The sequence below is a fragment of the Psittacula echo genome (assembly GCF_963264785.1).
Source record: "Psittacula echo genome assembly, chromosome: 7".
NCBI classification, from domain to species: domain Eukaryota; kingdom Metazoa; phylum Chordata; class Aves; order Psittaciformes; family Psittacidae; genus Psittacula; species Psittacula echo.
Genome location: NC_137740.1, coordinates 26,344,436 through 26,632,793, shown reverse-complemented (window position 1 = coordinate 26,632,793; position 288,358 = coordinate 26,344,436). Strand labels below are relative to the sequence as shown.

General features: G+C 43.4%; 1 protein-coding gene across 1 annotated transcript; it reads right to left on the bottom strand.

The window, feature by feature from the left end:
• Window positions 1-50,952: 50,952 nt before the first annotated feature.
• Window positions 50,953-154,617, bottom strand: FGF12 (fibroblast growth factor 12; the record flags this gene model as incomplete). The annotated part of the gene is made up of 5 exons (XM_080623045.1): window positions 50,953-51,071; window positions 60,038-60,236; window positions 125,119-125,222; window positions 133,382-133,492; window positions 154,419-154,617. The coding sequence occupies 5 exons, from the start codon at window positions 154,615-154,617 to the stop codon at window positions 50,953-50,955; spliced, it is 732 nt and encodes a 243-aa protein (XP_080479171.1).
• Window positions 154,618-288,358: the final 133,741 nt, after the last annotated feature.

Below are 288,358 nucleotides of genomic sequence, written 5' to 3'. Positions count from 1 at the left end.
TTTTTATCAGCGCTCAAATGACAGCAGCACAAAGGATAACTCTTTGTGGTTTATTCTTCTGCCAAACCTCAATTCCAAAGTAGCAGGGCACTTAAGCAATTCCTGCCAGAGTTTGTGTTTGTAGCTGTGTTATTTGGCTGACACACAGCTGTAAATGAGGCTATGAGAAATATTTCATCAAGATGGCTTGGTTCAAAGCCATCTTCTCAATAGAGGATGATTGTTATACTTGGGCCTAGTGCCCAGAGGAAACAATCTTACATAAGTAAATAAATATTGTATCTGCTTTTCATCAGGGCAGAATGGCCACTGGATGCAAAACTTTCATAAGGACTTGATTTATTTAGAGCATGAGTGAAATTTTTAGAGTTAGGAATGTCCTGGGTCATTTGAAAGCTTTGTCTTAGTGCACTGGAAAATGATAAGAATTTTGGCTCTCCTTAAACTTCTGAAATTCAGAGGTATTTGTAAAGGTGCTCACCAAGATAGAACTCTGGTTCCTCCTTCTCACCAGAGAACGGAGAGTAAGACCTATAGGCTTTGTCTTCAATGGATTTATTAGTGGAAGGGTCTGAATTTCTCACTTTGTATCTTGGTTTAGAAGGACATCATTAGACTTGTCATCTTGCTGTTTAGAGAAAGCATTACACTCATGCAGATTTCGTAACTAGAAAAGCAGGATTTTATGCATACTACTTTGCACAGGTGAAAATGTCAAACAAGGTCTGATGTGGTGGCAAATCCAGGTCTCTGTGTCCTGTTGATCTGCAACAGTACCTGTTCTGGATGTACTGTGAGGCGGTAGCAAACGGAGTGTGCTTGCTGGATGCTACTGTCCTTGCAGCCTTTAACATCATTGAGCACAAGGTCCCATCAGGTCACTAATGTGCGCTGGATCATACTGGGCACTGGGAGCATGGACAGGTTGCTGCTTCCATTGCAGAGGCATCTGCAGCAGGGCTGCAGGTATGTGATCTTCAGCCTTTTCAGCATCCTGCTGTCCAGCTCTGAGATGGGCAAAGCCACAGGCGAGGCTGAGTTCATGTTCTCTGAGACACCTCTAATGTTTTATCCCAACCAAGGATATCATCATTATCAAAGAAATCCGGGGTCAGACTAGATAATAAAAGTGATTGTTCCTATCTCAAAGAAAGGAATAACCTTTTTTATGATGTAGTCTGACCTGCAAACCAAAGGCAGGGGAAACCTTTAACTATTTTTACCTTTTTCAAGCTCATAACTTTTTTCTTTTCTAACTAAACTTGTGTTTGAAGTAGCTTGTGGTTTTTTGTGAATCTCTGCAGTTCCCACTTGAAGACTCCGCAGATGCTCTGTTCCCATGGTTATTTACCTGAACTCTTAATCATCTGCATCTCATCTCAGCCTGAATTTTTCTTCAGTGACAACAACAGGATCTTATTATTTCTTTGACTTTTGATCATGCAGTCAGGTGTCTCACCCCAAATCTAACTTATCTGAGAATTCAGCAAAATTAAACAGATGAGAGTCACACATTCCACTTGCTAATACATGCTGTTAGGTGACTATTTCATGAGATACTCCTTAGTAGGTGATCCTGATAAGGCACTTCTTCTCTGTAGAGCATTCAAAGCCTAGACTTTGAACAGTGGTCCTCCAACCTCAGCTTAAAAATATTCACCTATAGAAATATTTATGAACACTGTAGAGGAAAAGGAAGGGATCTAAAGGCTTGTTTTGCAGTGGAAGGGTGCTGGTACTGCAGTTTTTAATGTCACCAGTCCTCATTGTAGCTATTATCCCCCCAGGTTACTACTGGCATTTCCCTCTTCACATCAAGGAGTGAGTGCCTTGGTGCTTTCTAGCCAAATAAGCCCAAGTGCTTCTGTGATTTAAAGAGAACATCTTTATTTACTTTCCTTTTAAAGCAGACAGATGGGGATTATCCTCCCAACATCTGAACTATTTACTTCAATTGCTTCTTGCATCAAAATCTCCTCCATCATAATCTGGGAAGAAATGAACCTCCCAGAGATGCCTTTGAGGGGAAGAGAGACAAGGATGCTTTCTGGGGCCTCATGCTTGGAGTCCCAGCGAGGTGCTTGCTGTTAGTGTGGCTCTGATGATCTGGCTGGGACCTGCAGGTGTCTATACCTCAGCTCTGACTTCCTGAGGCTGTCTGCTGTGTAAGCTAGTTATATGAACTGTCTGCCACAAAATGTCTGCCCCCTTTCCTGTTCCACTCTATTGCAACAACTGTTAAAAAGCACAGGTTAAAAAAATAACTACAGGTAATTATTTGACACGTGTTTGCTGCTGTAAAAACTTTCAGAGGAGACTTGCAGAAAGGCCTTTTTGGGTTCTTGAGAATCCAAACTGCAGTCCTACCTCTAAGGATTAATTTATTTAAAGACAAGAAATAACAGCTCCAACTGCTGTTTCTCACTCAAAGGTCAGACTTCAAATACCAAGTCCTAGATACAGACTTCTTTCTTACTAACAGGCTGCAAGGCTGTCATTCTTAGAAAAAAAATCAACAAATAATTTTGTATAGAATGTCTGAAAGAACGATATTCTTTACACAGGCACTTTCTGAACTGGAAAAGGTCACATTTTGGCTTCCAAATTATTTCTGATTTATTCAGTTGCCCATACATGTAATAAATAACCCCCAAAATAGAGTGATTCTAAAGGAAGAAATAGTGTTAAAACTGCATTGAGTAACATCTGTAATCATGAAAAAAACCACCCCTCACTGTGTAGGAGCAACCAGCAGAGGCACTAGCAATTGAACCACATAAATTGCTCTGAAAATACTAATTGCAGCCTGCTGAAGTTTGCTGCATCTCTGTTTCTGTGGTATGATGACAAGCCACCTACTCGATATACATCAGCTCACTTGAAGAAAGCAATTGACTGTCAGAGAAGGATCATTATTTAAATGAGTTCATTTTCGAAGATTATGTCAAGACAGGAAATTGCCAGAAAGTGAGAGTGAAAAGCAAAGAAGTTCAGGTAATCTACATAAGCAGGCAGATGGTTATCTGCACCTCTTAAGTGCATATTCCCCTTTGGTGTGGGCTGTGACAAACCACAACTGCTCAGGAGCAGACGCAACAAAAGCACAAGACCTTCCATGCACACAGAACAGAAAATGAGCTCATTAAAAATATGATGGCTAATCAGAAGAATGATCACCTCGCTGGAGAATTATCTTTACAAAACTGTTTTATTCAATGGTTATATCTCATTCTGTCCCATTTCAGAAGCACTCTGTTCACATACACGATTACTCATTTTGCTATGGTATTCAACTCTATTTGAGGTGTAGTCTTAAACAATGATTAAAGCAATGATCTGGATTAATCTATTAAACCTCCTAAGAAAATCAAGTTATTTCTTCTGTAAGTCATAAACTGACCTTTGATTCTTATATTTCTTGAAAGACTCAAGCTCCTTATTCATACATTTACAATACAGAAATTCCTTTTCTTTTTCTTTTTTTTTTTTTTTTTAACGAATGATTTGATTTCCTTAGCTGATATAAAAAAGTAGTCTGACAACTTCTGTTCTTCTAAGCACTGCCTTGTAAGTCTCTTTAAGTGTAACCCCTCCGAGTCACATCAAATGAGAATAATTTAGAGATAACATCAATGAAAACAGACTCTTGTCAAAGGGTAATGGTCTCCTGCTGCTACATGAATGCAGGGTATTTATCAGAAATAAGTATCAAAGGGAAGTGAAGGAGCTACATAACGCAGGGATGCTGAAAAAAGATCAGAGCTTTAGGGCAATCACTGCCTTGTGTTTGCAAGGAGAGCACACAAGCAACACAAGATGCTCTGGTGTCTGGTGTTTGTGAGCATGAAGGAACTACACATCTAATTGCATATCCAGCGTAATGACTGTTGCATGATGAACGTTTTCAAGTTTTGATGGTAGGAGAGCAGCTATGGGTCTCTTCTTGCATGGTAGCATGGTGTCAGAGTGGAATTCACCAACCAGGTTATTCATATTTTTTAGTTATCTTAGTACAAATAAACACAAATTAAATTCCTGCTAGAATGTGCACACTGCTGTGAGGACAAGGAGGAATACAATAGAGCTTCAGCTAATAGAGTCTTTGTTGAGCTGATCTTTCTTGATACAATAGGCTTCCATAGAGGCACTCCATATCTGTTAAGTGGCCCAGCAAGGACCCCAGGCAGAGGGATGTTGCTACTTGCCCTTTTATCAGACAGTCAGCAAGAGTTGTTGCTATCACTGATAGGGCCAGGAGTCAGTGCTTTGGGGGGCTTATTGGGGCATGGCTTAGCATGACACATCTGGCTCTGAATGTGTCCATTCAGAAGAGAAATGAAGGAGCCTGGATTTCCTCCAGGAACTCCAGGCGGAGTAGCTGATCTTGCACTTGTGCAGAAACATTAGCTACCGTTGTTTTGGAAGCTGTGTTTCATCTCTCTTGCCAAACACCTGTCATTTTTGGAGCATTAATAACTGTAATAACAAGCAGAAATGAAACTGAGAGGTCCTACATTGGCAGACTTTTAAAGGCAATTCAATTCTATATAGTGACTTTCGAAATTAATTTATAAATATTTAAAGCTATGAATATTTCAGTCCTTTCATTGTGTTAATTATTTAGCTATAAAGCACACATCACACTCTTTCAAATGATACTTTTACAGGTACTTTTCAAATACTCTTCAAATTACACTTTTAAAGTATTTTAAAACATTTTGAAAGCCTTAGTCTGCAGACTGCAGCTGCAGCAGCTGAAGATCAGACTGCGTTTTGCAAGTGGCTCTCCCTTTCCAGGGAAGAAGGATGCATTCATTTTGCACACTGTGTTTCTTGCATCTGCAAGCTGGGTAATGATTCCAGTCACACAGGCACTTGCTAGCCTTCTGCTTTTGCAAACCAAAGCTCGGCACATTCACATCTAGTTGGCTTAAAAGAAATGCATATTCAGGAAAACAGTACTCCTGCCTCCTTGCTAGAGACCACATTTTATACTCACGGCCAGAAGCAGTGACAGCCTTCCTTTGCAAATAGCCAGACCATCAAAGATTTAGCAAAATTTAATTAATATCTTTGTGATAAATGGATAGTATCAAACTCAGACCTTCTGATTATCTCATCACTCTTGTATTAGGAGAATAAGTAGGTATTTCATAACCAATCTGTTGGAGCACAGACTGACATTTTATTTTAGGCTTGTGGAATATCAAAACCAGAGGTATACGGGTGCACCAATAATAATGGCATTGCAGTCAGTCCATTTGGAAGCGTTGTTGACTCCATAAAAGCAACAATGTAGTGCTGAGCTAGAGAAAACTGAACCACAAAATCTGTTAGAAATGTGCTTATTATTACATTTGAGGAAGCACATGCCACATCCAAGAGGAAAATACATGGAAAGAAGAGACCTGGGGTAGATACTGCACAGCCATGTGGACACAAGTTGATTTATTTCTCTTGAGATACTATAGAGGAAGATTACAGCAAATAAAGGCCTAATTTAGCTTCTGCTAAGTGCCAGAAGTTGGATAGGGTGAGGATAAATTCCATCTTCCTTTTCTGTATTCCAGGTGTTTCAAGTTCATGTCTTTAACAGAATTCTCTGGGAGCTGATGTCAGAGCACACAAAAATCCGGAACCCTAGAAGCCCATGAGCCTTCCACATCTCACATTTCGGCATTCAAAACAAAACCGTAGTGTTGTCTGCATCTTTGAAGTATGTAAAACAACAGGGGGTAATACTCTGTTATGATAGAGCTGCTAGCATAGTTAATTCATTAATTTTTATGAAGCATATAAATCCTGTAGTGGGAGAGTCCTGCAGGAAAGCTAATGAGAAAATTTAATATGGCTTTGGGGCTAGGCTGATGGGTAGGGAAACAAAACCTTAAGTCATATACCAATTCTCTCTTCAAGGAGAAGATAAAGATTATGTTAAATAATTATTTTCTTGCTTATGAGAATTGCCATTGTGTACCTGAAGCAAACACTGCAGTCAGGATTCTCTTTCTTCAGCTCATTTTGCTGTAGACTCTCTAGTAAAAATGACCTCCTGTGCCTTGGATCCCTGCTTTACAGAAAGGGGATCACGTTTACTGCTGGCTTGATTTGTCCTGTACTGTTCTTCCAATCAGAGAATGCTGTTTCTTGAAATCAGGCATTTTCCAGGAATCTTGTAATTGCAGGGACCTTTCATCTAAAGCAGTTAAGTCTTGACACTCCTTGTACAACAGATCCTTTGCAGGGCAGATGACCTGAAAGCTGGTTGCTTTGATTATAATGTGAAATAATCAAATGCAATTGCCGGCTTAATGATAAAATATTCAGCTGCTTTCACCCACAGTGTATAGTTCAGTGCTTGCCTGGACAGATAGGGTCCCTGTGCACTGCGTTCAGTGCAATTGGAGCTGTGGACTTGAAATGCCATGGTGCTTCAGTGAGGAGAGAGAGAAGGAGGTCTTACGTGGCTGTGAAACGTGTCCCCCTCATACTGCTGCTCCATAGATGAGGTCTGCATGGGCATCGTCGTTGTGCTGCTGCCAGCCCTATGTGGTGTTTTGTGCAGCATTTCAAGTCTCAGCAGCAGTCAAATTCTTGCTCTGCTTAAAAGTGACCTTAAGAATTCAACTCAGAGCCAGATGCTGCTATTTGTGCCTCTGCAGGGATTCCCTTCTCCCATGAGAAATGCTGGTAGCTGCAGGGCACTGTAATCTGCAGAGTGATGGAAATTTTGCTCACTCCTATTAAGCTCACTTGTGGGATCAGGATGATGTTTTTTCATGCTTAGTGTTTGCAGAATTTTTCTTTTTCTTTCTATTTGCTCATATTTCTTTCCAAATGTGTTTCTCAGTTAGATATGACTTAATACTGCCATTACCTATGCTCTTATTTGTTTAGGGTTACTCTGAGGTTTTGTAATGGGGTTACTCTGTGATGATGAGCATCTTTTCTCAGCTACCTCTTAAATTGCCCTCTCAGGTTCTTTTGTCACTGTTGCAGCAGACTTGCCCAGCTGGATTTGACATGTACTGATCCCATTCTCTTTTTTACCAAACAAGTTTTGTTTGGCTCTGTTTTACTTCTCATTTTAATTGATTTCCAAAGTTTCTGGGAGATTTTCACATCACCATTTGTGGGACTTGCCTGAGAGCAAAAAAAGAGCCTGAACAAGTAATGGCCACTTCCCAAATCCAATCCCTATTTTATCCCTGTAACTGGTTGTAAGGATAGCAAATCAGGCAATTGTCCTTGAGTTAACAGATAGTGATTCCTAGGAATACAGCTCAGAAACTTCTGGCTGTGAGGAGGCTAATGTTGCAGGATGCAAACCAGCAAATGTGAGAAAAGCTTTTGAGGGAGAAAGAAGATGTATTTGTCTTTCCATCAAGATAATCCTTAGCTCATGTACACAGTACTTCAAACTTGAGAATGCATTTCATCCCAAGTCTTTTGAAGTCCCTATGTGCTTCAGAGCTGCCTTTGGCAGAGATTCAGACTGACCAAGTCACCTTTTTTTTCCTCTTTAACAGTTTTGTGATGTTTCTTATGTCATCTGAATGCATGTCTCATTGTTGAAACACTCCTTAGTGAAGAACTTGCCCTGGTAAGCCAGGTATTCAGCAAGGGGAAACAATGATCATGAAGAAAAATAAGAGTAAGCAAATTTGCCACCTCCTTGCTGATGTTTCACCTGACTCAGCACTGTACAAAGGGTTTCTGACAGGAGTAACTCCATAGCATCAAGGTTATGGAGGCCTTGGTAGAAATGTGATGCAGCTATCCATGAAACCTGTGAAGTCTCTGGATTGTAAGTGTCAGTCCCTCAAATCAGCTACTTTTCAAGTCTTTCTTTTGGGATGCAAATCTTAACCCCAGGGGCCAAGGACTGCACACAAGTCAGATGGCTGAGCAAAGGGAAAAAAACTTCAAAGGCTTGCAGTCCTTCTTCAGGGGAATCTGAGCTTCTTATGCTGCTCCCTTTCCAGATCTCAGCAAATTCAACTGGCTGCTTGAACTTTATTTTCTAATCTCAAATCCCATGTGAACTAGGGCTGAGTGTAACACTTCAGAGTAAATAAAAACAGCTATCTGCCATGGGCAAAAGAAGGATATCTTGTTTTGAGAACTGCCTCATGGCCACCACAGTGCAACTTTGCCATGTGGTGAGCACTTTCCAGGCAGAAGAAGAGAGAGGAGCAAAATCACATCCAGCTGTTAGGGTCCTCCTGCCGCGGCAGCAAACCCAGCTGCACAGAGGTAGTGGTGTGAAATCATGGCCCCCTTCCCATGTTTGAGGACTGGTGACGGGAGACACAGGAGAGCCTGGTCCCTCCTCTGTGGTGGCAATGGTGCTGCATGGCACAGCTGTCCAGCATCAGCTCCAGGGCAGCTGCAGGAGTGTAGGGTAGCTCTGGCAGCTGGTGACATTTATTCCCTTGGACCACATGTGTATGCCTGTACAGAGCCAAAGTTTCTTCTGTTTTGCCAAGGAATGCATAATGACACTACAACCCCCACATAGCTTGTTGCCTAACCAAGGATGCAGGTTTTTCTCCATCAGTCCTTTCCATCAGTGCTTGTTCCTCCCTGAACCTGCATAGCCCCATCTTCTGTTCAGCAGAATCTTTTTTGTTTGCAAGCTTTTGTGTTGTGATGTTGGAGGACTGAATATTTTACTCCAAACAGTCCCCACCCATTGCTCAGGAAAGAAAACACGAAAAATGGGGAAGTGCTGGGAGAGCTGACAGTTACAGACTCTCAGCTTTATTTGAAATGGGCTCCCGAGCAACTTCTGCTCAAGGGTCTGCCACTGGGACCACCAAAACATCTATTTTGTCCCAACCACAGGAGGGCGTGTCCGAACAGAGCGTTACTGAATGTGATGGAGGACAAAGAACGATGGGGTCTGATTCACACTTTGCTGGTTATTAAGGGTGACTGCTGTCTTGGGGAGAAAAAGAGAAAGCCTGGCACAGCTCAGCTTTTTCCCCTATTTTTGTCCCACTGCTTTCTATTCACTACCCAGGCTGCTGGAAGCTGATAATAAAAAAATACCTTCTGTTCCAGCTACTTGTTTTTTATCAATTGCCTGTGGTATTGAATGTCTCACCCACACTTTTGAGCATCAGGCAGGTTGTGATACCTAGCTGCATATGTGTATTCAGTTGGCACCATTGCAAGTGTTTAATGCCATATGTATCCCTAAATAAAACACAGGAAACTATGTTCATGTTTGCAATAAGCAGTTATTTTTTTCTTGGTAACATAACAGGATCAGGTTTTAAATGAAAGAAAGCTGATTAGTTATGGACAGAGATGATGTTCTTCAGAATTGTTTGTCCACTGGGTGTTTGTTATCATAATTAAATTTGTTGTTGGAGTTAAACAAAAGCAAGCTTTTCCCCAAAATTAATTAGTCTTCATAATTAGAAATTGTGTTTCAAGAATACATTCAATTTATATGATAGAAATTACCTAGATTATGTTTTGCTGACAGCTATCGGAGTTGGCCATGCATACCTAATATTCAGAGATATTTTAGTTGCCTTGTTTAACTAGCATGCTCAAATACTTTAATAATTCCATGCCTTGGAGAGCTGCTGTTGGCTGAAAGCTTTTTATTGAGATGCATGTTCTCATGAGCAGAAAAGTTCCTGCTCCTGATATTGTTCATGGATAGACAGAGTTACTGAAAACAATCTGAAGGAAAGCTAGTAAGGTTGGAAGCCCTTTCAACTAAACCTGGTATAGATGGACAACTGGAGACTACTGGAAAGCAAGAGCTTTCTAATATTAAACCAAAATGTGCTGAAAATTAATGTTCCTTCTTAAAAATGCACAGGATAATGCCATTTTCTCCTACTCCTGGCAGCGCTTGCCTTCTCACTTGCCTTTTCTCCTTTTGATCAAGATGGAGTAACTGTGGCTTTTCTTCTCCCATTCTCTACCTTTCTTTGCTATGGCTGGAGCCTGACTCCAGCTCTAGTATGCACCTGTATCCTGAGCAGACGGCCTCATCTTGTGGGGAAGCTGCACCAGCCCAGGCTCCAGCACATGTGGACAGACCTGCTCCAGCAGCTGTTCACTCTGCATATCTGGGCAGGCAATCTGGGAGAAAACTGGTGTCTCAAACTCAGCAGGTCTATTCCCAGTGCTGCCTCTTTGCTTTTGCCAGTTACACCATGAAATAAACTACATTCTCCCATAAAATGCATCATCCTCATTACTGCATGGTAAGGCAGCCATGGGACAGTAAGATTACACCGAAGAGCAAATAAGAAGGTGACACGAAACACACAAAAACCCCTGCAGGACAGACTGTTGGTTTGGACCCTTGCACTGAAAATCAGAGGGGCTCTCCTGAGCACCTGTATGGTGCTTTTACCTCATTTTTCTAGATTGGAAAGTTATGCTTGGTCTTAGACATGAGAGTATTATTCAGATCTTGAAGTGCTCCTGCAAAGTTATTCTAATGTAAACAAGAAAGAAAGGACTTCTAATTAATTTCAAGCCATAAGAGACATTGTACATTTAGTTTTCTATTCTAAGGTTTTTTTCTTTTCCTTCTATATTTTTTCCAGATCTGATAACTGCTTTCTTATCTAAGCTTATGTCGTATCAGAAAGGTATCTCTTTATGCAAGGTATATCCAGCAACATCTCTCCTTATTTAGATTTGATTCCAGTTTGGAAAGAAAGCAGCCTATATGGTGAGCTAAAAAGCTCCATTTTAAGCTTGCTCATTCCTATTCAGTTAAGTACTTTGCCTGCAATTATCAGAAAAAGGAGGGTAAGTTCCCCAAATCCTGCTGAAAATCATTCAGCCCTGTGATTAGTCTAGCCTTAGGTCTAGCCTACTTGATCAAAATAAACTTAAGCATGGGCTTATATACCTGGAGCAATTCTATCTGTCTGTACAACAAGAGACCACTGAATATTCATTGACATTGTACTGGTACACACTGTGTTTTCTAAAAACAACCTTCCTACCTCAAAAAAATATTATCGTATACTTTAGTTGATTCAATAACCATTGCATTTAGCTGTGTATAACTCAGTCAAGGCGCTATGAATATACATATGGTATAAACTGAAGCCAAGGTAGACACAGCTGAGAACTGAATTCCCTGATGAAGCAACTTGTTTCTAAAGTACTTATTCTTACCCATTTATTTTAATTGATTCCAGCCTGTGCTAAGATATTTTAATGGTCTCATTATTCTGAACTTCTAGTAACTGACTTTTAAAGGGAGCATATTTCACAAAGACAACTTCAATAAATAAGATCAAAGCTATTCTGGACTGACTGGTTTGGGTTTTGTCCTTTGCAAACAAAGGCATATGCCTAATGCATTTTTCGAGAGTAGGGATTAAGGGAGGTCGGTATTAACATTAAAGGTAGGGAAGGCTGGGCCATTCAGTAGTTTGCTTTGCAGATGTCGAAAATACCATACGTCTCATTTTCAGTTGTGAGGCAGAGGTTTATCAGAAACATAGATGGACCTTTAGGTGCTTAATTCTCATTTTGAAGACCTCTTAGACTATAGTACAGTGTCCCCTTTGCCTGCTTTGAAAGTCTGACCTTTATTAGGAATACAGCAACTTGAAAGTGCAAAACAGCATAGGAAAATGCCAGGCAGTGATAATAGTGGCTCCCAGAGTTACTTTTGTAGCACCTGTAAATAGAAAGGAACACCAGAGAGGCTGGAGGGAATGGTCTCTGCAGTCAGGAGTGTGCACTAGTGACAGCTGGAAGGACTAGGCAGAGGAGAAATTACCTTGTTATTTTCCTAAAGAATACAAACAGCACTTGTATTGGTGTGTGGGAGCTCCCAAGAGCAGAGCACAGTTTTGCAATCAGGCGTTGGAGAGGAACACTTAGAAACAGCCTTGCAGTGCTGCAAGTGTTTTGATAGCCTACGTGGGAGAACTCGTTTTTTGTTTTTCTGCATAAAAGGAGTCATTGGGCAGTCATGGGAGGTTGGGCTTTGCCAGTATGTTAGTTTTTAATCTATCCTCAAAATAGGCTTGCTACTTGCAAATGTGATACTGATGGAAAGGTTTCTGGAGGAAAACGTTTCTGCATGGTCTGCTATACAGTTCAGGGACTGACACAAGAGTTGCCAAAAAAGTGATCTTTAAACACCACCTAGATACTTGATTGCTTGTATTTTTTTTCCTATTGGGATGCTGACTGAATTGCTGCAACATCAGATACTAATAAGCAGAGAGATCAGCAGGATATCAGAAATGGGATTTGTGCTATGATACCAGATGAGATCTCAGCAATTCAGAATTCCTCCTTTTTTCCTAATAATGGTATCATATCTCTAATAACAAAGGGCATATTTTCATATTACTTTGTGAGAGAACAGAATTTAATACAGTTTGTGACCAATACTTTTGTTGTAGCCCAGTGTTTATAGGTTTATGTCTCAAGTGCACTTTTCCTGTTACCCTTAACATGTTCAGCCAGGGCTGTGAATACTCAGCCGGTGCTAGAATTTGAGTTTTGAAGTCTTCAAATTTCCCCTTCTGTAAGGTAAGAGTAATGTTAGTGATGTGGACTACCCACCACAGGAACTGGAGAGCTGCTGGTTACTTTTTGTAAATAGCTCCAAGGCTATAAAGCACCCTGTAAGTGATAAATACCAGTATTTTTAACATGACATTTTTGATGGCCCAGGCAGTTTCTCCACTGAGAGGTCCAGCAATGTCAGCCATCAATTTAACAACATGAATCTATCAGGGCAGCAATACATTAGCTTCTAGCAATGCTATGTCCTCCCATTGCAGTTACCTTGACAAATCACTCAGTTTGAGATGCTGCATCAGACATTATTTCTCTGACGGCTAAACCAGGATGCTTCATAAATGTGTGTGGAGGTGGAGGAAGAAAGCTCAGTCCAGGGAAAGACAAGGTAACCCAGGGTGCCACAGAGAGGGATTGTTCCCTAAAGTGATTGAGTGGTGCCCTGAGACATTGCCCCATCTGTCTTAAGAGGGATATATGCCAAATGATACACTAAAAAAAGTCTAAGTTAAGAGTGGGCTGTGTGACCCTGGAAGCTAAAGGAAGTAGGAAGGACCCCAGTATTGCTTACTCACTTTAGCAGGTTAGAAGAAAAGGCTGCAATTTCAGGTTTAGGAAAACTTGGATTTTTCAGAGTTTGAGGAGGGGGGCAGCCTTTGCTGTCCTGGGGCTGGGAAGTGGCTATTTTGTGGTCTCACATGGAGGGCATAATCTGTTTGCTAAACCTGTGCTGTATTTCCCTCCTCTGGTGGAGGAGATGCACAGATGCCATGAGATGCACAGCTGTGCTGAACAATGGGCCACTCTAAATGTCCATAAGCAGGGAAAGGTCATGTAGGAAGTATTCCTGTAAGACTTAGCACAGAGAAAGGTTCAAATCCTGTGTCCTGATATTTCTGAGTTTTTCAAGGGTGTCGACCAGAAGCGAGGCTGCATGTGCGGCCATGCTACAAAATCTGGACTGAGAACTCCTCCGTTAGTGAACAAAGTTTGGATGGAAATTAGCTTTGCAGCATGGCTAATCTCTGCCATTTTGGTTAACTCCTATAGCCTATTGCAGCTGAAATAATTCAGCCAGTGTGGGACTCAAACACTGGAGCAGCTTGAAAAACATCAGCCAAAAAAACCTGACAGTAAACCTCTTTAAGTACCTTATTTCATGTACTGAGGTTTGATGTGCCCCACAGCCTCAGTTTTTGTTTAGATGGCGGTTTAGATGGTGTCTCAGCAGGTGGCCAAGGACCACAAATATATTTTTCTCTAAGCATATGTTCAGTCCGAAAATCTTAAAGTACCTGTTTTTCTGCGCAAATCTCAACACGGTTCAGACAGGATTTTTTCTGGAATAAAGGTGTAAATATATGACAGCCATGAACTCCTGAGCTCCTTCTTTCCGTCTCTAGTCAAAGGATTTTTTTTATAGGATGAAACAAAACTATGTGTATGCATGTGTATTCGTGTAGATTTATAAGTACCTGCTTTAAAATAAAAGAATCTGGGGCCATGTTGTGTCCATGAAACCCCGAGTCAGTAAACTTCTTAGTTTTGTTTGCTGCAAAGCCAATTTCAGCCAATTTCAAAGCCAATTTCAGTGATGAAGAAAGTGATCATGATTGGTTTGATTTGCAAGTTGTTGTCTTGTGTTCAAGATAGTATTTCAGGTTTCTCTTTTCAAGTCATTTTTCTATTTCCTAAGTGTTATCTCTTATGTCTTCACATCAGAACTTGAATGATATTGATTCTTTTGGTTCAGGTTCAGATCCTAGGAGACTTCGCAAAACCTGAGTATGTGTGAAGATTTAAGTCCTTGCTGCTTGTGATGTGGCCAGTGTGATGGTAATGAAAGTTTCTCCCTCTGCCTGGAAAAGCTTTATCTTTTCTGCAGGTAAAGGACTATAAAAAAGATCTAAGTTGTGAATTTAAACTGCAGCAGTATAGCTTCCTTCTCACAACCCACATTAGTGTGGACATTTACACCATAGATACCGCAACAGTGTTTTTCCTGGCAAAGATGTATTCACATTGAAAAGAAAAAGAGCTATGCTGAAAAATATTGTATGTTAGAATAAAACACAAATATGGGACTTGTTCCTGGTTTGATGATAGGCTTCCTGGGTGATGAAAGGCAATGTGTGTAAGGCAATGAAGAAAGAAGCTGTTCCTCCAAGGATGGGTTGTGACTGTCCTGTGCTTTTATGATTCCCACCACTGTACTTCACAAAAGTGCAGGAGCAACACCTGGCACAGCTGGCAGCACTGACTACCTCCGCCTGCTCTTCGCTGGCAGATAGTTTATTCTGTCAGCCTGGAGCTGACCAGAGCTGTGGGGGTGTGTTGCCACAGTGCCGAGTCTGCGTCAGTGCATGCTTATTATCCCCTGGTGCAGTCAAAACCAGTTCAGATCAATCAGCAAGGTGCATGGGCTTACAGGGGAAAAAGGGACTTGCACAACTATATCCATTATGGGATAGTGCAGCATTACGCTGATTTAGTGGATCCCAAAGAAAAAACATAGACTTCATCCTGCAAAACTTGTTTAACTTGAGCCTCCCAGATAGTCTTCCTGACTTTAGCAGGACTGCTGTCTTGTATGAAGCTGTGGAGGGAGTATTAATGTTTGTAAAGATGAGTGGTTTAGGCTAAAATCCAGCTAAATTGTATCCAGTTGAATCCCAGTCAATGAGCACATGCAATTTTGTGTATGATATTCTTTCTCCTTTGCTTAATTACCAAAAGCAGTTCTTACAGGGAGAAAACCTCTTGAGAACAAGAACAAAGTTTATTTTGCAGCCATTGCCTATTAAATATTTTGGTCAAAATTAGATTCATGCTACATTCAAGTTGTGCACTGAAACATTTTTTTGGGAAAAACCGATTATAGACTTTTTTTCCAGTTTCCTCAATCTCTCAGAGTAACAGGGAGATTAACACTCTGAGTAATAGAAACCCCAAGCTAAAATTATAATTAACTCTGACATTGCATGTAATAGCAAGAGAAAACTTTCTCATTATGTATGTTGTCTTTAATTATAATTTAAAGGTTCAGAAAGGGGAAATTAATTATAGTTTTTACATTGAGATTGGCAAAACTCAAAACGTAAAGCTGATAGAGGATGCTCTGGAGAGCGTCCTACCCACCATTCAATTTAAACATCATTTAAAAAACAGCTTCCTGATGAGTTGCTAAGATTTCCAAATCATGATATTCCCTTGTTATTAAAAACACAGTGTGAGACCAGTTTCCAGACCTTGTGCAAATGATAATATCTTTCAGTAACCTGAAATGGAAATGCTCAGGTCATCATACCTGTCATTTTAGAGTAACTCTTTTCGGGATGGTCTGCATACATAAATTTATCTTTCCAGGATGTGGGTATTATTGTGGCACAGGTTTGAAAACTGCACTTTTACACATGATCTGAAGCCATTTTGACATCAGTGCTTATACTATCAGGCCATAATCTTTGCATCAACACTGTGTTACCCTTAATGCCATGCTGTAGACCCTTTAAGCACTTTAGCAGAATAGAAGAGAGTAAGAATGCAATACACATCCTAATCAGAGACTTGCAGATCTAACTCTGTGTTTATAGTGTATCTGCTATTGTTTCTTTTGTAAACAGAAACCACTTTTAATAATTATTCCTTATCAATAATCTTAAATACATTTTACAAGTCATAATATCCATCACATGCCTAATTAAATGAATTAAGATTTTTTGATTGTTGTTGCCAATTACAAGTGATCTTCAGAACATTCTTGAAGTTACTAATTATAACTTATCTCTGTCTATTTGTATAATGTCTAAGCATTGTGGCACTGAAGAACAAACTAATATAGTCAAATAAGGCTGGTATAATCACATATCCTTAATACTGTGGAATTAATAAGGGTTATGCAAGTCGAGATTTCCAATTAAATGAACCCTGGAGAAGAATTTTTTGAACCCAGGAGAATTTTATTTCAGATTTGAAGGGAAAAAAAAAAAAAGGGAATTTATCCTGTGGGTCTCCCATTTTAAAATATATCATTTTTTAATAGAAAATATATGTTCTATGTTCTGTGTTCTGCAGCAGTTTAAGATAAAAGACAGGAATAGCACCCCCGAAGAAGTGATCTGTAGATGCTGGGAAGATGAATATTTATTATCCAGTTGAGGGAGCATTATAATGTTAGACCATTTCAAATGTTCTAATTTAATACAGGTAATTAGTTCTTTTTTTTTTTTTAGTGAACTTCAGAGATTAATTTCAGGGTCAGTAGAGATTTTCTCCCAGTCTTAGCATGATTTCTAGGAGAGAAGGGGCTATCACAGGAGCTCACCTCTCTGCTGGCAGCCTTTTTTGATACTGAGCAGGTTTATGTTGCACTTCCAAGTACAATGGGTACCTCTAGTCCTCTACACTACAAATACATCTTTATCAAGGTGCATATTTTGCACTGTGAACACAGGCATCCCATCATTTGTACTTGAAGCCAGGGATTTTGCTATTATATAAAAAAAGAGGGGAAAAATAAAGAAAAAAAAAAAAACAACAACAAAACACAAAAACAGAGGTATGCAGCACCTCCAACCACTAATAAACAAGAGAGTCTATGAAGTGGTTCTGAAGAAGTGGCAGTCTGAGCTCCATGTGTCATGTCAAATTTCAGCTGCATTTAATGTTTTTGAGAAGTCTTTCAGCAGTGCTGTATTATGTGTAGTTTTATGAATTTCTTCCATCTAAGGGGGCAGGCATTTTGATAGAGAGAAATGCCTGTTACCTTCTGTGATGCACTTTATTACCTGAATATACGTCATTCAAACATGTGTTTCCTTTCTTTTATTATTATTTTTCCAGTTCAGGTTCAGAAAAGCTAAAGGTAATATCAAGTGTTACTACTGTATCATCTGCTCTGGCTGAGCTGCCTCAAAGGCAGAACCAGTTTGTCCTAATAACCAAAGCAGTAGCATTTTAGCGTGGCTTCTATTTGCTGTTTGGCAGGATCTGCTTGTGCCATCACCAGCTGCTTTTGTTTCTGTTCTATTTAAATTGATAAATTGAATCTTAAGGAGTTCATTCTAAACTCCATATGTAATGGACTGAGTTGAGCGTTGCCCATTGGTGTTGAAGCACAGGCATATGCCCAGTGCAGGGAGGTAAGATTATTCTTCTGGCACCAGCTGCATCCAGAGCAACCCTCTCATAAGGGACAGAAGCCAGACCATGTTCAAAGAGCTGTGACAGTAAGTGCTGGTCAAAATCAGCTTTCGGTGTCTGTTGTCAAGCTATCAGCTATTAGCAGGGGCAGTTTATTTTTAGGCATGCCAGGCAGACAGTGTAACACAGAGCTGCTGTCACAGGGATCAGTAGGGAGCACTGGTCCTGGGACTTGCCTGGGACCAGTTGCCTCTGCCTGAGAGCAGTCTGCCTGCAGGGAGCGCAGATGGGCAGGGCTTAGCTTGGAACACTCTACAAAGATGATGATGGAAGCTGCCCAAGGTAACATTTTCCATCAGACTGGCCATGGCATTTCCACGAAGGGCATCCCTGCTGCAACATGATATCCCTGATGGGGGTGTGAGTCCAGACTCAAGCACTGCCACAACCTCTGCTCTCACAGCTTATCCAGACCCTGAAGCACCTCATAAAGTTTTCCCTGAGTGCAAATGATCAAGGACACCTCTAGCATTAGAGCACTCTGGAAAGGACAGACTTCCAGCATTTCGCCCTGGATAGGGTGTTGTCAGCACAAGTCAATCTCTTTCAACACAACTAGCACTAGAAACACAGCAGTAGCCAGCAGAAGCATCAGGAAAGGATACAGCCATCTAATGCTACAAACTTTCCTCTACTTTCTCCCCCTGAATAACAATGCAATTTGCTTAAGGGAAAATGTAGATTTGTGCTTGATCCTTAGCATTATTATCCACGTCAATTTATAATAAAGCAAGGGAATGGTTCTGTGAATATTGTAAGCCCTGGGAAGGATTTTTCAGTCTGTAGTTGACACAATTTGTTTCTGGTGAGCTTGAGGAACTACTTGCTTCCCCCCCTTCCCTCTCCCCCTTCTCCTTCATATTTCAGTTGGGTTTTTATGTCCTGGTTGGGTGGGTGATTTCCTAGGAGAGATATTATTTCTGATTAAGGATAGAAATGCTAGGTTGGACCAAGGTCTTCCTGCGTCAAAGCAGTAGTAGAGCTGTGCTACAGAAGTTGAAATGTTCAGGATCTGGCAAGGAATGTATTTCCTTTTTTTCCCCTATGGCCTTGCTCACCCCAGAATCAGTCAAAAAGAACCTATGTGAAAAGGCAATGAAAAAGGAGAGGAAGAAAAAGAGGCATTTAGCTTGGATCCTGCCCAATTAGCATGTGTGCCCTGCATCACCAGGACTGAAGTTCCTTATAATATGTACCTTATCCCCTTGGGGCAGTGGCTGCTTTCCCTGTTTTCTTCATCCTTTTGAAGACTAACTAAGCACATTATTTGTGCCAAGCCCTCACAGGAGGAATGGAGCCTGGAATGCCACTTCAAGCCATACGATAAAAAAGGTTGAGCTTAAACAGTTGGGCTACACAGAAGTTCAAGTGCCTGTGTGTAACACAGCTCCTTTTCTGCTCCCTCAGTAACACCACAGCCCGTAGGAATGTACAGCAACCAAATTCCGTTAATTCCTTTATAATGCAGCTCTTGATTTACAAGCCAGGAGCCAGGTTTTCACTTGCCAGGACTGTGCAGGCATTTGTCCTGTTTTCTAATGGAAATGACTAGGCAAACTGCCCCAGCCATCCCCATTATTATTTTTTCCTTCCACATCTAGCTCTCTTCCTGTTGCTTAGCCACAGTTAGCTTCATTCAAGCTGAGGTGTGCAGCTTATACATGTTTAAGTATATATATCTGCATATATAAGCATTTCCCTTGGCAGGCAACAATTAAAAAAAAAATTGAAAAGTCTTATGGAGAGTCCAGAACACCACTGCTGATGACATTAGCTGTGTTACCTAGCCGTAAAGGAGACCAGCTCTGTCTTGAGCTAGGAAACAGCTGACTCAGGTGCTGTTTTGAATAGAGCCAAGTTCAATAGGCACCACAGAAAAGAGCAATTAAACATCAGGAGACAGTATGAGAGATGCAGATGCATCCTTTGAGGACACTTTTTTGATCTAAGGGGTTTTTGTTTGTTTTCTTAAGGCACTGAATGAGATTTAATTGTATAAGTCAGTGGCTTATTTAAACTGAGAATCAAATCATCACTGAGAAGTTTGTTATTGTGATGGTCAATCAATATTTATAAACAAGAATTGCCTGTAAATTAAGATCTTAATTATCCAAGAAACACCAGCAGCAAATACACAGGGATTCCTGAGCTACTACCGCTGAGTTGGCTTTCGCCCATCTTGTTATGAAAAGAATACTTGCAAGTCTTCTCATAAAGCAACAAATTACAAATCAATTACAAAATACCCCAAAAGAACAGAAATGCAAACCCAGGGGAAATGCCTAGACAGAAAATGGTAGTACGGGCTTCCTTCCAGTATGCTAACAGATCCCACGACTCAGGGTCATGCCACAGCAGCCCACTCTGAGACAAACCTTGAAAATCCTCAGAAAAACATCAGAATCTGCAGAAATGTTGCTGTGAAAGAGTCAGTAAAATATGCAGTATTCAAACCTTAATGCAGAGAATTCTACAATGACCATTATGTAAAAAGGAATATATATATGTACAGTGATTTATTTTTTCACCATTATTTTATTCAGAATTACATATTTATGAATATAAGGGTGGATGGAGGTCAGAAACTCTATCTGTGGTATGCAAGCAAGCCAAATGCCAAAACCAAGCTAGGCACATTGGGATGCCAGGGGTCTTCTAACAGATTCGGGAGCTGTAGTCGAGTCACAGCTACCACTGTTGGTCAGGGAGGTTTGAGCTCTGGTTTGCTTTATTTATCTTTCTCTTGGAGCACAGTTTGGGTTGCATTGACTTGGTGGGGCTGCATGCTGCTTATTACAAGCTTATGCCTCATGGTAGATAAGTAACAAGGTAATTCTGAGTGGGTTGAAGTTGCCTTACAATCACTTGGAGAATCTCTGATGATCTTCCAGGTCAGGATGCATTTCAAGTGTCCTTTTTAGATCCTCTGACTGTCCAATGGGATGGGGCTCAATTGCTTATGACTGGTATAGATAAATAATGACTGCAATTACACTCAAGCCTATGTGCTGCAGTTCTAATCGGCTATGTTTGCATCTACAGTAACTGAGAAAGCCACTACAGATAAAGGCCAACTACAATTAGCAGCTCACAGAGCTCCCCTTGAGCTGGTGTAGACTATTCCTCTGGTTTAAATAGTTAAGTAAATTTTCCTGCTGGCAGCCTCAGCTGACAGACAGTGCACTATCCTACATTTTCTCTTTCTAAGCTGTGTATTAGCAGAGTCTTGCAACCACAGGTGAAGTGAAGCTCACTGATCTTTCATGCCTTTCGACAGGACCAGGTACATGCACACGCAGGACTACTTAGAGTGAAATCTGCATTCTGTGAAGGAAAGGGTCAAAATGTCATCAAAGCTGAAAGAAAAAAAATTTCAGGTTGAAAACTCCAATTTAAATGAAATTATAGCAGTAGCCCTAGATAAATGTGAGGGTGGGTTGGAAGTAAGTTTGGAGGCATTCCATTTACTGATTAAATTTGCTTTCATACATATAGCCATGCTAAACCCTAATTATCGTTATTCAAGAAAAGCACCCTGATTAATCAGACCTGCCACATTCATCTTTTTCTAATGCCTATTCCACATTTATCTGACTGGCAGTGACTCCTACAGAGGAAAAATTCACCAACTGATTTGAAACACTGATTAGTTTTACAGCTCTTGTATTTCTAACCTGCAGGTAGAAAGAGTCAAAAGCAGGCCTCCCCATTTTGTTCCCTTCCCTCCCAAACAGGGCTGAAAGAGCAAGCTGTGAGGCACTGGCATACACCTTCTCCCAGGGCTCCTGGGAGCACAGGGCCAGGTCTGGTGGCATGCCCATGGTGCAGGTCCAAGCTGGGGTTTCTCCCTTGTTCCATAACTAATGTTGTGAAAAAGTGAGACGCCCTAATATCACTAATTTTAATGTGGGTGTCAAAGCCTAATTGCAGGGATGCATGGTGAGATCCCGTGTGGGGATGAAGACAGGAATCTGTCTTGAGAGGTAGGGATATGCAAAACATACAAGCACAAGGGACAGACTAGAGTCTGAGTGTTGCAGACAGACACTCCAGAGCTTCTTTGGACAGGGGGTGCCCCTCCATGGGGAAGTTACTGCACAGGAGAAAATGCAATGAGAGGAGAAGGTGTTGGGAGCAAGGCTGTGTCTGAGCTGGCCAGCTGTAAGTTATAGGCAGTGGAGGAGCAGCTGGAGACCAGTTTATTTGATTAATCTGGGGTTTATTAGCACTCCCATCCCCTCAGGTCTGGCATGTCATCCCCCTCATATCCAGTGATAATCTTATGCCAGGGGAAGAGAGGATGTTTTTTAATAAGGTATCTCAGAAAGCCAGTTCTGGCTTTTACCAACAGCGGTAGCCAGGCTGTCTGAGTGGTGCAGGTTGAAGAAACACCCAGCTGAGCTCTTTAATTGTTTCTGGCCACTGATTGAATATAACAGCCTGTGGATTCTCAGGCTGTTCCCTGCTGGCTAAAATGCCTGTGGAAGTACAGACTTTGCCACTACTCAGATGTGTCTCTCGAGCCAAAGGAAATCTCTGCTTTATAGTTTTCTTCAGCAAGTGAGATGACATCAGCTCTGTGGGTGGACAAACGTATTGAAAACCTGTCAAAATTCATAGTATTTTCAGAGATGCAGTGATATTCAAGCTAGAAACGCTTTTCTAATCAGCTAGTCTCAACTCCTTCCTTTTACAAATGTTGGAAAATCTCACCCAAGCACTTCTACAATTTCCAAAGCTAAAAAAATTAAATCTAAAGAAGAGTTCAAACATTCAGCAAGAAAGGAATTAGTACTGGAGCAGACAGACAAGATATAGAGTAAATTCTCCATAGCTTATTATTTTTTTCTTACAACTGTGTGACTTTCCTTATGATAAACTGGTACTAATTAGAATTATTTTACTGATCTAAGATGTGCCAACTGGCATCCTCTGGTCCATACTGCACAGAATGTGAATGCTTTCTATGTTCTACATTTGGCATCCACAAATCTTTAAAACCTAAGATGGGTGGGAAATGGGTTTGTGGGCTGCATTTTTAATGTGTGATAAATCTGCTCACCAGGATCCTAGCAACATTCTAGGGAAAGTCTGGATGCTTGCATGCATTAGTTTGGCTACAGATTAACTATTGGTCATGAGATATGTCCTGAGAACATACATTAATAGGTTTCACAATAACCAGTCTGCAGTATGAAGAATGATTCAGAGGAGGCCAAAAATTGGTTTTTAGTCCCCTTTTGATCTTTGGCTTCACTGTGTCTTCCTCCTGCGAGTAAAGAACACAAGGTTGTGTGCTTGCTTTATTAAACAGTTCCAACTTTCTTTCCTTCATATACAGAATGATTATGGCCCTCCTGCTCTCTCTTGTTTCTCAGAACATTTTCTTCCTTCATGTCCAATGGACCAGTTTCCAACATTTAGACTCAGTGCTCTGAAGCCTCCCCTGAATTTAACAGTTATGCAGCAAGATTTTGAAAGTTAATAGCACATTGTTATGGAGAGTAAAAGCACTTGAAGAAAAACATGAGAAATTATGCACAGAACAGAATTTCTGAAAGATTTTGCAAGTTCATAAAGCCTTATAAATACAAAATGGGCTTCTCAGAGGGACAGACTGAACACTTCCTGAAGCCAGGAAAATCACCATGTAAATAGTCTGAGCACAGTGCAATGCTTTCTGCATACTTCCTGGCAATGCAAATGCTAGTAGCCCTCTTCTCAGGGGTCCTATCTTTTTATAAGCAACCACCAGCACAGCTTGCATCTTTGCTGGATTTCCCAACCTGTTTTTGAAGAGCTGCTGACTTCTATTCCATGTACAGTTTTGCAGTTCCCTGAGTGTCAAATCTGGGATGGAATTTCCATCCCTCCTTTACTGCATCACTGCCAACTCCACATGGTTTCTGATCTCTCCCCAAGCCAACCTTGCTTGCTACACAGCTTTTCCTCTCACAGTCTGAGCTGGGTTCAGACTGCAATCTCAGTCTGTTATTTCCTAGAGGGCAGACAGCCCAGCAAGAGGAAATATTTTAGGACTTATTCCTCCTTATTCCTTTCCTTTGCTTCAATCTGGTATCAAAACCTCTCTTCAAAGCATCTCTCCTGCTCTTGGCAAATATTCAGAATAATTTTACTTTCTCCCTCTGCTCTGGAAAGATTTTACTTTTGTCTCTGTCACTCAGGCATAGGCAAATATCTAATGTTGGGCCTGCTGAAAGCACTTGGCTTCTATTATGGCTCCACAAAGAAATTTGAGGTAATAAAGTCAGTAGGGCTGAGGACTTTGTGATGGTGGTGAGTTTGGCCAGGATTTTGGTGCTATGTGCCATTATGCCATGTGTATGTACAGAGATTTCACTTCAGGGCAGAATAATACATTACTGTGACAAAACTATGTGATCAAGAGATGAGAAAATCTTGACTTACTCAGGACTCAGGTAGTAGAAAGTCCTCATTAACTTATGGGAATATTATGCAAAATATCCAGGGCCAGATCAGGAGATGAGGATCTTTGGATCCTCCTGGTGAACATCGTGTGAATGCTAATGCTGCTAATTAGTTAAGAGAGATGCTGTTATAAATAGAAGAGCCAACTGATTTTTTTGTGGCAGATAAGCTGTATATGAATATAGCAGTTTCCTGTTTAAAAGAATGGTGATCTTTATTAAGCTATCTTTAATTGTTCATTACAGATAATAACTTGGTAAAAGAAAAAAAAAAAAAAAAGAGACAGCATTATGGATGAATCAAACTATGTGTTTATCAGAAACTAACATCAACTAAAATGATCCCTTCAGGCTATCTACCAGGGAAGACTGCCTAGGTAGCAGACACATGTACTTTTAATCAATGCAACAGTGGTTTTCTGGCTGACATAAATTATGAGCACTCACATTTCTCCTCTCATCATGTATTTTTACTGTAAAATTATGTCCTTTCACTCTGTCCATGGGACAGGGGACAGCGGAACTTTGCTTTAGACAAGGAAAAGAGATTCTCTGCAGAGCCCAGACTTTGTTTTGAATTGCTTTTCTCACTAGAAGAGTGACACATCATACATGAAATAAAAACCTATGGCAGAAAATCTCCTGATCTGTAGCACATGGGGAGTTGCAGCAGGCTAACAGCTAGTGCTTCATTGCTTGTATCCAAATGTTGTTGCTTGACAGTGAATTAGCTGCTAATAATGGATAGCCAGACTCTTCTGGAGTGAAACATTTACAAGAACCAATGTGCTGCCAAGTTTATAGCCAGAGAATACAAGGCAATTTCAAACCTGTCATTTCCTTACAGAAAGGGGATTATTGCTTTGCTATCAATAACAATACTATGTACTACGTTATGTAGCTTTCTTGCCCTTGAATTATCTAGGTCATATGGAATGGCCATGGGTCATATTGAAAAATGCATCTTTTGGGTCTGTGTGTTTATATAATGTATATATGTCTATAAACTTCTAGAATGGAATTCACTGGTTATGTGCATACCTAGCGCAGTTCATAGACCACATACATACAAATGTCAGTACTTACAAATTTGCCAATTGTCTTAGACAGCCTCTGTAACAAAGATTTATTGTTAGTTCAGTTCCCACTCTTTCTGTCATTCAAGGTGCTTCCCATGATAGGCGTAAGGAATCAATGCAGCATCTGAGGCACTGATTGAAGGTAAAGTAGGCAAATACCCTTGCTTTATTCTTTTGCCATGAGCGTTTGGCTTGTATAATTGAACTTCATTGCTTTATTCAGTGAAAGGTGCTCTGAGAGCCATATCTTGAGCACAGTATCTCTATAGCTGTGCTTATTTCTGTTCGTCAATACATAAAAAAATCTGGTAGATGATAAAGTTGCCAATTCACATGGTGTGGATTGTGAGGTTGCATCAAGGAAGAGGAAGTTGATCCTTCTTTAGCTGTAGGCAAGATATCTTATGCTTGCTACTCGGTTTTGAAAAGCGTTCTGCCGTTCCTGACTCCTAGAGTGTACATACTGGTGGTTCAAGAAATGCATTCACATGTCTGTACTGAAGTAAAGTGAGAGGTGCAGGTGGGTTGGACCTAGTTTTTTAAAGCACTTGGAATTTTAAATCAGAAAAGGTGTCTCAGCCATGATCTGGCTTTTCAGTAAAGCCGTGTTTCTGCTGCTTAACATCCCTTTTACTATTTAAAGAGCAAGAACCATAGTGAACAAATTCATAGCAAGCTACTGGTTTGAAGGAGAAACCTTCTGAAGTCACAGAATCTTTTTCAATATGACATTGAAGCATACAGTGATGATAAAATACACTAATGTTTCATTCCTATCTGGTAATTAACAATATAAATATTCTCAGGGTGCTCTGCAGTCTTGTCTTTTGCACATTTATTTCCTCTGCTTCACAGTCTTTTGTTACACTGGCCTGAAAAATCACATTATTCAGAATGTGCATATTTCTCAAGGAACTGTTTTGACTTGAATATAAGTTGTTTTCTTGCAGCTCCTCAAAAAGCTAAGAATGTATTCAGAGTATCCAAGGCTAATATTCTGTAGTTTTCCAACAGAGGTTGTCATCATGATCTACAGAAAACGGCATCCAGCCTTACATGAAATATTACAATGATTCCATTATCTTATGTAGTGAAATAAATATGTGTGATGCCTATACATACACGTCTTTGACACTTCACTTATATGTGTCAGTTCAAATAATGTGTTTGAATATTTAGACTATAACATTGTAAGGATATGAACTTTGAATAAATTCTTGTAGTTAATACGCATATGCATTTACCTTTGCAGGGCAGTATCTGCTTAATAAGATGGTGTTCTACTGCAGAATTGCCTTTGATTTACAGCAGCAACAATGTGCTGATTGACTCATAACAATTGAGACAGCAGGTATGGTTCTTTCATAATATCAAATGTATTTCCTTGAACTGTTTCTAAGTGCAAGACAGCTGCATCGGTCAGAAGGCACCAACATGTTTTAGAAGGGCATTCCCTTCATAAAAGCAAGTTTAAGTAATGTAAAATCCAAATCCCTTGCTGCAGAGGGTAAAGAGAGGCTCTTTGGAGAGGTCATTGTTTGAAAATTTCTTTTAGGAAGCGTTTCATTAGTAAATCTGTAAACTTCACTGCTTATTCCAAGCTAAGCAGGAAAAAAACATAACTCTTCCTGTCAACACCTTGGATTAAAAATAATGAAACAAGAATTTGTGGCAGGTTTGATTGTTCCTCAGGTATTTGTAACATCTGCACAGAGTGGTTGTGAATATTAACTCTGGCAAGTAGCAGGCTTACCACATAGGGAGGCTGTGTTAGCCAGACATATACGGTCCCCAGTAGGCTCCCTACCCAGAAAGCCTGTGCATGGCAAGGTCAGTTTGACCTTCCTTAACTGTTAGCTGAATCAGTAAATACAGCATCACAGAGCTCACAAAGCAAAGCAGCCACATAGCCTGCAATGGAGGGAGAGAAGGAAAACGGGTTTGGAGTAAAACTTATTCTTTAAGAAGTCCGTAATGTAAGTCCTACCTATAAAATCATGAAACAAAAATGTTTAGTAGATGTTTTCATCTCCCATATAAATATCCAACTCACTTGTTTATCACACAGACACACAAACACAGCTTCTCTTTTTCCCAAAGACCTATGTTCATGTTAAAGCAGATGTACTAGCATTTGGATTCACTCAAGATTAGCAGGAATAGCATGTATTTACCCTCAAAAATTGCCAGGATAAAACACCATCAAAGCAAGAATTGCATTTTTATGGCTGCATGTAAATATGTCAATCTAGTTGACTTTGTGATTTTATGTGTTCTAGGGCTTTTTCTCTTGATATTTCGTTTTGCTCAGATCTCCAACTCTCTGATCATGTGCATATCTGGAAATGTGGGGAGGTGCTGTAAGAGAAGTTACAGCAGAACCAAAGAGTGGCTAGGGCCTGTCTTTCCACTCAGGTCCCGAGAAGAGTGTTGAAAGGAGGCTGATGTGTCTGCTTTTTGACTCTCCAAGAGGCTGTCAAATGCGAGTAGCACTTTGATAAAGTCACGTTACTTGGTCTGGTCTATTAGGTAAAGTTAGAAATCAAACACGCAGTATTCTTTCATAATCATCCAATCCTTCATTACTCTTGCGCATAATACAATCATCAATGCAGTTATTCTTGCAGGGCTGCCTTGGGGCAGAGTGCTTCTGTAATCCTAATCTTGCAGAGAGAGAACTGAACTGCAGAGTCACCTGGCAAAGGTCAGACAGGAAACCCAGAGATAGAAAAGGGGGCATGACAGCTTTTTAAAATCCATAGAGACATTCCTGATCGTCAGACTAATACTGTAGGGACTGAGGATTGAGCAGGGCAGGCACACAGACATGGAGCTATGACTCATTCATCCTTTCAGTGCCCTATGCTAATGGATGTCTGAGTGTGAACCAGAGGTAACAGTGGTACTGGCTGCATTCCTGGGGTATGTATAGGTGACACTTGCTTTTCAATTTAGGCACCAAGGATAAGGACAAAGCCAAAGTATTCCCTTGGGTTTCATTTCAAAGGTACTTCTGAGGGATCCAAAGCAATTGTGGTGAGAAATGACAACAGGGAGGGCAGGAAGGAGAACACATAGAGGGCATTTGCGAAGGAAAGCTCAAGGTTTTGGAAGGAGGCATCCAGCCTCACTTGGTGCTCAGAGGAGAGTGTTGGGGCAGTAGCTCTAACAGCTCAGGAGTGAAAATGCTTTGCCTCTTTGGCACTGAACTTGCTTTGGATTTATGCTGATGTGTGCTGAGAAGCAGAAATAACACCCTCTTCTGCTCTTCATCTCTCACGAGTCAAAGGAAAGAGTCACCATGGGTCCTTCTCCCAGCCCACCCCCTTGCTGCTGCCTTGTGTTGCCTGTCCTGAGGCTCCTTTCTTCCCACTCATTTTGAACCCAGTGGCAGATGCTGACAAGTCTGGATGATGACCCATCTTCTTTCAGGACACACTTCCATTGCAGAATGCCAAGACATCTTGGGCAGCACTGCCAGTCATCACTTCAGTCTGTCATTAGCAGCTTAGCTGATTCCAGCATGCCTCTTTGGTAAGTGACAAGGTAAGCAGACAATGCCAAGATGCGTCTAGTCAGCTGTGATTTTTGCAGCATTGCATTATCATTGCTTTGTACCCTGCTCCATGGTTCTTACTTACGCCTAGATACCTGATTTTCTCTGTTTTCAGTTTTTTTGCTGTCCTCAGGAAGCAATGTAGCTTGTTGTGAATCCAGCTAGACATGGGGCAGAGTTGGGAGGTCATGTCCTAAGATTAATTTTTTATTTTGGTCTCATTCCGAGTTTTAATTTTGTTACCAGGATGGAAATCAAATATGAATACATGGACCTTGAGTCTGTCTTAACTTTTTGAGATATCTTAGTAGAGATGCTCCTGCTTGACACTGCTGTGTGAAGAATTCTGCAGCAATTCTCTATCTGGATTTAACTTTGGCTTTTAGCTGGATTTAGCTGATGGCCCACACCCCATCTTCTTTTGTAGATGAGGGGAAACGCAGGTGTCTCAAAAAGTAGTCAAAGAGATAAGTCTTGTTGCAGTGACTGTTCAATACTTGACACAGATAACTAAGTGCAGTGACATAGCAGCAGTCCACAAGCTTCTTATCTCACTTGGTCCACCAGGAAAGGATGGTGGCTCAGCAGGGTGGGCTATAGCCAAGGCCGTTTCCTGAAACATCCCCCTGCCCTCCAGGCAATTTGAGGGTGTGCTCCCCTGTAAAGCTAGCAGAGCAGATGTGTGAGTGTGATAGCACCTCCTGAAAGACATCAGTTGTGTTCCTTCGCAGGTGTTTTCTTTTTTCTTCCTGTGCTATTTTTACTCTGGTTTGAACCAGTGTTTAATTTGCCTCTTTTTATTTCTTGTCTGTAATGGCAGCTCTCTGTCATCTCACAGCTTTGTCTGATCACTTTTTCTCCTTCTTTGTTAGATGTCTGGTTTCTCATGTTCTACTTTCTTCCCCCCAGTGTATTCAGCCTTACACACTCCTCTGCACATTTTCATGTGTTATTTATCTGCAGAGCTCCCCAGGACATGTTCATTGGGTGACTTACAAGGTAGGGAGAAGGTTCCAATCCTGCTAGCTACTTGGACATGTGCACAGAGAGAGCCATTTCCATGAGCAAGGAAGATCAAGAGACTAATCTCTACTGAAGAAAGATACCTTAGTTAACCCAGCAATGCTGAGCAGGCAGTAAATGAAGCCTGCTGCTTCTGATGTTAAATGTGCCCTTTTAACAACTACCTTTTCGCCCTGCAACCCTGTTGTTTTATTTCCATTGCAGCAGCTTTTTATGGCATCTCCTAAGAGAAGTCTCTTGAGCAAGGCACTGGGAGAGCAAGTAGGAAAACTGCACCTGTGTCAGTTCAGAGCTAATGATCTGAACTGGCTGATTGGAGGAGAAGGGTCTGTGCAAGGCCACACACCACCTCCATGGCTATGCAATGGCTTGGATCCAGGTCATGGGACTCAGTGGACCACTGCTTTCCTTTTGATCAAGCTGTTGTGAAGGTCCCATGCCTTATTCTTGAGCTTCAGCCTACCTTCTCACACACTGAACCTTCTCTTTGACTGGCGTGTCTCAGTCCTTTTGTAAAGTGTAACATGTAAGGAGTCTGTGCATGAGAGTTGAAATGAATGAAGTCTAGTTCCTATGGGCTTTGCCATGGCTAGCTGACTATGGTCCTAAGGAAAAAACGATCCAAATCTGGCTTTTTGATTGCTGTCTCTCCCAGTGTCCCATTTCTGACACCCCTGTCCCTGTTTGAATGGGCTTTTGAGGTCTCTTGTACCCAGAACTTATTTTCAGAAAATTGATAGGAACTCACTTACCCACCTGTCCTTTACCACTCCAACATAGTCAGTTGAAGTAAGCACTGCCTTTCAGCCCTCCAGTAACAAGCAGGCTGAGCAAATTCTCCCCACCAATTTGCAATTAAACACCCAGGGGACCTTCAAGCTACACATGCAGCTACGCACGCTTGTCTTCAGCTGCGGCACCTCTCAGGACAGGTTGGCTTAGCTTCTGAAACCTGAAGACAGTAGGTTCCTTCAGACAAGTCTGTGCCTGGGAGTCTGCAGGACCATCCTCAGTCAATTCCCTGACTAAGGGCTCCACATTTTCTCGAGGGCTCTTATTGACCTGCTGCAAGGCTCCAAATTAACAAAATTAGATGGAGGGAAGAAGGAAGGCTACACATAAGGATATTGCTGGGTGACTGCATACAGCTAGGATTTAAGTTCCTATCTAGCCAGCTCACTCATGCATGCATGTATTTTGGGTTTTCAAAGAGTAGGAGTAGCCTGGTCAGATTTTCCTTTTGAATTTTCAATTTCCTTCTCTCTACCCCCACCAAATGTCTCTTTCTAACACAAAAAGACCAGGATAGTAGCGTGTGCCTGGCAAAGATCTGCCTGATGAGTGACCCCCTGCAGACTGAAAAACGAATAAACCAGTCAAAGGCCTGTTTAGTTATTCTTGTATTGTTCAAAAGTGCTGAAAGCCTATTCCAGAAGCAGCCATTTAAATGTTCTCCCAATCACAAATCCTGCCAGGCCAACCCTGAAGGAGCTTTCCATGCCATTCCTCGTGGTGTTGGATCACCCTTCAGTGATGTTGTGTGCTCTGTTGGCATGGGATGGTGCAGCAGGAGTCGCATGGCACTGCAGCCACCTTTCTTCGGTAGAGGTTAGTCTCTTGATTGGCCTTGCTTGTGGAAATGCATATCTGTGTGCACATGTCCCTGTGGGACCTGGACCTCCTGCTGGAGGAGTCAGTGCAGTCCTATCACCTGTAGGACAGAGCTGGCTCCTGCCCTCACTAAAGAGGAGGCTGGGGTCTGACCCCCAACACTCATGAGCTGGAGCATAAACACTAGCTGTCCAGATGGTTAAGTGGGAATGTTTTTTCCTATTTCTGTGGGAGTTTTGAAGAATTTGTAAATTATATTCTTGCTTGCTGTTTTGAAACAGAAATTAAAATATCAAACGGTTGATGGCAGATTTGGAAAAGAAAAAAAACCAAACCAGGACAACCTCAGTATTTCATCTTTGATTTTGACTTTTTAATATTTTGTTTACTTCTTCAGAAGCCAAGAAATCAGTTAACATACAGAACTGAAGTGTTTCTTATGAACAGAAAGGAACAAGTTTCTTCCATTTTCTCTTTCCCACTAAAATGCTTAAACTTATGGCAAATAAACATTAAAAAAAAAAAGAAAAAAAGAAAGGGGGCGTTGGGAAAGTGTTGTCTGTATATCCACTATATCATGAACCAAACCTAAGAGTCAAACTGAAAGACACACAATTAGTTAACAATCTTTCCACTTAAGTACATTTGAAAAAGTCAAATACAAGCAGATAGAAGCTGGGTTCACCACCACCTCTGCCTCAAAATATCATTGTGCATTCTTGTAGCCTGGCCAGGGGCCAGCTGCTTTCGGGCTTTTAGCCACAGGGTGCATTTAAAAAACATTCTGTGATCCTGTTTTCTTGTCAATCCAAGTGAAATCATTGTAAATAACCATTCTCAAGTGTGCCTACATCCAAACAGAATTTGTTGTTGGGTTCTTTGGGATTAGTTGAAGCAGGGAGCAGAAAGGATGAGTAGCTCCAGAGCAGAGCACTCAAGACCCTCCAGAGTCTTCCCCTGCAAACATCTGCTCAAGCCTGAGGGTGTTTATTTCTGCAAGGATCAGGCACTTCAGCAAATGAGGAGGGGAAGTTCTTTGAGGTCTGATTGATTTCTGGACAGTGCAACCCCCTGACAGTGTCAGTTCACCACAGCCTTTTATGGGTTGTATGAAACTCCAAGGAAAAGACAAAGCTGTTGTACACACATGTAGAAATACCCACCTGAGAGAGGCAAATCTGTAAGGAAAGCCTCTCCTTGAGATTGTTTGAACATTGTTTTCCCCATGGATCTAGGGATGGCTTTTGTGAGCTTCCCAGCTAACCTGAGGGCTGTAGGGCAACATATTACCAGTGAAGTCCTCTTTTCTTTCTTTTAAAATGTCTCTGCAAGATAATTATTAAAAAAAAAAAAAAAATCAATCACATTTTTTTTCCTACACAGAGGTAGCAGGAATAGTTTGGGTGTTTTCTATATACACAAGTGTTTTCCCTTGAAAATAGTGAAGTAAGACAGTAAGCAAGCAGTAGAAAGCTAGCTCTCATTAAATCCAAAGCCTCTCAGCTGTTAAATTAATTTCCTTTGCCCTCTTTGCATTCCCTACTCTCTAAAAATCTTCTGCATTTTGCAGGGCCCTTTTGCTGTGTGTGGAGGAGGAGGGAGTAGGATAGAGGTGGTGGCGGTGGTGGTGGTGATTGCTAAAGCACGGCAACTATTGAAGCCACTACACTGCTCTACTCTAGCACTTGCTCCCACTTACTGTCAGTTTCATAGCACCTCTTGGGATTTTGTACCGCCAGATCCACTGGAATATTTGATCAGAGGGAGAAATAGATACCAGATCCCTTTTTATGTGCTTGTGGTATTTCTGAGCAAAAGACCAGCCACAAAGTATATCAGGTGCAATCAGAATGATCTTTCTTCATTCCCTGCAAGGCTTGTGCTCCTGCAGTGTTTGTGTGCTCAAGCCTGGTTTCCTCTGCAGGCAGAGGATCTGCTCCCCAAAACAGAAGCATTTCCAGGCTTATTTCTGTCCTCTCATGTGTGAGCTATGGGCTGGTTCGATCATATCTCAGTACTCATATATATATATACACACACATTTATAGCATGTCTCCATCTCTGCCTATGAATGTGTGCACTCATATGCATGCCCTCGCACAAACTGTAGGTGGCACTTGGAGAATTAGCAAAGATGTTGCTGTGGTCTGTGCTGATAGCTCTTTGCACACCAAGCCAGGGGGAAGGAGGAACAAAAAGATGGATCAGCTACTAGTAAGGAAGGTGGAGAGAGAGCAGAAGCTCTCTGGAAAAAATACCCTTCTCATTCCTCGCACTCATGGGGATTGTGGCATTCAGCTGCTGACAGCCCCCTTGGGAGAGATGTGCCAATATCCTGTACTTTTCTTTATGGTATGTTTTATTTACCTGCGTCAGAAGAGGAGGTCTGCTGTACTTATCGCCCTAGGGGTTCAGCTGGATACAAATGTTAACCAACTGGAGGAGAAACAGCTTGCTCTAAAGGTTTTATCGTTGTTTAGTACATAGCAAGAGAGTGCCAGGCACAGATTATGCATTTACTGAGTTCCTGGCCTTTGCCTGCCTGAATTGTCAGGAGACAAATTCAAACCACAGTGTGATCAATTTGCTGTCTGTCAGCAACTGGGAACTGAAGGGCAACCCTGGATCGATCCATTCTTGGAACAGTGTCCTCATTTCAGAAATTAGCTTGTTTCTGCTGTGCTGTTTTAACACTTCAGGTACTGGGTGTTAGAAAGTACTGCATGTGCATTTGAATATCACCTTTGCCTGGTGTCCTACAGAGGGGCATATGAATTTTCCACAAAACTTGCTCTGTATATGTTTAATGCAGCTCTGTATGAGATGGGAATTGGCCACTTCAGCTGTGTGCTGTAGCTCTACAATACACAAAGGGTCCGTTCTTTCATTCCAGGCAATATAAGCCTAGATTGTGGAGATTATTCCATGCTTGCCATGAAGCCCTGAATGTCCCTGGAATGTACATCCCTACATGCAATACTAGAAGATGACAATGGAGAAGAGTTTGCTGTGGTTCACATGCTGAGAAGGCAAAAAAAGCTTCTCAGCCATCTTAAATGGCATCACATAAAAACTTGCAAAGATTCTGGCCTTTTCAGAAAATTATTTCAATTTCTCTTTCCTTCATGCACTGACTGCTGCAAGTTTGAGTGGAGCAAGGTGAGCAGATGGACTTCTTTTTGCCTAAGACTATGGCCCTTATTTATCATCCACCAGGGTGTACTGAGACTGAAGGTCTCTGCTTAAGGAATTAAGCTGGAGGTATGTATAATGTGGGCTCTACTTTAGTCTTTTATTTATTTTTCTTTCCATTTTGTTTCAGATAGATGCTTTGAAGGTGGTGCTGTTTTAATCAAGGTGTTTAAAGTGGAAGACTTCATCTTGCTTGTATCAGCGTAAGTGAATGAATTCGTGGGCTAGCCAGGACCTTGTATGAACACAGTCCCAGGTAAATTTGCATTCATAGTCTGAGTTATTCCTGGGGAATATTTGTCTAAGAAGGCTGCATTTCAAAAAGATATCAAGACTGAGACACCCCCAGAATCACAGCTTCATCCCCTCCTACCAATACTTCTCTGAAGTTTTCTAATGATAATAAAAACCCCAGATGTGTAAAATCCACAGCATTATTTCTTCCCCCCACTTCTCCACTCCCCCTTCTCCCGTTCCCTGCCGGACTCCCTCAAGTATGACATCAGCTTAAGCACTGTTCATTTAGGATCTTCAGCTTTCTTTGCCAGACGACAATGGAGCCAGTGAAGTGTGCTTTGTTAGCTTTGATTATGTTCAGTGTGGTGTAGCACAACAGCTGGAATAATTGAGATAATAGCTCATGGTGCAGTTGGGGGAAGTGCTGAAGCAAGAGGAAAAAATAGACAAGGAAGGAGAACTGGCAGCACAGGAGTGAGAGTGCTGTAGTACAAGGGCATTTTGGAAGCCAGCAGGTTTCAGCAATTCTTTGGAGTTCTTGCACCAGGTGGATCTGGTCCAGTGGTCACTGGAGTGCAGTGGTAGTTACATTATCACAGACTGTCTGAAACTCATTTCGCCATATGTAAGACGGCACCAATGCTTTTGTCTGTTTGCAAGGCCCAGTTCACTGCAGTGTGAATGTGCTGGTGAATTCCACATGGAAGATTCACGAGATGCTTTGAGCAAATTCTGTCCCAAGTCTTGGTCATAAAGTCAATGGAAGGTGCCAGTGATGGCAGGTCTGAGCAGCAATTGCTTGAATGTGGCAGAGAATACAACTTATCTGAAAAGCACTGAGACCTGCCCGTGCACACAGGGACCTGCTACCCTAGAAGCACTCTGCAGGAGCAGCCATTCCTAAGTATCTATACTGCTTTATATTATTCAAAACCATTTATCCATGTTTGGAGCCAGTTGAAGCCTGCACAGGTTTACTCTGCTTTGGATGTAAAGGCTATTTGCAAAATCAGCTAAGAAAGAGTGGATCCTCCTCTTAGCTTAGGCTAATTGTATGCAGTTGTTGCTCCATGCTTCCAGGACCAAACATCTGTGAGACTTTTGAGATTTACAGAGGAGAAAGCAGTAAGTTACAACCTCATAACCATAATGGTTGCAGAGCCTTGGAAATTAGTGGTGATGCATATACTTCAGGGCTCTCAGCAAGGTATTATCCCAGCATTCAGTTCCATCCAACCTGGCAGTTAGGTTTTTCTGAATGGTTATTAGCCCACTTTCAGTGGTTATTTTCTGTTTCCAGAATTTGTCACCAGCTCCTTAAGAAAGGATAAGATTTGCCTTTTTGATCTTTAAAGGCCTCTTCCAACCCCAACCATTCTGTGATTCAGCTTTTCTTCATTTCTCTGCTGTCCTTCCTTTCCCTACCAAATATGATACACCTATTTAAGGTGTCTACAGCTTCAAACCAGTCTCTGGATCTCAAGTAACTCTTAAGAGGCATTCACATATTCTTAAAGGAAAAATAACAGTCTGAGAAATAGCGTGTTTTGGGTGCAACATGTATATAAATATGTATTACAAAGCCCCTAACATGCCACAGTAAACTTTACTTAACAGACTGCTTAATCTCTACAAATGTTAACCTCCAGGTTTTTATTTACTGAGCTGGTGTTTTACGATGCCATTGCCTAATTGAAATGTGTTCATTCCTTTTCCAAGTGCCACTGCTAAGCATTTTACTGATATATAGCAAGGGAACTTGATGGGATTTGCTTTCTTTCAGAGTAAACTCGGGAGACAGATGGTGTTCAGACAGTACAGATGTGACAGCTTCCATGGCTTTCTTTATGGAGTCTTTCTTGCCAACTAAGCACTTTTGTTTTCAGATAACAAAATTGTAACTTTCACAGGCATCATAGAAAAACAGGCAGGAGTGCAGAAGGAAGGAGATTTGGATTTGTGAATCTTCAACAATGAGAGAGTTTGCTTCCAAAACAGATCTGGAGGTAGCTGGAGATCAGGCCTCATCATTTCCTGAGCTCAGGTCATTGCATAGAGAGCAGCAGTTTGGATAGCCCCAGTCCTTTCCTCTCCCTACTGCATTGCTTACCTGGAGCTTTCTCTCTTTTGTTTCAGACAGGAACATTGAAGCTCAGAGAAGGGACCTGAGCTACACAGCACCGGGAAGCAGAGGAAGGTCTGGGAATAGAGCCTAGATTGCCTTTGTCTAGAGACAATGAAGTGCATACCAAACCAAATCACCCTCCAGAGGGTGAGTAAGGGCAGACCGACCTGATGCTGTTCGTAGAAGCAGATTGCAGAGCTAGGTGGCATTTATTGCAGTATTCAAATCCTTGCCAGGTTAGGGAGATTTAGAACATTAGATTTGTTTGCAATTTTTTTCCTTGTACAGTTCAGGTGCTTGAAACAACAGGAAAACTGATACTCCATTTTACCTCATTAATATGATGCTATTTACTGTGGGGAGAAATGGCAGTGCTATTTTGCATGAATGATAGCTAGTTCTTTGCAACTCACTATCTTGGTTATCACAAAGGTGAAGAGCTCAGTAGACAAACTGTAGTTCAACTGCTTCCCTACAAAGTATTTCATGGGCAGTCTTACTGTGATGTTATTGTGCACCTCAGCCAGGGTTGTCCTAGGAGACAGGTTGAAGCTTTTGCCTCAGACAGTCCTTGGAACTCTGCTGTTACTGTGGATGCTTTTCACCACCAGCTAGCCGCCTGCCACTAAAACCCCTGGGAAACTGTGATAAGGAAGACCATGTATGGCCGTAGCCCATTCCTTAGGAGCAGTTCACCAGCCAGTGCTTTTGGCAGTGTGTACAAGTTAGAGAATGAAATCAGAGCTGTCCTGAAACCCACAGGACTTGTGCCAACTGAGCTGGAGCTTCAGTCCAGAACACTCTCTGAAACACTGCAAAATGTGACATTTTGGCCACAAGACTCTCTTACTTTTGAATAAAGAGATTTATTTACTTATTTATTTTTGCAATAAAAGAAGCCAATTTCCCTCCCTTGGAAGACAGCTGAGTCTGTGCTGCCTGCACTGGAGACTCAGGGCCACTCTCCAAACTCGACTTGCTCCCTGCTCTGACAGCAACCTGGCAGGATGGGCACAGTTGGAACAGGGTCCCTGGTGCACCCAGTACAGAGCTGAGCACATCTGGCAGCTTGGCACAACACTGCTATGAAGTTTAGGCAGATTATTTGCTGTCATGCAGACCAGGCAGGCTATCAGCAGGCTGCCATCATACATTTCTCTCTGCAGATTACCTGTGGACACATGACTGGAGGGTGTCAGGATCTGCTATGGTCCCAGCTGCTTCTGGTAGGGTTAGTTAGCAACAGTGCTAGAAGTACTCAGAGCAGCCATCTGTGGTGAGATGACCCTGTGTCTGTGTATTTAATGTGCTTATGTTCATGGGTTGTTTTTAATTTTAATTTCTAATACCAGGCACTAGAAAAAGAAAAATCTCTGTTTCAGAGCAAAAGCCCGTTTAGGACTGAGTCTTTTGTTGATCTGACAGTGGCTAGAAATCTTCCACAGTCTCCTGATCTTACTGTTCTGTCTGTGGTGAGGACAGCAGGCACTGAGGACATGGCTTGACACTATGGATACGATGATGGAAGGGCTATCTGCTCCCCCCAGTGGTGGACCTGCTGCCAGCTGTTGACTTCACATGTTCCCACCTCATCCCTTCTGCCAGTACCGGCTCTTGGCTGGCCTCAGAGGAGCCTGTTTGGGGCTAAACCAGCAAATCATCTTCTTTTGGTTCAGTGCTTTGGCCTAGCTCTGAGCTGGGGTCAGATAAGGGGTGTTTTGGTCAGATACAAAAGGGGTGTTTTGGTCAGATAGGCCCTGTTTTGGCAGCAGGCATCTTTGGTTGATGCAAAGATATGGCATGAATTCACTCTTTGGTTTCAAAGGTAAAGAGGTATCTGCAGTAAATCAAGCAGACTTTGGTTACAACTCTTCCTGACAGCACAGTCTCTTGCAAATCGTTCTGCTGTTAGAGGGCTATGGTTTCAATTCATCCAGCTTCTAACATATTTTGTTGTTTATCAGTTTAATTGCACTACAGAGTGCCAATTTAAGTGTCTACAACCCTGAAAGTGCTGTGCCTATACTTCCAGGCCCAATTCCCTCTTCCTCATGCAGGCATGCTGTGTCAAACTAGATAAGTGGGTAAATGCTAAAAATTTAGCAATTTAGCACGTGTACAAAGCAGCCAACTGGCAAGAGCCTTCAGAGCGATAACATGAAACATTCCAGGTTACAGAAAGAAAAGTCTGTGCTGAGGTGCTGAAATACATGCATTTAATGTAGTGTTACTGAGGTTTAGCCGCAAACCAGAATGAAAGCTATTTAAACAAATCCTTGCTTCAAGTAATGTTGCTGTAGTCCAAGTTATTGCTCAGCGCATCATAAAAGACAATATTATCCAGCTTTTGTTCAATGCCAATTACTTTTCTGCTTCAAATAATAAGGAAGATTTCTTTAAAAAATGGCTTTTGTTTAGACGTTAGGGAAAATAAAGTTAACAGACTTCAGAGCTCTGTTCTTGGGAAATTCACTGTGACACAGGCACAAGTACAACACAAAGTAATTATATGTGAATGCTGATAATGTATTTAGTGGGATAGTAGCACTGTAAGAGATGCCAAAATCCTGTTTTATCTGCATCTGCACGTGTAGGCTTTTTGAATGAATTTCTGTGTTTCCAATAGCAAGACTCTTAAGTTTCTAATGAGGCTGTAAGAAGCACAAAGACTTCTCCATTGCAATGGGAAAGAGGGCTCACATTAGGGTTTGGAAACAAGTGGTCCCCATTTGAGGAGCTCAACAAGAATGTCCATGTCAGACCAGGCTCCTGTGTGAACATGTGAATCCACTGGTTGCATCACATAGGGATGGCCATGAAGCATTTAGTTCATCAAGTGACTTTTAGAAAATAACTTTTGTAAAGGAGACAAGGTGAGGGGCAATAAACCTAGTGCTCAGCCTACCTTCCTCTGGCAGGTTAATGAGGGAGGTGGAAGGTTGGAGAAACACCTCAAATTGCCTCTGGCTCCATTGCAGGCCTTGACCCTGCAGAGAAAGCCTGCAGCAAGAAGCCTCTGATGCTTCAGTTTGAGGAGAGGTGAATGCAAAATGTGACATCTCAACAGCCCATGGGGCCCACATTCTGTGCAAATGTCAGAGAGGGAGAAGACAAAGCAACCTCCATTTCTGTGTTGCAACTGGCCAGCTCATTGAGGGCACATGATACCATACTGCTCCATGCACTGTGGCAGTCAGGGGACCACAGTCATATGCTTTTAGTCACAGCCTGTCACCTCATCAGTTGCCCTACAGTGCTGTAGGTGAGCTGTAGAGCCAAATACCACCCTCACACTTTCCAAAAAGGGTGTGTGGAGCTGTTCCTTGGAGGCAAGCCATATCAACCCAGCGATCCCTGGGTCTGCTCTAAATTCCAAGTGAGGTGAAGGACAGGTCCCTCACGGAGAGTACCATCACAGAGCTCACTATGGAGCTCACTCCTGCCACTTAAGAAACCTTATTCTAGCAGGAAGTTACACTGCCTCCCAAAGCAGCAAAGTATATATGTGCTCAAGCTCTGCTCCTTTCACAAACCAAAATACATTGTTTCCATGCCTGCCTGGGTTCTAAATTAGCAGAACAAACATTCATTTAAAATGAATGATTTAAAGTCAGAGGAATACAAATCAGAGACTGTATTTCTCATTAAAAGAATACTGTTACACCAAAAACTGTTACCTTGATTTTCAATCTCCTATAGACTGGGCCAAAGTTCTCATTATAAAGTGGTCAATAGACAGTATAACCAGTTCTGGCTACACATCTTACATGTCTAGACATTGACAGAGCTCACATCTTTATTTGGCCTGTGAGCAGCTGGACTCAGAAAGAGCTGTTTCTCTGTTTTACTGCACACTTCAGGGACCCCAGCAGCTGCAGCAAAAGGTGCTATTCAGGTATTGTCATAGGGAAATGGGGATGTAGGAGAAATGGAGGAAGGAGTGCCTGTGGTGTCCTGTCCTGAAGGGGAAACTGAAGAGAGGGGCCAGGCACTATCAGCTCAAACTTCGCACAAAGCTGTTCAGAACTTTTCAGCAGCTCTGCCTCAACTGCTCCCATCTCTTTTGAGTTTCTGCTATATTTTCTGCTATCCCTGCCAGCCATGCTTTCTTTCATCTGGGCCAAGAAACCATTTTTGCATGGAGGTGATCCTGGTCCGTAGGTCTCCTGAGGAAGCGTCAGACTGGTCAGGACAGCTATTTGGAACAGGTTGTAACAGGTTACCTCAGGCAAGTATGGATGTGTGATGAACACATTACTCCAACGGGAGTTCATAATTTGATACAGACCTTCAGAAGCATCATTACCAAATTCCAGGCGTGCAAATTAAAACTCTGGATGCTTCAGGTCTGATTCAGACTGCTGTACAGTCAACAGGAGTCTCTCACTGCCTCTAGTGGCTTTTTAATGTGATCTTTATTGAATAAATAATGAAGAAGTAAACCTATATAGAATCTGATTACATGGTCTCCAGCCTCTGGATGAGCTCTCTGTTGCATTATGGAAATACAACATTGGCATGTGAAATTTCAGCAAACTAGATCAGCATTTCCATTGCCCAGCTGGGTACCTCTAGTCAAGCTCATCTATGATTTTTGGTGATCCTAAGTCTCTGGTCTCTGTTACATAAGAGGTAAGACTGTGATTTACAACTGTCCTCTCTGCTTTTAATAATCCACGATGATACCTTTTTAACATGAATGCTAAGCAGCTGCAAGTGCCTGCACCAGCTGGCAAATCTGCCCCACAACCACTCACCCTTTCCACAAGTCACTGTGGCACCAAGACTGCCAAGATGTTGCCCTGAGATGATCCAAAGGATCTCTTTTATTTTAGTAGCACTGCTGTTTGTTATTCTGTCCAGGAGCAGTAAAGCTATCAATTGCACAGAAGGAGAACATTTTGAAGCACACTGAACAGCAAATAATCCTCTGCTCAGGATATTAAAATATCACAAGCCACAAATTTCCCAGTGTTATTACTTTGTAGCTGGCATCTGTGTGTTTTAGCACCCTAGCCTATAGGCTGAGAAAGTGACATGCTAAGCCTAGGGTAAAAGGTACAGATAGCCTTGTGCAGTCTGCTTCTGGGCAGGAATTGCTTTTGCAGACCTCTTCTCTCAAATATATTGACCTACAGTTCACTGCTATGTTTGAATGGCATGTATTCTTCACCACAATGAGACTGGATGTATCAGGTGGAACCTTGGCCCCCATGTCTGACAGACCATCTTGTGACAGAAAGGGTATCTGCAGCCAATCCTTGCTGCATTTTTTGACCCATCTGCTTTTTTGGACCTTGCAGTAATTGCATACTCACACTAGGTCTTTGCCCTCAACTACTCAAAAGTAGTTTTTAAAGTAGTTTTTAAAAGTAGTTTTTAAAGTCAAGGTCTAAGGCAGCCTGACTGCAAGGTGCTCTGTTGTTATCAGAGGTTGCTGAAGAATCAGATCCATGCAGACATCACATGCACTGATACAAAAGGTATTTCGGAGGAGGTAAGAGAAGAACAAGGCTACAGGTATACATAGACAGGCACACTCTCCCTCAAAAATAAAAAGTTATGCTTATAGTTTGTCCTTCTCAGTACTTCAACCAGCAGAAAAATGCTGGTCACACTGCTAGACAGATCCCACAGATGTGAAAAGGAGCTTCCCTTTAGTTAAGATAGAGGATGAGTGGCGTTATCGGGTATTAAGGCAGAGATTTTGGAGACAAAGGAAAACAAAGTCCTGCACTGCACTGTGGATAGACAGTGTAGATGGCTTTGAGGGATACAGGGGAAAAGTGGCACATAGTAAATACAGGGTCTCTATTTTAACACCAAAAGTCTTCACAGTTCTTCCTGTGATCCTCTGACACTGTGCAAACGTTTTCTAGCCCTAAAAATAACAGTCAAGGTTTGATAAAATGCATAACTCATCAGTATGTGCAGAAGTATCTGCAAAATCCAGATGGGAAAATGACCTTGGTTGCAGCAGTTAAAGAGAAAATGAGGCTTGGGCCAGATTAATTCCCAGGGTTGCACATTGATTTCATTGGAGTTGCCTTGAGGATGAGTTTGATCCTCAACTCCTTGAAGTTTCCAAAACAAAGCAAAATCCAGGCAGGCAGCAGTATGGAACTGATGAGGCTTTTCTTTTGGTTGCTTGGACGTTTTTTGCCAATTGTTTTGCTACAAGATACTGTAATGTAAAATTCTTTCCTACAGATCTGTAGGAGCAAGCAACAATTTTACAAAGAAAAGGAAAAACCTTCAACTGGAATCAGCTCATGCTGCCTTTGGAAAGATTTTATTTCATTGATAGGCTTATCTTTCTATTTAAAGTACTCTCAGCTTTGACTCTCAGGAGCGCATCTACTCAGTCTCTCTCTGAAGCCACCACCTGCTGGTGTGTTTGCAGAAGCTTCTCCCAAGGAACGTATTTCTGAACAGAAAAAATGTTTTACTGAGTTAATAATAGATGGGCTCAAGCTGCAACAGTTAAAGCTAAATTTCTACAGTGATGTGAACTCCAACGTTTGCTCATGTTTAGAGCTAGGTTATTATGTTCCTTGTTAATCAGATATACCCAAACCTTTGCTTTTTTCTTGTTTTAAAGGCTACCACTTCATAAAAGGCCTATCCAGTCCTCCAGACGGAATAAAATTCTGAAACAGTCCAGTGTCTGTATTTGGAGATTCAAGAAAACTGAGAGGAGCATAGGATTTAGAAGCTGAGTTTGTATTTATAGGAAAAAAAAACGGAAGGGGAATCCAAAGGTGGCGAATTTGAGCTAGATCCCCTTCCATGGCAAATTCAGGTCTCTGAGTCCCCACAGGAAGCCTTCCCTGGGAAGCTCTGGTTCCACACACCGACTGTACTGTTTGAATTCAGATTTAGGTCCTACATTGCAGCCCACTGATTGTGCCAGGAGAATCACTTGAATTTGCTGGTGAAGGGCAAGCCTTGCAGTGCTCTAAAAGTGAACTTGTGGAAGTTCGTTATATATTCATATGAAAATGACCCATCTGAAGCCCAGAGGAACATTTGTAGATGTATGACTGAGCTGGGAATCACCAGAGTATCCGTCTATTTGTGAGATAATGTTTCCTGCTTGCGCACCAGAAGTCAGTCTTTCCAATATTAATTCTGATTTCTGTTCTGTCTGATAGCAGGAGCACAGAAAATAGTGGAAATTAAAAATGAAATTCAAAGTTAAACCCACCTCTTTTTGAGCTTCAAATTGAGTTAATGTCAAGCAAAGCTTGAGCTCTAAGCCCTGGCTTGCCTTTTTGTTCAACAGTGAATTGAGTGAAACTATTTCAGTGCAGTAAGTTAGAAAATAAAACTTGTAAGAGGCAATGTCAGAGTCACAGCATGTAAGTGACCCCTCCAAGTTGAATAGGAAGCTCTTTGCCTTTGCAAGGTCCCATTATGATCCCCATATGATCAGACCATTTTGTAAGCGAGAAGGTTGTGATCCTCGTAACACCCCTGCAGCAGGGCTGCTTGCTGGCAGGCAGAGAATTCTGGCACTAGGACCATGGACAACGAACAGCGTAACAGGAGGGCTGACATCTCTGCATCTCAAATTTTGGAGATCTTGATATGATGTCTCCACAAATCAGGGTCCCTAGAAGCAGAATCACCAGGACATTGAGCCTTGTTTCTCTGTCTTTCATGGCATTCTGGAAGAGGTGTGTGGTGCCCTGTGGAGGGCTCTGTGAGGAGCCCCTCTAGGTCAGGCCATCAGCTGAAAGCTGATGCCTTGGGGTCCCACTGCGTCCAAGCAGAAACTGCTCTGCCTTGTTTGGACTGGGATGTCATGAGGACTCAGAAAGGATGATCTTCTAAGGAAACACAGACCCCTGAGAAAGGATAATGTCGGTGCACGTAGATGCCAAGCCAGGACCTGGATATACAGATTTAAATCTCACCAAAGTCCTGGTGTAGGGACTAACACTAAGATGGAGCCACTGATTACTTTTCTTCTCACAATTTTTCTCAGAGCTCAACGAATTAAAATTCACCAAAGCCTCAGTTTCTGAAAAATATTGTCTGACACATTTTGACCTTCACAATGTCATTTAGTTTGTCTATCTGATCAACATCTTCCTCCTCCCCTGTACTGCCTCTTCATTTTCATATCAAGCAAAGAGAAAGAAAGGTAGTAACCAGCTACCTAAGGTTCAGATTACACACAAGATTAGCACAGCAGAAGCGTACCGCTTTCTTTTACCAGCTCTGCTCAGTATTTAAACTGAGATATTTAGTTCCCGTGGGGAAAATTGTACTAGAATAGAAAAAGGCACAGCATGCAGCTATTATTGGGGCAGTGATTGTAATGAGCATGGAAAATGGAACAATATATAACCCATTCTTAATAGACTCTTGGGAGGGTTATCCTCTGCTTCTCCTCAGATCCCAGACTCAAATTTTTTATTTTTTTAATAATTGATAATGTCTTTTTTTTTTTTTTTGAGAGCGAGAGCCCAGATCCATTTGTATTGCTCAGTAAACATTAATGGCATTTCCCAAAGATTAATCATCCCCATGCCTACAACAGAGTAGGACAGGTTTGAATGAAAAAAACACGCCCTTCCCTCTTTCAAGCAGTTGTTTGACCAGAGATTCTGTCCTTTCCAGAAGGCCAGGTGGAATCCTTCTGCACTGATCCTCAAGTTGCCTCAGCTGGGAAAGCTCTGGAGCCTGTGAATGCTTTTCTGCACTATAACAACAATCCCTAGTGTTTACACAGGTGAGAAGAACCCTGGACCTCCTTTGCCAAAGAGAAGGTTCCTTGAAGTTCAAAAGAGAGGCAGGCTGTGAAGACGTTCAACTTTCTGTGCATGTGGTAGCTATGCATGTATCATGGAAAGAAATGGCAGTTACTTAGCACCATGGTTTAGCCCCAGCCAGTAACTTAACTTTAACTTTGTGGCCACAAAGGTTTGAGCACTTTTGAGATATTGATAGACTTAAATGTATCAGGTATAATCAAGGTGTCAAGAAGAACATGGGAAAGTTGGTTGATGTCATGATTGTTGCTTAGCAGCTGAAGCAGAGCAGTCAAGCTTTACCTCATACTGGGGTGGAGCCTTGCTGCCTTTTACTCCATGGAAACAGCCTTCAATCACCCTGAAGGCTGAAGGTTTGTAATGGGATAGGGAAGATGTGAACGGCATGGAAACCACTGCTTCACTGAGGAAGTGCAGTGGTGTCTCTTTTTATTTTATTCCTAGGCGTCTGTAGTGGGTCATCCCACAGCAGCAACTAAGATTTTGTTCCAGTTTTGGGAAAGGAATCTGTCCCTAAAGACACTCACTTGTATCTTTTCTTGTTGTCCTTTTTTATTTTCCCTTGATGCAAAGTGACATACAAACTGAGCTCTGCCGTCTAGGACCAGGGCTAAGCTATGCCAGTTCATAGAGTTCTGATGTTGGACATGTTTTGGTGATGCCCATCTTAAAAGTAGTGTATTTTAGCCTATGCCCATTAACAAAGGTTGGTTTTGTTTGCTGTAACTAAGGAGAATTTTGTGCCTTCTTTTTTAGGAACTTTAGTCCTTAAAGAGTTTTTTTGAGGATATACATGTATGCTGCAACTTTGCTGGTGTGAAGCCCGGAAGGATGGCACACACTTCATTTCCTGCTAGTTCTGATCAGTCTGGGAGCTTATACCACCACTTGCTTCAGCTTTGTTCAGAGAGTGTAGCAATGGTGTCTTTCTGGGGCAGTAACACTCATGGTATGCAGTCAATCAGTGCAGTTTAAGATGTAAAAGTGTAAAGAGAGGCCCGTGACAGCTTGAAGGATTACATGGGGCTTTATCAGCCTGACTGTATCAGAGTGCAAACAAAAAATGTTGTTGATGGAAAACTTTATAAAATTGCTTTGTTGAGTGTCAGCTTCGCTTTATAGCACATTATCACATGCCAGTGCTAACACTTGTAGCATAACTTGCTGGAGGAGCATGGTGTTCTTGTCGTCTGGTGTATTTTTCTGCATTTTTTCCTAGTAAATTCTTGACGGTCCAAACTAGGGTCATGTTATCAGGTTGTGTTCTTGATGTGTAGGTGACAGGAGCTGTGTTGCGTAGCATGTATGGCCAGAAGTGTGCCAACATCACAATTAAAAAACAAACTACGGTGAAACAAAAGGGATGCTTTAGATGTACCCATATTTCTGTGGTGTTAAGTGTTTGTTGCTGCTGAACTTCTAAAATTCAGGTTCTTCTATAGCAGCATTTGTTATCCAGGGGCAAAGGTTTGCTGCAGAGTTAGCAGGGTTCACAGCTACCATGGGCAAGGTGAGATGAAAACATTCTCATTTTTTACTGTTTACTTTTCTTAGCCTTTTTCTGTGCTAGATGTTTGCCCAATGCTATTGCTAGGAATGGAATATGGCCTGATAGTATCATAGTTAGGCTAAACAATGGTTGTAGTCACTATAAATTTAAATTGAGCCACAGAGCTCCCTAAATGGTTGTGGTATGTGTGGCTAAACAAAGAAATCAAAGAAACATCACTCATCAGGACTTTGACACTGAGCAGTAACAGAACGAAGCAATGAAGAGACTGTAAGAACATCAAAGCATGAAAACAATCCCGTCTCTGTGGACTCGCCTTTTCCCTGAAGATCGGGAAGTGGCAAATGGATATTCAACAAAACATGCAGCACTTTCTTGACATATGGCCTAGGGAGAAAGCTTGCAAAACACTTAAGAAAAAAAAAAAATGCACAAAGCCCTACGTGGTACCTGCGAGCCATGGATCTCTCCGAGCTATCCCAGGCATCTGAAGGGTGTTGAGATGCCAGGACCTGAGCAGTTCCCAGTCAGGAGCTGGTGCATGTGGACGCTGTGGAGCTGGGCTGTGCAGTCTTACTGGGTTTTGAGCTATGCTGATGTCAGGAGTCCCTGCATTACACCACAAGCTGATTTTTGCAGCTTCCTTAGAGATCAAGAAGCACACAGCATTTCCTAAGGTGTGTGGGAGGGTTTTATCATGGTTTATGCCACCCTATGTGGCTCATTATTTGCCAGGCCTGAGCAGGCAGCAAGGAAAACCTGTGCTTACTCACATGGCAGAAGACCTGCTCTGAGTTAGCACAGACCCTGGGTGTGAGTAGGATTAATGAGCTCTCCCTATGGGTCAGCTCAGTGAGTGTCACATGAAGGTGATTAGCTAGCTCAAACACAATGGACCAAAGGAGTAGACTATTCTGACATTTGGGCCTGAATGTGTCATTTCCAGGGACACTTGCGATGATTTGGCTAGTTTGGGTTTCTTGTGCTGTATCTGCTCTAGATTACATCATTGACCTTGGTAAGTTGCCCATGGCTGAGGCCAGAAGAAGCTTGTGCTACTAAGGTATGCTGTGAATGTTCTCTTCCACTGTAGGTGCTGGACTTTCCCGCCAGGACAGCTGAGAAAGGCTGTGGCTCAATGCCTAAACCATGGCTGGGGTGTTTGGTGGCTTGGTTAGGTCAGGGACCTGCCAGCTCAACATGTGGGTCTTAAGGCTTCATTTCTATGAACACACATCTCTTCAGTGAGTCAGCAGTCCTCCTGCCCCCCCTCCTTAATTTAGGGTGCTCTTTAGTTTGTGAGAGTGCTGAAATGTAGATGCTATCAGACAGTGCTAGGGTATGTTTCCAATATGAAGATGTATTAGTGATTTTGCCTCTGTGTTGTGGGACCAGGGAGTCTGAGGAGGGCAGGAGTAAGTCATTCTGACATGACTAGCAGCCCCAGATAAAACTTGCTGGTGTTTGCTGTTGGCACATGGGCACCAATGCCCTCTGTGGCCCTATAGCATGGAGAGGCTGTCTGTAAGTGCAGCATTAGGCAGCAGAGCCATGGTAAGAGACTCGTTATTTCAAGGTTTCAGCTTTTCAGAATACAAGACATACTTGAAATTCATTGCTTCATGCTGATCCTGAGATTCTTCCATAACCTTGACATTTGGCGCTCTTCTTAGCTTTCCCTGCTTGCTCTGTGCCTGTACAGGGCTGCCCACCAAGCCCTGCCACATATCAGAGCTGGCATGTGCTGTATGGCTGGAGGCACTGGGGTCAGCAGCCTCTTTGCAGGGAGCACCAAGGCCAGCACAGGCACTCCCTGTCTCTTGCAACCACAGCAGCAAAGTCACTTCAACAATTAATGTGGTATTTCGTATTTCATGTACACCTGTAATTTATGAATGACACAAACACTCCCACCTGGCTGTTTCCCCTTATATAAGGAGCCACTATGACATGTTACCACTCTCCAGGCCCTCGAATGTTTGCTTACTCATCTCTCACAGGAGCTATAACCATGGCCTGAGCAGCAAGAACTTCCCAGGCACCTCAGCCAGGTCAATACTTGGTTTTGTAACAGGAATTGTAGCCCCTCTATGATTTGCTTCTCCTGCTTGCAGGCCCTGGAAGCCAAACGTGGTCAGAGACTGAAGGTAAAGTGTGTTGGCATCTGCCCATATTGCCCTGTTTCAGGCTTTGCCCATGGGAGCAAGTGAGTGTGGCTCACTGTTGCCCCCAGACTACAAGGAGAAGAAAGCACCAGACAGGGAGAGACGTGCAAAGCCCCACTAATGCCCTAGCTGCTGCAGATGGGGTCAGCAGTGAGCATCCCTCAACTCATAACCCTCTTCCTTGCCCTTCCCCGTCTGTGTATTTGTCACCTCTGAAGTGCTTCTCCAGCATCTGCAGCCCCAGCGCTTGCAAGACAGGTACTCATGCCCATACCCAGGTTGCTCCAGCACCTCAGGGGTTCTCATCCCATAACAGGCTTAGCAGTGGTAAGGCTTTGGACTAGAGGGGTTTGTAGTCTCGGCTTTGAACATGTGTAAAATGAGATGAGATGTGTGTGGAGCCTTAATGCTCAGGGAGCGTTCAGCTGCTAGAAGGAAACAGCAGCATCTCCTCGCCCTGGCACAGCCAGACAGGCACAACCACCCATGCTCCTGTAGCTGCCCCCTTCTCTGCGCACCCCACCTACACCCTCCCCACACTCCTCTTCCTGTCACTGAAATCCCTGCCACCCTCTCGCATAGCACATGCCTCATCATCTCCATCTGACAGCAAAGATTTCAGTAGCATTTCTTGCTCCATTTAGTCATTCCTCCTTTCCTTTAACTCTCCCCTAATAAATATGATCATTTAATCCCGTGGGATCTGAAATTCCCCTGGTACTTAACACAGTAAAACAAGCCTATAAATATAAATAATTATGATAAAAAGGCATAAAATGCCAGACTTGGGTCAAACATACTCACACAGTGACACTAGCAACAAATAACTGCGTAGTGTTTGAACGCAGATGGAACATAGAGTAGCTAGCTGTTGCTCATAACTGTCAGACTCCTAATTTGGACAGGCCATATTTTATTGATAGCAGAGCAAACACAGTCATGATCCATCCCTACCTTTCCTGCTTTATGAAAAATCCCATCCATCCCCCGGGAAGTAGGGATGAAAAAACAGTGGTGTGAACATCAGGTGAAAATATAAGATGGAAAGCACAGTTCTAGGCTGCGTTTCCCAAGTGTTTCTTGCACATCATATGCTAAGTTCAATTTTCCAAAAGCTTTGTTTTATTTTTAAAGGTAACATCTTTATTATTATTATTATATTTATTAGTTATTATTATGCAGAGATGAGATTTTTTTCCCCCTTTGATCACAGAGCAAACAGTTTGCTTTTGAAAATGTTAATGGAGTCCTGATTTAAAACTTTTTTCTTCATATTTTTTTGTTGTTTTTGTTTTTTAAAACGTTGCAACAGGCAGGATCTGGGATTCGATTTCCTTGTCCTACACAACGAAAGATTCTGGAGTTCGGACTCCTAGCCACTACCAGTAGGTCCTGCCTTGCTCAGTTGTTGTCGTCTCAGTGTGGTTTCGCCAGGTGGGGTGGGTAGGTGGGTGGGAGGGGAGGAGTTGGAAGAAGGGAGGGTATTTGTCAGCTATGTCGAATCTTGGTTAACAACTTTGCCTCCATTCATAGTTGGTGTCCCTGAACTTTTTCTTGAGCGTCCTTGTTTTTCTCCAATTTCATGCAGCGATGGCTCTCTGTACATGCACACTGCAAACAGAAAAGATACCCATTAACAGCACTGAAGTCACAGACATTAGTGACCAATAATGAACTATTTCTTTGTATTTGAGGCTGAAATTCCAGCCTCAATGCAAAACTATACACACTTACAAAAATCTCAGTGACCCCGCAGGAGAGCCTGTTATCAAGCAGGATGTCACCTGCCCTTGCTGCCAGTCAGACCTTTTTTCTGTCTCTGGATTCTTCCAAAGGCACAGAGAGAAACTTGGGATTTCTCACAGATAAGTCTTTCTAGGATTTTGTGCTTTACTGTTTTTTTCACATTATATTCATACATATAAAATAAATCTTCCAGTTCACAGCACTGTGTATTGTCTTGAGATGCTGCTAACAGGTCCAAGAGTTACCCTGTCCCCATCTGTTAATCTCCAATAGGACGCCCTTGAGAGTCTTGAATCAAAACTACCCTTGCATCTGAGCCACCTAAGCCTTCTGGGTGTTAAGTAAGTTCTTGATCTGGAAGTGGTGCTCAAGCCCATTTGGCAAAATTCGCCAAGAGCTGAGGTCTGTTCTTGGCACTTTTTGGTTTTCCCCCTGTAAATGAAGACAGCCAGCCAAGGTCAAGGCTGTGAGCAGACACATTGAGATGAGTTTAGTGACAGCAAGCCAGGAGCCATCCCAGCTCTGTGTGGTCACCTGGCAGCACCTGAGAACAGGGTGCAAGGAGGGCATCTTCTCTCCAGACACTGGGTAAGCAATGTGTGTCCTTTAAAAATGTACTTGCTGGAGCCTAGACAGCCAATAAAGGCAAGGTCTGTCCAAGCCATGGCATATCCCCATGTCCTGTGCAGCATAAAGCATTTATCCAATTCACCATGCGGACTACGTCCTCGTGGCTGTCCTCACGCTGTGTGAGGTGTGCCAGAGCAGGGGCACACACTGAGCACCTTACAACAAAAGGAACATCTCTGATGAGCTCATTGTAAATGTGGTGGGGTGAGGATGTGACTGAAACAGTGAGACATCTCAAGGGCAGGCACATGGCAGTTGAGAACTTAAGGTAGGTCCAGACTGCAAACGTCATTCCCAGATCTTTGCAAATATTAGGATAGAAAGAAATGATTGTGTACTGCTTCATTTTGAAAAGCTGTCAGGTCACAAATAGCACAAAGTTCAAACACAGGAGATACAGCCCATCAGGTTTTGTTCCAGGTAATCAACAAGAACAAAATTGCAAAAATTATCTGAAGAAACAAAAAAATACCCCATGTATGAATCTGTCATGTAAGCACTTATATTTATAACCTCCCCTGATTTGCAAATAAATCCTGACAATTAGAGGCAGGTTGCAAATGACATTATTGCTCTGCATTTCAATTCTAGCTAGATAAACAGTTACAGTAGTGTGCAACAATAAAGGACAGAGATAAAGTGCAGTCAACTGTGTATTAATAGGGGGGATATTGCATTGAATACATGAGCAGTGAAAAAATATTACTTTTCCCACAGAGCATTTTTCATGCAAAGCTTTCAAAGCAGTTTAAACTCACAAACGCTAGCCGAGCCTCCCAGCGTGGCTGCAAGGCAGGTTTGCTCTGCAAACTGTTATTGCTACTGCAGCCATTTTTTGATGAAAATGAGAAAAAACAGAAAATGAATGATATCCCATGGGTCTGGGCCAGGATGAGCAATGCCAGGACTGCCCATCAGCTGGCCAGACTATCGATGCTGTCTGCATGCTGCAAGGAAAGTGCGTAGCATGGCAGCAACAGAAGTAAAAGGGCTCTCACATTCCCTTTCAGCGGCTGAGCTGCCCCTCACACCTTGGTGAGTGTCACTCAACAACCTGGCAATGGTGAATTTGTCTGTTGTGGCAAAGTACCTAATACCATCTTAAAGAGCAGTATGAAAAGGTTAACAACTGAGGAAAACGTGTATCCTTGTCATTTCTCAGGCTGAGTTGCAGAGCCTTTTATGACACTGAGGATGCACATCACTTCCGTGACTGACCTAATTCTCTGACATGACATATGCCCAGCAGAGTTGGGTATTTGTGCCAGCATTGCCCCAGTACCCCTAACATTCCATACACAAATTCTTGCCTCTGGTCTAACATTGTCTTCACAATCTCTCAGGTTGGAAGCTGGAGCTGGAGGGACCACCATGACTATCCCTGCACATGCTAAGTTCATCTCACCCACACCCATCCCCAGTACCCTATTGAGCTGGGCCAGATGCTTAACCACAGCGGCTGAGCCTGTGCAAAGTCCCCAGCAGCAGCACCACAGCAAAATGCCTTTCCTCAGCTCCCTACCTCTCACCATGGCCTTTGGGCAAAAATGTTAAGCTGCTAACAAGGCCCATAGAAAAACAAATGTAAGTCAGGCTGCAGAAGTAAACAACATTTGCAGCTAAAAATTAAGAAAACTCTGTACCTAGCAAGCAAATAAGCCAGGAATTGTAGGTATATCTTCCAGTCTAGTGCATGATAAAAGTACTGACATGGGGCACGGCTAGAGGCTGCTCACATAGTGCTTTTCAGTCGGAGCTGTCAAAGCCTCTGTGCCAGATAGGCTGTGCCAACAGACCATGCCAGAAAATCTGTAGCAGCATAGAACAAGCATATTTTCAGTATTGATCTACACCTACAGTACCAGTGTACACAGTATTTATATGGCATCATGCACAAGATGGTGCCTGGATATTCTCCTACACAAGAGTCATGTGCTGAGCTATGGCAATTGCTCTGTGATGGCTGCAAATCTGTGCATACTGAGACCTCATAGCAGCCTTCCAGTATCTGAAGGAGGGCTATAGGGATGCTGGGGAGGGAGTATTCATTAGGGACTGTAGTGACAGGACAAGGGGTAACGGGTTCAAACTTAAACAGGGGAAGTTTAGATTGGATATAAGGAAGAAATTCTTTACTGTTAGGGTGGTGAGGCACTGGAATGGGTTGCCCAGGGAGGTTGTGAATGCTCCATCCTTGGCGGTGTTCAAGGCCAGGTTGGACAGAGCCTTGGGTGGCATGGTTTAGTGTGAGGTGTCCCTGCCCATGGCAGGGGGGTTGGAACTAGATGATCTTAAGGTCCTTTCCAACCCTAAATATTTTATGATTCTATGTGCACACTGACACACAGGTGTGTATGCACACTGCTGCACAAGTGGGGTTTTAAGGACAGTTTGATATGTTGTACAACACAAGCTATTGGACTGCAGTTCGTTACTCCTTGTACTGAGGAAGCTTGAGTGTGACTCAAGCATGGAGGTGTTAGTCATGGACCAGGAGGCGGGAAATGTGTGTGTTTGCAAATGGGTTGTTGTGAGTGCTCAGGTCTCCTCAGTTTAAAAGAACATCTTGGTGGTTCAGGACTAGCAGCACCCACTGACAGGTCTGTTTGGGGTCTCTGTGGGTGTGTGAAGACACACTGCCCCTGTCACCTGCATCAAGGTAAACTAGCAGCAGTGTGCCTATCAGCATGCCCAGACACTTGGGAGGGCTGCTGGTGCACACAGCAAAGGCAGCTTTGGAAGGATGAGCAATTTGGCTAGAACAAGAGTCCCCTCCCTGCTTTGCCTTGCTTCTCCCACCCACCCACACCCACACACCAAGCCAAATACAGCCCTTAAAGTCTGAAAACCAAGCTAATGCTTTGGAGCTTCAATCAGATAATCAGCTCCTATGTCCCAGATTCTAATCAACACATCCATATTCATGCTTTAATTGGAAAGTGTTGTTAGCTTGATCTGCTGAAGAGCCACAGGCGTAAACGGAAGGGGGTGAGCAACAGTGGAGCTGTGCCCATATCTGGTTCTTGAGACTTTCAATTCCCTGCTTCCCTGTTAACCAGCAGTACCTGCCATTCGCATGCACATGGAAACAACTCGCCAATTAGGCAGACGGTAAATGGGGGGTACAAGTGAGGGGAAAGAGAGTGACAGAGAGCATCCTTCCTGAAGGTGAAGGTATGGAGTGGGCTGCCTGTCACCCAGGAACAGCTCAATCTCTTGCCTATGCGCTGGCAAAGGATCCCAGCCTTATTTCTGCTTCCCAGGCATGGCACTGGCACACCACCCACACGGTGAAACCAAATTCACCCTGTGCTGCTTCCCTGGGTGTCAGAGACTGCCTGAGTTTGGAAAGAACACACCATTTGGTGTCCTGATGCTAGTATTTCTCATTTGGCAACGCTGCAAGTTGAGGAGGTTCAGGGGATGCAACAAACTTGATTTATTTTCCTTAGAATACAAGGAAAAGCTTATTAAAGGATCTTAGATATATCCCGTCCACTTAGCTTCACTCCTGCCTTTCCCTACCCCAGATCCTAGTGAATTAGAAGGAACCAAATTTTTCCCAAGTTGCAGCTGAGCAGGCAGGCTGTTAACCAGGCAGGATCACAACACATCACGATAGCATCCTGGGCTGGGGTCTAGGCAGGGCTGGGCTGAGAGCACATCCTCTGGCAGGCAGCCTGGGAGACAGGCTCTTTTCCTTGACAGATGCCACAGCTTTGGGTGTTGGTATCTGCAGTAGCGGCTACATTAGCTAATGCTTCGGTGGAGAGAATTAATTGTCTGAGCAGCAGCTAGGAGCAGGAGGGAGCAAGTGATTATGCACCCTCGTTTTCTGCCTCTAATTACTCTGTTCTAAACCCAGTCCCAGCTGATGCATTTCAGAGGCATTTGAGCTCGTCTCTATCTGGTGGCTAAATGTGCAGGATGCTGCCAGATGGAATCACAGTTTGTTCAGATAAGAAAAGCAGCACAGACAAAGCACAGGATGACAAAAAGCCAAGCAAAAGCAGGTTAAAATATATTGTATTTGCCATCTAGTAAGATTATTAGGAGTTTGATAGATGAACAAGTGAGTGTGGGATAGAAAACATACCAAAGCCTTCCCCTTTGACCTCTTTTGGATGTCAAAATTCAGATTCAAAATTCAGATTCAAAAGAGGAGCTGTGTTAGTGAAAACTGATACAGAGTGTAGAGCTTTATTGTTGTGTTGTGGTTTTTTTTTGGTGTTTTTTTTTTTAAACAACATTTTTTAGGATGCTTTGTTCATTAAGGTGATACCTTTGAAGCATTTTCACTAGGCCTACCGCATCTTCCTACTCAACAGTGTCTCATACTTCTTTACAACATCTGAGGACTTTGCTTTAACAAAACTGGCATGTTGCATCCCTGGGAAAACACACTGGAAAAATCTGGCTACTGTTCCGTGCACAATGGTATTCATCAGTGGTAATGAATGGATCAGACTAGTCATTGACAGGTGACCTTCATATCTGAGGTATGTTCACATCATGAGGGCTGAAGCATCATGAATTTGGAGCTAGGGGCAGCTCTGTTGACTCAAAGGAAATGTCTTCTACTTTCTGTGGCCAGATTTGCCACCTCAAAAGCATCCTGGCCTGGGTCAGGTGACAGATGAAATGTAGCTCTTTTGGGAGAGCTATCTGGAAATGATGTCTTCAAACGTAAGGCAATATAAATAACACGAGCACATCCACAATAAGTATCTGATAAAATTATCACCTAAGTGACTGGTAAGTCTTCCATCATTTGAGATGGGTTTACATATTTAAAAGAACAAGAAGCACTGTGGACCATAGTGTCCAGCACTAATCACTACAAGCAAGCACTCAAAGAGACTGAAATAGGTTTAAAAGATTGCTACGTCTCCAAGTGACAATTATATTCAAGTTAATTTCTTGTGCGGTCTGGTTGAACCTATACATCTGCACTTCAAGGGCTCATTTAGCTCGAATGATCAGTGATCAGAAATAAAAATATCAAAAGAAATGTGTTGCGTATGTGTGTTTTTAACCAAAACTGGCACCAAACAGTACATTAACTGCTGCCTGCCAGGCTGTTTGTCTTGGCTTTGGCTGTGGACAGATGGAGGAGGAACTTAACGTTTCCCCTGTTATTACTTATCAAGTTTTTTTGCTTTCATATTGATTAAGCTTAATACTATTCCCAAAAACAAACAAATCCTACCTAAACTAAACCAAAAATCCCTCCTACCAACCAAATCCGAAAACTTTTCCAGTTGGTAGCTAGTGACTTCTGCACAGAACGCATCCAGCATCCTGACAATCTACAGGAGTCAAAACAGTCTGTGGGATTAACACAGCATAAAGCTGTAGTTACTAAAAGCCACAGATAACACACATACATACATACCATTGTATATATGCACATGTAAATATATGTAGTCCTTAGAAATTATATGGAAGGACATTTCGTATTTATTCATTAGTTTACTTCCCATCTGTAACTTTGAGGAGAGGACTTCTGAATTCAGAAAGCAGTATGAAGCAAAGGGAGTCAAATGAGCTTCAGGAGCAATGTCGGCTGTTTTGTGTTTTCTTTCCCTACAAACGCTCTCTCAGCTAAGCTGCTGCATGATTTTTCTGCATTTTGCAAACAACTGGGGAGTATCATCTCAGAGATAATTGCCATTGAAGTAGTAGGTGAAGTGATTCCTAGCAATGTCGCACCTCTCCTTCCCAGGGGACCAGATTCCTCCTTGCATAGATTACTGTGTCAGCCATCATGTGGCAGGGCTACTGCCGGGGGTGGTACAGAGCAAAAGGAAACCTGGGCACATTACTGCAGACAGAAGCTGCAAAGTACTGGCCTGAATAAGCAGCAAAGCCCACGTGCTGGGGCATGCCACAGGATTTAGCAGAAGGAACATGCCAATATAGCAGGGGAGTGCTTTGAATACTTCCTTAGAGTCATGACAAAGAGAAAGAAGCTGTTAAAATAGGGTAGGAATTTCCCCTTTTCTGTAACATCTCTGCTTGCAAGATCTGCTCGCAGAGACTTTGATGGATGCAGCACAGAGAAGTCACATGGAGCTGAGAGCGTTTTACTCTAACCATCCCCACAAGCCTCTGCTACCTACAATGAATCTTAGGCTTGGGAACAGAGTTCTCTGTCTGGAGTCACAGTCCCAGACAGCTGAATGCTTTGGGAAGCTGACACGTGCCTCGCCTTGGGAGACTGCCAGCCCTTTGATGCAGCAGTGCTCACAGAGGCTGACTGCAAAGCATGTGGAGGAGGGAAGGAGTGGAGGAGCCCTTAATTTGGCTGCCAACTTCCAAAGCGCTCACTCGCTCAGGAGGTTGTGACAGCTGTGATTGAAGCAAGCGTGGGAGGATGCAACTGCAGGAAAGGGAAGCTCTCGAGCTGGGCTGGGTTTTTCAAAATGAAAGCCAGAGTGGCATTTGCTGCAATGCGAGCTCCGCTGTGGGTCAGGCACCTCCAGTAGGTCAAGGCTTTCCAAGAGGAGAGCCAGAGGAATGGCCTAGTTTAATGCATGCAGTAGACAACTATTTGAGCTATTTAACAGACACCACACTACAACAGAAAAGAAGCCTGGATTCAAAGGAACCCACTGATCAGTGCCAACACTCAGCCAGGCAGCGAAGAAATACCTGAAGGAGCTGGAAACCCAGTTGTGAAAGCTAGCACTTGCAAAATACTCTCCTCCCTGCCAAGGCAGGAGATGAGCCAGAAGAGAAGCTGGTGAATGACCCCATGCCTGAAATAAGCCCCATTCCTTAGCAAAATTCAATGAGGGCCCAGGGCATCAAGCACACTAATGCCTCAAATAAACAAGAAAAGTCTCCCAGCTGCAGAAAAGCTGTTGAAAACAAGCATAGGACAAGCAACCACAGGCCATTCTCTGCTCTTCCAACATCTCCATGTCCTCTGCAAAGGCCACAGACACTCTGGGAATGCCAAGCTGAATTTCTCTCATTGTATTTTGCTTCAGTGGTCCAAAAGATGATTTCAGCCTGCCTTCCTGAACTGGCCTTTCACTCACACATGCACACTCATCTGCTCCTGCACCTTAGCTGGGAAGCTGTTAAAACAGCTACTAGTGGAAGGACTTAGCTGTGGTTTCCACCTCTTGTGAGTGGTACCTGCCAGAAAAGCATCAGTTCATTCCTTCTCTCCGCATGTCCAGCCCTGACCCCACAACCAACATGGGGGTAGTGAAAAGGGACACACAGCTGCACAGCTGAAGACAGCCCCAGCCTGATGTGCCCCTGAGGTGGCCATGGCAGGACTGAGATGGGGTCAGAAAGACATACATATTTTGGGGATCAGAAAGCAGCGCCTTTTCCAAGCAATAGAAGAAAAGAGATCTCCTTGTTTCCAAAATCAAGTTAGTACTTGTTAAGTAAGTACTAGGCTCATCGCACTACATCTCTCCATTTGTCAGCCCATAGAAAGTAAAATACCATGGCATAAGCCTGTGACACATTTCAGTAGTGTACAGTCAAGCAGCAGGAGGGCAAAACTTCTACTCTATGACTTTCGCTGAAGCCTTACACGGTGATGAAGACATACATCATGACAGCATCTCATCTAACTTTGGACGTCTATGATAAGATTTCTCTACCTATCCAGTAACTAACCAGGATGTCTTTGCACATGAGAAAAAAAAAAATTAAGTCATCTTAGGGTAGACATACAAAGCACATCCACATCTGTGCTGGTAGAACCCATTTCTCTTCTGTTACATAAGCAGAGCATCAAAGTCTAAAATGAGATGAGATAAATTCTATCTCTACTGACTCTACATGGGACTTGAAACCCACTGAATGACATTGAGAAAACTCTCACAGAGAACCCACATTGTGGTTACTGCTGGATCAGAATCCCTTTAAACTGTTAGCTGCTCCAGGGCTGCTTTCCTTTCCCAGTAACTTCTCATGTTGCTGGCCTTTTAAATTCATCCTTTAGCACCCCAAAGCTGATAAACCTCTTTGGGATGATGTGCAAAGTTTACTACATGGGAAGGAAAGCATATGAAATATAAAAGTGCAACCCACCACCTTTCTGAGATGTTACAAATACTGTCCTTGCTTTCTGCTCTTGCAGCCAACACCCCCATCCAGAAAGCCCCAAATCTGAACTTGAAGACTCTCCCCTCCCATGCCCTGCTGATGGAGGGAGTGGGCAGATTCCATACCTTCAATGGGTTTGGGTACAAAATGTGATGAGGGTTTGGTTTTTTTCACTCGGTTTCCTTTCATAATTTGACCTTCTTTATTGAGTCCCAGGAACCACGCTCGTCCAGATTCTTGCTGCCGGTACAGCGTGGAAGAATAAATAACGTAGTAGTTTTCAAAGACAGATTCCTTAAATTTGCACTCTGGTGTGAAAACATCCTGCAGTGAGAGAGAGAGAGAGAGAAAGAGTGATAGAAGGAATTAATCACTGATCTCCTAAATTAGGCATCACTGAGTGATACATGATGGTCATGCATTGCAGTTAGTTTAACAATGGAAAACAACAGGCATCAGCAATACCAGTTCCCAGCAATAACACATCTAGAAAGCTCCCCACTGAAAGGGAAGGCTCTCCTTCACCAGCAGAGCTGTGGTTCGCAAAACATTCTACACTGAACAGTCATAAAAAATGTGCAGGAAAAGTCAGGAATTTTCCAGGATTTAGACTGAATATGAAGCAAAATTAAAGAAGAGAGCAGAGAAGCAGAGACAGCCCTGCTGCTCATTGGCTGTTCCCAATGCCTTCCCCAGGCTTTGCTCTTACCTTCCCTGAGATGTGCAATTGTTGTCTAAAATATTGAGGCTTCTCCAAACTCTTATGGGCAAAAGGCAGTTTATTAGGAGCATTTAAGTGGATTTAGAGAAACAGGAGTGCACAAGCTAGTAAATTATTTATTTTCAAAAGTGATGGGAGGAAATGCTGGCACAAAGCCCAGAAATCACTCAATAAAGAGGAAGAAGTAATTTCAAAGATTTCTGACACAAATATTTCTTCAGATACGGAGAACTGGTCCCACATCTGATGAGGAACAGAGGACACATGAGTCTGTCCAAGTCATCCCCAAAGTGGGTGCTGGCTGTGAGAGTGGCTGTGCCTTTGCCACTTGCGCTGGCTTTTTCAAGAAGAAAACTACACTCACCTATGGACCGAAACTTGTCATGTCCCAGTAACTTTTCATGATTTAACAACAGGGAAAAACTAAACCTCTTGTAAAAGAGCTAGCTGGCAGGGGAACTCTGTGACAGTGGGCTCCCAAACCTTCACTGAGTCAGATGTGGTTGTTGGTGGGTTGTTATTTTTGCTTGGACTTTGATTCTGAGCAGAAAATTCATCTTGGCAAAACAAATTTTCCCACTGGGTTCCTTAAAGCTATGACATTATTGCAAAACAAAGCCCAAGCCACAATGAAGAAAAACTGTTTTAACAGAAAAATCCTTTCTTGTAAAACCCCAACAAGGTATCTCAGAGCCCCATGAAAGAAGACAGGTGCTGGTACAGGTGAGTGATGCTCTCTTCCAAGCCCTTCCCACTCAGAAGTCTTTGGGAGCTTCTCTAACCTTGCTAATGGAAAACCCATGACCAACATCTGAGAAAAGCATTTGGAGTAATGCCACCTAACTACCGCAAACATCATTTAAGAGTGAATATTCTGAACATTCAGCAGAACTCAGGTATGTTTGTGAGTTATATAAAGTGTTGCTGGTCTGACAAAAAATCCAGTGTGCAACAGATCTACAGAGCCAGGCAGGCTTTAAACCACAGAAGATAAAGCACAACAGAAAGTGCAGACCTGTGCTGCACATGTGAAATTTCCATCCATCATTAGTGTCACACAAACACTGTCAGCCCAACAGGTCATTTTGCCCTATCTGAGGGAGTCTTCCTTGCTGGAGAAATAAATATTTTAAGAAGAGAGTGAAACAAGTTAAGAGAAACTAGATGACTTAGAACACTACAAAACAGTGTTTGACATATCTTCCCAAAAGATTAGTGTTTAAGCATTCCTTAAATCTGTTCTTTATCTCCAGGCTTTGTCTTGCCTCTGAAGACAAAGTCAGGCAGTTTGCTGCAGCTGCCTGAGAAGAGGTGGCTCAGGGACTCTCCTTGGCATCAGGCACAGCCAGGCAGCATGTCCTGTGGTGGAGAGCATCTCTAAAACCAAACCGACTTACTCAATCCCCTTTCCCATGCCTTCATTACCCAATCAATATAGACTTATCAAGAAAATTCCCTTTAGGTGGACTGAAAAGTTGGTAAGCTCTGAAGGACAGCTACCAACCTGACCAAAACATGGAATGTACTGTGCATGAGATAGATAGCCAGATTTTTAGCATGTGTTTTAATTTCAGTTTGGAAAAGAGACTATTTTGTATTTTCAATAAAGAAGAAATATAAAAGCTAATGCATTTTGAAAATGTAATTTCAAAAAGAAAAAGAAAATTAGATTTTATCTAAAAGTTATTATAAATCAAAATTTCAGATAAATATCTACTGCAAAATACTGCATTACAATATTTCACAACATGCATGCTCATAAAAGCAGCTGCTGTACTCTATAGCCACTTGTACCAATAAAGCATCAAAATTACTATATTATTTTAAAGGAAATGTATTTAAAACATAAACCTAATGAAAATTTAAGAAAAATAAATTGAAAATAGTGATTTCCTTTAAATGTTTAAGCTCTTCCACAAGCAAGCAAAACTATTCCATTGTTTTTGTGAGTTGGCTGGTTGATTCCTCATCCCCCACAATTCAGTTGAAATAGCACTTCAGGACACTAAACCATGGCAACACCACCAAGAAATATCCCAGCTCTGTCCGTTTGGCAGTTTAGAAAACTCACAGATTTGACAGCTAGGTTCTAATTAAATAATGTCATTTTTATTAATTATTATTATCCTTCTTATGTATATTGCCTTACCAGCAGCAGCTAGTGTCTCACTGTGCTATGTAAGAACAAACACACACCAGAATGCAATTCATCTTATCACCAAACTCACGTATCACTAAGTCTTCACAGGTTTGAGCACCAGAAATCTCTGGTGTGCTCACTATCACGCGCAGACATGACACAATGAGCAAGAGGAGGAAGAAGGAAAAAAATGTCGACCAGAAAGGAGATGGGACAGACAAGCAGAACATGGGCTACTCTCCCAAGCACCAGCTGGGGTATTTAGAGTGTCTTCTAAAATATGCAAACCTTTAAGCTTTTCTTCATCAACATCTTTGTGGTAGCCAATGTCAAGCCTTCAGCTACATCGCGTCACTTAGTTTTTTTGCATATGTCTTTTGCTAATGGCTTTGGGGCTACCAATAACAAAACCCTATTGAGATACTAATGGCAGAACCTCTCTGCTAGATTTACAGTCAAAACTAATTGTGGCAAATATGTCAAATTAGGTGGGAACTTCTGTTTCAGTTGTCTTGGGCTGAGAAGAGCTGGGAAGAAAGAGGAGAGCGCAGGTGAGCATAACAGGCTTCACATTAATAAAGTAGTTCATAGCAGCCACTACTGGTTAGATTGAAATCTGAGATAAATGCAGGCAGTTTTGGAAAATCACTGGTCTGTTGGCCAGACCACCGGGGCATGGCAAGCTTTTTGTTTGGTTTTCTTTTGCTTTTTAAAATGAATTTGGTGTTGATGAAATGTGTTAGATGGGCAGACCTGGAGTCCAATACTTCCTCTTTATCCCACAAGCACAGAATGAGTAAAACCAGCAAAGGGATCCTCAGACTGTGTCTCCCACGGGCTTCTGACAGGACATATGGACACCTTTCTCCAGGGGTAGTGGTATGGTAAGCCCTGGGGTCAGGAGCATCCACTTCACCCTCACTTGGTACAGGGGCCTTGTGAAACAGGCTTTTAAAGAACCCCACTCAATTACATTTCCAGCTCTCTCCCTGATAGAAATAGCATGACCAGGTACAAGTGAGAGGACAGATGGCTTCATCTTTTAATCACTGGTCTTTTATCAGTCTTTAAACAAAGAAATACATCATGACTCTTTCTGTGCACAAACTCCAGAGCCCCTGGCCCCCTCTCAGCACAATCATGAATTCAGCTCACTCAGAAAACCCAGTTATCCTCATTAAAGAGTATGCTTGTGATCTGGAGGGGGAAAAAAAAAAAAAAGGAAGAAAAAAGAAAAAGGTAATTTGTCTGGTTTTATCTTCATGTGAAATACATGACTTTGACTAAATCATTTTTAACATGATTTGGAGATCTAGAGCCCAAGGTATTGTGTCAAATGTCTACAGATATTAACTGAAATCAGCTTGAAAAAACATATTTTTTTTTAATTCTTAAACTAAAAATCTGCATGAAATATTTGTAAAAGAAATGTTGGTAATTAACATGCAAAATTATTAACATCTGCCTTCAACCTGTTTCTGTATCTCATTCAAATGCCTTAACAAAAGGCAATTCTAGTAAGAAGAGTAATTAATTTGCTTTGAAAAACAAACATAGGTTTGGTTTGTGTTAACTCTAGTTTTATTGGAAATTGCAGTCTAGAAAAAACGGTAGGTCTCACACAGAAAATAAGGGAGATCACATTTGATGACACTTTGAATCAAAAGGAGCTAAATACATGCAGCTGCCATTTGGGTGGATTCAGCGCGTCAGATGGGACGGTGGGAGGTGGGAGGTGTAAGGTACCAGGGATTGCCTCAAAATTTTAGAAAAAAAAAAAAAAGATGTTTCACTTATCCTTGATCCCAGTAATGTTTTCTGCATCTGTAGATGGAAATGTGGACAGCATTTCCAGGCACGAGCTAATCTCTGTATCACTTGGGCCAGTCTGGTCCTTCAGGGAGGTATTGGTAATGTCTGGCCCCATTTGCCCCTCCTCCCCGGCAGCACAGCTTGAGAAGGCTGTGCTTGACAGCCTGTAAGAAGACAGCCTTTTTTTAACTAATCTACCTCAGCTTTTACCTGTCTTGGTCAGGTAAATCTAACCCAGCCTCTTGGCTTTGAGCACAATAAGTTTGATTTGACTCTCTTTTGCATTTACAAAGCTGGAAAAGCTCCACAGACATCACTTGAAGAAGCACCACTGTCAAACCTTTGGATGGGAGGTAATCAGGAAACGCACTGCCACCTTCGGACATCTCAGCTCCTTCAGAAAATGCTGATACAATGGTGCCACATCCCTGTCACAGCACTGCCAGAGCAGTGGACAGCACTGGCACTGCTCTGAGCAAGAGAGAACAGTGTCAGTCCCTGCCCATACCAGGCTGGGAGCATCACTGTCACTGGCATCCTAAGCATCCTCAGCTGGGAGGTGCAAAGTAAGGGTCCCCCATAAACAGCAGTATGGTGCTTCTTCGTTCTGATCACAAGAGTGAGAAATCTGCTTTCTTGTTTGCTTAGTTCAAGCTCTGGAGGCACAGAAGCCCCTCATGTCCCCAGACCATCGCAGAAATGGTGACAGGTTTCCATGTGCAATGCTCAGGAACAGCCAGGAAGCCAGCAGAAGACTGTCACTAGCTGCTGCATTCAAACCCAGCTGCTCACTCAGTGTCCCCCTGGACTGGACCATTTGTTTATATTGTTTGCCATTTCCCTACAAACATTCTCAAAATTGCCAGATAAATTAAGATATCTTTTTCTTTTTCACCTCAATATTTCCTTTTATTATAACCCAAAGGAGAACAGTAAATATACACATCCACATGCGAATCTAATGACTTAATAAATTTAGTCACTGAAACTAGCAGCAATAAAAGGAAAAGCCCATTCTGCAAGTAGTTTGTGCCACGGTTTAGGAAAGGGATGTGAATTATGAGTGTTGAAATATCTAACACAATCCCAGAGTAACAGTTTTCCTTTGGTTACAGCACTTACATGTTTCTCTTTTATGTTCTGCACAATTACTGAGCCAGATCTTCAGATGGGATAAAACTGCACCAAAGTCTATGGCACTGCAGGGCTTCCCTCCCAGAGAATCTGGCTCAAGATACTTACTGATGTTAGTGTTAACACTTAGAGCTCATGAAGTCATTTAAAACATATTAAGTGGGAATCATAAATATCAGCACAGCTATCAGCAGTGGCATTTCTTCATGGTTGTGGAGGCAGATCATGGAACAACTGGTTCGTGTTCACTATGTCTGTATAAGTGCTGCTCCATCCCAGTGGAAAGGATGGCAACGCAGAAGAGCATCTGCTTTATGGTGCTCTAAAACAGTAAAGCCCATTCTACATTCCCCACTGACCTCAGCCAGAGCACAGTTTAATCAACACCCCTCTGATGCCAACAGCACCAAGGTTTAGAACAGACATCAGTGTACATAGACCTGTGTGGATAAACAAAGACATTGTATTCTTGACGGCATTTGCACTCCCAGATGAAATGCAAATGCCCAACTCCCATTTAAACCTGGGAAAATTCAGGATCTGAGAATCTGTGACCACAGACCTCACACAAGTGCTACTTGATACTGGCATACTCTTATTCCCAGGACAGGTCTTTAACCAAGTACATTCTGTTCACAAGACAAGCTCTGTGCAGATCACAGCAGCACTCCCACAGGCAATGATGCCTTGCACACAGCCCGATGAAGTTCAGTGTCCTCTTGCCTCTGCATAGCTTCTTCCATGACCTAGGGTTGCCTCTGTCTGGAAATGCTTTAAAATAATTGTAGCTGAGCAATCTCTTGGCATGTGATCGAGAACCACAAATGTGCATCCAAACTTTACATCTCATCACATCTTTGTCCAGATGGCAGGTGATATTCTACTGTTCACACTCCATTTTTCCTCCCCCTTCTAGTTCCATGAGAGATTGGTGACAAGTCTTCTTGGTGGCCTTTTTAGAAGTAGGAGAGAGCAGATATGTTTTAAAATAACAAGCTGCTACATGGGAGTGTACAGCCCTGTTGCAGAGCAGAGATTCACTTGATGAGACAGTATGGTATCTGCAAGTATTCTGAATCTGCCTGGACCATCTGTGGGCTGGAGGGAGCACATTTTCAAATAAATCACTATCCCTGGTCCCCACCTCTGGGAGCAGAGAAGCAGCATTAGCAAGCAATGTAACTTACTGCCTCTGAAAAATATAACTAGAGGGCTATCTGCCCTCACTTTTGTGGGAACTCTCTGTGCTCAAGGTACATATTTGTTCATCTGACTTCACTTTAAAACACACAAGCAAGAGGTAGAGTGCAGGTCTGCTAAGTCTTGTGAGGTGACCCACTACCCCTAGACAGGCAAGCCTTTGTAATTAAGTTGCAGACCCAATACTCCTTGCTGGACAAGCCTCTGTAAGTAAGCTGCAGAACCTTTATATGTGGACACAAGCTGTCCCAAAGCACCTTTTCATGTTCAAGGACTGAATAAATTACTCCTATCACAACAAAGGAAGTTTGTGAATGCTGGAGACAGAAGTGTGATTGCAGTGTTGACATACCCAAGGTAACCCTGCAGCAGCAAGGACATCTGCCTGGGCACATAGCATTGACCACGAGCCATGGCAGGTTCTGTAAGACACACTGAGCTCCATTCTGACCTAGCTAAGCAATTACCTAGATCAAAATGAGATCATACAGATTCACACAAATCCAGGCTCATATCTGGGCACAAAGCAGAAGAACCTAGTGAGTCTGGGGAATGTAGATTCAGACCTGTCCATACCACCATAGCTCAGTATTGTGGTGTTCTGCTTTCAGCTCTTGGCCTCTCTACTGTGCAGGCACATTTTTATCAAGTAGTTAATAAAGATAAAAATGGCCAAATTCACTGTTTTGGCCTCTGGCATGCTGCTCATGCAATCCTGATAGTAACACAGCTTTCCACTTAATGAGTACTGACAAGAACATAACTTGGGATGACTCTTCAATCTGGGCTGTTCACTTCCACACCTCCCTGGAGAGCCGGGGTAGGCTGGGTGAGAGATGAGGCTCCAGGAGTAAGATTTGGGTACTAGCAACAGCATATCTCTGTGTATAGTGTTATCCAGGAAGTCTGCACATTCAGCAACTCACCCATGTGGCAAACAGAGCAAGTGACACATTTTGTCCTTTGCTTTACTTTTTCTTAATGATAGACCCAAACTGAAACTCAGGGTTGGATGGAATAAACTTCCATCCCTTCTTTCTAAAATATAAGGTATACTTGGATTGTAATTGATTGTTTTTTTAATTTTGGATCTTATATTAAATAGTAAAGCCTTTTATAATTTGGAGCTGTTATGAACTGGAGTAGTGATCACAGCATAGCTCATTCGCATGGCACTTGGCCCATCCAGTTCAGCATCACTCTTCTAGGAAAGCAACTGCTTCCTATAGGGGGTGGATGGTGGTGGTTCTGACAGCATTGTCACTGGTATTGCTTTTCTGGCAGCCTAGGCATCTGATGAAAACCCAGTATAATTTCTAACCTGGGAATCCCAACTCATCCATTGTCTTCTTCACATTCTGTTTTTCTGACGAAGTGTCTGAAATTGGTAACAATGTTACTAACTCTGCTTACTCCAAAATAGTATCCAGAAATACATCTTTGCATTCAGAGAGAATGATCATGAGACGAGATGGGGCAAGATGAAGATATGTTAGCTGTATGCAAGAAAAACAGTTTTCCTAAATTAGCATCATACTGCCTCATCTGCTAAAACCTGAAATAACTATGAAGAAAAATAATAATGTAAGAACTCTAGAAACACAGCCAGATGGGATGCTTTGAACCTGTGATCTCTCTATGGGGCCAAGGAGAGTTTCTTGGCATGAATTTGAGCCTGAGCAGAGGGCGCAAAAAATTAATTTGTGGCCTTTTGTTACTTTTGTGATTATTATGGTTGATAATAATAATGATGTATAAACTAAAATAATTATTATGTATTTATAAACATTACATTGTTTTCTTGTGATAATCAAATGAAACTTCCTAGTGGAAAACCAGCAGTCAATATTAGATATATCATGCTATTAGTTTTTATTAAAATTATCCTCAAAGGCTCAAATCAGAATATGAATCTTTGGACATATAATAAAAATGCCCTCACTATGACAAGAGCACAAGGAAGACCTCTTATTTTCTATATTTTTGTGCTGAGATCCTGCGTGCTGAAAGACCAACTGGTTTGCCAGGTATTCTGTAAAACAAGAGGTGTCAGATCTAGTACAGAAACTTATTTCCCCTGGGTTCCAGTTCAGCTTCTTAGGCAAACGCCCTCTCTTTTTGACATAAATGAAATAATGCAGTTATAACAATGTCAGGGAGAAGGGGACTTCAAGTGAGTCCCAGTCCTTGGTAGATGGGAGTCCCAGAGCCTCTGGTGTTTTAGCACACAGATAAAACCATGCCCTGCACAGAGTTTAGGTCCAAAGAAAGAAAATAGCTTCAGACCAATTTTCTGTGTAGCTCATTATTTGAAGTAGCATATCACAGGGACAGAAGATAAGAGGACTTTCCAACCTATTACAACCATAGGCTGCTGATGTCCTGAGATAGCCTCTTTGCTTTGACTCTTAAATTCAAACTGTGAGACTCAGTGGAAACACACCATCTCCAACACTCTCCCTATCTTTCCTAATGCTGGAAAGATCTCTCCTGCATTAAACCAATTTCGAAACTGTCATGACCAGGGCTGGAAATTCAATTTCTTTGCTGCTAAAACTTCCATCCTGAAAATGAGTGGTGCTAGATTATGAATATTTTGACAGCTTAGTGACAGGTTAGCTACAACTGGCCAATTAACAGAAAGCCCTGTGGTCTAAAGCGTCAGCTGGGGCTGGGTTGAGCTGGTTTTGGACAGGCAAGATCTTACAACCAAGATTAAATGTTATGAAGTATGACAATTTATGTGGCTTTTCCCTCCCTCTTGTAGCAGCTGCTGCAGTGCCTACACAGAGAAAAGGAAAGATTCATGGCATGTTCTTGGGTGGAGGCCAACTCTGCTTTCCACTGGGAGAGTCAAAGGGAACCCACCAAGATCCGTGCCTCAAAGCCCGGGTGGAGGCCAACTCTGCTTTCCACTGGGAGAGTCAAAGGGAACCCACCAAGATCCGTGCCTCAAAGCCCGGGTCCCAAAAATGTTTCTACTGAGAAAGCCGGTGAAAAAGGTCAATGGTGTTTCTTCAGCATCTGCCAGATTGACCCTGAGGTGTCTTCCACATCTCTGCTGGGGGCTGCTTTACCACAGCCAAGCAAACGACATGCCCAGCACTTCAAACTCCTCTGCCCACCATCCCAATCACCAGTGAAGGTGGGTATGTGCTATAAAGGACTGTGAAGAGAGGTTGCAGGCACATTTCTCTTGGTCCTGAGCATCATTTTCTGCCAGTGGAGAGAGCTTGTTGGTGAACACTTGTCATGTAACCGAGGCACTGGATTTTAATTTCTGAAAGCAGGATCCTCTACTAGTCCTGACTCCTCCAGGCTCCATGCCCTTGAAGGACTAGTGTCCCATCTGATAGTCTTCGTACTGCTCATTGTGTATGAAGATTCTATCTTTGGTTGTTTACAATAGAGGGATATTTAGCCTAAGGAATGAATGAGCCTCCAGATCCTCAGAACATTTTTGGGGGAGAAACAGAGGAGAAAGAAAGTGTTTGGCCCTTTGTTGGAATTTCTTGGAATTCAGAAATCAGCCAATTTGGCTGTGATAGAATTCCTGTCCATAAACTGACCACAGTAACTGCATAGCCTGAAAAAGTTGACAAATCTCACAGCTAAAACAACTTCACAGAGAAGATTGGTCATATTTATACCCTGAATGGATTTCCACGATATGTATGTGCTGACAACCTGACTTGTTCTTTCTCTGTTAGTTTCTTTTGATGTGAAATAACTCGTGAACAATGCACAAACATTTTGAATGGACCCAAACTATGCCACAGCTTAGTTCTGACTGTTCCAGTATATGCAGCCAAGTAACTCATTGTAGCTGATGCTTTGCTTCCCAGGAATCAGACAGATGGAATTATATCATCAGGGATCTTGCAGTAGTGGCTATAGTGAAATTTTTCACTCTGTTGCACACTTTGCTAGAGAACTCAGATTAGCTTCGGCATACTGATCCTGTTCAGAAGCCAGCTAATGACTGCAACTTCCAATCTAAGATAATATAGTCACTCTAGAGAGAGTAATATAATACACTAACTCTATTTGGCACAATGCACAGTAAAGCAGGATACCATTTTATTGTGTTACTAGTGTACAGAAGACTGTGCAACTGTCTTTAAATTATATGACCCAAAATACATCAACAAAGCTATCCAGAGTTAAAATTGTTATTCCTCATTTGTAGCTACTTACTGCAGCAGCAGTCTCAGTGAGATTCAGAATTTACAATCAGATCTGCTGACATTTGATTTTGTTTTACAGAGGCTGTGTCTATAATGCAGAACCAAATCTGTAGAGTAGTGGGAAGAGCTGGACACTCACACTGTACACATTTCAGGATGGATTTGGTCTGGTCTAGCTGTCATGTGGTCCAATGATCTGAATATCTGGCACTTTAGGGGCACACCAGGAGGGTAGCTTAGCTTTATCCAAAAGTAATCTAATTTGCACATCCTAAGACCACTCTCTGGTGCAAACCAAAGAGCTGTATGTGAGAGTGATAGGAGGGATGGCTTCGAAAATGCAGTCCTGGTCTGAACTAAAACATTAATTCCAGGGATACCTGGGGATGGATGGATGGTTGAATGGCTGGCTGAATGGCTGGCTGGCTGGCTGCTATGGGGTAGAATAAAGTAGGCATGTGATAGATGTGAAATGTCAGCAACCTAGTGCACACCGGTGATCCTTAAAAGAAGCCAAGGGCCCTGTGTGCATTCTGCTCTAAACACACCCTGGAAACAAGGATGTGAGCAGCATGCTGTAACCTGGGTGCTGCCCGTACTCAAGGTCATCTTCTGCCATGTGGAGTTTGCACTTCAGATTGTTCCTTTATGATCTGAAATGCCTCACAGTCACACTGGATATAGGAATGAGAAGCCTTCCAAAAGCACTTAACACTGACATCCACAAAGTGAAACAGCTACATTAGCAATAATAACAAAAAAGGTCAGGTTTTAAGCCTGCATATTTGAATCTCAGTACCTTGCTTGTAGAAAGCCTGGGGTTTACTACATGTCACAGCTGGATCCCTTAGAAGTCTGAAAATACTTTTCTTAGCATGATAAATGTTAAAGAAATTTTGTTCATCTGTTCTAGCAAAGGCATTGAGAGGGGGAAGGAAACCTCAGGGATCTCCTGACTATACCACTGAAGAAGGAATGTGTCATTACTGCTGTATACTGAAAAAAACCAAACAAAAACCCCGAAGGAGAAACCATTTGTTCATGGGCATAACAGTCCTTTCTTACAATCCACAATATTTTGTAGTTTTCATATGTTTTCATCAATGTTAAGTCCTGAGTCATTAGTGCAGCAAGAACAGAACTGAATCCTCTAAAAATCATTAAAGCTGCACTCCACATTCTGTTCAAGGAATAAACACTGATTCATTAATGTTTCAATTAAAATGGATATGATCACTTTCATAACAAGGGAAACGAAGGAGAAGATTATAAACCCTGTGGGAACTTAGCATCTGGTGCTAGGAGAAAAAGAGATGAAGATAACCCGTGTCTGATTTAACTCAACCAAAGGCAGGGACTTCATGCAGGCAGAATTTAGCAAAACTCTCTTATCTGATCATGTACTCATACTAACGGACCTGAACAATCACTTCTGCCCCTATAGTTTAATAGTGCTGGGGTCAGCAACAGACACACAGTGTCCCACCCTGTCCAAATTCGTCACACGGGGCAACAACAGCGTAGCCATGAATGACTGCCAGCATACTTCACAACACAAAAGCATTTGGAAGATGAAAACCCATGAAACAAAAATTCAATCAGGCAAGTGGCAGAATGCTTATAAAATCATTGGACCTTATTTACTAGTTTTACACTACTGTATCTCTACTGACCTAACCAAAGCATATTAGCAAACTCCCAATATACCTAGAAATGCATGCAACAAGCCTCTGCACTTAGAGGAGCACACGGAAAGTAAGAGCACCATGGGGATCATTTTACTTAGAAGAGGGTAGTAAAAAAAACATGAGGCATGTGAGGCACCAAAAAAAGAAAAAAAAGCTGAAGCTGTGAGATTTTGCTTTTTAAGCTGGTCATAAAAAGATACACCTTTAACTGGCAAGAATGTTTTCAAAAGTCCACTTTCTAAATTTAATTTTCTATTGAAAACTCTTGGGTTTTGTTCTTTTGGTTTTTTCGTTAACGTAAATTTGATAAAAAACGAGGCGTGATAATCCTGGCGCTACACATTTTCAAAAGCCATTTTTCAGCTCTAGCCTCTTCAGAGGGTGCAGATAACATTTGCATGGATACAAAGCCCTTGCAGAATGTTCCTTAAGGGCAGAGCTGGCGGTAGGGTTTAATGTGGTAGGAACTGAGATTTAAAATCAGCAGCATTCACATTAATAGCCATTAAATTATTTATTCATATCAGGCTCTGGAAGTCTGAAAGACTCGGTTGTTCTGAAGGGCTCCTGTCTCATAAACTTTGTTGCATGACTTTCAGCTATCAATCTGAGGGATGTACATTCATTTTTACAAGTCTTGACCTACACTAAAGCCTTTTGTTCCTTCTTTCCCTAGTTTTGTGAATGGGGAAAAAAAAAGTCTGTGCACCCAAGTAACATTCATATCCAGGAAGCAGCTGCTGTTGTGCAGCACAGCCCATGCTCCAAAGCAACAGGACAGAGAGCTTGCAGTGTGGAAGAGGCTACCTGAATTATTTGATCCAGTCCTTGCTACGGCACACCACCAGTTCTCAACAAAGCTTCATTTATAACCCTCTGATTTCTTTCCTACAACTCATACTACAAAGCTCTTTTGGAAGCCAGCTGCTCCAAGAGCTATATATCTTCTGCTTTCCAGCCAAAATCTAGCCCAAAGCCCCCAGTGACACAGGCATCAGGTTCAGAGGTCTCAAGGGGCTGCTGTGGAAAGGCTTTGTGAGGAACACAAGTGGGCTTTTCAAACAAACCAACTGCCTGCACCCCACCAGCCAGCTGACCACGGTGCTGCTGCTGGCCTTCTCATGACCATGGGAAAAGCAATGGGAAAAGCCCATGCCTGTGAGGCCACAGGGGTAAGCAGCAGGGCTACAGACAACTAACCTGAGCTGCAAAAGATGCCAACAAAATGGTATTCTGCATTAAAAAGTTCTCAGCCTTTTTTCCCCCCACTTATGTCCTGAGCCCTAATGCTGACCTTGATCCATTTAATTACCTCTATAACCAAATTACACTGTAGCAGAATGTAATTATGCAATCAAGCAATGAGCTGTGGTTTTGCTCTTGGTCTTGTATGCAAAGCCACCTTTGAAGAGGGCGACAAAAGAAGTGATTATTATAAAAAAGGACAGTACAGCCCCATGTACCAATTACTGGCCATGAAGCAGGGGACAACGTCTGCTGACAACACTGATCCATCAGCTGCTTTTCATAGGCAGCTGGCAACTTTTCCATGCTGCAGCCTCTCAGCCAGCACTGTGGGTTTCATCCCGACACCAGACATACGCTCACAACAGGCACGCTGTGTGATGGGGCAGCATTCCCGAGGATACCAACTTCTCCAGCACATCATCTCTGTTTCAAACACACTTATTAAAACTGACTTAAGAACAGCTATACTGAGCCAGTCCAGCAGTCTGGCAGTGGCCAGCAGCAGCACTCAGCGAAAGGTGTCAGAGAAGGGCAATACTGTAGTGACAGCTCCTTGCTCCCAGCAGTGGGGAGCTTGTGCCTGCTGGATCCAGTGACAGTATCCTGGTGCTTAGGGACAGCATCCAGCTTCCCAGGGGAGCATGCAAGTGTGGCAGGCCTTGTATGTTCAGAGCAGGGTGTGGGAGCTGGTGTAGCTCCCCAGGGAGCGGCAAGAAGGGTCAGGTCTGAGCCAGGAGAGGCTTTTAAGGAAACCTTTACTGGAGGAAGGTTTCCTGAAAAGGCACAGCTTGGAGAAGCATCTCCAGGATTGTACTTTGCTGCCCAGCTCAGGGAAGGCTGTACCCCTGTCAGATCTTGGCCTGTAGAGAACTCAGCTGTGTTGAGATTTTGAGGTGGGTGGGAGGAAATGCTAAAGAAAATAAATTACCAAACACAATTCTGACCATACTTATGCTTGTGTGTGTCATGCTTGACTCTCACTTACGTAGGCAGCTCAGTGGGACAGGAACAGGATCAACCCCATAAATGCCAGAAGTAAGGGTGGAGGTTAGTTCCTTCAGGGAAACAAATGGTGCCTAACAGCAGAACAACTGAATATTTTCATTTTCCTCACTCATTCAAGGGTCCTATGAGGGACAGAGAAAGTCCCACCACGGTGAAGAGGTAAAGGATACAGAGAAATTAGGTCAGTTGCATAAGATCCTTGGAAAGGCTGTGTCAGAGTCAGAACCTGGATTTTCTGAATCCCAGACCAGTGCTTTTAATGTAAAAGCTTTTCTCTTCCCCATTCAGGTCAGTATGGGAAGGCATTGTCATGACAGACAGAGGAGGATCCACTGTAGCCACAAAAACTGCCCTTTACATCCAGTCTGCAGGAAAGCTCTACTCCACAGCTCTTTCTGAGCCCAAGAGTCCTGGCACTGAGGCACAACATTGCCACGGCCCATCTCGTTTTTCTGACTCTAGCAGTAGTAGCATTAATGTTTGGGAAACACAAAGTCTTTCAGCAGTGATGCTGAACACACGCACATCAAAAAGCCCCAAAAGGTCTACAGAAATGAATTCCCTATTGTCAGCAGCAGCTTCTCCCTTTGCAAAGATAAATAGATTTTTATGTATGCAGTACATGTGCCAGCATGTACTCTACAGCTGACAATGTTCAGCCTCCAGTGTAACTTGTCAAAGCCTGATATGCCTTCCTTTAATCAATGTGGCAAGCTCCTGAACACTATGTGCTTCAAGCAGTGAGCTGCTGTCCCTGTAGGCAAAAGAATGAAGCACACTGTCATTCTTGCTGCTGCACTTCGACACATGCATCTCCCGGTGATCAAAAGCCAAAACAGAGCTGGATGCAGCTCACAGCTTCACCAGCACAATCCCTCTAAGCTGCAGCTTCTCAAAAGGCCTTGAGAGGAGGTGTCGTAACATCCCTTGGCTCCATGTGAAGACATAAACCAGAGAAAGTGATGACAGGCAATGTGGGATCGCCACAGTGCTTCAAGGGCTTCTTCTTGCCCCAGTTCTAATTGTGCCATTTCTGGCTGTTCATTTTGAACTGAATAGGATGAGGATCATCCCAGCATGACTCACTCATAAAGCAAATTCCCCCTGTATAAGCTACTCCACACCCCCGTGCAATGCTAGGACAAAGGATGACTCTGTGCAGACAGGGACTAGAATATTGTGGGGTTAGGAGAACTTGTGGCCAGCTACTCAGGAGTGTTTATAAGGGGAATTGCTGAAACCAGACAATTTATGAAAATCTGATGACCACACAGCAGCCAGGGATACCGGAGGTGTGGCATGCAATCCTGCAGCTCCAGAAGCCATCTGAAAGCTAAAGATGAGCACTCAGGGACAGGGCACCAGGGAGATGTGTTGGCATTCACAGGTCGTGCAGAACAACTGCACTGATTGCAGTTTTGGGAGAAATATGCTGAGGACAGCAGGGAAGCACAGTGATCTCATCTTCATAATACCTGACAAAAGCCCTCTCAGGGATGACCCTGCAGCATGTTGCTTCTTCATGTTGTCTGGACTGGGAAAAGGATGTGCTCTCTCCCATGCTTTTCAGGATACCAATTCACTCTAAAATTCCCAAAATTGTCTTTTCAGTCTCAGAACATGGGTAATGCCACATCATGCCACATCATACCAACTTCTTCCCCTTCCTTCAATTCATAACTTACATTATCTTTCCCCACTTCTGATTCCTCCTTCTTTATTCCCTCACACTTTATTTCCACACAGCAAGCTTCTGCACCTGAGCCACAGCTTCAGACAAACAAGGTTGCTCATTCAGCTGCTCTGAAGAGTCCTTCAGGCCCCAGTCACATACATTATTCCACACTCTATAAACATTTAGACACAACTTCAACTGGCTGTAAGAAGCAACTTCTCATTGGCAACTTCCATCATTCAGAAATGTAAGACAGGAAAAAAGCTTTTAAAGTGTAAGGAAGAAAGGGACATATGGTTCTCCCATAGGAAGCTGGCATTAGGAGCTAGAAAGTAACAGAACCAAGGCTGCTGTCAACATTTTGACCCGACACAGAAAGCCTCAACCCTGCCTGGCAGGCAGCAAGAGATCTCCAAGTGCTGCACACATGAAAGTAGTCTCATGCAACTGATTTCAGTACATCTGTAACACTCACCCTGCTGCAACCCTGCATCATGGCACAGAGCAGTGACAGCAGAGGCCCCTTGGCTGGCAGCCTAATCACATGGGAAAACGCTGGAGCTAGGAGCTGTGAACTTGTCCACCTTGAGCTAAGAGGGCATCTAGACCCCATTATGACTGGCACAGGGGTTTCCCATCCCTGTCTTGCAATCGACAGTACATCAGCAGGCCTCATCACCTCCCTATAGCGCTAATGGCAGGAATTTGGGAAAGAACCTCTGCAGAAGCAGATATTCAGGCTCTGCTCTTCCTAAAGCACCCTGAAAGCCAGCAAGGATCCTTCTGGGGGCTATTCCACAGCCCTGATCCACCCGCAGACGAGCAGAGTGGTCCCACAGCTACACCAACTCCACAGCCTCATGGGAAGTGGGAGTGCTTGCCACACTGTGCTAAGGCTTATCCATCCCCAACACTGCCCTGTGGAGCATAGAAACACACAAAGCAAGCATATATATTCAGCATGTTCTTGTGCACTGGTGCTGTACAGGTACTGCATAAAAAGTCTGTATGAGTCCAACGCAGGCTGCAATTTAGATACACCAGGTTGACATTTTAGACACAGCTGCTGTTTGTGCCGGATTCTTGCTACCCTGGATGAAACCTCTCTGCTTCTGTCTGGAGGAAATTTCAGTGTGAAAAAGGAGCGCCCTGACCTGCTGCTGCACTTCTACAGTCAGGAACATTTGGGTCTACCCCCCAACATCTCCACACTGCATGTGACCCTTGCAACAGCTGGTAAGTGGTGCAGAGACATGGCTCCTGCCCAAACACATGACAGCTATTGTTGCTGTCAACTCACTCTGTCGAAAATAATCCAGCAGTAAGAATCTTTGGCCAAACTAGTTAATTTCCATGAAAAAGCTGTTTCCAGTGAAGGGAAGAGTAAGAGGCAGCATGCAGTGATTAATGGTCACAATGCACATAAAGGCCCCAGTGCAAGGAGGCTGTCACTGTTCTTAGAAGAAAAGAAAAGAGCAGGAGAACAGCCCACATGCTGTGGCCTGGCTGCTCTCCTCTGCAGCACACACTGATGGCAGACCCAGAGCTGAAGAGCACTGTAGGCAGCTCCATGCTCATATGGAAACGACACAGTCTTAGAATCATTATAGAATCACAGAATGGTTTGGGTTGGAAGGGACCTTAAAGATCATCCAGCTCCAACCTCCTTGCCACACACACGGACACCTTCCACTAGACCAGGTTGCTCAAAGCCCCATTCAACCTGGCCTTGAACAATTCCAGGGATGAGGCAGCCACAGCTTCTCCAGGCAACCTGTGCCAGTGCCTCACCACACTCACAGTAAAGAACTTCTTCCTAATCATAGAATCATAGAATAGTTAAGGTTGGAAAGGACCTTAAGATCATCTAGTTCCAACCCCCCTGCCATGGGCAGGGACACCCCACACTAAACCATGTCACCCAAGGCCTCATCCAACCTGGCCTTGAACACCGCCAAGGATGGAGCATTCACAACCTCCCTGGGCAACCCATTCCAGTGCCTCACCACCCTCACAGTAAAGAATTTCTTCCTTATATCTAATCTAAACTTCCCCTGTTTAAGTTTGAACCTGTTACCCCTTGTCCTGTCACTACAGTCCTTGATGAACAGTCCCTCCCCAGCATCCTTGTAGGCCCCCTTCAGATACTGGAAGGCTGCTCTGAGGTCTCCACGCAGCCTTCTCTTCTCCAGGCTGAACAGCCCCAACTTTCTCAGCCTGTCTCCATACGGAAGGTGCTCCAGTCCCCTGATCATCCTCGTGGCCCTCCTCTGCACTTGTTCCAACAGTTCCATGTCCTTTTTATGCTGAGGACACCAGAACTGCACACAATACTCCAAGTGAGGTCTAATACCTAATCTAAATCTACCCTCTTTCAGTTTAAAGCCATACTCCCTTGTACTACTGCTACATGCTCTTGTAGAAAGTCCCTCTCCAGATTTCTTGTAGGCCCCTTTATGTATTGGAAGGCTGCTATGAGGTCTCTGTGGAACCTTCTCTTCTCCAGGCTGAACAAGCCCAGCTCTCTCAGCCTGTCCCCATAGGAGAGGTGCTCCAGCCCTCTGAGCATCTTTGTGGCCTCTTCTGGACTTGCTCCAACAGGTGCACATTCTTCTTATGTTGGGGTCCCAGAGCTGAACACAGTTTTGCAGGGGTGGGTGACAGAGAAAGGAGTGCGCCTTGCAGAGCCGAAGCCTCCATGTCCTGTCACACCAGGATGGCTCTGTGACAAAGCAGGGGACCTGACAGCTCCAGGAGAATAGCACATATTTAGTAGATGTGCTCTGCACAAACAGCAAGTTTGGCGCCATCGAGTTACATTATTTATGCTTTTAGGTTTGATTTTGTCCAAATTCACATACTTGTTGAGAGAACAAAAGTGGTGTTGCAGCTTGGTCTGTGAGGATTCATTGCAGCATGGGGGCCCAGAAACCTGGGACCAGAGAATTAACGATGTCAAGTCATCCCTCCTGTAAGTAAGTAAGGGAGTACCTAGGGCAATGATTCCCAAAGTCTAAATATTTTATTGATGTTGTAGAGAGAAAAAAATAATACAGACATGCATTGTCTTCATCTTGGAAGGAAGTATGAAGGACCTCATCAGATTTCGAATGTTCAACTTGGTCTGATGGTGCAAATGTAAAGTTGCAACCACTTTGGTGTTTTGTGAAGACACAAGAAGTTGTCTGTGGAAAGTTTCTACTTCTGCCAGGGAAGGGATAGGTTGTGGCTGGCTGTGGCTGATAGGAGGATTTCCCTGCTATTCTGTCAACACAGGTGTAATATCAATTGCAAATTTCTATACCTTCAAAAAAGAATAATACACTAGCAACAGATGGGTAAAATTTTTCTGATCTTCCCTGACCTTGAAGATCCCTTGACAAAACTTTCCTCTGTATTTTAAAAGCTATTTCTATATTATTGATGAACCTTTCAGTCACGCCTAGTGAAAATCCTTTAGACATTGAGAATATCGGAGATTGGCTATTTGGACAGGTGACAAGCCCATTTCTGCTAAGCCAATATTTTTTAAATCAAGAGTCACCAAGCAATGGCAATAAGAGTAAAAGAAGATGGGAACTGGAGATACCACCCCACCTCCCAGCTGATTTCCTGAGAGTCCTGACAGCCAGAGTGTGCTCCTGGGCTTGATTAATTTAAATTGGGAGTTTCTGAAAACAAAAATGTCACACTCAGCTTCTAATCAGAGCGTAAAGGTCCTGCAACTGATCACCAGGCAGTGAACGCTCAACTGCACTGCAAGATACTCATTCTTCTAAGACCTTTGCCAATAACTATATTTTCACTGTGCAGCTCTTTTAAACTGAGACAAATAACCTCAACAGCAGGGCAAATAACTTCTCACAAGTGGGGCTCCCTATTAACTGCTCCATGGACCTCTGTACTGTGACAGTCCCACTCCGGCACAAGCCCCTGCACTGGCTCTTCCTGTGGGACAGAGGTGTAACAGAGCCTGGCGCTGTCTGTCTGAGCACCGCACTGGTCCTTTCAGCTGCTTTCCAGGGTCCCTCTACCTGAGTTTCCACCCAAATGTGGAAAGATGAACTTTTCTTTATCTTGCATGTTCCTGGCCCCGGGCTATCCAGCTATCACAAAAATACAAACCAGTGGCTAACAGAAATGGTTATTACTAAAAGGTTTCTTGCTACATTACTTTTTATGCAGACTCTCATTTTACATTGAAACAGCCACCTTTTTCTAACGCATGCATGCACACTCAGTAAGCTGTGAAAGTACAACTTTATTACCACGGATTTACCTCAAAGGGCAAAACTGAGCCAACAATCAATTCAGGTTTGCTGACAAAAAGCAAAATGCTAATACTGGTGTTAGGGAATCAAAATGTCACTCCTTAGCACCTGCATGAATATTAATCACCTCATTTTTTATATAACATTTTCCTTTCTCTTGCTTCACAGCTACTTTGCAAAGCAGCTCAAACCTTTCTAAGTTTGGCCTGGAACCAATCTATGCCATTTTCTGTGCCAGATGTGGTTTCAGGTTTGAGGGTCAGAGACCCTTGGCATTAACATTAATTGATTTTGAGAAGTTTCTTTAATTTTGTCATCAGTTCAGTAATAAGCCCCAGGTTTTACTAGCTTCAGATCTGTATATGTAACATCACTGTGGATGGCTAAAGTGGAAATCTGGTCCTGGATTTTTAGACCTGAAAGCATCAGTCTTTCCTACTTTAATTACTGTCATAGACAGACTGTACCAGAGTACAGTACGTGCTTGGATGCCCATCTCCAAAGGCAGATATTTAGCAGTTTTGACATGCAGTTCATTTACTTGCTAAGGCTATGAAACAGCTTTGGCAACTAGCTCCCACTGAGCGTCAAAGGGAGTTAGGCACCTAAGTAATTTAAGCACATCTGTAAATCCCACAAAGCTTCTGTAAGCATCTTTTGACATCCAAATACTACTGGAAATCTGTGCTGCAAGGTAGCTGAAGTAGAAGACACATAAAGATGCATAAGCAATCTTTTAGTGCTATTAAAGACTTGTAAGTGGCTATGATACGTTATACACACAGGGCTCATTAATAATTACAAGATATGAAATGAAGCTTGAATTCTAATACAACAAAAAACATACAGTAAGCCAATTACTGTGTGCAAAACCAGATCATAATTACCATCCTGGTCCAAAACCATATAAAAACCTTCAGCCTTATCTGAGCAACCAAAGAGACTACAGGAAAGCCAACTTGCAGAGGCACTAAACATTTGCATCTCTTTATTCACCTGGTCCTGATGGCTCTGCAGCAAAGCCTGGCAGCCAGGGCCAGGAGCACATAACTCTGCAGTGGAGGCATTAAACTTGGCTGTGCTCTTTCTCACTGTTTGAACTCTCTCAAGGGGAAATGTGCTTCTGTGATTAACTGGGGTTATTAACAGTGCTCAATGACTTGTAATTGCCATTGGTAATCAAACAGGTTTCAAAAAGTGGAAGAAGAGGAATTGAATAGAATTAAAATACACACACTGTCTACAGCACACCACCCCAGGTCAGTGTCCTGGGTTCAGCAGCAGCAGTCACTTTTTCTCCTTCTTAGTAGCTGGTGCAGCGCTGTGGTTTTGACTTTCGGCCTGGGAATAATACTGATAAAGCCGATGTTTTCAGTTGCTGGTCAGAATGTTTACCCTGACCAAGGACTTTGTGAGCCTCATGCTCTGCCAGGGAGGAGGGGAAGCCGGGAGGAAGCAGGGACAGGACACCTGACCCAAACTAGCCAAAGAGGTATTCCATACCACAGCACATCATGCTGGGGGATGTAACTGGGAGTTCCCCGGAAGGGCTGGATCACTGTGGGGTGGGGGAGAGGTACCAGTCGGTGAGTGGTTGTATTCTCTTCCTTGTTATTTCCTTTATCATTATTATTATTGGTGGTAGCAGTAGTGATTTGTGTTATACCTTAGTTATTAAACTGTTCTCATCTCAACCCGTGGGAGTTGCATTCTTTCAATTCTCCTCCCCATCCCTCTAGGAGTGGGGGGAAGAAAGGGGGGGAAGCAGACTGCTTGGTTCTAATTTACGGCCTGGGCTTAAACCATGACAGTTCTTTTTGGCGCCCAACGTGGGACATCCTCCTCTGCCTGTACACAGGCATCCTCCAATATGCCAGTGCCTGCAGCCTGCTATGCATACACAGAAATTAATTCAGTGACTGCAGATATACAGATGAGGATAGAATATGATTCCAAATGTCTTTGTTTAGGAGATATTCAAGCAGTCAAGCATCCTTTTAATGTGAAAATTCTTGCCATATAAATCACTGACTCCAGGGCCAGGAATTATCTCCAGAGACCTCAAATCTGTCTCTCTGCTCTGAGGTAGGAGCAAATATACCAAAACCAATCCTTACAGATATTTGCCTAATATGGTCTTAAATGTGCACAATAACGTCCCTAACTCCTTGGTCCAGTGCTCCCCTAGCTACTGAAGCTTTTCCTTCCTTGGTTGCTGAGAGTTAAACCTGTTGTTTTTTGCTATTCCCACAATGGTCACACAAAACAATTAGGCACATACATCCTAAGAACATTTCTGTGGCTGTGAAAGCTCTCTAATGCCTATCTGTCATCCTTTATACCGTTGTGCCATACTTGATCTCTTATCTAAGAAAAAAAAAAACCAAAATAAATGCACTTCATCCTCCCAGTATTTCATATTTTCCCTCTAAACCTTACTGTTTTCCTCTGGACCCCTTTTTTCCTCCTTGTCTTCTTTCCTTCCTCCTTGTCTTCTTTCCTTCCAGTGCTCCCGTGCATTTCTTAAGCACAGAACTGGCTCCAGTCCTCCACCTGAGGAGCAGAATTACAACCCCTCCTCCCCAACAGCATTCATTCACAGACAGAATGAAATGTGCCTTTCTTATAAGCCTCCCGTGCAATCTTGACTCATGTTCAATTTGTGGTCTGCTGTAAGTTCCTATTTCTTTCCTGCAGCATTGCTGCCTTCAATATTTTTCTTTCTTTATATATGCACTTAAGTTTTCTTTTTAGAGCATAACTCATGAGAAACTCATCTTTACTCAATTCTACTCTATCGATTTTGGACTACTTCTCCAGTGTACCAAGGTGATACTTGAATTCTGACTATATCTTTCAAAGTAAATCCCAATTTGGCACAATCCACACATTTTTTCTAAGAGTACAGTCTCCTATCACATGCACCATTGATGAAAACTGCTTTGGACCAGATTCAAAACAAACTACTCAAGACTTCTCAGAATCTGTTCCTCATTTAACGGCAATACACTGCTATGCAGAGGGTGATTTTTTTAAGAGAATGTCCTCCCAGCTTATATTAATTAAACCCAGCCCCTTTTTCCCCCACAGGAGTTCCCTGTGGAGAGTTTTTAAAAGGCTTACTAATATGATAGTGCATCACATCACCATTCCTTCCCTTTTGTCTGTTAGCTGTTCTGCCAAAGAAGGCAGTTGCACTGGTTTAAAATGATCTGCTGTAGCATCTTGTGCTTTATCCTAATGCAAGATCACAGTCCCGGAAGAAGCAAGAAGAGCCCATCACCCTGCATCCTGACTGCAGTCACTGCATAGATGCAATGGGATTGAGAGCAGAGTAAGGCCTGGGGTTTTCAAACTTACGTGCTTTTTAGATACATACATCTTTTCTGTTCAAAAGTATGGGTTTAGGCAGTTAATAATGGCACTGGAGTATGAAAAAATCAAGGTAAGTCTATAAAAAGTGGATGGACTTTCATGCAGCTAATTCTTTATACAGAGCTTTCTTTGCTGTATTCTCCAGCTGTTTAATAGCTATTTCCCCTTGAAACAGCTCCTCTGTGTCCTTGCTTTCTCTTTTTGTTTTCTAACCCATCTTCAGTTAGACCTTCACAACCCAGCTCTCCTCAAAGGAGGGTTTGAAAGCTGCCTAGCTAAGTGATTTGCCCAAAGTGCTCCATCTGACAGAGGTGGGCTATGACACGGGGAGGATGGGTAAGCCCTGAGGGGAAGCAGCAAGCAGGTCCCTGGAACTGGTTCAGATTTTGTTAATGAGCCTGGCAGGTGAATGGAAGAAGCCAAGTGTCTCTTTGGCTTATCAGCAAGGACCCTTTGTAACCTCTAGTTAATTGGCTTTTATTGATTTTCTGGATAAGAGAAATTTCTGTGAGATTCTGAGCAATTTTATGCTGGGGACCTGATGGACTCCTGATCAGTTTGGATTCTCCTCACCTGCAGCACCTAAGATTCCGTTATTTGCATTTTTCTCTCTCCTGGGCTCAAATTTCAGCCCTCTTTCCAAGGCTGGAGACACACATGTGGCAAGGAGAAGGACTGGAGATGGGAGAGAGATGCCATGTTCTCAAGAGCTGCGTAAAAGAAATCCGAGTGAGCGTTCAAGCCCAGGCAACAGGCAGGATGTTACACGTACCCAGTCTACCCATACATGCAGTGATGGGCTCACGTCCAAATTGCTGTGGCAATCCCCTGCAAAGGCACAGCCCCTGGTCCACAAGTCTGGGCTGTGGGGATGTTTTTAGAGCACAAGACTGAGCATTGCCTACCCCTGGGTTGTAGCTTGGAGAGATGTAAGAGCATACGAGACCTGCCAGCATAATTTTGCATGACTGCATGAGGACTGGAAAAAACCACACCTGTCCTGCTCTCTCCTCCTTATTGCCTCCTGGGGAACAGTTGCTACCCCAACAGCCCTGAGGGAATCAGGCTGTTCACTCAAAAAGAGAGCTTGGGAGCAAGCTGCCATCTATTCAGTAGAATAACTGGGGAAACTGGGCAAGGGAGCATCATGGAAAGCTAAATTACCTGACAGCAAACAAAGTGGGGTAGCGTTGGCAGATTATCCCAATCCTATCTGCTGGAGAATATTCTGGAGAATATTCTTTTGTCTACTCTGAATGTGCAAGCTACAGGATGAGATAGGAATACAGGGATGACCCAGGCTGTGCTTTGTTTTTTTATTATCACAAAAGAGCTGATTTTTGCAGTTTGCCATACTAATGATGCGAGAGGCACCACAAGTGACTGAGTTTTGTGAACTCCAAAGCAAGGGTTGACATACAGTAACAAAAAATAAAAAGACAAAGGAGGAAGCTGACAAGATAGGCTCTGTTTGTTTACTTGACACGAGTAGTGTGGTTTTTAATTATGCATGCCACTGCTTCACAGGGTGCTGGGGACTGTTCCACTGCAGCTTATTCCAGAAAGTAATTTAATTCTCAGTAGCAGGAATCCTCACTGCTGCTCTGCCACAGCTGCTAAATCCTTGTTTGAGACTGAAATAGGAACTATCACTGGGGTATGAGTGGACAGGCTCTGTGCAAGACAGGGAAACATATATGGATATACATGTGTGTTACATGTGTTACACAGTGACACTTATCTACTAGTCATGAGTGCTGATGAAATGATTAAACCAACTTCAACCACTAAAAATTTCACCTGTAAGTGCATGAAAAAGTGTATTTGCACAGGCAAATACATACTACAGTGCCTCTGTTCAGCATAAGTCTCGTTCGTGGACTGAAACAGTAGATAAATAATGTTATTAAACAAGAGCTGTAGTCTGAAGGCCCTGCAACCAGGGATCCTGTTTCTCATCCTCCAGCAGTCACAGCTTCAAATGGGACAACAGTGCCTGAAGCCAGACAGACTGTCAGGGCACAACAGAGGGATAAGCATGCCCTTTGAGCTTTTGATGATTTTTACCATTATCTGCAACTAATATTTGGACTTTGCTGAGACTGAGAGGCTATTGATTACTGAAGCAAGGCCAGGTGAGGAAGGAAGAAATGCTTGCAAAAATGTAGTGACTTGACAATTTCAAATTGCTGCCTCCAGGTGCTGTGCTAATGAACGACAGTGTGACCAGTTATGTAGAGCTCAGCTCAGTATTGATCCTGACAGATCAGAAAATCTTTGTTATGTCTAAAATCACAAACTGTCAAAACCAGCAAGGATTTCTTCAGACTGCATTTCCCCATTTTTATTTACCATTGGCAAGTCCCAGTTAATATTTATATTGGACACAGACAACTCCAGCCACAAATTTCATTTTTTAAATGCAGATTTTCTTACTATACCTAGAAGTTTCCACAGTAGCTATGATCTAGGGGGTGTCCAATAAAACATCCCCTCTCCAAGCAGCGTGACCAGCAGGAGAGCGTGCAAGGGCCCCCACCATGGCAGTAATGGCATTACTTGCCTCAAGAAATATTTGCTCTGCAGGCTCAAAACTTAAAGGTTGGCTTAAATAAGAATTCATTGCATGAGTTCAGCTCCTGGGGAAGCCAAATCCACAGCCGCAGTGTATTTGAACCACCATGTCCTACCACAAAGCAGTACATTGCAGAAAAGCAGATTGAACTGATGCATAAAAAGGTAATAGATTTTTAAGTAATAGAAAGGAAGATAATGTGGCCTATAAAGGGCCATCATAAAAAATGTCACACACTGACCAAGACTGGAAAATGCCATTGGCAGGTCTGCCATGACATGTTGCAGCTGCAAGGGTAAAAAAAACCTCCAAAAAACAGAGAAAGAAAGAAATGTTACCACCCCATCAGACCTTGCCATTTGTGTCCATGTGACTTCTGTGGCTCCATGTGGACACCCCTACTGCAGAAAGGCCCCAATCCTGCAAAACATGAGGCTCTGCCTGAGGAGTTTCTCCCGTTCCTCCTGAGCAGGAGTGGGACAGCTGGATTAACCTCAAGCAACACGTCTGATGTGCATGGAAACCCTGCCAAGGCAGCCTGTCACTTATTAAGAACATTTGTCAAGGTTGTTAAACAACCTTGACAACAAACCCACAGGCAGCAGCAGCAGAAGGGACTCTGCAATGCTTCCTGGATTTGCTTTATTAAATGTAGCCTCATTTGATTCAAACACCAAATGAACTGTCTGTGATCTCTCCTGTCTGAGGGCTGACAGGAAGGGTTTGAGAACCGCAACCTGCACAGGTGGCTGATTGTCACCCATGAAAAATCTTCCCAAATCCTCCCCAGAGAACAACCACACGTGTTGGCAGGGCCCCTGGTTCCTTACCAGTGCCTTAAACCTTCCCCTCTAGCCCCACCCCAAGTTGCACTGAGGCTTTGTAAGGAAGATCCTCCATTCCTTTTCAGTCTTTCCATCTGCTGGTGAAGACAGATCAAGGGGCAGCTCCCAAGATGTACTCTCCCAGTTGGAGGCAGCAGGGCTAGACTAACTTAGCAAAAAGGTAGGTTGCACATGGCAAGCCCCTGCAGTGGACACTCCATGCCCATGCACCCACCCTCTCATCTCTACTAGCCCTAGGCAATGTGTGACTGGCAAAATATCTGTGTCTTGCACTGAGTTCCAGTGGAAAGTCTGAGGTTTGGGTCTGTGCCCTCACTGGGTTTGGGTACTCCAGTGGAGAGCGGGCACCTCAATCTCATTGGCTTTCCCCAACCTATTCCCTAGCTCTTGCGCTACCGTGATACCAACAGCTCCACAGAACAGAATGATTTTCCACTCACTCCTTATGCTTCACTCACTGAAGTCTGGAAAGTGGCTCAATGACAAGCAGAAGGAGCCCAAAGAGGGAGAGTTTGGATAGCAGAGATGCTCTAGGCAAAGACCTAATCTGACTTACTACCTGGAAGATGAGGAAAGAAAAACAGAGATTAAAACAGTCCTGACCACATGAATAACCACTGGCCAACAGTTATTCCCAAAGGATTGTCCCCATGTATCACACTGCTCCTCTTCAACACAGGCTGTCATTTAAGAAGATATTTTTGGTTACTCTTCTTTTTTTCCACTTAGCAGACAGTTGCTGGGAATACCCATTAAGAGGCTTTCCCACTACAAAATATACCAGTTTTACTTACAGTTTAATGTTCCTGTCAGAACACCAACATGCATAAACTTGTTGGCAACAAGTAATGAATGGTGTCCTGTCCACTGACACTGCAGAGGACTAGGAGTCAGAATGATATACATGAAACAATATTTTCCCTCTGGATATAGAAGGTATATTGAGAGTTAATTAATTCATGATTCATAAGTTTTTTGCAGTGTCTGGGTACATTCAGCTATTTTATTATTAGGGATTAGTATGTATTGTAACAACAGAAGGCTGGTAATTACTTAATTAACTAAAACACTAGCATAATTTTTGTCCATATATAGGTAGTTTAGCTGCACTGCTAGAAAATTCTGGACATTAGCATGGTTTGAGCTCTGTTCTGTTCCCTCACACATGCTTATCCTTGTTTCTCCTCTCAAATTTACTACGAATGGAACCATTTTAATCAGCCACAGACAACGAAATCAATGTGATAATGTGTATGAATGATGACTGAGGAATTACAAATTTTATGAACAGAAGAGGTGGCCAAGTGGATTATCTGATGGATAAATTCTTCTAGATAAAGGATCTGTGTTTAGAACATCTTGTTTGGGAAAGAACAAGAGCTACTAAATAATACTTGGTCAAAATGTTCTGAGCTTTGGTTTTCATTTATATAAAAATATTGTTTCTTTATGCGGAGTTCAAACACAGTATCTCATTTTTATCCAAAAAAGCCATGAAACTAATACTGTTATTCTGGCCTTTGGCTTTTCTTATTATGTCCTTGATCTTTTTAGAGAAGCATTCTGTGAGACTCAGCATGGATATTCTATGAATCTATATCTAATAAGAGTCAATTACATAGTTATTTGTAATTGTAGAAGAGCAGACAAGAGGAGCATGGTGTAGACACTTCCTCACCATTTGTTCCTAGGCATATTGATGCCTCATCAGAGGTGATACTGAAGCACCTTATGACTGTATTCCCAATTCTGAGATAAGTCACACTCCCGTTTCTAAATGTCTTACTCATTTCTGCCTGGCTAAACCACCATGGTGGCTAGTGGGTAATCCATAGCTTCCATCAGACACAATAGTTGCAGGCCAGGTCAGGAGATCACAGTGGAAAACAGCTAATTCTTCTGAGATTTGTGGTTATCATTCTTGAAGACTTTACATTATGCCAGTTTTCATCCTGACATAGAACGCCAACACCTGTGTGCAGATACATGTAAATCCACCACAGAGTAGGAAGACCTCTAGAAGGGGGAAGAAATCAAAACCTTTTATCAAGTTAACAGGCAGCTTGCTACAGAAAAACCTGCAGAACCCTTCTCAAGATGCAGATAAGGGTAAAAAAAAAAGAGATTATAGACTTCTGAAGGCTTTTCCATCCCCAGACACTCTGAAGATCAAAGACTGAGCTATCTCCTCCCTTGGCAGAAAAGGAAACAATGTTCATGTCAGTGATGAATCAGCCTTAGCACACATGAAAAGAGATACTGTTTTGTTTTGCTGAGTTTTATTATGTATGTATTGGGAGAAAATGCAGGTTGAAACACTATTCTTCTTGATGTACAACTAAATAAATATCTTTGTGTTTAAAACACTTCTTTTCTTTATACTTTTAAGCTTGGATAATTTAAAACTAATGCAGGATGTATCACAGCTGGAAAATATTCTTAAAATGCATGATGAATCTAAATCAATATTGTCCATCTCAAAGCAACATAACTTCACTGGTGGCTTCAAGACGTACCTGCAAAAACAGGTGCTTCAGAAACCTGGGGGTTCAGCATCTGGATCCATGTTCACATTGCTATAGAAGCTCTGTATAGCAACAGCTCTGCAGAACCACATCTCTCTCAGTGTGGACTAGATCAATATCACTATAATGGAAAGGCAATGCTTTAAATCGCCTTTGCATTCTCAAAGATCTCAGATTTCGCTCCCAATCCTGCCCTGCCCCCTTCTCTCCCTCCATATATTTCAAATCCAGGAGCGTGAGCTGAGTACAAACGGACATATGCAAGCCAGCTGCTTAAGTTCTGTAAGGTGCTGAAGGGTGGCTCAGTGAAATGTGAATTCCCATCTCTCAGAAGTGCAGGTGAAGCTCACATTGTAGGGAGAAGAGGGGCAGCTCTTCCCAACTGGCACACTGTGCCAATGACACATCAATCCCACGTGGGAGGCCCCCACACCACCACACTGTGGAGCAGAGATGGTGTGATGAGCAAGTGGAGTCAGTTCCAGCATGGACCAGAGACAGCAAGAGAACAGATATCACGGGTCCTTATTAAGTTCATTTGGGGTAATTTGGCAAGATTTTTTCCATGTCACCTAAACAAAACCAAGCTTTTCATACCTCTTCATCTGAAAGTTCATAACAATGTGATGCCCTCCCTGTCCTCTGAACATCTTCTCAAACTCAAAGACTCTAAATCCAGGGACTGTATCAACCCTCAGGAAAAAAAATCAAATCACTGATCATTCAAGGTGACATCTTTCATACACTCGAGGCCACTGAGGCTTTTTTGCCTTCCATTTTGTCCATTCACTTTAATGCTTCACATAAAATAACTCACATTTTCAACGCATCTGACCAAATGGTAGTTCTAGGCCCTTTATGACTTCTTTTTAACCTTGTATTTTAAATAAGAAAAGTGGTCATAGTGGAGATTTGGGGTTCTCAGCTAGCAGTGAATGAGAAGGAATAGAGTAACCAGAGGGTCTGGTAAGATGGCAAAGTGGGCAGCAAACACATGTCCTATCCAGAGATCAATCACTGGTACTAAATACGTGGATTGCAGCGGCCCCTTACAGGAGCAGTATGGAAGTATGGAGAGATCTCTGTGGAAGTTACAGGTATTTATGGTTATTTAGGCAGTAACATTGGCATGTATGGCATTGTATAGAAGGTATGAAGAGACGCAGGACCTGAACTATGGTTTATCCTGCACTAAGACAGGGAGGACAGCTAGCTGCCCTCCAGGCTCAGCAAGATGGATCAACAGGATGGTGTAGGCCCCCGCCAGTGATTGTTTCAGACAAAAGCCATGGCCAGCTTACCACGCCAGACATGGCAAGTGTCCTGCAGCTGGGAGAGAACTTCACTCTGTCACTTGGCTTTACCCTGGAGGGGGATGGAGCCCTATGCTGATGACAGAAGAGCCCATTGCAACTGCTTTTGCAGTCAAGAATGACAATTTAAAATAATGTGTAGCTTTCACAAACTGATGGCTCACTTCACTGGTGCTCTGCTTGGAAACTTCAGTCAGGTACTGCTCACAGGGTGATTAAAGATTAACTGCAGCAGTGTTATTGAGACCAGTCTTCAGGTTGCATTTATCCACCTCTCTAGGCACCAGCAAAGGCCACATTTGGGAGAGACAATCTAGTTCCTACAGAAAAGTCAGTGCTTCCTTCTCAGCCTTAACTTCAGGTTCTCAGTATAAAAGCACTATCCCTTTCTGACATCATCTGACAGCTGGATCTGCAGATAAAACTGGCCAGCTTTTTGCCATAAGTACAAAGAAAACTTTAAAAGTTCCCTTTATACTTGCATTTTGATGAGGGGAAAAAAAAAAAAAAAAAAAAAAAGTCTTTAAATGAATGAGGATAAGCTGTTATGGAAGGAAACAGGAAAGTAATCCCAAGGAGTATTCAAAACCACACTGCTTAAATTTCCATTTCCTTGCAATGAAAAAACAGAAAAAACATTTGTTTAATTCTCCTTTCTGACAGCCTAATATTGATTTTAGACTAATTCTCTATATGTAAATGAAGTCATTAAGATCCCCCATTCTTTGCAATTAGTCTTTTATTGTATTTTTCTAATAAGCCAAGCTTTTGAGATGGGCAAGAATAAGAGGAAATGGATAGGAAAGGTGAAGGGGTTTTATGCGTCTCCTCATTGATTCACTGAAGTATCTCATACTGAAATACAATGAGATCCAACTATAAATCCTCAGCCACATCTCAAAGGAATCTGATTTCAACTAGTTTAACAGCTCTTCTTCCATCCAGCAATTTTGCTTTTACCTTTCTTTCACTATACTCTTTAGCCTTAAGAAATATAAAATGCTGCACAAGATTTACCCACAATAATATGCTAGTTCCAAGGATGTGGTCTAGCCAAACTTTGACACTGTTGCTCTCCAAAAGAAACAAAATGGCAAGATATGTAACCACAAAAATATAACACAGCATGGGATTGCAGGGCCTAGGATCTCAGCCTGAACAGCCACATACATGGTGGTGGGAGTGAACCACCAGCCTCGCTAGGAATATCTGGAATGTTACTGGCTCAAAGCAGGACAAGATACTGATGCATCAGCAAGTCAGAAGAAAAGAAAACAAACAAAAAAATAAATAAAAAACCCACAAAAAAGGAAAGTGGAAATGAAAGTGAAATCTTTTGTTGTGTGAATTTTTTGTTTCAATTAATTTAATTGAAAAATTATAACATCTCGTCAATTTGCCACTCTCCTTCTGAAAAAGTCTAGTTCTGTGAAAATCAGATTTGCCAACTATAAAAGGTATTAGATGAAAGACTGGAAGTAGCTGCCTGCATCACCTACTCCGACCTGTGGATTATGCTCAGCATGGCTTCACATGGCATTAATGCCTGTAACCTTTAGATAGTTCCAGTTCTCGTGGGCTTGCTTAAACTGGGAGTTTAAAACATGGGTTTGCACTTTTGCAGCATCTTGCACCCAACATGCCTCATAAATTATACACCTTTTAATGAAATGCGGCCCTGCTGGATGAAACATGACAGTAACATGTACTATCATCTATGGTCTGGTTCCTCATACCTCTCAGGTCATTTATATTTGAAGGCGAAGACCCAGCTAGTAAGAAATGCATTGAACATTTATGAAAGCTGGGACAAGAGGGCCCCTTCATTTTAAACATACTCAGGATAATATGACTGTATTCTGTGAATATGCTATATTCTATTTGTGTCCCTTACTAAACCCAAGATTGGCTTAAAAACAAATGGGGCCGGTGTTAATATTGTATGACACGGTACGTTAACAACTGACAGAGAACAATTCCAGTATATCCTATACAGACTGACTCAGAGATTAAGTTCTCAAAAGCTAGCCTGGCAAACACAACATCCTTTTAGTGTGTATTGTAAAAGGACAATAAATTACAAACATCAATATGGATAGTAGAAATCGGAGCCTGTGGGGCAATCTTGTGCTGAATTAAAACAAATATCTCCTTGACTACAGCTGAGGGAAATGGCAGTGGCATCATATTTCATTTTAATAGACTGCAGAGAGGTTTGCCTGGGGAGAAATCAAAGTGACTTGATTATCCCATCATGTTAACTAACATTTTATCACATTGAGGCCCTGTCCCTAAACCAACTTAAAACCCTACTATAAGAGGGTTTCAAAAGGGAGAGCTGGGTTAAAAAGCAGTCAGAATAACCCCTCTGTTTTTACCCCTTATCCTGTGGTGTTAAAAATAAATGTCCAGGTAGTTTTAGGCTTCGTAACAGAAAGAGGAAAAGCATTAGAGTGAGGCATGATAGTGCAGGACCTGATGCTGGCAGACTGAATTCAATCAAAATTCTTGTTGTTTGATATCCTGTGAGGACCTGGGTGCAAAGTTCAACCAAGGCTCTGTCCAAAACCATGTACCACCTTTGACTAAAACTCTCTACCATCTTCTTCCAGTGTGTTTGCTTTCTTAATTCCAACATCCCTTGCTCTCCAGGTGCAATTGCAAACCTGGAGGAGGAGATGGAATTACACGACCTCTGGACTTACCTGCTTTCCACAGAGAGGAACTACTCTGATCAGTAGCTCTCAGGGGCTTATGACTGACATTCATGGCCTGCAGCTGTTTACCCACAATTCACAAAGTACTGCAGTTGCACAGGCTGCGCTGGTTTCCCCAGAGGCTTGAGGGACCTTTGCAGCAGAAGCCAAGGAGGTGCAGCTCACCCTGTCTTCAGGGGAACTCCCTATAGCTTTGAGTTTTGATGCATTTGTATAGAAAACCCAAGGAAGTGTTTTGTGATTATGAGAAACAGTAAAAAAGATACACTAAAAACAAATAGCATTTGGAAGCCAGCTTGAGAAGAGCACAGGCAGTGTTACGTCTTGGTATTTCTCTCCAAGAGGGAGAAGGAAAGTTTGACACACTCAGACATGGATATTTTTCATTCCCTGCAAATTAGAACTCAAGAAATGTGGGTGTTATTTTTTTTTTCTAAGAAATTAACATCTTCACTTGTCTATTTTCTCCCACAAAATTTTCACTGAGAGACTTCTCATTTTTCAGACAGTTCAGATTCTTTTGCTATCTCCAGCAGTCAAGGCCAAACACATGGCTAGTCCTGTCTTTGAGGGAGCAGGAGAGAGCCAGGACACAGGTGGTTCCTCCATGCTACATCCTGTCAGCTCATGTACAGAAAAGACAGGATCTGTGCCAACTTCTCTCACTGTCTTTCTATACATCTATTTTGGTTCTTAGGCAGCATCCATAACCATGACAACTGCCTGCCTGCCCAAACTATCAGACATATGCAGAAGCTGTCTGGTTGTCCAGGAAGCAATGTTTCTAAAGAATAGATTGGCTGAAGGAGAGGTGAAGGGCTGAACTACCTTAACCACACTGCACAATTCAGCTCATTTAATGAGGAAAGCGAGTGGAAACAACTCTGCATTTCCCACTGTTATCCCACTGCAACACTGGTTCCCTGCGGCAAGAAGAAAGCCATAAGCTAATGTCACAGCAAAGCATTTCCAATGCTTTCATTCAGGCTCAGCTTATCACCACGACAAGGATGACTCATGGAATCTCCTCCTTTCAGAACATTTTGGAAAATATAGGAGCTGGCCAGGTCCAAGGTCTCTGCCAGTAATCAGAAAGTACCCTATATCTGGTCTCATCCTGATCTCTAGCAGTTAAAGCACCTTAAAGCTCAAAGCACTTGCAGCTTTCTACATGTCAGAGTACAGCCTCTTTACTTTGCTAGACTCACTATCACTTTTCTATTTTCATGGTTTTAGATGCATCCTATTGGAACAAACTCATATTAAGCCAATGTTATCTATAACAGGGCAAAGCAAGGGCAACAAAACAAACTGTCAAGAAACTGACAAAAGAAGGTAAGCACAACTATGAAGTGTATACTCCATTTGTCCCATGCTCTTTCTCTTCTGTCTATTCAGCAAAGATAGGCTAAACTGACACACAGGCTCCAGGATTAATCTGTTCATTACACTTGAGCAGAGGAGAAAGTTACATAAGAAGGAAGCCTGCTGGGGATGGGTATCTTTTACTTCAGGTACTGACACTGGGAGAAGTTAGAAATTCTACCTTGCAAGCCTCAAACTGAATTGATAAATGGCCTGGGGTTGCTATTCTGGACTTTCTCAGTTAGATTTGTTGGCACAGCCCGTGCTGTCAGGGACGGCACTTTAGAAAATGGGATGGCTATCCATCAGTTTGGCACTGCCACAAATCTTGCTCAATTCTGAGCTGTGAGGTGGAAACATGGGACAGGTGATGAGGCTAAAGTGTGACACAGTGCTGGAGACTACCCGCAGCATGTGTTTTGCTATGTGCACATCTTAGGAGTAACAAGCTGCTTTCCATTTTGTTCTTATCCTCATATAATACAAATATGAAAGTAGAACCACAGTGTTCAGTGCCAAAGTACTAGTGTTTTGCACTCTCTTAAGCGCCATTTATCTAATGGTATTTATCTGTGCAGTGCTGATGCCTCAGAAATACATTGCTTTACTGAATTTTGCTGTTGTAGGTGAAACTATTATTAAGGTTGTCTGACAAATTCCATGATAGACCCCTGTTTTCAGATGCTTATAACTTTGCCAAGTCTTAACCATTTAACTGATAATTTCAACTATTTCAAGATGAATTCACCTGGAAACATTCAGCTATGACAGCTCATACATTTTCAATAAAAAAAGTAAGAAAAAATATGCTAACTCTGCTTAAGTTTTCTTGCAGAAACATCCCTCATCCTTCAGAGTAAAAAATATTCACCCAAGATTTAGCTAAGCTGATGATCTGTGAAAATGAGCAGTTCACACATGAGTACAGGGGAGATGTGCTGTAGTTCAAGAGCTGTTATTTCCTACTGATTCTGTCCAAACTGAATGCATTCCAGTGAAGAAATTCCTGGCAATTTCAACTCTGGATGGTTACAGGCTGTGCCAGGACTGCTCTGAATTAGATAGCAAAGAGGTTTCTTTTCATCTATCTTCTCTGCTGGATCCTGACAAAATGGAGGAGTTGGCCAATTTGAATACAAATGAGAGAAAGTTGGACCAGCAACCAGAAAGCAAGACAAAAGGAAATGTGGGAAAGGAAGGAAGGCAAGAGGTAAACTAGGACTGACTGAGCAGGGATCAATGAAAGGAGCTACTGAGATTGTCCAATTTCAGAGGGTAAGACAAAGGAAGAATTAGTACAGAGACTGCCAGGGAAAAAAAAAGAAAAACAGGCCAGGAGGAAAGCAGGGCTGGGCTGGGAAGGAAAACCACTGTCTCTCAAGTAGTTAAACTGATGCTTCCTATGAACTGGAACACTTGACCTAGGACACACCAAAAAAGCCCAGCCTCAATACACTATACTGCCTCTTGGCCTGGACTACTCCACCACAATTCCAGAAGCTTTTGTTTAAAACCCTGATCCACTGGATATTTATTTACACAAAATGGAAGTATGCAACCAAAGTACTGGGTTCAGCACTTTCAACTACTGTTTCACATGTTCTGCTTTGAGATTCAAGTATCAATGCTCTCAGCAGACGAGGGTCTACCGTACCCTGATAATGAGCTACCCAACAAGAACTGAACACAGTCACATCTCTCCTCCAGGATTTTGGCTTTAATCTAACCTTGTAAAATCCTTTTCCATGTCAGGTAAACCAAGCAACACTGCCTGAATTCCCATCAAATTCACAGAACAGCAGTAAATATTGAAGAACAGAAGGATGATTTCTTTAAATTAATATTCACCTTTAAGAGTGACATCTAGCCCTCATACAAGCTTCTGCAGTGGAAGGCCACAATCCATGCATGGCTTGCCCTTCCCTGCAGGCAAACCAAGATAGCTCAGGACAGAGCACATTACTTCGGCTCACAATTCAGGACCATATCAAGGGAACAGCTTCCTCTAGCACAGCAAACTTTGCCACTCAGCCTCTTACACACTCCCTTCACTAATGCACATGGATCTGAACTGCAAAATACTCCCAGCTGAGCTGATGTCATGTTTTTTGCATTTTCTGTCTTCTATGGCTGCTTTCCTACACAATTAACTCACCAGGTGGATATTAGCAAGAGGAATTAAAACAAACCAGGCTTACTTAAGTATATTAAGTAGAGCAGGAAATCACTGGTATCCATAAGCTCAACAACTTGCAGAATATTAATCACTGAGCCATAAGTGAGCTGAAAACATCATAAACATCTGTATCTCTCAGCAAAGTGCATGGGAACAATGGGAGATGCAAAGAGATGAGCAGGTGATTAACTTCATTTGACTTTGGGAAAAAATAAGCTTTCTAAAACAGTGTTCAGGTGGAATTGCCAGCACAGCCCCCAGCTGAGAACATATCCCCTTATAAGTCTCTCATGCTATATGAATAAAAGGTGTGGTACACATAGGAGGTCACACAGGTTTCTTGCTGAGGGGCTCTAACAAATGGGTTGGGTTCAGGTACCAGGCCTGGCAGGCCATGGGACTCCACTATGCCTTCACCTAACAAGAAGAAAGCCCTCCCCATATGGTAGACTGAGGAAGGATTCACAAACTCTTTCCCAAAGCTGTGGACACACCTGATGGACCAAGACTGCTGTCCATTGCTTTGGCAACAGCTGTGCCATGCAGGCACTTGCTGTGCACCCAGGTGTGTCCTGTATGCAGAGTCAGCCTGAGCATGGCTGGGAAAAGTCCCTTGGTGGTACATAGGTTTAACAGGAAAACAACTTCAGCCATTTACAGAGGCTTACACTGCAACATCCTTTGGTAGCACTGTGAGCCATGTTTGGCAATTTCCTTCCTTTTGCGTGTTCCAATTCACTGTCAGCATCCTACAAAGGTGTATTTATAAGCACTTTTGCAATTTTCCAAGGGAATACTTACAGGGTTTTTGCCATTTATAATTTTCTACTCAATGTCATTTATAAATTACTTCAATTTAAAATAAAACAATCTCACCATAATTGAGCTTCAAGCTATAAAAAATGGCTATTCTAAAACAGAGGAAAATTACTAGAAAGGAAGTACCTTCCTGTTCATACTGTCCAGTTCCTGGCAATATCTCATCATCCCTTTCGTAAGTCCATCAAGTTTCACTTTTGAATGAGTTACTGAGTTGGATTCACTGCCAAGCAGTGACCATTTGTTCTTGTGCCAGCTTTGGCCTTCAACATAAACATTGCTGGTATTTACCCTCTGGTGTTAATTTATACAGTAATTACAATGCATTTTCATCTTCCATTTTGCTGGGGACTAAACAAATCTGTTGAATGCAGATCATATGAAAAGACCTTCTTTGAACTTGTCCTGCTCCATCTTTTTTAATACAAATAATCAGAAATGCATGCACAAGTTAAACTGAGTCTCTGTGATGACTTCTTCAGCATTTCAGTACACCCTTAGCTCTCTATGGGTAATCTGTGCCTATTACTATTTGCACGGTCATTTGGCATTTTCTGAGTTGCAATTCACTTATGGTTCACAGTTGCCGGATGCAAATAATCATAGAACCACAGAATGGTTTGGGTTGGAAAAGACCTTAAGATCATCTAGTTCCACCCCCCCTGCCATGATCAGGGACACCCTTCACTAGACCATGTCACCCAAGGCCCTGCTCAACTTGGCCTTGAATAATACAACCAAGGTTTAAGCTGTTGTTTCCAAATTCTTATTATTAGGCTAATTTTCTAGTATCCACTTAATATGAAAGCTTTCTGTGTAACTGATGCTTCTCTAACTCCAATGCCCAGAATTACACTGTTCTTCCTGTGCAATATTCCAGCAGCCCATTGCAGTGACAGCATCTCTCAGATCTGGCTTCAGTATGTGTTTTCCTCACTCAAATTTCCTCAGCTTTGTAGTCAGGCAAGACTCACCCTTGCAGTACAACCTGTTGTCATCTCCACTCCAGGCATCCTTACGCCCTTTGCAATCCTCTCTTCTGTTAATCTTGCCCTTCTCAATTGGACTAATAACGCGTGTGACATGATAGCAAATGCTCCGCTGAAATCCAGATAGATCTACTGCATTGCGCCTATATAGAAAGTCAGTTATTTTACAAAGACCAGTACCACAGTAATCTGCACAATCTACCTTAATTAAACTCCAGTAACATTTTGTCTCATTATCTCCATCATTTTAAACTATTCTTCCCTTTTTGGATAACAAAAAGGATGAGCCTGTATATGCTCATAATGCATATTTTGCTGATTTCTAAATAAATTTCCTGTACTCCCCAGTATGAATTACATTTCAACACAGCCTTCATAACACTGTATGTCAAGACTCACAATTTGGTTTGTCAGATCCTTCAGCAGTCTGATGCACCATTTCCTCCTTAGATGCAGTTGCTTCATTTTTCTTCCCAGATACTCACTTCCTCCACCCTCTCTGGCAACACCCTCCCTGCCTAGCAATGAAAAGCACTATTCCTTCTGTTCACATATTTGGGGATCCCTTTAAATCACCTTCAGTCTCTACTGGCTCCTCATCACAAATCAGGTCCACTTTTTCTTTTTTGCTGTGGTTTTAATGGCTAAATAGCATTTTACTCTATATGTTGGGTTTGTTTTTTCTCTCACTCTCCTTCTTACACTGTAAAAAAAACCCCAACATAATAATCTAACTTCTTTTTATATTTGTAATGCTCATTTCTTCCCTATGCTTTCTGGCCAGAGAGTAGTAACTTTCTTTGGTGAATCACATTTTGTATTTTTGTGGACTTCCTGTCTGCATCAAATATCCCCATTTTTAGCTTTCTTTGTATGTGGGGTTTTAAAAATTTGTTAGACTAAGTGTCTTTAGAAGATCCTTCCTTTGTCTGGCACATTAATTCTACAGGTTTTCTTCCTTCTTTCACAGAGAAAAAAAAATAATCCAAGCCACTTTTACATTTAAATCCAGGGCTCTACACCCTAGTTTGCTTCTATAACTAGTTTTCTTCACTTTAATGAAATAATAAATCTTAGTTACAGTTCTATGTTTAGCCTTTCATTTAACTTAAATTGAAACAACTCATGATCTGTCAGCTGAAGGTTGCTTTCTATGTCTAAGTCTTATAAAATAATCTCAGTATTTTGCAAATCTGCATTGCTTCTTCTTAGTTTAATAACTATTTGGAAAAGAAATCTATGAATTATCACATCCTGGTATATCTGCCCCCTCCCCCATTAGGAGCAGTATTTGTTCTCCAACATCTATTTGGAGAATGCAAATCTCTCAAAATGACATAATTCCTGATGGCTTTTATCTCACCAATAATATGAATGAGATCTCTGAGTCTCAAATATGACTTAATACAATGAAGCACCTTTTTTTTTTTTTGTGATTGAGTTTAACCTAGAATAATTTCATCACAACATTACAGCCAAATCTCATTAAAGCAGGCTGAGTACATACCTCTGCACCTCCACCTTTAGCAGAGCTCATTTTAAAAGATACTGACAGTCCATATCCTGCTTATTCCTGCTGAAAGAGGGAATTATTTTCCCTGTTAATTCCAATTAAAATAATTAAATTGTGCAAGCTATTGTGCCCTAGCAAAGTTCTGTATGCAGTAATATTATAGGCGCCTTCAGCTGCTGAGACTGGGAACCAAACAGTCCAGCTAGGAGTGGAGGGAGGGATACCCACCCCATGACAGAAATCCCTGTCTACTCCTGCTCCTGATGGAAATCTGCTCTGAGGCTCAGGGCAAGGACACCTGTTCCACAATACAGCCACCCTATACTGGAAACAAAGCAATTTGAACTTCCCTTCTCCCCCGGTGCAATTACAAGCCCATTTCAATCACGCCAATATAAATCCAGACTGACTCGTGCAGCGCTGTGGTGAGTAATTCTCACTTTCCCTTGGTGAAAATAGAGCTGGGGTTGTCCTTTCTGCCTTCCCAGGGAGATGAAGAAAAGAGGTGCTGAGGCATCAGACTGAAACACACTGCTCGCATCTGTTCTGATGGGTAGCTGACAAGCTGGGACAAATCCTTGTCTGCATTTCTGATGCTTTTTTCAGATTCCCATGTGTCCTAAACAGAGAAGCCCTGTCCCCCAAAAGGAAGCAGGAGGTGTTTGCAGAGCAGTCCCCACTACCTCAGTCACCACGATGCTTTCACAAGAAAAGTAGCAGCACAGAAGGTAAGTAGCAAGCAGTAACTGAGTAGTAAAAAATCCTAATGTGAAATCATAAATGGATGCCACAGAGGCAGCACCCAGAGTGAGCACAAGGAAACACTCGCGACCTTCATCCACAAATAGAGCAAAAGGAAAACATCCACATTCCCCTCCCTGCCACGCTGGAGCCCAATAGTCAAAAGTCAGTATGATGGCACATTCTGTTCCCCTAACGAGCAGGGACAACATTAGCACCACCTCAGAACCAGCAGTTAACTCCTTTAACTTGTAGTTTCTAAGATCAGATGCACCTGTATTACACATGCACAATTAATTCAAAATCCATTAGCATAGAATATATGCAGCACAAACCAGAGAAGGTGCTTCCAGGAAAACCCAACAGGTATAAAAGGTGGGTTAAAAGAAAACTGTCATTGCTACAGTGAAAAGCTGCCAAGAGTTCTAAACAGAGCTAGGATGGAAATGCTGCCAGCATCCTTGCAGGAGGATTGCTGCAGGCTCTCTTCAGTTCTATGACTGGGCTTCACAGAAGATCCCAACATTTTTTTTCCAGAGAAGACGGTTAAGAAGCAAAATGGCAGCTTCAGGGCATTTTACTTAAGCACCTTCTACTAGTAGTTAATTTGTGAGATAGATAGTTAATTAACACACACTCACTGGAAAAGAAAAGCTTTCTTTAGCTCCCAAATTACTTGTTATCCTTTGCAAATGAGACAGATTTTTCTTATGTTGGAACAAAACTGTCCCTTTCATGCAGGTACCAAAAGGGAGGGTACTAGTATTCCTCTGCCCTTCCCATCCTTGGTTATGAACCAAGTCAAAGGACACATCCCTAGCAGCACAAGGTCAGTGATTTAAATCACGTATCTGTATCTGTATTCAATATGCACTTGGAAACCTCCATTTTGCAGAGCTAGTATCACTGAACTAATGCACTCCCATCACCAGGCTGGAACTTTCTATATAACTTGCAATGATTTTTGTTTCCTGAAAACATCCTCATTCTTAGTACAGCACATTACACGCTCAATTTTCTCCCTTATCAAATGCTGATACCTTTTTCTCTCTTAACACACCCCCTGTAACCAAACCCTCAGCCCCATAACTGTTTCTGTTGCCCTTCTCTGAATTCCTTCCAATCTCTGAGTCATAAAGGAAGATTTATTGGACTAAAGATCCACTTTTAATAATGCCTTCTGCTGTATAATATCACTGCTGAAGTTAACTCAGGCACCTTCTGTCCTGTTGGATTGTGGCTTGGAACAATCCACAATGGCATGTCTAGGGGAATTCTGCTGAATAAACTCACAGTCACAGAAATGTCAGATTTGTAATGGCAGGAAACATCCTTACAGGAAGAACTTGGGTGGCTGTGGAAAATGCCATAGAGGGAAAACAGCAAGATGACACTGCTGACTTTAATAACTTCTGTTGTGAATGCGCCCACAGTGATCAATACACAAACGTGGAAGCAATTACAAGCCATCAGAGTGTAACCCCTGCTCTCCCTCTACTACAAGAATCAATGGGAGCAAATCTTAAATTGTAATAAAAACTCACAGATGGTTTCTGGAGACCTTTTAATTAACACTGCAGTTTCCAAACTGAGCAAGATAATCTCCCTGGATTCTCACCGAGTAACAGCAACAAATAAGCTCCCTTTAAAGGCAGGTCATTGGGAATGTTATCTCCTTGTTCTGCAAGTGCAAATTAAGTGTCAACATTTTTATTATCAATAAAATTGGTACCGGTGATTGCAGGATCATCTCAGAGTTTCTGGAGTGCCTGGGAGGAGGGCTGCTGCACACCAAGGCAAGCAACACACATATGAACACATTATTCATTAAAATTTGGTTAACATAAGGACAGCGAGTATTGCCCAAAAAATGGAAATGCTGCATGGATAGCGTTGGGCAACAGACAGCTGTACCAGCTTCTAGACCACACACTGCTGACAGCAAACATTTCTAAGCACAGAGACACTGGCTTCCCTCCCCGCCCTGCCAGCCCGTTCAGACTGAATTTCTATATAGCAATGATGACTGATAGTAATTGTCACCAGTGACTAATGATACAGCCTGGATGCAGGCGCTAGCCAATAGGTGGAGATTTATTAGGGTGGTCTTAAGTTGGACAGAAAGGCATCTTGTCACAGAGGTGACAGGTTTTCCATCACATAATGGATCTTCACCACCACCCACTTTTCCTTACCCAGATCTTCTCTACCGTTCTTTTCAAAGTGTCCTTCCTGTCACTTTTCTATTACCACTTGGAATATGCAACAGCAAAAGTATTAACACAAATGCAAATATGTAGAATTTTTTGGGGAGAGAGAATTTTTAATTGTTGGTTTTTTAATTGTAACCAGATTGCTCCTTCAAAACAACCAGGTCTTTCAGCAAGTTAATAGCGTCAATCTATATCTGAGTGCTCTATTAAAACTGCTGTGCATCCCTCTATTTTTTATCACCTAAAGGCTGATACTGCAATATAACAGGCATTCACATAGCATAAAATGCGGAAAGAGGCCCGTATGCTTCTGAGACATCGAAGACTGATTATTGCCTCTCCCTTTGATATCTGGCTTCCCCGGTAAGTTTTAGTGGTCTTTACAGGTGGCTCTGAGCCTTTCTGTTGGGATAGTTATGCACTAGCTTATTTCAGGAGGTTGCTCTGCTGCTGCACTTGTACCACTGTGTCTAATCTTGGCAACATATTTGCATTTACACTTTAAAGCCATCTGAAGACATTCCTCAGCTTTATCCTATTCTGTGGTCCTTGCTCAGCTTCTATAGCCAGGAAGCCACTTTACCTGAATCATACAAACCATCTCCAGAGCCACCTGCAAAGACCATTAAAGCATACAAGGGAAGCCAAAAATCAAATAGAGGTAATCCCTCCAAGGAGGGAAATTCCACAACCTCCCTGGGCAAACTGTTCCTCACAGTAAAATAATTTTTCCTGAAGTTCAGACAGAACTTCCTGTGTTTCAGTTTATGTCCATTGCCTCCAGCCTTGAAGCCAGCTGAAAATTCCAGCCCTGCCAAAAAAGTTTACCCTATTGTTTCCCAGGCCTGCAGACTAATTCTCTCAGCATACATGTGTTGGGAGAAAAGACTACATGAAACATGACAAGCCGGAGAGGAAGGAGAGTCCAATAACTGGGGCAGGAGACTAATGAATATTCATAATGACTCTAAGTAAATCATAGAATCACAGAATGGTTTGGGTTGGAAGGGATCTTAAAGTTTATCCAGTTCCAACTCCCTGCCATGAGCAAGGACACCTTCCACTAGACCAGGTTGCTCAAAGCCCCATCCAACCTGACCTTGAACAATGCCAGGGATGAGGCAGCCACAGCTTCTCTGGGCAACCTGTGCCAGTGCCTCAACACCCTTACAGGGAAGAGCTTCTTTCTAATATTTAATGTAAACCTACTCTTCCTGTTTAAAGCCCCTGTCCTATCAGTACATGCCTTTGTAAAAAGTCCCTCTCCAGATTTCTTGTAGCACCCTTTAGGTTACTGGGAGGTTGTTATGAGGTCCCCTTGTAACCTTCTTTTCTGCAGGCCGAACAACCCCAACTCTCTCAGCCCTCGGAGCTGTAATCTAAAAACCAGATTAAATAAATTCTCCTTTGAAGTCTGGACAGTTATTTTCTGCTGACTCCACAGTTGTACAGTAAACAAATGTCATACACTAAAGAAATATTCAATGGCCCTTATTACCTAGAAACCAGAAAAGGCTCAAAAAAAGAAAAAAAAGAAAAAGAAAAAGAAAATGGATTACAGGGAACGCTAAAAAAAGTACCTAATCAGGAAATAGCATCATTTCAAATGCTTTCAAGCCAAAAAATACTGTAACAGGGAAGAAAAACTGTAGATTCTTATTGGATTTGTGGATAATCCTCCTATTTACTGAAAGAATAGTTTCTAAATCTTTATTTTTCTCTAGATATATACATTTGAGGAATCAGACTATTGTCTTCACCATGTATTAAGCTAATACATTAGCTGATTTATCTAAATGAACAAGAGCCATTTGTAAGCCCACTTTTTCAAATATGCAAATCTGGCTTGTTCCCTCAATATTATCGTTATGACAGCCTCAGACTATTGTAATTTACCTACCTAGCATGCACACTGTGTTCTTCACTATACAATTACCCATTCTGACTATGTAAATTTATCTTTGTACTAGTGAATGTGGATTTAGCTTTCTATAGCTGACAGTGTAGTTCTACTGAGGCATTCATCCTTCCTTCCTCCACAATTTTTTCAAACGAAAAAGTAGTCACTATTTGCATTGTTATCACAAGATTAGGGGTAACTGGGATGTTAATTTTAAAAATTACACTGCAGATCTGAGTGGTGAAAGAAAGCAAGTAAGCAGCTGTAGGAAGGCTCCACAGAGCCCACTATGCACTAGCAACCATTGCATCGTTGGCTTCATCATTAGAAGACTCTATTTGGATGGTCAAACTCTTAAGCACAGCCATCCGTTAGTGCAGGAAGATTAGACAGACAGATGGCTCCTACAGAGAGATGAGTTAGAAAGATGAAGGGAGGGATATTTTTGCCAGATGAATGCTGCCAAATTTCACAGGGCACAAGAGATGCCCTGAGGTCTAGATCAAAAGCTAGTCCCCCAGGATCTTCTGGAAGAAAACAGTTCCTCAGTTCAGCCAAGTACTTGACCAGAAGAGTAATTGGAGACACAAAAATTTTCCTTTTGAATTAAGGATGTGCTTGTGTCCTTGATGACTTAGTTACTGTATCAGGCCACTGAACTAGCTAAAGAAATATCCAGCAAGAACTGAGTATGGACATGAAGGGCTCCTGACTCTCAAGTGCCAGCAGTGCACGGGAGAAATTGCAAGAGTGGCCATCGTGGCTTTCTCTTAGAATCATAGAATCATAGAATGATTAGGGTTGAAAGGACCTGAAGATCATATAGTTCCAACCCCCTTGCCATGGGCAGGGTCCCCTCACACTAGACCATGTTGCCCAAGGCTCTGCCCTACCTGGCCTTGAATACTGCCAGGGATGGAGCATTTACTGCTTCTTTGGGCAACCTGTTCCAGTGCCTCACCACCCTCACCGTAAGGAACTTCTTCCTTATATCTAACCTGAACTTCCCCCGTTTAAGTTTAAACCCATTACCCCATTAACCCCATCACCTGTTACTACAGTCCCTGATGAATAGTCCCTCCCCAGCATCCTTGTAGGCCCCCTTCAGATACTGGAAGGCAAAAGCACATTTTCAGTGAAACCCCGAAAGATAAAAGTGAATGGAGAATCAATGCAATGCCAGTGACTTACAAATACACTCAGAAGGCCTCTGTTGGCTTTTTCTCACTTTCTGGAGGTTTCAATGACTTAAGATTTAAGAGCTGTGGGAGGCGAAGTACGTTGTTGAAAATTACATCAATGTATTGTTCACAGAAACTGAGAAACTGTTAACCATAAAGAAATCCACAATTTAAAGTGACATTACTGAAAGCACCCAAATATTTGAACACGATTGATGGCTGCAGGCACAAAGAAATGGGACGCTGTGAAAGTGAAGATAAATAAAAGGACACAACAACCTAAACACCTATGCTGCAGACTCTCTCACAAGATCTTTGGAAAAATGTATGTGGTTAATCAGCTTCTTCTCTGAGAGTTGTTTGGCTAAAGCTTGTGCTGCGGTGTGTGGAGGTCTTCACAGCTTCTTCTTGCTGCCCTCCATGCACCCACCTCTCCTGCTGCACATAGGAGTCCTCTGCTGCACAGAATAATGGTTTGATTTTTTTCAGTGGAGACCCGAGGAAGGAGATGACTCAATACCCTGCCCTAGATTTCAGCAGGGTCTATAGCTGTGACTAAAGCATTTATGCTAGTTTGGTCTCTTATGTCCCAGAGACTTCCAGTACTCAGTTCCATTAGAGGAAACTTTGAAAAGGTCTCTTGGCTATAGAAAATTTTTTTCGGCCTGTCTCCAAATGGATATCAGGAAACAGAGCCCTAAATGATGAGCATAAACCCGAGCTTTTGAAGTCTGTAAATAAAAGGGGAAAGAACTGTGGGGATGGTGATTACTTTGAAATCCCACTGAAACCACAGGAAGCTGCAAGTATTTACAGCATCACGGGCAAATGAAGTAACTAGGTGCCAGAACAGTGATTTAGCTGAAAAATAAGATAGCTAGTAGCTAGGTTCTGTGTTTATTCTCCCAGGTGGTGCCAGGTCAATTTATTCCATTTTGAAGTCAAATAGTGATTTCCCTACTTCCCTGCACCATTCCAGCTTGGCAGAACTAAAAACCAAGAGCATCTTTTTGACTTTTCTTTAATGAAATAATAGAGATATCCTAAATGAAAGCTGCCTCCAAATACTGCTAAGGTATATCCACATTTCGTTGGTCAAGTAACATGGGGCAAATAGTTCAAACAGGACCAGAACAGCTGGAGTTGGAGAGAAACGCAGCTAGATCTGGAGCAATGTCAACCTGGGAAGGCTTCAAGTCTGAGAGGCTCATGTGAGCTCATCTCTCTTTCACTGCATTTACAACCCGATAGGAAAAGGACATGTGAAGGAGAAAAACTTTTGAGGTAAAAAAAAAAAACCCAAAGCAAAAAAACCTCATGCTGCCATGTAGTCACTGTCTTATCTATTCAAGCTCTTACACAGTGCCCTCAACATAACATCCCAGTGCCTGTCAATCACCTATGCACTTATCTTCATGCTGTCTCTGTGGGAGAAGGAAAGAAATCTTCTCTCCACCATAGAGATGAGCAGTTGAAGCAGAGAAATTGATGGCATGATCCAGATACCTAAACATAAGCTTTCAGTGCCATCTAAGATGACCTGAGGCAAGCAAGACATATACAGGGCTGGCGGGGGGACACATGACCTAAGGGAGATGCATGGTCTTCTGAAGACTAGGCAAGATATGCTGGCACACTGCAGAGGGAGACAAGTGTCTAGGTTTAGGCAACTGAACTGAATCCTGCGGTCAAAGCATTTGTGGCAAAGCAGGGAGCTGAAGTCTACAAAACGCCTTGCTAGCACCCTAAATACAAGACTTACTTCCCATCTGCAAAGAGGGACACAACCTTTTTTTCACATTTTGAGCAGGCCTGTTTTATTACTGATTGTCCTTTGCCTGGGACCTCCAAAATAACTACTGCTGTCAGCAGCCTGTGTATTTTCTTTTTCCTGGCTGATTGTGAACACACATCCACATAATCTTTCAGTCACTATCAAGAAGATCTCACCCATAGAATACAGAGTTATGATCTGTCAAACTCAATAGAAACACTTAGAATGTAATACAAGGAGCCAGAGTAAGTTTCAGAGTGGCCTTCCTCCACTCCTTCCACAAGTCCAGACGTGACGCTGAATGATGAATCTACCTCCCTGTGACACTATTTACAGAGAGACACTTTCATTTCAGCTCATGGCAAAACCCTGATGACAATTTAAGAGCTTATACTGAGCTTACCAAGAAGAATGAAAGGATGGTCAAGGTCATCACCCCCATAGGATCTCTATCAGTCTTGACATGTACAGCAAACAAGGTTCTCAAACAGCTGCCAAATCAGAAATACACTGTATGCAGAGAAGCTGTGCTGGCCTTGCTGCAGACTGTTATTTTGGTGCATTAGGCTGAGGACAGATTTGCAAAGCCACTCGAGCAATTCGGACATTTGGTTCCCCTTTGAAACAGCTCAGTGAAAGAGGTGATGGCGAAGGACCAGCCTGGCAGCTCTGCTTGCTAGAACAGCTTCCTGCAGTGTAATCTACAGCCATGGAAGCATCTCTTCTCTCCTATGAGAGCATAGGAGAAGAGCATCTCTTCTCTCATCTCTCTCCCCTCTTCTCTCCCAAACCCTGTTGGTTTGGGCTATGTGCACATGCCTTGCAGGTCCACATCCCAGATGCTACCCAGAAAAACAGGTTTTAACCAAACCAACCCCAAGGATAAGGCTGGTTTCAATCATCCCTTCTGGCCTCTCTCTGAAGATAAAAGACACGCATCTGACACTATCCTTTCCCCAGCCACAACAGGTAGCCTCCATTGTATTCACAGCTGCAACAGTGAGCAGAATTTGATGAATGTCTTAATTTACTTAAGCCTCCCAAATACTTGAAAGAGTAGAATTATTTTTATGTTATTATTTTTTAATATATGAAATCTGATTAGAATAATCCTATAAGGCAGAGAGTGATAAGCAAGTAGAGTAGGTGAAAAAAGGTAATTTTAAAGGAAGAAATTAATTTCTTTCCATTCCTCCAAATTCGAATAATGAACTTGCACAAGGAACTTCTTTACAAGAAACTCCCGGAGACGCCACAAACTGTGATTAAAACACTTTAATAAATCATTTCTCAGAGCTCCTTACGAAAACAGGTAGGTTGTGATAGAGTAAAAAGTTTTAGGCATTCACACTTGGAATTCAGTGGCAAACACTTTCACAGGGGTACAGAGAAATTTGAAAAACACTTGAAATTAGCCATTGTCATGCGAGAAACTGAGGCTATAGGAATCTCAGTGCTTCATCTGCTTTTGCAACTGAGGTGTTACAAACCAAAGAGAAGTATGACCAACAGGTGTCTTTTATAGCATCATAGAATGGTTAGGGTTGGAAATGACCTTAAGATTCTACACCTCTGTTTTCTTGAGTAAAAAAGTGGATAATTCTCTCCTTTATGTGGAAACTACTTTGAGCTCTTTGGTACAAAAGCAGATCTTGCTCTTGCTTTGACTTCATAGAAAGACATGATGATTTCCAGTTTTCAAATCAGGCACCATTTCTAACAAATTATCCTTTATTCACCAAAATCCTAAAACATTTATACCTGAGAAAACTCACTGAAAATTCATATTTTGACTCCTCAGAGGGGAACTGATTTCCTATATATGTAGTAGTATGAGCATGCACACATTCACTGGACATGACCCAAATGACTGAGCAAACCATGGTCTCAGGTATGCTGGGGTAAATACATTCATCTCAGTTTTCTGACTATATGAACCTCAACAGGTTTGCTCTAGATATAATTCAGTGGCAAAGACATCAGAAACTGAAATAACCTTCAATACCACAGAAATTGTACCAGTCCTTCCACTGTTGCCTTGCTATATGATGCTTTACAGTGATGTTTCCACCACTAAAAGAAACATGCGTGGAACAACATTTTCTGTTGAATCATACCCAGTCCACCTCCAAGCAAGAGTTAGGCCCACAGCTCTCATTAAGTCCTTGGTCATGTCTGGATGGGACAAGACACCCTGGAGAGAGGAAGACACAGTGCATGGCACCATATTGTACGGGCTGTAAAGTGTTACTGAAGCACTGTGAATGCTAGACAGACTGCCCAGCAATCCACCCAGATGGTTTCTGGTACCCAGCCTAGCACTGAAAAAGAAGTATCTCTTCACAGCCTAAGGAGATGTATTCTCAGTGGTCAGACAGCTTGCTAAGCTATCATCTCTGTTAACAGGTTTCTCCTAGCTGTCCCTAGGAGTGGCACCTATGGGAGCTGAATGCTAAGTTAAATGGACCCACAAGGATCACCCTTATATTCATCTCAGTAAGAGCAAGGTGATGTACTGGATGCCCAACACCTCTGAAAGCAAGGCTTTCAACTGCCTGAAAATCTATGCCCAATTTTGTCACTGCAAATGGTTTTCTTGCAAGAAAAGCTCCTAGGGGCATCAGGATCTTACAAGTGCTTCTTTTCAGAGCACTGCTGCAACTCTGAGCTTCTCAGGAGCTGATTCTAACTCTTCACCTGCCATCTTGTGAAGCTGACACCATAAACAGCCCCAGCTCCTTGGGTGGCTGAAAAAGAGATATCTTTGAAGCCCTGAGCAACTGCATTTGACATATGGTATTAAGATGTGCAACGGAAGATGGCTGGCACAGTACAACTCTCCTGTGGTTCTTTTGCCTGCTCCCATTATCCTCAATGAAGATTGCTAGGGACGTAAATGCTGAGGAGCCAGAAAAGAGGTGAAATGGGAAAACAGAGAGAGAAGCAAGCCCTGCCTACACAGCACACAGCTTTTAAAGCAAACTGATTTGCTTGGACACAAGATACTACACAAACAAGTGGTGCTTCTGCTGATGCACCAGTTCACTGAATAATCACAGTGATACAAAAGAAAGCTTGTGATTAAGGCAAAGAATTAGGATCAGGAGGAACAGAAGGCTTAATCCAGTCTCCACACATGACCTTGTCACATCACTCCTCTATGCTCAGTTTCCTTAACTATGTGACGAAGCTTCCCAGCATGAGTGGAAAATTATCTGAGAGCGTGGGAGAGGCCAAGAGCAACTCACAGGTAAGTGATAATAGGCTCTTTTAGGGGCCCACACCATTAGCATCTGCAGCCTCAGCTAAGTTTATTCCTCCCACTGCCAATGATCTAGATGACCCAGACACCCTGTCAAAAGAACTGCATTTTAACAGCTCTCTATCTACCAGACATGTGAGAGCCACAGGCTGGGTCTTGCATTATGCTGACAGTACTTATGCGATGCTCCCATCAGAGATTAAAGTAACACAGCATCTCTCTGACCTAGCCTGCCATCAAAACCTGGTGTTCAGCATGAGCTCTTGCTCCTCCTTCTAGTCCAATACTGGCAGTTATCACCAGACTACCCTGCTTCTGATTTTACCTCAAGTATTTCCAGAGTCCTTCCCTTTGCTCTGTTCCCTTCTTGCTCACCACAGTGTATTGGTGCTACAGCCAGTAAATGTAAATCATAAAGCAGGTGACAGGGTTTAAACTGGAAACAGTCTGAAGTGAAATAAGACCACTAATATCACAACAGGGTTAACCAAGCTGCAGTCTGCTCTTAGAGATGTTTTACAGATTTCACCCCCCTAAACAAAAGCTCATAGATGTGACTCCTGCAGCAATCCTCCACTTTCTCCTGCCAGAGACACTATGTCTGCCTTTGGGTTCAATGTTTGCAAGAGCAGAGCACCACACTGCATTTGAGCATGGCAAAAAGGAGGAAGAAGGGAAGCCCCTATGCAAGGTCTCCAAGCTTTTTCCACATTAAGCCAGAAAAAGGGGATGTCAGCTCCCAGACAAGTCTACAAGCTGAGAAGCACTGGACGGCAGTATCATTTTAGATGCCTTCCTACCATACTAGGTGTCTATGGGACATGGTCATGGTTTAGACCCAGCCAGTTACTCAGCACCACACAGCTGTTCCCTCACCCCCTGCCTCCTTCTTCCCCTCCCCAGGGTGGGATTGGGATAAGAATTGAAAGAACATACATCCATAGACATCTCTTGTGGACAAGATCCTGCTAAGCCTCAGTGCAGATACAAACAGACAAGTAGGAGCTAAGAAGGACATGGAGCACCACTCAAGATAGCAGAACCAGTGCTGTTCAGCTACAGCTCCCAGCGCATGCCAGGAGAGGCAATGAGGAAAAAGGAAGACTTTTACCCAGCCAAATGCCCACAGTGGCAGTAAGAAGCACAATAAGATGGAGGGTGCTTTAGACAAGCCAGTATACTAGCTGTAAGACTTTTTCCTCTAAAAACTAGAAAGGCAACAACTGACATAATGGATCCCAACTGCAGCTGGTTGCACACCTACACAGCACTCATCTCCTGAGCTGGCTGGATTCCTGCCAAAGGTCCTTTCTCCACCCAGAGTCTGCTCTGCCCTGTTGGAAAGCAAGGGCCTCACTGCAGCTATCTCCTTGACATGGGAACAGGCACAGTACAGAAGAGAGGGGGCTGCAGGAAATAGATGGCATCCCCCAGCTGCAGTTGGTGACTGTTCTCCTTGGCACTAAGTACAGTTCAAAACTCAAAACCTGTTAGCTGCCCCAGCTCCACCAACAGTGGTTATCCAGTGTCAGGAGGAAAGGGGAACCCTCTGCAGTGCACATAAATCAACTTAGAGCAATATGGGACAATGTGGTGACCCCTCAACCCACCAGGAATAGGGAAACAAATCACTTTAAAAGGCATACGATCTGTCACAAGTGCGTGGGCTTTGAATACTGCATCAGAAATACCAAGAACTGCCCTTCTCAACCCTGCTTGCTTTGAGAGATTCCTGCTGGGGGAAGCAATAGCCAGGCACAGCCACTGCACTTGTGGGTATGTCAGAACTAGGGTATATCTTGTTCTTCATATCATTTTGCACGTGCCTAGAAAGTTGGACACTATCTTTTTTGGTGCCTCCTCACCTAATGGCCTTGTTCAAAATCCCTGAGGTTCTATTTTCCCTTCTTCTATTTAATGCTTACACTGATCTATCTAGTGGTGGAAGAGAAAAGGCTATGCAGGAGATTCATGCTGATTTCTGTCTCAGAGCCTTTAGAGAGAGGCATACAATCTTTGTCCAGCTGCAGTAATTCCTCTGCAGTGCTCCAGCCAGGCAGCAATTGGGAGTCTGTAACGTGTGCGTGTGCGCATGTAGCTCCCAAATGCTGTTATCAATAATGCATTTAATGCTCAGCCTTCAGAGGAGCTGACCAAGGAAGCTTCTCATAAAGAGAAGCCAATCCTTCAGTCCTCTCAGGAGGAAAGTGGTGAGGAGATAGGAAGACTCACCATTGTCATGCCACATCTTATTTATGTCAAAAGGGTGTTCAAATTTCAGAAAGCTTTTAGAGTGGGGCTAGTGCCTAGGTATGTATTTGGGGGATTAGAGAGCACATTGTGAATATTAAAATACTTTCAACTTTCTGGAATTCATCTAACTTATAGAATAGGACTGAGCAAAAGGCTAGTGATGCTTCCAAAGCATAACTCCTCTGCATCTCAGATGACATTGGCTATGTTAGAGATGGCAGAACTCCCTCATACTGCCTCCTTCTCACCTGTGTCCAGCTCTGGGTCCCCCAGCATAACTACATGGACCTGTCTAGAGGAGGCCTTGAAGATGCTCAGAATGCTGAAGCACCTTTCCTATGGAGAGAGACTGAGAGAGTTAGGTTGTTCAGCAAGGAGAAGGATACTGGAAGACCTTACACTAGCCTTCCAGTACATAAACAAGCTGACAAGAAAGCTGGCAAGATACTTTTTACAAGGCATGTAGCAATAACACAAGGGGGAATGTCTTTAAACTAAAAAAGGTCAGACTGAAATCAGATATTAGGAAGAAGTTCTTCCCTGTGAGGGTGGCAAGACCCTGGCACAGGTTGCCCAGAGAATTTGTGGCTGCCCCATCCCTGGCAGTGTTCAAGGCCAGTCTGGATGGGGCTTTGGGCAACCTGGTCTAGTGGAAGGTATCCCTGCTCATGGCAGGGGGTTGGAACTGGATGATCTTAAGGTCTCTTCCAACCCAAACCATTCTGTGATTCTTGACAGCTGGGATGTTAAACCACCAAACTAACTTGAGACTTGCATGTGCATACAAGGAATATATTGATTTCAGAGAGGGACAATTAATTTAATGTTGTTTAAAAGTTTCAGGGCCTGCCAGACTTTTCCATGGAAGAGCAATCACCTCCACACAACAAAAGATGCAATCTGGAGTTCATCAGCAGGGAATTAAGCAAAATCTGCAGGGGATGCCACAGGCATAAGTCTATATAGTGTCCACCCACCAAGTCATATCTTTTGGTCTGCCTATGTTGTCTGAAACACACTGATGTGAGATTAATAAAGAATGGTTATGGAAAAGGAAAAAGGATGACAGCAACAAGGCAAGTAGCAGAAGCTGTTGGAACGTGTAACTAAAGAACAGCAAAACTGCGCACAAGTGAAATTAGTCACAAGAGTAAAAGATCAAGCATATAACCTAACTGCAGGCAGAAAGGCAATGATACATCGTAAAGGAACTAATGAGTACCACTCCAACCATGATTACTTGGTTTTTAGTCCTGTAAGTCTACAGATGACTGCTGGTGCTGTAGAGATTAGAAAGCTTGGAAAATAATGGCTATGCAGGCTCTAAACCATCCCATCTGGGCTCAGCCTCCAGCAAAGTAAGGATTTCCTCCTCCACAACACAGAAGAGGCCATGACTTTACTACTGGAATTCTCAAAATCTCCTGTTTTCTCATAATCCTGCATCAGCTACTATGCCCTTTACTCCCAGCCCCTGTACCATCTTGTGAGGCAGGCAGGCATTAGCCATGGGCAGGTTGGTCACATACCCATTTCTGCTGTGAAGGGGTTCTGGGCCTATAGAGCAATCAGAACCACCGAAATGGCTCCCAAGCACCAAGTGAGCTTTGTGTGCACATTTGAGCTTAAATTACTGTTAATGTGTAAAACAACCTGCTCTGCAGAGGGTCTATGATGTTGGTTAAAATGATCCACTCTGCAGAGGGTTTCGGATGTTTATTAAACCAAACTGCTCTGCAGAGGAACCAGGTTAAAATAAAGCTTTTATTGTAATGATGATGCCAAGGATCCCTAAAGAACCTGCCTGTCCCTGTGGTGTTGGGTGGCAGCATCTCGAAACTCCATGGGACCCATCCTAGAGCCTCTTGAACTGTTCCAGAGGAAAAAAACCTAACAGGAAAACAAAAAAAAAAACCTTGCAGCAGATATACTTTCATTGAAAACTTAGAAGTTGAATAATACAACTAAATGCCCCAGTAATAAACAACCAGCAGATCTGAAACACTCAGCTGTTTTCCCTCGAGGCTGACATTTCCAGCCTTCCAGGACAGCCAGGCATATTTTTAAAATCAAGTCAGCCCCAGCATCAGCAGACGCAGCGGGTACGGAAGGATGGGCTCTGCCTTCAATGCACACCGCTTTTCTGCTGCCCTCTAACCCATTGTCACAAGGCCAGAACTGAGCTCAGCCTCAGCCAGCACATACAGAAGACAGACCTTGCAGAGCCTTTTTGGTGCACCTCATATATACCAAGAGACCAGACACAAGGCCCAGGCACGGTTCAGGAGACCCTGGAGCGGGTCCAAAGCCACGTCCTGCCTGCCTGCTCTGCTGCCAGGATGCCTCTGGGCATCGCTGCTGGCGAGGTGCCCCTACGCTCCTCCCTGCTCGCGCACAGATTGCAGGCTCCTTGGCACAAGCACGCCGGCCATCCCACGCGCTCTGCAGAGCTAAGCACGCTGTCAGCATGCAACACATCACAGCAGTGACTGGCTGCCAGTAGTACAAACAGATCCATTCCACCCCACTCAGATGAATTCACAGCAAGAGAAGTTGGGTAGGCTTGGAGTTTTCCTTGCAGTAAGGAGTGGCTCTTTCAGAAAAGATGCCAGAAGAGGCAACTCAAAGTACGTGGTAATCCCCAGGGGTTGCATCCCTGCTGCAGGGAAGACCAAGGAGCACAGATTTAGCAAAGCATTAAAGAGCAATTTCAGCAATTTGCTGAACTAGAGCTTGTATAAGCACATTTCAGGCTGGGTTCATAACTCCCACCAAGCATATTTACTCCACCAATTTCACAAGTGTCCTGTGAGGCACCATGCTATGTAACCGTAGGTCCATAAACCAGCCCTATATCTTGGGGCTCATGATAAAAAAAACCAAAAAAAACAAAACCAAAAAAAACAAAACCAAAAACAAACAAACAAACAAACAAAAAAAAAAAAAAAAAACACAAAAAAAAAAAAAAAAAAAAAAAAAACAACACAACAACAAAACCCCAAAAGCTATGGGACCTGAACCGAGTTCCTGTAATTCAGAGACTTCAAGAAAATTATTTTTGCTTTGCAGGTGCTTAGTCAAGACAGTACCCTTTCATAGCAAAGCAGGGATGGTTCAGGCTCCCATCCAGGCTTTTCCACTACAGTTCACTACATTCCCCACTGATTCAGCTAGTCTGGCCTGAAATTGCCTAGGTACTTTGAGCCCCTTTTCCTTCTCCTGGAAAGCCACATTACAGTTCAACAAAGTTTCCCATTTTTAAAGTTTTCTATCACTTGGCTCCCAGCGATAGCTATATGCACAGTCAATACGGTTTTTTCTTGGGTTTCTTAGCCTATGACTGTCCTATCTCCTGCTTTCAGCTCCAGAGCCATTAGTCACTGTTTGGCAAAGCCACATTATTCACTAGTTTTATCCATTCTATATTTGAGTTTGGTGTTACCAGAAATGAGATCCGAATCATTTAATTAACATACACCTGACCTCAGCCAAACAGGCCTTCACTCAGAACTTCCTCATTTCATATCAGAGTCCTGTACCCAAGAAGAACAGTATTTGTCCTCCCTTTACTACAAAATAAGATGTTAATAACAGTCCCACTGTCACCCTTTGCATCCTAGAGTTTTGTCTAGGTTTCACTTGTGGAAAACAGACAATGGAACTATTTATGGACAAAACAGACACTGAATAAATAGCATTAAAAACAAGCAAAGCAGGCTCGAGAGTTTGAGGAAACGCAAAATATTAACCCAGGCAGAGGAACTCAGTTACTGGCCACTCCTGCATCCCTCAGCCAGCAGGATGCAAAGGAAAAGCAATGAAAGAGACTTATGCCTTGACTGCCTCTTCAGAACAACATCATGACAGTCAGGTTTTGGCTCTTATTTGCCCGAATAAGTGCTTCACTCATGCATCACTTCTGCTAAGGGCTTCCCCGCACACCAAAATCCAGCTCAAATATTGTATTGCCATTGACCATTCTGCTTTAACCACATCATTTTCCCTAGAGTGGTTAATTCATTACACACAAAACACAGGAGAAAATTAGGCAAGCTCTATGCAACACTACTGCTGCTTAACACCTGCTCCAAGGAATTTGGCTTTCTGGTTATCTGAGGTTAGGCCTGAACATTTGGCCTCAAGGAAATTAGCAGAAGGAATGCTGTGCAGAAGATGGAAGCTCCATCTGATTCTGCAATTTCTACTCTTGCCTTTCATACAATTTAGAGCAACCCCTCTCCACTGGTGTTTTGCCCTCCTCCCCCTTCCAACATTAAGGAAACCATGTGGGATCAAAATACTCAACCAGAATCTAAACATTTGGTCTGATTTTATTAGGAGCGGTAAAGCAATATAAAGCACTCTGAAGTTCTTTCAGAATGGGAATCTGTAATGTTTCTTTGGGGAAGTGTCAAAATGAGATGAGTCAGCACCATTGGAGCATTTTCCCCCCATTTTCTTCCAAAATGAAATTTCAGCAAAAGACCATAATGCATCCCAACACTAGCAGACCACCTCCCACAAAGGGGAATGTCCCATTCCTGTGCCTCCAGCTGGCATTAGGTAGAACATAGGACATTACTAAATATCCTGTGCAACCAAGACTAAGGGAAGGCATTTCTTATTGAAGCATACTCATTCTTCATAATTTGCACTGCTATTATTTAAGACAAGGAACAGCCAACTAGGAAAACAGGATTAGATCCTGCTGTTACAGATTTGTCCTCTGAACTGCCCAGGGAAGTTGTGAATGCTCCACCCCTGGCAGTGTTCAAGGCTAGGTTGGACAAAGCTTTGGGTGGCATGGTTTAGAGTGAGGTGTCCCTGCCCATGGCAGGGATGTTGGAACTAGAGGATCTTAAGGTCCTTTCTAACCCTAACTGTTCTATGATTCTATAACTGTCTCTTGCTTGAATAGGTGAAAGCTAAGTCTGACCTAACTCATTCCAGATGTCAATACAAGGTGCTGAGCAGCAGACCTCCTATAGGAGCACCACGGTGGTACTGTGCTAGCAAAGTTCAAGAAACAGGTCCCTCAACAGGATTTCAGATGAGAATCCTGTCCCCAAAAAGCCACAATATTGAACTGTCCCAGCTCTCCTCATCTGACAAGCAGTCTGGATAGCCCCACCAGGTGAGGTCATACCCATTTCTAGCTCTTACAACATCCTGAATAACCCTTGGACCAGCGTGGGCTAGCACTGGTCCTGCCCGGCTTGCACCAGTCACACACACAAGAAGGGAGAGCTTGCTCTGCTGTGGTGAAAGGAAATCTGGACCTTTGAAGAGCTTCTTAGAGCCAAGCACAGCAACGTGGATGGCAGCACATCTCCAAGGAAAAACGGACCACTTTGCAATTGGTAGCCATGTTTACAAGTTTCTATGCTACCAGGGTGGTATGCCAGGGTGCCAGCCAGGAGATGTATTATAGGAATGTTCAATGCAAGGCAGGAATCTACTCCCAGGGGCTGGCACTCCTCAGCACAGCTGCTAACCTGAGCATCCATTTTGTTCCCTCCATATTTATGAATAAGCCAGGAAACAGGAGAAGTTTTACACCTCCCAGTTAATGCCCTCACTCAGTGAGCCCCTTTATCTACTCTTCCTCATTGGCTGTTTACTCTGGAGGGAAATTAAAAGCACATTACATTGCGCTCCTGCTGTGCTTTGCCTTTGGAGACATTTCTCTCTCTCCACTGACCTGACTCCCCAATGATGCATGTAAACTAGGGAATCCCCCCAGCAAGTATCCTTGCTTGCAAAGTCTGCAGAAGGGACATGCCCAGGATATCTGCCTGGCCTATGTGTACTTATGACCAGATCAACTAGCCCCACTGGAGGTCAATTAGGAATTAAAGAAATGGTACGGGCTGGAGCAGGTTTAACACCCCAAGCCTATTAGGGGAGAGAACACAGCATTATTGATTCCAGCCCCTGACCTTGAAACAATGTAAACAAGAGTGCAGCAACCCTAGAGAAGTTCTAGCAAAATAGTTATAGCATTTCAAGCAGATTAAAAAAAACACAGTTAATATACATACTTCCCCAGATGCTTGTTTATTATTATGCAAGACATGTTTATTATGCAAAATGATAGAGCAGAAAAAAAGCAGAGAAAAAGAAAATGCAAAGACACACTGAGCTCTTAAAGTGACTTGGGTTTTTTCAATGCTGCTTAGATTTTTTTTTAATTGTGCATAATCATTCCCTTATTAGCAGGAATCTTTGAAGTGATTCAAGCTCCAATTTCAGCATTTCAAACTCAGAGGTTTATACTGTAAAATCATACTGAGCTCTCATAAGCGACCCATTTTTTTCTCTGTATTCTGTCTCAGCTAGGGCTTTCTCAGTCTTTCCAATAAATTATGTATCGCATTTTGCCATTTCAAAAATAATTAGAACTCTGAGCTAAACAACAAGGAATATCCGAGAGCAGTACATTTTAGAAGAAAAGCGTTATGCACTTGGGTCAAAACCAATCCCAGCTGTAACACCACTGAATTATACATATCGTCATATTGAGAGCTGCAATTTCAGTGTACCTGGAGTGATTGGGTGAGCCTGCAGAGGCTCTAGAGCCCCATGATGAGCCTCTGCTCCAGGAGAGCCAGGTTTGCTTTTCAGGTGAAACACTTTGCATGCATTCTTCCCCACGCCCCTATGAAGCTGGGGTGAAAGAGAGAAAGCTGGGTGCCGAGGAGAGAAACTTCACAGAGAAAGGTTATACAGGAGTAGAAATTAATTTGGTGTTGGAGCTATTAACTCCAGACAGAGACAGGAGAGCATATTCTATGTCTTCTCCTGTTCAGATTACACTGTAAACTCACTGGAGCAGGACATACCTCTATTCTGTGCTTCCCTGTCCTCTGCAACAACCACCCTTTGGTCTCATCTTCCCAAGCCACTAAGCAGTAAGACAGTACAAGTAATACACACTGCCCTTCATTCATTCTGTATATTTTAGATTTCAAAATGCTACCAGTGGATCCTCAGAAGAGTCATGTCACTCCCTAGAATAGCTGCTGATAAAATCCTTCATGCACTATCAGGGAATTTACAGCTGTTCTACATTACTAGCAATCAAATGGGAACACGCCAATGACTCTGCAAGCTTGCTATGAAGACAGTGTTTTGCATCCTACTGTCTGCAAAGCCAGGTGTCTCAGATCATGACCTGATTTTTTTTACCTACTGAGCACCTCCCCAGCAGACCTCAGAGGTAGCAATAAGCTAGGAAAAAAACCCGAGGTATCTAGTGTAAGTAAACAATGCACAAAATTCACAAACAGCTGCTTCCCAAGCAACAAGGGGTTGGCACCTAATGCATTTAGGCCTCTGAAGCTGGCTAGGGATTTGCGGCTGGCTGCAACTCAGCAACCCAACCCCACACTATCCCTACCTATCCCTAAGAGGTGAGGGAACTCACTGCTACAGGTATCAATGTGGCCAAGCATTTAGGAAGGTCTTGCATGCTTCTGCAAAGAGCCTTCTCCACAAGTCTGGCTTTAGAGGATCCCACTCTGTACTGATTGGCACCAGAAAGACATTTTCCAAGGGCTGGTTATTGTGAACCCATTCAAGAGCCTATTCATGCAAACTCAGAAGGAGCTGGCACAAACCACTTCTGAGGCCAGGCTGATAATAGCCTCTGGTTTGATCCAGGGCGGAGGATGTCAGCCAAGGTCTCAGCTGACTCAGACAGATTACATATCACCAGAAAAACACCAAACAAAAAACAAAACAAACCCACAGTGATGATGTGTTCAGTTACAGCAGCCACAATCTGGGCTCAAGAAAAAACAAAACAAAGCCAACAAACAAAAATCTTAAACAAACCACATTTTCCTGGACAACTGCATTTTATCTGAAAGCAGACCTGGGCTTGAGGGTGTTATAAGAAGTTCTCGCAGGGCTAGGCCTGGGACAAACAGCAGAGGAGGCAGCCAAGAAGCAGAAAAAATTCATTTATCAGTGGATCTGCATGAGTGAACAGTATCTATGGGGAATAGTGAGCTTTTTTTGTTTTTGTATTTTCTAGAAATGGAGAGACTAAAAATAGGTGTATGCACGATACCAAAGGAAACTGGCCTGAGGCAGAACAAAGCTGTAGTTTAGGGTCTGCTAAATAAAGGAACAGGGACAATGTTTCCTTTGGTGTGGGCAGCAGCCAGGTCCAGGTAGCACGGCCAGGGGTCCTGCTCACCCCAGAGACAAATAGACTCAAGTCCTGCCAAAGTAATTCCCCAACACAGTCTTCAAGACTGACACAGCTGTGCCAAATGTGGGGTTGGACTGGGATCCTGGCCCCACAAGGAAACTGCAGCATCCAGAAGAGACTACTTGAACAGTGTCTCGGTCTTCAGTTAAACCACAGCAAAGAGACTGAGCTCTTCTCAGCCATATCCAGTTATTTTATAGGATCCTGGTCTCATCCCTTGTTTTTGATGCTATGGGTGGTTTAGCTCACACTCCCTGCTCCTAACAGGCTTTATCTACAAATTTTCTTTTTTTCTTGCCTTGGGGTCTGCTCCAAAGCACAGTGAATTCATGGATATATTGCTGTAAGACAGAGACATTAGTCAATACAAGAAGAAAACACTGTCCAGCAAGTTCCATCTCACTGGAGTAGAGAGGGACCAGCAGCATCTATTCACTGAAAGCAGAAACCTCGAATCATATTGAATAGTTTAACTTTTACTAGTTCAGAGATGAATGCCATCAAGCCATAGCACATAAAAAGGTCCACTTCATTAACCACCGGCCATCAGTGCATCCTTATCCTTCCCAGATTAACCTTCCTACTTAAGGCAAGAACACTTGCTGGGAATAAGCAGGGCCCACTAAACCACCTTCATATGCATACATGTATGATCTGGTGCCTAACAGGGCACTTCACATGACTAGCAGATGTGTTTCCTGGACACCTGGTTCTCCTGCTGCCCACCATCTCTTGGTATGTTCCTCCCACCCTCCCTGTTGTCTCACTATTACTAGCAAGAGATATTTTTCCTCTGCATTGTCTTCAATCTCTCAGCTGTCAACTTCATTATTTCCAGCCTTCCATTTCTTCTTTTGCCTAAGCCTCACACCTTTCCCTTCCTTGCGTTATTCGTTTAGAAAATGCTGACCCCTCATTGCTCCAAAAAGATCCCCTCAAGCTGGATGTGGCTGAGACACACACTGCTTTCCTGCAGTCCTCATTTACAGGGCACCCAGGCCAGGACCCTTTATGCCCAGCACTGCACAAACACAAGGCAAAATGTCAGCCTGGACCCTCCTGACTATGTGCCTAAAGGGAAGCAGGCACGATAATGCAGTACCACACCACACTTAGTATTACCTTTTGGGCTCTGATAGCTTTACAAAAAGAGGAAGTTTTCATTGTTAGTAAACCAATGTAATTTATTTAGCAGCAGTCATTTAGGTTTACTGGGCTATGAAAGAACAGGAAGCGTCTGGCATCCAGAGAGATCCAGATTGATCTCTCTGTCTCTTCTTGACAAGCAGCCAGTTTTGAGACCTATCTCGCCAGGCATACTAAAACATCCACTTGCTGTTTTCTACCCTGAGCCACTCAGGAGACAGAGCTTTGTTACCTCCTGAAGGAAAGGGGGAAATTGTAACCATATGAGCATGTTTAAAACTGACCAGGAACAAAGATGGATGGTAAGATTTAGGAAAAATCGCACACAAGCAACTCATACTGTTGTCCCTTCAGTGGTCCAATCTCCATTCTCAGGTATGCTTTTAATGCTACGTAAATGCCTAGACAAGAGCAGAATCGCTGCACTGTAAATTTACACAAAGGCAGATGAGATTAGAATCTCAGCTATACACTTTAAAGATATCATAACTACAGAAATGAGAAGTGTATTATTAACTATCACTTTTTACTATGTAGAACTAGAGCAAAGTTATTTGAAGCATAAAAAATTCTGGCAAAGGGCTGCCATATTTAATAAATCACTGAATCAATTATTCACTGTGGAAATCAATTACTTACTTCAAATAAGAATCTTATGAATAACCTCATGCCCTTTCATGCCATTTAAGAAAGTTATAGGGGAATTAGTCAGTAAAAAAATGCCTCACTTATCTTTTATGCGCATTAAAAAGACCACACAAATACAAGGAAATTCTGCCAGCGGAATAGTCCAGAATCATTTTAACGCAGTCAGAGTACTGCTGTGGATTTACACTGCAGTAAAAACACAGCATTGGGGCACCACCTATGATCAGTTATGCAGGAGCAATTCAGAGTTCCATTCAGTCCATGCCATTTGGCAAATGTGAAACCAGAATATAACCAGCCAACCGCACAAACTCCTCTACAACATGAACTACATTAAGTAACTACTCAAAGAAACACAAAGTGTATCTTCACAGGTCAGGAATTATTGCCATGAGTCTCCGCAGAGACACTTTAAAGCGAATATTGCATGGTCTTGCAGCAGCTCCCTGGTTCCTGCTTTTGAAGACTTGCTGATATGTGACCATTTCCAGAAAATGCTGCAAGTCCCAGTGCAGCCTCCTTCCTCCCACCTACAAAACCAAACCACTCCAGGACCCCAACAGTGCAAAGTACTTACTGAGCTGTAGAGATATCCCTCAGCATTCATGGCAACATACAGACCTGCCTTCACCCCTTGAATTGCCACCACACGAAGACCCACAGGAATTAGATTGAAAAGGGCTGTGGAAAGAAAAGAAAAGCAAAGGTTATGGAGACATCACCTTTGTGCAGCCAGTGCTGCTTTTTGCCCCAGGGCCAGCCCACCCCACTCCTGACGTCTACCAGAAGATACTGGACTAGAATCAAAAGTCTTGCTTCCAGGTACAAGAAAGGCCTGCAGCCATGGGGCCAGTGTTGAAGGGAAATTTTTTAAAGTGCTGAGTTTGGCTGCCTCCCAGAAGCTTTAACACACCCATCAGCCTGTTTGATCACTGCCTTTGCAATGCCAAGGACTTATACGTGCACTCAAGCTAGCACATCTCAACAGCTTTCCATGGGCTAGCTGAGCTGTGCTAACTGCCCGTGACAAATGCAACAGCACAGCTTAGTGTAGTTCACCCTGAAACGCATTTAAACCTAGACATACTTTCTTGCATTTGCCATATGCTGAAAGAGTATACAGACAGCAACCACAGCCAGAAGGATAAAAATTAACTTGACTGTGTGTCTGTGTGACCCCTGCTGTCAAGGGAATGAAGAAACTCAGGAAGAGACAGTGCTCCACTCCAGGACCTGAGCACTGTTGCTCATTTAGAAGCCACACTAGACAGGACAGAAGAGGATAAGACCTTGCAAGACTCAATTTTACTGCAATCTTATTGATTAAAGCACTGCAATCACTATCTCCAAATTAATTACTTTATTGCTTAATTCCAAGTAGATCCTGTAGCTCACTGAAAGACTTTTCCCAGGAGCATATACATTAACATATCGTCAGGCTTTTGCTACATTTCTGACAGAACGGGCTCAAAGAGGAGAGGACTGTCAGTGTTGATTGAGTACTGAGGCATTAGCACGGTTTTTTTCTATCGAGATTTGTAGGACAAAAGTATTCAGATGTTGTAGGACACTATGTGTTTCAGCTTATGAATAGCTAACTACACCTTGTCCCATGTAGCTCAGGATATGGAAAGATTGTCACAGGGCCAGGCAGAACTGTGAGCACAAACACAATGGAAATACTTCACTCAAGGTCTCTTCCCACTCAACTACCCTGAAACAGTAATATTTTTTCTGTTTCCCTAGTCCTGAGGTCAGACTGCCCCTTCCACATTCATAAAGCATTTCTCATGGCTTTTTAACACACTCACTTATTTACAAAAGCCTGCTTGAAGCTTTGAGAGCTTTGGGGTGTTCAAATTAGCCCAGGGCAGATCTGTGAATGGGCAGAGTGCAGAGGAAAGACTGAGTGACAGAGCATGCAGTGAAGCATTCTTTTTTTCCAGCTGACCCTTAAGGACAGTATCCTCTAGCCGATTCATTTTATAGATCATTTACAAAGTTTGATGCCTGACACATCACACTGCAGCAAGCATAGCACAAAGGGGTTTTCACATAACGGCTGTAGGAGAAACAGTCCTTCTCACTGTGCCATCTCACAGCCGTTCCTTCCCTGGGAGATGGACTACTGCTGATTTAATACCAGCCCTGAAGCATAAAGCTTTTGCTGAAATGGTCTATTCAAAATGCTATAGTTCCTCAGGCCAGGCTAGTGTTAATCCTGCTATGACAGGAGGGAGCAGAGTCCAGTTCAACAAGAGGCTGGTTAGATGTGCATGTGCTACGTAATGCATGTATTTAACTCAACTATAAGATGCTTCCCAAGAACCTCTCTCACGTACAGCCTGCGAATTTCTGCAGAGGGGACGGAAGTTTTAGCCAATATAGAGAAAAGGGGGCGATGGGAGAACAACTGAAACTGCGGCTTCATTATTTCCTTGCTACAGAAGCCTGAACCAAACTACAGACTACAAAGTCTGATCTAAAGTCCCAGGATTTTTTGCAGAATTTCTAAGATGAAAAAGTAGAGCCCAAAGGGTCTGCGAAATGTAGTGGGAAACTGGTGACACTCAACCTGAACTCTTGCTGGATTTGCTTAAAGGTCAGAGGTGGATCCCTTTTCAGAAGTAAAACCTGAAGAGAGCACAAGAGATAGAAAGCTACTTTGCTCAAGATATCTAACAGGTGTCTTGACAGAGCTAGTTTCAGGGTTGTCTCCAGAAAGGGATTCACAAGTCCCAGATTCACATCAATGCCCTTTTTTCTCACTCAGTTCCCAAGGATGACTGCTTAGCTCCCCTTAGTGAGCTGCTTAAAAGGAAGACACCTTGAGTCTAGTAGAAACAAATTTAATCTCAGTCGCTTTTTATGCTTTTAAGCACCATATTCAGTAAAATATCAAAACGTGTGCTGAATTCTTACCAAAGCCAATGGTAATTTTTGTGATTTCACGGGAGGATGTCAACAGATGCATATGGCAAATGAAGTCCATCCTGAGCACTGATCTAAAGAGCTGGAGTCAAGGACAATGCTGCTTTGATATTGTCCCCAGAAGACACAAACACACCCCAGCTACTCAGCATTAAAGAGCTGTGTTATAGTGCATTTCTATCACTGAAAAGCTCACTAAGCAAAGTAAGTTTATATTTCTATCACTTTCTCACAACCATGAAGCTCTAAAACCCTCTGCAATTAACAAGTCTATTTATAAGCAATTCCCCTTCCTTAATTTTTCCTCCCACTGAAAAATGGAGCATATTACTGCTAATAATGAAACAAAATGGGCATCATCATTCATTCCCTACAGCCAATTTATCTTGTATAGAAAACTTGCGACAGACCATTCAAAGCATTCATTAAGCAGCAAGATGGTAATACCCAGAACTAGTGGGTGAAAAGTTTCATTTGGAAGCATCCACATCTCCAAATCTCTCTTTCCACCTATACATGCAAAGGGAGAACAGGAACAATCCTGCTGTGTTCTGTGTTACAGTAACAAGACCACTGCCAGTTCCCATGCATACTCTGTGCAACATAGCACAGAGTAGAGGGGCAAGTGAGCAGGTAGACAAGCAGGACAACATGCATCTGACATAGGTAACTAGCAGCTAAAGAAGTTTCAGGAAGCACATATCCTTCTCTATTAAAAAAGCAGTTTGGGTCAATCAAGATTTTGCAAATTCTTAAGAGTTGTTTCTGCCTTCAGTCTAGCGATGTGTTTGAAGAAATTGAAGCCTTTTGTTATCATGCTTCCAAATAAATATTTTATCTTATTTTAGAATAGATTTAAAAGCTTATAAACCTTATTGTAAGAATGTAAAATGAGGGAGGAGAAACCCTCAACCAACCTCAAAAGCAGTATGGCTCATTTTTTGTCAGGAAAAAAACTTTGGTTAAAGTGAAACAGCAGAATTAGAAATGGGAAAGAGGACTAGCAGTGGTAAAGTAGGACTGGACACACGATGTGCTGATGTGAAAACCAGAAAGTTTAACAAATGTTTTCAAAACTCTGCTGCAAATGGTACATTTTCTATGCCATCTGCAACTTCATAGAATGAACATACTCTTAGCTCATGGGCAGAAGAGAAAAAAATTAGGACATTGAATTATTTCTGCATATTTTCCTTCATTACATCTTACCATATCCAGCCACTGGCAGATTTACACCTGACTCTGCTTATTGATTATATTACTTTTAGCATGCTACGGTCCTAACCCCTTTGGCCATGAGTATGCTGTTCACTGTTACATTATGGCAGTTTATCACACAGTATCACAGTATCACAGTATGTTAGAGATTGGAAGGGACCTCAAAAGATCATCTAGTCCAATCCCCCTGCCAGAGCAGGAACACCTAGATAAGGTTACATAGGAATGTGTCCAGGCGGGTTTTGAATGTCTCCAGAGAAGGAGACTCCACAACCTCCCTGGGCAGCCTGTTCCAGTGTTCTGTCACCCTCACTGAGAAGTTTCTTCTCAAGTTTAAGTGGAACCTCTTGTGTTCCAGCTGCATAACACATTTTTAAAATTTGAACACATACTTAGCTATGTGTCTGGACCAGCTTATTTACAGAAATGGATGAGTAAGGTAAGATGTGCTATATATAAGATGTGGGCTATATGCTCAGCTGATACAAGCAGTAGTAAGTCAGAGGACCTAAACTAATTTATATCAGGTGATTTGTTCTGGATCAAGACATTTATGCTGCACATGATTAAAGAAGAACTAATGGAGGATACAACAGGCATCAGCAGCCATGGTGCACCATGAGACAGGGAGGTTTAAGATCATGAGAGAAATGAGGAATGCTGCTAAGATGATCAACAGGCTGTGGTGCAACATGCACAGTTACTTCTCTCATGCAACATGTATTTATCTGCTTAGCTCAAAGAAGGGAACACAATGAAACTTCTCAGAGGAACACAATGAAAAGACAAGAAGCACTAGACAAAAGCCTCAAAGAAATTATGACTGGTTGCAAAGAACAATTTGTTACAATGAGAACAGTGCAGCACTGGCACCAGACAGGTTATGAAGCTATGGAACAGCTCATTCCTGAAGACATTTGAAACAATTAGACAAGGCTCTGTGCAGCTGAAGATAACCCATCTTCAAGGATGATGCTGACCTGGAGACCTCCATAGGTTTCCCTAGTCTTAATCTTTTTGTGTTTGTTTCTGCAAAGCCTCAACAATATCCTAGATGTGCTGGTCTGTTTCCACTTGTTGAGTATAGTTGACCTATCCTTTATGTACTGTCGATTTGCTAAGGCTTTTCAGAAATTCAGCAGGATTATGCTAGCAAACAAAGAAGCCCCGTTGCTCTTACAAAGAAGGTGCATTACCTTGCTCAGCCCAGGAGTAGTAATCATGCAAATACAGCAACAATCAGCCCTGAAAGACCATTTGAAATCACTGATGTTGGAAGGAAAAGATACTGCCACAAATAAAAGTTCATATATAACATTACTAAAAACACAAACAAGGGTCTCGTACACCATGGAATTGTGCTCAGATTAAAAGAAAATTATTCATATATCCCAGTGCAAGTAGGCAGAGAATCTGCCTTCTTGCTTACATTAAGATGGCGTGCCTTTAAATGCATGGTATAAGGAACAGATGTCCCCAACGCTTCTTTCGCGGGAAACTGGCTGGATGCCCATTCAAATGCCATTAGAACTTGGCTTCTGGGTTTTTTGTTGGCTTTTTTGTTGGCTTTTTTTTCATTTCTTTCCTTTAAGTGAGAGGAGGTGGAAAATAAATGCCATCAGCCTCTCAAGAACACACATAAAATAGGCACCAGATAATTAATTTAAAAATAGCTGAAATATTAGCAGTTCCTGGATTTTTATTTGAACTTTTAATTGCATGAGACGTATCTGAGGGACATATCGTGTCTCATTTTAAATGTTGATTTTGCCAGAGTAAACCAACCTAATGTATTCCACAAAAATTAAGCTTCCTTTCATAATTCTAATTTGAATAATCAGCATGTGGCTACAGAACAGAGAGTAAAGTATAGAACATGGTGCTCACCACATATTTAACTGTGCTAAGATGGCTTCTGCATGGAGAATAGATGGCCATCCAGGGTGGGAACTATCCTGATATGGCCATCCAGATTGCCCTTCTCTACCAGTGCATGTGAGTTAACCAACCCTCTTCAAGGATATGGAAATATTTATCTACTCTTTGATAAGCTTTGCTCTTGCACAGAAATACTGCACGGATTTCAGACTGGCTGATCAGGAATTTTCTGGAGAAGTATTTTAAAAGAGAAAATATCAGGGATGTAAATCTGCAAGCTATTCACTTCGACAAGTGAGTTTCGACTTTTTTCTGGTCAAAAATTGAGATGTTTGGAGGAATAGAAAAGGGAAAAAAAATAGCGTTTATTTTGGCATTTCCAAAATAAAAAAATGGGATTTTGTTTTGAAGCTGTACCTGGAAGCTTCATACAATATAAAATGCTGACTCAAAGTGAAGATTTATAAAGGAAAACGTGTTGTAGGATGTTAAACAAAACTGAATAATGCACATTCTTAATTTCATTTTCAGGAGCCAAATATTTCCATGTTGAATTTTTCTCTCTTTTGATATCCCCTGAGATCAGTGGATGGGGAATTCTTTGTCTTCAATCTTCTTTCAAAAACTTTACTAAAATTTATGACATGTCCCATGACTTTGAGCAAGTGGCTTGGCACACTTCAACTAGACACCTCCTGTCCTACCCCAGCTGCCAAGGCAGAGCTGCCACCTCACCAAATAAATTTACACTCTAGATGTGCCCTTCAGCCCATCTATTTCCAGCCAAGATGACTGGATGGAAGTGTTTTACAAGAACTAAGCACCTTGACAAACTGATCCCTAACATTTCTAATGAGATAAGAGCTGTTTGGGGCCCAGCCTCAGTCACGGGCAGCTAGTGGCAGTTTCCCTCATCTCCCCTGCCAGCCTGAAATATTGCAGAACTGCTCTTACATTTTATTCCCCTGCTGTTTACCTAAATTCATTCCTGCTTCAGTTTGAGCTCATTAGTTTGTTGTTCAGTTCTCAATGATAGATGAGGGTAATGAATCCCTGTCATCTCTAGCAGCTCTTCCCATGCCGTTGACAAATAGGCCTCCAATGGGATTTCCCGCAGATTGAGAACATCCTATGTCTTCTTTAAGAGAAAGTAACTAATACTACCCACACTGGGTCAGCACCCCCTGACTAAAGCCCACTGAAATCATGCCATGTGTTGGTGTCTGCCTGAGAAAATCAAAAGGCCAGACTTTCCTCATAGGAAGAGACTTGCTCAGTCCCTAATGGAGTAAAAGTGTGTGTGTGGAGGTCCACAGATTCTCCTGCTCCAGCACAAATTAGAAGCTCTGTCACTGCAACTTGCAATACTTCATTTGTTCAACACAAGCATATGAAAAAAAAGAGGACTAAAACCTGACACTTGCATCTGCCACAGGCCAAGTTTCAGATGAGTGCAGCTTCTTGGGTCATTTCACAAAGGCTTTGCCAGTCTCCCACTATTTCAGTGGCCATCTTCCCAAAGCTCCTCTCGTGCATGGGCCCCAGCCCTGAGCTGGATGCAGCAGAGCAGCCACACCACACAGTGTTCCTGTCACAGCACTCTGCCAGCGTTCTGGGGATAGGGCAAACACCATGGATGTGGGGCTGTAGCCAAATTGCACCTTTGTCCAAGTGCAGCTTCACATGACAATGTGAATATCCTCTATGTGTGTTGCATCAGTTCAGACACCCCTCACATGCAGCCCAGACGATGTCTTCCTGAAGGAAAGATGCCTTCAATCCAACCAGGAGCTTCTTTGAGTTAGAACAAGATAAGCCTGCAAATTAAGTAGGTTTCTCTTTCCACAAAGTACAAACAGTTTGCTTCCATCAATCCTACCACACAGATGAACTTGTGTTCATCTCTAGTAGTGACTGGGAAAATACCTTCTATGCTGTCTATCTTCTAGGCTATCTATGATGTCCTACATCAGTGTCCTACACCAGTGGCACAGAGAGCTTCAAACCGACATAGAATGACACAAATCAAGACTTGAGTCCTACTCTGTTGATGCAGGATCAGAGCTTATCACTGTCCACTCAGAAGCATCCATCTAATGCCCATGAAATGAAGAGAAGCTGTAGAAAATATCCTGCACCTTTTTTAAACTTTGAGAAGTTTTGGTATTGACAAAACTACTTTTGCAAAAGGAAGATCGGCTGTTGCTTTGCATTTGTTTTAACCAATATGGCTCCTGCACAGAGCATCATTTTTAAACCTGCATGGCTCTGCTGCCTTTGTTGGACTTTGCTGTCCTTTGTTGGACAGCATGAACACAATCCCTTTGAACAGTGTTTTGGAAGATGAACTCCTTTGGAAAGGTCATATGATGTCCTCAACCTTTACATTAGCCTCAAAGCAGTATACTTTAGTGAACAGCTGATTTTCTCCAGCTTGGAAATTCCTGATGATTGCTGAGTTTTTCAGTATAAAACAGTGAAAACAATTTTCTCCTCTTCTCCTTGGAGAGAGAATTCCCCCTATCCTTTACCCATGTGGCATGTGTATAAATATAATCTCCTTTCTCTTCTGGAAGCAATTCAAATCATGGGTTTTATTCTCCACCCCACCCAGATGGCAGCTACAGAATCGGGGCAGGAGGGAAGAAGATTGGAGAGGAAACATATGAAATTATACAGGCAAGATTTAAAGGGGAAGGATAGATAGAAAAGAATTGTGCAGAAAACAGCTGGCTTCTTCATAATTTCATCTTTTAAAGCTAGGTGATGCATTTGATTGTAACAGGGTTGCAAAACAGGGTAATTTTTCTTACTGTAGTCACTGTTTTCGTCCTTGGTCCCATCAATTGTACCATCTGGGTGCATCTGCAGGAAGTATTCCTGCTGGCTGAATAACCTTGTCACAATTCCTTTCAGTTGGGGTTCTGCAAAAAAATAAGAAGAATTATTAGATATACCAAGTAGCAAGAGTCCCAATTTGTTTGGCCCCCATTAAGCCCTGAGTAAACGTAGAAGTGCTTGGCAGATAAGACAGCTTTCTGTGATTCCTTTCAAGCGTGGTTGTAAAATATTCATATATACATAGGCAAACAGGCAAATAAATTTGAGATCAGATGAGCAGGTTAAAATGCAATGCATAGTTGGTGCAACAGAAACATATTTATGGAACATCGCTTCCCTGAAAGTTACCTACCAAATGAAAGTCTTTAGACAGTTTATGTATTCTGAATATGCCACTCATTCAGAAGAATATTTGCTAGCGGCGCTGCAAACAATTTGTCTTTTGTTTCTTATTTTGCCTGTGAAGCCAAGATCCTTATTTTCTGTATGGTTGATTCACTATCCCTTAGTTCCAGTTTTATGCCAATGAAAATCTATTTAAATCACTGGTATTATAGCGGTGTAAAACCAAAGTAAAACCAAGTGCTTAATCAGGCTGCATGAGTCCAACTGTGTGGGATTCAGGAACAAAATCCTGAAAGGAACAGATGCAAGACACCTCCAAAAATGACCCCTGAAGCATTTATCGGCACCTTAAAATGGCTCTGTTTTAAAATCTACATCTTCCTCCTCCCTAAAACATGTACTGCATACTCTGGTAGATAGGAATCACTCTTTGCCTCTAGCAGGGTCCTTTCCCAGCCCCTCTACACCATGAGCCAGCAACGGACTGGCTTGGGGCTTACCTATTGCCTCTGCAACATTTTATACCTGTGTTGAAGAGGAAAAGGAAAACACTAAAAAGGCAGAAACAATCTCAACTTCATGTGACAGAGGTCTGCAGCATAACAAACAAAAAAAAAAATCATTTTTGTATTACAAAAATAAATTCAATTTTAATCATGCAAGTCTTTGTCACAGGCATTGCTCCTGGAAAGCAAGCCAGCTGGCTACGTGTAAACAGATACACTAGCAAGGATGGCAGAGATCTTCCTTGTGTGATGGGAGCTTGTAGTTTTATGTGACCACCCACCAAAAGTAAATAAATAAGACCCAGTTATTGCTGGCTCAATGGACAGGAAAAAATCCAGTGTAGCATACCAAAAATCCTGTCAGCCTCCTGTCTTTCATGCCTCCAGTGAGGCTGTTTAATAAGCCATGGTCATTACATAACTAGTCACGTTGTGTGTTAAGTGTTTCCACTAGGAGCCCCCGTCTCTAACGATTTTGCACTGGGCTGCACAACTTCCACTTGAAGCTGGCACTCTCAGCCAGCGCTTCTGCACAGGCAACACCCTTCCCGCAGCAGGCAGGGACCTTGGATGCAGACAGGCTGCAGGTGCAAAGAATTTCAGCTTCAGCAACCCCTCCACCAGCTCGGGGAGAGTCAGGTGTTATTTCACAGCTACAAACTCCACTGAATAAATCGGGATCAGCTGGTTTCTACACTGCCTCAGAACAGTGATTTCATAGCAATGAGAATGTTATAGACTGCAGGCAGGCTTTCTCCCAGCAAGACAATTCTGGGACAGTAAAATAAATACAATTGTACTGGTCATCTACTAAAAGCCAATGTCATTCAAGCCAGATGTCAAACTGAGACTTAGTTTGAGTCAAGTGTTTTGCTTTCTTCTTAACAAAATGAATTTCTATTTTGTTGAACACAGAAGCTTGATTTAACTTGCTTTTCTAACACGCATATTAAAGCTAGAGGAAAGGAAAAGCTGTATTCTCAGGTACAGATGACTGCACCACCCTCCTCAAGCCTGTACCCTTCCTCTCTTTTATCTAATAGCACAATGGTGAAGGCACTAATAGGCACTCTCTGATACAATGGACATACGCTTTCAGTCCCTTGAATGAGTCTTAGCCTTGTTTTAATTTCTAGTTAAATTTTAATGCTTAAGTACTTTGCAAAAATGGAAAAGCTCCCAGCAGGAGAGATTTAGAAGATGCTCCTGCAGCCTGAGGCTTTCTGTGTGCTGAGGAAGGGCAGGAGATCTTGTCTAAAACATCTCAAGGATAAGAGGAACGGACATATAAAACAACCCTGAACTTGTCCCCTTTCTTGGGAAATTTCTGATTTAGCTACAGGATAGAAGGTCCTTCCCTCCTACTTTGGGGTGCAAACTATACTTTGATCATGCAAAACATTTTGGAACAACATGAAAACCTCTCCCACTTTTACTAAATAGCCTACCAAGTTTATCAGAATAGCACACGAGATCCCTTGAGGTCACTCTGAACCTTTGTTAGATGTAAACACCAATGCACCAGAAGTCAAAGTGTCACCATAGTAAAACACAGGATAAAGCCCCAAGGTCCCTTTTTGTTACTGATCTGACATAGACACACAGTCAGGTACAATTCAAGCCTTAATGACTGCACTGTTCATGATCCTAAGCTTTCCTAATGCCTACCTAGATTGGAGTAGGAATCTTATCTTACATGTGCTTTTTTTTCTTGACCTGACCTGGTTTTGCTGAAGTTTGAGGCTCACACCCAAATTCAAACTCCAAGCAAGTGAAGCGCAGAGCTCTCATGTTCCTCCTGGCCCTAACAGTCTGACAGCAGCAGTGTTCCTGTCTCTCCTCACACCTCTTCTGCAGGAGCATCCCTGCTATCCTGGCTCATTTAGAATACCCTGCAGCACCGCCAACCAAACATCTTTTCCAGACACCAAAGGGTCAGAAATCACTTTGGAGACATACAGATTTCTCCTTCCCCCGTTTCTGCATTTCCTTTTGTCTCTTTCAATGGGAGAGAAGAGCTGGTGGGTATCTGCACCTCTGAGTATCTGCCTGAACTAAATGCAAAAGCAGCATAGATACATGCAGAGCAGGCATCAAGTTCTCCTTTCTAGCACAGAGAACAGCCCAAGGATGGTTAGAGAGGTATCTGGCAATGGGTGATTTGTCGCATCTAGTACAGCCATGTCTACACCTGAATTTGGCTCTCTTTCCATCTCAAAAATCAACAGCCAGGCCAGACCCATAGGATCCTAAATCCACATGCATCTCCCCATTGACTGCAAAGGGACCAGCTCAAACATAAACAGCTATGCTACAACAGCTGGCAGAGTAGCTGCTTCCCACCAGGGAACCTCCTGTCTCATGTCTGGGCATAGAGTGGGATATTGCAGTGTGTTATTCCTAGAATCATAGAATCATAGAATAGTTAGGGTTGGAAAGGACCTTCAGATCATCTAGTTCCAACCCCCCTGCCATGGGCAGGGACACCCCACATTAAACCATGTCACCCAAGGCCTCATCCAACCTGGCCTTGAACACCGCCAAGGATGGAGCATTCACAACCTCCCTGGGCAACCCATTCCAGTGCCTCACCACCCTCTCAGTAAAGAATTTCTTCCTTGTATCCAATCTAAACTTCTCCTGTTTAAGTTTGAACCCATTACCCCTTGTCCTGTCACTACAGTCCCTGATGAATAGTCCATCCCCAGCATCCTTGTAGGCCCCCTTCAGATACTGGAAGGCTGCTCTGAGGTCTCCACGCAGCCTTCTCTTCTCCAGGCTGAACAGCCCCAACTTTCTCAGCCTGTCTCCATACGGAAGGTGCTCCAGTCCCCTGATCATCCTCGTGGCCCTCCTCTGGACTTGTTCCAACAGTTCCATGCCCTTTTTTATGTTGAGGACACCAGAACTGCACACAATACTGCAAGTGAGGTCTCACGAGAGCAGAGTAGAGGGGCAGGATCACCTCCTTCGACCTGCTGGTCACGCTCCTTTTGATGCAGCCCAGGATACGGTTGGCTTTCTGGGCTGCGAGCGCACACTGAAGCCGGCTCATGTTCATTTTCTCATCGACCAACACCCCCAAGTCCTTCTCTGCAGGGCTGCTCTGAATCTCTTCTTTGCCCAGCCTGTAGCTGTGCAAGCAGTGTGGCTGGGAGGCCTACAGACAAAATTTTAAGTGAAGGCAGCTTTTAAGAAGAATGAAGGTTTTACCCATCTTTCTCCCCAGACTTCACTACGGAGTTATTACCTGAAGAGGGAAGCATATAATCACAGAACAGGAGTTTTCCTGCTACCCCAGAAGCAAAACTCTGCACATGACTTTTAAGAGACTCCCTACTTTTGTCATATCATGTATTTTAACATGACTTCTTTCCACTTACAGAGCAATTTTATCACAGTCTTCCAGCATTGCTATCCATCACGCTGTAGCAATCATGTTGAAAAACTCAGTTCATAGAAAAATCTCAAAAACAGTAGGTCTCCTTGTCAAATAAGGATGGTGGAACACTCCCATAAGCCAGAACAGAAGGCATAAAGGCAAAAAAAATAAACTGAGAACTTCTCACAGTTTTGCAATTAAAAGTGAAAGAGGACAACCCTCCCCAGCAGGCAAGATTCCCAGTGCTTATTGAAGCACTGGGTGGGAGATTAAAACCCCACAACCTTGATATGGTATTTTTATTTGTCTGAAGTTCCCTCAATCCTGCTTCAGGCTATAATCAATAAGAGATAGAAGCACAAACAAGCTTTTCTTTCTCTAACCTCCTTCTTGTGTAGCAAGGGAAACTCAGATTCCCTTGCTTTTAAAGGAGTGATACTCAGGATAAACCTATTCCCCCCACCCAGGCTGCTCCATACACTCTTCTATTTTGCTGTAGGAGCAGCTTTCCCAGCAGAAATAGAGCTGATGCGGACAAGACCTCAGTACCAACTTAGTGTCTCCCTAAACACAAAATCAAGTACTTCAGAACAGATTTAAGAAAGAAGTTGTAACTGCCTTGATCCCAAAGTACAGGCTAAACACAAAAGATTTCCACACAGAATGTATTCCCAGCGCAGATTCCATGCTATTAGGATTTCCATGCAATATGCAAAGGGATATTTTTACCCTCATTTTATACACAATTACTGGCTACTTTAGGATGCTTACTTTGAATAGCCTGTTCTGGTTGCCCTTATATAGCTGCTCAGGTTTGGCAAAATGCTAAAGAAAAAGCTCAATGGACCTAATCGTTATGCAGGTGCAGTGAGCACAAATCCTTCAAATGTGGGGCTTCCAGAAAACACAGAAGATCATGATGCCCAGGAAGCATTCCCACTGGACACAGCCACAGGGCAGAACAGAGCAATAAGAATAAAGGAGCAAAAGCTAAACCACAGTTGTGTTCTTGGTCTGTAGCATCTAGCAGTCTAGCTTTCCCTAGGGTGAAGACATGATTCTGAGCTGATAACTCTTCTCACAGCAGTCATCTAGTGACCAACTCACTACATATCCCCTGAAAGACATCCTGTTTATTCCCTTTTCCACAAGCCAAACTCACTAGCTCTGCCTGCCCTGCTTTTAACTTTCTATGCCCTTTGACACAGCTGAGGCTAACTAAATCATGATCTGATTGCTAATCTCCTTGTCTCTACTTAAATGGTAATGTGATACTGCCATTATTCATTTCAGCTATCCTGCTGCTAAGCCTTAAAGTCATCTTAGCTCACATCAGCTGCTGTGTTTCCTTCCTTATTGTACAGCTATATGACAATTTTCATTCCCCTGGGGCTTGTCAAGGACATGATAGTTGCTGGGTACTCACATATACCTTGTTTGATCTCCAGAAGGCCAGGGGATCATGTCCAAATCAGTTACTCTGCAGAGTCATATCTCTCACCCTCAAACTGCAGATATTGCTGAAGGTATCTGCTGTGTGCTATAGGAAAAAAAGCAAGATCTCTGGCAGGGACACTGGCCAAAATGCTTCTTATCAGAAATATCACTGGCTCTTTAGTGGCCTTTTCTTTTAGTTCTGCTCACCTCATTAACCGGAAAATGGAGAACATGCAAGCAGAGTAATTCCCCTTAACACAAAGAGGAGCTATGAGGCTATGCACCAATGCTGCATTTAGCAAAGCCCCACTGAGGACACTAACTCTTGCCTATTCCCATCAGCAAAGCAGGAGCACAAACATGATCAGGTCATGCGCAGCAGCATAAACCCATGGGTGAGGAACCCTATGCTCTATCAAGCATCATAGTGTAGCTCAGTTCAGTCCAAACCCTGAGCTCTGGAGGACTAAGGAATCGGGCACAGGACTGATTTCCAACAAAGACTCCATCATGGAAGGGCAGTCTGCCACAGCCTCATTTTTTGCAGTTAACAGAACACCTCTTATGACAATACAATGACCTGAGGCTGCAGCAATCCAGACCCCACTTTGCCTTGGGCTGGGAAATCTAAATGGATTCATTGAGACCCTACTTACAGAAATCACTTTAATCTGAACCCTCTGAGTCAATGGTAGGGATCTCAGAAGGGCTGCTTTTCACTGATCTCTACAAAAGATGAAGGGCTTAGTGACCTTTCCAGGATTTAAGCCACTGGCTCCAAGGATTCTTGCAACTCATAGCAATGCTCTGGTTGGCAGGTAGGCCTCCACTTGAGGTTGCTGGTGCAGAACTGCTTTTAAATCCACTTCAGAAGTTACTGTGTTGGGTGCCAGCAGTACTCTGTGTTGGTTATAGCATAAACTCTCAAGCCCTTGGGACTACTGTTCTCTGAATGATGAGCTGTCAAACACAGAGGACTCTGCTAGCTCAGATGGCAAGCAGCCATTTTACATTCAGCAACCTGCAACAAGGCAGAAGGAAGGTACCTACTGTGTGATTTCGACAGGAGACTTGCCCATTTATTTGCTTTCTTTTTCTGCAGCAGGACACGTTCTGACTCAAAGCCTCTGAATGGTCTTAGCACAGCAAGTCTGTCAGAGATGCCAGTGCTAGGCTGCTGAAACAGTCCCTCTGGTACCTGCTAAGGACATAGGACTGGCAAAGAGAGAGAGCATTTCCAGCCCTGATCTGAACCATGGCTGAATTCTCTTCTGCTGAATACTGCAGATTCTCTTCTGTGCCTGTGCAACAGTTCTGCTGAGGATGTGATGGGAAACACAGGAACTGTAATATATCTCAGGAGCCTATTTCACCTTAATGTTCTTTAAACATTTATTTATTGCAATTAAACATTTTAGCCTGGAATTTACACATTCCATTATTCTTATTTTCCCCCATTCAGGATGCAGCTGTCATAATGGGATGTTGATTTATGACTCAGTCAACCAGGACTCAAACCCTTAACACACCAAATCCAGCATTCAAGTCAGAGCATAAACTGCTCCTAATTTACTTAGATTAACTCCACATTTAAAGTGCCACTGCAAAAACTGCAGTTCCCCTCCCCTGAAAAGGATGGGTTCCAGAATACTCTCTAAGCCAAATACCGCAAATACATGCAGACAGAGAAGGGCACCTAAATCCCTCCTTCAGAAGTACAGTATTAATGAAGGCTTGTATTAACTCGGCACAAAAAAGCATCAGTGAGCTCCATGCATATTACCAGGGTGACAGGCATCAGCACAGAACTCAGGGATAAAGAGAAGGTGAATTGCTGAGGGAGAAAAATGTTGAGATTTTTTTCCAGACAGGAGCTACTAAGTTCTCCAGGGTGTTTGGAGTTAAGATGAAGTAGGCAGCTGTCTTCAATTAAATGCATCACTGTCGGCATAAGTTGAATAGCTCAACTCACTACAATGATTCACTGAATCTACCTGAACTGGGAAGCTCAGGAATAACAGCACTTGCAACTGTACCAGAAGCTGCTGTCCTTGAAGTCTAGGGGTGCATTTCCTCTGGCAGAACACCTTGCCAAACTCTTCCAAGCTGTGACCACAGCAGAGTGTGAACCTTTAGCAGACACTGCACGCAGGTGACTATGTAGTGAGCTGTGCACGAAGCAGGTGGAAACCTCCTTAGCCACGCACAGGGATCCTGGAGGACACTCCAACTGTGTCACTAGGGTGCAGAGATAGGAAATCCTGCTGCAAAGTGCTGAGCATTTGCAGCTCCCGTGGGAGTCACTGAGTGCAGAAAAGTACACAGGTGGAGGCAACTAGAACGTTTCTCAACTGCACAAAATGTTTTCCATGGCTTCTGTGGCTTAACTCAGCAAAAGTGTTCAGAGAAGAAGGACACACTCTGCTCAAGGAAGCCTACAAGCAGGTGGCCTGGAAGGACTGGGCAATGCTGCCTGTAGCATCCTGAATAACAGGCAGGGAGAGGACAAATGAGCTGCAGAGCAGAGGGAGGTGAACAGTGTAGGTGGGCATTTGCATTTGGATGCCTCCTCAGGCTGCTTGCACAGAAGTCACATCACTGTGGGCAACAGCAGTTGCTCAAGCATTAGCAGGGGCTCTGTAGCAAAGCCAGGCATCCAGCCCCACCACGCAAAGCTGCCACAAGCCCCTTCTGTTTAGATACAGCCATTCAGCTACACGGGCACATCACCCAGCCTGTGAGTAGGATGGAGAGATGTAAACAGACTGACTGACACTAAGATTTATTGCCAATGTTTGTGACTCTGGCGGCACCAAACAGCTGATCCCAGCTCCTTTACGAATGATGCAGAATGAAGGCAATGCCCATCTCCAGTTCAATGTGATTACAGGGTTAGTGTCACCCTCCAACTACAGGGAATTTCTTTTGAGAAGAAAATTACTCTGGGACAATGGGGCTGCAAGGCACACTTGCACATTTACTTATCTCAAGTGTGCATCTCCACCCAGAGCTAATAACTACAGAAAGACAACTGGTGCTTTCAGGATGCATTACATGAAATAGCAGGCTGTGCTGACAGGGATGGCCTCTGTGTTTGAAGGACAAGCTTCCAAAATGACATTTCCTTAGCTCGGACGGATGACGGGCTCAAGCCAATGACAGTACCTATCAAAGCAATTGCCTCCTGTCACCGTCATTGAGTCACTAGAGCAGAATGGCACCTTGTAAGAAAAAAGAGCATTCAGAGGAGTGATTTCCTTTCCTGTGCTGATGCCTGCAAGGAGGAATAGTAATTAGCCCTCCAGCCCTGAGCAAGACTGCCTGCCTGCACGCTCTACCAAGGAGCAGACTTGTGCAAAGCTCTGCACTACACCTGCTTTGCTTTCACAAAGATGAGTCCCTCCAGGGAAGTCTTATTTCTCACTCGCTGAGTAGGTGGAAAAGATATGGTTGCAGAGCACTGGCATTTATGCAGGCCCTGTCATATCCAGGGAATCAGTTTTACACAGATGCTATTACAAGTCCGAGGTAACAGGCAGAGAAAGGAGTCATAAAAAGCATTGAAAGTGGGGTGCAACATGGGACCACTGCTATATGTCTCTCCCAGACCACCCTTTTCCAAGAAGCCAATGGATGTTAGGATTTAGAGAAGTCATCCTTCAGATCACTCACTATCCAAGCTCCGGATCCCATGCGACAGCCACCTAAAGTCCAGGACTCAAGGATAAAAAGGTCCAAAGTCTTGGATGAGTTTTCCTAGAAGGCAAATGCCAAATAGCATACATGACACATGAGCTTCCCACTCTGCCCACAAGCTAAGGACAAGACAGCCATTTCCAGCACTGCAGGGACAAAAGAGGTCCCCAAAAACCACTGCAAGTGAAAAAAATGGGATGAGCTAACTGACACCAAGTATCTTGGCAGGGGACTGCTGAATACCTCCAGGTGATATTGTCTAGCTGAATATTTTGCTAAAAAAATCAAGGTAAGAGCATCTGAAGCTATACACAAACTCCATCTCTTTAACAGGGAAAAAAAGGACATCTGAAAAGAGGACAAGTTTGGGTTTTTTTCTTTCGAGACAATGCTTTGTTTGGAAATGATGTTAAAAGACTTGGAGATGAAAGACAAAGCTTCATTTTAAGTAGAATGAAATATTGCATTGGATCTGAATCCCCTCCTTCCCAGAAACTTCTTTTATTTGACCATAGAACTAAAAAAATCAATTCTTCATCCAGCTACACTCCTGGGTTTGTCTTTGCCTCCCCCAGGACATGGTCTGTATTGCTCTGTTGATCCAGTGTGTTTTACCAGCAGTCAAAATTTCAAAACATTTCCCTTTAAAGAGCAATCTTCTACACCAGTATTGACTTGAGCTCGAATGAGGAGAAAACCAAAGCCTGACAGGAATGGAAAGTATGAAGAAGAGATGTAGGGCTTTTCCAGAATTTATGCAGGGTGAGCTTTTTCAGGTAAGGGAATTAAAAAATGTGAGAAGTTTAACGGAAAAGAAGCTGTAGCTACAGCTCCTAAACTGTCACTTTCCAGCAGTCAATGCCTTGGCTGATGAAGGTTAACACATGTTCATAAGTATGGGTAGCAGATATATTATTTATTTTGAGGAACACCCTGCAATTATTCCTGACATATTGTGTAATTAGCCAAAATTACAGCATATTCACCCAGAGCGAAACAGAGGATAGCATAAATATTATGTGTAAGCCCACAATCACAGAGCGCATTTCATCTGGGTGCAGACATGATTCCATGAACCATCCGAGTGTGTGTCCCTTTATGGGGGCTTCTCCCTGGTCCCCATGGGCTGGACAAAAGGGAAACATCAGAAGTAAAACCCAGACTTTCCCCGTGCCAGCAGTGAGAACTCAAGTGCTGCATGAAGATTTAGCAAACAGGTATCACCACACTGCAGAGCTTTTGGGTTGAGGGATGACTGAGTCCAAAATTCACACCAGCAAAGAAGGGGCCACATCTTTGCTACCCCCAAGGTGGAAAGGCAGGCTTGGAGGATGATGCCTGGAGCTGCCATTTGCTAAGCTCTGCTGCCTGGAGCTGGCAGGAGTGAGAAACAGAAAAATACCTCTGTCCTCTCCCCATACTTGCAGCACCTCTCATCCTACAAACAGGGATGGAGCGGGAGAGGGTTTCTTACAGGGCCACACATCCTAAGGACTTTTTTGATGGATCAGAAATCCTGGGCAATCTTGTGGCAGCACTTTGATGCTTGTACAGTTAGAAAGGCTGTGTTTTCTTTTGTTGATTCCAATGTGCAACATGAAACTTCTTTACTGTCAATTAAGCAGATTTTTTCCTGGTTTCTTACAAAGATTCAGGATATCAGGAAATTCTTTCTATCTAGAATTTGCTCCATGAGAGGATATAAAAAAAACAGGTTAAAAAAACATCTGTCTGGGGAATGTACATCTGGTGAGAGTGCAGGGCTATGGTTGGACTAGTCAACCTCAGGGGTCTTCTCAGTCTTGCTGCTAAGTGGCCACAACTTTGTTATTACACTTCTGCACCCCAAGTTTTTCAAGGGCTCCATGACAGAGTCCTCAGCTCTCCTCACCTTGAAGTGCCCCACACAAAACACCAGATCACTAATAGTCATCACACGAAAAGAGCAGACGCCATCCCTGCTGATCACACCTGCCACAGCACTGTGATTTGTGCTGTTCTCAGATGCTAAATCTCTCCACTTTCCCCATCAATTCAAGAGGCCTGAAATACTGCAGAAACACTGAGAAGTCCCTCACACAAAGCAAAACATGACACAGAAACAACTACATCAATCTTCCACCCTCTCTGCATGGCCAGAAAAGTAAATTCATTAAAATAGAAAATGGACAGAACATGCTATCAACAAGCAGTGAGCAGAAATTAATCATGTAGGATGCTATCAGTCTTGGGGAGGGTACCTGGTCCTACCAACACCAGCTCATAGAAGAGCCCTGGGTAATCACTGAAAGGCAACTCAGAATAAAATTTGGGTCCCATCATCCCTCTGAAAATGTTCAATAACACCAGGCAACAACGTCCCTTTTTGTTATGGCATTCCTCATGCACTCCCACAGCATTTTCCAAAGGGATGAGACATGAGAGACTTCTTTATTTAACAGGTAATGAGACTGTGATGTGGAAAAAATAAAGCCTGAATCAGACAGGTTGTATTGTAATATTTTTTTTTTTTGCTTACTGTACTACTGTAGCTTAAGCACTCCTGCTGCAGTTTGCAAGCATTTTTTGACCAAAATTACATTACTGAAGTTCAACAAATCTTACACAACACCCAAATGCATAAATAAAATGTGCTGCTTGGGCCACTCTGGCTTGAAGAAACATTACACTTCAAAGAGCAAGTTCATGCTAAAAATGGCCACAACCCCACCATGTGACTCAAAAGTTCCTTCTTCTTTCCTTTTGCTTTGTGAAAACACACCTTTTTTACCTTCAGAATAATTTTAGTTTTCCATTTGAGCCAGAAGTTTCCTTCAACCTAATGAAAACACTTGCAGTGTGAGAAAGCCATCACCTGCCTCATTCCATCTAAAGCTCTGTTGTAAGTAAGGATGGTGTTTCATGGTTCTTGTCTCACTACAAACACTTCATTCCCGATGTCAGGTGGCCTTGAGGACTCCAGCAAGTCAGGCAGGTTTACCAGCCACACCACTGCTGTTCCGGGAGAGAGCTGCAAGCAGCAAGCTCCATCCCTCGGGTTGCGGACGCTGAGGATGACACAGTGCAGATGGAGCAAAAATGGAAAATCTGCCCCTCTAACAGGGCTCCAAACACAGCTCTGGCTCCTCCAGCTGCCCGAGAGCCACTCACTGCCTGAGGGCTCAGGGCAAAGGAGCTCTCAAACATGGTTTCTAATCATTCAGGAGCCGCTATCGGGCTCTTCCTTTACAAACTAAAATTTATTTAATGGAAAGTAGAGCTGTGCTTTTGATGAAACAGAAAGAAAAATAATAGAAGGAATGTTTCAGGAAGCGGAGAAGATAGGAGTAGCATAGAAGGAAATGAAATAAAACCCAAAACAAATGTTTATAAATTTAAGTAACGATGTCGTGTATCAGCCAGCAGGCACACCCCGTTCTGAAGAGCGTAAAACCAAACTATAAAAAGCCAGCAGAGAACTGGTGGTTATATTGCACGCTCTGCCAACTCTTTCAGCCACCATCACAGAAAATCCCCACAAGAGCAGGATGTCGGTCACAAAAAGATGCCCACACAAACGTCTGCAGATCGATAACTGAGAAGGAGGTTACAGGCAGCCAGCAATTCAAACCTGGATCCAATTACAAGAGCTGTGCCAGGGAAAGGACAGGCTCAGGAGCAGATGGATGGTCTAAGCCCCTCACCTGCTAATGTGTGATCCCTGCACTTCCTGCAGCCCAGCGGCTCACAAGTCCCTGGGGAGCATCCTTCAGCAACCACAGTGTGCTTCCCAACTGCAAGCCAGTTCCTGGAAGCCAAAACCACTTTTTGCTAATTTCTACTGCTTTTCAATTTTCTGGAAGATGTGGACTGGCTGTTTGAAGCCTGACTTCACTTACAGCAGTCCCATAATGCCTGACCTTTTGCAAACAGTTTTGCTTTGGAGAATGAAGGAAATGTATATATTTGGTAGTTTGGGCAATATGAGTGGCAACTGCTAAGCAAAAAAACTATCTGTGCAGCCAGCAAGGGGAAGGGACTGCAAACTATGCTGTACTAGATAAATATCAATTAAGTAAGCATTAAATAGAAATTTAGTGATGTATTATCAATATAATACATATTATTGATATAATATTGATCTATTATTGATCAAAATATCAATCAAATATCAAGTAAGCATTAACCCCAAGACATTGCTCTTTTCTTCTTTCATTTCAATCCAAACTGCTTAAATATTTCAAGAAAATAATATTTTGGGCGTGGGGAATTATCTGTATTATGACCACAATCAGTTTTCAGCTGGGAAAGAGGAACAAGTAATGGAATTATATTGCCTCTCTGTGAATATTTTGCCAGTTCACAGCATGTAACTGTCCACTGGATATAACACATTCCCTTAACAGAGCACACTGCTGGAGCAAAGGTGAGACAGGAGTGCCACAGGGAGAAAGCTCTGCACAATATGCTCCATGGATGATGCTGTGGGATAAGGGAGAAGCTCTGTGCTCTCCACCACTGTAGCAGATGTATCTAGCCCTGGATCTTCATCTTCAGATCTAGTCCCCACCACTGGAGGCAACCAGCCACTTCACGTCTCCCCTTTTTTGACATCTGTCAGTGGAGTCAAGCACTCCAAACATGAACTGTCACACTGTAAAGGCCCCAGAAAGAAGGATGGGGAGCGCAGGCAGGCAGCAGCATAACCACTCCCCTCCTTTCACCATGGCTGTCCATCTTCTGGCTGGAGAAGGGCCACAGGTTCCTAGCTGAGCGTTTCTCTTTGGGAACATGATAGTGCCAAGCACCATCCAAACTAGAGCTCATCCTTGTGCTCCGTAACACTGAAGGAGAAGGGGGCACCAATGCAAGTCACTCTGAAGAAGGTGTCCCTTGAACTAAATCCAACCTTCTTCCCACATACAACTTCAGGTACAACAGATGCACATGGCTGAGAAGAGAGAGGAACTGCTATTGCTACCTCCACCCTTGCCCTGACCCAAGCCAGGGTCTCCACAAGAGCTCAATACTCCTTCAAACTTAGAGCTCTGCCAGAAGCAGCACAGCCCAATACAGCATCTCCTTAGTGGGACCCCAGGCACAGTGGCGCAGTCATCTCCCCATGATACTGGGAGAAAGGGACAAACCCAGAGCCACAAAGCAGATGCAGGAACAGAGCTGCACAGCCCCATTCAGTAATGATGCTGTTTCCAGCATTAACCCTCATCTTGCAGCCCAGCCCCATTCCATTGGGAAAAGGCAGAGAGAAGAAATGCTCAGAGCTGCTGCATGGAACCAGCCATCACCTCAAACTTGAGAACGAGAAGGACTCAGGCCACCAACCTGCCTTCAGGTCATGGCTTTGTCCCTCTGTCACCTTTAGCTAGGACATCCCAGAATGAGCACAGGACAGCAGAGGTGTCTTACAGGTGTCAGCGCATATCCACCTGAATTTTCTCAGCAGCCATGTAAGCTCCATCAGCGTTTCAGAGTGCACCAAATCAGTGCTTGGAACAAGCACACAGTTATTTGCCTATGCTGCAGCATGGCAGCGTGGGGGCTGGAACAGCCAGAGTGGTCTGCTTGAACAGTCGCGTTCCACAGCTCTCTAGAAATCTGCCTTCTGGTTTACCACTTAAAAATATGTTGCAGCTGCTATTTTCAGAGACAGTACTGTCAGGACGCTGTAGGCCTACAGTCCTGCTACCATGCAGCAGAATTCAGTGTCCACATTGACTCCCCTCAAAGCATTAACCCTGCTTTAAAAATCATGTATTCCAGGAGCCCTTGCTATTAGCATTTGCTTCCTGAGGGGCACAAAGTGTGTCTGTGGCTCTACTGTAGCTTTTAATAGAGATGAAAAGTAAAACTAGCCTCTGTAAAGGACAAGTTATTTCAGGTTTCTGCTACATGTCAGAATAGGGCAAAGGTAAAACTGCAGATGTAGTAGTTGCTTTAAGCTTAGACATGATAATGTATTATTACGAATAATATGAAGTTAGCTAGGGAGTAGAAATGAACCATTTACTGAACAGGAGAACAATGTATAAAGGTACCGTTCCCCGACAGACTGCAGTGTGTGCAGCTCAGGTACAGAGTTGATGAGTTTTGGTACAGATCTCTTCACAAGAGACTTCCAAGATTAAGGCAAAGCAATAATGCAGCCATGGCAAGGGTCCTTTGACAGTACATGGAACATATGGAAATATATGTTTATTTAAAGGCTAGGTCTTTGAAGCTGCTTTCCTTGACCTATTCTCTTCTGTATTCTTGGTCACCTTCTGCCAAGCCATAGAGCTTGCAAATACGAAAGGGATGCCAATCTCTTACATGTTTTGTTTGTAAAAATTCTTGCTTTGATTTTAATAATAAATCACAGCTTGGCTTCAACTGTGCGGGAGTAGGAAACTCCCAGAAATAATGTGCACATGACTGTTCAGAGGGATGGATCAAACAGAACAAATGCCAGAGGGATGGAACAAACGCCTACCTGGCCACTGTGCTATCTGGCATTTCATGGTGTGCCCATCTGGGGAGGGGAAAGAAGGAAAGAAGGTAAGCCCAAGTGAGTTTGCACTTGCTCCTCAACACAGTGAGACTCATGATCATGCTTGTCTCTCGCAGAAGTGAGATTGTTACAATCTCTTCAGCTCCCATGGCAGCTCCGCTCTCCACACTGCCCAAGTCAAGCTGCTGAAATTCTTTTGTAATAGATAGCTTATCTGTTAAACTATGCAGATATAAAATATCTGGTTCTGGTCTGGAAAATTATTCTAAATTCTTGCTGAATTCAGCAAAGCAAGGAAGGAAGGAAGAAAATCTTGTCTTCAATTTGGTATTTTTGGAACTGGAGCTTTTGGGGTTTTTTTTTTCAATGCAACATTTCATTTAGAAGTATACCTGAAAGTTAAAGAAAAATGCACACACAAGAATCTTCCAAATGAAATTGTACCATTTTTCCCCACCAAAAACCAGGTATATCAGTTAATGATAAACTGGTTTATATGGATTTCTTTATGGAGGAAAAATAATCACTCATGAACCTCTTTTCATCCTGACTTTTTGACTTGGCTGGTGATGGAAGAATCAATCATTTGTATTGCTATAATGGTGAACCTCCTCCGCTGGCTAACAATTTGCACTGCCCCCACAAGCACAGCTACCCCTGAGACCATGGGGAGGGAAGACATCCATTCCTCTAGGAGCTTGGATGACTTCCACAGATTTTTTTGGCATCGATCATATCCAGTCCAGAACTCTACAAAGTGGCTTACTGATTGACGTGCTCATCTGCAAGCTGTGTTGTGAAACACACTGGTAGCTGAGTTCTCCATGGTTTGGAAAAAGCTGAGACCCTGCAGTTCTTCCCCAGATTTTAGAGAGCCCAGGGTTGCTATCTGACACCCCCCCTCTCCCCAGTAACCAAGCATAGACACACACTGTGACAGTCACCACATCTGCAAGTCACGAACGTGTGCAATACCACCCCCGGGGATCAGTTTGATAAAATGAAACCCATCTGCCAAGCTGTCATGAGCAGGAGGGAGCCTTTTCCCCCTCCTGGTTATTCTGGTGCTCATTAGCACCGGCAGGTGCAGAAGGCAGTTACAAACACCAATGGCAGAGCTCACTGATGCCAGACTGCCCAAAACAAGAAGGACATGTGTCCGCAAGGCTGCACCCCTTCCCTCTGACATTATCTAGGCTCTTGTTTGGTGAGCTACTTGGCATACATGCCCTCATCTCGGCTAGCACTTCTAAGAGTTCTTGCTGGCCAGGTGATACCAGGATTTCCAGCCATTTCCATTCCCTCCAGCCACTCCTTAGAGATGGGACACAGCACCATATTCTGCAGAAGAGCAGGTAGAAGATGAGACAGACACACACACCCCCCACCTTGGCTGGATGCACACCCAGATAGGCAAACATACACATACTATCGAGAAGTGCTAGGATCCAGCCAGAATCCTACTACAGACAGCAGCTATGCACAGAGATAGTGTAGCTGGCATGAGGACAGTGTAGCAAGGTGGGGAGAAGGGAGAAGGAGAGGGGCAAATTCCACAGGTTAGGCATGTATTACAGCTGTTCTGAGATGAACAACTCCATAAAAGCAGGCAAGGACTAGGACAAATTTAACAGGGATCTGAAAAGGTGCTTTTTACCATTAGCTTCAATTATCATTTTCACCCTGCATAAAATCAGAAAGGACTTCAGGATTTAACTTGGGGAATTTAACAGCTTGCAGAGATGACAGACTTCTCAAATGTTTTACATCAATCTCCAAATGAATGAAGTCCTTCTGTGCCCTTCAGCTGAAGTTGCTCTTGTATTTTACTTATGCTGCTGCAAAAATATCTACATACATATATTTTAAATTCATAATCTCCGTTTATTATTCAAAATGAGAAATACTGCAAAAGGAAAACATGTTTTAAGTTACTGCTTTTTTTTTTCTGTGTGAGCCATTTCCTTCATTTTAGAAGAAGCCTCTAGATCTCCTTAAGAAAAAGCATCCTTTCTATGGAGGAGCACAAAATATGTATCAAACAGGGGGGGAGGGAAAGGGTGAAGGGTCTGGGGGGAGCAGGAGAAAGGCAGATTTTTTTTCTGGGCTAAAAAACATGTTTGAGACTGAGCTCCACATTCCGAGCTGGAAACCCACCTACAAAAGCAATTCCTGAAGGGGTGGAGACAACGCCACACAGTGCCTGGCACTGCCTGACCCAAAGCTGCCTGAATTCAAATATGATTTTCCCAAGTAACAACACCGTTCAGTGGCTCCATTCAGACAAAAGTTCCACCAGCCCTCACAGACGCCGTGCCTGATGGTCCAGCCTGTTCACCTTCCTGGAAGTACCCCAAACTCCTCAGCTTTGCTGTTCGGTTGCCACAGCATGATCAAAAGCCACCTCCACCCTGAAACACAACATCCTGGAACAAGCATGGGGAATTAGGTCTCTGTGTCAGTGAACTGCTTTGTGCCTTGGTCTTACCTTCTGTAAAACAGGAGAAATCCTCCCCGTTTCGTAGAGCTTGTTGAGTACTACAGGTGAAATCACCTTGTAAATGTGAAATATTTTTGCAGTTTCTCGCCATTGCCATAAAACAAGGTCATGTTTAAAAAGGCAAAGATAGTTCCCCTAGCATCGTACCATTTCCAAATGGGATTGTACCCCTTTTGAACATAGCTGTTTCTCAAGTTCCTTTCACTGACTTGCAAACTAGTGAGCCAGCATACCACTAAGTACACAGTCTTTGGGGTTGTGGGTCACTGCACAATGTATGCACATTTCTTTAAAACAGTTTCATTTCATGTGCATGTCATTTTCTATGTCTCTATATTTTTACAGGTCTCTATATTGCAGAAGAGCATCTGCATTGTGAAACTTATCTGGGTACAATACACTCCCTGAAAAAAACAATCTGAGTAGCAGCAAAGTCAGTAGCATGCTGCCTTCCGAGCAGCACACTTGAGTCCAGGAATAAGATGTACCAGTGAAATAAATCTCTATTTAAAAGATGCATAGTGGGAATGAAAGCAAACACAGACCATAGCCTAGGAAAGGACACTTGATCTTCTTTTCAAAGCAACTTAATTCATCTATGTCTTTAATTTCATAAAATGAACACAGTACTGGTTACAAATGATTGACTGACAGTTCTAAAGACTGAACAGCTCTATTTTTACAGCACTGAGTAGCACTGATCCTTCTTCTAAGTCAATAAAAAGTCTTCTTTAAGTCACTCTGGTCTGTAAGTTATTGAACACCTTCCTCAGCATGAAAGTCCATGCAAGTTGAGGGAATTCTTAAAATTCATCAATTCTTGACAGGCATTTAGTGAGTCCAAAGGAAGCAGAATAGGATCTGTGCAGCTGGGTGCATTGTGATAGGACCAACAAGAAGCCTCACCAACCACACCCTGCTGTAAAAGTCACTCAGACTTCAGTGAGAGCAAGCATCTTGAAATCTAGTTAACAGGCTTAGATTTCTCAGCCTTCTTTAGCTCTTGAGGGACCTCACTCAATAGCAGATGGAGATGGGAAGGAAAGAGGAATAAGGAAGAATTTCATCAATGAGACTCCCAGGTTCCATTCATCATCCTACGAAGAGTGATCCCTGAGACAAAATGACCCCATTTCTGGAGCAAGAGCCATCTTTCAGATTGGGCTCACAGTTTAACTAGTATTTAGGGTGGTCCAGCAAGCTAGTACTTATCATAACTTAAGAAAATGAAAAAAAGGGGCAATTCCTTTCCTTTTGAATATTTCAAGTCATGATACATTTCAGATATTTTGCATCCTCTTTTGGTAACTGCTTTAAAACAGATCATTAGTCTGTTTTTTCCAGCCTAACCCATGCATTGTCAATCTTGAAGCATTTTGCTAGCTAAATATAGTCCCTGCCCCACAGCCTATGGATCAAGAGTGCTGACAGCAATACAAAGTAATTGTTCTTTCCCCTTTGTTGACAACAGCAAGTGGCATTCTACATGTGAGAGGCTTTGCCCGTATTTATTTTTGTTCCTCACTTGAGTACAGGTCCTGTACCTCAATCTACAGACCAGAAAAGCAGCCACCAGCTAGCTCTGACGCCTTGCTGTAGAGTCCTGACTGGCAGACTTCAGGCATGGAGAAGGGGCTTCACAAAAAGACTAATGAACAAACAAAATACGTATATGGAAAACATGAGAGGATTACACAGGTTGATGGTACATCCCAAAGAGGTGAGTAAATGAATATCACTCTTTTTTAACCTTGATACTAAAGCACACATGAGAAAAGCCCATGTTCACAGCAGCTTCTTAATGCAATCTCTGTTTTCTTACCTTAGTGGTATTTATTGCAGTAAAAAGATAAAGGAAGAAGTCAATAATAATTCCACTGAGAAATCGCAGAAGGCCTGTTCTTGCCAGGTACTGAGTTCTCACACCTACCAAGGATGGATGAGAACACAAAGCTCTGCTCAGAACTGAAACTGTGGGTGCTGGGACTTCATTGTGGAAATATGAGCAACACGTACAGTAGAGCTGAAGTTTTCTACAAGGAACCAAGTCTGAGCACATACATGCACAAAAAGATAAAGGAAAAAAGGGGGGTGGGGGAGAAGACTACCAAAAAAGCATTTCTGGGTCCTTGCAAGCTCAATATTAGGTGTAAACAGCTGTACAAACTGCTGTCTAGGTAGCCTTCTAAACTAATGAAATTGCCTATGCAACTCTGCTAGTGAAGTAGCACTTGATGGATCTAGTTATCAAATGACCACAATTCTAATTGTTCCTCAGTTTATCGATTTCCTTGTCACTATGCAGAAAATAACAGGAGACTGTTTATGAAACATACCTACAGGGAGGTGGAAAAATACAGTTCTGGGTTAAGCTAGCACAGACGAAGCTACTGGGTCTCTCCCGCCGGAGGACCAGCTTAGCTCACGCTTCACAGCGGTAGCCGTATGCTGCCGGCAGGCGGGTACTCACCCATCCCACCAACGGCGGCAGGAGACCCACCAGGACCCAGGCAAAAGTTGCGCGCAAAGCAAGCCGGTTCCCAGACGGTACTCAGCGGTGCCGGGAGAGCCCAGGGCAGGGGCAGCCATCCCGGCAGGTCCGGGGCTGCCCCACCCCGCGAAGCGGGTCCCCACTGCCCCGACCCGCCGTACTCACCCGGTCTCCTCCTCACCGGCCTTTTCCTGCCGCTGCAGAAGCGTACTTTGCTGAAGACCCCTAGGACGTGCCTCTCGCAGAGGGAGCGTCCGTCCTTGCTGGGGCTGGAGCGGCGCTTGGAGGCGGACACCCGGTCGCTGTTGGACTCCCTCGCCTGCCGCTTCTGCCGGATCAACGAGCTGGCGATAGCCGCTGCCATCGCCGCTCATGGGCCCCCCTGCGCCGCGCCGCACCGGGGGGCGCCACCCGGGCGCTGGGGCCGAGCCGCCGCCGCGCCCCGCGGGGACGGGAGACGGGGACACCCCGCTTAACGCGCTGCGGCCCCGAGTCCCTGCGCCGGGGAGGGCTCAGCCGGCCAGGCGGAGCAGGGCGCCCGGGCTAACAACCATGGCTGGGCGTTGGACCCCGCCGCCCATGGGTCTGTCCCCGGGGAGCGCAAACCCTGGCGCGGGAGGCCGTCGGCGAGACCCCTGGCCGGGCTGGCAGTGCCCCGCGGGTTGTAAATCCGGGAGGCTGCTGTCCCACTTGTAATGGTTCGCCGCCGGCAGCTGTGTCCAAAGGATAGGGTGTGAGGAAAGGGGTTCGCGGAGGATCCGCCGGTCCCTGCGGCGCGGTGCCGCTCTGCCCGAGCGCAGGCGGCGGCGCTTCTTCCTGCCGGTCGCCCTCCGGCGAGGAGCCGTGGGGTGAGTCAGAGTCCCACCGGCCCGCGGCCGGCCCCGGCCCCAGCGCGGTGGCTCCAAGGCGCGGCGCGGCACTGCGCGCACATGGACGCGGCTCTGCTCCGCACCCGCGGCCGGGCTCAGGGCGAGCCGCGCTGCATTTCTGTTTGCACTCCTCCTCTTCCTCTATTCCCCCCCTCCCCACTCCGCTCTCAGAGAGGGCGGGAGGGGAAGGAAAAAGCAGAAAAGCAGCCACGAGAAAAAGCACCAGGTCAGCAAACAAACAGAAAAAAGAAGGTATGTAATTAAATTACATTAAAAAAAAAAAATTAAAAAAAAAAAAAGAGTCCCCCGGCCGCGGGTGCGGGCTCACATCGCCGCAGCTCGGCGCCCCAGGTTCACAGCGCCATGGTTGGCGAAGCTCTCCCAGCCCTGCTCTCCGCCTCTGCCCCGGCAGCGGCTCTCCCCGACGGCAGCAACCCACATCGTCCGGCCCGCCGGGAGGGCCGCGGAGCTCTCGGCCCCGGGTCGGCCCCGGGCTCGGCTGCCGCGGCGGGGACGGAGGCAGGAGGAGCGATGAAAGGAGGGGAGGAGAGCGGGGGGGGCGGTCGGGGGGGGTGCGGCTGCTGCTGCTCCGTGCAGAGCTCAGGATGCTCCGCGGTGCCACCCGACGGCGGCGGGGCCGGGAGGAGCCGAGCCGCGCCCGCTACCAGTCTGCATCCTCCGGCCCGGCCCGGGGAGGAGAGGGGCAAGCGAGGCGAAGCGGGAGGCGGAGGGGGAGGGGCCGGGGAAGCCCCCCGGACTCCCACGCCACTCGGGGCTGCTGCCAAGGTGGCGGGGAGCCCCGCAACCACCGGGCCGGGCCGGGCTGGGCTGGGCTCGGGGGGAATTGCAGCTGCTCCCGCTCGCCCTCCTCTACGCAATCCTACGTGATCGAGGTTTGGATGAGAAAAATCGCGCAGGCAGAGAGAGGCAACTGCAGCTTCGCGGCGGCCCTGCCCCTCCGCCCGGGCAGGGCAGCCCCCGAGCAGTGGAGCCGGGCTTCCCCCGCGCCGCAGCCCCGCCCGGCCCTCGGGGGAGCCGCCTGCCACTTGTGCAGCCACCCGTCCACCTCGTCGGCTTTTGCTGTAGGTGCCCGAGCACCCGGCCTCAGCAGCCGATCGTCTCCATGGCTTTCCCTGCAAGCACAGAGAGGGCGACAGCCCCAGCACCCCAAGGGCTGCGCTGCCGCGGGGCCAGTGCCCCGCCTGGGGAACCTGCATGGCGACTGCAGTGGTGGGCACTGTCGCGCAGGCTGTCGTCAGAGCGGTCCCACGGCAGCCCACCAGTTTATCAGCAGATGCTCTGCTAGGGCTGACCCGCGGGAGCTGGGCGGGCTCCCTCCTATCTCCAGCCACAAAGCTGCACCGAGCAAAATTTAAGGTGCAGAAAAACATCTCTGGCTATCCAGATGAGTAACTGCTGTTGCTACCCTAAGAATGGTGTTATACAGATTTCAGGTTCAAGTAAGAGCTAACAAATGTATGTGCAGGAAGTGATGAGCATCTTGCATCTCGCGGGAGCATACAGTGGTCGGAGTGGAGGGAAAGGAGATCTCAACTGGAGAAAGGAGACCCGCCCCAGGTACACCTTGGTGAATACCAGTGGCAGAACGAGACTAACTCAGTCCTGAAGGTGTACAGTTGAAGCATGTACCCAGCTAAAGAGGACACCTTAAACCAGTTGGTGACACTCCCTGGGAATTACAAACTTCAGCAAAATAATCTTTGTAACTACTTCATTGCAAAAACTTTAAACTATTTTAATGTATTGGGGAAAAAAATGCAACTGAAACAACCACCCATTATGTCCATAAAGATTAACTAAATTCCAGCATTACTTCCTGATTTTCACTCTTACTCCCTGTGTATGCCAAAATGAGGTGGAATCAGGTTCCCCAGGAGAGAACGGGGGAGGAGGATGTTCAGAACCTTTTGGGAAATATAAATATTTGGCTATTGATCTTTTTTTAACTGCTGCCAACTTTTTTGAGCAGATTTTGCTGTCCCAATCAATAAAGATTTTTCTCCCCTTTCCTGTAACTAAAATGCTTCATATTTTAATTTTCTCTGCCAGATTATTTCACTTGACATCAAAGAATGTCGCAGTACAAGGTACAGGCATGGCCTAAAGAAAGCTGTTTGCAATCAGAGAATCACTGTCTGAAATGCCAGTGAATTATCCAAAGCTTCACCTTCAAAGGGTATGAGCAAATCTGGTATCTTCCCAGGAAAGTGGTTTTCCATATATATATTAAGATACTTTTTTTGCCTGTAGTCTTCAAATCACTGGTGAAAGAATGCTGGTTTATTCCAGCCCCATATTAGATAACTTTCAGTTATTTAGCATGTGACTAATTTGTTTTCTTGTGTAGCTGTAAACTAGGAGCAGCAGCTCTGCATTTAAAAATGATCCTAATCAGTGATAAAGTTGGTCACAGTATTTTTTTTTTTTCCTGGTGATTTGTGACTCTGAAAAGAGAATCAACTCTAAGAAGAAATCCTTCTCCCAGGTCTCTCTGCTTCTGCAGTGATGGAATTAAAGCAGAGCTTGTGAAACTGAATATGATGTTGCATTTCCTAAACATGCAGGCCTGTCTATCTTTATAGTTGGCCACGGAGTCCAAGGGTTTGGTTCTGAACGCAGGCACAGTTCCATAAACTCCTGGTGACATTACTGGCATACGCATCTGTTCTGCACCACTCTGGATCGTGCCCCAGCTTCACCAATGAGAGCCCATGCTTTCATAAACACCAAGCAAGCCCAGAGTAGTCTTGAGGTGGGGAACTGAAGGCCAACCTCATAACGCACCTGCACGATCATTCTTAAGAAGTTACATGGTGAGCACTATGAAGCGGGGAGGAGAGAATAGTATTGATTCATAAAATGAACAAGCAAGACAGCATTTTGATCATGCTAGAGAGACATGGCAATGCCCATCCTGCAGTTTGTGCAGAAAAGCCCCATCCTTCACATGGGAGAAAGCAGAGGGTCAGACTCCCCACGGCTGTTGGAGAATCAGTCTCACGATGCTTACTAAATATCCCTACGCCACCCTAAGCATACAGGAGCTTATGTACTAGCCACTTGCTATCAAAGGAGGCCGATATAAAGATTTCAAGACACCGTCATTTCTGAGGTTTTGTTCACTTGGCAAATAAACTCTTCAGTCCTCAGTGCTGAGGCTTAAAATGAAGGGCTGGCTGAATTTCAGAGTTCCGGTGGCTTGAACAGAGAAGTGATTTAGAATTGCATTCCCTTACCTTCCTAAACAGAATGATCTATCTAGGTCAAAACGGAGGTTATTGGCATCTTTCCCTAGTGAAGTGTAATAATTCCCGCAGGGTTGCTAACAGAATATCCTGTTTATTTTTCATAGAGCCTTCAAAAGCCATGGGCTATATTCTGTGGATTCAGTCATTAGGCATATCTCTGCTTTACTAATTCTGTATGCATAGAGCAAACTACAGATAGAAGCTTATGCAGGTTTTTTGCTGTTTTATCTGCATAGCTACTGAAAATATATGCACGAAAGTTAAGGAAGAGATTTAAATTTAATACCACTTTAATATATATGTGTGTATTGCTGTAGTTGAGTGGGTAAAAGAAAGACGCCCATCCCTGGCCAATAATTATGAATGGCCTAATTCACCATTTTACAGCAGCATAGCAACAAATCTCTTCCAATAGGAAGGCACTGTTGAGTTTGAAAGTCTGCATGCAGACACCTCTTAAGAATTGTACCCAATTTCCACGCTGTGTAAATTACATCTAAAATGTGCTTTTCCAGGGCTGCTTATTAAGCAGAATTAAGCCCATATTTATGTTTTATTAACTTTATCCTTTGCAGGGGAGCCCCTTGTTGCATGTCTAGCATAATTAAACCTCACACAGGTTTGGCATTCCCCAGTCTCTCTGTGTGGGTGGACGTTTGAAAAAAAACACGCCTGGGTAACCTGATAGAGAAAAGAAAAGACCTTGCAATATTTTTCCCATTTTGTGTGCAGGGTAATTCTGGTTACAATGCACGGGTTTATATCTATGTTCAGATGCCTAATAAGAATCCACATGTTCACTTAAAAATACGCTATTTGTGGAGAGATCCAGCCCTAAAACAGCAGTGGAGTATGAAAACTGGCTGGCTTTCTGGGCTTTTCTCACACAGCTGAGCTCTGAGCTGCCTAGGCCTTTTAATAAACACAGAAGAGCCTGCATCATATGATTGCTATATTAAAATAATTTATTTAATGGGCCCCTCACCCCCTTTTTTTTTGCTTCGAAGATTCAATTAAAATTTGCAACTCATCATGAGGAGTATTCATTAGCCTATCCAGTGTCTTTAGAAACAGCTCTAGCCTAGAGAGAAGTGAGGCTTGTCTGTCTTAAAGCAAATGTCAGGTAAGCATTTATGCAGATTGCAGAATGAAAACACTGCTGCATAAACTGATCACAGGCAGCACCAACACTATGAAACCAAATGGAGCCCAGAAAAAATAAATATTTCTACTTGGATTTTATATGTTCATATACATTTTTTCCTTTTGAAGAGAGGATTTCTAGCTAACAGAAGATTTTCCTTCTCTTCAGTGACTTGTCACCTATACCAGATGGAGGCAGGGAAACACAAGAAAGCTTTGCTTGAAGGAAACCATGGCTGTCTAAGAATGAAAATGCCACGATGCATTTCTCTTCAAGGAGCCTCCTGCATGGCTGAAAAGACTTTGTCTCCTGGGTTCTGGAAGTCCCTGCTGGGAACAGCAGGAAGGTACACTGTCTAGGGTAGATTCTGCTGCCTACACCTTGCTGCAAATCTATCTCCCCAAAATCAAGCCTGACAATGAGCAGTAGCAAGGGGCATCTGAAACTGTGCCTACATATGGAGAGAGACCTCTCTGCAGACAGGCCAGCACCTATCTCGCATGTCAGGGCAAGACCTGGGGCTTGTTCAAGATGGGCTCATCTCAAAGCTGCTGTTATCAGCCCAACAGCTCTGTTCATTGGCCCTTTTACCATCACCTTCCCCAGTGGGATCAGTCATTAAGGTGATGCAGGGAGGAGGCCTCATTGAAGGGTCTCCACGATGGAGCAAAGAAAGGGTTGTTACTCTGCTTGCAGATAACCTCGTGCAAGGCAGAGCTGAGAGCCCTCTCTTCCTGAACAAGGAAGAAGCACCCATTTAAACATAGAATCGTAGAATCATAGAATAGTTAGAGTTGGAAAGGACCTTAAGATCATCTAGTTCCAACCTCCCTGCCATGGGCAGGGACACCTCGTACAAAACTATGTAACCCAAGGCTCTGTCCAGCCTGGCCTTGAATACTGCCAGGGATGAAGCATTTACTACTTCTCTGGGCACCCTGTGCCTGGGACATGCTGAGAAAACTCAAGTAACTTCTTGCCTGTACTATAGCTGCTGAATTTAAAAGACAGGACAGACAACTGCCTCCCTTCCTTCCACCCTCCACCTCTTCTTCCTCACTGTGTTTCTCCCAACATCCAGCAACAACCTCCATCCACCCCCTTTAGAGACTTTTTCACATGTGGCAACCCATCTAATAGTCCTAAGCCACAGGAACTGCAAGGACCTGAGAGGGAAGGGAGAGCATGGACTTGAGATTTCATCCCAGGTCTTACATCTGCATTCACAACATGGAAGAATGAGGAAAAGCCAACATGCAGCCTTGTGCTTATAATGTAAAGGAGGAGCTTGAGGCTGAAAGGGGTGAAGTAGCCACCCCAGAACAACTCCTGTTGTGAGCCTGAGACTGAGTACACACACGTCATGCCCTTCTCTGAAGCAGAGACATAGTCCTCAGACCTCAGGGTAACAGCACTTTCATGAACAAGACAGCTCCTACAACATTCCCTTCCCTGGGGGAGGTCAGCCATCCCCATTCCTCTCTTTGAATCCTATTTGATGACAGCCAGTAGCCTGTTTTGGCCTACAGTTTCAATATTGCAAGAGGTGCCCAATTTCCATGGACACTGAACCTGGTTGTGTCCGGATTTACATCTCACCTGCTTGAAGGTGATATGGTCTGGGTGGAGGGGGAAGTGTGACTCTATAGTACAGTTTGAGGCCCTGGGCCCCCAACCCCCTGAGCTCAGGAGGTCTAAGGGACTGCCCATGCTTTTCCCCCCTCCCTGAGAGGAAGGAAAACTGCTCGAGCTGTGAAAACTCCTCACGTTGTAACCATGAAGCCAGACACGGATTCCAACCAAAACCATTTTCAAGCATGTCAGGAAAAGCCTTTCAATTTAAAGTTCCCATCAAGCTGACTTTGCTGAAAGTCAGACAGATCCTTCCTGATTAGATCTTGGCTGAGGCAAAACAGCCCGATTATGTGATTGAGAATGATAAAAAGAAGGGAGGGAGAACAAAACCCCTATCACATCCCTCCGGCAGAGCTGTGGGTCTGCCTGCTCCACAGCAGGTCAAGGTTTGAAGATTGGAGACATCAGCCTCCTTAATGCACCTGCGTTGCGCTGGCATAGGCCAAGATGGGAGGAAGGGAGAGGAGCTGTCAAGAAGAAATTACAAATTCCCTCCAGACCCATAAATCTCTCTATTTGCACATAATGGATTCTGCCAGACCTAAAGAGGTCTTGGAAAGTTCCCTGACCCCAAACGTCTCTTGTCCCTTCATCCAGCCTCCAAATTCATACAAAGCCCAGCATTTGCAGCCTGAGACAGGTCATATCTCAAATCCTGCTGGGTCAAAACAGCAATGCTTCGAAGCACAGCCCATCGCTCTATCACCCAGCAAAGGCTCCTTGCAGTTCGGAGAGCTTGCGGGAAATGCAGTGACTCTGACAAAACCTTGTACTCCCACTGCCATCAAACTCTGCAGAACAGGAGTGCTGGGACATTAATCCTGGCCTCAGGATGCCTCTGAAGTTACATGCATCCAGATTGCGTCTTATTTAACCAAACCTGTTTATTTCTCCCACCTACTTCAAGGGCATACTCAGCACTAAATGTAAATATGAGATTACAGCTGTTTTACAGCTAGGAAAAAGTTTGAAGACTCCCTCATCCCCTGCTGATCTAAAGCAATGGGTAAAAAAATATCTGGGTGAATAATACATCACTTCCCCCACATACCCCTGGCCTCCAAACACACATCTTGCTATTTAAATTGTAATTTATTTCCCTTCTCAGTAATATATCAACTTTTCTATCTCCTCAGTGAAATGAAATCTCATGTCCTCTCTCCCCAGATTCTCATAGCTGCTGCAATCCAGTAAAGGTATCAGTAGCCTTGAAGAAATCTAACTTTGCCAAGGATACAAAGACTGATGCAGTAGTAATTAATGATCACAGCAAGTTTGGTGAAGAGAATAAACTGAACTGACATGGAAACAGAGTTCATAGAAGCAAGTTTCATTTTAATGCAGCTATATGAAAGCTCTGGTGATAAACTTTTTAGTCTGTATTACTTCAAGACTCAGCACTTTTTTTTTCCCTGGAAAGCAGTGACTCTGGGAATTGGGAAGCATGAGAGAAATACCTCTGAATAGGACTTTTCTCCACAGAAGAACTGCAGTTAGTAGAGCGCAAGCTCAAACCCATGAGCACACACATGGAACAATAGGGAGCAGAAGCAGAAATGCTCTGTCAAGTTTGTACCCAATGCAGCAAACACAAATATAACAAGAGGCACAAAGTCTGGTTTGCCACACTTCAAACTTGTAAGGGATCAGAACATAGCTCCAGAAGGGTCTGAGGTCTACAAAGAATATGAATCTAGTGAGACACTTGAGCAGTCTTTTTTGTTGCAGTAATAAACACATCTACAGGGGATTCACACGGGGCCACCCTGCGAATATGCTCTTGGTACTCAGGGTATTTAGCTCATTAATTATGTGATCACTGATAGTTTGTTGTTGCTGAAAATCTGGCCACAGAAGAAAAATGGTCAAGATCCTCTGTATCCAGAGAATGACAGAGAAGACTTGTCCCTGACTGATAGATCTCTCACCGCTCAATAAGAACATTTTCGAAAGGAGGGGCTCTTTCAATCCAGCAAAGTCAGAATGAGAGCTGGAGGCTATGAGTCAAGGCAAGGCTCATGTTTATTGTTAATAGCAAAGGTTATTCATCAAGAGAATGATATGGCAAGAGTTGTGATGGATTCTCTATCATTTCACCCTGAGAGTCAACCTCTTTCAAAAATAGATGAGCTGATATAATTGTGCACAGGGTACAAAGGACCCTGGAGAGGTCACCCTTGTACTATGCCAGCAGTACCTTCATCATCACTGACAAGGTTGGTCTGATCCTTGCTTAGGGACCTGCATCAATGGAAATCCCACAGCTCTCTTGGGAATGCGGCTCTGCACCACCTTCAGCTGAGAAAGCATTTAATCCAAATCCCACTTGTCTAGAGGTTTCTTGCCCTATTGATATGCCTGCCACAGAGGACTTACTGGGCTTGCTCTGTGCAGCTGACTTGAGTGAAACAGGTGACAAGACTGTGCAATCACAAATAGTCCCTTCCACCTAACTTTGGAGACTCACCCAGCTTCTGTCAGTATTACAGCTAATATGAACAGAAATCCACTGTGCAGAAAATCTTGGGTTGAAAGTTATGTTTCTTCCCCACAAGGAATGAAAACAAGACCTTTTGGAGCTCACAACGTAATGCCAGAAGAGCAAGAAAGCACACTGCTGTGGTAGAACTGGTAGTCTTGCCACTTTCAGGACCAAGAAAAAAAGTCATGTCCTAAAGCCTTCCCTTTTGAATGCAGCTGGGTCCTTCAGGGTGAGAGGTCAGGATTCCCGGAGTTTCCCCTTCTAAGCACACAAAGAAGGCCGCAAAGTTGGGAATTCTCCTTCCCACTGCCCCAGGGACAGTACTGGTTCACCCTCCTGTGGCACCTAGCACGATGACCATGGCTCATCCTTGCCACCTGCCCCACGGCATTTACAGGAGCTCATGGGCACTCCTGGGGCAGCTGTCTGCTGTGCAACACTCCTGCCCCAGCACAGGGGCAAGGGGGCAGACTCCAGTAACAAGACGAGCTGGCAAGGCAGCCAGCAGCACTCCAGCAAAAGGTGCTGTAGTGTTGCCAAGTGTTGTTGGATGTAGGAAAATTCACAAGAGCAGTAAGAGCTTTCATCTTTCATTATGACTGAATGCTCCTGCTCTAGCCTGTCGGAAATATAATGGACTCACCAAAATTCAAGCAAGGTAGTGTAAACCAGGGGGCAAGTGTAGTGACAGGACGAGGGGTAATGGGTTCAAACTTAAACAGGGGAAGTTTAGATTGGATATAAGGAAGAAATTTTTTATTGTGAGGGTGGTGAGACACTGGAATGGGTTGCCCAGGGAAGTTGTGAATGCTCCGTCCCCGGCAGTGTTCAAGGCCAGGTTGGATGAAGCCTTGGGTGGCATGGTTTAGTGTGAGGCGTCCGTGCCTATGGCAAGGGGGTTGGAACTAGATGATCTTAAGGTCCTTTCCAACCCTAACTATTCTATGATTCTATTCTATTCTAAGTTATGCGCACTTTCTTCTGGGAGAAGCTCATACATAAAAGTAGCTGTGCTTGGCAACTAGAAAATGTATGAGTGTGGGGATGAGGAGCCTGAATTAAAAGCCACTTAAGTGGGTACTTGACTAATTATTGGGAGGCTTCTGAAGAGACATTTTTGTCAGTAATTAAGGAGAATATGGCTTTGTGCTGCATACAGGTGGCAATACAGCAGTGGAGATCATCAGCATTCCACACAGAGATGACCAGCTATCTATTAGCTTCAGAGGCATGTTGGGATTTTCTGCCCAAGGAACATCCTTTAGAGTTGAAAGAGGGCCAGGGCAACAGAGCGACTGAAAACCTGATGCACTCAGAGTCTAGATCCTCTGCACCAGGGAAAAGGATGCACAAAATATATTTTACGAACCCACCTAGCTCCTGAGGTCCCTGTTCCTCAGCAGAAGTGGGTCTTGCTGGTATCTCTTCAGCAGCCCCAGAGGCCCAGAATTCCTGGAAACCCCACCCACCCAGAGCAAGTGAAGCAAAATGTGCTGGGCTGTTCCCGCCTGGAGGATGCCTCCTGTCAGTGATGTGGGCAGGTTAGTTGTGACCTCGCTTCAAGGATGCTCTCTCTCTCTTCCTTGATTGGATTTCATAAGCCTCATGCAACCTTTGTTTTCCATCTGTTTCGTTTTGGGGATCTTTGCTAAAGAATGTCAATAATACATGCTCCCTTCTCAGTGTTAAGAAGCAAGTATATTATTTCTTCAGTTCATTACAGCAGATACTAATGTAAATTGGTGCCTCTAATACCCACTCCAGCTCACCTCAAATGCTGTAAAATGTGGGGTGCAAGAAGGTGCCCTCACATTAGAAGACTGATTTGACAATGGAGTCACTAAGAAATATAGCTACTTTTTAAGTCTGCAGCATCTTCCTCATGACAAACTCAGGCACTTAGTAAAATTAAGTGTGAACCTGTGGCTACCAGGGAAGTGTCTGCCTCCTCAATAAAGATGCAGGTAAAGAAGCTTGAAGACTGTAGTGGTAAAAGGAGCATATGCAACACAAACATATTTCATAGACACTTCACTACCTTCAACAATTTTCAGGTCCTTGCTTATTCATCAGCAAGTCTTAACTGTCATGAGCCAAAAAACATGGGCTGGGATTATTGAAATGGACCTAAATGAACCAGACTTTCAGATCTCACTGATGCTCCAGGGATCCCCACTCAAGCTCCAGCCTCAGCACCTTGGACTACATATGCGCTGTGTAGAACATGTGGTGTGCAAGCGTGCACCAGCTCTTGCCACAACTGAACATGCCAAACCGACTCCTGCAAAGTTCCCCTTCAAAAGAAATAGTTGACATGAGTCAGACAGCAGACAATTGTTCTACAAAACCCCACGTGCTACTCCCAGCCTTAGTACTTGCTCTTAGATGGCCCCAGTAATGAATGCAATCCTGTCACTGTTCTTTCTTGACCCCTGCCACGGTGTAGGGTCTGAAAAGTCTTCTTTCTGTTGCTATTTATTTAACCATTTCACAGGGACTCTGACAGCTTGAATTGGGCCCAGCTTCTCAATTTTGTGGAGGGATAAAACGAAACAAAACCAAACCACAAAAAAACCCCCAAAAACCAACCAAACCACCACACCCCAAAAAAACAAACCCAAACCCCCTCAACATTCCTCCCCCCCAAAAAAAAACAACAAAGAGCATAAACCTTCAATCAAACAGAAAATATACCCACTATATTGTACAGCTTGAATGAAAGCCTTTATTTTTAAAACAAAGGATGCTCCCTTGTGTTGCCTGAAACCCTGGCACTGGAGCAATTAAGAAAGTGAAACTCTACAAACTAAAGCAGAATGGACATGTTTCATAGATCTTCATTGCCCAGGCAGAAAGAAATGTAAACAGGCATAAATTACAGCAGCCAGGGGACAGATAAGCTGAAGGACAATGCTGGCACAAGAGCAAACGGGCCAAGAATAAATTTAGTCTAGAAATTAGACATGGTTTCTAGCGATCAGAAGAGTAAGACACTTCCAATAGGACCAATGGGCACATTTCTGCTCTCATGCTGCCCCCTCCTTTCCAAGGAGAATTTTTGTATGCATTTGTGAAAAGACTGCGTGACACAGCCTGCGGTAACATGAGCCAAGAGACTCTTATTCTCATCTGTAGCACCAATAATTTTAGTATTTAAAAAGGTCCCTTTTTAATGCTCTAAGAATGGGAGACATTTGATACACAGTCAGTAGGGTTTTTTAATGAGCACTGTCCCTTTATCCTTTTCTAATTGTTCCATCTTAAAATATATCTATCCTAATAGCCACACTCATTTAATTGATGATTTAAAGTAAGCAACAGCAATTACTGAGTGTTTTTATTTAGTGGTGTCATTAAATAAAGTGAAAGAAAATAAGATCCCATAAAATACAAATGGTCTTATGCAAGTGTTGTTAGGGATGCAATGACAGGAGGGCATTCAGTCAAGTGTTTATATTGTCACTATCATTCAGACATCAGCTCCAAAGCTTATCCAATTTAAAAGCCACTCCTGCAGATCTTTGCTATTGATTGGTGCAGTCTGCAGAAACACCATTTTCCACAAACTCATTCCAAAATAGGGAAGCTGTCAGCTCTCGTGTGTGAGGTCCCCTGGCCAGCTGGTACCCACATCTGTCTACATGTGTCTTTTCTGCTTGCCTGATACTTTGGGGATACCCATCTGGCAGGTGTGTGTGTGTATTCTGTTGGCAGGGTGAGTTAGGCAGAGGTGTACCTGCAGTTCTTCACCCCAGAAGATTACCCCAACCAGGATTGCTGATTTCTCAACTTTGCTGCTACTCAGCCTAAGTAAAACTTATGTTTATGCCTGTAATTTCTGCACTGAACTGCTACATTGCCAGTTAATGTTGTTTAGAAATGGATTGCTGCTGCATAATTTATGGCAGAATAACAAATAGATCTAAACATTAGATACATATCACAAATCAGATAATTACTAACCAAGATATTCTTATGAATCCTCAACCTCATACGATGCAATAGGATTCCATCAAAATAGAGCTTGCATTACAATGACAGTTCTGGCTTCTAGCATTTTGGGTTTTATTGTAATAAATTCTAATTTTCTAATTTTTATCTGATCCTCCCCCCTTGCTCCTAGTGGCATAGGAATTATGATTATGCCAGCTCTAAAACCAGACTGCTGTTAAAGCAGTCTTTCTGTCCTATTCCTAAGCACAGCACTGAAGCATTTGAGAATTGAGACACAAATGTTGCAGATCATCCTCAGTGCCAAGAGCAAAGCACCAAGTTAATAGGCTTCACTTCTACTCCCATATCCACCACCAACCCACAGAGTAACTACATATGTGTATCCTGCTCCCCAAAATCCAAATTCCTCCCATCCATAAAATGGGGGCAATACCGGGTTTGTGTGCCTTTCCCATAGGAAAGCTTGTAAAGATACTTTTCGGGGGGGGTGTCAGATAGATTTCAGAGTGGGATTTTTTAAAGCAATGCAGGCAAGTTGTGCCAATGGAGGAGCCCCCTCTTTTTCCATGCCAACACGGGCAGAGCTGTCAGGAAGGGCCCCCCCTTCCTGAAAGGACTGACACACTCTTCAGCGGATATCTTTCACAGCATCCCCTTGGTATCCAGCTCAACTCCTATCCACCAGAAGCTGAGATGCTGTCCTCTCTTACCTCTCTCTGAGGCCATAAGGAAGCTGCTTGGCACCACCGCTGCAGAGGAGCCTTGGCCCCACTCTCTCCCCTTCAGTAGCTCCTCCATCATATTTACAGCTTGCAGGATCTCTGTGGCACTGCTATAAATGGCAAGGTTCCCACCTTGCTTCACCAGGACTTCATGTTTTAGCCTCACAATCACTTTACCTGCAGTACTGTGAGATACATGACCTTGGCATCCCAGAAGCAGGGAAGAAGATGGAGGTGCCAGGCAAGTCTGGGGCACACTTGACCCTGTGCCCCAACAGCCTGGATGAGCAGTGGGGACCTGCTAATCACACCCAAACCACCGTGGGCCTCAAGGTTGCACCACCAAAACAATTTTGACTAATAAGAGATGCTGTTCATGGGTGTCAGAGAAGCCCTGTCCTTCCAGCAAGCAGAACGGAGCTCAGTTCTGCAACCTCTCTCTAGCTCCTCGGAAGCACCAGGACTTCACAGTGATGTTTCCTACTCAGAACGATCCTTCTCTATCTTGCATAAACAAGTCAGGAATCTAGCTACAACAACAAGATATAACTGCACCCCACAGAGTTGTGCGATTAAAGCTCTCAGCATATTCAATTTCAGAAGCTTTTCAGGTTTGGGTTTGTTTTTTTTTTTTTTTTGTACTTATGAGATCAGTGAAAAATAAGAAAACTATGTAGCGGTGCACCGAGTTGTCTTTTCTTCCTATGATGAATTAAAAAGCCCGGAAAACAATATTGAGTTCATAGAGCTATTTTGTTTTATTTGAAATTAATCTTGTTTCTTTTCCACATTATTTAACCCTTAAAAGTTGAATGTTGAGGAAAACCCACAACTTTTTAAACTTTCCAATGTCTTTGGGGGTAGATTGCAAAATATCTTGGAATTTGTCTCTCATGGAAAAATCTGAAGTGCAATTAGATAATGATATAGAACAAAGTAAAGCTCCCCAGGTCATTATTTTATGGTTTGGTTTTGGTTTGGGTTTTTTTTGTTTGTTTGGTTGGTTGGTTAGGGTTGTTTCGGGTTTTTTTTTTTTCCTAAAATTGGGGAAAGATCTCATTTTGCCTTTAACTCCAGTATTTGTTTTTGGAGGCATTCCTCTCACCACTGGATCTAAGCCAAAACTTTCCCAGTTCTGTTTCCAGTGATCTGTGGGTTAGAGCAAGCCCATTTTTGTCTTTTTCTATATCAGATAGTTTGGATCATGTATTCATAATCGAGACTGGAAGGGACTCAATTAGTCCCTTTTATAATGAAGGTGGACAATCCCAGGGCAGGAGGATCCCCAGACTGACATGCAACAGAGGGTGACAGCAGCCAGAGATGGGAACTGTAAAGGGAGAGAGCCTGCTGTGCAAGGTGAACCGACCACACCAGTGTTGCTGCTGACACTGAGCAAAAATACGAGAATCACCAATGAAATGAGGACAGAACAAGTTTGAGTTTCTTTTCACCAAGCTACAGCACTGTCCTCTGGGGCTGACCATGTACCACATAGCTCCACCGCACCAAGAGACACAAAATGCCTGCTACCTTGTCACTGCCAGGACCGGTCCTGTACCCTACGAAGTAATGTGCACTCTATGCTGTACAAGATGTTGCGGTTCTACAATCAAACCCATATGGATTTAAGAAAACCAGGATAAAAATCGCTACCTATTTACGTCAGTCCAATAGGTACCTGCACCCCTGAATTTACACAGGAAGGACAGCACCAGTAATATTTACCTTAAGCTATGACCTTTTTGAAGCATCCCTCTCCCATCCTTTCTTTAGTTCCATCATTTTTAATGCCTGCAAGTGCTTTCAGAAAACGCACCAGTTATCAAACAGCATGCCTGAACAGGATGTAAAAAAGCTACCAAGCACACAGACCTGTGCGGGGGGGAGGCCGGGGGGGGGGGGGGGTGCGGCTGCTGCGGAGCGGCAGTGCCGCCCAGTGGCTGAGCCACCGATGGCCGCCACTGCCGCTCTGCGGCCGCGCAGGCACCGCCGGCCGGTGAGGAGCATCCCGGCTGGTGGGGTTAGCTGCGCTGCCAGCCTCCCCGAGTCAAGCGGGAAGGGAAGAAGGAAAGAAAAAAAAAAGAAAGGGGGGGGGGATGGAGAGGAAAAAATAGGGGGAGGGAGAAGGAAAAATTATAAGGAATGAAAAAAAAAGGAAGAAACAAAAAAGAGGAGAAGGGGGAGAACGGAGAAAAGGGGGAGAAGGAAGAAAAAGGAGGAAAAGGGGGGAATAAAAGCAGGGGGAGGAAAACGGGAAGGAAAAGGGGAGAAAAGGACAAAAAGGGAAGGGAGAAGAAAGAAGATGGAAAAAAGGGGTAAAAAGAGAAAAAAAGTAAAGGAAAAAAAAAAAAAATAAGGAAAAAAGGGGAAAAAAACCCTAGAATGTAAAGGCAGAGGTAGGGTTTTTACAACTATCTGAAAGGTCTTTATTCATTCAAACTGGGACTTCTGTACACCAAGATCCCCACAAGCTACACTGGAAGCTCGGCAGCGTTCACCTTTCCAGCAGTGTCGTAGCACAGCTGGTGGCCCCAGACACTCCTCTGCTGTCTGCCTGCACTGCAGTAAGGAGTTTGGTCTCATGCAGGCAGCAAAGCTGCCCCAGGAAATTTTAACAAGGGCCAAGACTTCTTGTAGGCTCAGCTGGAGGGAAATGGGGCTGCTGGCAACCAGGAGCTACTCCTCTAAACACCTGCACCCAAGAGGAATGAGGCCCGAGTCCCACGGGGCTAGCCAAGGCAGAGGTCAGACAGCTCGCTCTTCACTTCCCATCAGCAGAATGTGCAGCCCTGTGTGCAGCAAGTCAGCAGCTTTGCCACATCCCAGGTAAAACCCTGCAACTCGGTGCTTTCTGTGGAGCAGAACTCGAAATAAACAGTTTCGGCTCACACGAGGGAAACGCCCTGGGAGTCAGGGACAGGAGAGCGAGACGCTCAGCACCTCCAAAGGAGGGGCTGCAGGAGTGCCGGGAAGGCGCGACGCTTCCCGAGCAGGACACCCTGCCGGGAGCCAGCTCCTGCCGCCACGGCCGCGGCTCTGCCCGCGGCAGCACTGCCACCTGCTGCTCACTGGGACACGCTCCCGCGGCGCGGCCCGGTCTGCAGCCCATCTGCAACCCGCACGAGTCCTTGCCCAGAGGTACCCCCCCAGCCTAGGCCGTTTTCTGACGCCAGAGCTTCTCCAGCAGTACCACGGTTCGTCTGCCTGCCAGGGGCCACCACTTGCTCCCGTCGAGGGGTACAGCTTTGCGTGGTTCTCAGTAAGGTTGTTCCCTTTGTGTATCAAGCGGCTCTTGAGCTTCTGCACTCTTGGCAGCTCTCTGACAGCAGGAAAGGCGCCCTGTGCTGCATGTGACAGGTCAATGAGATGATCTGTCGCACCAATTCCATGTTAAAAAAAAAAAAAAAAGCATCTGCATGTAGTTTGAGTAGAATATTTGGTGAATTCGTGCCATTTTACAGTGCTATTTTAAAAAACTTGATAGAGGTCAAAGGACAGAAAATGTTTTTCTTTGCAAGTCAAATGCTTGACTATTCTTTTATTCAGGGTGCTTTATTCTATGCATTTTTAACATGTTAGAAACAGAGTGTGTTTCTTTCTGTCAGCAGTTTGGACTAAGTGTTTAAATCTCATTCTTTTCCTCCAAACTTTTTGGCTCTGCACAAGCCCTCAGATCAGTTGCTTTTTCAGCACTAAGTTAAACCGCTTCTCCCGTTCACAGCATGCAGCCCTTGTGCTCCATACCTAGCAAATCTGAGTGCAAATTCTAAGTTCAGTTGCTTGCTGCTAAATGCAAAGGTCTAAAACTGACACTGAAAATGCCTACTTGCCTCTGCAGATCTTGCTCTGCTTTACAGACTCCAGAAAACCAAGTACATACCAAGGTCACCTTCATTCCCCACTGAAAATGCAACTAGCAACAGGGTGGAACAAATCACCCATTTAACAGTGCAGAGCAACACCCTGCAATGTCCCTGCCAGACCAGGCAGGGGACAGCACAGCAGAGACAGGAATTTTCCAGAAAGCAACCATAGGCAGCCAAGTCAGAACCTGACTAGAGCCTTGGAGTGGGCATCATTAAACATCTTGGCCTTGTTATATACCTAATCAGAGAGGGCACATGGGTTTCAGTGCTCTTTTCTATCCTTTAAGGTGTACCCAACATTTTCTTACACATCTTCTTGCCTGCCTGGTCCTGGTCACTGCAAGCCAGGATTCACTCAGAAGCAGGAGGCAGCTGCCCAAATCTGGGCCTGTGGTTGTTTCATACACAAAATGTACAACAAGGGAGGCAGCTTTTGCCCCTTTACCACCTGTTTTAGCATAGTCATCCTATACAAATGACAAGAGCTGGAAAGCTTAGATTCTGCACCTTAGCTGTCTGAATATACAACTAGCAAAAGCTGGCAAGTGCCTTTGGATATACCACCAAGCAGTAAGAGACACCACTCACACAGATGTACTACCACATCAGCTCTGGATATTATAACCTGCAGCGTAATGTAGGTGCACATATTACAAAGAAAAATATTAGTTAACTAGCTTGGCCTTAGCTGTATTGCTTGTTTATTTGTCTGCAAGCAAGTTGTGAAAGTCCCTGCTTGCTCTGTTATTCATAGCTATTTGTTTATGTTGCCTTGAGCAGGTTTTGCTCTGCCAGTCATGCAAGCCCAACATTCGTAATTTGTCCTATAAACCAGGAAATTAACGTAGAAGAGAGGCTGCATACAGCTTTCTACCGCAGCATTAATGTCAAGCACTATATTCCATTTTAAAAGAATAAAATGGGTTTGTGCTGTACGGGCTAGGTGCTTGCCTGGGAAAAGGAAATTTCCACGGTCCCCACATCCTGGCTCCGCAGCAAGCACTGAGAATAGATCATAGGGGCAATTTTTTCTTTTTCTCACAGGAAACAGATCTATTCGAGATTTGTTCTTCAAGAGATCTTCCAAATTTGTAGAAAATGAAGAGGAAAAGGCCACAAACACAGCTATTCCTGTCTGAATACCCATTTCTCCTACACAGAGAAATGTGTCAGGTGTTGCTTTAGTTCACCACATAACAAGAGCTGCAGAGCCATGGTTTAAATGAACTTACACCGTAAAAAGCAGTGGCTTTACTGCTAGCTGCTCTCTGACTGGCACCTGTATTACAAAGTTAGAATGTAGCAGTCACCCGCATCTCTGGCCTATTTAAATGAATCTTTAAGGTTAGCTTGCCCAACAAAATTGTATTGATAGAGCCCATTATTTCTAATGCACCACTACTTTCTCTCCTGGGTACTATTTTCCTTCCCAATACTGCTTGTTTATACAATTAGGCATTTCCTACCCTGGGAAATAGCCTTTGCAGTGTCATTGATCACAGCAAATAATAAGTACTCGCAGGATGCTGGAAAGTCTCAGTGGACCAACACTGAGCTCTCCTTATAGCACTTTTTCCAGTAGATTTTGTTTTGAACAGGGTACAAGAACAGCCAGAACAGCCTCCTGTGTACCTGCAGTGCAGCCATGGGCACAGCACAAGTGTACGATTAACTCCATTTGGAATAAAATGACCTGAAAAGAACACATTTACCTTGTTAGCTTTATGCTGAAGGAAGTCATTATGGTTTCTATGGGATAGTTTCATAAGATTCTTCCAGTTTTCAAGCTACTAAGTAATTAGAAACTTCCCAGCCAATGCCTGCTACATCAAAGTGAACAGCAGTAAGTGCAGCCACTTTGGCTTGAGCAGGACCCTGGCTCAGGCACATGGTGCCCCACAAAAAGTGAAAGAGGTGCAAACACCACTTCTACTTATGCTGAAATCTTGGGAGTCACCCAAGACTTACAGAGGGGCTGCTGGGGGCAAGCTGAGCCCCACTCACAGATCTCATGCTATTGGGTCTGGCTCAGGCAGACACAGTGCCATGAGATACTGCATGCTTGCCAGGGTGCTAGCGACAACCCCAGCATGCACCCTGCAGCTCAGCCTAGGCTCTTGGTTGGTGCCACCCTCAGCAGCTGGGTTGCAGACAGTGCACAAACCACCTTGCCTAAAACTCGTTCAGGTACAAAGCACAGTGGTGTCTTTATCAGATCCTTTAAGACAAATTGGCTGTGGGCTTCCCGCTCCTCACCTTACAGTACCTGAGCTGGTAGTTTCTGTCTCACAGCAGGTAAAATTGTGTCCTACAGTGCAATAAGCCCATGGCTCCTTCGTGTGTCTGCACAGCTGGAAAAAACTGCATCCAGGAGAGCTTTGCTTTTGGCAACCCAAGTAGGCTCCTGGCGTCCCTGGAGGATTCATGCTTTGCTGTCAGTGCCTCTATGAGCTCATGGCAGGCTGGCATGGTACTTCAGCCCCACCAGTCCCTCTCTGTCTGCCTACCCACACCCTTGGGATGGAGGGTACTGGCCTGGCCAGAGGTCCTGTCTGGCAGGCTGTCAGGGGGCTCTGACCCAGTGTGCTGGCCTAGAGTAGGCCAGTCTTTCTCTGCCATGCTTGTTTTCCTGTGGTCTCATAGGTGCCATCTTGTAGCCAGTGAAAATTTAAAGTGACTCTTGGTGAATAATTAATTGTCTTCATCCTGGATCATCTTTAATGAATGAAAAGGCTGGAAACCTGCTGGGCACAAGAACATGGTTCTATGATTTTGGCACATATGTGCATTTCTGCAAGTGTTCCCTGAACTCCCTAGTGAGAGATTCTGGGGCTGCAGCTTGAAGTCCCTGTTCATTTTCTCCTCTTGGGATATAGAAACCTGAAAATGCTGCAGGAGAGATGTTCCTGTTTTCCCTAAGGATGTCACACGCATCACAAACTGGGCACAGAAAATGCATTTCCCTATGGAAAAGGCATTTGGGTGCCAGGTGCAGTGGAAACAGTGGAGAGAAAGAAAACAGGCCAGGCTTGGCAGAGATGTTAAGTAACTTCTTTTTAAGCACAGGTGCTTGGAGCTCCCCAGGCCACGTGCACATTTTCAGGCTGTCCCCTGCAGGGAGAAGGGACTCTCAGCAGCCCGCCAGCTGCCATCACTGCACCGATTCTTCAAAAGGGGGTTAATCTGTCCCTGCCGCCGTGCCACCAGCATGCTGCAGAGTGCATGGCCCATTTATCCCTGCTGGGGCTGCCGCAGTGCTGCCAGCTCCGCCGAGGATTTGGCAGCTGATTGAAAGACTAAGGCTTATGGAAGGGCTGATGAGGGCTTCCAAACCTGCACAGCTTTCTAACAAGTGTGAGTGTTCAGAACAGAATGACGGATTTCTCACATCATATCTTTAACAAGGAAAATATACTCTTAGGAGCTCACCTTTCCCTTCCACTGATGGGCGTTTTAGGTGATGGCAGCAGCACCCTCCCCAAACTCAGCGTCTTTAGGGACAGAGGGCAAACCAGCTTCAGCTCCTACCCACCTGCAGCTCCCTGAAGCCATGTGGCTGAGCAGCCACAGGGAGGCATCAAGGGGATGCTCTGGCTCCTCATTAAACTAGAAGGAAGGAAACGTTTTGGGCACAATTAGTTAATGAAGCTGGCAGCTCTGCATGCTAACAGCACCTGACGTGTGGATTTGAAGTGCAGCTGCACAAATACAACCACCAGCACTTTCAGACCCCTTAAAAAGCATAAGCACCTAGCAAAGCAAACACCTGTCTGACAGGAGCTTAGATAGCTGTGCTGCAGAGCAGGCAGCCGGTTTGCCTCATAATTAAGCATATGTTCATGGAAAGCACCTGTGCACTGAGAAGCCTCAGCCCTTCCCTGCTCTCACAGAAAGCAGTTTCTCCTTCCAGCAGCTGCCTTCCACCTGGGTAATGATGAGGTGACATTGCCCTAATGCCCAGGAGGCCTGTGTAGTGCCAGCAGTCACAGCACAGACAGCAATCAGAAAGGGGTTGTTTATTTTTTTCCTTTCCAGACTTTAGAAAACACCAGCAACTTGCAGGTAATGAAAACCTGGAAGCTACAGAGGCAAAAGTGTGGCAAGTGTTCTGGAGAGCAGACAGAAAAGGATCCCACGTTCTGCCTAGCATGCATCTTTTGGACTTATATTTTGTGCCATGCACAGCTGCAGGTTAGGCTGGGAAGCACAAGCAGCACTATAACATATGGCAAAGAATATTTTAAAGCCATGCTGCTCCCACCCTGATCAGACCCAGTTTGCAGATGGGGGGTGTGGAGGCTGCTCCTGTGCAGGCTGTGAGCCGTCGGCAGGGTTCGATCAGCCTGCCTCGCTGCAGGATTTTTTGCTTCATTACAGAAATGTACCAGGACACATGATATTCAAGTTCAGTCTGACTCTGACAGGACATTCTTCAAAACCCGCTTGATGGGCTTCTCTTCCCTGACCCTCACAGGGATGCACAGTAGATATTCACCATCTGCATCTCTGCTTCCCATATTGTACTTACTTTGGTTCCCTACACCGATTATGTAGATATTTATATACTGTCAGAAAAAGCAGAAAGAGCACAGAATTTTGCACAACTGATTAATTCAGATAAGCATGCAAAGCACTTTAACACGTATCACAAATTACACAAAAATGCTCTTTTCAGTTCCTTATTTTGCTTCATTCTATGAATATTACAGTACAGACAAAAATAAAACCAACAAATAAATAAAAGATGGAAACATGGGCTGATATTTTTGGATGCCTCCAGAAATAGCTATCAGTCCGTATAACTACTTTTCAAGCTTGCTGAGGGTTATCATCAAAATAAAAGGCACATGCATGCATTTAAACTAGGTTATAGTTTGAAAAAACTATCTAGTAGATCTGTATCTGTATCTCTTGCTAGTTTCAAGAGTAAATAGAAATTGAAACTCAGTACAGAAGAAATAATAGCCACAAAGATAAGAATATGTTTTAGAAAATAATTTGGCAATGCTTTACTGTCAAAGAAAAGAAAATATCTGACATTCTTTATAAGTGGTAGAAGCTGGGCACATCAGGGGCTTGGCTGAAAATTGCTGGTTGCTCAAAATTTTTCTGTTCTGGGGATGATCAATTTAACTGGAAGAATACTAACTATGATCCAAGACAAGAGTAATCATAGAATCATATAGAACCATAGAATGGTTAGGTTGGAAAGGCCCCTACCATGGTCAGGGCTGCCTCACACTAGACCATGTCACTGGTGCTTCTTATGGGATATAAGTTTAACTGTAAAGTCCCATGGAGGATGGGTGAGAGGTGAAGTATTTCTGAACTGAAGGTGTATTTGAGCTATTGATAGGCATATCTAACTATAAGGTATTTATTCTGGATAATAAAAATAGCAGAAAAAATAAAATGTTTGAGCTGCAGCGTAACTCACACCAGCACAATGGCTGCTCTGGGTGCATGCTTATGTGATACACACATCCACACTGCTATTGCTGCTGGGCCTAGCTAGATTAAAGCAAATTATGTAAACCTCTGCTCTGCAAGTCCCCACATTCAGTGCAAATATCCTAAAGGAAAACAAAAAATAAGAAAAAAGAGAGAACTACTACTACAAGAAAGATGGGAAGAGGAATGACTGCAGCAATTGCTAATGGACACTCCAGAAGATAGCATCATTGTGAAATGTTACTTACAAAGGCCACTCCCCCAAGGAAGGGACAGAGGTGATGCATTCTAGGCTGGAGTTCTCAGCACTGCACCATGAGGGACTGGTTAGGTTTCAGGGACAAAGCCTCCAAGGAGGCTGTCACTGCTGACCTAAGATCACCCAAAGCAGCCTAACAAAAAGCCTTCACCAGAGAGAAGTATGACCACCACAGCTGCCTCTACCCCTCTGACAGAGGGGAACAGCAAGGACTGTCTTGCAACCAAGAGGCACAATTACTCCCAGGCAGCCCTCAGGCCCCTGCTGGCAAACATGCCCTGCTCTCCAAATGCGAGTGCAGCAATGCTCTAGGTCAGGGGAGGCTCTGCCCTGCCATAGCACCGCCCCAAGTCTCTATCCCTTCTCCCATCATCAGCCTCTTGTCAGCAGTTTAAGAGACTCCAGTTGCTTGCCAAGAATTGTAGGCCTGACACACACCCAGCCACTGGATCACTGACAACCCTCTGTACTGTTCAAAGGACACAGCTATCCTGCTGCAATGCAGTTTTCCTGCAAGGCTGCCTGCAAATTTCCTTCTAAGCCCTGCAAAAAGGCAGAAACCTCCTTTGAACTGCTGTGTAGGACAGGCCCACATGACCATCTGAGATGTCTATAGACAGGGACTTCCCACCTGCTGCTGGATCGCACACTGTGACCCCATCCAAATTCCCAGAAAAAAAGAGGAAACTGTGTTTGATCACCAAAGCCAAAGCAATGGAATTATTGCAGCTTCATATCACACAAGACAGTTATAGATCACCTGCACACCATTAACTTGGACTGGACTGCAGAACAGATACCCTGTGCTCCTGCCCTTCCAAAACATACCCCTTCACTGCTGGAGCTAGGGAGTGAGATAAGGAGGCACAAAAGCACAAAATGTAATCAGTTCTAAGTAACGTTAAGTTTGATGGCTTTGTAATGGAAAATAACTGTGGTGTTTGAAGGTAGTTGATATAGTTTTAGGTCCTTAGGACCTTAGTACAAAAAGTGTAAGAAAAGCAGAATAGAAAAACAGGACCTGGGGAGGGGGAGTATCTGGGACTAGCAGATGTCCAGGATGAGAGCAGTTAAACTAACTGATAAGTAGAGGGACAGGATTATTGCTATGTCTGTAACGTTAATTAAGCTGGTGCTTCAAAGACTGCCAGAAGTTATGAAGATTGTTGGAAGAAGTAAACTACCCTCAAAGACCACCATCACATTTTTGTATGCATGCGGGAAACTTTCTGGAAAATGATGTAATTCATGAGTAGCCTCATGAATACATATGTGTGCCCAGTGACTATATAAGAATGGCCTGTATAGCAATACGGGGACACATGTTAGGAGAAGCTATCCCCCGTGTCTTCCAGCGCCACAATAAAGAATACCAGCTTGTAAACTTGAAACTCTGTTGGCGAGTTTGTTCCTGGAGCTTTCTCCGAATCAGGAAGCATTTCTGCTAATGCTACTGGCCTACAACACAGCTGGTAAGAGCTCATCACAGGCATTACAGGCACAAATACACATACACACAAATGGCTCACCTGCCATTTCATTACAGGGTGGGATTTGTAAAGCACCACTCATTCTACATCCTTGAACACTTAGGGAAAGACTTTTTAATCAGTAAAAATGCACCCATATTTTGTCAGAGGAGAATTAGATATAGGAAATATCCCATGGAAAGATCCTTCTTTCTACAAGAAACGTCAACTTCTCTCCAACATACTAGAAAAAAAAAGAACAAAGCAAGATTTTTTATCTTTTTTTTTTTTTTTTTTTTACTTTTCACCCGTGAAAAAAAAAAGAAAAGCCAAACCAAAATCCAATTGTTGTTTTCTACTGACTCTCCCCTTTGTTGCCTTCACTAGGGCAGCAATTTCTGGAGAACTTTCTGAATATTTGGGAACAAAGCCAGAAAGCATTCCCCATGCCCTGCAGACTGCTGGGCTCAAATTACTTAGTGAATTATCTCTTTATGATTAAAGGATTTTGGCTCATGTTCAGAGATGTTGCAGTCCTTCCCATGAGGGGTCCTATTTACTCAGATGCATCAGCAGTTGATGCAAGTGTAAATGCCTGGAGAAAGAGGGACTAGCCGCCCATTTTGGGTTTGGTTCAGTATATTCCTGTTCAAAGCTACAAGGAGGTGCTGGATTTGGGCACGGGTTGACAGAAGGCAGAGGAGAAGCAGGTATGGACTTCATCTTTGCCTCATGGATGTATTTGTTTTCTGAATTATATAAAAACATAAAAACCCCTCACGTCTGGAAAAGGTAGCAGAAATAACTGATTCCAGAAAAGTCATAAAATCATCGAACCATAGATTATTTTGAGTTGGAAGGGACTCATAAGGCTCATCAAGTCAAGTCCTCAGACATCTTCAAGTAGAAGGAAAAAATCCGTACATTTGTATATCTGTTGCATCTTTTCTTAATGCAGCACCTGTTCTGTATCAATACTTAGCCAATAACTCTGGCTGCTCTAGAGGCATTCAGTAAAATACCACTTAATAAATTAATTCTAAAACAAAATCAAACAACATGCTGCACCTACCCAGCTTACCAGGAGGGCCTTCAAGACCTCCCTCACAAAGCCTGGAAGAGATAGGGCATGGCTGCCTCAATTGCTGCTGCTAGTATCCTTCCAGTCTTGTCACAGCCCAGAGACTTACTTTGCATGATACAGGGCATGTGGGCAGGAGGAAGAGGGGACTCGTGCTCTAGAGAGCCCATCTTGCTGGCTGACGTTCCTCCAGCTCTAATAGGATGGGATTCATAGCATTGCCTGCCCTGAGCTTAAAAATAAGATAATGGAGGCTGGTTAGAAAGATTTATGCCTTTCAGCAGGAACCTTGCTTCTAGCCTTTGTACAAGAAATCTCCTGACACAGCAAAAAAACATCTTTATTTTATGGACAGGGTGTCATTCCCCTGCTCACAAGGGCCATCCTAAACCTGATCAGGTGTCTTTGCTCCGCTATTTGCCTCAAACACTGGGCTGAGCCTGCATCCCTTGTGGCTAGAGAGTTCCTCATATGCCAGGTTGGCCTGGTTCAACCCTCTCATTCATTCCTGTGCATTTAACCTGATTGCCAGTGCATCAATAGGTCATGCAGCTGCACTTGGGCAGTCCTATAAGAAGCCCACAAGAAGCCCCACAGATTTGGCTTAAATAAGTCCTCCGGAAGCCTGGATGAAATCGTCTGCAGGGGTAAGCCATGAATTGCCTTCTCCAATACTTGTCCTTCCTGCTCTTCTGCTTTACGTGTCATCTTTCTTGGAAGCATGATTTTGCAGTATTAGAAGTCCCACTTTCCAGAAGATCACGTATGAGTGTAGATGATCTTCAGACCTCCCACGCCTCAGGCTGTACTTCCTCCTGCCAAGGCACAAGTGCTGTCTAGTGGGTACAGCAAGGGGCTTTGAGTATCAAATATGTTTTCCTTGGACACACAGAGTTGCTTTGGTCTTCCACATAGCTGGCACAATATAGATCCCCTTAGCAGGGGTCTGCCTGTCAAAACCCACTGCAGGCAGTCTGACATCTAGGGCAGGGTATTTATCCTGACTAGTAAGAATGGACTAGTAGGCATGGATTTTATCTCCATTCTAAAATCTCCACAGCCTGCTGCTAGGTGTGGGTCAGGGTCTTGCATGCAAGGACAGATAAGTGACTTTGGTTTGCTTCATCATGTGGCCAAATGAAGTTACTTATGAAAGGCTCCACATGACCTTTTGCATTTGTAACCATTTTGCCTCTCAAGTGGGCAGACACAGCTCCTTTTAAGATTCAGACAGCACGTTGGTGAGTGCTCTGAATGCATGAGAACTTGCATTTGTAATGCAAAATGAAAATGCCTGAGTCACCATTTTATCAGGTGCCGAATAAGAACAAGTTTATTTTTTCATGTCTATAATTATACATTTGGAAGGGGCTGGAGCAGCTCTCAGAATGAGGGGAAAGATGCTTGAGTGAGCTGTGCTGATGGAGAGGGCCCCTGGTTGGACAGAGCAGTGAGAAGAACAGTGCTGGGGGTAAGCAGAAACCGAAGCTCCCTGGCAAAGCATGCTCTGCTTGTTTCTTTCCAAAGTTCTTCCCCACACTACAATAAATGTTTGAGCTTTGGGAAGGATCAGAAGGACTGAGCAAGAAGAAAACAACAGTTCTGTTTGGCTTGGGGGACTACTTGGCAATAGTACTACATTACTATAATTAAATCAGTCCCAACCCAGGCCAGGAATGAACAAAACCAAACAAGAAACAGCTTCCCCACTCAGCATTTCATAGCTAGCAGTCAGGCCAGGATTGGCACGTTTAATATCTCATCCCTAGAAGTTGTTTCTTCTCAACAAGGAGAAAGCACACAGAAGAAAAGAAGGAAATACACTGCTGGGATAATTCTTGACATATGGCTATATCTGCATGTATATATTTGCTTTTGGCAGTTCAATGCTTGCCATACAGGATGTCTGCTCCATCGTGCAGCTGTCGATACTGGGAAAATTAAGTTTACTCTTAATGAAAGACCACATCCGGTAAGCAATCAGACAGTGTGCTCTCCATCCCATGATTAATCATCCAGGGGATATTTGTCTTCTGCAGCACTGCTGTGGCTCTCCTACCTCTGCAACTATAGGTCTGAGTCACATCTCAAAACAGGAGGGGCACCTAATCTTTAGATTTGACTTAGTTGTATCTCAGGATAAAGAAAATTCCAGGAGCAATGAATGCAATGTAAATGTTATCAGGAGGGGGGGTAGTACCCCATCACTTCAAATCCAGATAAGCACAGGTAGCTGGTAACAGGGGCAATTCCAGCCGTTCCTGTCCCTGTCTCCCACTACACCTGTCCTGCTGCTTTTCTCCTGACAGCAGCAGTCCTTGTGTCACCACATGACGACTCGGGCTGATTTCACTGAAAATTAACCTTGCAAAAAATACTACTAATAAAAAGGGTTAGTTTCTTGCTCTGGCTTACCCTCCAGCACTAGCACCAGCATACAGAGGGAATAAAAGTATGTACCCACACATGGTGGGAGCACATGCTTGTCCCCCTCTCCTATATGGCAGTGAAGCCACTGAGGAACTGCAGCCTCGGTACTACACTCATAGAAGAACACCTCTAAGTCAGTTCAAAGACTGAACACGCCCTGCAGATCCCTAGCCTGAACAAGGTTTTCTCAACTTCCCTGAAGAAAATACTCCAGAGACTCATCTATCTTACTTTTTCAATTGATCATGTATTTAAAACAAAATCCCACCTTGTCACAAATAAATGCACATAATAATAAAAATAAATGCATGCACAGGTCTCCTCAGGAGAGTGTAAGAGACTTGACAGATGAGAGCCATAATTCTTTATGTGTGCCTGGAAACTGCTTAAATAATACTATGTCCATTTAAGAATCTATAGAGATACCAGTGAAATCTGACTTTAAATTGCAGGATCAACCACTTGGATGAAAGAACCTCTATTCTGTCAAGTGGACTTGAGAAGGAAGCAGAAGGGAATAACCATCCTCAGCCTTTTACAAATGTCTGAAAGTGCAGCGGTGAGAGATGAAAGGAGATCAATAAACCTATTACCAAATTAAACTTCCATGGGTAATATTTAGACATCAGAGATGCTGGCACCTTAAGAGGAAGAGAGAAAACAGATCAGAAAAAGAGATAAATATTCAGAAGTCTGTTCTCAGAGGGCCATTTCCAGTAGCAATCATGTTAATTGCACACACAAATTAGGCAAACAATCATGAATGCATTTTTCAAAATCAAGCCCCATTTGTGTTACTCTTGCAAGAGTTTCCAATCAACAGTTTTCCGTTGCAAATACGGAACAGTTTAGTCATCAAAAAGCAAAAGAACAAAGAATATACTGAACATGAGAGGAAAACAATCTCTTCCCCATCTTTCCCACGCTTCTGTAACCAATTCCTTCTGAACATTTAAAAGAACATTTATTAATGACACAAGCCATAAAAAGACTTTGGTTTAATGAGCTCCTCTCATCTTAAAAATACAGAGATAAAAATGTAAATGCACGATAGAGTGTTTCAAGTAACTTTGAAGGGGCTATTATCAAACTATGTGCATGACTATCTAGCAGCTGACATCCTAACTGCTACCAATATCCTTTATGGAAATAAATAATTGTTTAAAAGTGTAATTTATTCTTTCATCATTAAAATCATTTACATGTTATAAGTCACCTAGCTTGAGTAATGAAAATATAGTCTGCTTTCCTTCTCTGAATAAGCACAGTTTTAGCCAATCGTTTGAGCACGGGCTTAAAATTAACTAGCTGATTGAGGTCACAGCCCACTTTGCCTATGCGTTAACACTGCTGCAGGTGATGTAGAGAGGATAAGCAAGCCCTAAACAGAGAAAATCCTGTTTTCTCTGAAATCTACCTCCTGAGATATCTTCATTGACATTCATTATGCAGAAGCCGTAAGTCTGAGCACTTTAAAATCATTGCTGTAGCTTTCTTTGGAGGGATGGAAGGACAGGGCATTTGTTATCCACATGTCCATCCCTGCACTATCCCAGCTGTTGGCTGGTCACTCACTAACCCTGTAGGCCTTGGCTTACAGGTCACACTTAACCCTTTGAAAGCAATTACCTTCATCTGTTTCTCTTAGCAGGCAGCCAACATGTTCGCCCTGGCAAGCTGCACTCCTACTGAACCTTAAATACTTTTACATGAGAAATTTATAGCACACAGGCTTTTAATGGGAGCTTACCAAATGGCTGGGAGTCTCAAATGCCTCTTAAAGCACAAATAAGGAAATTCAACTGGACTCTAAAAGTACCATAGCACATCTACTGCTAAATACTTAAAATCCTAACCCATTCCCCCAGTTCCAGTGTCCAGACAGAGTAATATTAAACTACTTTGAAACTTACAGCTCTTTAGTGGTCCATACAGGCCCTGGGTTAGTCCCACAGCTACCTTGCAAAGAAACCAGTGTCGTCTCCATTGTCAGGGCAACAAGGCAGAAGGATGTGCGGTGGCACCCAGGGTGGAGTTATGTGCAGACACCCACAGCCTAAACGTCCAACTGAGCAATTCTCCCTGGCTTCCCCTACACTCAGTGGACATCTCGTCAATACAATCAATGGGGTTTAAGCTGCAGCTCATCTCACCATGCAGGAGATGTGTACTACAAAGGAGCTCAGCTGTACCCCAGATATTCTGATTCCTCTCCTCTGGCTGTGGGGCAGGCTCAGATCAGCTGCAGATATCTGCACAGGAGGGGCAGCATCTCATCCCTCATCCCACCACCTCACATCAACATGGAACTGGCTCACTTGCTCTTGCTCTGATCCATGGACAGCCAATTACCACAGCCCATAAAGCAGAATGGAGTTCAAAGCATCCAAGAGATAAAACTGTGTCTCAAGGTGATCCCCCATGCTTCATCACACACAGAGTTTTTGGCCCAGCAATACTCATCTCTTGATGTGGCTAGATGGCTGACTGAGGCTGTGTCTACATACAGCTTGAGATGCCAATTTAATCATAAGCTTATAGGAACTGACAGCTACAGGAACTCATAATTTGGCCCTTACAGACTATTCATCAGCCTGCTCCCCCTTCTGCACCCCACATGACAACTATCAGGATATTCACTAGCATGTTCAGTACTAGGTCTCAGGAAAGCATCAAGCCAAGCTAGCAGAAACCAGGTTCAAAGCAAAGGAAAAGAAAGGCTTCTTCATGCAACAGGTCTGGGGAAATCCTTTCCACAGGACACTACAGCTAAAAATATATATGAACTCAAGGAGAATCTGGTCAAGTATATGAAAGAGAAATCCACCTAGAACTTCAAAGTACACTGAACCATGTCTGATTGAGAAAAGTTTCTAAGCTAAAAATAGCTATTAGCTAGGAGAGCATTTGAGGGACACATCATACTGCTGTTTCCTTACCTTTTTCTATCTGTTTAATGTGGATGAAGAAAGACTAGTGGGCTAGATGGACACTTTATTCTAGCCCAGTCTAATTGTTGCCATATTTTTCTGTTAATTGATGCTGCCTTTCATATGAGGGTTTTCTGGTGACTTTTTTTTCCAGAGAGGTTTCTTTTTATTTTTTTACCAAATAATGCTCTCCAGTCTATATTAAACCCAGTGAAGACCTGGTTCTATAACACAACAGTATTGTGGATAAAGTGAAGCTGAGCTAGGGAGTAAGACACAGTGACTCCGGTCTCAAGGCTTAAAGAGGGATTATAAAAGCGCTAAAACAGAAGACTGTCCCCTTGCCAGTTAGTGGGGCAACATGTGCTCATTGAGTAGCAAGCACATCTTTTCTTTCCAACATCAATCCCAGCAGTGTTTTACCAGCCAAATGATCATTCCCACAAATAAGAGACACAATGCCTTTCTCTTCCCTGCAACACTGTGCTGTCTTTCCCTTCTACAGCCTGGGAGTAGTGGGGAAAAAGCTAGCAAGTTTGAGTGTGGAACTCACCCAAGTGATCAGGGAAACAGGAAAGAAAGAGAAGTGATGCCTTCAAGCTCAGTAAGCGGGATGCACACCGCACTTCCTCCCTGCTCTGGGCAGGAGTCAGACCCACATCTGCCTTTCCAGCACACTTCGGGGGTTCACATTTTTCTCTCTGCACCCTGCCAGCCCCTTGTCAGAACAGGATTTTCTTATTAAGGCCTTTTTGCCTCAGTGGACATGTACATAGGCGATGAGCAATCCCCACAGAACAGGGTCCACCTTGTGTCGGTACAGTCCCTAGCACAGTCCCCAGAACAGTCCCCAAGAGGCAACCTTGGCTATTCTGCAAAGAAAAGTGCCTGTCTGGATCTGTTTTCCTTTTTTCCCACTATTAACAACGGAAAGTGTCTGTTTTCAGTATTTTTCTATTTAGCAGACTATCATATAGAAACTGGATGCTGACCTCTGGGACGTTTCAGCATCCTTTGCTGAGGGGAGAGATTGCCCTGCCAGCCAGCATGTTAGAGAAATATCAACCCAAACGGCATGGGCTGTGGATGGACAGGAGAGAAACTCTCATGGGAGTGCTTTCAGCAAGACCCACCACTTGCCAGGAACACCAAACAAGTGCAAAATTCATTCACTTAAGTGTTTCCTCAGAAAAGCACATGCTCCCATTAACTGTGCTTCTTATTAGTGCTTCACATGCCATCTGAAAAAAATCTGATTGTTCTAATTTACATTTTGTAACCTTAAAATAAGCCTCAAACCAACCCTAAAAAACCAAGTTGCACCACCTTCTTGGCTAAGGTACTGTGAATGAGCTGCAGGGCAGCAGCAGGTCTCCAGCAAGATGTGGAAAGGTATGTGTCAGCCATTTACCAGGTTAGGTGGGATAGAGAAGTGCATTTCACTTTGCTGAGCAACCTGCAAGCAGCTGGGAGACATGAATTATATCACCCCGCCTTTTCAGGTTAACAGTGAGAGCAGTTAAAGATTCATCACAGGAACTCCAGCAAACACAGAAACAGAGGAAAACCTTGTTTCTTTGTTTTATTTATAAAAGGTAAATCCCAGTTATTAGAGAGGCACATCCAAGCCCAACTGCAGTATGTTACACCATACGTGAATATTTATATACGTATTTGTCTGATTAACTAACCAAATATTTACAAAGATTGCAGCCTGCTTGCACAGTACATAAATACTTGGGGAAATCAAAAGCAATACCTGAGTCCCTCCCGCCTCACCAATACACCACCTAGAATGTCCCTAAGCTATTTCTAAACCCACGAAACAGGTAAGTAAAGGGCCTGAGCACACACAGCTCGGAGCAAGGGGAGCACCATGCACCAGGACATAGAAAGGTGTCCCCAGACTATCAGATCTGGGCTTGAACTCCACTGCTGAGATTCCACATTGGGTCAGATGCACTTGAAGACACTCTGACTGCTACTTGATTTTGTTTATGAAAGCCCATGGTAATGCATGCTCCTGCAAGAAACCAGAGCCTATTTTGTCAGGGCTATCCATATATAAAATGAAAAGCTGCTGTCTCCACCAGCAAAAAACAACCACAGAACAGTATAAGCAATGGTATCAGTAAGTCACAGGAACTCAGAAAAGCAGTGGCAGCACTTTGGCTGCCCAGTCCCATCAGCAATATAATCATTATTATTTTGTTTGGTTTGGTTTTCATTTCACATTGTGACAAAAGAGGAAATCCAGGAATTTTCAGCATGGAGGACTCGGCAATACTTTTCTAGTGGTCATTTGTAGACACACCAACATCACAGAGACATTGAATATTGTCACTGTGGGAGTGTCATGGACACTTTAGATTTCATTCTACTTTTCCACTTTGAAAGTTCTGTTTTAAGTATGCTCAGCTCCACAAGGAAGACTGCTATGGCCTGTTCCTTCCTCATAGCATATTTTGGATCCTCCCAGCAGATTTCTCCATCCTGAAAAGTCACTGGACTAATGCAGAGCAGGGAATGCTGTGTTGGGTACTTTTTATCCCAGAAAGAAAGCACAGCATGTCTAGCTAATATTTTTAAGCCAGTTTCGTTAGAAGTCCCTGCTTCTCCATTCCTCTTCCTCAGTGCTCCCAGCTCCTTTTTCCGCTCCCATGCTCATGTAGCCCTCCCACACTGTCCTCCTTTTTTTTTTTTTTTCCACCCATTATGTGTCCAAGTTTTGCATTTTAAACACTTCTCTATGCTCCTGTGTGCCCATACGCATGCTCCTGCACTTTTCTCCTCAAGGACCCGTCATTTCCCTGTGGGAATAATAGTGTGGCAGTGGCGCAATAAGGCAGTCAATGTGAAAAGACACTCTGGAAGAAGAGCTAAAAACTCGGACCAAACTGATTACATTTGTCACAATCCCAGCACAGGGCAGGGGATTTTCTTGTTCTCTTAGCCCTTCGTACTGTGTCCAGGAGGACCAGCAACCTCAGCAAGGAGGTACCAAGCCTTTGACCCCGGGGACAAGGTTAGTGCATTTCTCAGGTGAAAGACTCCTGACCTACAGCAAACCACAGCTTGTCCCTTGCACAGCTGTGGCTTTATAAAAAGACTCACTGAGAAACCAGCAGGACATGCAACAACAGCGAGCAGAAATTCCCCATCTCGGCTCTGTCAGAGCAATTTACTTCAGTCAACTCCCTTCGTATCACTGTACTTACTGTTGCCCACCCATCCCCTCAGTGGCACAAAGCAAGCAGATTAGGACTAAGCAGCATGATTGCTGGGCTATGCACAAGTGAGTTTTTAAGTGAACAAATGGCTGTGAATGCACATTAAAGCAGGAAGACTACACTAACAAGGAAGCAATTAATTATTTCATGGCTTTCAGAAAGGATTTTTTCTTATTCTTTCTTCTTATCTGGAACAAACAAAGCTATGAGGGAATAAATGCATTTCCAGAGATAATACCTACTTTGGATCCTGGAAGCTTTTGGTGCCGACTTCTAGAAAACAAAACAATGATAATGACTCATGCTGGGCCTGTGGGTGGCTCATCGCAAAATTAGCAGCAGCTTCCATGCTCCCAGCTGAGATTGGCTTTGCTGAGTTGTTTTCACAGATCCCCAGGACTGCAATTTAGCACATGCAAATAGTCCCAGCAGCCAATCGCAGCCACCATACTAGAAAGGCATAAACATGCCATTTAGAAAAATGCTTTGCCATACAAAACATGATTACCTTCTTCCATGCTGTTTCAGGCTATGGGAAGAAACGCTATTTTTATTATTATACGTTACACATCTGTTTTCCTTCAAGGGGAAAAATCTATTTAAAGGCCTTTCAAGCAAACTCCTATTCATACAGTTGAAAACTTTGCGTACTACTATTGCATTTAGGGAAGTGATTGTCCCACTCGACACTGGTGAGGCTGCACCTTGAATACTGTGTTCAGTTTTAGGTCACTCACTCCAAGAAAGACGCTGAGGTGCTGAAGCGTGTCCAGAGAAGGGCAACAAAAGTGGCGAAGGATCTGGAACACAAGTCTGATGAAGAGTGGCTGAGGAAACTGAGGTTGTTTAGCCTAGAAAGATGAAGGCTCAGAGGAGACCTTTTTGCTCTCTACAACTACCTGAAAGGAGGTTGTGGCAAGGCGGGGGTCAGTCCCTTCTCGTAAGTAACAAGTGATAGGGCAAGAAGAAACAGCCTTAAGGAGTGCCAGGGAGGTTTAGATTGCATATTAGGAAAATTTCTTCACCAAAATGGTTGTCAAGCACTGGAACAGGCTGCCCAGTAAAGTGGTGGAATCACCATCCCTGGAGGTACTTAAAAGAGGCATGGATGTGACACTTAGGGACATGGTTTGGCAGTGGACTTGGCAGTGCTGGGTTAACAGTTGGACTTGGTTATCTTAAAGGTCTTTTCCAACCTGAATGATTCTGTGATCCTATAAGAAGAAAGGGCTGTGGGAAGAGGAATGGACTTATCTGAAGAGAAAATTCAGCAGACCAGAATTAGATCATTCTCACAAACAAAGCAGTAAGATTTTAGTTTCTTTAATGAACATGGCCTTTCAACTGGGAACTTATAGCTGTGAATACCTCCAGAGGGGTCTGCTAGAAACAGAAAACAAGCCACCAATGACCATCAGGGAAAACAGGAAGAATTTTAGGGACAATGCATGTTTAAAAAGGATGAAAGCCACTCATCTGAAACAATGATTGTGGTAAGTATTCAAGCACATGATCATCTTAAAATGGGACTAGGTGCATGTCACTTTGTAGCACTTACCCTGATAAAGGACTTTTCAGTCTCTCATGCTCTGCCAGTAGAGAGGGGCACAAGAAGCGGGAGGGAGCACAGACAGAACACCTGTCCCAGACTAGCCAAAGGGGTATTCCATACCACAGCACATCATGCCCAGTATATAAACTTGGGGAATTTGGCTGGGAGCCATGGATCACTGTTCAGGGACAGGCTGTGCATTGGTCAGCAGATAGTGAGCACCTGTACTGTGCATCACTTGGGTTTCCTGAATTTCATTCCTTATGTTCATGTTCCTGTTATTATTGTTATTATGCTATTTTATTTCAATTATTAAACTGTTGTTATCCCAGCCTGTGGATTTTACCTTTTTCCAATTCTTATCCCCATCCCACTGAGGGTGGGGGAAGTTAGTGAGCAGCTGTGTGATACTTAGCTGCTGGCTGAGGTTAAACTGTGACATTTATATGTACAGTTATTCATGATAACTAACAGAAAAGCTAGAAAAATCTTTCATTACATTTTTGGTTAATATTTCCCACTCAGACTTAACAGTGTCATAATTACATATGGCGTTTAAATGGAGACAAACTCTTCCTCTTTCCTTAGTTTAGTTTAGGAAATGAAGGAAGTTACATTTCATTCCTTTGCAAAACCATGAAAATCTCCAGGTTAGAAGTGCCATAAACACATAAAGTGCCATAAGAAGTGCCACAAAAGCCAGTCTCTACTTCAGGGTAGTGTTTACCATCCTGATCACAGTTATTTAAGAAAATTCAGATGAAGTTTATTTTGCTGAATTTGCTCATCCACTGAAAGTAAAGCATTTCACAAATATGACTTGGTATAAGTGATGCTCTGGTAGGACCAAGACAAGTTTCAAGACTCAGAAGACTGGGTGAAGATCTGCCAATTCCAGATGCTCAGCTTGGTCAGCCCAGACATCTGGCTGACAACATTGCTAAACCACCTCACACCCAGGGAGTCCCTGGATCTGCACTTCCTTTGAAGATTTATGAAATATTGTATTTCAGACTAAACAATAAAATCCTGCATAATGTCAAAGACTTTCCGTTGCATAACTACACAGAACTGGCTCTACGCACTTTAAAAAGTTATAGGCATATAACTGAGTTCATTATAATCTATATCTCTGAAATTCTGTATGATGGAAACCAAGCAACTTCACAAAAAAAAAAAAAAAAAAAAAAAACAAAAAAAAAACCCTCTCTATCAAATCCATCACTTTTAGCTCAGCCAGAAAAATTTTTTTTCAAAGATGCACAAGCACTATGGGCTTACAGTAGAGATGCTTAGCATATATGTACATGAGAGGGTTACTTCAGAATAAAGGGAGGTGTGGATTTTAAATGCTATAGCTATTCTTGAATGATACCCTAGAGAAGTGCCCCTATTACAATAAAAAAGACTTTTCAGAGTTTTGCTTAATTCATTTCCCAGGTGAATTAAGCTAAATCAGACAAAGGTATTCTTTCCACTAGCATATGAGTGTCAACAATAGGCACTATCCCGGAACAGCACAGGTACAGAATTTCCACTGGTCAGCAAATGTTACTTTCTCAAAGACACAACAGGAAGAGGGAGCCTGAGCAAGATGTACACAGGAACACTGTCACACTCTGAACAAGTGACTGAAAGTGGAAGGCAAAGGGCCTGCTGCAGGAAGGAAAAAGTGCAACACCACTACTTCTCAGCCCTCTGGCCCACTTCCATTTCCAGTTCAGTGGCATTAAGTTGCCTTTCCCGTCTTCCACCAGCAGTGCACATACCACTCTCTGAACTGCCACAGACCAGAAAGGGTCAGGAATTACATGTTTTATTACCTGTCACTTACGTACACATAGCTACTGCTTCCATTAATTCAAATCTGACTGTGCAGTATTTGCTACACACTATAATACTCTGTCTGCATGAATAAATAGCAGTAGGAAAATCTTCTAGAGCTATTGTAAGTAAAGTGTACACGAATGCATAAAATCACTGAACAAGCAAAACAAAGAATGCCTGTTAAGCTCTTAAGCCAAATGGCCGACGTTTAATATGTGGTTTATGTACGTGATTCCATTTGCATCTGCAGATGAGATGTCTTGCATGTGCAGACACTGCAGACATGTTATGACAGTGCCCCACATTGTCTCAGGACAAATGCAAAGATGTGTAGTGGCAGTAACAGACAAGCTATTAGCAGAACCACAATCTGATCCTGCCTACTTAGAGTGCTTGTTCCTGTTGCGCCAAATATCAAACTTAGCTTTGTGATGCCTAGAGAAATATGAAGACCTCCTGTGCCAGATATCATTTTAATTTGCCATAAAGCCAGTATCAGTCACAACATTTCCAGGAGCGTCTCCAAATTTCACCAGTGTGAGTCCTGAGGAAGCCAAGTTCAGGCTTTAGTTTCAACATGAACTTAATTTCTACTGAAGGAATCGATTTGCAGACTAAGGACTTAAATTGAGAAGTACTCTTATCTGAGTGTTTGGGAATAGATCAGTCTCTGGATACAACCAGGCCTTTACTACTGAAAACAAAGCTGGAAAAGCCTTGCTGCTGAATGTTGTTGCTAGTTGATGTGATGTGAAAAATATCTGCAGTTTTAGCAATGATGTCTCTACAGTAGCCAAGGGCAGAACAGGCATGAGGCAGAACCACTCACACAACCAAGTAAGAAGTCCTTATGGAGGAAGACCAAAACACTCCCTAGCAGAAATCTCCATTCTGCTATTAATGTAGTTAATCAGTACTGGGTCTTTTGCACCAAAGTGGCTGCAAACCACTTAGAGGTCACCTGAAATGGAGTTTATTTTTGATGTTTACCTAGAACTTAACAGTGTAGTAGCTATCTATTTTGCGATGTGAACTAAGGAAGCCAAAATAAAAACTAAAAAAAAACCCGAAAACAAAACCAAAACCAAAACACACACCAAAAAACAAACAAACAAAAAAACCCCCCAAAAAACCCCAAACACAACCAAAACAAAACCAAAGAAAACCCTGAAATCTGGTGTGGCAAACCACACTTCTCAAGCAAAGGAGAAAAAAGTGTTAACAGAGAAAACAAATTAACTGAAAAATACTTAAAAATAATCACGATTGCACCATCAAGAAGGGAAATATCTTTGCACATGCAATACAATCAGCCAGCTTACAAATTCTGAAACTAAGATAACAAGTGAAGTACCTGGAAGATGATACAGAAGAGTGCTGCGCTAAAATGCTTGCAAGGAAATACACGAAGGACTAAGAATAAATTTCTTGCTCTGTATTGCTATGAATTACTTGCTCTTCTGTGGTGTCTTGAAGACCCATTAAACCCCATTTTGCAAGGTGCAGCTCAAACAACCCTAAAGAAGCCTGTCCCTGTACAGACCAAGATAAGTGACTGCAGAACTCAGAAGTGGAGCAGAAGAAAACAGCAGACTAGAGCTAGCTAAGAGTAAAAAGGTTGGAGGTCTTACCATAACAATAGCAAAAACCTTTCCAGTATTTTTTCTAGCATCCAAACAGCACTGCACAGTACTTTACAACTATCCTCAATATTCAGTGTTTTAATTTGAAGTATCACACATTAGTTTCTGTCAGAATAAGGAGTGATCTGAATCTCTGAGTCAACTCAACACACAAGTATGAATCTGTCTTTAAACATGTGCTTACATCCTTATGACTTGTTTGCATCAAAGAAAACATAGATAGGAGGAGGATAAAGGGCTTCACCAATCTGTCATTCAACTTAAGTGCAAAAAGTGCCAAATAGTTTAGCATAAATCACTTCTATCAGGATAATGCTTCAAACTGGAGAATCAAAGGCATATAAGCAGCTCACAGCACACTACATTACTGCTGCTATAGTCCATTTGTCCATGGTCCTGCCTCTTCTGTAATTTATAACCGTTTTGTTGGTTTGCATCTCTGACTGGTATAGTCCCACAGTTCCATGCTGGGCACAGCAGTACCCCTTCAGGGCTGTTGTGGGAGAATGCACCTATCTCCTGAGGCATACTTACCTTTTGAAACAGCAGCAAGGAGATCTCTCCTCCAGCAGGCCCAGCCCACAATGATCTCTTTATAGGTGGAAGCTTTCATTTTTATTGCACATTTTTCAAGAACATAAAGCCCAGCCTTAATGGAAATGGAACTAAGGCAGCCAAAAAGAAGGAACACATTTTAACAGCCTGATTCAAAGCAATAGATCACATCTGGACTGCTCAAGCTTGTGGTGGCATGGGACTAGTTCCTGGAGAACAAGGTTAGTTGGAGATAACAATAGGAAATCATTCCCATGGGCTGCCTCCTTATAGCACAACATCATGAAATACAAAGACCATGCAATGTTCAGTATCACTCCATCAGAGTGGGAAAGATAAGGAAAGATTCAGTCACCACATATACATCCGGCATGCTTCAACACATGATCCACCAGTAAAGTTAAACCAGCTCAGCAGGGGAGCTATGAAGACACTATATCAGCTTTGAGTTCACTGAAGTTACAGCCTAGCATGTCCTGTGCTTATGCACCACCCCATTTTTACCAGTAAGTTATTGTACACTTTAGTGCCCCAGGTTACCAAACGACACAAAACAAATGTTCACATATATCACTACGAAGAAAACTCTTCTGGTATAGTTTTTAACTGAAAAGAGTGTGTTTAGAAGTGGAAGCTTTCATTTTTATGACACATTTTTCAAGAATGTAAAGCCTAAAATTATTTGAAAAGGAAAAAATGCAGCTAAGAAAACAGAACATATTTTAGCACTTTAGAAACAATGTGTGTAATGCTTCCAAGCACAGCCACAATGCGTTCTATTTATTTATTATATTGTTCTTCAAAGCAGGGCAGAAAATGCTTTCAAAGGAGCCAAACCTACTCTCACAAGACAACAACTTGTACATGAGTCTTGGGAGAGGGAAGGGGATACGGAGATATAATCAGGCAGCTATAACCAGTAAAAAAATTTCCTTAGCAAGGCCAAAAGGGAATCCAGGCTACCTCAGCAACAGTGTTTCTCCAAGCACAGCCTTTCTCTTCAGTGTACAGCAAGTATTTATGCAGGAGGCATGGAAATTTTTCTCCTCTAGGACCAAGTTTTTATATAAGGAAACAGCACAACAGCAAGCACTCTAAAAGACATCCTTGTGAGCATCTGATGCCCAAAGATTACAATTGCCAGGGTTCAATAAGCAGAGCTACTCAAAAGCCAAATAGGATCTGAAACCCAGTTAAGTTCAAAACAGTAGGGTTAGTGCTGTAGCTTCTACAGATCTTAATAACATAGGGCTTCATTCCATAGGCATTTACCCAGTATTGTAGAATAGGAAAGTCATCTCTGAAAACACACACAGGGCAAATAAATTGCAAACACCACTTAAAAAGCTTCAACAAGATCACCCTAAAACACAAGAGCAGTGCCACACCAATTCAAGGCACTCATGCACTTATTCCCTTCATTAAGTGCTCAGATACAGCTCAAGATCAAGCATATAATTCAGCCTTTTACCATACTGCACTCCCCATCCTAGTGCAATGCTCCCTCCCCAACAGGCTGGAAGCGCTGGAAGCTAAGATAGGTGCTGGGAGTCTCCCAGCCCCCCATCAGGGGCAGCTGGGGTTTTCCCTTTGCTCCTTCTAGGGGCATTCCCACTCAGAACTACATTTAACACCCTCCACCAGAAAAACATTGCAACATCACTACTACAAACACCAGATATAGCAAGCAGTTACAGAGGGCCCAACCCTAGAGCTCTGAAGGGCCATAGGCACTCTAGGGAAGATTATCCCTATCCTGACCAGGTGGCCATGGTTGAGGATCCCAGGTGGGATGAGACATACAGGGATCCCATGTGGAGAAGAGGGACCTGTGAGGGTGTGGGCTGCAGGTGGGATAGGAGACACTAGTGAGAGTCATATGAAGTAGGGACCCATATAGGGATTCTGTTTGGGAGAGGCTGGAGGTGGGGGTGTGGAACCGGCTTAAGCATAGGGGACACAGGTAGATGAAGTTCTCGGGTGGGTGGGGGTCCGGGGTAGGGATGGTGCCAGGGGTGGGGAAGGCCCGGGTTTGGGGGATTCCGGGTTGATGGGGACACGGGATCGGGGATCCCTGAACGGTCAGCACCGCGGACAGCGCCAGGTCCATCCCGGCCACCTGTGCGAGGCGCCGGCGAGGCGGAGGAAGAGGAGGAGGCGGAGAGGAAGGCGAGAAAACGGGGCCAGTCCGGGCCGAACGGCGCCTGAGCAGCAGGCGAGGGCGGCGGGGACAAGGACGCGCGCTCCCACCTGGGCTGTGGCTGGATCTCAGACGCCTTCCACAGAGACACTGCAGCATATGCGAGCCTTTCTCCAGGAGAAGCCCGAGAATCCTCATGGATTTCACTTTATGGCGCCCTCCCGCTCCACGGAAAAGGGACCGGCCCCGGAGCGGCCGGCTCTCAGCGGCGGGGCGCCGGCCCCCTTCGCCGCCAAACTTCCCGGCCCATCGCAGCGGCTCCGCCGCGCCCGGTGGAGGGTGGGGGACCCCGCGGCTACTTCTCAGGACTTCTCCGCTGGGGGAGGGCTGGCTTTGCCGGGAAGCGGGGCGGGCCAGCTGGAAGGACGTCAAGCCCTAGAAACACTAGTGGCCATCTCTCAGCCCTGCCCCCTGCCGGCACAGCCCCCGTCGGGGCGGGTGCCGCCACCGGGACCCCCCTTCTGCTGGCAGGCTCGGCCGCGCCGCTGGCGGGGAGGCGGGCGGAGGCGGCTGAGGCTCTGCCGTTCTCCCCCGGCAGCTCCCTCCGCTGCGCTGAAGTTGTCCCTGTCCCGGCAGGGAGTGAGAGAAGCGGCCCCGCGTCCCGCTCACCCCCCACAGGCTCCGGGGCTGCTCTCCGGGGCAAGGCAGGCTCGGTGCGCCGCGGATATTCCCAGAGAGAAGGCACCACGTGCAGGGGGCACTGACTACGGCCTTTCTAGGGCTCCCTCCCTGCCTGCCTGGCAGAAACCACGGGACCTACAGCATGGCTGGGAAAAAGACACACCTCTTGTCTTAAATCGCCAGTAGGAGCGTGTGTCTATAAGCAGGGGTGTTCCTATAAGCACACGCTTTAAACGAGCAAGGCTGCTTATTTACGCTTACAGACCCTAACGCAAGAACTTCTTGCAGAGGTCGCTTTACTGAAACTGAAAGTGCATTTTTTTTTACCCATGTTTAAACTACCGTGCTCAAAAGTTGCAGACTTTTGTTGCGGGCACAACATTGTTATGCCTGCAACATTGTTGCTCCTGAAACATTATTGCACTTGCAACATTGTTACACTTGCAACATTTTTCACCTGTAACATTGTAACCGTGATGGCACAGAAAGCTCCTCAGAGGAAATAGTATATGCAAACACCTAGAAAAGAACTCTTGTCACCTTAGCAGGCTCCAAAACTCCACTAAAATGCAGCTGTCTTTGCGCAAATCTGAACCTTGCACCAGGGTGAATGTCTGCCTGGATCACTGTGTGCTCAAAAGCAAGATTACTTATTCATGCACCACATTTCAAAGCCTTCTCTGCTTCTGTTTCTCCTGACACCTGGCAGAAGTGATCAGGCCCATGAGATGGACATTTTTCTAGAGAGGGCATTCTAGGAAATAAAAGGCATTTGGCCAACACTATGCAGGAGTGGGGATATGAACTTCATTGTTAATACTTGTTAGGATGTCTCTAAAGTCCAAACAAAAAGAAGAGGCACAGTCAGCATGACACGGTGCAACACGGGTTTGCTCACTCAGAATCCTGTTAAGGATGAAACAGTAAAAACTATAGACTACATGGAGATCAGAGTACCAAAAGGTGTATAAACCAGGCATAGCAACCAAAGTGCTGTTCTAGTATGTCTATTAACGATGTGTGGTGAAAATAGTATTTGTGAGAGGACCTACAGTCTTTCAAGCCCTCAGTAAACACCCTACAGTTCCAGATTGCCTCTAGAATGGGGGGGGGGGGGGGGGGGGGGAAGGGGTGGTGAGAGAGAGAAAAACAAAATAAAACAATTAAAATGCTAAATGTTTAATGAAATGGAAGCTCTTATTTTCCTGTCAGCCATACTTCATGCACTGAAAATAGCACTTAGCTAGAAACAAAGCCAGTAGCATACAGTGCAGGACTGTTAAAGGATGCAAGGTATTAATAACTAATCCCTTGGATCCACACTAAACTCAGTTTCTGTTGTTTGCTGTGACTTGTGCTGAAAATCATCACTCTTTGTGTCTTAGTTTATAGCCTATTTTACACAGGACCTTGCATATGCACTAAGTCACAGCAAAAAGCTACATGACTGTCCCTCCTCCTCTCTACATGTCCCCACTTACCCAGGATCATTGTTCCAGCTACACATCTTAGCAAACCTGCTCTACAGCCATAACAGAAGACCACTGTGCCATGTCAGGGCAGATACTGAACTGACACTACAGCTGTTACCTTTCCCCTTCACCCATAATTGTTCTTCAGGTCTCCACTATACTGGATCACAGAGCAAGACGATAGCCCCTTCTGGAATAAGGCTAGTAGTAGTTTGTACAGTGAAGCCCTAAAACACAAACAGTGGTTCTTCTATGATAGTACAAAAAATAATAGTCCTCCTTCTCCAAATGCATCAGCAGCATGTTTGAGATGAGAACAATTCTGGATCTGCCAGATCAAGGACAGTACAGTGAGACCTGAAGCCAAGGTGTTCTCCTTGCTTAGCAGCCAGAATGGAGCTGTAAATAAGGGGGCTCCGATTTAAAGATGCCAGTACGGAAGTACAGCACCAGGTACAAGGAAAGTGATGCACTGAGATGTTATACACCTCAAGCTAGCTCAGGAACAGGCAGACATTATCAGTTGGTCATGTGAGGACAAGTGCATTGGACAGTATAAAGATGTTTGCAAGAAGAAAAGAAAATGAGAATGCAACAGGTAGCAGAATTTTGAGACCTCTATTCATTAAACATGACTGTTCTTGGAAAATCTACTACAAATAACCCACAAATAAAACAATCGCCTTTTCTTTGGGTGGTTTCCATCACCTTGCAGGCAAGGCTGATGATCCAGGCTTAACCAGCCAGGACTTTCGCCTTTGTGGGGCAGGCTCCAAGGGGTCAGTTCTTGATTCACATCAGAGGAAAGGTGGGCAGAATCAAACGAGAATCAAACATTTCCAAAGAAGGGCCATGAGGACTGAAACAAGCACTTATTAGTTTCAAGCTGAATATGTTTAAGTAAGTTTAACCAGCTAAATGGAAGCATAAAAACGGCAAAGGATGATTCTTTAGGAACTGTGATGTGTATGACTCAAGTGTTTACAAGCCACAAAATACTCAGTAATATCATGTACTCAATTAGGTAATTCTTAACCCAGTAAACAAAGCTTATAGACCTTGAAAAGATAAGTGGAGCTGACATAAATCAAGATACTGCTAGATGGGTTAACTCATTTTAATCCAAAAAACAAGGTAAACCAAAATAAAATCTATTTCTCTACAAAGAGACAGAGTGTACCTAAACAGTATTTCAATGGCATAAGTGGCACATAAATATTGCTATGGCTCCATTGATAGGCTCACACTGCTAAATAATAATGCAAATAACATCTCAAAAGTTACTGTGAAAATGCTACAGATATTTAAATTTTTGCCCATCCATAGAACCTGGGTATTAATCATAGTGTTCTTGAATAAAAGCAGAGACTGCATTTGTGGAGCACAAAGAAAGCTGTGAAAAACTCATTGAGGTCAGAAGACAGTTAGAGGGAATACAGTGTCATGTGTGTTTCTCCTTTATTAAATTAAAATGCCATTGGCCTTCTGAAGCACAGAACAGAAACGAGAATATGTTTGGGATTATGGAATTTAAATTAATACCTTCTACTAAAAAGAGGAATGCACTGTGCTCTGATCAGAGAAAAATAAGGTGATTTAGCAGACAAGGCTCTTTGCTAGGTATTAAAATAGCATAATATGCATGAGTTCATCAGTTACAAAAGCCAAAAAAGAAAGAAAAATCTACAAAAGCTCAAAGAGAAGACTAGTCAGGAAAGGTAATTTCCTTGTGTTCATACAAAAGAAGGTAATAACCTTTGAAGGTGCTGGGCCCATGCTGTTTCTGTTTTCACCCGTATTGAGTGAACCTGTAGTTCTTCAAATATTGTGACTGGTATACAGATAAACAGCATGTGCAGGTAGGTTTTGTTTGTGATTATTTTTCTTAAAGTCTTTGCCCTTGTATTTTCTAGCCAAACAGGAGTGGATATGGTGAGAAATGGCCCATTAACCTCGACAGCTTTGCTCAAGCTGGTGCTGATGCAGATCTGGGACCTTGTCCCTCTGTAAATTTACAGAACTCCTAGTGAGCATTTGGTGCTCATTTCTTGATGCTCACTCCATGGATCCATTTGCAGTCAGTGATGGTATATTCTTCAGTGGTGGCAGATAACAATTTCTCAGCACCTTTCTTTGCAGAAGCCATTTCAGTAAAACCTACCCTGGAAAGGGCCAAAAAATACAACCCTTTTCAATGCAAACAAGTACTTACCATCAGTATGCTCTCCAAGTATTTCTGCTTGCCCTTTGCCCTTCTTTAAAAAGCAGGGCATTGCTGACAAGGAGGGATGGCAGGGTCTGCTTCAGAGACATACTAACCACTCACACAGCTTCTCCTGCATCCAGCTCCACCAAGGCACAAAACACTCACACCAGCACCAGTGGGAGCTGCAGCACAAAGTTCAAGGGTTTGCTGAAGGTCACACAACAAATTTGTGGCCAAGTAGGGAATCATCTGTCAGCCCTCATTCTGGTGATTTAATGAGAGGATTAGTCTCTTCCTGATCAGTATGAAACTGCACTCATTATGAGGCAAAGATTCTGCTGGAAACTACTACGGAAAAAGTATACCACACATAATCTAACAGCAAATAGAATATGGGGTGGGGGAAGGGGAAGAGCCATAGCTTGATTTTGTGCATCAGATGAGAAAGACTAATTTCTCAGTTGCTTTTATGTGGTCAAAAAGCATTACTATTACATAGACAAGAGGGAACAGAAACCATTTACTCCAGCCCCTCCTGGAGAGACGGACTCTCAAAAAACTCAGCCTCCTCCCAGCTCACCAAAAGAGGTTCAGGAGAAAAAGAGATGTCACATAGCCTTGAACATTCAATAGGTTTATCCTCAGACACATGGTAATAAGTACTTAGTAGCAGCATTTCCAGACATGAAGAAGAAATCAAATATTACATGTAAAAAAAGTTTTGTGTATCAAATGACTCCAATCTGAATTATTGAGAAGCAGTTGTTCTGGATATTTTTCAGCACAGTAACACTTCCTCAGAAGCTGGAACTTCTAGAACTTGTCCAAATATATTTTGGTAGTAGTACCAGCAGCTTGGAACAAATGATTTGGAAAAAAGGGCAGCCATACATTCCTTCATCCACCCACTTCCAGTGCCCAGCAGATTTGCAACTTCATCACCCACAGAATGTCTTGCAATGTGTTTAGGACTCCTTGATGGATTTTTACAATTGTTTTTTGAAGCCAGTAATACCGCTGGTCTTCTCACTATCTTTTGGCAAGAAGTTCTTCTACAGGTTAATCACATGCTGGGAAAAAAGATTTTATTAGCTTAAAACTGCTTCTCAGTCATTTCATTTAATGCTCACCTTAGCAGTTATGTGGTGAAATGGCAATTTTATGTTCTCCATGATAGTCATGATTTTATACACCTCTCTCGTATTTCCCTCCTCAACTGTGAAAATGCCTAATCTGTTCCATTGCTCCCTGGGCAGCAGCCGTTCTGCATGCTCCACTGACCTTGTCGCCATTTCCTGTGTCTTTCTAGTTCTATTGCACCTTTTTTCTTGAGACAGGATAGCTAGAGCTGCACACAGTGCTCAAGGTGCGAGCGCACCAGGGATTTCTAGCATGGCAGGATGATAGCTCCTATTTGCTCAGTGTACCTTTCCCAGTCATTTCTGCTTGCATCTGCTGAGCTAGCACTTCCAGATAGATCCACATTGTCTCTGAGGTATTTTTCCAGAGAGAAAATAGCCCCAATAGCACCCCTTACTGTGAGTGACCATAAACATATGGGGTTTTTTTCTTTTGTTTCATCCAGTGGGTGCATTACTCTGCACTCATCAGTTTATACTGCTGTTAGTTCACCAGACACTGTATCAGGAAATCCTTCAGCAACTCTTTCCAATCTCATGAAGTTCAACCAAGTCAAGTGCAAAGTCCAACACCTGGGTCGGGGCAATCCCAGGCACAGCTACAGATTGAGAAGTGATTCAGAGCAGCCCTGAGAAGGAGCCAACCACATCCTGGGCTGCATCAAAAGAAGCGTGACCAGCAGGTCGAAGGAGGTGATCCTGCCCCTCTACTCTGCCCTTATGGGACCTGCTTTGGAGTATCATGTACAGTTCTGGTGTCCTCAACATAAGAAGATCACAGAGCTGTTGGAACCTGTCCAGAGGAGGGCCACAAGGGTGATCAGGAGACTGGAGCACCTCCCGTATGAAGACAGGCTGAGAAAGTTGGGGCTGTTCAGCCTGGAGAAGAGAAGGCTGCGTGGAGACCTCATAGCAGCCTTCCAGTATCTGAAGGGGCCCTATAAGGATGCTGGGGAGGGACTCGTCATTAGGGACTGTAGTGACAGGACAAGGGGGAATGGATTCAGACTTAAACAGGGGAAGTTCAGGTTAGATATAAGGAAGTTCTTTATCGTGAGGGTCGTGAGGCACTGGAACAAGTTGCCCAAGGAAGTTGCGAGTGTTCCATCGCTGGCAGTGTTCAGCGACAGGTTGGATGGAGTCTTGGGTGGCATGGTTTAGTGTCAGGTATCCCTGCCCATGGCAGGGGGGTTGGAGCTAGACCATTTAAAGGCGCTTTCCAACCCTAACTGTTCTATGATTGTATGATTTTACTCACTTCTGGTTTTCTTACTCCAAGTGATTTTGTCTCCTCTCCATCCCCTTGCTCTTCAAGATAGTTTAGGAGCATGGTGGAGTGCACAATCCTCTCTTTCTACTGGGTATTTCCCTATCAATTTTCCTGACTGTCTTTCTTTACAGGAAACACCCAGTGAGGGAATCATTTTAGAAATCCAAGTCTTTTTCTGCATCCCCTTTACACAGATGCTCAGGGAATGCCAAGAGGTTTGGCGGGAGCTCATTCCCCACTTCAAGAGCCATGCAGCCCTTTCCCCAGATGACCAAACCTGAGTGCCAGGTCTCCGCAGGGTGGTGAGCTGTGATTTTTTGCATATGGCTGAATTTCAGGGCAAACCCTCTGATGTTGCCACATTTGTCTTTTGCATCTGAAGCTGGCAGAAGCCACCTTCTAGGAGCACCTCCTTGGTGGGTACATTTCCCCTGACAGCTCTGCTTGCTGTTTCACATCCCACCAGTCTTTGCAGCCCCTCACAAGGGAAAACATGCAGGAAGGCAGAAGATCTCCCCTGTTTGCCAATCCCTCCAGGCTCAGAGGTTATGAGAAAGGAAAGCAGATTAAAAGAGCTCCAATGCAGCCAGTGCAGACAAGATCTGACCCACAGGGCCCCAGTAATTGAGGTTATTAATCCACAGTAGTCAATGATGGCTTTGCCTGAGGCATGACCCAAGTGTAGAGGGCAACAGCTCACAGTTGTGCCAGGCTTTTGAGGTGGGCAGGAAAGCTAGCTTTCTGGACATCAAAGCTGCCAGGATCTGCCCACTGCACAGCACCTTGGCTCCTTTGCTTTCAGCAGGCCGTCACTGAGGCAAAGCCAGTACTGGAACAGGTGTATCTCCCAAATCCTATCACGGCATGCTCTTGGCTTTCTCCCTGATTTGCTACATGAAAAGTGAAAAACTGTCAAGCTACTTTGTAATGTAAGAGTGCAAATCATCCATATCACAGCGAAAAGTTGGAAGGCTTAATAGAGGAATTTTCTGAGGGTAAGTACAAGAGATCATCTCTGCAAGGAGCCAACTCCCTTTCCCCTCCAGCAATCCCCCTCCTAAGATTCAGGAGTGCATCTCAGGTCAGCAGCAGCATCCATGGAAGTATGAACCTCCTCATCTGCCTGTTTCTAGTGATGTACAGAGCCTTTTACTGTCATCCAGATCTGAAGTGAAATTATTCTGGCATGCTAATACAGCATGTGTGGCACAGTCTCATTGAGAAAAGCAAGTACTTGCCTGCCTAATTCCCTTCCTTGGGACTGATGGTACAAGAAACACTTTCTGCTCCAATTCACAGCTTCTCCAATCACAGTAAAGCCACTAGTAGGGGACTATGGTTCAGATCCTCATTAACTGTCCACTGTGGCTGAAGAGCATGTCAAGACATGTTTGAAACACAGATTGCACTGGCAAGACCACTATTTGGGAACATGTAACTCCCAGCTCCTCCAGTGTAGCATTATTAAGGCATCAGGGTCTTTACCATATCTACACACAGGTTTGTCCTTGCTGGTTCTGAAGGGAAAAAAAAATAAATGACAAAAGCTAGGTATTAATAATATTACAGGGTAGTTATGCTGTGGCTTTGTACATAAAGTCATGTTTCAAGAGAATTGAAGACTGGATTTACAAGAACTTTATATGAGCCAATCTTGAAATCCTGGCATCTTAGGATATGACTTCCTACTGGGTATATTTTTTCCAGGTGACTTTAGCTAAGAGGACTTTTTGTCTGGGAAATTTCCTTTTCTGTCTCATGGAGTGTAGATCTCACCAGAATGCAGGACAGCAAAGAAAGAAAAATATATTTTGGCTGACACTTCCCACCGAACAGGGAAGAACTTAGCTTCCATCCCATTAGGCCACAACTTTCACATTGCTGCTGCAGCTCCTACCCCATACACAGTGAAAAGCATGTACCACAGATCAGCTTCACAGGACAGAGATTTCTGCTGTTCGTAGTTCCAGAACACATAGTGAAGGCAGCTGATATTACCAGGCTCAGACACTGTCAGCTAAAAGGCAGACTCACTTCCTAGCAGAAGTAAACACAAACCTAAGTAACACATTTGGGGTTCTTTCTTGCATTTAACTCATGTTTTAGGGTCTTTCAAGGTTACTATTGTTAGCTTTGCTCTGCAGCCATTAGAGCCAGAAAATATCTAAATAGTTTAAGTTGTCATTCTTACACAATGGCTTTGGGATTTAAGTCAGTCCCCAAATCTACTAAGAGTTAGCAACACCAGTCTGCAGTAACCAGTTACCAGTGACAGGTATCATGGCTGGCTCCCAGAGACAGAAATCATTGCTGACTTGTGACATACTCAGTAATGGCCTTACTCTACTTCTGCTGACAAAAGAGCAGTGCCAGCCAAGATGCAGCTTAGACCAATTATCAGCCCCTGGAAAATTCTTCTCCCCTGTGAGAATCCTTCTTTCCTCAGCAGCTGAAGATACTTCACTTACACTGGAAGAAAAAATCCAGTGAGTCCTATTTCAAAACATGCATAATCTGGCAAAAGTGGAGAGAAATGAGAAGTTTTCAACTGAAAAATGAAACACTATTCTATGAAGATTGCAAGAGAGAGGAAATCACAAAAGATGAATGACCAATGGGTTGTTTCGAGAGGGAATTGAAATATGGGAGGCAAGTACTTCTGTGTGTGAACAGATAAATTGGTCAGCAGGGAAACATGTGCACGGCATTACCAAAGGCCTTGAAGGTCAATCACTACAGTGGCTGTCTACTTCCTGCGAACAAAGTTCAAAACCTGGACCATACGCAAGGCACATGTGATGGACCTGGCACAGCACAAAATGCAGTTCAGCACAAGCTAAAGTTTTAACTGCAGCAGCAGAACAAACCAAGGGTTAGAGGAGAGTGAGGTGGCTGCAGAGGCTTTACCAATAATGTTAGAGAGCTGGGACTAGATTCAGACCTGCTATAAAACGATACTGCTCTTTGAGGTCTGAATTTAGTCCATACATTTCAGACACTGATTTTTTTAATGGGTTTCTTTACATGCACTTTAAAGGATTCAAAGCTGCAATGACAAAGCTGAGCTGTTGCCCTGTGAGCATGTGCTAAGCTATTTATGAGTCACTAAAACACACCTTTTGTAATTCTCACCTTAGCTTGTGAATGGCATGTGGCCAATGTACCTTCAGCTAGTCAAGAAAAGTCACCACAGCATGTTATCTGCTAAGGCTATCAGCAGATCCATTGCATCAACTCTGCTGCAGGACATGTTTGACCTCCAGCCAGTCATGCAATACTCTCCTGGCAGTCTACATGAGGACAGCGACAGACATTGGCCAAACAAGTGCCACACAATGGCAGCACTAAGTTTTATGAAATCCGTGCAGTACTTCACAACCTTCAGATGAGAAAACCCCTGCAGCATCAAAAAACACAAGTGCAGACTTCAATCATCCTAAGTCCTCAATGCTGCCTAGCCTCATGCACCATTTCTGTTCTAGCAGAATGGTCCTAACCAGGTATACTGGGCTCATGAGTGAGCAGAACCACAAACATCATTTTCCATTCCCAGAGAGCTGCATCCTGCAATTCAGCAGTAAAACAGCAGTTAGGATGGGGCAAAATGTCCAATTAAAGCAAAATAGTTCCAAGCAAGCTCTCACATGTCATGCATTCATCCCTAGACCACTGCCAAAACTATTTCCTTCCAACTGGCATTTGCTTAAACCCCTGACACAGAGGCAACCTCAACTATGCAGAACTGGGGTTCACATAAATCCTCCTTAGGTGTTACATGCCACCGAGAGCCATGAAAAGAGCAGTGAGGTCTCCCTTTGTTCTACCTAATTATTTTGAAGGCCAGCCTCATGTTCAAATCCCAGCACTCAAAGGCTTGACTCGCCTTTTCTTAACCATTTTGGTTCCTTCAGTGTTATCCTGATCTCAGAGGATTCTCCACCTCCCACTCCCCTCGTCAACCAGCTGCTGTGCACAGATTTAGCAGGATGACTGAGATCTAGGCAATGCCAGCTCAGCGTTCTCCTGCCATAGAGCAATCGTCACCTATCTCCACAAAGGCCCTCATGGGTCTGGACTGGGGCAGCTGTGCCAGGGAGAGGAAAGCAATGGTTGTTTCATGAAGAAAACCAGACCCTTAGCAGAGGACCTCCTGCCCACACCACAGCTCTTGGGAACAGCCTGTTCATGGTGGCAGAGCCACAAGCTCCTGAGGGCAGTGCCAAGTGCACTGTGAGGCAGTACACAACATTTCAGGGTGTGAGGAATGGAAATGCAGATTCCCAGAGGGTGCCTTTCCTTTTCTCCTGCTGAGTTACAGTTCCTCACCCTGTTCCCTCCGTCACCCTCTCGGTTATCGCGAGAGCTGTCAGGCAAGACCACAGTAATTAATTTCTTTCAGGGGTTTTTCACACTGACTAGGATTGATAGAGATAGCATGTGGTGGCTCAGCCAGCCTACTGCACAGAAGCTGTGTTTGCATTGCACTTCACTGAGACCCTGGTATTTACATTTGGTATTCCAACTTTTCCAACTTCCTTTACTCCACAATGCACATTTCATATTCCTTCACAATCCCTTTGTAATTAATTCCATGTCCAGTTAAGAACTTACTCACTAGAAAAATCATACTGGAAAGAATAGGATTAAATAAATAGGTTCAGCCCAGGGTCAGGGTACTTAACACTGACACAAAATGCAGCACATAGATCAATAGAAGGCTCTTCCCTTAACGCATTGTATAAAGTTGCAGAAGGTAGAGCAGCTGCCATACGCTTTCACAACAGCAATGGCCTTGAATGCACTTTCATGTTAGTACCACTGTCAGGATCTTCCCACCTCACAAATGCTCTCGAAAAATGGGAGAAGGCCCTGGTGACTGGGACCAAGCAGGAGCAACAGGAATGCTGTAATGTGTGTCAAGTGAAAGAATTCAACTAAAAATAAAAACCTAAGGCGAAAAAACTCAACAAGCTGAAGCATCTTGTGACAACTCACCCCAGAAACCCTGTCAGGACTGCACTACCCAGGAGTTGGGAGGGAAGCAAAACTGCCCATTGTCTCATGCTCGAGAGCTCTTCAACCTACTCCATCTTCAGCTGCTTTCTATTGCTGGCTGCTTTTAACCTAGTTTTCAACCTCCAGAACTCTTATTTCTGGCTGCAGTTTTCATTAGCAGAGACATGCTCCCCATTCAGTTCCTTCCAGAGATGTAAGCTACATCACCAAAGTGCCTTTTGGGGAAAGTTGTCTGATGCACTTGTAGACTGAGGGTGCAGTGCCCTGGAAAACAGAGAGGAGCATAGCTTCAGGAGTGCATATTTCCCTTCAGTACTGAGGTACTGTGATACTGTGATACTGTGAGCTAAACCCCACTGGTGAAACTTTTAGATGGGATTGTTCTTAAATAACTACTGTCAGTTTTGTTTCTAAAACTGATGGGAAAGACTGATTTTTAAGGACATAGATCCCTTTTTTCTCTTTCTTTCTCTCTTTTCCTCTTCTTTTGGAGCAGTAGGTGATGCAGTTCTTCTTTCTCTGCCTTTTCACACCTGCATTTTTGATGCCTTCTTATACAAGCAGCTAGGGAAGAGGTCACCTTGCACAAAAAGGGTCTCTCTCTATGGCAGTGCAATGGCTTCCAATTCTTCCAATTCATCAAATCTGTGATCCTGATTACAGATACACCCCCATCCCCAGCCAGCAATGATGATCCTATTGATCCTGCAGGAATCATAGAATCAACTAGGTTAGAAAAGACCTTTAAGATCATCACATCCAACTGTTACCCAGGACTGCCAAGTCCACCAGTAAACCATGTCACTAAGGGCCTCATCTGCACATTTTTTGAACACTTCCGGGAACAGTGACTCCACCACTTCCCTGGGAAGCCTGTTCCAATCCCTGAGCACCCTCTTGGTGAAGAAATATTTCCTAATATTCAATCTAAACCTCTCCTGGTGCAGCTTGAGGCCATTTCATTTTGTCCTATCACTTTTTACCTGACAGAAGAGACCAGCCACCTCCTTTCTCCATCCTCCTTTGAGGTAGTTGTACAGAGCAATAAGGTCCCCCTTGAGCCTTCTCTTCTCCAGATTAAAGAACCCAAAATCACGCTTTCCTGAAATCCTCCTGATTTCCTGCAGGAAAATCTCCTGTTACTATGCAGACAAGCTGTATAAAGGAGAGTGCAGCCTAGGGTCACTGCTGCAGACATGCTCACATATCCCTGGCATCTCCCTTACTCTCAGGCTATCAGTCTGCATCTTGCCTTCCTCCAGAACTAGCTGTGGTCTGACAGGATCAAGGTGGAGGTTTGAAATAAAAAGCGATTTTTAAAATGTAAAATGCCTCAGTTGAATCCTCAGTTTCACACTATCGGTTGAATCCTCAGTTTCACACTGTCTGTCATCCACTTGGTCACTGAACCCAGGAAGAGGGTATGGGGGTTTGCAAGGCTGGTGTCTGTGCTCACTTTCCAAAAGGGTCTACACTCACTTTTGTTGCCATATGAGAAGTTTTCCTGAGAGGGATGGATATAAACTCTCTCCAGTCCCAAAGCCTTGAAACCATGTCAGCAAAACACTACACTTAGCTATTTAGGTCTGCTGGGAGACTGGATTTATCAGCTCAAACACCAAGACAACTACATAGCCTGCAGTCTTGAACCAGACTGAGTCCAGCCAGCCCAAAACATAGCTGAAACGTTTGCATCTGGCTGCAAAAGATTATGTAACACACACCCATGACTGCTGGCATCAGCTCAAAACAATCCTTTGGGTTAGAAAAACATCAATACCAAAAGATAGGTTGGGGATGCTGAACATCAACAGCAGAGCTGTTCCCACAAGAGCTGTGTACATTAAGAAATCCTTACAGTATGCCTCAGCAGAGACATTGAGGTTGGCATTTCCATGCCCTCTTCACAAGAAAGGATATTGCAGCAGGATTGAAATAGGCAGGTCCTGGAGCCCCATGCAAGAAACCCACAAGGCCACACTCCCAGATCTTGAGCTCATGGGGGACTTCAACACCCTGATATCTGTTGGGGAGATGATACAGCCTGGCACAAGCAATTCAGGAAGTTCCTCGATTGTGTGGAAGACTACTTCCTCCTGCAAGCAATAGAGGAGCTGACAAGGAGAGGTGCCATGCTTGACCTCGTGCTCACCAACAGGGAGCGGCTGGTTGGGAATGTGATGCTCCCGGACAGACTTGGTTGTAGCAATCATGAGATGGTTGAATTTGAGATCCTCAGGACAGTGAGGAGAGCATGCAGCAAGCTCACTGCCCTGGGCTTCAAGAGAGCAGACTTTGGCCTCTTCAGGAACCTGCTTAGTAAGGTTCCATGGGATACAGCCCTAGAGGGCAGGGGGACCCAGGACTGCTGGTTGATATTCAAGGATCACCTGCTACAAGCTCAGGAGTGTTGTGTCCCAACTAGAAGGAAATGGGGCAGGTAGGGTGGATAAGGAGCTGCTGAGAAAACTCAGAAGGAAAAAAGAAGCTTATAGTAAGTGGAAGTGAGAACAGGCGGCCTGGGAAGAACACACAGGCATTGTTCAGGAAGCTAGGGATCAGGTCAGGAAAGATAAAGCCTAGTTAGAATTGATTCTGACCAGGGATGTCAAAGACAACAGGAAAGGCTTCTATAGGTATGTTGCAAAAAATAGACAGACTAGAGACAACGTGATCCCTCTCCGGAAGCTATCGGGAGAACTGGCTGCCCAGGATTTGGAGAAGGCTGAGGTTCTCAAAGACTTCTTTGCCTCAGTCTTCACTGGCAAATGCTCTGACCACACCACCCAAGTCTTGGAAGGCAGATGCAGCGACTGTGAGAATTAAGACCTTAGACCCACTGTAGGAGAGTATCTGGTTTCTGATCATCTTGGGAATCTGAATGTGCACAAGTCCATTTTCATCAGTTCATGGGACCCGGTGAAATCCATCCACAGGTTCCAAAGGAACCGGCTAATGAAATTGCTAATCCACTGTCCATCATATCTGAAAAATCATGGCAGTCAGGTGAAGTTCCCAATGACAGGAAAAAGGGAAATATAACCCCTGTTTTCAAGAAGGGGTAAATGGAAGACCCAGGGAATTACAGACCAGTCAGTCTCACCTCTGTGCCTGGCAAACTCTTGGAGCAGATTCTCTTGAAAATCATGCTAAGGTACATAAACAACAATGAGGTGGTTGGTGACAGCCAGCAAATCCTGCCCGACCAATTTGGTGGCCTTCTGTGATGGGGCTACAGAATGGATGGACAGGGGCAAAGCAGTTGATGTCATCTACCTGGACTTGTGCAAAGCGTTCGACACTGTCCCACATGACATCCTTGTCTCTAAATTGGAGAGACATCAATTTGATGGGTGGACCACTCGGTGGATAAAGAACTGGCTGGATGGCCGCACACAAAGAGTTGTGGTCAATGGCTCAATGTCCTGCCGGAGACCAGTAACGAGTGATGTCTCTCAGGGGTCGGTGTTGGGACCGGTCTTGTTCAACATCTTTGTTGGTGACATGGACAGTGGGATTGAGTGCGCCCTCAGCAAGTTTGCCGATGACACCAAGCTGTGTGGTTCGGTTGATACACTGGAGGGAAGGGATGCCATCCAGAGGGACCTTGACATGCTTGTGAGGTGGGCCAATGCCAACCTCATGAAGTTCAACAATGCTAAGTGCAAGCTCCTCAGTCAGGACAATCCCAGGCACAGCTACAGCTTGGGCAGAGAAGAGATTCAGAGCAGCCCTGCAGAGAAGGACTTGGGGGTGTTGGTTGATGAGAAAATGAACATGAGCCGGCTTCAGTGTGCGCTCGCAGCCCAGAAAGCCAACCGTATCCTGGGCTGCATCAAAAGAAGCGTGACCAGCAGGTCGAAGGAGGTGATCCTGCCCCTCTACTCTGCTCTTGTGAGACCTCACTTGGAGTATTGTGTACAGTTCTGGTGTCCTCAACATAGAAAAGACATGGAGCTGTTGGAATGAGTCCAGAGGAGGGCGGCAAGGATGATCAGGGGACTGGATCACCTCCCCTATGAAGATAGGCTGAGAAAGTTGGGGCTGTTCAGCCTGGAGAAGAGAAGGCTGCGTGGAGACCTCATAGCAGCCTTCCAGTATCTGAAGGGGCTTATAAGGATGCTGGGGAGGGACTCTTCATTAGCGGCTGTAGCAACAGGACAAGGGGGAATGGGTTTAAACTTAAACAGGGGAAGTTCAAGTTAGATATAAGGAGGAAGTTCTTTACTGTAAGGGTGGTGAGGCACTGGAATGGGTTGCCCAAGGATGTTGTGAATGCTCCATCCCTGGCAGTGTTCAAGGCCAGGGTGGACAGAGCCTTGGGTGACATGGTGTAGTGTGAGGTGTCCCTGCCTGTGGAAGGCAGGTTGGAACTAGATAATCTTATGGTCCTTTCCAACTCTAATTATTCTATGATTTTATATTCTGCAGTTGAGGTAACCCAAATCTACTGCATTCCTTTCCCTGAAAGGGGAAACTGTGCCTGAACCACAAAAACTTGTTTTTTCCTTTAAGATGGCCTTCTAGGTGTGCTTACTGCCCCACCAGGCTTGTAGTCTTACTCTTTCTCAGGGCTTTTGTAACTTAATCTGGCACAAAAGGCACTGGCTGCTCTACACTCCAAATCTGTGCCAAGCTGTGAGATGGATGGAGCTTGTTTTAAAATATATCATGTATTGGAAAAGTATACAAAGTTAACAATCATTCTGCTGAACTTAGGAGCCTATATTCCAGAGGACCTCAGCGGAGCTGATTGAAAAAAAAAACCCCAAACCACGCCCCCCAAAACCAAACAAAACAACCCCCAAAACCACCCCCAAACCCCCACCAAATCAAAACAAAGAAACAAAAAACCACAAAAAACCAACACCCCGCCCACCCCCCCCAAAAAATCCCACCATAACAAAACCCCACACCCTAAACAACACGTTGGTTTATATTTCAAATCATCTTTCATGAAACTCAATTTCTGCAGGACTTGCAATTACATTTTCAAACAGAAAATCCACATATATCTTCCCTTACTAATGATGCATTTTACGTATGCTAACCCTAAAAATATCTAGTGCAGCCATGCAGTAGGAAAAAGTCCACACACCCTCCAGCAGTGCCCTTGTATGGCTTTTTTTGTGCCTTCTGTGCAATGAGTTTGTGATTTCACATCGAACACCACAACTTCTCAGTCAACAATATGACTTTTAATTTTTTACAGCCAAGGTGCCTCTCAGAGTTCCACCTGGCTGACAACTCAATCAAAACCAGAAGTCCCTACACAGGACAGTTTTGGTAACACATGGCTCCACACAAGAAAAGCCAAGGCTGCAAGCTGGAACTAAACAAAGTAAAGTTTGGAAGTATTTAACACTGAAGGTGATAAAGCACTGGAACAATTTTAAAAGGTGAATCTTCCATCACTGGAAAACTTTAAGCCAAGAGGGGATATTTTCTATATTCACTGCTGCACTTCAAGCAGGAGTCAATTGAAGGCAGTCCTGTGACTTGCTCTCTACAGGGGGTCAGACTGAGAAGATCGCAAGAGCCTCGCTGACTCCATAACCCAGGAATTAATGCTTGGGAGGAGTTTCCTGTAAGATCTGTCATAGCACTGCCCTTTAAATCCCTACCTACAGCTCCTCTGCTATGAAGCCACAATGTTAAAGAACAGGTTAGATGGAAATGGGAAAAAACAAGAAGTTACTGAATAATGGAGACCAAGGTACAGTGAAAGTATGACAGAGGTTTGAGCATTGCCCCTGCACCAGGTTGAATAGGACCTATTTTGGGCTCCTGGAGATCATGGGAGTTTTGCTATTATTGACTTCACTAGTACTCACTTTGTGTCCTCTGCAGATAAGTAGAGGACGCAGGTTTACATTCTGCGGGATTGTGAAGCCGGTGTCGTTCCCAAACACTGAACAGTCCCAGTACACAGCCAACTTAGGCACAAAGTTAGTATTCTTAATTTTAACCTCCCAACCAAGCTGCCTTTGTGATTATAACTCTAGACCAAAAGAGACTTCATGTGAACTATGAACAAAAGGAAAAAGAAAAAAAAAAAAAAAAAAAAAAAAAAGGAAAAACTGAACAAGAAAAACAAACCAAAACAAACAGACCCCCAAACAAACAACAAAGCTGCATTTCCCATTATCATTGTACTGCTGCTCTGGAATCAGGGAAAATAAAAACCTCCATCGGCAGATCTGGGTTTCTCAAAAAGTTGGCAGGGGATTGTACACGGAATGAAAAATAGACTGCACAAATCCTCAGAAAGCCACCAGAGGGTAGCAAAACATTTTAAAGAGCAGCTAACATAAGCCCAGGCAAACCAGCGAATCTGTACGTGCATTTATCTCCCTCCTTACTTTCCAATTACTGTTACAGTTCTTCAGGAGAGTCACACTTTTATTCATGCCTATCCATTCCCTTTTCAAAATGCTGCCCTGACTTCTTTGTAGCTGAGAAGGAAAATTCATATTCCACATTATTCCTGTCCTGCTCCTTGGGCAGAATTTTGTTTCTTCCTAATTTTCTTCACAGTGTCTTCATTACCGCCAGGCCAACTCCCTCCTGCAGCAGTCGGCAGGATGCAATACCATAATGGGATGGCACAACAGAACAATGGTATGGTAGCACACCATGGGGAGGTGCAAGGTGGGAAAAAGGGGTCAGCAGCGCAACTAGTTGTTTCCAGTGGTTAGGGGAAACCGGACACGTCAGTAACTCCAGGAGCCAGGATTACCCCAGCAGTCTTTCTTATGCAATGTTCAAGTAACACCCAGTCTGGATTGTTGATGGCCAGTCCTGAGGTTTTGAGTTTCTCAAAGCTGTGCAAAGTACAGAAGAGGGAGACAGACATGATATTTTTTGTAATGCTTTCCTCATCTCTCCAAAAGCTTCCATTCTCTACTTTGCAGATTCCAACCCAGTTACATGGAAAGCCCTTAGCTTCACAAGCACCTTAAGAGGCCAATGAACCAATCTCATCCTGGTCCCTTTCACATGGTTTCTGCTGAATGTTAGGGGAGGAAGACTTACAAGAACTTTTCATCATCATCATCATTATTATTATTATTATTATTATTATTATTATTATTTTATTATATCTTTAGGCTAAATTCCCAAGCCAGGGTGCAAGGAGTCCCATTGCCTTGTTTGGAGAAGCTTGAATGAAGCAAGGAGACCAGCCAACAGCTCAGGACAGAGAGGGAAAAAAAAAAAGGGGGGGGGGGGAATAGGGGGAAGGAGTCTGGCTTTTAAATAGCTTTTTCATGCACAGTCTGCAGGAACAAAAATAGCTCCTGAATATTTTAGTAAATCATTCCCAATAATTAAAATTGTGATGTGTTTACTGTCAATCCCAAATGCAGTGAAAGCCATCAGATGTATTATTCACTATAAATTATTCAGCCAGCTGCACTTGCAGAGTTGAAAATTTCCATTCACTTAGACTAAGTTCAAAGAAAACTTCAAGCCCTTAAATCAGAAATTCTTTCATATCAGCCCATTGCTAAAGTAAGACAAACTAACTTTCCCCTGTCTATCCTTTCAATTTAATACAGGTATGTCTCATCCAGTAGGTTAACACTGCATTGCAACTGACACTTTGCTCTGATTGTCAAGTTATATTTGTTCAGGGCAGCTGTTTTCAGTGATTACTGGGGATGGACAGAAGTCATTGAATACATCTTCCTCAACATGTGTCCTGGTCTGGAGTGTCCTACTGGTTCTACCCAGGTGCTGTGCCACACCTGCGGAACAGCCCTTTGGCATATTGTCAGGAAGCAGTGGGAGGTAGAGAAAATGCTCTTGCAGACTTCCAGGGAAAAGCTTCTGCCCCTGTTGAGAACTTGATTATCAGCCCTACTCCATCAATAGCAGGGAGATACATTGGCTCATAGGTTTCCTGAAGCAGACACCAAAGCTAAAGACATCAGAAGCATCTCCTTTTTGTAGCACTATGAAAATCCGTAGCATCATCTACATCCGGTCCAGAGCTCACTCCTCCATTACATCTTTCACATGAATTACAACTGTGAAGCAGCACACACTCAGGCAAAAGCACATCCCAGGCAAGATTCAATAATAGACCTTCTTAAATAAGAGTGTTTTCATTTTCTCATAGCTGAGGCCAGGATACCTCAAAGGACAACATAGTTTGGAAGCACTGAGGATCCCTGATAGGGTTCTCAGAGCATGGGCACTCTCAGATTCCCCACTGCCTGTCTACTATGTTTAGATGTTTTATATAAATTAATCTGTTATTACAAATTACTCAATCAAGTTCTCCCTGACCTTCAGCCTGAGACATTCTGTGACAAAACGGTGAGCTAAACTAGACCGTACCTCAATCTGCTTGGTGCGCATGATTCCAATTACAAAAATCACTTGTTTTCTTCATTTTTCTCCCAGTAATCTTTGTGCTTTTCATGACACACACAAGAAAGTTGTTGACATTCCAAACCATAACAAATACTTGACAAAAATAAGCTGCAGAATCTGTTTAGAAAGGGAGGGCTGCATTACTTTGCTACACATTTGCACAACAGACTCACTGCACTGACCCCACTGCCAGCATTCTTGTCACTGACACTGCCCCTTCAGTGAGAAGCTACAACCTGTTTAATGTTTTGTTACATCAAAATAAATACACCTACACAAGGTAACTCTCTCCCTTCTCTAGCCTGCAAAAAGCAAAACCAAAGATTTTCCTTTTTCTGAAAGATGGGCAAAGGGTATGGTGGGCAGCCCTCAAATTCTCTCCTGGCTGCTGTCCTGTCAGAGCACCATCTGTAGTACTCCTGCCAGTATGTCTTGAGTTCAATCCATGCCTTAAGTTTCTACTTTCTGAACTGTGGGGAGTCCCTTAGAGGTTTTGTGTGAACACAGACAGCAGTTCCACACAAATTCTGGGAAGAACATCCTGACTTATAAGACCTGAGAGAGTGGGCAGCTCACTATATGCAAACTGCTGATACTTTGCATCTCCAGTAAATGATTTGGACAGAGACAGCTGCTACCAGCTAACCAAAGCACAAGGCTCCATGTGCCATTCTTAGCCCCTCAACTATGCTCTTCACAGCAGTTCAGGTGTTTACTGATGTAGTTGAATTTCCCTGAACTCTGCAAGCCCTAGATTGGTAATGCACCTACATCAAGGAAGCTGCAGATCACCAATTTTTATGCCTGCTCACAGGGTGGCTTAGGAGGATACAACTTGACAATAAAGAAGATTCTTATAGGGAATGATGCCACAGGAATACCTGGAGGATTACTAATATCCCCTTTGGAAAAGATTGTGGCGATATGGGGAAACATCACATCAAAGTCACGGTTCCCTGCTGAGCACTTCTTTCCCTCCTCTGTGACGTGTCACACTGTCATTCCTAAATGTCACCTTGATGCAGAGAATGACTTCTCAGGAGGAGTCATAAGCTTGGAGCAACAAAAGCCACCTCCTTCAGAAATACACCCACAGAGGTGTGCAAGGCCAGGACAATCATATCATGTCAGGACATAATTAAAACTTCTGAGTAGTTACAGCTCCTCATTGACAGTCTTTTATGTAACCATTGAAAGCAATTAAGGTAACAACCTTTCCCACACTGACGTGTTTGCACAAACATAGAATTACAACACTGATGGAAAGGAGCCTGGCACACATTTAGCTCAGGGAACAAAAAAGCTTGTCAGGAGGTACAGAGCCCGGTTTCCATCCTTGCTGCTGCTGACTTCTGCAGGACATTGTGTCAAGCCCTGAAGGCATGGACACGGGCCAGAAGGTGCTTATACATTAATAAGCCTTTCTTGCACAGCAGATGCCCTCTCTTGGCTAAACACTCCCTTCGTGTAGAGGATCAAGGGTCTGCTGTTGCACAACTGACTGGCAATTTCATAGCTCAAGCTTGGACATGCTGGCTTTCTAGGGGCACAAAGAAATGACACTATGCCTTGCCTGGGATATTCGTGATTTCCTAATGAACACACTTGGCTGTGGTTTCTCAATTAAGAAACAACCACTCTAGGAGCCTACTTTTTCCCTAAACATCTTTCAGTTTGTGCAGAGCCAAAGTGGAAAATCAATAGTAGGCAAACACAGGTAAGGCAATACAGGGCAAGACGGCCAAATCTACAGAATGAGAGGAATTAAACCCACCACACTACACCACATTACTGCTTCTCCACTCAGTTTGGTCCCTTTGGCTCATCATATCTGTGTAGATGTTGCTGGTGGGCTTTCACAATCACAAAAAAAGTGCTCCCGTCTATGCAGAGCTTAGAGATTTCTGCTTCATGCATCAGTTCTTCAGCTCCATTTCCTCTTCGGCCAAGAACTTTGTCAGACATTACAAGTTACTCTAAACCCCAGGGCAGACCTCATTAGGAAGCAAATTCAGATGTACACTCTCACAGTGGCACACACAGAGAGGGAGAACCAATCACCTATGTCACCTAATACATGTATCCTGTGCCACTTATGGAGTCATAGGATGTCCTGTCTGGTCTGCAAACTGTTCTACCTGCATTAGTGCTACATCTGCCTGTACTAATGTGAATATCTTGGGCTTCCTGGAGAGACTGAAAAGGCACTAGACACAAGTGCTTGGCAACTGAACCTCACCCATAAAGCCTTCCTGAACAGGCCTGTTTTTGGCAAGTCAGACAATACACAAGAGGTTTTGCCAGCAGTATCAGCAAATGCTTCTGCTCTTGCTAAAAGCTTTGTGTCAGCCTGAATTGTTATATCACTTTTTAGCCCAGTCCCAAACATCTTTAAGAGTATCACCTCATAAATCTATCTCCCATTCTCTTCCTCATCCATTCGAACACCTTCCCTCATGAGCCAGGGACATGCCAGATGAGATGACTCAGAGTAATGACTGCGAGGTACTCCTCAAGACCCAGAATTTGCCCTAACACACTGCAGTTTTCATTCAACTGTTCTGTATGCGCAAAAATAGCAATACTGGTAGGGACCTTGTAACACCCACCGTGTACAGTTTCTCAGAGAGAGATCTTCTTTCTGTAATCATGAATAGTCCAGAATTTCTGACATGGTCTAGCTGGTATCAACATAGAGAACACAGCCCGTGTCTCAGGGCTGGAGTGCCAGGATGCCTTTCTGGAGGCTACACAAGCTGAGGTATAAGGACACGTGCTTAGTCTGCATTCTTACGTACCTGTGGGCCAGTGCAGGCTGAATATTTCTAACCCTGCACACATCTTGTTTCATCATGATATTCTCTAGAAAAAATGCCATTTGGCCTGATTTCCACCCCCTTCCTCTACCCCAAGTTTTGAAATACAGCAGTTTGGCTGACTGGGGAAAAAAGTTCACATCTCCCACTGAGAAAAACCGTGTGGGAAAAGAGCATTTGCAGAGCATGTGGCATAACAGGAAAGGATTGTCAGATTACCTGGAGAACTGATACTTGCCTCCACTAAAGCTCTATTTTTGTTCAAAGCCCTGCTTGCAAATTCTCAGAGAGCTGATAATACAGATTTTCTCTTTCTATTTCAGATTAACTGCTGCAAAAGAAATGGAGTACCCTCAAAATGTGTTATCTGTAAAGCTTCTGATTCACACATTTGCCATTTGGGGATATTAAGTATGTAAGCATTTTTAATGAAGATATATAACATCATAACAAAAAAAAAAAAAAAAAACATTCACAATTTTATCTATGAATTTAGTGTGCAATGACTCCAGCTTCCACAGTACCCTCATGCTGTGAGAGTGCTTTCAACACCAGTCTTCAATGCATTCACATCATGCAATGGAGAATCCACCAACCAAGACAGAGTTCTTCAAATGCATTAAACCCTCTTTGTCTTGAATTGATCCCATCTCAGATGTGCTGAGAGTTCAGTCTCTTCTTTTGCTACTGATTTTAATATAACTTTCCAACTGACAAAAACAGTGATGTGAAGCTTTGTAAAGTAAGATTTTTAAAGACAGAGTGGGCCAGAAAGATACTTAAATCCAGAATCTGAGGATAAAACATGCTGACTACAACCATACAGCCTAGCTCAGTCTCAAACACAGGCAAAAGTCTCTGTATCACTTATGTTTTAAGTTACAGTTTAACCTCTGACAGGGATACTGAGCCAGTCTGGCACAACGCATGGTGGGCATAATACTGACCCACAGCACCCATGGAGAAACATCGTGTTCACAGGGAAGGCAGTCCCAGACCCACACCTACTTGAATAAACTATGCCAAAAGTCCCCACACACTTTCCACTGCCCCTTCTCCCCAGGTCCCAGTTTTAGTTCATGCGGTTTTCCAGAATATTATCTTTTCCAATGTCTGCTTGTACAGACATTGGAAAACAACTTACGTTTTGTTATTCAAGGGTGAACTTCAAAGAACAAAGGTTACTCTTTAGTGAGCATCATCTTGATGAATAGACCTAACAAGGTCTCAGTGAAAAACCACAAGCTTTCATTGATACTCATCAATCTACCAATAAATGCACAGTCACAGAAATAAGGATCCTGCCACCCTTGAAACCTTCCTGAGATGCAGCACACTCCCTTACACCCATACACCATCAGTGGTCTTCAAAACTATTTGGCATGTGAGACAATGGAGACAGCACCTTCAGAAATACATGTCCAAAGTGATTAGGAAAGCTCCATAGCCATGGAGATTTTCTTTCTACTTCTTAATGGAGACAAAATGAATTGACTTGTATTGGTATAGCACCAGAGTCAGTCCATAATATTACACCTAGAAAAGCTTTTATGCTGTATGTTAATGCTGTATGCTTTGCATATAGAAAGAAAGCATAGAAATAACACTATGAAAAAAATTAATTTTTTTATGGCCCGAACTCAAACTTTTTTCCTCCAGCAGATGTAAGCACAAAAAGTGGGATCCAAATTTAACCAAGAGCCAACCTTGGCATCAGACTATTGCTGATACAACCATATGGTTAGAAAGATTTTTCTCTCCCTCCGTTAGCTACCACCTCACATTTTGTAAAAGACATGTCTTACAACCACTATCAACATCTATTATAAAGGCATCTGCCTTCAATGATAGAGAACTGGAAGTGGTACGACGAGGTGCAGATGACACGGTGCTTAGTGCAGTTACCAGTGCTTGTTGATGAGAGGGCACCAGCACATCTTAAGGAGCTACTTATGCAACTCTACTGCTGGCAGTGAGGTGTGGAATACAAAGGTGTATCTGAGTTGCAAGTGAAGCAGGGTTAAGGGAAGGGATAGAGTATTTAGAAGCAGCAGGGGGGAAGTGAGGGTGGATTCAGATTCAGGGAAAATACAGGACTGGGGGTGCAGAGACACCCCAGACACTTTCCTGGCCTGCTTCAGCAGCTTCCCCAACAGTCCTGCCTGCCCCACATAGCAAAGGAAGGGCTCCTTGAAGCCAAACCTGCCCAGGTGTCTCCAGCACAAAGGTAAGAATCAGTGCAGACCCACCCACAGTGCTTAGTGCCTTATGCTCACAGAAATGTCACTGGGATGCTACCAGGTACAAAAGCACCTCCACAGCCAAACAGCCATGTCTGCACAGCGCTGTGCCAGGCTCTAGCCATGCTGCTGCAATGTCACCCCAGTGACTGCACTTGAGGCAGACTCTGTGAGCTGATTAAAGTGATCACAGATGATCCAGACTACTGAAATTTAATGGCAGGAGTAAGTAAGTGAAGCCATTGCAAATGTGACATTGAATGAGGTCCACAGACAACTGCCATGGCCCAAAAATGTCAAGTGCCCTGTTCCACAAACCCACTAGCATGGATCATCACTTTATATAAGTTCACCATAAATGCTTAAAAACCATCTGAGATAAACCCCAAGCAGGTTATTACTCCTTATCACAAACTCCCTTAACTTTAAGCCTTTCATTAGTGTAACCCCCATACTGGCACAATATGAGGCCCTATACCTTCTGCACATAAGCATCAAGAGTTGTGAATAATTTACAAGGGACATGAACATGCTGCTGTTAGCACGCAAAGGAACTGCTCACACTGCAGCACACACGCATGTGTTGCTACCTCTGGGGAAGGAAAAGGGTGAGGTGGGGGCAGCTGTAATGTCACACTGGGAAGTTGTTGCTACATCATGGCTCTTTGGTGACTTAGCTAACAAACTTGATATATCCAATTTAATCTAGAAAGCAGAGGGTGCTAACAGGAATCCCTATTGCAGGTGCAGCAGAGAGGGCAAGCATGAGCAAATAGATAAAGGAAAGGATTTGTCCCAGGAGACAACCCAGCTGCAGGCTGCATGTCACCCATCAGCCATGGGAGGTGAAGCCCCAGGACTATCAGTCCACACTTCTTTGCAGCCAAGACTAGCCTAGGCTGGAGAAAGTGAGAGTGGTCTTTCTTTGAATTTTGGGCTCCACAAAGCATGAGGTTCATGGGAAGTGAAAGAGAAACCATGGCACCAGCAACTCCTTACTGCATTGCAGAATCTCATTCTCATATCCGCTTCCAAAATCTTAAAATCAAAACTACAGCATGTAGAGCATCTGCCTTGATTTTCAAACACGGCACAGAGAACTACCACCAAGCTGGATAAAGAGCAATGGACTTCTAAGTGGATGCCACAGGCTAAATTAATTGAGCCACAGATTACACAGACGAGTACACAAGCCTAGTAGGTGTCATACCAGTGGATTGTACCTTTTGAATGACAACCTCAGAATCTGAAGGATGCATGAATTCAGTTCTGCAATAATGACCCCGTGCAGAGCTTAGTGGATCAAAGCTATTAGAGACCTGAGCACTGGAGTCCAAAGCAAGTTGTTCAGCCTCCTACATCTGCAACATAAAGTTACATCAATCACAAAGTAAACTTTGTAAAGCTGATGAACCTTGCAGAGTGACAGATCTACCACTGCAGTAACAACGCCTCCTCAGTGTTCGTATTTGCAGACGGGCCTTTTCATCAATGGGAATCTTAACTAAAATATTGATTTAGTCTTGGCCAAATACTTTTGCACACAAAGCAAATAAGTACAAATTACAACTACTTATATATCCTATATATGGTAACACCATCACATGCTTAGTTACATGTACAGCTTTTAAATAAACACAATGTTTTTGTCTTATAAATAAATTACAGAACTGGTAGAAGGTTTCCATCTGAAGTTTCTGTGAAGGCACTTCTTTCTATTCAGCTCCAGTAATTTAACTTAGTTAAAAAAAAAGTCTTAAAATTACTTGCCTCTTTGATAGAGAGCAGGAGTTACAGAAGCACATCATACTTTGGTAACTTTCCCTCCAAATGGGTTTCAACAGGACAAGGAAAACGGTAACTAAAGGCTGTAAGACTAGTTTTCCATGGGTACTGCCCAGCTCCTAGCACTTATGCCATGTCACTCCTAGGCATAGTAGAACTACAGCATTAACAACAGGTAGAAGATTCAAGGGACCATAAGTTTTGAGGCACATCTCAGGAGGCTCACAAATTGCTTTGCTGTTTCACAACGCTAAGCAGAGTGAGGACAAAGGAATGAAGAGATGAAAGACCAACCCAAACTTTGGTGTAAAGTGGAACAAGCTGATAATTGCCATAGCTAATTGCTGTTCAACAGGTAGGAGCTTGGGCAGCCCTTAGAAACACTCTTCCTTCACTTTACTTCACTTCCACTTCCTTTCTTTACTTTTCCTTCACCCTTAGTTATTTACACCAATAAGAGATTAGAAGAAAGAAGGAGAGGCAGCAATAGCAGGAGGGAAGAGAAGGGTAATTAATGCTGTCAAGACTGAGAAGATCAGTAGGGTCCTAGTGATGAGAGAAAAGACAAGAGGAAAGAAAGCTACTGACAGGCATTTAGTATTTCAAGCACAGAAAGGTTCTTGTGGCTAGGGGTGCTGAAGTGAGACTTGTTCATTATTACGACTATGACAAAGCAGAAAAAACAAAAACCACATTGATTAAAGCAGCAGGCATCTCCCTTGGATGTTGAGACTCAGCAAGGGGCTGCAGCTTCCCAAGGAGGCAAGCATTTAGATTTCAGCTATTCCAAGACATGGACCATATGTTGGGGCCATCTGGAGGCTGCTTTATTTGATGGATGTTGGATGCCTCTAAATGCACCAGGGAAGGGAACTGAAATATTGGTAACTGATTGATGCTGAAGACACTTAACTAAAGATGACCCCACTTCTTTAAAATTCACGCTTTCTCTAGAGGAGAAGCTTAGAAATAGTCTTCCCAGTGGAGATGATAGCTTCTGTGGCTTTCAAAAAAGCAGCAGCTTCTGACGAAGCATGCAGTCATCACTGAACTGACACAGCTGGTATATTTAGTGGGGTGGCCTTAGCTATGCTTTCAGCCAGCAGTCAACAGCTAATCCATGGCACCAAATGGAGCCTCCCATTCAGCACCAGACCTGGATTGTCACCACATCAAAAGATGCATTGTGTCAATGGATAAAGACATGGATAAAGCTTATGCTTGCAGAGACCTCCTTGCGCTTTCAGCACCTTTTGAGGATGCTTGCCAGGAAAAGAAGCTCTACTGGAGCACCCATTGCAGTGCAATACAAAGAAGCAGGGGAGAGGACACGTGTGCAGCAGCTTCTGGCTGACAACTCTGCAGCACAGCTCATGAGATATTTTTCTTTCATCGCTGGAAGACAGGATGCCAGGGCCCTGACACTAACAGGTCAGATAACAAAGGACAAGTCAGGCCCCTGCCCAAGCCATACCAAATCCTTATTTTGCAGTTCAAAAAAAAAAAAAAAAAAAAAAAGTGTTAAAAAGAAAACCAACCCAAAAGCCCCAATATAATCACAAACCAAAAACCCAAATACTTTTGAAAGCAGTAGTGTTTCTCCATATTTGAATATGCTTCATGTCTAACAGACACCAGAAATACCTAAGTTGCAAAAGGCCATCAGGTAGGAACCCACCTGTCCAACCATAACTAGGCTTTTTGCTGAGACCTGTGCACAGAATGATGTTTTGTCTCACACCGATAGAAAGCACAGAGAGCTCTGACTGTGCAAGCAAAACAAAACAAGCAAAAGAGCCCAAAACCACATCTCTAAGAGCAACTTCCAGGAAGCAGCTTCACAGACTACCCTGCACTTCGTCCCTGCCTGGAAAAACAACAATAAACAACTTTTCTTCAATAACAGAGCTTGGGAAATCATCTGAGTACAAATGCTCATTACACTGAGCATACAGTGACCTCCATGACACACATCCAAGGACAAAGTGTAAGACATGGAGCCATTCTACAGCTCTTCCCAACAGCCTTTCCCCAGCTTGCTGCACCATTTTAATAGCCCCTGGGATTATGGTGCATGGTGCACCGAACTGCCGTATTATAACCCCCAGGGCTTGGCAACGTGATGCCATCCTGTTGTGTGCTCTGCTTCTCAGGGAAAAGAGGAGACCCTTTCAGAGGCTGTCAGCACCCTCACTGCAGTGGCCTGAGCCTTGGAGATTGTGTGCAGGCTTTGCACACTGCTTGATTGGGCTGAAGAGCAAGATTCTGATGTCCAATTTCCCTGGTGTGGTTCTGGAGATTGGGAGCTGTCTGACAAACCCTGATTTCTCTTGGCTGTTGCTGAACAGTCCTTTGTGAGGGCAAACTGAATCAGGTGACAGAGCTGCGACAACACTGGCTAAGAGTTGGCCTCTGCTTTGCAGTGTAATAGGGATATATCTTTGGAAAGGATCTGGGGGCAGGACAACTCTGTTGGGGGATTTTGCCACTTAATCTTTGCCCACAGAGGACCTCAGTTAGCTGTGCAGTGGAAGTCAATCTGGTGTCTTTGAAGTTGGCGGGGTTTGGCTAAGCACAGGTTACATCTCACAGGATGTCTTCATTAGCAGGCAGCAAAATGATGATGCCCCCTTATACATCTAGAGCTCAAAATAAAGGCAAAGCAGAGTCCTTCCAGCCCTCATCCCCACTCAGGCTGCAGCTTGTGCTTTACATAGTCAACTCAGACAACGACTGGGATTTGGTAAAGTCAAGTGACAAGAAAGTACAGAGGAAGGGTTATAAATATGCATCAGAGTCTCAGGCTGGAGATCAAGGGCAATTTTATGAGAAAATCATTTTAGAATCAAAGAAGTGGTGGTGAGGGTATATGCGAATGTGCAAAGCTTCTAAATGGCAAGCAAAAAATCCAGTCCTTCTCTCCTGGATAGGAGCAATGGAGAGCATTGCAACTGCGATCTGACACAGGAACTTTGGAGACTTAAATCTCCCTTTGTCTTCCCCAAGCTATAAGCTTTTTGTGATGGAGGCTGTCTTGAGTACACAGTTGTTCACCTGGTAAAATGTCAAAGGAACCCATTGCATTTACTGACAAACTAGAGCAATAATGCAGGTTTGGATGCAGCTGCATGCCTCTATCAGGCAATCACAGTCCCATGCTGTGTGTGGAAACCAAGTATTCATCAATAAGTGATAGCTCCAGGGATCCCCACTGCTAGTATTGAGGAAATATTGACACTAATACAGTGAAACTTTACTTCAAAATAGGGACTTTTTAATCAGGTTCTAAACAGCTTCAAAGTAAAATGCACAGAGTGAGTCTGTTTGGGATAATTTACTTGAACAGACTTCTGATTAGTCAGCAGTTCTAATGGTGATTTATCTCCCCTTGGCCTGGGAAACAAAGAATCAGCACAAAAAGTATAAACTGATAGTAGTGCTTAGACCTCATCTACTAACAGAACAGAGAAATGCTGTCCTCCTTGCCAGAAATATTCTGGGTCGTGACAGTTACCAGGAAACACATCAGATACACTTTGCAACATTAGCTTAGTTTTTTGGGAGAGCCACTCAGAACACTGCAATGCACAGGAAGGAATGCAGGGAAACAAGTGATGCTGCACTCATTTCCATGGTTCTGGAACTGCTAAGTTTTCTAGCTCAGCATTATGAACCCTGGTGAGCCAGTGTCAGCTTTATCTTTCAAGTAGTTGTCCCACTTCTATATTCTTGAAAAAACAACTAACTTGGAGGAATGCATGGGCTGCTTTTCCTAACGAAAACTAGGCAATAGGCAGAGCCCTGCTCAGCCAGGAGTTCTCCACACATTGTATATAGTTCACTACAGCCACATATTAGCATCAAGGTGCAGCACTCACCTTACTCAGTCAATTATTGGCAGATTTGGGTCTCGGGTTTCTTACAAGTCCCTCCTCTAAGCCTCCCACTGCTCCAGCAGCACCTGGGCAGGGTGAGACCATGTGTGCACTCAGCTGCAGTGCAAGGATGGTTGAGGCAGCTATTCTAGAGACTGAATTGTCATCCTTTACTGTCCATGTGAGCAGCTGACTCTCAAGCATGTGTGGCTATTATCTGGGCCCATATGTTAAAACAAATAATATCTGTCTTGCATCTGCAAAAACCTTCCACCCTACAAATGGTACACCTGGTCTTCCCATTGCAAGGGGATGCAAGGGGAGCCATTAACTTCAGTAGGTACAGGAACGAAGTCCATTAAAGCTTACTGCATACTAGCATGACTATCTCCATTATTGGGGAGGTAAACTGAGACACAGAAGGGCACACTTCCCTTCAAGGTCACATAGTAAATCTACTGCAGAGCAGAAACAGAAATCAGTGCTTCTCATTTCCGCCCAGGCTTTGACCATAATTACAAGTGAGAGACAAAATTTGGCTCCCATTCTAGAGGTTGGGGAAGTTCAGGACCCTGAATCTATTCTTGCTTTTGCTTTCTGCTTCAACGTGTGACTTTGGATAGGTCAAATTTTGAACCTGTTCATTTGGAGTGACTGACCATGCTTAGGTTCCCCATATACGCAAGATATATCCATTAATAACAGGTTAAGCAGCTTCTATGCAAATGTAACCATTTTGTGCACAGAGAGAGGTGGTATGTGTGTCTCATTTTGATAACAGTCATCTTCTGGTAACAGCTAGTTCTTTGTCTGCTGCACCCCATTAGAGAGCAGTAACAGCAGTGTCACTCACCTAGCAGACACCTCAATGACAGATGAGCTCACGTAAGCTAAGGAAACCTCAAGAACACAAATCTGCTTTATCTATTCACTACACTCGAGGGAACATGCACACTAATTCAAAGAACAACCTTCCCATCCCTGCCCAGCTGACCTGCCTCAAACCATCTCCATCCCTCCGAGAAGAAGCATAGCTCAAAGGACCCTCCTTAGCCAGGAACCATTCTGCTGTGAACAAAAACTGCTTAGGTAAAAATGCCACTGTTCGAACTAAACTTTTTCAATGGAATTGCTGTTTAAAAGTGAGCTTACAGTTTAAACAAACAAACAAAACCCATTCCAAACAAACAAAAAGCTCCAAAATCAACAAAAGCAAACAGCAGGGAGACAAGCTTCTTCCTGCAGCAATGCCTGTTCAGACTCCGGCTCGGCCCAGCTTGAAGCAGTGCTTGGATGTGTCACCTGCACAGTCTCTCCTCCGAGTTTTACACAACAAAGTTTGAAAAGCTTCTGTTTACAGACAACACGCACCAAATCCTCGTGTCTTTGTTTTCTTGGCTGAGTGTTTTTTGCAAGACAGACCTCATGTTCTCTGGCCAGACAGTGAGCTCAGCTGCTCTGCATCACAGTGAGCATCACACACCCGGCAGTGACTGCCACACATTTCTGCAAGATTTGTTCCAAATGCTCATTAGGTCACATACACATCCTTGGGAGATAATGGTCAATATTAACTCTTTTTTCACAGGAAACTAGTGTCATCCTCACTGTAAGGATAAACCAAAACTTGAAGACATGGGTCTTCTTGCCCCACAGTTCAGCAGACATTCATTGTCCCAGCTGACTGCTATATTTTCACTGCTGCTGAGCAAATTCCAGTTGAAATGAATAGACTTTGGAGTGTTCAACACTCTTAAAAGTCAGCATAGAAGAAATCTTGGCCCTGGCAAATTTAGTCATAATTTTGTCTTTGAACACTCCTAGAGCTAGGACTTCATTTATAGTACTCAGAATTGCAATGTCTCCAGTAAACCTGCCCAAAGCTATACAGTGAATGAATAAATAAGACCACTACTGTTTTCTGTTTGGGTATTCTACATAATACAGACTAATACATAGTCCTGAATAGATTTCTATGAAAACTGGAGCATAAAAGCATTCAATTGTGATTTTAACATTTCTAGTGATGGAGAGTTCACCATAATCATCAGTATCAGATACTGTTCCCATGACTAATTAGCCTCACAGTTAAGCTTAAATTTACTTCTGATCAGAATGTGCTCACCTTACATTTCCAACCACTGGATCTTGCTGTACATTAAAGAGCTGTTCTCCATCTAGATACCAGACAGATCAGATCACTCTGATTAATGAAATTCCTGGAGACTCTCATTATATGTTGATATTTTCTGGTCATTATCGTCCTGTTCTCTGACTTCTGTCCAATATGCTTTTTCCTTCCCAATATCTTTTTTTTTGATTACAGGTATCAGAAACTCCCTCAGTTATTTTTCAAGAGATCACACCAGTTCTAATTTCCAAGAAAATGTAATTGCCTTACTACTTCTCTGAATTTCTGTGTCTGCTCTCTTACAAATAGCATTTACCTGTATTCAGTTACCAGAAGCAGCTTCCCAGGCTGGATGTTTGATTCTGGGGGAGGAGTTGGACCCCTATTGAGCTTGTAATCACAGGCACATGGATGGGAACAGGGAGTGCTCAGATTAAATCCCAAGACCTCTGGTTCAGCTGACTAGTCAGTGGTCCTGCACCTTTTCAGACTTGCTGTTTCTCAGAAATAGGCCACCCTCTCAATTCTCTGTACTCAAGCAGAGAGTACTTTATACTGCTTTTACAAGTAACACTTTACATACCATTTGCTTGTACTAATTCACTGAGCACTCAATGTCTCTCTGTAAATGATCTGTCCTCATTTTCCTTACCCTTCTTCCAGGTTACACATTATTGAGCAGTGAACAGTCATGACCTGACCTCAGACAGACCCCAACGAAAAGCCTCAAGAGCCGAACTCAGTGTCCTAAATCGCACTTTGCCACTCTAGCAGCCACATCATAGTCCCATTTGTAGTTTGCAAAATAGACTCTATTTCACAGATTAAGTTATTACTTTTCAAGACTGCTATAATAATGATACTTAATATTCTGGAGCAATTTACATTTTCAAAGAGCTGCAAAAATGTTAATTAATAGCATGCTTATACCAGTCACCTTAAAACTGCTGCTCTGCTGCAACACTCACATTCACACTCATTCCAAAATAGTATCAGAAATCATTTAACTCCCATGCTCCTGGTAAACTTTCATTATACCAATTATTTGAGCCTAATTTAAGGTTCATTAACAGAGTGGATCTAAGGATATTAATACGAGCCTTAAAAAATTAATGTAATTTCTACTTTTTATTAGAAGACCAGAGAAAAACTTGTATTACAAAAATCTCGGTATCCACTGAATATGTTGCACAGTACTATGTTTTCAATGTCATTCATAACTGCAGAGAAACCTGACTTGTAACTGTAATGCAGCACTTCTAAAATTCACAATCTTTACTCTTTGCACAATTCAGCTACAATAACCTTTGAAATCCACTGTAATGGTGAATTATATTGGAGGAGACTGGCACAAATTCACAAAGGATCATCTGTTTATAAGAAAGAAACATCCACAGGTTCTGGCTGACACATTTTATGAGGAATATAACACTCCTTTTTTAGGGAATAAACCAAATATCAGAAGTTGGGAAGACGTTTTTCCCACAGAAGCATTGATCTGCTGCTATTATTGAGAGGTGCCTGTGAAATGTTGGCCCTTGGACCCAGTCAGAGAGATAAAGGACAAAAGCAACTATAAATCTTAGCTAGGGTGATACCTTCTATTAGTTGGCACTTACCAGGCTCATAGCTGGACGTGAACTTCATAAACCCTTTAAGGTATTTAGATTCAAATGTTTCTACATTGCTCAGCCTCTTAAGAGGTTGGCAGAGCTAAACAGGCACTTTAAGAAGTGCTGGCACAAAACTTGAAAGTGAAATCACCAAAAAATGTCCCTGCCATAGATCTGGAGAAATGCTGCCAGTGACTCTTGAAACCTAATTTCATCCATCACCAACAGCAATACACAACAGAAAGCAGCTTATGCAGTGCCCTGCTGAGCATCATCTGTTTAGTGTGTATACTGCATTTTTTTAAAAATGTGTGAAAAATGAAAAACTATTCAGGTCCAAATGCTGAATTTGCAGACTCCAGCATTATGCCAGGCAAGATGTTGTTCTTTAAGCTTGTCAACCTGAAAGACTTATATTTAAAGGAAGTGGCTTGCTTGCGTTACAATGTTTGAGTGAGACAAAGTCCATCTGGAACAGGTACACAGCAGGGTCAGCAAGATCAGCTGACAAAAGGGGCTGTGCATGACGAAGACTAAAGCAGCTTGGCCCATTTAAACCTAGCAAAGAAAAATGCAAGAGGGAATATGATCATCCCTGAGGTATTTATAGGACAGCATTGGAGCCCAGTGCAGACAAATATGGACACGAATACACATAACCTAGAAATTGGGAAGTTTTGATCGACACAGGGAAGCTCTGAAACAGTTTCCCAGCACAACTACAACTTTTAAGAGGGCACCTGAAGTTCATGAGTGTGGTGTAGAATGTGGTTTTCAGCACTGGGAGGAAGCTAGGCCAGCTAGCCAAGGAGGTCTTTGCCCCTCCTTGTCCAGTATAATAGCAGATTGTTAAAGCAGAGAGGGATTTTAATCAACCCACCCTTCTCCAAACATGGCTCAGTTTCCCACCTATGGGCCAGCCACTGTCTAAACGTTTTCTATCTGCTTGGAAACACAAATACTTTGAGGAAAAACTCACATTGATGTTTCTCTCCAGATAATAACAGCTGCTCTCTATTAGGTATTTTACAGATTTACTCTTCCTAAATGCTCACTCAGCTCAGTGAAAGTTTGAAAGGAAAAAGAACAAACTAGGAACTCAGGAGTTTGATTAATGAGGGCTATAGCCAAAACCAGCCAACTTCAAGCAAGAGCCAGCACTGGGACTTGCATGCGTTCAAGCAGGAGTAAACTTTACTTATGTAAAAGCTGAGCTGTCCTCAACCCTGTGCAGGGGGTTGGAACCACCCCACCGCCACCCCCCCAACAAACAAACAAACACAACAAACAAAAAACCAACCAAACAAAAAAAATCAAAAACCACACACACACAAAAAAACAACCCACACAAAAAAATCCCACTGCTGCCTCAGTTAGCTGTATATGTAGGCTCTGGGCAAAATATACACAGCCAGCAGCAAAGCAGCCAGGCCTAAGGAGGTCATTTACTGCATGAAGAACTGCACCAGCCCTTTGCAGCATGAAAGAAGCAAAGACCCAGCTATGACACCAGCCTTACCCATGGAGCACTTCACCTCTAACTCAGGTCAGATGCTAAAGCACCACTGCAGTCTACCAAGAACTTCCAGAAGGAGAGTATGTCAGCTGCATGGTACGTGACAGATGTCTGGGCGCACAGACAGTCGTATTTTCTACTTAAGTGCTTGAGACATGAGGGATCTTCCACTTGGAGATACGCTTTCACACTATGTTTATTCTCTGTGCTTCCTCACGAAACAATTCCAAATACCTGGATCTCAAAATCCCAAATATCCATTGCAATTGATCTCACTGCACAACAGGCCTGGAATTTGCCTTAAGAGAAGCCAACCTGGTTTTGTCCCTGGCTTTGTCCTAACTGAGGACAGAGTGAACTGAGAAAAAAATCTTATTTGACTACTGACATAGGCTGTGGGACTTGTGCTGAGAAACTGAAGTATTTGCCTATTAAGTCCAGAGGGAAATTTCTCTGAAAAAAACCATCAGGCAACATTATCTGACTACTTTCCTTACAACTAGGAACTTGTCAGTACTCTTTCTCATCACAGAGTCTGCCCCATTTTCCTAAACAAGTTACAGTATAGACAGAAAACTGATTTTCTGTCACATTTACACTGACCAAAAGAAACCATGCTTTACCCCAGGCAGCCTAACTTATTCATAAGATAGTCTCGTACCAGGTGTCACAACTATGATTTATTTATAAAGCATACTTGATCTGACATGTTTCGAAAATATGTTCCACTTAGCTCTGAAACATATGATTATTGGAAATCAATATATATAATAATTGCCCTGTACATAGGTATAAAAGTCCTGCTACTACACTCAGTGAAGAATCTGCGGTTGTATATGAATATGTGCACTGTGGCCTAAGGAGGGAAAGAGAAGCGACCATGGGCATGACAAGCCTGCTGGGTATCACCAGCACCTAGTTTCTACTGCTTGAGGAACATGATGTTTTCCTTTAGTAGGAGACCCGAGATGAGCTCATAACATGGATGGCTGGGAGCGATGGCCTGGGCCATGCACTGAAACACTGGACGTGCACTACTGGATAAAACCAGTGCTCAACTGGGCCAATGGTCTAAAAATTATCTGACCCTGCCAAGCCTCTGCAGGCACGCTAAGCATGCCTGTCTGTTTCCTGCCCTTCCTCACCCCCAGGATCACCAGTGGTGCTGGTGCTTGCTCCCTTCACTTCCTAACAGAAGAGGCTTGCTTCATGAGCAGTCCCCAACAGCTGACTGCACAAGCTGTGGTGATGATAGGGTTTTGTGAAACAGAGCTTGAGAAACGAAAATGTTTTCATGGGCTTTTAAAAGGGATAACACAGAGACTATGCAACAATTAAACAGGAAGATAGATGCCTTCTAGCATCCTGCTGGAGAGTTAGAGCCACCAGAGTTTCAGGGAAGTTTTCATACATTTCTCCTTTTACCTCTTGCAATACAAATGTCTCATTGGCTGCATCAGGAATGCACTCTTTCTTCTCCTCCTCCCAGCAACCTTTTCCAAACTGCCCTAGGCTCCAGCAGCCCCAAAGTACAGGCACCAGGCTCCATGGTGAAAGCTGCACTCACCAACATCGAAAAATATAAAATCCCTCAGCACTGCCTGATCTTCACCTGCATGCTGTCAGTAGAGAAGCAATTGCAAGTATATTCAGAACCCCCTGGTAAATATTTGCAAAAGCCATGGAGAAAAGTGCCACAGACTTCAACATCTTCTGGATCCAAGCAGGTGGCCCTGTGTTCAGAGGCGCAAACTCTTAAGCTAAGAATATGTGTACTCGCTGGTTTATCAGCATGCCTTCTGCTCTGCCAACACCATCTAGAAATGTCAGATGTTACATTTAGGAGGATTTTTAGGGCTCAAATCTACCATCAGGTTATAATGAGTAAGTCACCACAAACCTGCAAAAACTTGTATCAGTAGCACCAGTGGAAAGAGCCTTTTCCCAAGATCAAACATCCATTCAGAGGTGATGTGGAGAAGGAGCAGGGTCTCTGAAGGCTGGCGTTTTCTTTCAGAAAACCTATCACATGGCTGAAAGCCCTGGGAAAAGAAACCCTCCCTCATTTTCATAAAGTTTGGGACAGACACTATAGCAAAGAGGCCTGCCAAGAACATAGAGAGAATAAGCTGAATTTAGGAAAAAGCAGTTCATATCAAGCTCCTTTTTTTACCATGTCATTAGAAGGCTGGCTCTGCAACACAAGGAGCATCTAGCAATCAGTATGAGGTGGGATGACAGGTAAGAAAGCAGCAGCTGGTATCAGAGAGGTTTAAGAGCTTCTTTCAGACTGGAACCAATCACACCTACAGCAAAGGATATTCAACCAGCCTCAACTGCTGTCACAGCTCCTGCTAGATGGGCTCACAGTGCTGGCCTGACAGAGAAGAAATCTAGGAGGCACAAGGTCCTTTCATCCTCAAACTGCCCACACAGCATGGCAGGAGCAAGTCATCCATATAGTTTGTTCGAAGTCTGACCTTTCTTCATGGTCACCCAAAATCAGAAATCACTCCTGAAAAAAATGGCCAGAAACTGTCCATCCCGATGGAGTTACAGTTTCACCCACCAAGGACAGCACTGAAGAGCTCAAACAATATTAAAGCCACTCTGAATCATCAAGGCTCAGGGCAGCAAATAATTATTATATTCAACACATCATAGTGCCTTGGCTTGGCCTTGCAGGGGGTCAGCCAGAGACTTTTATCTTGTATTTGTCCCTATCTTTCTCAAGAAACAAATTATTTAAAATGATTAATTGTTCTCAACGGTAATTAATTATCCCCAAGTAGTGAACTGAAATGACAGACTGATATTTCTACTTGAATCCTCAGGGGAAATTGGGTTGTCTTGCTATGCTCTCTAAACCTGACATAAAGTTAAAAATAGGAAGTTTAATATGCAGCCTGTAGGACTTTTTCTGCCTATAAGGCAATCCCAAGGGATGTCTCAATTCAACTACGAGCTTACAAAGTCCTGCTGTCCTAGAGAAGGCAGTGACATTTATTTCCTTCTTATGCAGCCCAGGCTCAATGAAACACTAGCAAGAACCAAAGAACTTTGTCAATACAACTGAAGATAAGTTACAGCAAAAGCTTTAAACATGTAAGTCATCAGTGAAGCCTGCTTAAAGCCACATGCTAGAAACAGCATAAGGAAAACTAGAGATTTTAATTTATAGTGATCGCCAGGAGCAGATGTCATACCTACAGATGAGAGCCAACTGGGTCGGCAAGTACAAACGCATCCACATTTCTGCTATTAATTAGCTTTGGTGGGTTGGAATCTGCAACTTGGACAACAAATCAGTTTTGTCTTAAAGATGATTTTCCAGTTCAGGTTTCTAGTCCTGAAATATTTGCTACCTGGTGTGTATTTGTTACCTTTTTCACACAGATCAAAAATCAAGACTATTGAAAAAATATTTTGGTTCATTCATATGAGCTCTTTATCCAAAGTAAAAGTTGTTCTAAGCTCATTTCATCAGAGTTGTTTTTCTGTTTCCATAATAAAGCAATATCTTGAAGTAAAAATGTGGAAATTCCCAAAGGATTAATCTAATTTCTCTCCCTGCTGAAAAGACAGTGTGTTTCCCTAGTGCAGTTCTAATGAGAAAACAACTACTGAAAGTGAACCAGGCCTTCACTCAGGATTAAATCCCCCTGTGCTGTAAAAGCCAGGCTGGCTGGTTGTCAGGTGTTCTTTAAAGTACTGAGAGTTTGTTTAGGGAACATCTATTTTGAGAAAGAGGAAAAAAGTCTTTTTCTAGATCATCTTAAGTAACAGCACCTCTGTCTCTGGTATTTGCACAGCTATGCTAGAGAAACTCAGCCACTCCCACAGGCAGGCTCCCCAGCAACACCAGCACGTCCAATTCCTCCTGGGAGGCTAGTTTAGGTCTGGCAGGGTTTGTCACAACTGTTATGACTTTCGTCCTGAGTTACCGACTTCAGGAATATCTGACCGGCCTGCCAGACCTCCTGCAGCACTGCACTAGTTTAACTAATCCTCATAGAACATGGAGCAACGAGAAACACTGCAAAGGCACCCAACTGAGGTTTGGAAACAGAAATCCCTTTACCAGCCAAGTTTGTTCAGTTTGTTTGTTTTTCTATTATTCATAGTGTCTTAAATTCCCATTACTCTCAACTATAGCATAGCAGTTCTTTAGGGTAATGATACAGATTGTTTCCATAACTGTAAGTTTATACCTGTAGCCATTTCAGGTGAAAACTCCTTCAAGCAAAAGGGCTCTTTGGCATAGGCATACAGCTATTTCTCCCACCCAGCTTTCCTCAGCCCACTTCTAGCTGTGTCAATGGGGTTGCTGCAAGCTCTTTGACACTGATCTCTGTGCCATCCCTTACAGGCCTGTTTTGTCAGAGTGATGGTATATTTCCACACGTTTCGCTCTTGTCATGCGGCTTGGATATGCCTGCCTGAAAAACATGCCTGGCTCTCAGCACCGTCACACATGCCGCTGCACAGTCTGATTAAAAGCTTTAATACAACAGTAAACACAGGCTCTGAGCAGGCTCAGTTTAAGCCACAGCTTTCAATGTTTATTTCCCTGGGAGGATGGGACCCCAGCCCAGCCACAGTACCCTGTGTGAGAGCATCCAACAACATGCTGTCCCATATGTCATTTCCCATGGGTGTGCTGGAGCTGCTCCAACAACACGGCAGAGCTGCCTACCCGTGTCCAGCCCAACGTGTGTCTCAGTCATGCTGCAAATGCAAACATGCAAAACTGACTGTGATGGAGCCACTGCAGAGCACAGACCCCCACGGCACATCCAGCGCAGCCCCCTCCCTTTCTGCTCGGCTTCAGCCCCACAGCTCTGGCACCCAGATGTACTAGCTGGGAACCCTGCAAGGCTAGTGTGGTGCAGCCTTTTCCAGCAAAACGTGACCCCTCCTGTACGCCTGAATCAGCCATACTCTCTACTTTGTGCTGCCCCATCCTCTGTGTTAACCTCTTTCTGGAAAGATGAGGTTACAGACTTTACTTGCGGTTTCAGGTTGTTGTTTGGTTTTTTTTCCTGTCCCCTAAAATGAAAGGAGCTTTACGGGGCACAAGCCTTCTGGTGAAGTTTACAGGTGGCTTACTACATGATAAATTTATTATGTGTGCATCCCCCAACTTTGTTTCATTTCAATACAGCACTGTTCTTGCTAGCTAACTTTATTGGTTTTCCTTAATCTTATTGAGTTCATGTGCAACAAAACTTTCGTGCTGACAGGTGAGAAATAAGCCTTTTACTAATCAAAAAACATTCAAACCCCTAAGCTTTTACTACATGTGCTTTTTCAGGGATATCATACTGCTATTACTAAAACCCTTGCAAGTGACAAAAAAGTTTACTGTTTCAGTTTCATGTTAAGGGAGAAAACATGAGAGCAAAAGTGATGTTTCGGCAAGAGCAATCTTGCCGAAGAAGCTGTCATTTGTTATGTTTAAATAGCTCTGCTTGTAGTATAAAGCAGGTTACTGCAAAAGCTTACTGCCTTAGTGCAACCAGCACTTTGCTCTTCCATACAAATTATATAAGCTACAGAGCACACATGCAAATAAATATGCAGGGGGACACCCTTTGTAGGTGGTATCCTGTAGCAGAGGCAGAGAGGAGATCTGTATTGCAGCTATGGACACTCAGCATCCTGACCACATTCAGCTTGGAAGCCTCAAAGAAGTAATAAAATCCCAGCCCAGGTTTCAAACTCAGTGATCCTGCAGAGCCCTTGCATGTCGTGAGGGAGGTACCTTGCATTCACAGGCTTTTGCAAGGAGATCTACTACAAACCTCCTTACAAACCTCAAATCAGTGGCTACTTTTGAAAACCTGTCTGCAAGACACTGATTGCGGGTCACTGCCCACACAGCTACTGGAACTCAGCACAATTAAATCCTTGGACCATCCAGAAGCTGCTGCTGCTCTCCCTCAAAAGCAGAGCAACAGCACTGCATCATTTACTACGTATCACTTGCAGCTACTACTAAATATGGCACTTTGAGGGCATTTATTTTAAGTGCCATTGTTTTCTGTGCATTAACATATCTCCAGTCAAACCCTTATTCGTCACCATCAGATATGATGAGCCTTGTTCCAGCCCAAATTAAAGAGTCACAAGACATTCACCCTTTCCAAGAGCAGCTTTTTTTAACATTTATGTTCAAAGATATGAAGTCTTTCTGCAAAAATCACATTTGCAAGGCCCAAGTGCCTTGCCTCAGCTCAGCTGGCAAAGTTCACTGAAGGCCCTGGGAACCATCACCACAAGTGACAAGGGCCAAAGTTATGCACACAATTACTTCTGCATGCACACAAAAAGCCCCATGAACCGCCACAGCTGATGTCACCCTAAAAGAAGGAAATCTAGTTAATGGCACATTAAGAAGTTAGATTTCATTATTAAAATGTTTCCAGCAGAGCAATTATGCATCAGCCTTAGAGAAAATTGCCAGGAGATAGACCATTAGCAGGAGCAGATCTGGTGATATGATGTTTGTATATGGACTGGCTGAATCACTGCCATTCTGTGCACAGGTAGAAAGTACAATTGCAAACATCACTTGTGGACCTAATTACTGATCTTCAAAAGCAGGCTGATAAAAGACCCTATATGGGGGGGGGGGGGGGGGGGGGGAGAGAGGGAATAAAATAAAGAAGAGGCATTTGATGCTTACAGAATTAAAATTACCCTGCCTGGGGGATGTGGGATAAACAAACCAACTCCACACAGAAGTGCTGAGAAAGAAAAATTCCACAGTGGAGGCTGAAAAATAATTTTGGGTTAATTAACATCCATGAGTCAAAATCTGCCTGGCAGCTTGAGCAGGGAGAGATGAAGCAGCCTCCCGGAGGTAAGTCAGAGCACTGTGCAGCTGCTCTGCTACCTGTGGGCTTGTGCACTTTGCTAAAAGGCAGCTAGAAGCAGGATACACATTGAATTTCTAAGTAGTTCTTCATTCAATAGTCCTCTTTCAGGGACAAAAGTGAAACAGTGGACGTACCCAGCTGAACAGTTAGACACTACTTTGTGTATTCATTTCACAGTGAAATGTTTTCAGAATTATCACCATACTTCAGCAGGAAGGAACACATCCCACTGCTGATGACATGATGTGCTGCACCTTCTTTTCCATCCTTCTTGGGTGTCCAGGCAAAACCGAAGTCTCCATCATCAGGTGCTAAAAGTACAAGTTCTCATTATCAGACAAGAAGCCAACTCTTTTTCATATGGGACAAGGACGTACAGAGAAATAACTGGCATTAGGTAGTTGTAGCAAAACCACTCTGATTGAAGAACAGTAAAAGCTGCCTTTGCAGTTGTTTGATGTTCACACTAATGAACAAGTTGGAGTTTATTTCTATCATCTTTTTCATTCATAGTGGCAGGCAGCTGAGGAAGCACTTGAGTTTTTCATGCATCAGCTTGTAGGCATATATGCAGTTTTTATGGCTAAGCATCATGTCTCCTACTGTTACTTGTGATCTAGACCAGCTTCATGTTTTTCTGCTCCCTCAAGGTGAAGAGTCTAGCTTTAAAAAGTTTTTCTCGAGCAGGCTGTGAACAAAATTGAAATAACCACAACAAATTAATTGGCAGAGAGAGAAGCTCCCTGGGGTGCTACAAAATGATGAAAATACTACAAAACATTCTAGAGGACAAGAAAGATGTACATGTACATATATGACCAAGTATTCCTCAGCCTTGTATCATATAAAGGTGATTGTGAAAGCCGCAGTCCCGCAAGTTTCAAACTGACCTTAATGCAAGCTAAAGATGAAATGTACATGGAGAAACCTGCCAGTCAGAAAAAGAACCACCACCCCCCTGCTTTGGATCATGATCCTCCTTGTGCAGCTGACCTTGGCAGTCACCTGGCACTCACTTTGCTGAAGTGCAAACACTGGTGTCTGACCCGGCAATGTTTCCCTGCAATGGCAACAGCAGCAGGAAGGTAGGACCAGGGGGTTCAGGTCTCTGCTTCTTTCAAGATGACCCCTGAAACGCTGAGCTCATAATATTAGCATCAGCAAGCAGGGAAGCCAGCCAAGAGCAAAATGTGTTTTATCTTTCCGTCAGTAATTGAAGTGGGCCAGCATTCAACATCACATTGTGCCAATATTTCTTCGAACACCAAATGGGTACGCATCTTTCAAACTCAGGCTGCAGAGTGAACAGGCTGAACACTGCAGCTTCTAAATTTCTACTTCAAGCACTGCTCAAGATAGTAACCAGTTACTTGCTCTACATTACACAAACGAAGTTTTCCTACTGTGACCAATTTTCACCATTGAGATAATCAGAACAGGCAACTCAAGTCGAAATCAAACAGAGGAAGCCTGAACCTGCCCAGGTCTCTCTGTCATGGTTTAACCCAGACAAACAGTGAACACATCAGGACAGTCCAAGCTATATGCAGTGTTTGCAATCTGGAGAGACAAAAGCACAGGTTTAGTGCTTCAGAAAGATAAAGTGCTCTTCAGATCAAGATATCCAAAAAGAAACAAGCAAGCTTCATATAAACAGATGAGTTCAGCATTTTTGGGCTCTCTTCCAACCCTTTGGATGGCACAGGATGCAGAAAGGAATCCTGTAGATATGTGGGTGCACCAGTAAGACCATCACCATCTTTCACAAATAGGTTGATCAGAATGGCGATACAGCTGAGCAGTTCAGTGCACAGACTCCAACCCCACCCATGCTCCTTGCCCATTATCTGGTCCCCAGACAGCTGTACAAGTTAGGAAAGGACATCCTCAGGGTCTGGATCTTATCTCCCATAGTTGCAAAGCCTTCAAACAGACTGGCAGCCTGTAAATACAGCTCTCCAACAACTGGTGTTCTACTGGCAATACACTTCTCACAAAAGCCCTTACATGTTTGCAAAGCAGATCCTGAGTGGTGCTCCAGGAAATATTCCCAACACAACCATTAAGGACATACGTGTCCTCTGCCTGGCAGCTTTCATCAGCCTGAGCAGAGGGGCAGCGTTTTAACATTCAATTCAAGCAGGAGAGTCCTCCATAGGTTACATGCTTCAGGTCTATCAAGGCAGCCCTCACGCACTTAAAGTTTCAGCCACAATAAGCTTTAAGCACACATCAGAAATGTTAGTGCTCATAGGCTACAGTCCATATATCATGCAGTAAATGGCCAGTACCATTTGTCTCAACAGAACTGTCACTTTATATTGTAAAAGAGCCAGATAATACATGTCTGAGTGTTTGTAGTCTGCAATAAAGGTCCATGTTTATAAACCCAAGATCCCAAACAAAAATATTAAACAGCATAATTGCCCCAAGAATTCCCCCAAAAAACAGATCTACTTCCATTTTTGCAAAAACAACTGAAAACTGCTCATTTTGGAGGGTTATTTTGTTTAGAAGGGCTATTTTTAGCTTTTTTTGCCTTCTCAGCTACAGTAGATTTCTCTTTAATTAGTTTTGCTCAACCAGCAAAGAGCAGGACTTGAGCAACAAGGGTCTGCACATAAAAGCTTTTGAAATCGCTGGCTGGCTAATACAGTCTGAATGGACACTGCAATCTGCCTGCCAGACATATTAGAGAGTAGTATTGTGTTCTGTATATTACATTACTATTATTGTATTTTCCAGGAGAATGAACTATCCACTGGTAATGATTTCATATAGGTAAATGAGGTTTCTAGGTTCACTTTGTTAGCACCTTTTCTGCAGCTACCAGCATTTAAATTAGAGATTCTTCTGGACCATGCAAAGGAGCAAGTGTTTACTCAAGAGTCATACCAGCCTATCAACACAACCACTTCTGTGTCCCACAGTTCCTGCCTCTGGGGCTTGCAGAAGCTACAGAAATGGAGACCTGACTACTGAGAAGCTCCTAACAGAGATAGGATTCAATCCGCATGTGTAGTGTTGTCTCCTGACTGCATACCATATGGGACCTCTGACCAGGACAGAAATGTTTTTCACATAAACACCCTTTGAAGTAGATCAAAGTGAATACCAAGTATTTATCGAGTGCAGGTAGCTGTGCTAATTGCCCTGTGAGCAATTCTGAGATTTCGCACCCAAATCTCATGCCCAAGCTCATTTGTGCCCTCAGATCTAGTCAAGGGGCAGATAGAGCAGGACTGGGCCCAGAGCCCATTTCAGATGAACAGGGTGGACAATGCAGGACTATGAGGAATCCCTCCAGGCCCTGGGGAGCACAGTGCTGTGACACTGGTGGCTGACATTACCCTTCTACCCTCCTGAACAGTCAGCCTTCCACAAGTGATGCACAGTGCTAGCACCTATGCCTCCCTCCATCATCAAAGGTTGGTCATTTACAGCCCCAAAACCGTGCTCGATGAACAGCACAAGGCAAGATGCAAGTAGAATGGGGTGATCCCTCAGTACAGGGATAAGCTGCACTGAAATGGGGCAGGCTAACTCAGAGCAGAGGAGCAAATAAAAATGGCTGTACCTACTCTAATGGCTTGGCTGGCAGTAGCTGAGGAGAGGGAGCATCCTTCTGTTCAGGCTTTGTCCCCACCTCTAAAGACTTCCCCCATGTTGAGCCATTCACACTTGTATGAAAGAGAGGGTTTCACTGCTGCTTCGATGGAGCACTAAGTAGGCTCTCAAACTCCACTATCCTTGAACAGAAAGCTGGGCTGCAAATTGCAAAGGCATATCACTTGAACTTTGTTACTAAAAATTGCTGTAAGCAGCCAGAGGACTCCTCTATTTAAAAGTTTAAGCTTTAGAAACAACTTCAGGGCGGGGGAGGGAGACTCTGTAAAACAGATCTTTACATCTAACAGGGCAATAATTAAACATCTAATTTCCCAATCACACTTTTGATCTGGTGAGCAGTGCTCTGGGCTAAAAGCACACCAAAACCTAGAGATGTAAAATGAAATTGCTTAGCATGGGGAAATGCTTTTCAATTTCTGTCAGCAACAGTAAGGATGTGTTTTTTCTGTATCATACTTCTATCTCAAGGATCCACTTTCTATCTCAAGGATCCACTTTCTCCAACAGATTTAGATCTTCTCCAAAATCACTTGGCTTCAGCTTCAAACTGAATCCTGAGATTTCAGAAAATTACAGCACGCATTAGATTTGAGATGTTTAACAGCCTTTCCAGGTCCAAAATTCAGGTAGTTATGTTGTAACAGGCTGTTCTGCTACAAAACCCTAAAGACAAAGCCAGTTTCACATCTAGTTCCCAAGAACAGTACATACTCTAGAAACATACTGCACACTGCAATGTCTATCTGAGACATCACCTTCAAGAAGTCACACCTATAGTCATGTGCAATCAGTTGTTACGGATCTGACAGGCTTGACCTTTGTAGCTCTTACATGGCCTAAATAACTGCAATATCTCTGGACTTCAATTTCTGTGCAGTACTTCAAGCATAGCTCAGGCACAGCATGCCAGCACCTGCAACTGTGACTCTTATTCAGACAAACTGGACCATCTTATTATACTCAGTGTTCCTGAATCAAGCAGATAGAAGAATATTTGCCAGATTTAGCACGGGGGGGGGGGGGTGAGTTGAGAGCTCAATGACAACAAAGCACCTGCCTCTGAAGATGAAGCAGGCTTGGAGCCATCAGTATTGTCACAGCATGCTGTATAGCACCACCACAGTAAAGATGTGTGCACGCACAGCACTGAAAGCCCGACTGATGTGTCAGAGCAAGACAAGATAGCTTCAAAGCACCGAGTGAGGGATGGATAGCACATTAGCAAAGACTGAGTACAATTCAGCACAGACTGCAAAAACAGCCTGAAAAACTCATGTAGCTCTAACCAGACTCCTGCACTGCTTGGGCTGGGCTGCTGCTGCCACTGGAGGCAGCTCTGATAAAATAAAACTGGGGTCTGACATTATGATGATGCAGTGCAAACATACCCTGCAGACCTCAGCTACACCAGGTAATGAAGAACCTTCCTTTGGCAGCAAACAACCTGAAAGAGTAATTAGTTTTCCCTGAGTCATAACTGTGCACAGAATACTCACTTTCCTAATAACAAGCGCTGCTGCAGACACTGTGCTCCAGCTAAGGGAAACGCAAAGCAGAAGAGGGATTTGTTTGCAGTTGGTAAGTGTTCTCTGCCCTGACTTTGCTCAAATAGCTACAATTATTAATCTCTGAATTTCCACATCAAAAGCAGAGATAACTAAATAGAGGCAAGGTCAGATGGAAAAATTATCTAATTATTCACATTATATTAATTTTACCCAGCTGAGACAGCTTTCTTTTTCAACTGGTATTAAGAGCATACATAGCTTAAATAAGTCCTACAGGAAACATATGCCATCAGCAAAGTACAGCATAGCAAAAAAATAATTAAAGTAATTGCTTTTAAGGACAAATTATGTTCACCTCAGTTTTGCTAGGATCACAATCTGCACAGCTGAAATCAGGCGTGAAATTCCACACTGAATTTGTTTCCCTGCTACTAGTAATTCTTTGGATTCAACTCTGTGAGGAGAAAAGCTCCAGTTTATAAGGGAGGTGAGCCATGGATATTATTACCTGTGTGTGTATCAAAGTAGCACAGTGGAAGAAAGCCCTACGGATGCTAGAGTCTGCCCACAGGCAAAAAGCTTAAAAACAGGCACATACTCCAGGAACTACATTCATTAAAGCAATGCAGGCAGGAATATATTCTTAGCCAGGAGACAAAAATAAATTAGCGTAATTACTCCAAACAACAAGAAAAAGTCCATTACAAAATGAAAGAGATTTGCCTCTGTCAGTTACAGCAAAACAGTTTAATTTCTCCTCCAGTCCACTTCAACTGAAAAAACTAAAGAAAGGGGAACCTAGATGAAAAAAAAATCCTCTTTTCTTCCCAAATCCCAAAACTAGAGATGTTTCAAAACATTAAAATACTTTCATAAAGCACAGTGTCTGAGACCATTTCACACTGAAATCACATCTCTTTCACACTGCAGCCAGGCTGGGTCTCACAACTCTAATAGCAGCTGTAAAACCTTCTCTATCCACCAAATAAGCATGTTTGTGCTGCTACAGGAATCATACTATAAGGATAAATATGTCCCGTGATTAACTCCACAGCAGTAAAATCCCACCAGGGATGAATTAGCCAACATTTTTTCCAAAATCCTTTTCCCATTCATCTCTGCTCACAGCATGTGCAGCTTGCAAAAAAAGATCCTTTTATCATCTTCTATAATTAATTTTCACTGAGCTGGACAGCAGAAAACAATACACCCTTGAGGAACTCATGCTTGGTCCACAGTTAACAGCAGCATCACATATCTGAGATCTCAGCATATTCCTTGAATATGCCTCAGCATATTCAAGTGTGTTGCTGCACTGATTCATTGTCCTGTCATTGAACATAACTAGGTATTTATTAACAATGAGAACAAATGAATTTCATCTTTTACCAAGAACTGTCTTTCTGAACAAAAGAGGGGAGGCACTAAGATGGTATTGGGATATTGGTATCATTCAAATGAAAATACAGAGCTGGTATCATGGTATTTGATTTCATGATTACCACATGAGGAAAATGAAGTTTAACAGGAAGTGTGAACTGTTACAAACAACTCCAGTTTGGTTAGATTTCTCCATTCTCAACATAAAGTAGGCTTGCACATACCAGCATCACATCTGCAGAGTGCTAGGAAAAGCTATCTAAGTATACACTGTAAATATTAGCTACCTGCCCCTAATATTCTCATATTAATTTTCCACTTTTGAGGTCTTCCTGAAATTATGACTTCTATTTAACAACACTCAGGGAATTCAATGTTCATTAACCCATCCACATCTCCCTTGATAAGTGCAGGTGCCCTGGGACAGATGAATGCACCACCACATTCCCTCCCACTGGTGAGCCCACATCCCTCTGTGGTGTGGTACCCTCAGGGATACACCTGAACTTCCTTCCTGAGCCGTTTTCCAGTACAGTCTTAGACCAGAATCTAAGGTCCAACACCACCCTGTAGTATCAATGATTTAGAAGCGCAACAGAGATGAGCAACACAGGAGTAAAGTCACACAGGTCTGCAGCAAAAGCCCTGGTGATGCTCTCTATCCAGGGGATTAAAAAACTGTTTCACTCCCAAAGTCAGCTGTTCTGCTGACACAACACACATCTTTGGACCTGATAGCTGCTCCAGCAAGAGTCATCTGAACCTCACAGTTGGGTAGCTTTGTGACACCAAGAACACAGCAGCTTTGAAACTGAACATCAGGAACAAATGTTCCTGCTTGCCGCTGAAAGCAGGCAGCAACCTGTGCCATGCAACACTCAGCCTCTACCCTCCTCACAGGGGCCACTCTCAGCTCCAGCTGGAAACATCCTAAAAATCTGATTTCAAACATATCATTAAGCATGGCAAAAAGAGCATGGCTCTTGAAGGCAATCTAGAGTCAAGATCATTTACCATAAGTAATTTCTGAGATGATTAAAATAATATCTACCCTGCAATGAATTCACACCTCACTGCTAACAGGGTGTCAGACTTGATCATGGGCACAGGGTACGTTCTCCAAAGCAGACAGGAGCCATCTCTCAGAAATCATCATGCGCCAGAGGCAACATCTTCAGTAACAAATGAGGCCTCCAAGAAATCTTTAAAATTTTATGTTTGTTACATTAAGTTTAAAGCTCGTAGCTATGTTTTTGGTAGAAAAGATTCCAGTGGCATACTACTGTGCACATCACTACTCAGGGAAAGAAGTGACCCTTTGCTGCACTGCTCTAATTAATAAAGACTCAGTACCTTCATGTCCATGGCTAGGACAGAAGAGTTACAGCTTCCCTCCCCACTACTGCTTTGTAGCTTTAGGGCACATTCAGATGAAGCAGAATTACAGCCCAGAAAAAACAGGAAAAAGCAAAAGGAGAGAAAAATGCTATTCGTAACTCCCATCTGCACTAGATCACAATTTAAACCATCAGTTCCCAACCACTCATAGTCTGAGACTTTTTTCCAGAGGATATCTTCCCTTTTGCAGGTACAGCATGTGCTTGGCAACACCTGCAGTTACTCTCAAGGGTTCCAACTTGCAAGTGCACATTACTAGGCAACGTTATTGAGGGCCTTATTTAATTCCATATACATATTTACCGATTAACAGCTGCATTACAGCAAACGTAGGTTGAAAGCATGCGTACCGATAAGACAGAACCAACCACCCCACAGAGACCTGCCAGTTCTCAAATGTAAGTGCTTAAACTTCCAAGCCTAGGACATTCAGACTTAGAGGTAACCTTCTGCAACATCACTCAAGTTAAAAGCAGATAGGTCTAATTACTGAGCTCATCTCATCTCAATTCTGCCCAATTCAGGTGGAAGGTTCAAAACAATATGGAAAAACACATGTGACTTTCAACATTTGTTTTGTCCAGCACATTAACGGTCTTTGCACAGTTATCTGGTGTAGTAACACACATCTTCGTTCCCACAGCACTGCCGCATCAAGAGAATTAAAGGTGTCACATTCACCAACTGCCCATATTGAAATCACATGGATGCTGTATAAACTTTCAATTATGAGGGTGGAGGAGATAATCCTTAAAAGAACTATTTCAAACGCAGAGTACAGATGAGATTTCAGAAAGGCTATCTTAGAAGCTGTGTGATGTATCTGTTGTTTTGATACTAAGGTTATTCATAACACTTAGAGACCAATTTCTCAAGCCTCTTAAAAACAATTTCCTCTATTTGTTTCTACAAATCACCTCATTCTAGTTTTAAAATCCCATTGAGAGCCACACAAACCATCAAAGAATTCCTTCTCAAAGAATAAGACTGAGACAAATAAGGCACAACAAGGCAGCAAGATAATCAAGGCAACCTGTTTACACTGAGCTGAGGAAACCCTAAGCTTAAGCCCAATAAGAGATAACTTCAATCAGTTCAGCTTTCAGTGAAAGAAAGTTAAGTGTCCCTGAATTGCTTTGCATTTATTCTTCTGCCCCCAAAGGCTGCACACACAGTAGGTGCTATGGATTAGCTGATTTCTGCATCATGCACCACATTAACTTGAGGTGAGCTCAAGCTGTAATAAGAGTACACTATTCTGACCTTATGAAACTGTTAATAATTTTGGGTTTAGCTATTAACTATGAATGGTACCTTCCTAATGTATGTATTTGAGAGGGAGTTTCATCCCCCACAAGCCCTCTACGTTGACAGCTTTCAAAACCTGGATTGAAAGCATTCTTCAGGGAGGCAAGAGAGCCACAGGATGGCCCGCAGTCCTCCCAGATCCGAGACAGGATGCAAATTTCAGGGCCTCTGAAGTTGGCTGTTAAATATCCAGAAGGACTAATAGCAGCGCTTCATCACATACAGCTGCATCTGAGCAATTCACTGGAAGAGAACTCCTTGCTGTTCTTCAAAAGTATCTTTCTCAGCTTGCAAGTGCTCAATCAGAGATCCCTATGGGGTACTGAGGATGTTGACTCTGCAATAATGCTCCACCAACAGTTAGAAGTGGGACGTATGTTGTAGAAAAAGAAAGATCTTTTCTTCTGGATTTGGCCAGACAAGTGAGAAAGCGACAGCACAACTTTGATACCTGATGGGGGGCGGGTGGGGGAGGTGGTGGTGAGGGGGGGGGAAGGTAGCAAATAACAGTCAGGATTCAGGATTTGCTTCCTCTCTGTATGTATCCTATTAGGTTAATCTGTTTTATCTGTCTACACGCAGAAGGAGGACTAGAACAGAGGAGCATGGATTGCTCATTCCTGAAAACTCCAGTACTTGTCAGTGCTTCATTTTGGCAGACAGTAACACAACAGTAACGTGAAGACATCAGTGGTTTTAACATATTTGGGAACAGTAAATAGAGAAAAAATGGAACAACCTGGAGTTATTTCCTGTCTTTGAGTCAATGACAGCTCAGAAAACAATATAGTTGAGATTTTACTCTTGTTCTTTAACCATCATCAAGAATGGATAAGAATAAAAACTTGAGGAGTTAGAGTGGATTTCAGCATGGGAAAACTGGCTGTCCCACATGGCTGTTACTGAAATGCCCTTCAAATGTTAACACCACCATCCATATGACAACGTACTAACTCAAAAGTGCTGTGTCTAACACTAAGCCACTTAGAAGCGCAGGATTAAATACACATCACCCTGGAGAAAGAGAAAGGTGACGACAAGCAGCCAAAACCTAGGAACTGTAAGTTTAAAGAAGAAAGGCACAAGGGGTGAATCTAGGTAGTAAAATTAAGAACCATTTAGATGGGGTTTAAGCCAATTAAAGATTACTCCAATGTTATCTCTATCAGTTCCACATGGTACGGTTCAAAAAATTACAAGATTTTTTTAACACTTTTCATGGCACAGGGACAGTAATCAGGTGGTATATTCATGTGTTAAATCATCACTTCTGCACTCCTTACTCTACTACCAACTAAGCAAAACCTTAAAGTGCAGCTAATTAAGCAGAACCTAAATTCAGCAGGTTTGGATGACTTGCACCAGTTTTAAGAGAACACTCTATTATTGATATCAAATTTAAACATATCTTGGGCACACAGAAATCACAGTGGCTGGAGCACTAGCTGACGTGTCAAGTATTTTAAATAGTAAATAGAAAATCCTAACAATGACCTCCAGTAAACTAAGAAAACTATAAAATTCATCTGTATAAACTGGAAATTCTCCAGAATAGGCAGTATCTAATGTTACTTGCTTTAGAATAAATACAAAATAACAATTAAACTTTTACTTAACATGATCTTACTCATTAAAATGACACTGTTGATTTTCCATACAAAGTTTAGCTTCATACTACATGATGATTTGATTAACACCAGGAAATAATATGACATTAATGGATGAAAATCATCTCATGCAGTGGTGACTAAGTAGTCACAGGTTTACATGTATGTTTCTACTGGGGACTTAGTGAGGCTGGTCCTTGACCCTGTGGTGTGAACACATATGTTAATGAGTGTAAGAGAGCTTAAGATAATTACTTATCAAGCCTGAAGTGACAATCAGTGTCAGACTGCTAAATAACTGAGAAGACACCAACAGACCTGTATGGCTAAATAAGCTACAAAGAACACAGTGTTGATCTCAGTAGTGCCACGCACACAGAGCATCACAAATAACAGGAACAGCACCCTGTGAAGCCACCAGGACTGATTTTGTCAGGAACTTCCTGATAAACATGGAAAACCAGCAGCTGAGGACACTGTGCTGAAATGGTTCTGTGGTCAAGAGCTCAGAGAGGCTTTGGATGGTGGATGCGGAAGTTAAAAATTAAAAAAAAATAAAAAATAAAAAAAAATCAGCATGTGGCGTTTGACATCAATATGTGAAATTATGGTAAGTTTTAATGCTTGCAGTTCAAGAAGGATATTGAAAAACTGGATCCAGTGCAAAGAACCACCAAGAGGATGATTAAAGGACCAAAAGCTCAGCTTAGAAAAAGGCTTCAGAAGCACCATCTGTTCTTCTTAACGAAGGGAGAAGGTTAATAGGACGATCTGATCACAGTTTGCAAGTACCTACGTAAGAGACAGAAATTCGATCAAAGAGCTCTGTCCTTTAGCAAATCCATTCTAACAAGAGGCAATACAAAACCAGACAAACTTGGGCCCAAAACAAAACACATGTATGATTGTTAACTCCATAAGTAAATGCAGATGTTGACACTATTACCAGTACTCATACGTGTCAGTAAGGCTAAGTGCAGGACAGTAAAAGGCATCATGGACTCTCCATCACACATTAAAAACACCACAGGATGATTTTTTTTTTTTCCTACTCCATTGCAGTGTTCTAGCTAAAAAAAGGAATTAATTCAGAACAGCCAGGGAATTATTTTCAGAGCACAGACTCTGCATCAGCAGCTCTGTGTGTCCTATGAGGCCCCTAGAGCAGGAGCATTGCTCCAAGGTGGGACCTGCAGCATGCCGTTGGGGACAGGCTCTGTCACTCTGGCAGCTCTCACGAATGAAAGTTAAAGATGGAAGCATCTCTGTTGTGCCATGGGCTGGCCACCATTCCCACACCAAGCTGGAATTTACCACAGTATCTCATCCCTCAGCATCTCCCACAAAACATGGCTACTGTGGGTAGAACATGCACATTTGCATGAGTCCAAATCCTATGGAGCTTCAGTGCACCTCACATCCTGCAGGACCCTGGACCATGCAGCAAGGCAACAGCTATAACCAGCCATAAAGAGAAGCATCCAATTGTTATTTAAAGTAATCTCATTTTAAGATTAAATATTCATTGCTTATTATGCATTATTTGTTTTAGAAGGATTGGGGGAGATAGTTTTCCTTCAAATGCTCTTTGGGTCTGGAAGCTGAGGGAGCAGAGCATCAGCTTCAGCATCCCCATTAGTTCTCAACTTGGACCCAAATGTGGCCTTCAGGATAAATGCATCCCAATCACAGGCCAGGCAGCCTATTTAAAAGTCACTTTGTTAATAACCCAGTAGGGTTAAGGAATAAGTAATATAACCTCTTCAGCATGTTTTCTTAACAAGATCTTTGACTCCTGTGTGCCATAGGTTTGTGGCAAGACATTTCCTCTGGGCCAGGAGTAAGATCACAGGAGCAAGGAGAGATTTTTGCAGTGTGGTATACTTTGAGGAAGCCCAAAGGATGCATGAGATGCCTTGGGACTCCCCACCTCAAACCCCAGTTGTCTCACCACATGCTATAAAAGAATTTTGACTCCAATCTTTTAGTACAGACCTATTCCTCCTTCTGTCCCTTACACTATTGCATACCAATGCTTCCTGCCCCACACCTTGTACATGGCGACTGTTTTTAAGGGAAACACAACTATGGAACAGAAGCTGATAACCTCAAATTAGATGCACAAGAAGCTGCTGCTAGATTTCTAGAGACGAGGGCCTGGGGGAGAAAGCAAGAGAGAGTTTGGCTAGAGGCAGAAGCAGCCTGTAGAGCAGTCAGCAGCAGGATGGCTATGTGTAATTATTTATTAATCCAGTTTATAAGAGCCAGACTCCAGGAATGGCAGGGAGGAGTTGAACATGACTGTGCATGTGGGTGCCTCATGCAGCAGCCTTCACAGGAAAGGCTCTGCTGAAAAATTCCCAGCACCATCCCTTTGCTGCGCCTGCTGCTCTGCTGCCATTCCTCCACAGAGGCACTGATGTTTTGGAGGGGGAGGGAGCCCATCCCTTTCTGGCAACGCAGGCACCTCATGTAAATTCATTGAATAAATGCAGTCATTTCTCTCAGCTGATCCATCCCCACGTGCGCATGCTGAAGCTGTGCCAGACCCTCAATGCAGCCAACTCTCCCACAGTTCATCACTCCTGAAGGTGAAACTGTTTGTCACTGTTATCAGCATTTCCCCCTTCCCCTCCCCTACCTGCCCCAAACTGCCTTCCCTGAATTTCCTGGCCCTCCTTCCTCACGGGAGCTTTGCTCTGCACAAGTTAAAATGCAACCCAGGCAGAGCCTTGAAAGAGACCTTGGAGAGTAAAGGACATTATAAATAGTTATTTTAAGCTGAGGAAAACTGTATTTCCCCTAGAGGTTGACTTCAGTCTCTTAAGACCTTGCATTTTTAGGCTTAAATCTGTCTCCTTGATAAGGATCCATAGTAGCTGAGACCCAAAGATGTTTCTGAAGCGCCAAAAGGCATGAATAACTAGAAAAAAAACTGGAGCATCCTCACTGGATGCTCGCATGAGCTACAGCTTCTGCAATCAGTCCATGTGAGCCTGTTAGTCATCTGAAACAGCAGAACCCTCAGCTCTTCATCAAAGACGAAGGCTGTGCTGGATCAGATTGAGCTGATATTGTTCCCTCTATTTTGGAGTAACCACCAACTCCTAGCTCTGACCTTGCCCAAAGAAAGTACTCTAAATATATGAGTGTCTGAATGAGTAGGGCTGTATTCTGGGCCCATTCTACCCTCTGCTGACTGAGATCCATGCATGTCTGCAACACCTTATCACATGCCACAGGACTGGACAGAATATGAAACAGATCTCCTTCCTCTAAGGGATGTTTGTCACCTTTAGGTGCTGGTCTGAGCAGAAGCCTCCATACTAACTATGGAAAGCCAGGGCCTATAGGCTCTGTTTCCCTTTGTGCAACATCACTACTAGAAGCTCAGAATACACGAACAAAATACACTTCAAAATACACAGACCCTAAGCTTTTACCCATTTGTGGATGCTCTATGGGCTTAGGTTTACATTCTCTTCACTTCTATTAACTTCAGCTGCTATAGAGGCCTCCTCAAACAGGAAATGGGTTTTGCTTCTCCAATATTAAGCATCTTAGAAAGTAAAGCAAGGGAGGTACTAACAGCACTTAGTGAGATATGTGTCAGAGGAAGAGCTGGAAATAATCTCTCATTTTAAATACCACACAAGCAACTGTCCATCTAAGGAACCTTTTAGAGATACTTTTTCCGGCTTTTTTGGACATGGAGAGGGAGCAATACAGAGATTTTTATCAGGCCCTTTTCCAGACTCATATAGCTCTAGCTTGCATGCACTGCTAATGAGATGAAACATTACTTACTTTCCAGAAGTGCCTGGTGATTGAGGATACCTGAAGTTGAGACTCTTCACATGCCTTTTAATTGCATTTCAAAGTGTACAATCATTTATCAAAACTCTACCTTTCAAAGCATCTTCAATTTCATTTCTAAAAAGAGGCACTATAGTCTCCAACCACTAGAAAATTCCTGCCCATACCTTGCCACCTTTTCATTGTACATTTTCACACCCAGGTCACACAGGGCAGCAATAAGTAACCATATGTAGACATAAATGGTAGCTTTGGAAACAGGGTAGTTCAGACATGCTTCTTTAAAAAGCATCTCTATATTTGCAACCAAACCCAAAATTCAAGCCTCAGAACCACCAAAAGTTTGGCATTACAGCTCAGATCCATTTGGTTCACTGCTTCATTTCCTCTGCTCATAGAAGCAGCTTTTTGCTCCTGCTCAGCACAGGCCCTATGGCACATGCAACCTTAACCCATACTGCAGGAGCCAGGACCCACATGCCCCTGCCAGTGGCAAGCAGCTCATGTGGCATCTAACTCCTGGGAGAAGTACAGCTTCAGACCCAGGTGAGCTCCAAACTCTAGAGAAACTGAGAGCCAAGAGCAAAAGTAGAACAACTCTTACGTGTTGTTTTTTCTCTTGTCTTGCATGTTGTACCAGTGAAGATGTCCTTCACTAGATCTTTTGAAATCAAGACTGGTTTATCATTTGAAAAGCCAGATTGTGATATCAGCTAAAGGTCTTCTGGCAGCTCAAGGATGCTTCTTTAACATAGCATGTTGACATAGTAAGTACCTGCAGATACACATCCTCCTCTAAGCAGGAAAGCCTATGATACACCAAAAAACAGCCCACAGTGAGAGTCTGAAAGAAGCCATTGCAGTGATCTGGTTTAACCTGAACTACAAAGCATGGTGCATCATCTCTGGATCATACGTATTTAAGAAAATCTGTGTTTTGATCCCACTAGCCTGAGATCAGCACGAATAAAGCTATATATCTGATGAGCTCTTTGGAGTTCTCACTCACTAATGTGGACATCCTTCTAATATCGCCCTTCTGCATATGGCTGCATCTGCATGCTTTGGGCTCAGATGCAACACACCTGCTTTAGCATCTGTAACTACACCATAATGTCTTAGTACAATTTAAAAGGCAGTAATTCAAGATAGCAAATAATATTTGACCAATGAGTTCAGGCTGCTGCAGCATAATTTGTTCCTGCAGCTCTAAAGATACTGAAGTGAAGCAGCACACTTGTAAGGAGGAGCTGAGCCATGTGCAGAGCTTTACAAACTGCTATTGTTTAGATCTGGCTTGAATGAGCCACAGTCACTTCTACTTGGCCTCAGGTACTGAAGTTAAGAGGTCTGAGCTATGCACCATTTTCTGGAAACTGAAGTATCCAGCTTTGCCTAGGTCCTCATTGTTTTCTATGCTTCCTTCTTCCATGCATTAATAAGATCAACCTACTGCCTCCAGATTTCCCCTCAGCTTTAGAGAGTTGTTACTAAACACTGCAGAAACACATGTAAACCATAAAAGACTCTAAAGAGATGTTCCCTGAAAGGGGGGATACTTTCCCTAGATGGTCATATTCAATAACTTTAGATATCTGATACTCGGTCATTTCCAGCTCAGAAATGAGCTGGAAACCCTGAAAAAATGATTAGAATCTGGACAGGACTGAAAGCACTATCATACACAGATACAAAAAGAGATAGTACCTGTCAGGCATTTGCAGTCTTAACATGCAAATAAAAAAAACCTGACTTCACAAAGGCATATTAAAGGGACAAGACTTGACTAAGGTCACAGGGCAAACTAGTGGCGAGGCAAGATTATTACCAGGGTGTCCTGAAACCACCCAGCAGTTTGCTCTCCTTCGCTGCCCAGTTACCAGCTTGCTGAACTTGACCTTTATCCACAATTTCTTTGCAGACCTGTCTTATTGATGCAAAAATATTAACAGTAAGTGAAGCCTGCACCACAGATGCAGTCATCATCAGATATTCACCTCAGCAGCTATGGGATGATTTGTCACTTCTGCATTCACATTCATTTGGGGTCCTCAGCTCCACAAAAATAGCCCAAACAGTAGTCACTCATTCACCATTTGATCCATAAATAGACTTGGCTTGGCAAGAAACAAGTCACCAGGAAAATGCAATTCACTAGATAGAACCAGCACCTATTACTAACTCCAGCAAACCAAAGTTCCCCCGGCAGCTTCAAATGCTGATTTGTTCATTGTGAGTGCACTTCTGCTCAATATCTCATCTCCATTGTTAAGACCCAACTCAAAGTCATTGTACAAATCTTAAGTACAGACAGAAGAATAGATATTTTCTCACACAACTCAGAGAAGATCCAACTTAGCATCTGCTTCCAGGTGGGGTTATTTCTTCACACCACACATTCCCTCAGTGTTTATGCTCGATCAACTGATTACTATTAGACCTGCAATCTCAACTCTGAAGTGTTGATACAGAGATCAGCTTTGAACTGACTTGTGTTACTTTATAAAGGCCAGAGTCAACATAGAGCAAAAAAAAGGTATTATTTGCAATATTGCTCAGTTAAGCTCATTTGCTATCAGAGAGAGTTCAGGTAACATTTGCCGTCACTACATCCCATAGTTTGCATAGGCAGTGTGGTAAATGGCTACTGTTGTAGCAAAGTTAATAAGCATGTACTTTTCTTATTACATGTGTGTAATAAGATACACATACATACATACACACATACATACATACACAGATACGCACTCACAAAAATTGCACAGAGTAGGTATATTCTATTCCTTGGTCACTAAAAAAATAGAGCTGCTGTCTGATACTACCAGAGAAATCCCTATTATAAGATGACAAAATAACTACCAGCCTGAAGCAATTTGGGGTACCTTCCGGCAGTGGTTTTGAGCACTGGAACAGCTTAGTGTACTCCTGGTGCACTTGATATCTGACATAGCCAACAGCTGGAACTGCTGGCTCCCAAGTACTATCACAGGGAAGAAGTGCTCCAGTTGGCTCTTGCATTTAAAAAACAAGGCATTTGGGGTCATAAATGAAGTTTAATTAGGAGCAACCTTGATTAAATTCACTGGAAGAAAAGGTTCCTCAGGTCCAGGTTGGAAATTGAGACTAAGACTCCGAACAGATAGGAATGCATGTATCCTGATCAAAGATCATTTTCCTCTGTGTAAACAAGGAGTGGAAAAGCATCTACAATAAAAAAAAAAAAAAGCTCTGAGGAAAAGAACATTGATTCCTAACTGCCAGTAAAATAACCTACAGCACTTGCCATGTTTGTGGATGTACACAGGCAGGAGCAGTTCCCAAGATCTTTACTTGGATTTTGCAGAAAACAGACAGGCATTTGTTTCTCTGCTCACCAAACATTCAAGGAGCCAGAAAACCAAAAACTGCTTCTGTGAAGCATATTGTTATTTTGAGGCTACATTTTACACAGCTGTGCTGGCCAGAGTCCCTACTGAAAGGGCAAGTTTGGAGTACTGGCTCCTTGATTTGGTCCCATCTTCCAACACTGCAGAAATTGGCATGAAAGCCCTCCAGCCAGGCTGCTACGGAGAAAACAGAGATTTATGCTTTTCATGTCCACAAAGGAATCTGGACCCATCACACAGACCAGTGTCTCTGTGCTCAGATGTAGACCATCAACAGCTATATTAAGCAGAAGTACAAAACATTTCCCAAAGAGCTGTTATTCAGGCACTAACCTCAACCCTGGATTTTACCTGCTACTATTTTTTTTTATTCATGCTCACGACACCTCCAGGTGATAGCTGTCAGATCAGTATTATAGGTTTGTTTTAGATCTGATTAACTTCTGAGCAACCCAACATCTCTGTATACTGTAAACTGAGAAGATGCCAGTGTTTTCAGGTGCCTGCTGTGTCAACAAAGACATTTGGGCACTATTATAAGTGCCTTCTAGAGCAGGTACCACCCAAAAGTTCAGAAAAATTCATAAACATTAACTGAACCATAGAGCATCTACAGTAAAACATCACCTCCACTTCACAGATGGACACACCGAGGTTGTGATTTGCTGGCGGACAATGTTACTTCTATTTCTGCTTCTGCCTCCAGTTTACAGAATGCCCCGGCACAGGTCACTGCACCAAGCACTTCCCTAGTGCTGAAAAGCAGCTCTCCACATATTTCCAAAAGCTTGCACCAGGCCTGCTTCTGCATTTAACATGGACTCTGCACATCAAGAAAGGAGCACAGCTTTGCTAGCTCCTACGATCATTTCCAAGAGGCTGGCATTCTGCAGGGCTTCTCCTGGAAGCCTGGAGTCTGGGGCTGTAACTGTGCTTAGCTTTTACTTGACACATCTAGCTTTGAAAGTCAAAGAGAAAAGTTTAAATGCAGTCTGAGGAGACACATGCACATTTATACAGAAATGTAGCAGAAAGAACCCTCTTGAATTAGTTTTTAAGCCTCTTTTTAAAACACATCTTCCCACTTCTCCTCCCCACCTCTCCCCCCCACTCCATGTTAACCAGTCTGGTAACACTGCTAGTACCAAATCAGAGACATGAGACATTTATCAGCAATCATTCTTTCAATAACTGAGAGGCTGTATGGAGACATGCAGTTACCAGAGCGGCGCTTACCACATGGGAAAGCCTATTTTATGCTCACCAGCTTATACCCGGAACTCTTTCTCCGCTACAAGCTGTTTAAGGTGTTGCTAACTTCAAATGGAAAATGTTTTGTGGGGTTTTTTTTTTTTCTTAAAGCATTAAAATCACAACAGAAAGATCCACACACCCAGCATGCCAAGCCAACACACACAGAGCAAGACAATCAAAATGCAGCATTTTCTCATTCGACTTTGTAACACCTTTCTGCCTCAGGAGAGCCTTCCTTTACTCCCTACTTTCCCCTCCTACCTGGCATATCTTTCATAAGCCCCTCAAGCACTATCCCAGCATTGCTGCTTCATTCTGAAGGTCCAGGAGCCTGCTGGAGGTGCTCAAGGGTTTTAGCATCCCCAGAGGTGCACACAACTAGCCTGTAGCTTTCAGCCTTCCTTTTCCTAGAGACAGATGTTGAGTTCAGCCAAAGCTATTAGGGAAGACAAACCAGGTTTCCATGGTTATGGGAGCCTGAGCTTCCCATCTCAGGAAAAATGCAACGCACGAACCACTCTCCACTCTTATGAAGAAGCAGAAACAAGGCCAGACTTACAGGCAGCTGTGTACTACAGCTCCTCGGTGTTTTACTTGCAGGCAACAGAAAAAGGGGGAAAAAAAAAGCTTTTCTTGACAGCTTGGATATCAGTGGGCTTAGACAGCAGCAGTGCTTTATATATGTTCCATTGCACTTGTGCTGTGACAGTATTAGCAGTATGGATGGGCAGAACTGAGCTTCTGGCCTTTACTCACCTGAGTGAGTTTCACTACCCTCTAAAGAGGGTCACTGCTGAAGGATGAGGTATTTAATACCAGAGAGAACAAACTGCCGATTGATCTGAGCTGCCTGTCTCATAGGTGAGGTGAAGAAGGTGCAGGCTGCTCTCTGGGGCATGAATAAAGAGGTTGGGCACAAAAAATCCAGGAAGGTGGAATTTGCAGGTGTGAATTCGCAAATCTGTCCCATTAAGTTAGAAGGTTTGTGCTCAGTGTGCTGCAAAAATACACACGGTTTTCTCACTCCCCTCTTCCAAGCAAAGCATAAAGCACTTTCCTTCATGCTGTCCTGAAAGTAAAATTGTTTACGATCAAAAGCCCATGCTGCTTCAAACTGAAACACTGATGAGGCCAAGGATGCTGATTCAATATAGAAGTGACAACTGCAGAGCTGCAGCAGATTTCTGAGGCAGTCACTCTCCAGGGCACAGAACATCACAGCCTCAATCCCACTTGAGGTGCTGGAATAGCATCACAATCATGTTAATTCCCAGACAAGCATATTCTTTCAGAGCAGAATAAAACAGATTTCAGGCTTATTTTGGGAGTTCAGACCAGGGGATCAGTTGATCACTTTTCCTCATCCCTCTCTTATATTCCTCTCTACAGCTACACAGTGGTTGCCTGTCCTGACATCGGCTGTTTCAATCAGAGGTGCACAACCTTAGCAAAACTATCCCTGGCAATCTAACTTCTCTGAACACCACCTTGGAAATGTGGAAATCCTGCGCTGGCAAAGTGTGTCTGAGCAGCAGCCACCTGAGCCTGAAGTCCATCCCCTCACCAGGGCAGGCATCATGTACTCCATCAGCAATGGTCACTGCCCATGCACCCCTCCCAGCTTATTTCACTTTCCAAAGCTACTGTCACTGCATAGTAGCACAGGGGTACCAGCAGCTAATAAATGCTGAACAGAGACACTTGTCCAATATGGAACCAAATCAAGATAAGCCTATTACTTTTCCACAGACTGTGTCTGGCCCTGATCTGCAATTAACAAATCAATTAAAGTATTTTTTCCCTTCTGCAAAAAGCAAAGTTATCACCATCAATAATGATGTACCCTAATCCCCAGTACTTTCCAGAAGGGCACAGAACAAGGTTTGAGGGGAAGAAACTCGGAAGCGTACAAGAATGATGAGGACAAATTTCTCCTATTTCTGGGCATCTTTGGCTGGTTTTGACCACTCGGGGATGACTTCACTTTCCAAAGAGTCATCTGTGGGACACTAATTTATTTGGCAAATGAGAGTCTATAGGGTGCAAAGGCATAAATGCACATACAATGCTAAGATAGTATTCAGATCCACATTAAAGCTTCTCCAAAGTGCCTAACTGGAAAATAGGCTTTCAAAGATCCATATTCTGCAGGACAAACAATACTGTAATTTCTTTGACCACACCTTACTGCTTATTGCAGCAGACCTAAGGAGTCTCATCATATTCAGACAAAAGTTTAACTGGAGCTCAGCACCTGCCCATCAGGGTATCTTAGGCAAGTTTCTTGCTGAGGCAGACGTTTGAGACTACTTAAAATATATTTGCCTTAGCAAGGGTTATTCCTAAACAATTAGCACCACTCTCTTCAAGGCAGTACTTCAAGGCATTATTCATTTAGCTCCTCTAAGACACCTGAGAAAGATTCAAAATATATGCATACAAGACCTATAGGCAACACAAACTCAGAGTAGGGATTTAGCCTGTTCTTTCTCTAGTTACCTCAAGAATGATTAGAAAGTCATTGCTAAAACTCTGTTGGCCCAACACATCTAAGTGTGACTTGTGAGCTGCTCAAGTTGCACAGTCTTAAATACATGTTTGGTGTTTTTTCAATTTGTCCAGCCTACCATCAACTGCAATAACTTGTGTACCACTAAATCTCATCTGCTTGACCTTCTCATCCTCAAATCCCTGCAATAAATAATAAAAAACGCAGTAATTCTTGCCCCTTGCAGCCACACCTTGAGCCTTCTCTGCATTTAAACCCAAGACATTTTAACAACAGCTCACAGGAAACTGTTCAGTACACTCAAATGCATCTGCTGCAATTTCTTTTCTTCTTAGGCAAAGATAGAGATGGAAAGCCACATGCAGAGGCCTTTGAGCGCTGCTGCTCTGCGAGGGACTGCAGGTTCTCACTAAAAGGAAGTGTCCCTTCTCCTACTGGTTACAACTCAACTCAGGTTTTGGTCTGTAATTTTCAAGACCCTCTGAAATATCCAAAGGGTTCTGGCTCTCCCTAAACAAGCCAAGTTGTTCCCACACCTTGATAAAGCCCAAGTTGGGAAGAAACTGTCTTGAACTGGACAGAACGGAATACCAAATGTCTGTGTCCTCATCCCACTATGCATCCCAGCTATCGCCTGGCATGCTAGTGAAGGTGGGGGTTATCAGGCTTGTTTCCTCAAATGACTGCAAAGACTGCAAGGACAGAACCATCTATCAGATCTAGAGAAAATCTATCAGCTACTTCCCAACATAATCCTTCCTTGTAATATGCTAATAAGCAGCAGTTCAAAATAAATCAATAAAGCCAAGCAACCAACAGTGGAAGGGATTTCTTGGTGACAGAAACATCCATTAATAACTTGTTGGTAGAGCTTCAGAAAAGGCCTGGCAAATGTATAAATAGCTATATGTAGTGTCTCCTATTAAAAAACAAGCACAAGGATGCTAGCTAAGCATCCTTGGCGGAGCAAGGCAAGCTAATCTGTAATGCTGGTCCCAGTGGTTGGGAGTGCTGGTATGCTCTTTTCTGTTGTTCACATGGGGCAGGAGATTAGAGTCAGTCCCCATATGGTTAAACAGCTTTGCAGAAGTAGTGCTGACACAGGGCAAAAGAGCAATGGAAGCAAGACTCCACTGTACCACAGCACATATCAGAGCAGGCACTTCCCCTACTGCTCTGCACAGCAGCCACAGTTTGTCTCACCAGGACTTCAGACCTGTGAGGAGACAAGCTCTCCACAGCATGGCCCTGGATCCAGCTCTCACCCAACTGAGAGCTGGACAATTCCAAAACTGAGCCAGCATTGCAGTATCCATTTAAACACACCAACCAGGTACACCCACGAGCAATAGGATGCTGCCACAGAGAAATATACCTCCAGAGCAGCTAAGTACAGACTACTGCTTCACAAGATTCTGAGTTGGGCAAAGGGAGGCACAAACCCGGGAAAAAAAATGAGATTGCACCAGCTTTGGAACCGTGTCATATCTATGACTAGCTCTGCAGCAGCAGGACCATCCTGAAGCTCTGCACTGACTCAGTTAGCTCACTTTGTAGCCCAGGATTAACCTTCTTATTTTCATCTGTCCCTATGGAGCAAGGACCACTACCCACACTCAGTGAAGTGTGCTTTGCTTCTAAGATATCACCACAAGCATCCAGGTCTTAAACTAATACTCCATGGTCCTGCCAACCTACCAAGCAATAGTTTGTGCAGGGAATATACTACGATAACATTCTCACATCCACCTTGATCTTCTGGCTAGTTTCCAGGCAAATTGAACACTCAGCCAGGTTTTTTGGACTTCTACAAGAAACAGCCTGTCACCTTGGTGCAATGCCTGAAGATAACCAACCAGCAGGACAGATTTACACAAACTTAATAAATCATTTATTCTGGCATACCTTGCTTTTGAAGAATGTACACACAATAAAATAGGCCTTATCTTGAGCCTATTTCTTTAGGTGTTGAGAAGTGTCTTCCCATTTTTTCGTTGCATTTCAATACTATCTGAGCAGAGATTAGACTGCAATTGATAGTGTTAACATTTTAACACTACACATAGATCTTTGAGAAATGTCCATCTTCCATACAGAGCAATCGAACATGAGACACTGAACAACTGAGAGTGAGCAGTTTGAATTTAGAGTAAAAGCAAAAAACAAAACTGGCCAGGTCTATCTGTTATTTTCTGAATGGAGGAAGTCTAGGCTTTCCAACAAATTACTAAATTGCTACACTTCATAAAAACTGGGCGACCAGGAAAGCTGTATTATCTTCTCAGAGTATATTCTTATATGTGTAGGCTACAGAAATAATCACTATATTTTGATACAGCCTTTTCCATAACAGACAGCACTATCATAGATACTTCTGTATGCTTCCATTTCTATTAATTTCTTGGGACTCAAGGTCCTGACTACTGAAAAACACACCCTAAAGAACACCTCCAAATCACTGAGCAGCTCACACCCATCTCCAGCAAAAATACACATTTAAGTCTGCATTATGTAACTGTTCCCCTGGACTCCCTGATTTTCCAGCAGGTAACTTGTGAAGCTGCAATTCAAAGGCTGGCTTTGAGGACTGGGTTATGCTTCTGAGAACATAGCCTCCATGCTCAGTACCCCAAAGGCATCACTCAATCCTCAGAACACTCTTCTGTGTAGTGTTACTCCTTCAGGAAGGCTGATTGTTGGAGGCAGTCAAAAGCTTTGCAGGTAGGGAACTGAACTCTGGTTTATAAGGTCCGCAGTACTCCTGTGAGGACAGTCAGAATGCTGGCATGTGGAAGAAGAAAGTGGACATCCTAGAGACGTAGCTTTGACCTAACTCTGCATAAAATCTTCATTTAAGACTAAGAACTGCATCCTCTAATCTCTCAATATATGCACAGAGATATTTACCTACCTGTGTCAATAGCAGAAAACATTCCATTTCCTTAAAGCCCCTAAATCCCAGGAGCTCTACGTGCTAGAAGTAAGCATAAATACTGTGCTGACTTATTGCTATTCTCAGCTGAGCTTCCTACTGTTCCTTTATGCCAAAGGAGGGCAACAATATCACCCTCACTCAGCAAGAAATCATCTGCTTATGAACCAGGTCCACAGATGCTTACTCAACAAGCCCCCAGGCTTCCTTCATTACCATCATTGAGAATTCCCCCCACCCTATTATGCAAGAAACTCCTCTGCATTTTTCAACACTTAGAGAGTCTCACCAGGGTAACTGCAGTGAAGGGCCAAGTAAGACTGTTCTGTCATGTTCAGTTAACCCAAAATAGTAAAAAAAATAATTTTTTAACAAATTCAGCTGCTTTTCCCTACTAACACACTGCTTCAAACTTGAGGTTCATACCCCCATTCCATAATTGAAGGAAAGTCCCTGGAGAACTACATCTTCCACATTGCAATAAAGAGTCTCGCAATGTCTTTCATTAAGCGTATGAATTTTCTGACATGCCAGCTCAGAGTATTGTGTATTTTATTGCTAACTGTGCTAGAATGAGAGTTATTCTAGCACTCTAGAGGGTGACCTTGAGCAAGTTCCTTCTACTCTGTACCTCATTTTCCTCTATAACACCAATAGAGCTTTCGGCTTCCTTTTTCTAGCAGTGACACCCATGAACACAAGGAGCTATGCAATAACTTAGCACTGTACATTACAAAGGCTGGTGTTTCACCATGCAGACTAACTTGACAGGAGGAAAGAATGGAATCCAGCTGCCAGACTCAGCTCTAGAAGCCATGTGTCATTAAGGGAAATACTGAAGTCAGTGAGAATGAAGCTTTGGGGCTCTTCCACAACACTTTAAATGTCAACCTGAACATCCTTGAGATGTTGAGCTGGTTTTGAACAGAAATGTCAAAATAGAGCAATTCAACATTGCTGAACTGACTTTTTCCTAGTCTCACAAATTTGCCATTCCATTTTTGCTTAGTCTGGGCAAAATCTAATATTGAAACACTCGAATTTCTCAGGCAATGGCTCTTTTAAAATTTATTCAAGTCTGTATCAGGCCTGAAAGGCTTCACCTTTGCCAATATTTCTAATTGGCTGCTGAGACAGTTGCTGAATATACAAGGTGAACTGTATTACCCCAAAAGCACTCTAACACGATGAGGAGCTGACACCGCTTGTTCCTGGCTGGGCTTTGCAAAAGAATGAAATGGAACACTTCATAAAAGGGTTTTTATTTCCTAGGGCTCTACCCTGTATTGGTGAAAAGGCTACATTATTCAAATAGACAGTGTCAGGTACAGAGCATTGCAGGCACCTTCACTTGCACTGGCAGCATAAATATAAATGCATAAGAGACCAAAATGTTGACTTGAGATGTGCCAGTTCTATTGACTGGCACAGGTAGGTGTGCCAGGACAACACGAGAGCACAAGTCAAAGGGAACATGACAGGCAAACGCAGGAAAAGCACCACTGACACAGATGCTTATTGACTTGGGCCTCTTGTTCCTCAGTGGTGGATGCACATGTTTAAGCAGGTATCTCTAACCAGCGGTGTGCCCTTGGCAGGGTGTGGTGAGATGGACTCATTGATCCCTCTGGAACACTCACAAATGTGTCCAGCACCCACAAAGCCAAGACAACTAGTACCTGAGAAACCTCAAATATTAAAGAAACACAACTCTCCTAAACCCTGTCTTTCAAAATTCCCAATTCCCTTCCCTCATAAAAAGGTGATTAAAACTAGCCAATTGTCAGAGGCACACATATCTACACACAGCCCTGGGTATTTTCCTCCAGTGAAGAGCCGTAAGAAAAAGAAAGGAAACAATTACACAAAGAATAATATTGTTTGATACCATTTCTCCATGTTGCCTTTTCTATTGCTGCTAATATTTGTCTTTGAAGATCTTTTTCTGCATGAAAAATGAGACTTACCGTGCATGGAAACTTTACAGATTATTACTCCAAATCCACTACATTATTTTAAACTTAATAAAATAAGGTTACTGTAATAAACCTATAAACCATCTGTAGATTTTAAATTAAGAGTCAGATTACATGTGAGATTCATAACATTTTCATAGCTCTATAAAGATTACCCATTTTTTAAAAGTATTAAATAAGTTTTAAGTTACGTTTTAACTAAGTCACTTGTACTGAAGGATTTAGATCCTATCAGAAAGTACATATCAGTCAGACCTTATCAGTAGGCAAAATATTAGGATTATCTGTTGGACAGAAGTTTAGTGTATCCTGCAAAACAGTGCAAACAAATGAACAAGTCCTTCAGTTATAGCTAATAGAAACAGCACGCATGCACTATAAAATGTGAAGATGGCAGTGACGCACACTGGCATTCGGTCACATGCACTTGTAACTTCATTTACCATTCAAAGTAAATTTCATCTGCTGGGTCGCACAGCAAACCAACTATAAAGCAGATAGGGAATCCCAATCTTCTGCCATCCTAACGAATACGAGCTTGTAAAACAGGTATTGGAGTTGGCAGCACAGGAGGAAAAAAGCCGTTATGAAATGCCAGATGATCAGCAATTGTAACAAAAGCAACAATTACTCGGACTGCTACTTCAGTCCCTTCATTTCTGTATAAGGATGCCCCTGGGGGATACAGCACACTCATAGGAAGAGTTCTCAGACTGCTAGTTTTTCCAATGCCTTCTACATATTCATCTTTACCAGACACAAGATTATGCCCTTTCTCTAAGACACAGGAGGGACATTCCATATCATGCCCACATCAGATTATTGCCTAAACAACAGGATAAAAAGCAAAACCAAACCAAACCACAGAACAAGGCATGTTACAATAGCAATCACCTGGAAGTGGGGAAAAAAAACCCAAACAAACAAAAATCAAACAACAGAACTGAAGTTTCCTAATATCCTTGTATATTCTGACAAGCAGACCTGATGTGCTGTCATCCTTCTACAATCTTTGACCACCATTTAGGATGCTGCAGCACTAAATGCATGCCTCCAGGCCTGACACTATGCTCTTGCCTTCTGTTACTAAACACTGCTGCTTTATTTTTTGCTACAGTGCTGAAAAACTATTACAATACATCATCCAAATAATAAGTGGTAAACTTTAATTTTGCTAGTCATGATGACAGCTGGCATGGGATGGATCTCTTAAGTTAAACTCATCTGAGATATTTCAGAGAGCACTTTTGAGCTCTGAACTTCAGAAAAAGGAAGAGGGAAGGCTAATGGCACCCTACTAGGCTACAGGTAAACAGACGCTTTAGTGGTAAAATGACTTAAACCCTTTTGGATTAGTAGAAGAAAACAGAGCTGTGTTACCTTAACCATCTCTATACCATTCAGCAGCACAGAGTTCTTAAAAGAGATTTCAAGACATAGAAAGCCAGAGGTAGGATTTAACCCAGGAATCCTGCTGCTCTGTACCATCCAGTTCCTTATCACCAACAAGACCTCCATCCAAAGCCCCATGCTCTCTGGCCAACACCACATCAAGATCTGAATCCAACCACTCCCAAATTGCAAACGCTATCCAAGCAATGTCTAGCAATGTCTCAGATCAGTTCCTAATACAACTCCTACCTGAGGAAACGAAGACATGCCTCAACCCCAGAGTGTACACACAAATACAGGCACCAGCCAACCTCCCATTTAACAAAGTGCAGGGCCATACTGACATACAGTCCCCAGTAACCCCATTAATCAAAGATTTTTGTAGCCGTTCTCCCACTGTGTTGCTCAGGCATTAAGGGGCTGAACTCAGGCGATTTACAAGCTGGTGTCTTGGGCTTGGCACATCTATGTGAAACTCTGGCTTCCATCTCCGCACATTTTGCCAGGAAGGGCTGAGCTCAGCACCAAGGGGTTTCTTTTCCAGAGGAGTGGGAGCTGATTTATTGCCTCATGTAGCTGTGACTAGTCCCTCCAGGAACAGAACTGACAGTCCAATAGGTCTTTCAGTGAAAAAAAAAAAGATCCAATTCCAGACCCATCCAGATTTGTCTTACATCAAGGGAGTTCACTGCCCATGCTCTGCTATTTCAGGATTGCTCTTTCATCATCTGAGGTCATAATTAGAGACAATCTGATTTTTCATTTTCTCCTAAAGGAGGTACATGGGCTTTTCAGTTCATTAGACTTAGGGCATTCAGAAGCCATTGGCCGATAGCCACCTTGGTCACTATTTCTGGTACCCTGCAGCATCTCTATAAATATACATAGTTCATAGCTATTGCTGCCAGCTTGGGTCTATTCCGGGACATGGGGTGAAAATTTTGTAGTTCACAAAACAAGACAACACAATCTGGCTTGAGCGATGCTTTTTTGGTAAAGTTGCAAGATAATCCATCCAGGTGAGGCCAGATCAGCCATCTTCATGGAACTAAGCAATTTCACATGGCCTGGCAAAGCATTTAAGCCAGTAAACACTGGCAAATAAATGGGCAAAGCATTTGCAGCTAGCATCTTATGCTCAGAAATACAGAAATACACTGTAACACTTGCAACTTCATGACCGGTTCTGTTGAACTGCCCTGGGAAATATCATGGAAAAATATAAATTTTAAAGTTTTAAACGAAGCATTACTGTTTGTTCTGTTTAAAATGTTTATTGTTCTATAATTTGTCCCCCACAAAGGAAAGAATTTCAAACCAATTTCAAACTAAAACATGTTACTTATGACTGAAATAAGGTAGTTTTTAAAATAAGAATACACAGGCTTTCCTGATTATGTGGGCCTCCTTTCCTGGCAAACAGCACTGTTTCTTGTTTACAAAGGAAACTAAAATGGAAAGCTGGAAACAACCATATTTTCCCCATCAACTTAAGCTCTATGCTTCAACAGATAGAACAGCTATAAGGTTGATTAGGGAAAAAAATACAAGAAGTAAAAACAATAATAAAGCTTTACAGCCCATATATACCTCCACCTGGAAAGGCCTTAAAAGCATCCCATGAAATCCACAGTCCCTCAGAGATCAGTAAGAGTTGACTGTTTTAATACCTCTTTACACAAGCAGCATACAGTAAAATTGTTTTGCTGAAAAACATGTCTCTAATCTGAGTTGTGTTGTTCATAATACCACAGGTATTGACAGACTTTTGTGGATCCAAGGCAGGACTCATCAGTAAGTGCAGAGTCCAGAAAGCCCAAATGCTAAGAAAAATATTGTGTTCAATACAATTCAGCACAGAAACTTCAGGAAATGGGATTTTCTACCAAACAAGAAACCTGATTTTAGGCAGCTCCCTTGAAAGCAGGAGGGAAAAGAGGAGAATGCTTACTTCAGTGGTCTAGACAGGCAGAAGAAAGCCCAGAAGTGTCATTTTATTATCCTTTGCTAGACAACTGACTTCCCCTAAGGCTGATTAGAAGCCCTGACACTAAGAGGAGGGACTGCCCAGAGGCAGAGAAACTGCAGAAGACAAAGCCTTCACACATCTGAAGAGCCAGGGAGGAAAGCAAAGCACTAAATACACCTTACGGATGCCACAGTCAGGCTTCAAGCCAAAGTCCAACTTCGAGTATTAATATGAAAGTACAGGGGAGGGACAGAAGTGTGACATGTCCACCTACACAGCCCTTCCTAATATTCTCCAAGCCAATAGCCCATCACAGCCACCTTCAAGATAAGATGGAAAACTGCATTCAGGACATGTTCTATCTGGTTTGAATGACAAATTGCTGTGCAGCTTCCAGGTAATAAAGATGACTTCAGCAGGACAGGAGCAGTAAAGTAGCTGTACACCAGACTTGCCTTTGAGATTACTGAGTATAAACTCATGCTCCACATGAGCATAAAATCATTTCAGTGGTGGTGATGCCAGCTTTAACGGTGCTGAGATTCAGTGAGACTATTCTGGACTTACTGCTCCTGAAAACCTTAAATACAAAACAAAAAGAAAAAAAAGAAAAAGGACCTGCCTGTGTTTTCATACATATAGCAGTATGTTTATGACAGGCCATCAATCCAAAAATTCATACCATTTGACTGACTTGCAAAGCACAGAGCATTCTTGCACTAGAACATCCCCATACACGCGAAGCTCAGCAGCCGCCTCAATACCTTGTTCTCAGTTTCACAGATAGCAGCATATGAAGCTAAATTCTGCATTCGGTTCTGCTGTCGTCAACATTAGGGTGGTGCCACAGAAGGGACCATTTAAATAAAACCAGTATCTTCTTACTATGAATAATTCAGATTTTAAGCACATTCTGTTCTTTGTCTCTGCATACTGCCTGTGGCTGCCTGCTTGCATTGCTCCAGTAGGTAAGGATTATACTCACTATTTCTGGGAACCTTCTAATCAAAGCAGGTGGAAAATTCAACCCCAGCTTCTTTAAAAACACAACAAAACAAACAAACAAACAAATTAAAACAACAACAAAAAACCCAAAACCACACAAAACAACCCCAACCAAACCTCACAAACCAAAACCACACACAACATGAGGAAGACTTTCTATTCCTGGATGTGGATGTTGGGGTTTTTTGGAGGGGGGGAGGATGGGGGGGGGGTGGAATACACTATAAATACAATTGAGATGGTAAGATGTGATAAGATGCATTTCACTAAGAGATGAATCTTACAAATAAAACTGGCAGGTAATTTTAAATATCTGGTACTATGTTCAGCAGTAGCAGCACAGATACGTCTCAGCACAGAGCCACTTGTTCTAAGCGTAAATAATAGATATTTTTAAGATGAGGTGGATACGCTGACTTTGGAAGATAGTATATAGCAATTTTAATAGAAGTTGCTAACACAAAAGCCTCACAGCTATATAATTTGTGCCAATAAACTGCCTTCAAAGTGGTAGGAAAAAAGTAAAAGGTAAATAAGCCATAATTATGCATTATTTTAACATCCCCTCAAACCAACATAAAATTACTTCTTCAAACCTTTATTACTTCTTTAGTTAGCAATTAAGGTCTAAAGGCATTTAAATAGGTATTGCACCATGCAATCAGTATTACTTCTATTGTGTTTTCAGTTAGGTTAGGCATTAGAGATCTGGCCTTTGCCTACTGACCAATAATGAATTTACCTACACAAGTTCAAATCCAGAGTAGCTCCACAGACTTCATTGAAAATCTTGACTGGAACAGGAGATTTAGGACAGTAATTTTTAAGCTTCTCTGCTGATTTTTCCCTCACTTCTCATATGCTCTCATATAGCAACAAAATGGCTACAATTTGCAGTATGTAATTTCTCTTCCAGGAAACATGGAGAGGAATAAAATGTTTGAAAAATAGCAGCTGACTTCATCAATGCAATTATTTGATAATGGCGCTGGTTAACAGGCAATCTCAGAATACCAGGAGCACTTGTCAATACTAAAAAGGAATATGAACTTAAGGGTAGAAAAATATCTCAGATTCAGCCTTCAAGGAGATAAATAAGCTGGAAATATCACAGAAAGCAGATCTTGCTGAGGAAGTTCATTCTACTGTCAACCCAGTTATGCTGCAATGGCGTGTTATATCAAAGTAGGAAATCCAAGTCTTTTTATGTACAATTACTTTTTTTCCATATACTAGAAGGTGCTGGATTTTACATTTCTTCCTCATTTTGTTGTTATTACTGCTGTTTCTCTCTTGCTTACAGTATGTTGGAGCCACTAGCGTTCATAAGACTGAATTTGGGCTTATTCTAAAGTAGCAGTGAAATGGATACTTTTGCAGCAGAGCAGGCAAAGTGTGTGCAAAGATTCTCAAATAATTACATCTTTTCCTAGAAAAAGTGTCAGAAAACTAAGTTGAATCCTGAAATAATATCACCTATGATGAAACAGTAATTCTGAACATCTGGAACATTTCAGCTGTATATGTTTGTTTCTTACCGTTCTAATGCCATTGCTGCAAGTTATTCCTAACTGAAGGTCAGACAAGTTTTACACTCACTGAAGTTCTCCCCCAAAGTACACATTCAGAACTGCACATCAATAAAGGATGAAGCTCTGAGAGCTTTCCTTCAAGGCAGAAGTTTATTCCACTGCTGAATTTCATACAAGTTTGATCTTTCAAACTGCACAGCTACCTGTAAACTCCCCCCACCCCCCCCAATAAATCACAGCCAAATTTGATCCAGAACATTTGTGTGCAGCTCTTCAATACCCCAAGTAATGATAAACACTCAGATATAAGAAGGGGTAAAGACCAGTATGTGAATGGGGAGGGGCAGGATATAGATTTCAAAACCAGGTTTAGAGTTCAAGATTCTCAGTAGGATCATGTCAGAGACTGATGTCGGATGGAAGAGACCTCAAGGTCTCTACTCCAACATTTGCTTGAGTACGGACTATCACAACACTTGAGCGTGCCCATCCTACCAATAACCCTTGGCTAGCTGAACCTGGAAAGAAAAAATAAAATCAGTGGTAGCACTTCATGTTGGAATACGAATAGCATAAGAGATTTAATGACCAGGTAGGCTTCAATCTTCCTGAAGAGACCTTGCTTGACAGCCTCTTGGAAAGTGTTCTTGCATTAATAATACATTCTCAGTGACTGTGAAGCAATGCAGCTTTCCCTGATTATACCGATAAACATTCAGCACTTCTGACTTTTCTTCATAATTCCTCCAAGTAGCTATGTTCAGTAAATTAACCATACCTATTGAAGGCTGATGGCAGACAAAGCCAGTCTAAACCAGCTTGTCTAAACCATGAACAGAGTGGTGAAACACAAGAAGCAGCAGCACAGCTCACACACAGACACACAAAAGTTTTCAAAATTAGAAATGGTATTCTATACTTTCCTGATATCTTGCTTTGCAAATGCTATTAAAAATAGCAAGTACAACGCCTTACTTCTGAAAGTACACATCCTGGTGAATACACAGCCCTCCCTCAGCCACGTGGCTCAAGGCACGCCGCAGTATTGCTCCTGCACTCTATTGAGTGGCCATCATCTCAGGCCACAAGATCTCTGCTGAAACATGACGACACCATAAATAGTTTAATTCAATCTGAAGAAAAAAGCCATAGCTTTTAATGTGTATCCTGCATAAGTATCAAATCATAAGGTTCATCCAAACCTCATGATGGGAGAGAAAACTCAATGAATTAGCATGACGATTTGTAGTCCTATTGAGTACAAAAATCACTTCAGAAAAGCAGGGATATAGGAGCTAAGTAAGAAGGAAACATCCTTGTATCACTGACAGGAAAATAGTAAACTCTTTCTTCAATCATTTTAGTATAACAGCATTATTAAAACCTTTATACCTTGAGTGAAAGCATTAATTATTATGCCTACCAGGAATATTTTTCATTGTCAAATTGCATTTTACCATGCTAATAAACACTAAGATTTGCATGTAAAAATTAGTCATGTTATCTCATTTATAGGTCAAAAGACAGAGACTAAAATAGTTTCTGCAGTTTTCCCTAAATAACTAGTTTTTGCATATCAAGTTTTATGGCACATTATAAATGAATGCAATCCAGACAGGATTTGAATAGCTGAGTAGATAAGAGAGGGAAAGATAACAGCAGATAAAAAAAATCTTGTGGTAAGATAAGCCTTTTGAAAAAACATGCTTAAAAATCAGGTTCCTTTTTTTAAGGACCCTGGACCCTAAATGAACTAAGGATGAAACAGCTGTATGCAGGTCATTACTCAAAGTATTCACAAATTATTCTGACAGCCACTATATATATAAATGGTACGTCAGAGCGACTTAATGCTTTAAAAAAATCATTTTAAATAACTCCAGCACTTCATTCAGGGTAAATGCAACTTCTACAGCTCCCACATAACTTGTGGAAGTAGAGTGGAGGATTTTGACTGCTTCTTGGGTATTTTAATAATAGTCAGATGACTAAGTCCTCCTCCCATTTTTTTATAATTTAAGCCTATTACTAGGGTCCTCTTCCTCCTAACATTGTGGGTTTGTAGGTACAAAGGAATATGAGCATGGTCACTTATATTTCTCTCCTCATTATGAGGCCCATTAGAGCACAGATAATTTCAGGGGCACTTTGTCTACTTTCCCTTGCATCGCATAGGCTTGGGTCATCCTCTTATCCAGAACCTGCAGATGACTACTGGCAATATTTCAGTGGCCACCTACTGATGGTTAATGAAGGTATCAGACCACTATCTGCTCTTCTACGTGGCAGCACATAATCAAGGTTTGCTCATTTGCTAGTCCCACACATCAAGCTGAACTGTCACCACCTTTGAGCCCTCCCAGCACAGTCAGATTTGTGTTTGTTTAATGTGATTTGTAATAAAAGAGAAACAGATATTTCACTTGCTTTCTGAAATGCATTAAAGAAAAGCATGCCTGTAGTGCTAGGTTAGTGCCTTACTCTTGCACCTTTCAGCAGAGATTGAGTCTGAGGCACAGGAACAGAGCAATTTTCACAGCACCCACTCCAGCCTCAGGGATAAAGTGTTAAGGTCAGGCAATCAAAGTGTTCCTCTGCTACACAGAAAACTGGTACCCATATGGAAATTCACAGCCAAGGGCACAAGAAGATACTAAAAAGATCAGGCCATTTATTTACATCCCAAGCACACTTCCCTGTGTCAAACTTGAAGCAGCCAGTTTGAGAACTGTTGGCCTCAGTAAAACATGCTGGATCTCACTGTGAAAAGCAGAGAGCACACAGCTACCTCCTCAGCAGAAACTGAGCTGCTCAGAGAAGCATCTGAAGATCTTGACAGAGATGCAGATTTTTCCCCAAAACAGACCAGTTTAACAACAAAATTAATCGTGTCAGTGCTTTGTTTCTATTACAAAGAAGAAATCAAGATGACTTGCATGACCCAGTCTTTACCAAATCAATCTGAAGTACTTCAGCACATGCATTTAACAGGATGTGCTGCAGATCCACCTCTAACAAATACACGTGTCAGGAAGATGCACAATGAGGTAGGTTTTGACACAAGCACCCCCAAACAGCTTCAGGACATGAATTACAGCTGCAATCACTAAGATATTTTCTTTGATCATTGAAGAAAGCCACAAAGGTGGGAACAGTACACAGCAACCTCCAGAACTGCATGTTCTCACTTGCTACCCTTTCTCACCTTGTCCACAAAGCCCATCTGCAATCCTAACATTCATCGGCTCTTGTTGGGTTTTGATCACAAGTTATTCAAGGTGAAGATTCTGTCCTTTACAGGTATAGCACACAGACAGCTGCATAGAGAAAGCTGGCCCACAATGCTGTGTCTGGCTAAGGCAGCTTCAGAGCAGCCCTGCTGGAGAGAGATGGACCCAAACCACCCTGCCCATTCACATATCCACAAGACAGCAAGATGCAAAGAGCTCAGACCTGTTTGCCAGTCCCAAGAAGGGCAACTCTGTGCCCTAGGTAAACTGTATCCTATTGTTGTTTTACCAGCCTGAACATTGCATGCCTATGAACAGCAGCATTGTGGGTTTTTTCTGCAAAAGGAAAAAGCCTGTTCCCAGCCTTTGTGACTGGAAAGAGAACATGACTCAGATTGCTCTACTGTAGTAGCATCTGCCTGGGACAGTCACTCTGCCGAGATGTCCTCTGCAGAGATCTCCTCAAAGCCCTACCACTTTGGAACTCTTCAGCAGAAGAGCGCTGGAAGGCCAGATCCCCTGGCTTCTACTACACAGCCTTCTGAGCACATGGAGGCTGTTCCTGAGGGAAGACCCACTGCATGGAGGTTGTCTCTCTAACCTGACACCACCGTCCAACAGGGCAGAACCATGGCCCTGAGGACTGACAAGAGTACCTCCAGAACTCAGTGGGGTAACCAGCAATGTGCTTTTGCTTTGCTGTCCCAGTAGACCAGCTGACAAGTCCTTCTGTATTTCCTAACATGCTAACAGCATGCATTCCATGCTGACCACAGCTTACCCCACACCCAGGCCGTAAAAGCTCACCAGGGCCACTAGTGCCCCGCACTGGCCTGAACAAGAAAGCAACAAGGGCCCTTGCAGAAGGGCCCAGAGGGCAGCATACCCCTTGCTCCCATGCAACATTGACACATAACACCCCCAGTCTCTATCACAGACAAGATAAAAGTAGCAATGTGTCTTTTCTCCCAGTCTTTACTGCCAAAAAGGCAGTAAAGTCTTTAGTCTGGCAGTCTTTATTGCCAGGAAGGCATTTCTCTGTGTCTTCAGGACTACAGAAGAGGGTATAGCATGTTCAGAAGAAGGGAGCCCTCCCTGTAGCAAGGCTAGCCTGCAGTCCTTGTCTCCATACAGAAGTCCAGGAATAGTTCCATGCTGTGCAGCTTGACTCTTGCTTGGCTGATTTGTTTCTCAGCCTCGGAGACGGAACATCATCATGTGACGTTCCTTTCCCTGCTAAGCATCTTTCTGACTGTGAAAAATCTGGCAAATGACCAAGTATTCTTTAACCTCCACATTAACTATTGTTAGCTTTGGCAAAGCCCACCTCCTGTGATGCCTGGCATGGTATTGCTTACTGCTGCAGCCTACAGGAACTGCTGTAGTGGCGAGATTCAGAGAACAAGGATCAGGTAGCAGATGCAAAACAGAGTCCTCACCCACAATGCCCTCCCTTCCTCCATCGCTTAATGTGCTTTGGGAGCAGCTACAACTTCTAAGCTTCTCACTGTTGGAAAAGGTTTAAAGACAGTGAATGTGCAGAAAAGAATAAATACAAGAAGCTGTAAGTTAGCTGAGGCCAAATGTTACTTTTAGACCATCAAGATGTTTTGGTAGCATTGCAGATCCATAGTGCACTACATTTATCTCCTCTCAGCTCCTAGAAGATAGAGATGTTCATCTCTAGCCATGTTTGACTTCTGGAAGGTGGCTGCACCACCAGTTCCTCCACAGCAAACTCTAGGACCCACTCACTTGCACTCAGTGCAACAGTCCTAACAGCCAAATCCTGCAACCCACTCCACAAAACCAGGTTTTGTTCTCCCCTCATTCTCGTGAATAAGTCCAGCCAGTGCAATCAGTTACAGCTGCCCTGAGCAGCACCAGAGATGGGTCTTTAGCCCTTTTTTAGATGACTGCAGGCTTTGCAAAGCATCAGCACCAGGCACGTTCAGACAACCAAGTTGTCCTGGGATGGCAAATCCTAGGCAGAAACATCCACAGCAGTCAGCAGAGACAGCTGAATTCAGAGACCAGAAGGTAGGTTTTCTTAAACAGACTTTATGTTGCTTAATATAGCACACACTGTTCTCCAGTATCTGCATAATGCTGAGTTTGAAACGTTCTAAGATTTGCACTGAGGAAGACTAGAGGGCTGGGAGAAGGGCTGCAGAAGGAAGCATTTAAAAAGCAAGCGATGACTTCAGAGAAACACTGTATACAAGCAGCAACCTCATAACACTGGACTTACAATTCTATTACCTTACCAGGGACTCATTTGCATGTTATTTTCATTACTAACCAGGCCTCTGCATTGCAAGTCCATCTAGGATTAGTCACAAAAGCTGAAGATGTGAAGGATTTAAGTTGGCTCCTACCTTCTCTCTGGGGAGACATCCTGCATTGTGCCTCACTATACATGGAGACAAAATTTGTTAGATCTGTGCACCATAGGCCTTCTCATGTCACTCCAACACTAGAGGAGTTTCAAGAATTATTTTAGTGCCAAACCAACTGGATCCCTGCCGTGAGCAGACAACTTCTCCCTGCTCATTTTCCCATTGAGATGCCAAAGTTGCTTGTGTATTTCCTTTAAGATCATCTCTACTTTGGACCTGTCCCATTCTGGTGCCTTGATTTGTGCTGGTTTTGCTCCAAACAGACCTTTTTTCTGCATAGATAGAGGAAACCTGGAGAGTATTTGTTCCCCATCTTTACCCCATCAAGGAAAATCTCTAAAAGAGCAAACTTTTTTGTTTGTTTTGCAAACAAAAACAAAGTAGTAACTTGGGGTTGTCTTGCCCTCTGATAACCCTAACACCAAAGCCAAGAGCCTGGGAACATGGACTATTGTGGAGCCCATCTTGCAACTAATAAACCCAAGTACCAATAGCCTGACAGGACGCTTTGTTCAGCTGCTCAATGCATACTCAGTCAGTGACTGCATCATAACAGTTGCTGTTTGCACAAGATAGCAACTCCCTCTCAGGTGCTGCTTTTGCCATTAGCTAGCCGGACACTTTGTTTTATTGCAGATGTTACCTTTCTGCCGCCTGCACAACTCCTCCAGCTACATGAGCTCCATCAGAAGTTCTATGGAGAGCCTTTTTCTTGTTTGTCTAGTGCATGACAAGGCACATCATATGTTATACTAAACTCATAATCTGTTTCACATCAAGACACGTACCAGTAAGACATTCAAAAAGGTAAAGGTGTCCCATCTCAGGTTAACAGTGAAAACAGGGTGTATAGCCAGAAAAATAAAATTCAAGGGTAACTTGACTGCTGCAAGCTTTTAGTCTAAGTCAAGTCTTTGCAGAAACACTTTTTTAAAAGAGATACCTGTTCTCAAGCCCTGGCAATTCTATTGATCACTGGCCACAAGAAACTGTACTTTATAGGACATACTGCCTCCGTATGATTGAAATAGCTTCCTTCCTTAATCAGCATATAATCAGATATTCCCACACAGGAGAACTATAGCCCTGATTGACAAGATAGTTACAAAAATAAACCTGAGGTTTAAATATAGCTTGCTTGGCTCCCTGGAAGGTATGTAGTATTGTGTTATACAAGTCTACCATCATTTTCCTTGAATTAAGATAGTCCATATTCTCCTACTGCCTTCATCTCTATCTATTAAACAGCTACCAGATTTGTGTTCTACAGGAGAGCTGACACTTAGGGTTATGTGCAAATGGCAACTAGCCTTTCCTCTGCATGAACTGACTTACCATCGATATTTCATGGGCCATTAACATGTATAGATTTTGAGTTCATGTACCAGTTGAATGTGTGATGTCTGATGCAGTTGTAGAGGTAGATAGGTAAATAGACGTGCAGGACTACATAAGTATGTATGGAAACAAAATATATATGCCAAACACGAAGGGATATATTTGGGTGAGGTACATGTCTCTTTGTATGCAAACACACGAGCTAGGCAGGCAATATTTTATGATTTCCTCTTTCTAGGGTGGACATACTCATTGCATTTCTCCCAATCTATCAGGATGTTCTGATGTGTTAAATATGCAACGTAATGAGGGCAGAGCTCTGTAGCCCTGTTGTTCTTGTTTTGGAAAAGAAATGATGTATTTTTTAAAAACCATTCCAGTCATGAAATGCTTTTCATCTCTTACAAACCTCCCCATCGCTGACTAAAAAACATTGGACAGAGCTCATATTCATTATGCAAATCCTTAGCATTAAGAAAACAAATCACCAACTAACATCTGTCTCACCCTAAAAGAAAATAAATAATTTTTTTTATTAAAAGAAACAAGCCTAAGTCCAAACCCAAACCCACCCTTCCTTCCCCACACTCCACCACGCAGCTGACTGAATGCCCGCGCTGGAGCGGGCAGGGAAGCGCCTCCCCGAGCCCGCTTCCCCGCCGGTGCTGCAATGTACCCCCACCACAGCGGCGCGGCTCGGCTGCTCCCGGCCCCGTGCCGCGCACCCAGCCCGGCCACTGCGGTGCTGCTGCCGCCGCCGCCGCACCACCACCCCCCCCTTCCCCGCGCACCCCGACCCACCTTTCCCCTCCATCGCGGAGCTTTGCGAGTGCCGAGGCGCCGGGAAGTTGCCGGAAGACGCGCTCCCTCCTCAGCCGAAAGCCCCGAGAGCCCGGCGGGCAGAGCCGGCCGCCGCTGCCTGCTCCGCGCTGGGGGACCGCGCCGTCACAGCCTCGGAGCTGCAAGCAAGCAAGCACCGGGGGGGGGGTAGGGCGTGAGCCGCCGAGCCCCCCAGCCACGCCGAGGGGGGCAGCAGCGCGGGGTGCGGAGCGAGGGGAAGCCGTTACCTGGCGCCGGCGGGAGCTGTCCCTGGCAGAGCGGTGCTGCGGGGGCGAGTGGCTCCGCGGCCCGCCGCGCTGCCTGGCACCGCCCGCATGCGCGCCCCGCCCGCGCCCCGCCCCCGCGGCCCGCACCGCGGCACCGCCGGGCCCCCCAGCTGCGGGCTCCGCGGGCGCGGAGGAGGAGCCGGCACACGACTGGCCCGGCCCCGCCGCACAGCAACACGGGCACCGGCACCCGCTGGCTCACTGTGAGAGTGCTGCCGGGGTGCTCCCGGCCGAGCCGGGCACGCAAGTCCTGCCGCGGGTACACGGAGGTGGCATCTGTGCGCCACAACCCCGAAGACCGCACGGCTGCTGCATGCGCACCGTCTGGCTTCTGCAGGTGATGGGTGCATGGCACATGGTCTGGCTGGAACCCCCAGACCCAACCCAACACTCAAACTGCTGGGGTCAGAGGGATTGCTCCACTCCCCAGTCTCTCTGTATAATATAAACCAGACTGAGCCCACACCACCTGCAGACATGGAGAGGATCGAGGATCTTTCAGGAGATGCCCAGTCTCAGGTTCAGGCCTTCTCTGGAGGTGTTGTTTTAAGAATAATTATGCTGATTCATAAAACATCCACCTCGCAGCTAGTTTGTGCTTCTCTGCTTTTGCATCCAGCTGCTGGATTTTGTTCTAACTGCTTAATAAAATAAGCAGTCCCCTGCTAATGAGAAGTTAATAAAACATTCATACTGTGATCAAGTCATTTCTTCAGGGAACATCGATTAAGGTCCTTAAGTTTGTCCCTTTAAGGAAGTTTCTCTACACTGGGATTGCTCCTGAAGCTCCTAAATTTTTCCAGATTTTTCAACTTGAGTATGGTGGGACTGGTAAAATCCCATCATAAGCATTCTGTACCTTCTTTTATGATTTGTGGTACTCAAAAAGCAGCTCAAGGCATCCACTGTACTGCAAGCTGCACATGTAGAGGGTAGATGGCTCCAGCACTAGGCAAGTTTCTAAATACAGGAACAGTAATTCTTGCCCAGTTTCTTTATACATCCTCATGTTTGTACTCACCTTCTCACCTACAGCCCAGTACTGGCAAAACAGACAGTGGTTATACATGCTTTTTTTTCCTCATACTCCTCAGTCTGAGCTACTGTAACCCATCCTGCCTACAGGCTTCCCCATTCCAAAGCAGAACCCTGAATGTGGTTATGGAAATGAACATGGTGCACATGATCCCGCCTTAGTACATGGTCCAGGCAGTTCTAAACAATGCCTGCTCCAGTCTCAGTTATCACCCCACAAGCTGGCAGAGCAATGAAGTTAGAGATGGCATATTAATCCAAGACTATATCCCTGCAAAACAAATATGAACAGCCCAGCTAGATGAAGACCCACCATGTAAAATTAATATATTAAATGGCTGCTACCCGTTTACTAAGTCATATGTTACCGTTAATAACAACATTAGGTTTTTTTTATTTCAGGACTGAATATTCAGGTTTATAGGTGAGCTTAGAGTCAAAATGCACTGCGGTAAGACAGACTTCATTATTTGACTAGAAGATCAAAGTAAGTTTCTACTGTTTCTTCAGTTTCTTTCATTCACTGGTGGGATCCCATTTCACCATTGCTATGTCTTCATCCACCATCAATCCCAAACTGACCAGACTACACAGAAAGTCCATTTCTGTGCTTTTTCTGAAAAGCACTGAAACAGTAACTCTTTCAAGGTCTATTAGTCCTTGTTAATGTTCTAAAATGCAATCAGAATATACAGAGTGCTCGATAACTTCTTATCCTGTTCTTTTAAAACTTCTGGACTCATGTTCTCAACTCCCACAGGTTAAACCAGGCAAACTCTCAGAGGACATAAAGGTTCCTGGCATTCAAGTTTAAGAACAACTTTCAACAAGATGAAGTGAAGGCAAAGAAACACTGTCAGGTGTACCTGTTAAGTTACCAAGAACAATTTGAGGCACCATTTGTAATACCAGGCATTGGACCAAGGAACCAAGAAATTATTTTCAAAGCTGTGCACTCTCTGAAAAGCTAATAGGCATCAATAATTCAGCTTCACAGAAAAACCTGGGGAACAGGTCCTAGCTGCAGGCACCAGGCTGAGCTCCACTGCCATGCGAAGACTTGAAGACTTCCCAAACATATAAAATACATTTTTCCAATGTCCTGAAAGCTACAGTCATAACATGCTTCCCTTTAGCAAAGGTAAGTTGCTTTCTTTTAGGGTTTCCTTTCTTTGTGGAGGCTGTCTCAATGGAGAGGGACATGAATGAGGAATTCAGGGGGCTTGCCCTTGGGGAACAAGACAAAAGAAACTTTTCTATTAATTTTTGCTTTGCTTTTGAGCTCTGAAGCATTTCTTCCTTTGAGATAATAGCAGGCAGGAGCATTGTTCAAGCAAAACATCCAAACCCACCAATCCATACAATCATTTTCGATCACAGCTTAAAAGATCTCTTTCTGCATTACATCCAAGGTATCACTATTTCCCTTCCAGATCCTGAAGCCAGCAGAAGCCCTTAAGATACATGTTCTTAAAATAAGAAGTCTCGAAGGCTTGAAGAAAGCAGCCCCTCCTTATGCAGAGCAGAGATGAAGCACCTTCAAGGCTTCTCTCCTCAGTACAAAGAAGTAAATTTAAGGGAACAAAGCCATCGGCTATTTCCCCTCCCTTGCCATTTACAGGTCACCTTTCAAAATGTCTATCAATAGAAAGGAATATAATATTCCCTGTGCTCTACTCTAGGTTTCAACTGTGCATCTGCATTAGTGTCAAGCAAGCTGGACTAACTTGAGTTAGATCACTGTGTCTCCTCTAGCCCCTCAGGAAAGTCATATTTGTGTCTACTGTGGCTTTGCAAGTAACAAGCATCGTATGAGGACTCACATATTAATGGCATCTCAGTAATGCATCAAGATGTTCTCCAAACCACAGCAAGACAAAGCATTGTGGCACTCAAGAGATGCAGATGTGCTGAAGCTGAACTCCTTCCCATGCACACCTTCTGGGCCAAAGTAGGAGAGCTTCTGAAGCACCACTCTCCTGTACCAACGTCCACAGGGTTGCCACGGGTACTTCCCCCACTTGTCAGCTGTTTTCCTTGCATGTTCAAGCTTTGGAAGTAAGCTGGAATCACGGTACAAATAAGAAGGTGGCTCAGCCTAAGCACAACCACCCTGTGCAGACCCGTCTCTTCATACTGCTTCAGTGTGTCCTAGGTTCCTGTCACAACAATAAGATAACTAGACAAGGGAAAGACAGGGTTATTCACCCTGAATGTTAGCACTGAGTGGTTTCTGTAGGGCTGCCAACAACCAGTCCTCTTCAGGGCCATCTGCACTGTTGTGTGATTAGCAGGGCATCCACTACTGAAGACTTGACCACCTCACCAGACCAATTCAGTTCAGGAACAGCAGAGCCTAGAGCTACTTCTCTCCCCAGCAGTAACAGGATAGTGGTTATAGAGATAAGGCTTCTATTTGGCAGAGAAGAGCTCAGCATGTACAGACAAGAGGGTGCAGCAAGGACTTAGCTTGGCTGCTCTCACATGATGCTCCAGAGCTGAAAATACTACCCAGGCCTCCAGCTCCTGAGAAACCTGCTGCTTCCCCCATAGATGGTGGATGCCAGGCAGAGCCCACTGCCTGCTGCAATTGGTGCTTTGCACAGACCTGGTAAAGCAAAGTGGCCATTTTGGCATTGCTGCAGACAGTAAACCCACATGATGATCATACATGGTGTCCCAGCTGCTGCTGCTCCTACCCATCTGCTACCCTGGCACAGTGCCTCCTTCTCCAGAGGGAACCTCCATTCACAAGGGCAGAGGCACCAGTCAGCCTGCAAGGTCATGCACACACATGCTGCCATGTCTACATGGGACACTTCTGCAAGAGGCTGGATGTGCCAGGAGGGAGCAGATCACTAGTGATGGGATTTCATCTGCTCAGTGCCAGTTTCTGGTGATGACCATTCAAAATGGCAGCAAACCCAGGCACAGAGACATGATCTCAAGCGCTAGGAGACCTAGTTTATGTACCAAGCTCTGCACAAAACTGGCCACAAGCCATCTTCAGTTCTTCATTTTCATTTCAAGTGAGTGTGAATCGAGGTGCTAACATCTCAGCCTACTTCCACACTGCCCAGAAGCCAACTTCAGCACCCAGATCAGACTTCCCAGCTGGAGATACAGCTGCTTTCACTGCAGGTGACAGGAAGGCACTTGTCCTACCCAGAGCTAAAGACAATGAAGCTTAATCAAAAAAGCAGCTGCATTGAGCTCTCGCCAAGGGGGAGGAATAGCTACTGATCTTGATGTTCAGTGTGGGTCTAACCTTCAAAACAGTGCACTCCTTGAAACCAACTCTAATGGGGAGGCAGGACACAGCCAAGTGCTTCTGGAAGTCCTTTTTTGGACTCTGAAGCATCTATTCCCAAAAGCCAATGGGCATCATTAACTGCCACCATTAGCCAGCAGAACAGATTCCTTTAGGACAGAAAACGAAACAGCTCTGTACTACATCATGCTAAGATGTCCTCGTGCCATGAGCTGTGCTCAAGAAGTGCAAGCCAAAGCAGCAGGTTCCAAGAAAATAGGCCATGACACAGCAGCAGGAAGGACCTCTAATACTACTGAAAGAGTAAAGAGCACAGTAGAGGGGAGAAGGGAAGTAAACAGAGACTAGAAGGTTATAATAATATAGGTAGGGTAAAATACAAAGAACGTTCTACAAGCTTGTCCTGCCCAGCCAGCCAGCCTGGATGGGTAAAACAGATGGACATCCAGTCTACCACTATGAGGATGATGTACATAGCTTCTGATTACGAACAGGAAAACCAATAACCCCTACATCATCAGCTGATGTAATTTCCTTACATCAAGTAGTTGCTAGAAGCATAACATTATTGCATTAGGAGCCAGTATGTGGAATAAAGACCAAAGCAAGCCACAAACTTTGCGCAAGCACAGTTGATTTAATTACATAAAACTATTGATCAGATGATGTTGAGATAAATCCATCAGTGTTATATTAATAAAGAAAAAAGCATTAACAAAGTTCCAAAAGTACCAAAATGAGGGGTATTTTGCAATTACTTGCAAGTAAGTCAAAAATTACTGTGGAACAAAATAATGGATGGACGTAACCATCCTTGTACTGACATAAAAGAAAGTCCTTCTGGTAGAGTACCACCAGCTTTATTCTACTACTATTCTCCATAAACATCCATTATATACACCTATTTACATTAACAAGGGTCTTGATGTTGATGTTAATGATACTTGGATCTGATCGAAACAGCTCAACTCTTAATTTTAGTTTTCTGTGAAGTACTGAGCACCCCAAGCTTCTCAAGGACCAGGAACGCTGATGGTTGTTCTCAGACCTTGCACCAATATGTTTTGTATTCAGGGCTAGCTCTCAGACTCAGAGACCCACCACAGACTTTTAGTTGCTCAGTTTAGTAAATAAATTCGTCACCTCCTCTGCAAGCTGGGGATGGGGAGGAAGTTGTCTGCAATTCTGGTGTCCTCAACATAACAAGGAAGGACATGGAGCTGTCAGAGCAAGTCCAGAGGAGGGCCACGAGGATGATCAGGGGACTGGAGCACCTCCCCTATGAAGATAGGCTGAGAAAGTTGGGGCTGCTCAGCCTGGAGAAGAGAAGGCTGCGTGGAGACCTCATAGCAGCCTTCCAGTATCTGAAGAGGACCTACAGATGCTGGAGAGAGACTCTTTGTCAAGGACTGTAGCAACAGGAAAAGGGGTTTAAACTTAAACAAGGAAAGTTTACATTGGATATAATGAGGAAGTTCTTTACTGTGAGGGTGGTGAGGCACTGGAATGGGTTGCCCAAGGAAGTTGTGAATGCTCCATCCCTGGTGGTGTTCAAGGCCAGGTTGGACAGAGCCTTGGGTGGCATGGTTTAGTGTGAGGTGTCCCTGCCCATGGCAGGGGGGTTGGAACTAGATGATCTTAAGGTCCTTTCCAACCCTAACTGTTCTATGATTCTAAGTCAGGTTGGTTTACCATTATAAAAGTTCAAGACTTTAATATAAAAAGAGAAAATATGAAAATAAGCTGTTGAACAGTGCCACTTAAGTACTAGCCTCTCTTTGTCTTGATTAAAAAAAGTAATTACATTTGAAATGCTTTCACACAAGGAAAAAGCTTCACAGGGCAGAGGCAGGAAGGAGCTTCCTGCTGGCAACTCAACCTTCCTAAAAGCCAGGTGTTCAAATGCTTGCAAAGAGTAGACTATCTTAAAATCTGATTTTCCTGTGTCTATTTCTTACAATAAAAACTACTAGCTCATCTCTACTCCACAGCCATCAGTGGTGAATAACATTCATGATCTTTATCTGCTATTTCAAGAAATTGTAACAGAGTGACCTCTGCCAAGGCACAAATCCCAGAAGTCAATTTTCTTGCCTTATTCCTACCATGTAAGAGCCACTTCTAGAGCACTGAACCCTGTCCTCCGACCTCACAGTACTGTGAGATTCCCACTAAGAAGTCTATCCAATGTCAGTGTAAACCCATCAAAATCTTAAGCATGTGCCAGGCTGCTCCAGTGTCCCTAAGGTAAGGGACAAGCAGAGCCTTAGGCACAGAGTCATCGCCTATCCAGCCCCAACATTGTTTTCACTTGCCTATGTTTACCCTGTTCATTTTAATGCTGTTTTCCAGAATGCTAGAAAACAACAAATGCAATAAAAATCTTCAGAGCCAAGACCATTAGCATCAGTGTATTCATAGCACAGCTTTCCCATGCCTTAGGGAACTGTATCTTTTTGTGATAATTCAAGCTGAAACACAAGAGTTTGTCCAGATACAAGAGGCACATAAATGCTGCTTGGTATCAGCATCACTGATAGCCATGTTACCAGACCAGTTCAGAGTTTGAGTTCCTCTTGGCAGATATGAAAAATATTAAGAACAGAAGTGAAATTTAAGTAAGTGTGAGCTATGTAATGGAAAACTAGGGGTAGAGGAGTGAGGAAGGGAGAATAACAAAAGCAGAGGGCAATCCTACCTGAATCAGCTCACTCTCAGCTGCACAGATGTGAAGGCAAACCCATATGTGTGAAGTTATTTACCTCCACACTAGATAATTACATCAGGCAGTGACACAAACCTTGAGCACTTGAACAGTCATTGTAAAGAAAAAGAAATATTCACATGCTTAACCTGAAGTACAAACTCCCACATTTTGCTGTGGAAAATGAGGAAAACCAAAAAAGCTGGCTCAATTCTCCCCTGAAAAATCAGGCACAAAGGAATAGATAGAATCCACAGAGCACCTTTATCCTGACATGGAAGACGTTGCAGGCTAAGGAGGCAGCTCTTCAAACTTGTAGTAGAAACTTGACCCCTGAAGTGAATACTGTAAGTTCCACCTTGTCTGGATGAATCCTGACTCCAAAGCCATTTTAACCCACTCTAGCTTCCAGCAGCCTAAACTAGCACATCAAGACACTGCCTGCTTCTACTTTGCTGAGGTCTTACTCATAGAAAAGCTTGGATGGGTTGCTTGATTTGCTTACATACGTAAATAGCAACCTCCTTAAGTCTTGCTTTCCTTGATTGATGCAATCTCATTGAATCAATCCCAGGAGTTTGGGCTGCAACCAACCCAAACGGTGTGAAAATCAGCATGACTGAAATGCATGAAAAATTATTTTCATTTGCCTGAAAGGATGAACACCATTTGGAGGCTCTTGTTTGCTTCCCCCTTGGCAGCTGTGGCCACAGTATGGCCAAGAGGTGCAGAGTTCAGCTGCATCACTCATCTGCAAAACCTATCTATGCACCTTTAACCCTAGACTTGCAAAGCATGACTCTCTAGAAGGAGCTCAGATCTACTTGGTGAGTACAACCCTCCTTCTTGGCATAGGTGGCATAGTGTTAGCAACCTATAGTATTTTCTA